At 34.6% G+C, this 273,592-nt stretch overlaps 4 protein-coding genes across 19 annotated transcripts; 3 read left to right on the top strand and 1 right to left on the bottom strand.

Moving 5' to 3' along the window:
• The first annotated feature begins 923 nt into the window (after positions 1 to 923).
• On the top strand, positions 924 to 127,605 carry ImpE1 (Ecdysone-inducible gene E1). The gene is made up of 10 exons (XM_074172348.1): positions 924 to 1,149; positions 74,541 to 74,694; positions 86,294 to 86,425; positions 112,230 to 112,615; positions 114,698 to 114,857; positions 116,145 to 116,356; positions 119,339 to 119,454; positions 122,461 to 122,642; positions 125,039 to 125,215; positions 127,320 to 127,605. The coding sequence occupies exons 1-10, from the start codon at positions 1,099 to 1,101 to the stop codon at positions 127,349 to 127,351; spliced, it is 1,602 nt and encodes a 533-aa protein (XP_074028449.1). The 5' UTR covers positions 924 to 1,098; the 3' UTR covers positions 127,352 to 127,605.
• Positions 127,606 to 133,430: 5,825 nt separating this feature from the next.
• Positions 133,431 to 170,324, top strand: LOC111507197 (uncharacterized). Its single transcript, XM_023162484.2, has 4 exons — positions 133,431 to 133,668; positions 143,137 to 143,401; positions 145,661 to 146,280; positions 158,999 to 170,324. Exons 1-4 carry the CDS (start codon positions 133,584 to 133,586, stop codon positions 159,778 to 159,780), a joined length of 1,752 nt encoding a protein of 583 aa, XP_023018252.2. The 5' UTR covers positions 133,431 to 133,583; the 3' UTR covers positions 159,781 to 170,324.
• On the bottom strand, positions 165,509 to 171,096 carry LOC141481186 (uncharacterized). The gene is made up of 2 exons (XM_074172349.1): positions 170,860 to 171,096; positions 165,509 to 165,894 (listed from the first exon to the last, which is right to left on the bottom strand). Exons 1-2 carry the CDS (start codon positions 170,948 to 170,950, stop codon positions 165,509 to 165,511), a joined length of 477 nt encoding a protein of 158 aa, XP_074028450.1. The 5' UTR covers positions 170,951 to 171,096.
• Positions 171,097 to 180,599: 9,503 nt separating this feature from the next.
• Positions 180,600 to 263,362, top strand: LOC111511999 (uncharacterized). Of its 16 annotated transcripts, none has more exons than XM_074172362.1 (6): positions 180,600 to 180,781; positions 232,615 to 232,757; positions 241,553 to 241,666; positions 249,693 to 249,722; positions 249,782 to 249,957; positions 261,061 to 263,362. In XM_074172362.1, the coding sequence occupies exons 3-6, from the start codon at positions 241,625 to 241,627 to the stop codon at positions 262,571 to 262,573; spliced, it is 1,761 nt and encodes a 586-aa protein (XP_074028463.1). In that variant the 5' UTR covers positions 180,600 to 180,781; positions 232,615 to 232,757; positions 241,553 to 241,624; the 3' UTR covers positions 262,574 to 263,362. The 16 variants fall into 16 exon arrangements, with proteins under 16 accessions (XP_074028463.1, XP_074028462.1, XP_074028458.1 ...); XM_074172357.1 differs by adding an exon at positions 180,927 to 181,065 and having other exon boundaries at positions 180,601 to 180,781; positions 249,693 to 249,957; XM_074172359.1 differs by adding an exon at positions 180,930 to 181,065 and having other exon boundaries at positions 180,601 to 180,781; positions 249,693 to 249,957.
• Positions 263,363 to 273,592: the final 10,230 nt, after the last annotated feature.

The raw sequence follows: 273,592 nt of genomic DNA on the forward strand, positions 1-273,592 counted from the left end.
ATCCACTTATATATGTGTGTATATGTGTATATACATGCAAATATCTGTTTCTAGGTAAAATAATTAGCCAACATTTTTCTGTTTCTTTACTAGTTTTCATTATCGTTTTGTAGGCGAATTATTAGTTAACATTTTTTTATTTTTTTATTGTTTTTTCATTGTCGTTCATTGAACGAAATAAGGATAGGTGATAGCATAAGTGGTTAATGATTAGAATTCATTTGTAATTATTGGTATGAAGACGGTTGAATGGAAGAGCAAGTTCTGATTGCGTTACTCAAACGACAAGATCAGAACCTGAATTCTGCCTTTTGACAAAAATGTAGGATATCATTTGAAAACTGCCTGTTTTTTTTATATCTGCTATATATGTTGTACTGCATTTTGTCAATAAAAGCAATTATTATTATTATTATATCGATCCCAGGGGAACACCAGCGTTGATGGTGAAAGTAATCGAGAGGTATACATCGACGCCCACTTGCAGGGAACGTTTTTTCAGAAAGCTGGAAAGCCATACACAAAAATGATCCAACAAGCCATAGCACCGATGTTTGACCAGAGTATTATGTATATCATTCTCCCATCCAGTGAGAAATCTTCCTAGACCAGTAGTGATTGTTAAATTATGATTGTTTCTTGCCCATTGGTTTGGATGATGAAACGTCGTTAACCTGAAGTCATCGATCGAACCAGAAAAAATATCCATTCCTGAAGATTCAATACAAAGAACTGAGTGGTATGTCACTCGAAGTTCTTATTGGGATGCTTGAATCTACTCGAGTGACGAAGCCGAATAAGCGGTAACCACATCCAAGGCGTCGCGCCGCCTCAAAGGCCGACGTCGCCGTTATTTGGTCCTCCCGGTATGTTACTACACAGACTACTACACACCATCCTGGCTGGCAGGAGTAACATCTTTGACGATCATTCATCGCGCGCGCCTTCCGCCATCAACACGCCGAAGAACTTGTCACACGCGACTTGCGATATTTTACGACTTCTAGGAACACTGATCGCCGCGAAATAATTTTGTGTCTGTGGCTTATTGCTTGAGAGAAAATAGTCGTGAATTTTTCTTGTTTGTCGGTCCTGTTCATGATCATGAATGAGTTTTGCGGAAGGTGGTTCTTCGTCTACGGGATTTTGGTAAGACTGAAAATATTTCATGTTAGTTCTATAGCTGAATGAGATAATTTTTTGAGTATTACCAAGTAAAACATCTGCAAAAAAGTATGATTTGTTTTGAATAATAACGGCATGATTTGAATATAATTATTAACAATGAATAAGTCGATTATGTGGTTAAATGATTGATGAAAGTCAGAAGCAATTGGTGGTTGATAAAAATAATTTTCGCAGTGCAGAACTGATAAGTAATAGTTTGCTTTTCTGGCCAATATAACAGTCCTTTTGGGTACACTCAATGAAAAAATATACAAAATGAGTCTAACATTCATAATTAAATCTAAAATATCAATATAAAATATACTGACTCGATTTATTTTGGAATTTCTGTGGCAATATGAACTCCGGTTTGATGCCAAGGGGAGGGGATTTAAAAAAAACTGATATATAAATAATTGATGTGGAGACCTATTATTTTGATTTAGGAAAGTGGGACTTTATTAATTCATTTGTATATATGATTATGGATATTGAATGAATTTGTATCAGAGCGATTGAATTTTAAAATTGCTCTATCATTTGTTTCCCTATTACATTATAGGATGTATCCATAATTTAAACTAATATTGGTAGCAATTTCAATTCAAAAATCCATGTTAACCTGCGACTTCATTTGCATGACTTCACTTTTGGATTTAACCAGATATTCTAACAGCAAAAATATCTATGTATTTGTCTATCTTTCATTCATGAGAAAATTGTTTCACGAACTAAAAATTCAGTTAACCAAAGTCTCAGTCAAATCAACTGAAAAGTATTTCCATTGTATTTTTTCCACCAAATGTTTGACGTAATTCTTCAATTTGGCATATTTTTTCAATTGCATGAATGACTGAATTCAATTGAACACTAAATGTTAAGTGAAACGTACCGCAATAACTATACCTATTAGTGAAAACCGCTCCTATATCAGTTCAGCCATCATTGAGATTGGTCCTTATGAACTCAGCGACAAACAGACATCAAAATAAATCTAAAAATTTGAAAGGGTTATATTTTTAGGAGTGGCTAATTTTTGGGAAAGAAACTTTTTGGCTTTCTACTACTCCATTTTGATACAGAAGAATGTGGGAATCTTCCAAAGAAAGGAAGGAAGTAATCAATTTTAAAAGATGTAACTTTATACATAGATGTGTAGATCATGCAAAGAAGTAACTTTCAGAGACAAACAGGAAGGAACAGTCTTCCTGAAACAGCTACTTTCATATAAACATTGAATTACAGTAATTACACGAAAGAAAAATTCTTTCGAAACAAACACTTTTATATTAACACTGAATTATACAGAAAACATCGATGTTTACCAGTGAGCATGGCAGTGTTCCATGCATGTGTTCCTTTCATCCAGTATATTGTGTAGAAATCCTGTGAATGATGTCTGATTTAATTCCATAACGGATGTTTGTAATTCAAACTGAGTAGAGAAAAGTGTTTTCTGTATAATTCAGTGTTCATATAAAAGTGTTTCGAAAGAATTTTTCTTTCGTGTAATTCAATGTTTATATGAAAGTAGCTGTTTTAGAAGGCTTTTTCTTCCAGTTTGTGTCTGAAAGTTACTTCTTTGCATGATCTACACATCTATGTATAAAGTTACTTCTTTTAAAATTGATTACTTCATTTCTTTCTTTGAAAGATTTCCACATTTTTCCGTATCCAGATGGAGTAGTAGAAAGCCAAAAACTTTCTTTCCCTAATCTTAAAAATTATTGGTTTGGATCCTATTGCAACAATAAAGACCTCCAACAATACTACTCAATTATCCTCCATATTCTTTCAGATCGGTTGAATTTTCATTAAGTATATGTATTAATTTTGAATGTATTTATCGTACTCTCAAAACAAAAAATATCATCAGAAATTTGAACGAAAATATTCTTTTCCTCTCATAGAGAAAACGTTTGGACGTAACAATAATTTACCACAGAAAATGGCAAGTTTGTAATTTGATTAGACCATTTGCATTCTCAGTTATTGATATGAATCTATAGGAAAGTCATTCTGGAGCGAAGATATATTCAGATATATTTTCAATTTATTTCGTTTTCATTGATGCTATTTCAGTTTTCTGTTTTACGCTTCGTGCTAGACTTGTTCTCTTGTCTCACATTTTCATGTAATTTTTCTTGTCATTCAATGAAACGTGTTTATTAATTGAATTGAATTTCCGGAATTTAATATTTTAAAATTTTTTTGATTTTGTTATTTTTTCCATAATCATTTTTGTTTCTAACGAATTGGAATAAACAATAGTATCATATGTTGCAATTTTTTTGAAGACGATTCGATATGTTTCATAAAAATGAAAAAAAAATTAAAATCTATAAGAAAAAAAGTGAACAGATAAATGAATGATGTATTAAAAATACCAGGATTGAAATTTTGCAGAGAAACCAAATTGTCGTAATCTCAAATGGAACTGAATTATTAAATAGGTTTAGCAACAAGATGTCAATAATGTTAAACCATGAAAATGTGAATGAAAAATTTCAAAAAGGGTGAGGAAGAGTCTCTAAATAGGTTTATTTCACGACGTCTTCGGGTGATGTTATATTTTTGAGGAGAAAGGTTTTGGCTTTCTACTTTTTCATCTTTGTAGAGAAAATTTGATGAACTTTCGAAAGAATAAAGTAATAGATTTCAAAATAATCTCTTCACATAGATGTGCAGATCATCCATAGAAGTTACTTTCAGATACAAAGCGAAAGAAAAAGCCCTCCCGAAATAACTAGTTTTATATGACCATTGAACTACATGAAAGAAAAAAAAATCGAAACTAATTTTTTCCTACATTTTCTGTATGGAAAAGATAACTAATAAGTAATAGATAACCCTCCCTTCAATATATACCCCTTTCAATTTATATTTTTGAATTCCATACTTATTACTAATTTCCTCTCAGTTTTGATATAACTGCTTTTTCAAATAGTCCATTCAATTATTTTGATCTTGGTATTTTGAGTATTTTCAACTAGCTTTTACCCGCGGTTTCGCTCGCATTTATGCCATTAAATTTGTGTCAGTATAATAGAAATGAATCAATATGAGAACTATATATTAATGCTTGGCTGGGATTATCAATTTTTAAAAATCATTATATTCGATAAAGTTTCGAAAATTTAAAATATGCTTTGTTGAATTGCAACAACAAATGTTAAAATATATTTTACTGTAACAAAAATAAATAATTTTAATTTTTTTGTTACATAAAAAATCATTATTTTCAATAAAAAGTATCCTATATTACTTCTAATACCTCCGAGAACATGTGTACAAAATTTCATGATGATTGGTTGAGTAGTTTTTGCGTGAAACCGTAACAAACAAACATGCACATGCACATTTAAATCAAATCAAAATATGCTTTATTGCCTGAAGATTCATATCTTATTGACAAAGCTTGGTTGAAATAATCAAATAAAAAAAAACAAACAAACAAAATTACACATATTAGATCTTGCTACTTAGTCATATAAAACTATAAACTATACAATAATATACAATTTCAAGTAGATACTGAATATATGTATATGTAACAAAATAGGACATACAAGGATAACAGCAACAGTTTGTATTTACTTAGCACAATACAATACTTTAGGAAAATAGCCAGTAATAATGTATTTTAAAAATTTCCAATATTGATTACATGAACTGTATTGAGAGTCAGACACAAGTCAATTAATCAATCAATCATGCTTTATTGTCCAAGAAATGTTTATTGACAAAGCTAGTGAAACTTTATGAAGTCAACAATTTTAAAGTTTTTTTAAAAAATATTAAAATTATGATATACAGTGAACAATCATTATAAGTTTAAAAAATGTACGTATATGAATACACATAAATAGTCATAGTAGGCTTTTTGCAAAAGTACTCTTTTAAACAATTTTCTGAATGTTTTTGAATTTGATATTGCCCTATAGCACATTGGAAGGTGGCTGTATATTTTCTTGCTCTCATATATAAAAGAAAATTTTGTAATTGCTGATTTTGGGATTGGCAAGGGTAAATTCCGACTTCCTCTCGTGTGGTAACTTCTATCATTATTTACTGCTGAGTTGGAATATTTTTTGTGAATTAAGCAAACGGTTTCTAACAGGAATGAACAAGGTACAGTTAAAATTTTCTGACTGATGAAAAGTGGTTTGCAGTGGTATTGTGATTTTGTCCTGAATTTAGAAGTTACTGACTGAAGTGCGAATCTATCAAGGAAAAATACACAGTTCTGGCTGAGGATTGATTGAGTTCGTTAGAAACAACTCGAACTGCTTAGCAGCCAGATGCAATTTTTTTTCATAGATTTGTTATATGCTCATCAAATTTTAATTTATCATCTATAAATACCCCTAAAGTTTTGGTGTGAGTTTTGTTAACTGTAGCGTGATTTTGTGTAAGTAAGTCGTCAAAATTGAATTTGACGCAAACTATGTTTGTTTTATTTGTGTTGAAACATAAGGAGTTTGAATCGCACCACTGTTTAACCCTATAGAGATCCAGGTTTATGATGTCTCTGAGATTATCTTCATTTGTCCCATGCCAAAGGATCGTGGTGTCATCCGAAAAAAGTGTGAACTTTCCTTTAATATCAATGGTTATTAGATCATTCAGATAAAGCAGAAAAAGGATAGAACCCAGAACCGAACCTTGTGGTTGATGAATAATTCTGATGAATTCTGATGAATTATTCTCAATATGTGATGTATTTCCTTGGAGTTTCACTAACAGCTTCCTGTCTGTTAGATAACTGTAAAGCCAGTTATATAATCCTCCAAAGCCATAGCAGTGAAGTTTAAATAATAGTGTTTCATGGTTCACGCAGTCGAACGCTTTTGAGAAATCACAGAATACTGCCCCAATAGATTTTTTATTATTTAAACCCATATATACATCTTCCAGAAAAGAGAAGACTGCATTACCTGTGTTTCTATGGTTTTGGAATCCATATTGAGATTCGCATAGAATGTTATGATTACTTAAGAAGTTAGGCATTCTCTTTTTAACCAGTTTTTCAATTATTTTTGAGACTGTCGAAAGTTTGATGGATCATTCATTTCACCACCTTTATTAAGCGGAATTAACTATCGCGAGTTTCAGACATGTAGGAAATCTGCCAGAATGAAATGATTTATTAATGACCTCAACAAGAGTATTTAAAGCGTATTCTGGGAGATTTTCTAAAATTTTACCTGATATTTCATCATAACCAGATGATGTTTTGTTCTTTATTTCATTTATAGTTTTCTTCAGTTCGTATGTCTGTATCCAATAGGTGAAAGTTATCTGGAATATTTATATTTTTCATAAACTCATTTGGATGGATTGTCAGTTGTGATTCTGATGTTATTTTTGTGCTATCGTACCGTATAAGTTGTTTAACATGTTAGGATCTATATCCGCATCAGTAAGCAATCAATATATTACTTTTTGGACATTTCAAAAATGCAGGTTGGTATATGAGGACCGAAATATTCTAGTGGGGTGGTTAATAATAATAATATTAATAATATTTATTTACTTCTCTCGTTGAAAAGTATAAAAATTCCTTTTGAAAAACCGTACTCAATAACAAGGAAGACGTCAATTGTGTCTAAAACATAATAAATATAATATAATACAAATTTGTAAACATTTACAGTCATTTACATATGAAAGGGCAGAACATTTTAATAATAGTTGCCCGACTAGGGCAACTGGGTTGAAGAATTATTTATTTGCAAAAATTCATTGATGTTATAGCAGTTTTTTCGATAAGATAGGCTTTCAAGCGTGCTTTGAAAATTAAAATATATAAACCAGCAAGAGTGAGAATTCTCAATTTATTAAAGGAAACTTTACATTACTGTTGCCATTCTAGATCATCAATGATTCTGATAGCATGAATAAAAACTCTTTGTGGAAAAGATCCCGTTCCCCAGTTAAGAATTCCGTATCTTATATGTATGAGAACTGATGGTCGCATAGTATAGACTTAGCAAAACTTCCTTGCTGCTGTAATTTCGCATAAATCTTTTTTCAAAATGACAAAAAGTTCCATTAAAAAGAGAATAAATAACGAATATGGTTTTCAGAAAATAAATGTCGATAACAATAAATAAAAATCTATAATATGCAAAAATATGAAGAAAGTAAACCGATAGTGGAAAACCGAGAAAATAATTTCAAATCGACAAATCACGACATTTATTATTCAAATTGAGAAAATCATATGACTTACATGTAACCGAATATCGCCTGACTAATATCGTGGTAGGTAGTAGTTTTTAATGAATGTCTTCTAATCACAATAAAAATCACACATTTTAAGAAAGATCCTAAAAGTATGTTCTCATTTTACGATCACCTGGTGAAAGCAATGCACTTCTGCAGATGTTATTTACAGGTGATGGAATAAGCAACACAATATATTATGTTTGAAATTTAGAACTGAATTGATAAAATGGGCACACCAACTTCAAAGCCTCTCCAGGTACCGTTTGTAAAGAGGTATTTGTAGTATATCTACACACAGATGCCAGAATTTGATCAATAGAATAAAAACTTGTACCTGCACTATTGTGGGTGATTTTTCTAATTACACTTCGACTACTACAGTACGAAATTCAAAATGTTTATTACAATTTTTAGGGACGATACTTTTATGTAGTCAATATAATTTTTCGTCGTCGAAAATGAAGAAATTTAGCGATTTCAAATCCGAGAATTACTGTGCAACTAGATTCTGAGTTATTTCAGATAGCTGTGGACATTTCATTAAAATACATTTATTGAGAATAAAGATACTACAATTCAAAAATGGAAAAGTCGCTAAAGTAACAGCAAAAAGAGAACCCCCTGTATCAACAGAAACCACCAGTGTGAGAAATAAAAAGTTAAAACAGCATAAACTTTCAACGAAAGTGACAGCAGTGCATTCAAATTCAGGTACATGTAATCATCCAATTAGATTCTAATATATCAATTCAAATCATAGTTATAATAAAAATGGTGTGGTACTAATGATGTTTTTGTGTCCAATCAGCATTTAAGAATTTCGACCGACAATTCACTCCATTCTAAAGATTCCGTCGATTGAGACGAAAGGAAAAGTAGCAACTGGAATGAGAGAAATAAACAAGCATTAAAAAGATAGTAATGACCATTTCAGTATCGAAATTGCAGAAAAAATACGCAGCGGCTGCTGATGAAAAGATTTGAGGTCATCCATACTATTCGTAAAAATTCACTTAAAGTTTTTTGAATTATTTTGTGCAATTAAGTGTAAGGGAGAAAATTATACGCCTTGGTGGAAGATGACAACATAAGTGCCAAGATTCGTGGAGTAGAAGACATGCAAATCGCCCTAATACAATTATCTGCCGTATGGTAAATAGAACAAAAAATATGGTGACGGAACAGATGTAGTACAATAACTGCTTTCGAAAGGTAATCTTGTGCAAAGAAGAATGATGAATTATCAATTTATTTCAGATCATTTACAATTAATCTACGATGTTTCAGGGTAGATAATATTAAACCGAAAAAAAAGCGTTCAAAATATTGTATAAGGGTTACAAGGGCATAAACAGGCAAACAAAAAGTTTAAGATATGTGTTATTTACCGACGAAACTAATTTCACTATAAACGGAGTATATTGACTAATTGGTTGGCTAATGAAATGTTAAAAGCCTCAAAAAATCATATCTCTGGTGTGGGATACTGTACTCATTATTGGTAATTTTAATTTTTTTAAACATACAGGGTGTTAATTAAGTATGTACCATAAATTCAACAGACGATTCTTTAGGTAATTTCAAGACGAAATGTTCAAATAAACATGGGTCCGCAAATCCTTCGTTCTCAAGATACAGGGTGTTAAAATAAATAAAAAAAAAAAGTTATTAGTAAATATCTTAAATATCCTTTACTTAATTTTGTTGTAATTTGGCAATGGTATTTATAACATTGAGGAGCTGATTCAGCTTGAACGTGATTCAATTCATTAAGTCCAGTGGCGTCTCGAGCGGGATTTGAGCGAATATTTTTGACTTGAAACTTGCACTGACTTATGTGCAATTTTCATTATTTTTTTGGATTAAGCAATTAGAAACACAACTTTTTTGTCTCTTGAATTTTTTTCGTATCTTGCTTAGTTTTTAAGGAAAAAAAGTCGACCTAATTGCATATCCCTGAACCTCACAAGGAATAATACGGGGAATTGAATGTTTCTTTTGGAAATTATTATTCTTACAATTTTTCATTACTAATTATGTAACAATAACAACATATATTGAATAACATTAACGTCTAGCTAGACTAACGAATTGCACTAAATTAAGTGTTGGAAATGGCCTTCTTCGGCTTCAATACAACCGTCTCGCCTCCGCATCATTGAATTTCGCACTCTTCTGAAAATATCTGGCGTATTTTTCATTATGTCACATGAATGAATGATTTAATTTCGTAAATCCTCTTCACTTTGAATAGCAGTTTTGTATACCAACGCTTCAAGGTGTCCTCAGAGAAAATAATCTAAGGGATTCATTTCAGGCGAGCGAGGTGGCCATGGGTGTGGGCCTGCTCTCCTAATCCAGCGATTATGATAATTTTCATCCAAAAATTACCGTGCCACTACACTGAAGTGTGGTGGAGCACCAACGTGCATGTACCACATACGGAATCTTCCCATGACTGGAATTTCTTCTAAAAGTCCAGGTAAAACAAATTCTGAAAACCTTCGGTATTCTTCTACAATAAGTCTAGGTGGAAGGAAGTGAGGCCCAATGAGATGATCACCAACACTTCCAACCCAAATATTGAAAGAAAACTGTTCTTGAAAATTATTTTCTATCAAGGCGTGTGGATTGCTTTCGACCCAAATATGATTGTTCTGGAAGTTAATAATTGAATCGCAAGAAAAACAAGATTCATCTGTAAACAATATTCGACTTAGGAAACCTGGATTTCTTCTTATTTTACCGCGTAACCAATAAGAAAAAGCTAGTCCCAGAGACAAATCTCTGGGTAATAGAGCTTGCACACTATGACATGGGTAATATTCAGTTCTTCAGCTATTTTCCGAGTACTGATATGAGGATTTACTTCGATCTCATTTAAAACAGCTTCTTCTTCTTCTTTAAACTGTTCGTATCGTGGCAGGCCTCCCAATGACAACCATCGATCTTTTAAAGCTGCCTGTTTCAGATAGTTGTACATGGAGACGTATAAAAGTTTTTCACTGCACGCTGAGGAAATATTTCATGGTAAATGCATCTTACAGCATTCGAGTTTCCGTGAGCCATTCTTTAACAGAAATGCATATCTGCCATTTCACTGTTAGTAAATTGAACCATGTTTCACAAAAATGGTTCGAAAAATAACCTCTAAACACACTTTCCATAACAATTATAAATTAAAAGCTTATAAAGTTGACAACTGTCAAGTTGTTTATTAAAAGCTGAAATCATTTTCCAAGGCAACCCTTAATTATTATTTATGGTATTTTCAGAAGAGTGCGAAATTCAATGATGCGGCGGCTAGACGGTTGTATTGAAGCCGAAGGAGGCCAATTCCAACACTTAATTTAGTGCAATTTGTTAGTCTAGATGTTAATGTTATTTAATATTTGTTTTTATTGTTACATAATTAGTAATGAAAAATTGTAAAAATAATAATTTCCAGAAGAAACATTCAATTCCCTATATTATTCCTTGTGAAGTCCAGGGATATGCAATTAGGTCGACTTTTTTTTGTTAAAAACTAAGCAAGGTACGAAAAAAATTCAGGAAACAAAAAAGTTGTATTTCTAATTGCTTAATTTAAAAAAATAATGAAACTTGCACAAAAGTCAGTGCAAGTTTCAAGTCAAAAATATTCGTTCAAATCCCGCTCGAGACGCCACTGGACTTAATAAATTGAATCACGTTCGGGCTCAATTGGCTCCTTAATGTTATAAACACCATTGCCAAATTGCAACAAAATTAGGTAAAGGATATTTAAGATATTTACGGATAACTTTTTTTTTATTTTCATTTTAACACTCTTGAGAACGAAGGATTTGCGGACACATTTCGTCTTTAAATTACCTAAAGAATCGTCTGTTGAATTTATGGTACATACTTAACACCCTGTATACTATATGAGCTGGAAAGTCTCGGTTCAAACACATAGATGGCGTTATTCTTATTGCATTTACCGCTTTTTCAGTTAGTACTAACCTCCAAAAGAAAACTGTTGAGTTTTCATGATATTCTACTCATAGGTTTGTGAGTTATTGTGCTAAGAGTGACACTATACTAAGATGGATCAAAAATAATTTCATGTTTTAATTTCACACTGCTTCTTGATGGTAAAAAATACCGTTCAAACGAAGCAATGGCTTGAAAAGTGTTATGAGGATTCCGCTCCGTTAGAAACAAAAATTAAACGTTGGTTTGCTGACTTCAAACGTGGTCGTAGAGACACCGATGATGCAGAACGCAGTGGACGTTCAAATGAGGAAGTAACACCAGAAAACATAAGAAAATCCACAGAATAGTTTTGAATTATCAAAAAGTGAAGTTGCATGAGTTTGCTGACAGTGTGAAGATATCGAAATAACGTGTTGGTCTTATATTGCATGAGAAAGCTGTGTTCAAAGTGAGTGCCACGCGAGTTCACTGTTAACCAAAAACAAGAACGTCTTGATGATTCTAAGCAGTGTTTGGCCATGTTCAAGCATAAAAAATTGTCTATATGTGACAATGGATGAAACATGGATCCATCACGTCACTCCTGAATCAAAACGATCGTCATCTGAGTGGAGGTCAACTAATGAACCTCGTTTAAAGCGACCAAAAGCACAACAATCGGCCATGGCCTCGGTATTTTGGGATGTGCGTAATGTAATATTCATCGACTATCTTGAGGAGGAAAATACCATCAATACGATAATTATATAGAGTTATTGGAGTGTTTGAAGGCCGAAATTGCGGGAAGAAATGGAAATCAATGGAAACGATGGCAAAATTGTTTGAAATGGGTTTCGAATTGCTCCTATATATACCATATTCGCCAGATTTGGCTCCCAGCGACTACATACTATTCGCACACCTCAAAAAAATGCTCAAATTACGAAGTTTATCGCTGAAACTAAGACATATTTTGAGGCAGAAAATAAATCGTTCTACAAAAGTAGTATTGAAGTATTTCGCACAAAAAATACATTTTCTTTCTTAGGCCCGGCACTTTTCAGCCCAGGTAGGTGTAACTTGATGGACATTCAACTGATCTGGAAAATATTCGAGAAGTATTTTTGGAGGTCTTTATTATTGCAATAGAATTCAAAGCAATGCATTTTTAGATTTGTTGTCTGTTTGTCTGTACATTTATACGCACTAATCTCAATGATGGCTTAACCGATTTTGAACCGGTTTTCACTGATATATTGTGGTACATTTCACTCAACATTCAGTGTTCGACTCAATTCGATATATGCCAAAATGAGAAATTTCGTCAAATACTTTTTGGAAAGAATACATTGAAAATACTTTTTATTTTTTTGTTGGGAAAGAAATTTTTTTACTACTCCATCTTGATACAAAAAAAATGTGAAAATTTTCCAAAGAAAGGAAAGAAGCAATCAATTTTTGAAGTAGTAACTCTATACATAGATGTGTAGATCATGCAAAGAAGTAACTTTCAGACACAAACTGAAAGAAAAAGCCTTCTTTACTACTTTCAAATAAACATTGAATTACACGAAAAAAAAATTATTTTGAAACGAATACTTTCATATGAACACTGAATTATACAAAAAACACTTTTTTCTACTCAGTTTGTATTCGAAACATTCGTTATGGAATTACATCAGATATCATTCACAGGATTTCTACACAATATACTAAATGAATAGTAACATTTCACTTACATGGAACACTGTCATCCTCAGTGGTAGGGTAGGCATCGATGTTGATTTGGATCGAATTTATAGTTGAAGGAACATAATTTCCTTTCAAATGGAAGATAGGCAGATACATAGAGATATTTGCTGTCAGAATATCATGCAAACGAAGTCGCTGGTTTACATGGATTTTGAATAAAAATTGCTACAGTATTAGTTCAAATGAAGAATAAATCTATATAATAATGTATTTAGACGTTACTACGTGGTAAGAGATCATCATGAGAAATAAAATTTTCTATTTTTTACCAGTTGTATTTGTAACTAAGGTTACTGCAGTTTCGTCCTATACAGATATTTTCAAAAGAGTGTATGTATTCGTTTGTTTGTTGAATTGCAACCGTCGGCGTGAAATGAATCTTATGAAAACTATTTCCACACACCAGAACATCGAGTCCCGATATGCGTTACGCTAACCAAGTTAGAATCATTTGGAGATGACTAAACTGTGGAAAAAGTGGAGTTGAGAAGCTATCAGAGAGTCAGTGTTTCCTCTCTAAAATACTGACTGGAACGAGCTTTCTTTTTTATTTGGACTTCACTTTTTTTTGAAACCACTCAGTCCAGCTAACTCTTAATTCTCTTAATTAAAACTCAAGAAAACGTGAAAACACCTAATATTTTTTAATAATTTTGAAGGTACTCAGAGTCTTTTTTGATGAAAAATGGCTGGATTTTTTAAAGAAAATGAAGAACTATTTTATCTCAATAGATATTAGACAAATGATGAAATTACAAATTATTGTAAACACACGGATATTATTCATTCATCAATTTCATTTTCCATGACTAGTCAACAATATGACAAAGTCAACGTCATTTGGAATCAATCAATGTTGGATTATGGAAAATCATTACCAAATCTCAATTGGTAGCAATTTGGGCATTGCGAGGTGTTAACAGGTTCGTTGATTAAGTTGATTTTTCGCAGTAATCTTCTATAAAATGATATATTGAATTTCACTTTTTTTCAAACACAATAACATGAAGTAAGCTATAAAATAACGAACGCATTTTGTAGTTTTCATGAATTTTTTTTTAATAGTGAACGTTTTCTATATTAGTAAAAGATCATTTTTTTCAGAATCTGCTATGCTACATATTTGTTCAAAATACCAAGTGGAACACTACTTAGGGGTGGGTGTTATTGGATTTAAATGATTTTTATCACCACTTGCGTCCATTGTTTCACAGTCACTGACGTAGTATCGTGTTTAGAAAAAATAAATATACACCTGGTAACCCAGAATTGCCTCCATCGAGGTTGGATTCATTTTTTCGATGTATTACTGCAATTTTCTTCAAAAATGAATCACAGATAATTCAACCAAATTTAATTGCGGTTATATTCCTGACAACCCAGGCAGCAATGTAGATATTTTTCTGTAACGTAAAAGCTCCCGGATATTAAATAGACTGATACTTCTGAAAGAAGCATATACGTGTAGCGAATACGTGTAGAAAATGCGTGGAGGGAATATTTTTATGCAATACGTCTAGTCAAGTAATTTCACGGGCTTCATTTTAAAAAAAATCAGGTGGTACGTATCAATATTTTCTCTTTTTAAACGTTTCGCAGATAACGATTAGATATGATTTGTCAACAGATTGGTTTGTTTACAGTTCAGCAAAAAACTTTTCATTTCAGGAATAACCTCTATAACGTTATTCAGAAGTCATTCAATTACCGACTTGACAACATTTTATCGATACTCATAATACGGTGTATCAGTTCTCAGAAAATTTATCCGAGTTGGAATTTGAACAAGACAAATTTGATAATTATGAACAAGAATTTGTCCGTTTGTACATTTCTTGTTGTTTCATTATTTTTATGAGATTTGAAAGTTAACTTTTCACATAATCACCTACAAATTTCAAGTGTTTTTCCCTATTATAAATGTTACGATGTGACCTTCAGTCACTTTTTTGTGTGTACTATGCTTAAAAAATGTTCAAAATATGTTTTTTTGCTAATCAGCTGTCACACCCCTACGAACGGCAACCCTCAGAAGTCGAAACTTGTGAGAGCTTAGGGCTAACAAGGTCTTACCTTTTAACGTGTGATTCCTAACACGCCGATTGATTTATTTTTAAGACACTTTTCAACATTGTTTTACATTTCTTTCCCTCAAAAATTTTTTGGATGGAAGTATATCGTATCAAACTAGACGGAAATTATTTACAAATAATTTTTATATGTAATATCAACAGATATTATTTCTAAATTATATATCTCAGAACTATAATGACTTTGGAATGCTTTGTTTGAAATTTGTCATCATTCTTTAAATAATGGAAATCTGAACCTCTAACAATGGTTATGACTAATGAAAATTTAATTTTTTCAGAGTTGGCAACGCTTCACTAAAGTCGATTCTCATCAATAAATTAGAGAATTTCTTCAAAATAATATGATTTCAATTCCGCCCATGAAAATTTTACAAAGCATACCTGGTCTTTTGGACGTATCTGACTTGATCTGTGCTGGAATAAAATTGCAACGGAAATACAGATATTTACATTGAATATAATTTAAAACTTTGATAATTGTGAAAATAAAAACTCATTGCAGGTGCAAGTATTTGGAGTTTTCAATAGATCTCTACTATACTATACTATACTATACTATATTTTCCATATACCACTAGTGTTTATTGTAAATAACACAATGGAATTGTTTTTTTTGAGTTTGTTTATTGAGTTAAAATACTGAAGTCGATATAACCAATCAGCAATTAGCATACTCTTATTTGAATGAGGCAGCGCTTTATTATTCATGTGAAAATATCCAATTGAAGTAAAAAAAGATCTTTTACCAACTTCTCATAATTAACTTCCATGTTATTTCTCCGAAACATTTAGAAGCGTTTAATAATACTATATTAAAGAACAATATTCAACAATACTTTGTTGTAAGAGTTTCACACAACAGCTTACAAATAAGCCTAACTTGTTTCATCAGATAACACACGCACTCAAAATATTAGACAAGAACCAACTTTTTTTCGTATAATCACGTATACATATGGGCGGAAAGTAATATTTACAGAACCTCTCTAAATAATTCGTAGCAAAGCAACACCAACATTTTGTCCGTATTAGCAATTTAGACATTTGATTATAATAGAACCTAATCGCCCAAGTTTAGATGATGGAGTAACACCCCAGACTCAGCTATTGAAGCTGTTACCGTGCTACAGATAATTAGAATGAATGCGCTTTACCACGGAAACACTAATCGACGAAAGCTCGCTTCATCAATTTTTTATCTTCAGCCTGTCAGCAAAATCTCAGAAGTTTCTTAGAAAATGGATTGTTGCGTTGAATGGAACCTAATGAAAATCTTGAGATAACAACTATCTGCTCATTTGATACGTTTCTATATCTCCTTAATTTGTAACTTCATGGTTCGCAACCTTTCCGCATTGAGCATGAAAGTCATAATGGAATCCCATTCCTTCGCTTGATATAATGTAGCCACCGAACTTGTTGAAGAACCAAAAGGTGAAGATGTTAACTACCCGGTCCAATAAAACAGGTAACACCATGCAAGAACAGTTACGTATGATATATATATATATATTATTATTGTTGCGTTTTTATGGCCTCAACACGAATGCCAACAAATTTCACAGAATTCAAACGTGAAAAATGAATTACTTACTTCTAAAATCATGACCATGCTCTTATAAGGTAATTTGACAAAAAGACTAAATGAACGGTAGAATGACCGTGTCGAAAAGCTATTTCTGGTTTTGTAGGCCGTGGTCTGCAGACTTTTATTCTTGATGAGAAACACAACGTGAAATCGAAATTCTGGCCAATGAAAATCATCAGAGAGTCAGGTCAGTGAAGGATCCCAGAGGACATGTAACAACACCGGGGGTAACCGAATCCCTTGTAGCCGTAGGTCGGTCTACATTGGAACTACAAAGTATAAGTACTCGGCTGTCTAAGCGTAAGAGAAATTGTCCGCGGAACATACACTCAGAAAGGGTGTACCTACGTTTGTACCGCATTTGAAAAGACCCAAGTGGTTGGCATAATTCAGAACTACTACCTAAGTGAGACAATAGAAATGCAAAAACACAAAAACAATTGCAATCGAAAAAAAGAAGAAATTGATATCAAAAGTCTAGTACTGAATGCCACTTGTGGAAAAGGAGCCTGAAAATTCTCTACCTCGCACTAGTAGAAAGGCATTTACGCTATGGGATAGCATACTGGGGCGAACACACCTTCGTCCTCTTGAAGTACTACAAAACAAATTTCTAAAACTGATACATTCGAAAAGTTCACGCTTTCCTAGAGACAATTTGCTTTATGAAGCTGGTGTTTTTGATTTCAATGTAATTTTAATTTCAATGTAATTTTAACGTATCACAAGAAGAAAAGTTATCTGTTACCGTCACACAATCACAACACCCGAAAAAGAATCATCATGTGATTCCATTAACACAAAAATCACTTTTGCAGCATACATATACTTACCTAGCTCCAAAATTATTCAATACAATACAATAAAAAACATCAATATATTTCTCCACTTCAAGAAGTCATTGAGGCAATTTGGTACGCCTGGATGGTTTACCTGTAACAGTTACCTTTATAGCATAAATAGGATTAGCTCGCACTAGTTCTTAGTTTTAATTTTCCTCTATGAAGATGATCACTTGGTGATCGAAACACGTGTCGAGGTGTTAAAAATAACGATTTGGTGTTAGAAAAAAACTCCAGTAATATTGTATATCTATGTTGAACTATGGAACAAAAAAGAACAATTATGATGCTAGTGTGATCAGTCATCTGCTGTTATGTCAGATTATCAATGAGATAACCCAATGTCAAATACATGAAAAAGTGTTAAAAATGAAGTAAAGCCCTGCCATAGGGAGGTTGAAGGTTTTTTGCAAATTACAATTTTTTTTATGAGTTAGGTTAATGAGTATTCACCATTCTTGCTGATTTGAAAATTGTGTAAATCTTCATCAATATCAAGTGGAAAGGCATAAATGTCACTGAGGTGATCAATGTCTGATTTTTTGGTAAGGCAATTATTTGATTGTGATATAAATTCATTTCCAAAACCAACCTTCCAGAAGTATTTTTTTCAATTGCTAAGATTTTGGTTGAATTATAGTCCATATTATGACTTTCTTTAAAAACGTAATTGCTGAGAGCATATCTGTCAGGATGGAATCTACTATCACTTTTATGTGAAGTGATTCTATCCTTGAGTAGTCTTGATGTTTGACCAATATATTCATTACTACAATTCAAACATGGCATGAAATAAACTAATTGAGATTGAAAATTTGTAGTAGTTTTATCCTTGAGTTTTGAAAATAATCATGATGAAAATAAAAAAATGAATAGATATTCCCATATTGATTTCAATTTAAGAGCCACCGGTTGACAGCTGTTTCAGCCTGTTGAGCATCGTCAGTACCGGGCAGGCGGTTCTCGATTTAAACAAAATGTGAATAACCAAGAAAAGTACTTGATGAAAATAACTGCATAAACGCAAGCGAGACATAAGTGGAACCACCTATTGGTGTGACACCCAAGTCAACTTGCCAAGTTTTTATATCAGTGTTGGTGGTGTGACCAATCAACCGACAACTGCAGTAGCAGACATTTGGGAAGCTATCTTGGAATGCCATTGGAAAACGAATCCACATGTTTCTAAAAATTATATGGAATTGAGAAAGGTTAATGCTGGAAAATAATTCCATGAAAATCAAAAGAGAAATAGATAAGTATTATTCTGATCATTCCCACATTGATTTCAATTTAAGAGCCACCGGTAGACAGCGTTTTCAGCCTATTGGGCTGTTGGCTCATTTCCGTGAGGTTATTTGAAACAGTAACGTGTGGCAATACATTTGCATGAGTTTACTTGAGAATGGTTCAACAAAGTGAAACCAGTCGTAACAAATGAAAAATTTTGTAGAAATCAGACAAAAGTTATTTTCTTTATCCTATATCTGAATATATGATTCCATTGGTTCAGTTTGTTTAGGAGCCACAGTATTTAAAATTGTGACGATGATTCAATAATATCCACAATTAGACGTTAACTTCATGACTCTGTGATGCGAATTTTGAGCTTAACAAGTTTATTCGAAAGTTAAATGCCTATTATCACTATTCTATGAAAATACCTTTTCTTTTTTTCAAGTTCAAGGAAGATCTTTAACCTGTTCCTAGACATAAGTCTAGACGGTTAGAAAAAAAAATTACTCACCTCTACTTTTTTATATGAATTTTGCAAAGCGCTGTAACAATGCAGTTGGCGGTTAAACCACTATTTGAATAACTTACATGTTCGGTATCATCACTTCTATTCCGTTATAACATTTCCATATTTACAGAGGTTCATAGGTGATTTTTTCTCTTTATATAACTCGTAAAACTACGGCAAAGAACTCTTCCTTCTACGAACTTAGATGTTTCTCTTAAGATATGAGATAGTCAAACCTGAGTGATTTTCCTGAATAATTACGCAACGGCTTTTGTATTGAATGCATCAGCTCCCATCCTATGTGGCTTATTATGGCAAATTTGAAACAGTGAACCGGGTTCAACTTCCAACAATGCACAAATAAGGTATGTTTATTGGTCGATAAATAAGTTGTGCTGCTGCAGACTTCGGTTAATTGAAAATGAGGACGGAATGGTCCGTGGCATAAATAAAACATGACGAGCGTTTTCCAGATACCGAGAGGAGAGTAAATCATTTCGTCTTCTCAACAAAATAAATCGGTATGATTCGGTGATGTAGGTATTATGCGATTTCTCATTTTTTTCGAAAAATTTTCATAACAGTGTGGTCATTAGGTACAATGTCATTTGAATTTCATATATATATATATATATATATATATATATATATATATATATATATATATATATACATCAAAAGGGGGAAATTCGTGGACAGAACACTCAAGAAATATGGAGGCAAACCGCGGACACGTGTTTCTGGCTATTGGCCTCATCAGCGCGGTGCAGCCAATTGCAAAGATGTACAACAACTGGTTACCAAAAATGAAAAAACATCACATATGCACGGTGTCACCAACAGGAGCTAACCGCACATTTGTGGTTTCAATTAGAAGACCCAGCATTCCCAGGCATCATCTAACATCACCAAGTAGGCAGCTATAGCTACCTGCGTGACTTCCGGGTCCAGGATATAAATACATAGATATAGATTATAGTCGAGTGTGTATGATATACATCAAAAGGGGGAAATTCGTGGACAGAACACTCAAGAAATATGGAGGCAAACCGCGGACACGTGTTTCTGGCTATTGGCCTCATCAGCGCGGTGCAGCCAATTGCAAAGATGTACAACAACTGGTTACCAAAAATGAAAAAACATCACATATGCACGGTGTCACCAACAGGAGCTAACCGCACATTTGTGGTTTCAATTAGAAGACCCAGCATTCCCAGGCATCATCTAACATCACCAAGTAGGCAGCTATAGCTACCTGCGTGACTTCCGGGTCCAGGATATAAATACATAGATATAGATTATAGTCGAGTGTGTATGATATACATATATCATATATAAATATATATATATATATATATATATATATATATATATATATATATATATATATATACATACACGAATTTCCCCCTTTTGATGTATATCATACACACTCGACTATAATCTATATCTATGTATTTATATCCTGGACCCGGAAGTCACGCAGGTAGCTATAGCTGCCTACTTGGTGATGTTAGATGATGCCTGGGAATGCTGGGTCTTCTAATTGAAACCACAAATGTGCGGTTAGCTCCTGAAATTCTGTCCACGAATTTCCCCCTTTTGATGTATATCATACACACTCGACTATAATCTATATCTATATATATATATATATATATATATATATATATATATATATATATATATATATATATATATATATATAATATACTAGTATTTAAATGATTCGTTATTTGTTACGAATGTGTGAAACAAAATTGTTCATTCCGGCAGGATTATCAAATGTTTCTTGCTACAGTCGACAGTCAATCTGTCGAAAAAAATATGATAATGACTGAAAAATTACTCGATGGATGAAACTTGGTGAGTCGTTAGAAAATGACGATAGAAAGCTTACGTAGGGATGGCCACCTGCTACCTGTGTGTGGTTTTTGAAAATACTCAAAAATATTTTGAAATGCATTTTTCTCGAAAACTATGCATTTTACAGAAAAATGTATTCAACAAAAAATGTAGAGGACATCGTTATCTACAATTAATGTTATTGGTGCGCAGTAGGTGGCGCTGAAGTGCAAAAAAAAGTGTTTATCCACTTTTTTGTCCTGAAATTTTCATTTTTCAGCTACTATCCAAATCGAAAAATTGTTCTTTCCAATTTTATAAATAGCTTTTATTTCAAAATTTTGTTCATACAACTTACCGTTTCAGAGCGGCAGCTGATTGAAGTGAAAATTTCACCATTACGCTTTCACAAATTATGAGGACAGCCACGGAGCAGCTTTTATTTTAAAATTTTTTCATACAACTTACCGTTTCACAGCTGCAGCTTATTGTAGTGAAAATTTCACCATTACGCTTTCACAAAGTATGAGGACGGCCACGGAGCAGATAACAGATGTATTTTCATCCTTTCAATCAAGAAGTAATAATCTTTATTGTTTATAACATATAACTTGTGAAAATTACTATCAATATTAGACCTTTTCATTAAATTTTTATATAAATTGTTTCTTCGTGCGGAATCATTACTTGTAAAATAAGTTGTAAAATAGTTGTAAAAGTAATTTTATTTTGATATAAAAAACAATTCAGTATTTAATTGGAAACGTTAAAAGTTATAACGATTTTATTGATTTTTTGCGAAATTTGGATTGGGTCGATAAATTAATTAAATTGATGTCATACATTTCATTGCTAAATACACTAATATTTCTTTTATAATGTACATGTTTTCATTTTATAAGAATAGAGTAACACTGAGGTTTCACTCGATTACAATAGAAAACAATTTTTCAAGGGTTGCAAAAACCTATCAGCAGCAGGAAATGGGTTACGCTGACATCTATGCTAATTAGTTTTGTTGCAGGAATGAGAGGTACTCAATTTTTACGTGCGCTGCGTAGTCTCTTCTTGGTGATTCTTGTGGTGATTCTAGGTGATTCTTGTGTAGATTCACTTCTGGTGCTTTCCGTAGATGAACTTCCGCTTGATTGTCTATAATTTTTTTGATTGTTGTTTTTATTCGATGATGATCTTGAAGGAAACTCTACTACTTTGGAGGGAAAGTCTAACTCATCATTATCATGCTTTCGTCTTCCAGTAATCCTTGAATTTTAGAATCACCTTTAACTATTGCTGCTCGTATTAACGACTGCCGACCTCGGACACCCACGTGGCGAACATCATCCACAACATACTTGTCACAAACGAAACAAACAGTAATGTTTTCACTCATTTTCACAGAGCAAAGTTTTGCTGTCTCTACTCTTCGAAACTCACATAGCAAGTGAAAAATGTGCATTTCTTGAAGAATAGGGCAGATGACTAAATAGGCCCTTTTGTTCAAACAATGCCAACGTTGCCGGAGAAAGCGACAAACTTACCGTTAGCATCTCTGCGCTATATTACACTATATCTTTGAAACGGTAAGTTGTATAAAAAAAAAGATGAAATAAAAGTTGTTTATAAAATTAAAAGGAACATTTTTTTCATTTGAATCGTAGCTGAAAAATGAAAAAAAAGTGGAAAAACGGTTTTTTTGGAATTTTAGCGCCACCCACTGCGCACATTTATTGTTGTACAACATAGCACGATTAATTAATTAATGATATTAATTGTAGATAACGATGCCCTTTATATTTTTTGTTAAATGAATTTTTCTGTGAAATGCATAGTTTTCGAGTAAAATGCATTTCAACATATTTTTCAGTTTTTTCAAAAACCGTCACAGGTTGCAGGTGGCCATCGCCAGGTGAGCTTTCCTTCAATATTCTAGAGAGTCGTTAGAACGACTCACCAAGTTTCATCCGGCGGGTAATTTGTCAGCCATTATTTGACAAATTGACTGTACTATCTGGTAAACTACATTTGAGAGAATGTATATTGATATCTTCAATCTTATTCGATAACAATTTCTAATTTTTTTGAAGATAGCTATTGGTTCTATAAGGAAAATGAATTATTTCAAACTATGAAATTATGAAACAAAAAAAATCAATTCTTCGTTATGTGTTTTTTTAATTTCGTTCCATGATTTTGATCTGGTTTCTTAGTGACTTACAATAGGTGCACCAAGTACCGTTCTTTGTTTTTTTTTAATTTTGTTAGAGCTTTACCTCTCAAGACCATTATTAGTATATAGTACTACTTCAGTATTGTGACTGTGACAGTATTGTGACGGGTACTTTTCTCACTTCAACTATTTTTCCAGCGCAACTATATCGAAAATGAATAAATAACATCAAATATAACAGTAAATCAACAAAAGCTGATATCAATAACTGCTGTAGCTGTTAATTCATTTGAAATTTCTAAATGTACTATTTTATAATTTTCATTTCGCACTTCACTCGTGAAGAATACAAAATTAAGGCGTGTCAATTGATTGTTTTGATTTCGGATCTATCCAAACAATCTAAGAAAATATGTATATCGTTTTCAATAACTTTTTTAATGATATGAAACATGAAACATTGCCGTGACAGCTCTAAAATATGGGCTTCAAACTGTACTGAAGGAACTGAAAAGAAAAGAAAACAATTTGAAATACATTATTTCTCCTAATAGAATCTGGCAAATGCCTGGCGTAAAATAACTATTTTCTTGGATTAATACGAACATACTGATATTGTGATTTCAGAGTGTTTTTCATATTTTTAGTTAGGAGTTCCTCCTCAAGATCATATATTAAAAAAGTACGACAGCGACGCTCACCTTCTTCTTTTCGTGCTTCCATAGGCCTAATACGCCTATAATCGTAAGTTTATCCAGCTTCGAGACGGACTATCACAAAATAGACAGATATGGAAAACTAAACCATCAATTGCAAATAATTAATCGATCAGATGTATTACTACTATGTTAACAACTAGTGCTCATTTAGATATATTATTTAGTAACTGACAATTTTGAAAAACGATCTTACAATTAGAACGAAAATATTTTCGTTCACATATACATGTTATATTATAAAGATCAATGCACCCTTCGTCTATGAATTGCACCACAATAATAATGTATTGCATCAGCCACTATGTAGTTACCCAGGAAATGCCTCAGCATATTCAGCACATTTCCAAGGTTTTCCTCGAATAATAGAAAAAAAGCACATTTTCGTCAGCAGTTTCTGACCCTATAAATATAAGACAAGAGGACGGCTCATTCTTGATAATATCGCGACTATCCACGTTCGTCGAATCATATTTTGTAACTGTCTTCATTGTATTCAAATTTGTTTTCAATAAAGTTCAATTTTAAAAAGATAGATTCGGTGGAAACCACATAACAAATTGGGGCACCAACCTCAGTGGACAGAACGGTCTCTTTAACAACAAAAAACCCGCATAAATCGTCGGCCAACCGTTGTGAAGAAATCACTACAGGAAACACGCGTAAGTCGTCGAACGCTGCTCATCTTGCTGTAGCCAGATCTCATGAAGTAGGATTTCATCCCGCCACAAGAAGTCACAAACCAACAAGAATAGTAAATTACAAATTCAAAATGGATCAAAATGATGATCAAATGAAACCCTACAAACTTTTTGAAATATTTTCAATTGTTTCCGAATATGAATTAACTGAATTCTCACTTTGGTGAAACCAAGATCTAACGTTACTAATTCAAGATCTTCATATGAATAAACAAGGAAATGGAGAAAATGCACTGACATTTTTCTCTAGATTACAAAGTCACAATGCAAAAATGTTTGGGAAATAAAGTTTTTGACTTTCTACTACTCCGTTTCGATTCAGAAAAATGTGGGAATCTTCCAAAGAAAGGAGGGAAGTAATCAATTTTAAAAGAAGTAATCGTATACATAGACGTGTAGATCATGCAAAGAAGTAACGTTCAGACACAAATCTGGAAGAAAATGCCTTCCTGAAACAGCTATGTTCTTTCATATAAACATTGAATTACACGAAATAAAAATTCTTTCGAAACAAATACTTTTATATGAACACTGAATTATAGAGAAAACACTTTTTTTCTACTCAGTTTGTAGTGCAAACATTCGTTATGAAATTAAATCAGATATCATCCACATGGTTTCTACGCTATACACTAGATGAAAATAAAAAATTCACTTACATTGAACACTGTCATCCTCACTAGTAGACATCTATGTTTCACCGTAAGACACTTGCCTTAGGTCTCTTCAGTACCAATCTGTACAATATTATAAGAAAAAACACACATTTCATTCATAAATTAAATCCCAGCCAAAAGGAACTCTTGTTCAATTTGAAAGGGTTATATTTTCAGGAGTGACTAATTTTTGGGAAAGAAACTTGGATGGAAGAAGATGGAGTAGTAGAAATCCAAAAACTTTCTTTTCCAAAAATTAGTCACTCCTAAAAATATAACCCTTTCAAATTATGCAAAAATGTTATAATTTATTTATTTATTTATTTGTAATACAATACTCTACAGGACATAGCCCAATTACAGAGCAGGAAATAACAGAGTATAATAAATACATCACAAACAAGTGACTGTAAAGTCTACAAACACTACAAACAATACAAACAAGTGACTATAAAGACTACACATTTTATATTTATTATAGGTGACAAAACAATTATTTTAGGAAGTGGGATTTTATATTTGACAATTTCCAACTAAATATATCTAAACACTAACAGAATTTGTCACTTTACACATGGTATGGATCGGAGAATTCTCCAGAACATTGGTGCGAGATACTTTTATAGGTTAGTGCAACACTATAATATTCACGCCTTTTTTCGAAACTGCAAAAGTTATGCTTTTGTAGCCATTCAGAGTGGGTTGTTCCTATTGAAGGATAAATGCCATCGGTTTTTAGGCTTAGCAGTTTTAAAAATCGTCGTTGAATTGCTTCTATTCTATCAATGTGATATTGATAAAAGGGGCTCCACACAAATAACACGTATTCTAACTTTGATCTTATAAAAGCATAGAATAAAGTTTTTAAGGTCGAAGTTTCTTTGAAATCACTACTGTTACGTGCAAATAATCCTATTAAATGATAGTGCAGTGTCAAATGTGATGCCAAGATCACTAAATGTTGTATATATACAATATATATTGCATACAAGCCTCAAATTTGACCAATGAACAAAAAATGGCACAATCAGTATTAATCGAATCATTGATATTAAATACTTTATTGACAGGCCAAGAACCCAAATTGGGTCATATAATACGAGCGAGTAACCCAATGACGATGTTAGAAGCATCAACTCGAATAAAACGTGAGATACAGCTCTCATATTTCGAAAATCAAAGATTAAATAATACACGTCAACCTCCAAATCAGAGTGAAAATGAACCAAGACAAATGTCAAACGCCCAAAATAATTTCCAAAGAAATTATACGCAAACTCAAAATCAAATAAGACTAATCGGAAATCAAAGTCAAAGTTTTCAAAAACCACTTAACATACATACAGTGCATTTGTTTAATGCCCCCCCCTTTCATTTTGTGAACGGGTCAACTCAAAAAATTGAAATTGGGGATAATGAAATTAATACATGAATACTTTACTTTGAAGGGAAACTGACAAATGAAACTTTCAAGATGGCGACTGGGCGCCATATGGGAAAAAATTTAATGGAAAGGGGGGTCTTGTGACACATCATTTTGAAGCTCCCGACGAATACTCCATAACCCTAGAATATGAATTCAATATCTTCACCTACTACAAAATGACGGAACATTTAATAATTTCCTGAAGACAAACACATTTCGATATTTCTAGAAATATTCCTTTTCATCTGCCATATGGCAATTCCAATAACCCGATTAGGTTTGTTATTTTTTGTTTATAAAAACGACAAAAAATGCCAGAACTACATTGAATATCCGTATTAGGAATCACACGTTGAAAGGTAAGACCCCATTAATCCTTAGCTCGCACAAGTTTGGACTTCTGAAGGTTGTCGTTCGTAGGGGTGTGACAGCTGGTTGACGGAAAAACAGATATTTAAATATTCTTATTTAGTTTTTGGTTTCACTAGTAGAAAGGTACCATGTCAACAATCTCTAAAATGGTCAATTCTCTTCCATTGGAAGAAAAAATTGAAGCGATTTTTATTTACGGTGCGACGCGTAACTTTCACGAGACCGAAAGGATTTTCAATGAACGTTTTCCGAATCGTCCTATCTGTAGAAAATATTTGAGGGAACTTGTATCCAAATCCACAACTACCGGTAGGTCACATAAGAGAAAGCCCCCAGGTCATCCGTTCATTCCGGAGGAACAGCAAGTGCAAATAATTGGTAAGATGGTAGTAAATCCTGAACAGTCTATTTATTCTGTCGCGAATGTTTGTGAGTTGTCCCCTTGTAATCCTACTGTGTGGAGACTTTTGAAGAGGAATAGGTATCATCCATAAAAAATTACAATGGTACACCAATTAACTGAAGATGACCTTGATCGAAGAACAGAATTCCGGGAAATCATAATGGAAACCATTGCAAAGCATCCTACCTATCTCCACAATATTTGTTTATGTGACAAATGAACATTTTTTCAAACGGATATGTTCACAGACAAAATTGCCTTTATTGGGGTGACACCAACCCTCACGTTTCCCAGGAAACACATACTCAATATCCAGGAAAAATTAACGTTTAGGCAGGAATATTGGGAAACCCTATTGTAGGACCTCCATTTATCGATCAAAATTCAACAGGGGCACTGTATTTGGATATGCTGGAAACTACTGGTTACCCTCTCATCACTGAAATCGGCGAAGCGAATCCTAAAGAATTCAATATGGATATTGTATTCCAACAAAATCAAGTACCACCACATCACTCCAGACAAGTAAGAAACTATTTGGATACTACTTTTCTCGGTCGGTGGATTGGCCGTCGAGGTCCTACAGAATGGCCAGCCCGCTTGCCAGATTTGACACCTTTGGACTTTTTTATGGGGATATGAAGCAAAAGGTGTACGAAACTGAACCTGCTTCAATATTGGATATACGGCGGAGAATAATAAATAGTTGTAGAGATATTGACGTTACTGTGTTCGAAAATGTTCGGCGTGAAATATCGGATAGGCTGTTCATATTTCAAGAAGTTCAAGGCAACTATTTCGAGCATCTTCTGAACTAACCTCAAGCTTATTATCTCATATTATGGAGTTAAATGTCAATGTATTCAGCAATTATTGAAAGTTCCGCCATTTGTCAGGAGATTTAAAATGAAGTGTCACAAGACCCCCCTTTCCATTTAATTTTTTTCCCAGATGACGCCCAGCCGTCATCTTGAAAATTTCATCTGTCAATTTCATGTCAAAATGAAGTATTCATGCATTAATTTCATTATCCCAAATTTCAATTTTTTGAGTTGATTCGAAAAAAATAAAATAAAAGGGGAGAGGCATTAGAGTAATGCACTGTATACAAGAATTTATTGTATACATAATGGGAACGTAACCGTTCATTGCTATCATGGATTAACAATCAATGGGATTACAACTCTCGGCTTTCTTTGAACATATTAAGCAAATAGTGAAATGTCTATTGTGTCATCATTTATCACCTTCTTATAGGTAGGTATTGCTCTTATTGGAGAAGTTATGTAATTGAGGGTCAAATGTCGGTGACCTTCGTCTTACTATGTCTCGAGTGTTTATCACTGGCATTGGCACAGTGAATGCGTTTCATGATCGTATGAATTATAAGGTATCCAATTTGTACCTAGACAGGTTGTATGGCTAGGCGTGTTACGTAGTTGTAAATTACAGACATTTCACGGTTTCTGTTTTGATGAATATTTTAAATGGAGAGATTTACAGTTTTATTGTAGTTTTTGCATTCTTCTATCACGTTGAAAAAGGCGATATAAATTAGACAGCGTGCTCATTTGAAAGAACATGGCGGCAAAAATTTTAACATGCACGTAAGACACATAAAATATAATTTTTTTTTTCACAAGGGACTCATTCAATATTTTTCAATGCTGTTTACAGGAATCCACTGATCTAGGGCGGAAAGTTCTTAAGATGTCTATAATGAAAATATTTTTCCTATGTTGAAGTATTGCACTTTCTTGGCCTATTTGAATGAAACCCATGAAAACAAAAAATGAAGTGAAAAATTAATGAAACTTCATGGAATGAACTATTTGGATGAGCTAATCAAAAATTGAATAACACCAAAAAATCAGAAAAAAAAAGAAAATATAGTATGGAATTCGAAAATATAAGAATGTTAATTTTTAGAATTTTAGATAGAATACATTATTATGGCCTGTAATAAAAAATGATAATTAAATGTGTTGAAAAATAAGTGATATGTTATATGCAAAAAATAAAAATAGAAAAAAGAATAATCATTATAATTGACGCAGAAAAGGAAGAAGACTTCAAAAAAAACTATTTTATGCAATTTCGATTGATAATATCCACAATCGTATTAACATACCTACTACTGATCTCTGAAGATTACTTATATATCACTTAGGCGCTTTCATCTATCCTTCCTTGATCTTGGTTTCTTAGTTCTGTGCAACGTAGATCGTCTTCCCTGGATATTTTCAAACTAGGCAGGCTAATTACATATTTGTTCAGCATATTAGCAGCTTCTTTAAATTTCCTCCTAAACCAGTCTTTCTTGATATTCAAAAACATTACATCAAATAATTCAGTATGAGATTATTTTCATTTATGGAATCCTCAAATTTTTTAAATAATGATATGCAATATATGCATACATTTTTATATAACAATTTGATCAAAATATAATCCTTTTTCAATTTTGAGAAGTCCTTTTGAAAATTCCTCATGAGTTAATGAAAATAGACTGTTTCAATAGTATTGAATTTCCTTTGAATATTATGACGTCTTGTCAATGGAATGAAAATGTTCACTTGCAGACGTTTTTCAGGTTAACCAGACAACCCAGAGTATTCCGTTGAAATAGCGGATGAAATCCTACGATAAACCACATATTTGTAACCGGTGTAATCACGTAATCTAACCTAGAATGCCTAGTGACCATTATTGCAAGAAATATTTATGTCTATGAGATCTTTAACTGTTCAGCGATATCGATGATGACACTATCAACTAAACCGCCGAAAAATCTCAAAAAGAGGATTTGAAAACATTTGTCGGTGAATTTTTGAGTTTTGTAGTCATGAGTTGTATGATCATCATGGTAAGTGATGAATGAGTCAAAAAAAATTTAATAAGAAAACATCAAGCACATAAATATTATAAGTGATAGAGGAAATCCAACGATAGATAAAAACTCGAAACTAAAAGTAAATAGTAGAGAGTGAGGTGAAATGTAAACTGAGAAACAAAATTGATTATCATACTAATAGTTTTCAAAAATCTTCATTTGGCATAAATGCCGATGTTCTTGCTCTTAGTCGAGTCTTAAAACAGAAATCAAAATATATAAAAATGGACAAAATTAAAAGAAGGTAGATAAAATTTTAATAGAAACGTTCAAAGAAATATACAGAATGTAACAAAAGTACGTTAAAATATTCAAGTGACGGATTCCTGAGACAATTGTGGTGTCCGAAAATGCTTCATTTCGGAGATAAAGGTTGTTGAAATTAAATTTTTTGTCCGTTTTCTAAAAATGCATTTTGAAAACAATAAGTTATTTGCACAAAATTTGGTACCTGAAAATTAATACGAAATCATAATTTCGTATTGATTTTCATGTAACATCTAGAGGGCGCTGCGTACGCTGTCATTATTTCAAATTGTCCTAACTTTTTTGAGTGTAAACTTTTGGTACTTTTCATAAAAAAACCTAATTCTCTCACTTCTTCCAAATGAAAAAAATATTTTTAATTTTCTATATCGATGTATATTACTTAGCCCCTAGGGCGCTAAGTGAAGTTACTGAAAACATTAGAAAAACTAAGTATATGGTGGATCTCGTCAAAAAAGACAACCTTTTCCTATGAAATGATCATCGAAAAATCATTCATTTTCAAAATACCAATTGTTGAAATTTTTCAAAACATGGTTGCTTTTGGTCATGAGTTTTTTGTTAATTTGGTTTACAACACACTGCATATCTGAAACGAAGCATTTCCGGACACAAGTTCACAAATTATTTTTTTCTCACAATTGTCTCAGAAATACGTCACCTGAATAATTTGACGTAGGTACTTATGTTACCCCCTATACAAATTGGTCACATGTTATGTTTCTTTCAATCTTAAACTAGAAGGAACAACTCACGCAAAAAAATTTGTAATACGACTGTTCGCTGTTTGAAGTAGGTAACTGTTTGAAATTGATTTTTATTTTTGCAGTTTACATTTGAAAAAAACGTCAGAGGAGGATCTGCACTTCAATATATATATATATATATATATATATATATATATATATATATATATATATATATATATATATATATATATATAAATCAAAAAGGGGAAATTCGTGGACATGACACTCAAGAAATATGGTTTGCCTCCATATTTCTTGAGTGTCATGTCCACGAATTTCCTCCTTTTGATTTATATCATACACACTCAATAATATCTATATCTCTATATATATATATATTTCAATATTAAATTCTACAAAAAGGATTTGAAGCTTTATATCTTCTATTAGGTATCTGCGAGCGCTTTCGACAGTTGGTAGTACTGTCGCTGTTTCAAAAATATATATATATATATATATATATATATATATATATATATATATATATATATATATATATATATATATATATATATATATATATATATATATTTTGATTGATGCAACTAATTTTTCTTTATTTTGAGTATTTCAATATTAAATTCTACAAAAAAAATTTGAAGCTTTATATCTTCTATTACTTATCTGCGAGCGCTTTCGACAGTTCGTTTGAGGAGTGCCAGAAGATGACAGTACTACCAACTGTCGAAAGCGCTCGCAGATAATTAATAGAAGATATAAAGCTTCAAATCCTTTTTGTAGAATTTAATATTGAAATATATATATATATATATATATATATATATATATATATATACACATATAATGTATATATATATATATATATATATATATATATATATATACACATATAATGTATATATATATATATATATATATATATATATATATATATATACACATATAATGTATATATATATATATATATATATATATATATATATATATATATATATATATACAATGAAAGATACTGATAATTTTTTTTTGTTTTATTTGGGGGAATTTTCTATATTATATACAAATGAAAAACGACATGGCAAAAACTAATAGTAGATAGTCATGAAAATGTCTCTGAATATGTTGTGAATGCACAAAGGCGTAGAAGGGTCATCAATGATTTTGAGAATAAAATAATTGAATTAAGGAGTTCGAAGTGAAAATTACAGAAAATTTCGAGTTTGAAATCGTAACTGAACAAAAATTCTTAGAATAAAACCGAAATTCAACAAAACTATAACCATTTCATTGCAACTTCAATCTCGGATTTTTGTCAAACTGCTACTTCAAACTCAAAATATTGTTGAATCTTTACTTCACTTTGAATTCGGAATTTCTTTTTTTTTTTATCAGATTTGTGGTCCTTCTATGCCTTCGTATAAATGAAGTGTTAATGCCGGAAAATAATTTCATAAAATCTGTTCCATTTCTATGAAGCGATATCAATGTTTGAAATAATTGTAAACAATAAGTTTTGTAGAATAATTTTATTCTTTGTATACATCTCTTAAATGTGACCACTTCAATGACTAGCTTATTTTCTAACACGTAATGAGGACAAGGCCTAACATAATCAGCGATTCCTAATCAATAATAATAGAATATTGGTGATTTTTCATAAGCCTGGAATAAAATCTACATTACTTGAAGAAACTCTACAAATATGGAAATTATCAGTTCACAAATACATTACTATACTTATACCTCATTATCTCAATTTCATAATTATCTAATCATGCATACTTTTTTCATCAGAATGACTTATAATAACTGTGTTCGTAATGGCCATATCCCGTGCAACTAGATTTACTTAAAAATTACCAAGTATTTCGTATGGTTGATCTCCTCTACTCGTATAGCAAGTAATTTGCAGATTCAGGTTCGTCGGATAGAGATGTAATCAATTTTACATGATCCAAAACGAATAAGATTGTGAAACGAATTCCATAATAATATAATACCTTTAATTTTGAATGAATCTATACCTATACATGTATTTTCATATATTTTTTGAAATATTACTGCAATTAATAGCTCCGGTTTCAAATAAATGAAATATAACTTTCTGTATTACTTCACAATAAGTGTTTCAAACTATATAATACATCGATCAGTTTATTTTCTCAAAAGTTAATAAATACAACTTTTATTTTTTCCACTATCAGTTTGTTAAACCACAATAGGCTTTGAATTTACTTGGGTGTCATTTTTAGTTCTCAGCTCATTCAATTTCTATTGTACTGAAAGGCATCATTATGTTTTAGTTGATCGTCTGATGCATCTCATAAGTATATATATATATATAACTTGAACATTGTTGAATATTATCTACTTAGTTCTTCAATTTCTCCTATAACAATGCTGAATTACTCTGGGAAGTCTACAGCAATCTTGACAAGATACTATCTTTTTAAGGTCAATAATTGGAGTTCTTTGATGCTTTAATAATATAGGAAATCTAGAGATCTATATACAAATGAATTTGTTAATGCCTAATGGACTATTTGGTATCATCCCGATATGTTACAATTTCATATGTAGATTATATGACCTGTTCTGGTTCGACAAAATTATATTTTCATATGATTTGCAAACGCCATTGTTTGTGATTGCGTACCACAAATATTCACACAGAATAACATTCTGAACAATGTTTCAGATTCACTTGAGAAAAGACATCATTGTGGAACATTTTTTGAGCGCGAAGCGTGAAACCCAGGTAACCAATAATAAACTAAACCACTCTTATCAATTTATTAGATTCAACCTAGAAACAGAAAAGTATGTTAGATTTTTCAGCGCTTGCTGAACCGTGTAAGTGCAATCGATTTTCTAAGCAAGACTCGACTCAATCATTCATAAAATCAAATTATTGCAGCGTGAATTTATTGATTAATAAATGAAGTTGGTATCATACCGTGCCTTCTCAATAATCTCAGTATCGCTGTGTATTAGTTAGATCATTTTAAAAATTAATTGCATTCAACAGATTTGTCACAGGAAATAGTTGTAATGAGTTTATGTATTTGCTCAATATCACCATGATGATTACTGCTCGCTTTCTTCTAATTGTTATATCAGTAAAATATGATGCTTTAGGTTGGGATACGTAGCATATATATGATATATCGTGGTTAAGCTATTTAGCTTTTCAAAAATAAATCACTTTTCATCATAACACTCCGCTTTATATGATTTGTTTTACACTTTGTTTCTTTCCCTCGTTTTATTCCAAAACCTAACTGGGTTCGCCGTGAACTAGTCGACATTACTTTATCAAGTGACCTCACTAGAATCGTGTTGCTTTGCCAGGACTCTAGAAAATAATAATTAGGGATGAACTGCTTGCCAATCCCAACGGATCTATAGATCCTTCTGGTCGGGAGCTGAAACTGTTGATCAGAACTTTACAAAATCCACAATTCCAGCACTTACACAAGCGGATGGTTCAATTGCAACAACAGCCATAGAAAAAGCAAATCTACTAGCTGAACAATTTGCGTGCCACTCCACAGTCGAATTTCTGGAAAAGGCACCACCCACTATTCCTACACTAGAATCCACAATGCCGGAAATTACTTTTCGTCAGTGTCCAGTCAGACGAATTTTGAAACAGCTCAATATCAACAAGGCGTCTGGCCCTGATGAAGTGCTCGTTATCGTACTTAAAAAGTGCGCAAATGAACTCGCACCGCACCAGTATTTTGCAGACTCTTCAACCTGTCTTACAAAAAAGGGGTTTTTCTTTCTTGTTGGAAGATTGCTCGCGTTCAGCCTATTCCCAAAAAGGGAAAGACAAATCTTCCAAATAACTATAGACCAGTCGCTTTGCTATCAGTGATATAAAAAACCATGGAGAAAGTCGTAAACCACCATATCTTCACATATTTGAAAAGCTTAAACATCTTGAGCGATCATCAATATGGCTTTCGGAAACAGAGATCAACAGGCGACCTTCCATTGTATGTCACCCACATTTGAAATAGCGCAATCGAGAAACATGGAGAATCAAGAGCTGTTGCGCTTAATATTTTTAAGGTCTTCAACCGTGTGTGGCATGAGGGTTTGCTGGCCAAACTTCGATACTATGACATGTCGGATCATTTTTGTATATGGGTCTTCAGCTTTCTGAAAGAACGTTTCATGTAAGTGGCCGTCGATGGATAACTCTCGAATACTTACACCATCAACGCTGGTGTTCCCCAGGGATCCATATTGTCTCTTTTTTTATTGTATATCAATGACATATTGAAAAAAACCAAGAATCCAATATATTGCTCTGTTGACGATAGCATAGTTGTTCCGTTATTACATTTGGATTCCGGGACATCGGCTACGGAGGCACATCTGCACCGGCAGCAGGAAGTTGCATATCTTAATGAGGATCTAGAAGTGATTTCGAATTGTGGTGAAAGTAAATAGGTTCAATTCAATGCCACAAAACCCAGGAATCGGTTTTCTCCAAGAAGATGAATGTCTCCGAACCGGATAATATAATGTCAGGTCAGATAATTTCGCTTTCTGCTTCGATAAGTTTGTTGGGGGTTAAAATGGACACTAATATGTCTTGGCACAAACACGACGCTGAAATTGCAAAGGCTGCTTCTCAAAAGTTTGGAACACTGTTCAGAATCAGAAAACCGTACACACCTCAGCAACTTTTGATTCTTTAGATCAGACCTTCTTTGGAGTATTCTTCTCATTTATAGAGCTCCATACCCAAACATACCCTGAAGTTGCTGGATTCCATCCAGAAAAGAACCATTCGCCAACATCACGTGCAACCTTGATAGCCTGGAACATCGAAGAAAGGTTGGAGATTTGTCTCTCTTTTCCAGATACTTTCACGGGAAATGATAAGTGACTTACACCAATTGCGGTACATATTAGAAATACGCGACGACTCAATGTTTTGAGGTTCCATTCAGTAAACCTCGAACTTAACTGATCAAGAACTCTTTCATTTGGAGAACTGCGTTTGTGTGGAATAAACTTCCTGAGAACGTTTTTTCAAATGGATTTAATCTCTAGTGATTCAAATCCAATGTGAATCGCTACTTTTGCACAAGCACCAGAGCGCCTTAACCTGGGGCCGCACTAGAGGATGCTAGATGATCGCATGGAGGGTGGATGGTAAAGGTGGATGGTGGAGAGGCAATGCATCCTGGACGCAGTGGAATGAAGCCAGTATCTCTTTAATAAATAAACAAAATTATTGAAACTAAACATTAGAACATAAACGTTAAAGAAGAGAGTCACATATTATGAAAAAAATGGTCTCTCTGTTGAGTTTTAGATGTTCCACCATATGAATCTAATGATTGTTGTTCCATCGAAAAGCATGAAATATCAGTAGAATTTGACAATGATGAGTACTGGGTACGACTATCATACTAGTGGCCAAATTGAGGGGCTCCCACACACAAATTTCTTTTTTCATATTCATTCAAGATAAGGTCTTGAATTTTCCCACGGACTCAGCCTATGGCTTGGGCTCAATTCCCGCATATATGGAACTGAAGTCTTGAAAAAACACAAATCCGGATCTTCTTCGGAGCTGATTTCTTTTTCCAGAAGTGCAAATTTTTTCTTAATGTGTCTGCTGGGTCCCAAATTGCTCTTCTTTTGTACACAGAACTTATTACACTTTCCTCCATAGCTAGGCTACCCGGCTGGAATATCAAACACGACTGATTAGGTTGGATAGACGCCTGGCGTACCTTCGAATGGTTTCTGGAGGTTAGATGGTAGTGGGGGGGCATTGCGGCTACCGTCGTTCTGTTACTCACGTTTATAAATAGCAAGATGTGCGCCAGGCAGCTATCTCCCATCCTACCAACCGTCCTGCAGTGCGGCCCCAGCTTTAAGGATTTTCCTGTAGTGCTTGTATTTCGTCCTTAAAAAAAGAGGATCAAATGTTGATATCATTTTGTACTCGGTGTTTGAAAAGCTTGAAAAATACTCAGTTGTCTAAAACTTGAGTAATTTTAGAGGCATATTGAGGTGAGAAAATCGAACCTTATGAAGGAGAAATTAAAGTAAGATGTGCTATGAATTAGAATATAATATTGGACGTAATTGAATCTCTATTGTATTGCACATGGATATACTGAACATTGACAAATCAGTATTGACCTATTGTCTTGATATGAATCTATTACAGAAGATCCATTCTGAAACCTATAATGAGACAGAACCAGACTAAGTAGATAAAAAAAATATCCACTTCCACGTTTATGGATAACAATAAAAAAACATCTTGATGAATGGCCAAAATTTTGTAATATTCAGCATTAACTTTCATTCATTCATTTTTATTATTTCTGATGTCACTGAATTACCAATGAACTTTGGAAGTTCTGACTTTTGAAAACTTGAATGTTTGTGTTCAGTGAAAAATGTCAAGGTGCATTTAAACCAATATATTTGTCTTATCTATAGCTCAAATTATTGTTGGGAGTTTTTTCTGAAACATTGAAGCATTTCATTATTTTCATGAAGACATATTCTTTGACATTTCTATCAATTATATCGAAACCTTGCTATAGTTGATAATATTCATATATTATTTATCATTATAAAAGTTGACAATCAACTTATTTGATTTTTTTCTTCATCTATTGAATGTGTATCTTAATTTTTCTGATTAGTTTTCACTTGAAACTTACGGTTGTGAATAGACTGAAAAAGTTAGTACAAATAGTGCTCTTAGGCATGTTTATGAAAACTGGAATCGAAACTTCAAGTTTAGATTTGTTGGGAACGTTCATGATCTCCCAGTAGGATTGCTGCTACGTGATGTCCTGCCAAATAAAGATCACTGGTTCGTGGCAAAGCGTGCGACCACTGTGGTGTACGAAAACAAATTATTCACATTCATCGAGTAACAGTTGTGGACCCTCTTGGTCTCTAGAGACACATCTACTACGTCAAGCAGGGTGATATATTTTCCAAGTTATTACTAACTTGCAGAATTAGTTCTGAAAATTTTATGTCAAAATTAATCACTTCATGATGGTGTCACGTTGAAATTTGTGGTATTGCGAAATAGTTGATGTACGACCCACGATAATAACATGGTGTATAAGGAAACAACTTTCCACATATAGTCAGTGGGCATACTTGAAGACTGGCTATAAATCAAATCATCTGAAGGAACGATTTGTTCAGGCCAGTCTTCAGGCCAGGAATTGGGCAAATTTTGGATATACGGTTGGTTACCTCGTTCACAGGCAGATGGGGCGATGATAAGCCTGTTATTTGTTGTCCGCTTCAGCCTAGTTCGAGGATTGATACTCTGAAGAAATTCGATTTTCAATTATCGGAAATAATCGACTTTATGTTGATGATAGACACTACCTTGCAGTGATGAGTGGCAAAACAGCCCGAAACCGGTCTGCAAGTGTGTTCCAATAATTGAAAATCTATTGCGGCAGTTATATCGTCAACAGCATATGCAGGAATAACTCCAGTGAAGAATCCTGCACTGACACCTGTCGGATATAATCCAACGCCAGAGGAGTATTTGTTTTCTGATAGATGTCAGTCATTAACCTACAGTGTAGGGACTTGAGGCTGGCGAATTGTTCGTTCAAGTATGCCCACTGACTATATGTGAAAAAAAATTGAGCTGTGCTGGGGTTCCTGAAGTGCTAATAAGTGTAAGCAAAGTGAGTGATTTTTCGAATCTGAGAAAGTATATGTATACGTCCATAAAATTTAAAGAGAACGCATGTCAGCTTAATTCCGCTTGGATGTGAAGTCTCTACCGACAGCTTAGCTATTGATGATTGAAACAAACAACGTCAGTTTTCAATATCCCTTCTATGACTTTCATTCTCAATGAAAATACAACTTCAGAACTTATTTTTTTTGGAATGGGTATCTTTATCTTGTTTGTGTTCATACGGTTTTTATGAAAATACTTTTCAACTTTCGTTCAAATTTTATTGGGAGGATTTGATAAAAAAAATATTATATTTCATTTTGTCACTTATTCATTCAATAACGGATGGAGAGGTCTTACCTATCAACGTGCGACTCCTAATACGGATCAGACGATGCGCAAAAAACATTCCATATGATACATACGGTTAGACGGTAACCTACAAAAGACTCGAACGATCCCAGAGTAGGAATCGAACCCTCTTTCACAATAATGGTTGTAGAACACATAAAACGCCCTGCTATTATCTAACCATTATAACTTACAGTAGAAAATAGTATTCAGAGTTCTCAGATATGAAAACTCCGCAGATGTTTATAATACTTTCCATTATATCAATTTTATAGTTTAGTATGCACTTAACAGTGTACATTTCTGAGACCAGGAAAATGCACTTTTTATTAGAATTAACTAGTGAAACAGACCCACACTTTTTTAATTCAGATGGAAGTCTTGATATTCAATTTGAATTCATCTTAAAGAACATATGATATACCGTTACTAACAACAATAATCGAAATTCATATCGTTTTCATTTTACAGTTCATTTCACGAATAAGGTATTCGTAGGTAGACCCCTACTAGAGTTGACTGACCACTTGAGTATTAACGTAGGTATTCCTGTTATGTATTTATATTACTTACTATTCATTATGGGAGGAACTCAGATCTTGATACAGAAGAATCGGAGAAAGGGATGATTTTGACACGTTCTAAAAGCGATGTGTCAGATTAATGAAACATAAATGTTTTTTCAGTATCGAATTTATTTGTACAAGAAATTGATGGAACCTTTTCCTTTTATTTTGTTGCAAAACATATATTCAGCTGACTAGTTAATAACACCGGTGAAAATCGGTACTTCAAATTCAATGGACAAACAATTCTATCATATTCAATGCCAAACTCGACTAGCAAATAATATTACTTTTGTTTGATAATATTAATTGAATCAATAAAACTCAATTTTTCTATTCGAATTGAAACGTTTTATTCAATTATTTATAGTCCATTCAGTAACACTGATTATTTTACAGCTTATATTCGAAATAATGGAAGAATTCGTATTTGATCTACAGTTAATATTTCTTTCTGAATTGGCATCTTTATTGTTGAACCAACCACACTATGATAGATCAATGACCTGTTAGGCAACAACTCATTAATATTCCCAATTTTATTCCAATACCAAACCGTTATTTTTACTACCTCGACACGTGTTTCAATCACCAAGTGATCATCTTCACTGAAAAGAAGATTAAATTAAAATGTAGTTTTAATCTTCCTTTTAAAACACGTGTCGAGGTGTTGAAAATAACGGTTTGGTGTTGTGATAAAACTCCTGTAATATTCATTACTACCCCAAAGGTTCCAAACAGTGCATCACAACAACTGTTTATTAAGATATTAAAATTCACATCAGAACATAAATCCAGCTACTTTCAGGATTCACAAAAAACACAGTTCAGAAGACTGAAAGAACAATAAATCTATCAGCACATTTTTAATATTAATGTACGAGTATTTACACCAAAATATACCTTGCGAGTATTACTTGGACTTATTGTATTTCTATTTTTCAACCACTCACTCGTTTTTGATTTGACGGAAACTGAAACAAAGTTGACTTCGGCTTGAAAGTGGGTTAGTGAAGAGATTTGTAAGTATAGAAAAAGAAACTTTCACTTACTTTTTCCATACATCATAATACTGAGATATTATAGAATATTTTACAGTGATAATGATAGGTATAAATATAATAATGAATAACGATCCAACTCCTTTTCAATATTCAGTCTAATGAAAAAATGACACATTCGGAGTAGTAGCTAATGTAAAATGGTATTCTGATGTGTTGTTAGTTTCAGTTCAAAAGTAATGAAGAAAGAAATCAACGACGGGGTTGAATTCAGGATTTGGAAATACAGTGCTATTTTTTAATGTCTCCTCCATTTTAATTTTTTAAACGGATCAACTCAAACAATTCAAATTTGGGATAATGAAATTAATGCATGAATACTTGATTTTGAAGTGAAATTGACAGATGAAACTTTCAAGATGGCGACTGGGCGCCATCTGGAAAAAAAATAAATGGAAAGGGGGGTTTTGTGACACATCTCTTTGACGCTCCTGACAAATGCTTCATAACCGTAAAATATAATGTCAATATCTTCAACTTTTAATAATTGCCTGAATACATTGACATTTAACTACATAATATGGTGTATTCAGCTTGAGGTCAGTTCAGAAGTTGCTCGAAATGGTTGTCTTGAACTTTTTGACATATGAACAGCCTATCCGATATTTCACGCCTAACATTTTCGAACACATATTTATTATTCTCTGCCGTATATCGAATATTGAAGTAGGTTCAGTTTCGTACACCTTTTGCTTCAAATAGCCCTATGAAAAAGTCCAAAGGTGTCAAATCTGGCGAGCTTGCTAGCCATTCTATAGGATCTCGCCGGCCAATCCAACGACCGGAAAGAGTAGTATCCAAGTAGTTTCTTACTTGTCTAGAGTAATGTGGTGGTGCTCCATCTTGTTGGAATACAATATCCATATTGAATTCATTAGGATTCGCTTCGACGATTTCAGTGATGAGAGGGTCAACAGTAGTTTCCAGCATATTCCACTATAGTTCCCCTGTTAAATTTTGATCAATAAATAGAGGTCCTACAATATGGTTTGCCAATATTCCTGCTGAACGTTAATTTTTTTGGATATTGGGTATGTTTTTCCCGGAAAACGTGAGGGTTGGTGTCACTCCAATAACGGCAATTTTGTCTGTGAACATTGCCTTAAAAAAATTTATATTCGTCACTAAAACAAATATGGTGGTGATAGGTAGGATGCCTTGCAATGATTTCCGTCATGATTTGACAGAATTCTGGTCTTCGATCAGGGTCATGTTCAGTTAATTGGTGTACCAATTCCTCAATGATACCTATTCCTCTTCAAAAATCTCCACATAGTAGAAGGAGACACCTCACAAACATTCGCGACGTAATAAGTATACTGTTCAGGATTTACTACCATCTCACACTACCGGTAGTTGTGAATTTGGATACAAGTTCTCTCAAATATTTTCTACAGATAGGACGATTCGGAAAACGTTCATTGAAAATCCATTCTGTCTAGTGAAAGATACGCGTCGCACCGTAAATAAAAATCGTTTAAATTTTTTCTTTCAATGGACGAGAATTGACCATTTTAGAGATTGTTGACGTGGTACCTTTCTACTAGTAAAAGCGAATCCTAAATGAGAATATTTTAACTGAACAATGATGTTCATTGTCGTACTGACATTTTCTGTCGTTTTTATGAACAAAAAATAACCTAACAAACCTTATCGGGTTGTTGGAATTGCCATATGGCAGATAAAAAGGAATATTTCTAGAAATATCGATATTAATGTGTTTGTCTTCAGGAAATTATTAAATGTTTTGCCATTTTGTAGAAGGTGAAGATATTGACTTCATATTTTAGGGTTGTGAAGTATTCGTCAGTAGCTTCAAAATGATGTGTCACAAGACCCCCTTTCCATTTAATTTTTCTTCCCAGATGGCACCCAGTCGGCATATATAAAGGTTCATCTGTCAATTTCACTTCAAAATAAAGTATTCATATTAATTTCATTATCCCAAATTTCAATATTTTGAGTTGACCCGTTCAATAATCAAAAGGGAGGGGCATTAAAGAAATGCACTGTATATTATAACATTGGGAAAATAAATCTTGTTTCATGTTTTCTTGTTCCATGCAAGTGAAAACCTGCATTAAAAACTGGCATCAATTGCTTTTGTAGGTAAGCAAGAATACATAACTTTAATTTGATCATATTTTTCAATGATCCAAATAATCTTTTATATAAAATGAAGTGTTAGTTACACTATTTATAACTCAAAAATAGCAGTATCGGTTTTCATGATTTTCGTTTGGTTGGATTTCTCTCCCTCAAAATAGAATAACTGACGACGTTAGGTTTGTTAGTATGAAAGATGTCATGACAATTGATATTACATTTGCGATTGTGTGCGTATGAATCATTTTTTCATTGTCATGATGCAGAGTCACAAATATCCATCACAGTGTTATTAACAATGCAATGAGCCAGAAGATTCAATCTTTCACAACGAAAACGTAATTTAATTAGACTGCGAAATATTGCGAATCAATCCACGGCAGATGAAGGAAAAAGTGAACTAGTGGAACTCCGTGTTTTGTTGCCAGGTCTATTTTCTGCAGAAGATCTCTTGTCCAGTGTGAGTGTGCTGTATGAAGGTAAAGAGGAAACATCTACACCTACTGTTACTTTTATGATAAACTAGTTTCCATGACTATTTATGGGCTGAGAGTGAAAAAATATTCAATTGACTATGAACAAATAAAGTCGTTTGCACTTGTCCACACATTATTTTCTTATTTATCTGAAATCCAATGACCTTTACTGTTATTGGTGAATGGATGGATTGGCATTCTTGTTTTTAATCCTATTTAGCATTTTTTTGTGATCGACTATGTTGATAAGATTTCCTGATGAATCAATCTGCCGAAAATGTCCCAGGGAATTGGTTGGAGAATTTCAAACAACTGGAAGTGAAGCTAGAGCTGAAGGAGCTGGAAGAAAATTGGACGAGAAACATATAGAAATCGTTGGGTCTCCAGTGAATCAACCCGTGCAGTCCACGACAACAGTTAGTTGTGAGAATTATGTCTCAACAACCAGCATCAAGAAAAGCCTTGGAAGACATAAATTCCACTTCTATAAACTGAAGACAGTATATGAACTCAATGAAGATAACCCTGACAGAATAATGCAGTTTTGTGAGTCAATGTCAAAAGGTTTGTTTGGTTGGAAATCGGAACTGCATACAAAGTTTTTGTTTCAGTTTCACCTTGGACGGTAATGTCAACTGTAAAAATGTGCGATATCAATCAGACACGAATTCAAATATTTTTCGAGAAGGTCACTCTTAAACTCGTGATAAAATGAATGTCCCGGCAGGAATATTGACAAACTATATTGTGTGTCTCACATATCTAGACAAAAATCTGACTGGTGATTTATATTTGAAAAGTCTTAAGAACCTCATTTATCCATGGATTCAAGAAATTGTGGCCAACAATCATGATGAATGTGAAAATTGAGTTGTTTTTCAACTAGATGGTCCACACCCACATTTTTTTAGGTTTATAACGAATTGGACAAATATACCCAGGCATGTTGATTGGTAAGCGTGATCCGTTGCAATGGCCTGCTCGTTCACCAGATTTGACTCTCCAGCATTTTTTGCTTTGGTGCTATATCAAATAAAAATTTTATGTTACGCCAACTGAGACGATACCAGAACTCAGAGACCTAACTTGTGATGAAATTAACCCAGAAACATTCCAAAATGTTGGATATAGAATATTTCACTGTGAGGGAGTTCAAAGAGAATATTTCATGCCCTTGGAATCAACACTTAACTATTGCAAAAACTCACTATTTTAATTCTATTAAAGTTAAGAAATGTCTAGTCTCAAATTCTAACATCAATAACTCCACAATCGAATATCGAAATTCAAAGGAGTGAAGGTCATTGATACCCTTTTTCACTTGTACAAAAATGTTAATGGCATCTTCTCGGCGCTATCACTAATGGCTTTTCATCAAATATCACTAAAAAGTAGTTTTTTACACAAAAACTTTGTCAGACTTTGATATCTTGCCCCGTTTTGAGTTAAGTGTTGGGGGGACTATTCACGTCCGCACTGTATATAGAATGCACTGCAAACAAATCAATATGCTAATATTTTCTATAAATATTTTCAATATAACATCTTGACAAATTTGTTTTAGTCAAATTTGTCAAGATCAATTTTTTTATAAACTTATGCATGCATATAGGTATTTCAAAATTGCCTTCACGCAAACACCTCGAAATACTGATAAGCATACAATATTGTGATGTACACTTATATTCTTCATGAGAAAATTTTGTAGCGAAATTGAAAAAATTTAATATTCCATACAAATGTTATAAATGCGATTATTCGGGATTCTAAATTTTATCAAAGGAATCATAAAATACCATATAACACCAGTTTGATTAATGCAAACTTTACTGTTGAAAAGCAAGAACGTACAACAATTCACAATTCTTACTTTCCAATTTTGTATAAAGTGAAGACAATATTTCACAGAAATGTCAAATTTGGATAAATTATGAGATCACTTTATTCATATAGTAGTACTAATACATACACTTATTTTCAAATCTTGCCATAACAATGTTATGTAATGTTTCATGCGAACTTTTTGTTTACAGAAGCAATTGAAAATAATCGTTCCTATATACTTGTGTAATATGCGATAATTGAGGCTCTATTGATTTGTTACTCGAACATAAATATACAAGGGATTCAACAGTACACATTTTCTCGATATATCGATATACAGTGTATCAATTTGAAATTTCCCATCCTTAATATCTTCCTTCCTGTAAATAATATGAGAATAATTACGAATAATTTATGAGAAAGACATTTCAATCATAAAATCTACCTACGCTTATCTTATAAAATGTTCGAAATGTCGTTCATTTTGTTCACTTCACTAGGAAAACTTCACTAGGAATTGACAGACATGCTGCTTTGATTCGTCTTTTTTGAGTTCTTCAATATCAGAAGGTTGTGTTCTATAAACGAAGGATTTAAGATGCCCTCAAAGGAAGAAATCTAAGGGTGTCAAATCCGGTGATCTCGAAAGCTATTCAACTGCTCCCCTTCTGACAATTTATCTATCCAGGAATCGCTCGTTTAACCACTGTCGTAGGAAAGAAAATAATGAGGTGGAGTACCGTCCCGCTGAAAATGTAACAGATCCTCCAGCAAAAGTTCATTACTTTCTGCGTCCATTAGAGTTTCTAGCTCGCAAGTTATAAGAGGATCGATACTCACTTCAAGGTACATTTCGCCAGTAAACTTTTCTTTCAGAAATAATGACCAATAATGGCATATCCAAAAATACCAGCCCAAACATTAACTTTTTATGAGTGTTGCGTATGCCCTCGTGGAGCTCTTGAAGAATCTGAATTTTATAAGGATGAAATTTATGTATTTCCAATGCTTTTTCAACATTCTTGCCTGATATTCCCGTCTGTTCTGATACTGATCGTAAGGAGCTCGTGGGCTTTGCAGCAAATGTTTCCGAAACCTCAATTTGAGCTGCCTCATTTAGTACTTTGGGTTTATTCCTATTTTTATTTGTCACTAAGCCATTTTCGTGAAACTTTTTCACCAAATAAACCACATACCGGTGACTTACATTACAATTTGGATGTCTTTCGTTAAAAAGACATGCCGCCCTTTGTGGGCACTTTCCAACTTCTTCATAAACTACAATCATTTTAATTCTGTCTTGGAATGTTAACCATTTTTTCACTTCTATACATTTATTAAAGTAATCACTCAACAGCCCATCAGGTACAACTGTATGCACAATACTACCACATCGTTCAAATTTGCGAACCAATTTTTTTGGCTGAAATCAGAAACCTTCTACAGCAAAAGTAGCCGAAAATATACACTTTCTGCGATGAGAATTCAATATTCAGCATTAACTAAACACAACTTTACTAACATCTACGTTTTACTGTTAGACTACTTTTCGATATAAATTAATTGGAGCTAATGGATTGAAAGGGTGAATTTGGGAAAGAAAGTTTTTGGCCTTCTACTACTCCATCTTGATATAACAAATGTGGGAATCTTCCAAAAAAGGCAAGAAGCAATACATTTCATTAGCATGATTATTAGATCATGCTAATGCTAATAGCTAATGTTACCCCTAATAAAGGGTTGGAACGGTACCACCTAATATTTTTACCAGTTCTGGTCAAACCATGCATCTCAGTATAGGCGTACTGATGATTACTATTAGTTTAGAACGCTCATCGAAAAATAATAAGTCAGGGTACCATTGGAAGCAGAATTGAACGCCAATCAAAATGATGTGCCACTTGACCACCATTCCCATTCAAAATTCTAAGGGTTAAAATCTACCCCTCCTAGGGGTTTGAACCACGAGGGCTACAAATAGTCCGTGAAAGTGTCACCCTTGACAATAAAATTGACCTGTTTTTTCGATTACTCATATTGTTTACTGAAAGGAAGATATCAAGGGCAGAAAGTTTTTAAATTGACATCCTGTATATAAAAGTTGTACAGCACCACAAAGCCCAAGTTTTGAAATTATTTCCTGATTTCGAATAGAATACCTATTTTATTTTTCCATCATTGGAATCATCTTTTTATTTCCTATTCAGCCCATCACTTTTTAAACCACAATTTTCCGGTGCCAAGTTAATTTTTTCACAAAAATATGTCACGTAGAGTGCTCCAAATGTTACTTTGATTTTCGTCCATTTCGAATTATGTTTGGGAAATTTTTGCAAATGAAATAACCTGTATATTAGTTAGTCTTTGCATCTTCGATATCAACGTGTAACATGTTATTCCTTATAGTTTTCAAACTTTGATGTTAAAGTTATTTTTACAAAATTAAACATTTTTTATTCTCATACAAAAATTTATTTTATTGAATTTTTCTGTACAGTAAAGAGCAAGAGCAAAGCTGAGTCATTAGCAGAAGTAAAATTCCCTGCATTGAGATTAAAACTCTTCAGATTCAGAACATCCTAGAGAGTATAATAGGACTTCAGGACAGACTTCTGAGCGACGACATAGTCAGTGAATAACCACTCACTATTTGCTTTAACCATTTTTAAATATTGGTTTTTTGAGCAAATAAGTTTAAAATAAATCAGACATAATAACCCTGAATCCCAGATCGTGTAACTTATTCAATAAAATATTAATGTCCACCACATCAAACGCCTTTCTTAAATCTATGAACACTGCTGTAATTACATGTTTTCCATCCAGAGCCCTTGAGATATGTTTTACAAAATAAACTGAAGCTCTAGTGTCTCTCATCAATCCATACTGGTAACGTTTCTTGATAATATTTTCAACAATTTTAGAAGAAACACATCATGGATTTTGGCCTATAGATATTCATAGAGTCTATGTCACCTGCTATATGTAGTAGGTTATTTTAACTTTTTGAGTCCATCTTTAAATTTTGTAGGTATAATTACAGTTTTTCTATAATATTAGTATCATCGACACATCGAGTAAATACACACTGCTGAGGGAGCCGGTATATGACCTTGAATTTCACAGTGAGGAACATTTCCATGTACAATTTATCAGCTTATTGGACATCGTTTGGAAACGACAGTATAATTTCATCAGAATGGAATTGAATCATAAAGGAATGAAAGTGCGGGAGATTACAAACAGGAGATATTAACCCCAGTTGAGGGGTGTGGTTGGTAAACTTTTTGAATTTTTGGGGTGACTGTTGGTAAATAGAGGGTATCCTCTTAGTAAATCACTTCTTTTAAATGCATTGAAGAGGAAATTGCAAGGTGCATATTAAGTGGGATTTAAGGGACTGGCAAACCCAATCTAATACCAGCCAATTTTCGGTCTTTGGGATAATTAATTCAGATTTATGCGGCGACACCAGAAGTTTGTAAATTACTCATTAATTTTTGTGATGGTGTCGTGTATTGGAACAGTCTAGAGAGGACAATTTACAATCCAGGATTATAAAATTTCCAGTTAAATTGAGGATCACATTTTGATATTGGATTTATTGCAGAGTCATCACGGTTTCGAGTTTGATTTTCAATAACAATAATGATTTTATAATATCGAAAAAAGTGACGATATCATTCTGTTCATTATCACCTCTTAGAAATGGCAATGGAATACTTTTGAATCACAATGTGAAATTGAAAGAATATGTCAACACTCATTTCAAGCATTAGAGAGTTCTCAAATGTATGTATAGAGAAAATAAAATAAGTTGAAAGGTTTTATTGAAAAAAAGGTAATAATGATGTAGATAATGTACTGAGAGCTAAAACAATTCGGAAGGTTCTAGGTAGCCGTCATCACACTATTATCCTCAGCAATCTACGGTATTGATCAGATACAAAAATAATAGAATAGTTGGACGTAGCGTAACCAGAGTAAATATGTAAATACTACGCCCAACGATTTCATTGTTTTTCCATCTGATCAATACCGTAGATTGCTGAAGAGAGTTATGTGATGGCTACTACCTAGGACCATCCGAATTATTTTTTAATTTTTTTTACATTATCTACATCATTATAATTTTTTTCAATAAAACCATAATTTTTTTTTACTTATTTTATTTTCAAGTTTTGAGTTTCTAATTTTGTTACTCAATTCTTCTCATTCTTTTTAGTTCATTTAGTGCCTCAGTATAACAAGGTAATATGCAATCCGCCATTTTGTAGCTGCGGCCATCTTGAATTTATATCTTTTTCAAAGTATACTACTATTCTACTAGTCAAGCCCTGCCATTTGATACTAATTTTTTTTCAAGACAAAACACAAGCACTACAGAAAAATCCTTAAAGCACAGAGCGGTGCCTGTGCGAAAGAAGCGATTCACATGAATCGCTGGAGATTAAATCCATTTGGAAAAACGTTCACAGGAAATTTATTTCACATAAACGCAGTTCTCTAGATAAAAGAGTTCTCAAACAGTTAATTTCGAGGTGTATTGAGTTGAACCTCAACACGATGAGCAGCCAAAGCCCATCGCGTATTTCTGATATTCTCTGTATATTCTCAAACAGTGAAGTTCGAGGTGTATTGAGTTGAACCTTAAGACGATGAGCAGTCACAGTCCATCGCGTATTTCTGATATGTACCGCTCTTTATCAAATGTGCCAAGTCACTTGAATACCTCCTGTGAAAGTATCTACAGAAGAGAGACAAATCTCCAACCTTTCTTCGATTGTCCAGGCTGTCAAGGTTGCACGTGATTTTCCCGTCTCCAATCAGGCAGATGGCAGATGAAATCCAGCAACTTCAGGGTATGTTTGGGGGCAGAGCTCCATACATGAGAACAGTTCTCCAAAGACGGTCGGATCCGAGCTTTATAAAGCGTCAAAAGTTGCTGAGGTGCGTATAGTTTTCTGATTCGGAACAGTGTTTCAAGCTTTTGAGAAGCAGTTTTTGCAATTCCAGCTACTTGATTGGGTCAATACATATTGGTCTAAACTTTAACCCCCAACAAACTTATCGAAGCAGAAAGCGGAATTGTCTGACCTGACATTATTATATCCGGTTCAGAGACATTTATTTTCTTGGAGAAAACCGATGCCTGGGCTTTTGTGGCATTGAATTGAAACTGATTACTTCCACCCCAATTCGAAATCACTTCTAGATCCTCAATAATGTGGAGACAAGTGTGCTGTCGTCAGCTAAGAAATATATTGAATTCTTGTTTTTTTTCCAAGTCGTTGGAAAAAAACAAGAATCAAGAGCAACAGCTCTTGATTCTCCACAATGGAAGGTCGCCTGTTGATCTTTGTTTCCGAAAGTCATATGATGATCGCTCAAGATGTCGAAGCCTTCCAAATATTTGAGGATATGGTGGTTTACGAGTTTCTCCATGGTTTTTTATATCACTGATAGCAAAGCGACTGGTCTATAGTTATTTGGAAGATTTTTCTTGCCTTTTTTGGAATTAGGCTAAACGCAAGGTAGTTGTGAAACAATATGTAATTCGCAATTTGGTAGATGCGGTCATCTTAGACCTTTTTTCAAATGTTGAAATATTTTATTATTTCTACACTATTTGAAAAAAGTTCATTGTTTTTGTGAAAATTTGTACACTAAACAAAAAATTATATTTATAATCATGATCAATTTGTTAATTGGATAAAAATTATTGTTATAAACAATTGCAAAATATTTTGATTTTTTTATATTCAAGAAAACATGTTTTGTCACTGAACGGATATATTTCAAAATTTATGAGGTGACAGTTTGTTTAGTTATGTTAATGGACTATTGTTTAAAAATGTTAACTATAAATTGGTTTTTTTAGTGGTTAACAGGAGTATCCTACGCAGGAGGGTGGAGATTCATTCGGAATCAAACTACAAAACATTCATCAAAAATATATTCAAAGTATAAAATTCAGAATTCGATATTTTTCATGTACTTAATAAACAGTTACTTAGTGTGTTAATATTAATTAATTCGAAATACTGATTGAAGTCATAATTGAACTGCTATTTCTATTCATAGGTGTGATAATTTGTGATGATAATTTTTATCGAGAAGCGACGTCGTATATAATATACAGGGCAGGGCAGTTGCTAAGCCAATGATTGGTGAAAATAATCCTACAAATGTTTTGTTCGAAAATTGATTCCCAATGTTAACTTAACCAGATAAATTCCAAATAAGTTGAAATGGAAATTATTTGAATAGTGGAACAATATTTTGCAACCAGAGCACCGTCAGAATAGGGTAGAGAAAAAACTTTTGTCAAAATAACTAGCAATATTTTTGACAAGTCGTAACAAGTCAATATATGGCAGTACTTTCTGTTAATACATTTTTATGTCATTGCACAAATACTGGAAGATAATTTTCTGAAAGCTCTGAAGTTATACCTTTGCAAAGTAGTGTAAATGAAGTATACAGGAGAGTGATGACAGTCATCACCCGAAGACGATTGTAGATACCAACAATCGAAACGTCGTGAACTAACTTGACTTGGAATCTCTACACTTTTTTATTTTTTATTATTTTCTTTTTGCATTCCTTTAATTTTTATTTATTCAATTATTATATTTTTACTCGCAGGTTATTTCACTATCATTTCATTTCAGGTTTATTGTTGCTTAATATAATTGTTATTTTCAACTATTCTTTTTAATTATTCTTTTTTACTTGTTTCAGGGATTACAAATCATTTTATATAATAGACAATGGAAGTCCGAACTAGTGAAATTAATCTAATGATAAGCAGGTCCTATGCAGCGCAGAAGGCATTTCTTTCACTTAATTTTCTACGATCATAATTGAACAATTTTCACATTTTTTTTTTCTATACGCGTTTTGCTAACACCGTAGCTTCATCGATAGTAATACCGAAATATTTGTGAAAATTGTTTAATTATTAGCATGGAAAGTGTTATTTTTTTTCATCAAGTAGCCGGTCAGTCTATTCTAATTTTATTTTAATGACAACGCAAATCGACCACCCGTTTACGCTAATTGCACACACACCGATATTGGACGGCCGATTTTGTACCGGTCGTTCAAATTCCAATAGTGAACCACATGTGGGAACGGGACCTGGCACACATGCCTACCGGTGATCGGCGTCGATCACCTGACTATACCTGACTCAAAGTCAGGTATATATAGAATAGAGTGTGGCGAATGCTCTGCACTATATACAGGCCAAACCGGTAGAAATTTTGAAATAAGACTGCGTGAACACGTCTATTTGGACAAAAAAATCTGCAATGTACGAACATCTTCAAGAATCAAACCACAAGATAAATGAAGATAACCTCAAAGTCCTACATATATGTAAGAAAGGGAGAAAAATGAATCTGTTGGAGGCCATGGAAATTAACAAATCGATTAAAAACCAGAAACATATACCCCTAAACGAGCAACTTGATTCATGTAGGTCTCCTCTCTTGAATGTATGAGTTTAACAACCCCTAGAATTTTCAGGATGGTATTTTAAGTTGGCATCCTGTCTCTCGAATACCTGGCCTTGCAGCATACCTGAAAATTCTACAAAATCGATGTTCCAAATTCAGATTTCAGTTTTATACTTAATAATGAGATGAAACCCGAAACCGGTCGTAAAATAAAAATTTCCAGTGGTATTCAGACAAAAGTGTTTTTATTCATTTCATTTAAGTATTAACGAGTGTGATAGGTAACAACGCAGACTTTTTTCTGTGTAGTGATTCCTGTGTAGCGATGGTGAACAATGCGAAAAAGAGATACCAGTAAATGAGATTTGGATGCATTTGAATATTTGAAACACAGAGAGTATGTTTCAACGTATATAAGAATCTACATCTCAAATTTGGGAAACAAAGTATTACAAGCAACATCAGATTTGACCGAAATTCCTTTCTCAACTGTACGTAAAATAGTCAAAAACAAACCTTATGAACGCAAGACTCGATGTGATACGAAATGACCATCTAATGAAATCATTGAAAAAAACAATATGCGACTGTTACAAAAACAATGAGATACAACTGAAATCATAAGGCAAAAATTGAATACTTCCGGCCATAACGTGAGCTGCTGTGGCAAAACTCTTCAGAATTGCATAAAGAAACTAGGATTCAGATTTAAAATAATAAACAAATGTCAAGCATTATGTTATGGAAAGCAGAAAAATAGTGGAATTGCGTAAAAAATATTTAGAACAAATAATCGAATATAGACAAGATCAACGGCAAATTTTCTATTTGGACGAAACTTGGTATAGTGCAAAAAATGTTCTTCAAAAACCAATGATTCTGTCATTGAAAATTGCTACCAAAACCTCAACCTACAATTTACTACGATTTATTGTAACATCTAAATGAAGTGAACAAGAAGCATTTTACAAGCTATTTCGGAACCAATCGAATCCTAACCTCCTATTCAAGAATTCACTTTATATATTACAGTATGGAAATTGAAAAAAAATATGTTTATAACCATATTGAAATTGCATAATTGAATTGAATCTCTCGATTATGATGGAAATGAACTAAATGTTAAATCTTGGCATGTGAATATCCTTGGTATACGAATAACTCGTTATTCAAAATTTTTACATTCATTTTGAAAAATAAGAAAGAACATCATACATCACCGCCTATTAAATTTTTACTCCTCAGGTTGAAAACCTTCCTTATGTTCATTCTATTCATGCTTGTTTTTTCACGTGTTATTCCAATTTCTTATTCATAATAACGAAACACTTATTTAAGAAGATAGCAGTTATTCAAAAGAATATAAAATGCAAGAAAATAATATTATAGATGAACCATCATCAGTTATGTGGTTGGGAAGGTACTGTGCATTTACATTTAGATTGACTGAAACAGTAACAGTGCATTGAATGAATACTCCTTCATCTCCGTGTTCAAATGATGATAAAATTAAGAATATGTCCCTCAAGATTCAGGATTTTCGTAGATATCGTATTTATACACGCCGAGTTATGTCTTAGGGGAATATTCATTATCGTTTCAACCCTCCTCGGAACAGAATGTGATGAGATTCTCGTTATGAGATGCGATTTTCCTGAAATATTTAAGTGGCAGAGGAAGCAAGTTAAAATCCCTTCAAGTGTTGTTGAAGTGATATGTCATAAAATTCGGTTTGAAGTAAATTGGTCTTGTAATTTGAACATTTTGGTACTATTAGAGAAAATTCTAAAGAAAATTGATATTATTTTAGTTCAATTCATTTAATGTTACCAAAACCTCTACCTCAAGTTTATTTTAGGAACATTGGGAACATTCATTTCATGTAACGAAAATATCTACTTTCCGGCTATTCGAAAAACAAGAACATTTGAAAACAGTGTAAAAATATTTTTACTGGTTTTGAAAATGTTATGTAGAAAATAGGCCACAGACAAATATTTTTATACTTTTTACATCAAACTTATCATTTACGTGAAGATATATTCCTGTTACGATAATTTGGAAAAGTGATATATAAATTCAAGCAGACACCGCATGCTCTAAAACCTGTATGACGTCAGAGGACACTATGAGTCTTTGGCTTCTTAGTATTGACAAACACGAAGATAAGTTGAAAAAGTCCGTGCCCATTATCGAAGAACACAAAATTTGGAGGTATCATTATTATTCAACATACTCTCGTATTAATTGGAAACATTTATTTTCCAATGCGTGTCTGCAACGCCTTTATGTCTCTAAAAAACAACCTTTTAGACTTTTTTCATTTGAGAAAAGACGTGAGAATGAAACGATGTATTCAAGTAATTCGAAATATAAATTGAGAATTGTTAGTATTGCCAGTCAAGTTTTCTTCCAGAAATAATGGACCAATAATGGCATTTCCGAAAATACCAGCCCAAACATTACTTTTTGTGGGTGTTGTGTATACCCTTCTCGAAAAATATGTGGGTTTTCGTCACTCCAATAGCGACAATTTTGTCTATCAACATTGCTATTCAAAAAAATTACCACTCATCTCCATCCTTCTATCATAATCATCCTCGTGGAGCTCTTGAAAAATCTGCATTTTATAAAGATGAAATTTATGCATTTTCAATGCTTTTCTAACAGTCTCGCGTGACATTACCCTCTGTTCTGGTACTGATCGGAAGGAGCTCGTGGGCTCTGCAGCTAATTTTGACAATACTTCAAATTTGAGCTCCTTTTTTAGTACTCTAGGATTTCTTTGTATATTTGTCACTGAACCAGTTCCATAAAACTCATTCACCAAATCAAGCACATACCGGTAACTTACATTACAATTTTCTTGTCTTTAGTTGAAAAGACATGTCGCCCTTGTGTGCACTTTCCAACTTTTCCATAAATTATAATAATTTCAAATCTGTCTTGGAGACTGTTAACCATTTTTACTCGTTTATACACTTATTAAATTAATCACTGAACGACCCAACAGGTATAACTATATGCACAATACTACCACATCGTTGAAATTTGCGAACCAATTTTTTGCCTGAAAACAGAAATTTTTCACAGCAGAAGTAGCAAAAAAGGACGGCTATCTGTACACTTTCTGCGATGAAAATTAAAAATTCAGCATTCACTAAACATAATTTTACTACCATCTTCGTTTTACTATTAGACTACTTTTATGGGTCATGAAGCATTTGTCAGGAGCTTCAAAAAGATGTGTCATAAGACCCCCCTTTCCATTCATTTTTTTTCAGATGGCACCCAGTCGCCATCTTGAAAGTTTCATCTGTCAATTTCACTTCAAAATAAAGTATTCATGCATTAATTTCATGATCCCAAATTTAAATTTTTTTAGTTGACCCGTTCAAAAAATGAAAGAAGAGGGACATTAAAGAAAATCACTATATATCATTTCTGAGACAGGTCTATAATTCCCGGGCAATTGTCAGTTACCAAATTTGTGTAAAAGGCCATCATCGGCTCGTTTCCAGAATTCAGTAAATATAAGACAAACAACAATATTGGGAGAGGATTTGGGCAAGGTCTTTTGTGTGGAAGGCTGAAAATTTTGTTTCTCATTACATTATAACTGTTGTTGGCAGATCCTGTTCTTCACACGTTTTTCTCTCCCACTCTCCGAAACACATCTACCTCAAATTGGGTGTTCCACAACACCCAAGGTTCCGATCGGACGTCATGAAAATTGCAAAAAGTTTAGCTCCATAAGAAAATACATTGGATTTTGAACCAGAAGCCGCTTTGTTCATCTACTGATTTGAATTTCCCGCTGTACGCGCTGTAGCTTCTAATTGGTCGACTGTATGTCGGCAAAAGTGGAAGAGTGAGTTCTGAATATCTAAGGCCCAATTCACACAGAATGGACGTCAGGCAGAGACGAGGCGCGGACCTTTATCACCTTCCATTCTGTGTAAATCGAACCTGAGGTCCAAAAATCGCCAGAATCAATCTGCTCAAATTTGCACGTGTTTTTCCATAAGGAATGTCATAGAACTCCTATACCTATATTACTATCGTCATTTGATTTCATCGATATTATTCTGTAAGATAAGATAAGATATATATTTCATCTTTTTAGGTACACATGGTATACATAAGACAGGTCAATATAAACAAAAACATAAAAGCTGAAAATCGAAGATAATTGTGGATAAATATAAAATACATACAGCCACATTTATTTTAAAAGTAATACAAAAAAAAACATAACTCACTTTTCTTTATGATTTAAAAATTCCCTAAGTGAATAAAAATTGTTTTCCAATAAAAATGTCTTCAATCGTTTTTTAAACTTTTTGTGATCTGGAATATCTTTAATTTTTCCTGGAAGGTGGTTGAAAGCCATTGCTCCGGCATATCTTGGCGATTTTTTGTATTCCGAAAGATAACATTTTCTAAGATGAATTTCATGGTTTTGTCTAGTGGGGTAATCGTGTATTTCGCGAGATCTAGTGAATGAAGACAAATTTGAGTGGATGTAAGACAGTAATTTATAAAGATAGATACCAGAATTTCATTTTTAAAGAAGTCTTCTCTACATGATTCGTTGTATTTTAGATCGAAAATTAATCTTACAAATCTTTTTTGGATAACAAAAACTCTTTTTACTTCCACTGATTGTCCCCAAACCATTATGTTCATACAGAGAGTTGAATAAACGAGAGAATAATACAAATCTAGCAAATGCTAGTCAAGTTTGCTGTCTAGTTGTGTTCCTAAAAATGTTGTGAGAGGTGAGGTTGTCAAGGAAACCGAACTAATATTTAGATTCAAGTCATGAGACTTCCCCATCTTGCTAGTGAATTCAATGCAAACTGCTTTAGACATATTGTTAATGAGATGGTTTTTTTGGCACCATGCTGTGAAGTTGTTAATTACCTGGGTTAATTTTTCTTTCAAGAGGGATACGTTCTCCGCTATTACTATGATGCTTGTATCGTCGGCATGCATGAATGGCTTACCATGTTCAATGAAACGGGGCAAGTCATTAACATAAAGAAGGACAAGAAGAGGTCCCAATATTCCTCCCTGCGGCGTACCAATTTCGGTCTGCCGTTCTTCTGAGCACGTCTCATTTATCTTCACTTTGATTATTCTTTCAGTCATGTATGAATGAATCCAACTGTTGATGGGTCCTCGTATGCCTATTTTACATAATTTTCCACACAAGAATTTAGGATTTATGGTTTCGAATGATCGTGTGAGGTCAAAAAAGATACCACAAACATGTAATCTATTATTTAAATTTTCATGAATATATTGTATCATTTCGGCCGAGACAGTCTCGATCGAGAAATTCTTACGAAATCCATGCTGTTGTGGGGAGATGATATTATTTTTATCGAGAAAAAGCATAATTTGTTCATATACGGCTTTTTACATCACTTTGGAGAATGAGTTCAAGACGCATATTCCTCTGTAATTTCCTACATTAGTCCTCTCTCCTTTTTTGTGGACTGGAACAACCTTTGATATTTTTTGTGCAGTTGGGAATTTCCCTTCACATATGGATGCATTTATAATGTTGGCTAAATGTTCAGATATTATAGAGCTACTTTCAATTAATAGTTTCATAGGTATTTCATCGATACCCTTGGAATTTTTATTTTTAAAATTGTATAGGATTTTTTCAACGTCAATATGAGATATCGGCGAAAAGTACATAGAGTGTGAGAGTGAGAAATCCGTGGTTGTACATGAGTTTTTTGGTAGGTTCATGCCATCGATTTGGTTTTTCAAGGAATTAGAAAAATGATCTGCAAAAATATCTGATATTTGTTTATCATCTGAGGTTATTTCATTGTTGAATATAAGGGAGATTTTCTCGTGCATTCGTTGTTCTCTACCGAGTGTGATGTTTACCATTTTCCACAGAGTTTTAGTTTTGTTATTAGAGTTTATAATCTTTTGTGCTGTGTATATTTGCTTTTCTTCTTGAATTTTTTTATCGACTATTTTCTTGTTCTGTTTATATGTTTCGCTCAAAATATTGCTCCCAGGAAAGCAATTTTTTAACCAATTGAGCGATTTTAAGTTTTCTAGCTCAAATGATAATTCCTCAGAGAGCGGTATTTTTGGGGCCTTGAAGCGGTTTCGTTTAGGCCTAACTTTTTGCTTCCCAAAACAAATCTCAAAACACCAAATGAAGTGGTCGGCAAATTCTTTCATCATGTTATCTGTGCTTGATAATTCTAACGCGTCAAGGTTTCCAAATCTAGTTTTGAATTCCTCAATTCCTTGTGTAGTGAATATTCTCAGCTCATGTTCTGGATATTCACATGGTTGCAAAACTGGCAGCCCTTTCCAGTTAAAGAACTGACCCAAATGGTCGGAGAAACCTGGATTGATTACTTGCACAGAATATCCTGTTATATTTGTGATAATATAGTCAAGTCCGCTTTCAATTATTTTTCCATTGGATTTTGCGATACGCGTAGCCCCTATTTGGACATTATTCAGTTGATATGAGCCTATCAGATCAGATAAATGTTTGAAATGAGTTGAGGTAGGGTCCAAAGAATCTACATTAAGATCGCCGCAAATTATTACCCGGGAATATTTAATGACAGCTCTCTGTAGTATTTCATCAAATTTTTTTAAGAAATTATAAAAATTACCACTGGGGGGTCTATAAATTGAAATAATGCAGGTATCTTTGTTGAACTCAACTGCGGAACATTCAAAACACATTTCGGATGAGATGTTAACATAACTTTTGATATTCTTGTAACTCACCTGTGACTCTCGTATAAATATTGCAGTACCTCCGTGTTGACGGTTTTCTCTACAAAATTTTGATGCCAATACATAACCGGGTAAAACAATGCTCTCAATGTGTATTTTTTCCATCCAATGTTCTGTAATGCAAAGTACTCTTGGTTTTTCCCGATCACAAAACAGTTCTAATAAGTTCATTTTATTTGACAAACTTTGAACGTTAATACTAAAAATACTATATATAAATGATTGGTGTTCGTTTAGTTCTGCTTTTCCAGGTTCTGGGATGTTGTCATTACTGTGTAGTTTTTTGTATGTTGGTCATCTTTCCTACCATCTTTTGATGAAAAAGGTCCTCCTGGCCTGAAGATAAACCTATTCACGGCTGCTCCATCGGGCCATATTTCAGGGTTGTAAACCTCTTTGACGTATTGCATCGGGAATGTTACCATCATGGAACATTTGAGTGAAACTCCTTTTTGTGATTAAACATATTGCCAGACATACTTCCGGTATTGAGATATGGTGTCTTGAGAAGATCTAAGATAGTTTTTGTAATCTCAGTTCATCAAATATTCACAATGTCCTCTTGATATTTTGGAAATGAGGTTATCCATGTAATTTTTCGTATTTTTTCCACCGCGAATGATATTCATTTTTTTCCTCAACAACTTTTTTGGTTCCCACAGTCAACCAACTGAGAATGTTTTTACATAATTATCGAGTGTTTTGAAGAATACAAAATACCGATTATTTCCATGAGAGATTTATTGATTGAGTGGAAATTAGGTTTTTTATAATTATATTCATGAAATTCATGTTCGAAATTTTATATTGAAGTTATACCAGGGATTCTCAAACAAAATTCAAGGGTTGTATGATAGTAATCTTCTCGAACTAGAGGGTACCGGCAGATATGTAACTTTTGTACATAATTACAATTATCTAGAACGAGATCAAGAGTATTCCCTGATGCATTAATATAATTATTATATTGTAAAAAAATTCCCAGCGAAATTGTATCAACGAATACATTACTGATTACATCTATATATTTACTGGGTATGAAAAAGTTGTTAAAACTGTTCAAGATCCAATGATAGCTGTACTTTCCATATTTTTGAATTAAGATGGATTATTATCTCTTTCACATCGTTGTTAGCTGTATTGAAAATATGGGGTCTAAGGTGACTGACTGATGCTTCGTTGTCTTACTGACTCATTTGCGAATTCTGTGATTAGGTTGTATTGACTATTTTGTCTTGTGAGTATTCATGATATAAAATACGAATATCTTATTTTTTTTCCGAGATGCATTGGTACAAGATGGATACAAGCTCTTTTGGATCAAAGCACTCTTGGTTTCAAAATGAAGCTCATTTGTGAGGTAGGTAGATTCTTTTTTGAAAAAAAAAAATATTTCTGAACAACTTCCAACTTCTTCAAGTGACTATCAGCTATCCACACCATCCTAATATTCCATATTATATACGTATTAAAGCCAGATATGTTCCAGTGATGTTCACTCAATATTTTACTCGAAACTTTGAATTTATTCAACATCCGTCGAAGTATTGTGGAGACTGTTTATGTATGTAATCGTACATTCCATCTCAAGTATTATGTCAAGATAATTGATTTTTTTTGTCAATTAGGTTATAAGCAACTTGTATATTGAGTGTATCATAACCTGGAAGATTGTATTTGTATGGAGCGAAGGGCATATATTTTGTTTTTTCTACATTGACAGTGAGAAATTCATTATTTAATTATCTCAGGATGTTTTCTAAATCGGCCTCGATCGTTTCTTTGGTTTCAAGACGGTACCTTGTGGCACACCATATGTATCTTTAGCTTTGGTACTAGTACTTTCTTTGATTATTATACATTGTTTTCTATCAATTGAGATAGCTGATGAATAATTCAAGGGATTATTCATCTAATTCCAATATCTTCCAAGGTTTCCAATAATGAGTCATGGCTGACTGTGTCGAATGCCTCGGATAGATCGAAGAATATGCAGATTGCTGGTTTTCCGTTCTCCATAGCGATATATACAGTGAGCACCATATGTAACGGATACATTTCTGCGTTATTAGTCATTTTCAAGAAAAACCCTGAAACACATCGAATTATGTATTCGAAAAGACACTCTGTTACATAAAAAAATCCAATTTTTTTAAATGGAAAAGGGGTTCAAGTGATACCTCAATTTGAAGGGTATTGAATTTTCTGTACAGCCGTATCTTCATTTTTTATTTTCGTGCATGCGTCAAAAAAAACAATTGAATAAATTGTGTTATCTAAATTATTTATTAAAGCGGTAGCAATGAATGTGCAACTAATGACAATAATAAAGTCGTTGCTGAAAGATATCAACAAATCTTGAATGATTTGGGGGGTGATGCGTTCATTTCTTCTCTAATTCTGATTTGCAAACTTTCAATATTGTTTGGTCTATACCAAAGCAACCCAGCTGTGGGTTGCTTTGGTGTTCTCTCTCCTGAATCGTATGTCCCGTTCGAATTCTCTTTCGTTGTACCCATTACATTCGTAACGAAGTTACTATTTTCCCCAGTGGTACGTCAGGTCGAAACAACCCGTAATCTAAACTCGGCATCAAAGTGACCAGTAACGCGTAAAGAGCGTTACACGTTTCAATGCATTATTCAGGTGATTCAGTTCTTCAGGCAGACCCTCAGGTTCACAAATTCGTCGTGCTCCCTCAACCAACGTTTTCATTACCCCTCTTTCTTGTTTTGGCTGGTTCGAGTTTTTGTTCGGGTATCTGTCTGTGGGTGTTGGTTTTCTGTACACTCGGTAGCCCAATGTTCCGTCTTCAGGTCTGTTCACAAGAACATCCAAGAAGGCTAGAGTCCCTTGGGTTTGTTTTTCCATAGTGAATTGGATGTTTGGGTTGAGCGAGGTAAGATATAGTAGACAATCTGTTGGTGTATCTTCCCCATCTCGTCAACATAACATAGACAGCAATATGGTTTCACGGCCGCTTGCTCTAAGGGACGTTGTTCGAAATTTTCCATAAAAAAGTTACCGCTGGACTTAATGGACTGCCAATTGAAAATTGTTCGTAAAACACTCCGCCCCACTGAAAATAGGTTGATGATTAGCATTGTGCGAAGAGGGCGGTAATATCTGCTGGGAATACTTTGTTAATGAGCCGTATCGTTTCCTTGGTCGGCACCATCGAAAGAGACCACGTTTGAAAATGTTACCGCAGCAGTAGACAGAAGGTCAGACATAAAATCGGCAGATCACGGCCACAAAACCCTGAAAATAGCATTCATATTAAAACAACAACATAGGGAATATTTCAATCACACTAGTTATTCTCACAAAGTTAGTCGTAATATTTCATGGCATAGCCTCCAACATATTCATTATAAAACTATGGCTAGCCGAGACCGGAAACAGTTTGGTCTCAGTGATTAAATAGTCTAATCGGTTAATAAATGAGCCTCTTATTTTGCCAGCCTTCAGAAAAATCGAACATGTTTGAATTTTTTATTGACGCAACTAATAATCGCCTGCGTGAGAGTTTTTTTTGTGTTTGACTGAAATTGTCAGAATGCTGCTAGTGTAAAACGACAATCAAAATTTATGATCCAGTAATGTATTTATTATCACTTTGAAACAAATTATCCAACGATTATTATGGTTTGGAGTTACGATTTCTATCTACGTTACTGAATGTAACATGATACGGCTATCATGATAGCCATTTCTCACGTATGATACACAGACAGCTCTGCTAAGAGGTATAGTCATTCGATTTCTCTACGCGATGAAGAGATTATTTTTACTGTAATCATTGAGTAAAATAACCATTTCCTATTCCCAATGGCAAGTTGAATGAAAATGAGTATTGGCTGAAATGTTGCTTCTTTGATGTGAGAATTATGCATGGCCTATGCAGACATTAGTTTCTATATACTAAATCAAACACACGTTGTAAAATTATCCATATCTGGATAACATTTTATATCTTCCATCATGTCTTCAACCCAAGTGTTCATCTAAAGGTCCTTTATTGTTCTCAAATTCCATAATTTTATATAAAACATTTATCAACTAGAACTTTGATTTCCATTTCAAGGATATTATTCAGCAGAAGAACTTTATCTAAAGATGAATCATCTTGTGATGATCTTTCGGAATCAAATGAACGCGCCCCCTTCTAACTACATACCAGGATTGGGGTGATAGTTTCATGTTTCATAAATCATCGTACTTTAAAAGTGCGCAAATGAGCTCGCACCGGTATTTTGCAGACTTTTCAACCTCTCATACAAGAAAGGGGTTTTTCCTTCTTGCTCGCGTTCAACCTTTTTCCAAAAATGACACGAAAACTTTTACAAATAACTATAGACCAGTCGCTTTGCTTTAGTGATATCAAAAATCATGGAGAAAGACGTCAACCAGCATTTGAATTCATGAAAGCTTCAACATCTTGAGTGATCATCAATATGGCTTTGGGAAATAAAGATCAACAGGCGATCTTCTATAGCATGTCACCCATATTTGGAATAACGCAATCGAGAAACATGGTGAGTCAAAAGCTGTTGCGCTTGATATTTCTAAGGCCTTTGACAGTATGTGGCATGAGGGTTTGCTGGCCCAACTTTTTGTGTATGGCTCTTCAGATTCCTTAAAGAAAGTTCCCTGCAAGTGGCTGTCGATGGATATCTCTCGAATAGTTCCACCACCAGCGCTGGTGTTCTCCAGGGATCCATATTGTCTCCAACCCTCTTTTTATTGTATATCAACGACTTATTGCAAAAACTAAGAACCCCATATATTGCTTTGCTGACGACAGCACACTTGTCTCGTAATTACTTTTGGCAGAAGGAGGTTGAATATTTTGATGAGGATCCAGAAGTAATTTCGAATTGGGGTGAAATTTCCCAAGTTCAATTCAATGCCACAAAAACCCAGACATCAGTTTTCTCCAAAAAGATAAATATTTCCGAACCGGATATAATAATGTCAGGTTAGACAATTCTGATTTCTGCTTCGATAAGTTGTTGGGGGTTGAAATGGACATCAATATGTCTTGGCACAATCATATCGCTGGAATTGCAAAGGCTGCTTCTCAAAAGCTTGGAACACTGTTTCGAACCAGAAAACTGTACACACCTCAGCAATCTCTGATACTTTATAAAGCTCAGATCAGACCCTCTTTGGAGTATTGTTCTCATGTATTGAGCTTCGCCCCCAAACATACCCTGAAGCTGCTAGATTCCAGTCAGAAAAGAGCCATCCGCCTGATTAGAGACGAGAACATCACTTGCAACCTTGATAGTCTGGAGTCTGGAACATCGAAGAACGGTTGGAGATTTATCTCTCTACTATAGATACTTTCACGGAAAGTGTTCAAGTGACTTGGCATATTCGATTCCACCAAGAGCGGTACATATCAGAAATACGCAACGGACAGTGGCTGCTCATCGTTATGAGGTTCACTGTTTAAGAACTCTTTCATTTGGAGAATGACGTTTGTGTGGAATACATTTCCTAAGAACGATTTTCCAAATTGATTTAGCCTCCAGCGATTCAAATCCAATGTGAATCACTATTTTCACCGTTTTAAGAGCGCCTTGAGTATTTTTCTGTAGTGCTTGTGTTTTGTCCTTGAAAAAAATTAACATTCTCCTCGATTCTGAAATTTGTTGAAATCTGTTTTTCCGTTATACAGCTGCCGGCCCCAACGAACAACCCTCAAAAGCCGAAATTTGTACAAACCAAGGATTAACGAAATTCAACCTTTTGGCGTGCGATCCCTAGCAAGATCTGATCGTATATATTTATTTTTCACATTCAAGTTACTATAAATGGAAAATAGTTATATTCTGAAATTGAAATATTGCCCAAATAATAGGTACTTCCTTAGAATTTTGAATGTGGATCTGTTAGATACCTAACGGCTTTTGTAGAAACGCAACCACTCACTGCAATAATGAGGAAACATTCGAATAGAATTGAATGTAACGCGAACATTCGTCAGGGCAAGCTAAGATTAATAATCCTAGCATTTGGATGATTTGCCTGTTTCTACTCCTCCAAGTCCGAAGCTGTCGGTTGCCAAACCGAAAAATAAATCGCTCATGAGACATTCAAGATGTTCTAAAAAAAATTACTCTCTGAGAACCAGACACGACATAGCTCCACTATCTCTGGTAAGAATAGATTAATTCTTTCAAAGACATCTCGGTAAAAATTCAGACGAGATATAAAAAACTAACCAGAATATTTTTCTCCTCTGAACTAGTTCCTCTAATTTCATTAATGGCATGAGTTCAAGTATGGCCGACGTGGAATTTGCTGCCCTCCTCATCAAGAAGAAAAAGAAGAAACAACTCAAAAAAGTGTATATTGTTGATGAGTACTCTAAACGGAACATCGAAAAGGCGACGAAAATCAATCCCGAAAGTACAGAGCAAGAGTCTACGACAAAGGTCTTGCTAACCTTCATTCTAATAGTAAACAACTGACTGCGTCCATGAAAAGCACAATATCTGGACAATATATAAATTCATTAGGAAAATTTACTATTGCCTAATTTCGGCAAAGGATAGAAGATATCCTCAATCGTAACCAGTGTTTCACCTCAATTCCATGCTTCTGTGGTAAAGTAAATATCGGCAGAACAAAGCGTTCGATCAGCACAAGGGACACTGAGCACGAAAAAGACTGCAGTTTTAGACACATGGGAAAAATCAACTTAGACAGGACACGCACTAAGCACTGTAGAGCACGGATCTCTGAAGATACCAAATACTCGAGCCGGCAAAACGTCAGGAAGGAATTCCAACCAGCGACGACTCAAAACCCAAAGCAACAACCACTCCGAAATATTGTCTTCCTTTTTGAATGGACCATGGACGCTATTTTGGCAGTTATTTCCAGCATAGTAGTCATTTGTTCCTCATCTTCAAAAACCTGTTTCAAACTCGAACGATTACACATTTAGAATATGTTCGGTAAGAAACCCGCAAAATTAATTTGTGGTCTTGAAATCGATACTAATGAAGTAGATCCCGATGGTGGTTGTCCCAAAACTGGTGAACTATCAAAATACTAATCAATTATTTCGTGATGGTAACTTTTGGACAACTCAATATTATTTTGGGTTGCTATTGGAACACATCCTCAGTCAAAGACAGAAACAGCACCGCACAACTATCTATAATGAAGGTTTGATTGCTTTCACTACCTTCCTACTGTCATCGTCATCGGTATACAGTGTGTCAATTTTAAAACTTACAATGGGCTGTATCTCACAAACGAAAGCTGATATCGAGAAATGCACGAAACCATTTCTAGGATAGTAAGGGGAAACTAAAGTGACATGAAAGAGAACTCACCCCCATCAACCCCCTAGGCCCCACCCACCAAAACACAACAAATTTCCATTACAAACCCCTACTTGTGATACATCATTGAAAATACTATAAAAATGCTATCCAATGATATAAATAATAATTGTAAATGATGAAGCAATAATTGTGAAACTTTGGCTTAAATGGATTATTTAATGAGGTTTTGTTTATTAAAAATGTCAATTAAGTAAATGTTCAACGTGGGTTTCGTTGTTTTGTGAACAATAATACAGCCTATTTTCAAATTCTGCACGAACTTTGACAAATTTGTTCTAGTAATGGCGCGACATTCTTGCGTAATTCTTTCTCGCAATTCCCCAAGTGACGCAGGTTGGGTTTTATAAACAACTGACTTGAGGTGACTCCACAGAAAAGAGTCAGGTGGTGCCAAGACTGGTGAACTCGGTGGCCACTCAATGGGACCTTTGTTTCAAATCCATTTGTTCGGATAATTAGTATCCAACCAGTGCCTAACTGGAGCTGCATAGTGAGGAGGTGCTCCAAGTTTTCGGAAGTGCAGCAAATCTTCGTCTACGGCTAGGTTGTCTTGGCCGTCCTTTTGGTTCTCTAATTCATGCACAATCAATTGAAGGTTCGATGGTGTTTTCCAGCATATCGAGATAAATGTCCGCCACTTAAATTGCCTGGTATGAACAAGGGACCAATTATAGCATCGCCTAATATTCCCGCCCAAACATTCAGTTTTTCAGGATATTGAGTGTGACCTTCTCCGAATCGATGCGGGTTCGCGTCACTCCAGTATCGACAGTTTTGTTTATTCACATTACCATTCAGCATAAAAGTACATTCATCACTGAAACAAATATTTTTCAACATTCTTAGTTCAACGCGAATTCTTTCAGTCATGAGTTCACAAAAATCAATTCGTCGGTCTGGATGAAACTTATGTAATTTCAACACCTTTCTAACCGACTCATGTGAAAGTTCTGTCACTGCAGATACTTGACGTGTTGATGCAGTAGGCTTCATTGAAAAATTTCCAAGGACCTTTATTCAGTAATCTTGGAGCATTCCTTTTTTTATTTTGCACTGATCCCGTTTCTCTGAACTTTTCAACTAAATCGCGGACGTACACGTGACTTACATTTTTGTCCGGATTCCTTTCATGAAATATTTGAGCTGTTTTAAATAACACTAGTTCTGGGAGGCAAATATGAAAATTATCTCCACGCGCTCAGGTATACTGTAAACCATCGTGACAACTACAGCTGAATGACAGTACAGATCGTACAAATGATGAAAACTAATGACATTTTAAAAGTTTCAAACAAACCAAAAATTATTGACTTTGACAGAACCCATAAAACAGATCTTTTCAAATTGAGTTTTTATTTAACAAAAAAAAATATCGACGGACACTTACCATTTGAAATAATAGTCCGAGAGGTAGCATTACAAATGAAAAAGTCATAGTAAGCCGGCTGATATTAAAGTTCGTGCAGACTTTGACAATAGGCTGTATTATTGTTTACAAAACAACGGATCCCCACTTTGAACCTAATTGACATTTTTAATAACTTTGTAGTTCAACAAAAACCTCATAAATATTCCATTTGAGCCAAAGTTTCACAATTATTGCTTCACCCTAAACAATTATCATTTATACCATTGGATGGCATTTTTTATAGTCTTTTCGATGATGTATAATAAGTAGGGGTTTGCGATTTAAACTTTCTGAGTTTTGGTAGGTGGGGGGTGAGTTCTCTTTCACGTCACTTCAGTTTCCTTTTACTATCCTAGAAACGGTTTCAAGCATTTTTCAATATCAGCTTTCGTTCGTGAGATATAGTCCATTGTAAGTTTTGAAATTGACACACTTTAGAAAAAATAGGGACTATGGAGTGAATTGAACATGAGAATGGTTTTACTATAGTTTTAAACTGGACCATCCAGGTTTTTGAATGAGTATGCTCGTTTTCAAATGTTCTCGATATATTCAAAATCCTGCTGATTTTGTGCAGGTAATTTTATCTTCTGCAGATTCCCAGTTTCCCAGAAATACGAAACAAGTAGAAAGATAAAACTAATTGATGATTCATGAGGTTAGATATATAACACAACACAACAAAGTTTTTGTTTCGGGGTTGAAATTAGATGATTTTAATGTATTTCCACGTGTTAAAACCGAAAGTGACCATAAAAATTATATATTAGCTCTTGTTTTCAAGATATAGTATCATTATATTATATATATGTATATTGAGTTTTCAACAAATGAAATATTTCATCACCAACAGTTGGTACACATGTTTGTTTACATAACACCCCTCTCATCAGCTGTTCTTAAGTAGTAAACATAACCTATCTGAGTTTGTCAATTGTACGCACGTGGTTGCTATTGAAATTATCGTGTGAAGTTGATTTTTAAATTAATTTAAGTGCTGATCTGAAATGCCTCGAAAGTGTGTGAATTCTGTCGATAGCTTTTGCTATATATGTGGTGAAATAACATTTAAGGCTCAGAAACGTAAAATGATACCTATCGTTAAGACAGCCTATGAACATTATTTTGGTGTGAAAGTTGGGGACCAAGATAAATCATGGGCTCCTCATATATGTTGTAACTCTTGTTCCGTCATATTGCGAGAGTGGCTGAAAAATAAAAACCGGGCAATGGCTTTTGCAGTACCTATGGTTTGGCGTGAGCCTACCAATCATACAGACGACTGTTATTTCTGCTTAACTCCTCCCATTAAGCAAGGTTTATCTATGAAGAAAAGAGGAACGGTTAAATACCCTAATCTCCCATCTGCTCTTCGGCCTGTACCACACTCAGACAATTTGCCAGTCCCTTCTCCACCCCAAAACTATGAAATTTTAGAGGAAGGTGATGAAGACTGTTTAGAAGGAGCAACCCATCCTTCTACATCCTATGACTCTGATTTTGAGGTAAGCGATAGGTCTAGTGATCCGCACAGAATTAGTCAAGCAGAGTTGAGTGACCTTATAAGAGATCTTCGCTTGTCTAAGGAAAAGGCTGAGCTGTTAGGGTCAAGACTACAACAGTGGAATCTTCTAAAACATGATGTGAAAATATCTCAGTACAGACAGCGTCAAAAAGATTTGCTTCCTTTTTTTGAAAACCTCGTAGTTTGTTCTGATGTTAATGGTTTGATGGACTGCTTGAATTTGGATCACACTCCATCTGAATGGAGACTGTTTATGGACTCTTCAAAACTAAGCTTAAAAGCTGTACTTCTGCATAATGGAAATCAGCTACCCTCTATTCCTATAGGTCATGCAGTTCACATGAAGGAAACGTATATAAATATGAAAACACTTCTCCAATCAATCAAATATGAACAACACAAGTGTCACATCTGTGGTGGTCTGAAAGTCATTGCTATACTCCTAGGAATGCAATTAGGGTTCACCAAGTACTGTTGTTTTTTTTTGTCTGTGGGACAGTCGGGATAGAAAATCTCACTATAAAAAAATGAACTGGCCTACACGAGACCTAAACCCTAATGAGAAAAATGTAGTTTACGAGCCTCTTGTAGATCCTAAGGATGTTCTCCTTCCCCCATTACGTATTAAGTTGGGACTAATGAAAAACTTTGTGAAGGCCATGGACCAGGAAGCTTTTAAGTACTTGAGAGCAAAGTTTCCCAGGTTGAGTGATGCTAAAGTCAAGGAAGGTATCTTTATTGGGCCTCAAATCCGTGAAATCGTAAATGATCCTGCTTTTGACATGATTTTAACAGGAAATGAAAAAAGAGCCTGGGAAGCCTTTAAGAGGGTTGTACATGGGTTTTCTGGTAACAAAAGATATGATAACTTCACAGCATTGGTTAAAGAGCTTCTTCAAGCTTACCACCAACTTGGATGCAACATGTCCTTAAAAATTCATTTTCTTCACTCTCATCTTAATTTCTTCCCACAAAACTGTGGAGCTGTGAGTGACGAACATGGAGAAAGATTCCATCAAGACATTGCCTTAATGGAACAGAGATATCAGGGCCGTTGGAATGAAGCAATGCTTGCAGAGTACTGCTGGTCTGTGTGTAGGGATGCTCCAGAAGTGTTTTATAAAAGACAAGCTAAACGACAGCGATCTTACAATGAATCGGATGGACTTAATTGAAATTTAGTGGTACAAACTTCTTTTATTTGTCAAAACACTAAGAATAATGTTTTTTTTATTAATTTTGTACTGAAAATATTCTAAAAGAAACATAAAAATATTGTTTTATGTACTTTCACTTTTCACGTATAGTATAACTACTCTTTAAGATTAAGTACTGTGTATCTCAAAAACCAGAGCTAATAAAAATTTTTCATTATTATTTTCATTTTTATCACCCCAAAATTAGTAGAAATTGACTGATTTAGTGTAGGAAACATTCAAAAAATATTTTTTTGTTGTGTTATGAATTGGAATCCACTTTTTCATATTGCATAAATGTGAAAGAATTTTCAAATTTCCATTTTATTCATTTAAAAAATCAAGAATAGTGTACGGATTCTATATTGAAGAAATCAACTTCAACCAGAAACGGCACATTAAGAGGTTGATTGATATCATTCGACCATGTAGAATTGAAGAAAATGTTCCTACTACCCTATCAAATATGAATTTCAGATGAATGCGATTCTTCAATGACTACCATTTTTAATTTCAACTGTATTTCGATTTCCATTCTGTCGAGAATATAGCTTTTCGCTGATGATTACACATTTAGCGCCATAAGCGTAAGTGGGTTCACCGCCCGACTCAGTTATTAACTTTGATGATTCCATGTTATTACCGGGTTCGTGTCCGAGAAACCGAAGAAATGATCTGATGAGGCTAACAAACAATTGCACCCCTCCCCAAAAATAACAGAAAAATAGTAATATATTTAACGCCCACCAGAGGTAGTGTGAACAGGATCGGCTTTGAGATGAGGTTATCGTGATACTGATTGATAATATGAAAAAATGTATGCACTATTGTTCATATAACATATAACAATATAACTTACTCAATATCCGTTTAATATCACAACCTATAAAATATTAAGATTTTGCAATGCTCATTGAATAAGTACTTTCATTATTTTTGATAGGATAATTTTTGGTGAAGAAAGTATTTGGCTGTCTACTTCTTCATCTTCATACAAAATAATGTGGGAATCTTCCTGAGAAAGAAAGAAGGCAATCAATTTCAAAATAACTTTCCAGGAAGATATGCAGATCATGCATTGAAGTTACTTCCAGACACAAACTGGAAGAAAACTCCGTCTCGAAACAACTACTTTCATATGAACTATATTAACTGTATAAAGATGGAGAAGTAGAAAGCCAAATACTTTTTTTGACGAATCGTTCATTAATGTATTATTACGAAAAAAGTTTCATTTTTAGAGAAAAACATTATTGCAACATTCAAATTCTAAAAATATGTGAAAATGATTTCATATATATTATATATATTATATTATAAACTTATATTATATATATATTATAAACTTCACTGGCAAAAGATCAACAAAAAATAACCCAGTCGGTATTGCGGATACTTTACTTTTTCAACTAATTCATTTCCAATAGAACATATAGAACAATAACAAAAATGTTATATTGATCAGTAAATTGTCGCATTCGATAATTTTGCTATCAGAAAAAGAGCTGAGAAATTATACAAATACTCATCTTAACGTATCGGAGGCTGAAATTTGCCTCCGTTTTCAGAATTGGAAAAATCTAAGGAGATTCGCAGTTTTTTTCATCGATTCGATGTCGACAGATGTCGAAGGAGTTTCGAAATGTGAAATATATCAATGTTTTTGAATGGAGCCAAGTGATATTCTGGTCAGTTTCGACGTTGTGTCCTTGTTCACCAACGCAACGTCCCGCTGAAATATTTTTTGAGAGAGGTAGCCAACATGTTTCCTAGTGATATTGTCGGACTCTTCAAGACTTGCCTCATGGGAAGTTACTTCAAATGGAAAGGAGATTTTAATGAGCAATTAAGACGGCATAGCGATGGGAAGTCCATTCAGCCCGTTGATAGCAACTTCTTCATGGAGCAATTTGAGAGGAAGTCGATCGACGCTTTCGATTTCAAACTGACCATTTGTGGATGACACTTGCGTTATCTGGAGACATAGGAGGACAGATTGAACCTATTTCTGGACCACATAAATGCTTACCAGCCTAGCATCAAGTTCACCATGGACACTGAACAGGAACAACGGATAGCTTTTCGAGATGTACTCTTAGAAAGGAGTGGCACACGACTGACACATAAAGTGTACCAAAAACCGACACATATGAACAGATATCTATCTGCTTACACTTTTGAACCATCATCCAAGTCACAAGTGGGAAATTATCAACACCCTGACGGAACGTGCCCGTGGAATATATGAACCGGCACACCTGCAAGAAGAATTGGATCATCTTCAAGTGGTTTCAAGATCGAGTTTCAGTGTTCAAGCTAACCAGGAAAAATATAGGGCATCAATAGAGCATTTGAGGAGGATATAAATTTATTCGGAAACGAAATAGTTTTTTGAATGGTGCACCTCCTCATTATGCAGCTCCAGTGCGATAATTTTTGATTGTTCATTTTCCTGGTCGCTGGATTAGAAGAAGAGGTCCTATAGAATGGCCACCAAGGTCTCCAGATCTTACTCCTGTAGATTTGTTTCTATGTGGTCATTTGGAGTCTAAAGTGTATTAGATAGAATCAACAACATTAGAAGATTCAAGAAAGAATATCATGAGGCATTGCCGAGAAATAACTTCCGAGATTATCAACTATGTGAGGGCGTCGTACCATTGTGTGAAAGTTGGTTGAAACATTTTTGAACATTTAATAGAGAAAATTATTTTTTTGTCATTGTCCAGTCATCAGATTTTGATTCAAGCATTAATGAAAAATCACTTTTTCTGATTTATTGATTCCATATTGGTTTTTAGAACGGATATTTCAAAATGTGACATCCTGTATAATTATTGAACTGTTTTTTATTATTCCTGCAAATCATTGTTTCGAAAGTTATTCAGGGTGTGTCGTTTTCAACTCAAATAATTTGTAGCTCGGGAACCATATGTTTTATACTGTGTTGAAAGCTGCTCATCATGGAGCATCTGATAATGTGAAACAATAGAGGGTGATCCATTTGAAAAAAATTGGTGACATGCTCTGGGGGTGCGATAGGGAAAGTACTATCAAATGTGAATATATCAAAATGTATAGTATTGTTGGCGCGTTTTTTTTTTATTTTTCCTGAAAATCATTGTACCAAAAGTTATTCAGGGTGGCTCGTTTTGAATGGAATGCACTTATGATAATTATCATTTCAGATACTTGCACAATCGACGGCTTCTTTTATGCTCGGTGACCAATGCAATGGTGACTGGGAATGTAGAGAGGAAATTATTGGATCTATATGTCACAGAGGACGATGTGCCTGTCAGCCTTTTTACGCCAGAGTCAACCAAACCACGTGTTTACAATGTAAGTAAAAGAACTATACTAAAACCAATAATGATTGAGAGTAGAAGTAAGCCCAGTTGACAGCAAATCGGGGGCGTGCTTATTAATTTTTGAGAGGGTTGAGAATGAAAGAAAAATTCTTAGTACAATTAGTTAAAATATTCATACACATTTATTATTTATTTCATTAAAACTTTGCAATATCGTAATTTACCTAATCGTTGTAGTCATTAGGTGGGCCTTATAAAAACGGAGTAATAATCGTGTTAATTATAGTAGGTACCAAATAAATTAACAATATTAATAAAAAAAACACAATATATATATATATATATATATATATATATATATATATATATATATATATATATATATATATATATAACTTTTTTCACTATTGGGTTGCAGCAATTGATAAGTGAACTCTTTATAACTATTCTCAAACTTTCGAGTAACTTAAACTCATCGTCAGGGGTACTAGAAATTGCAAATTACAAATTTTTGATAATAGAATATAATATAAATGTAAATGTACAAATTTTCGTCTAATCTTCAACCTCAGATTCGTCACTGTTGCTACCGCTATCATCAAAGTGAATTATGATTGGTTCAATATTGTGTTCAATACGTCCCACATTTTTTTTGCTCCTCTTTTAAAACATGCTGCATGAATTTCTTCCAGTCTTCTGCAGAAACAGTTCGGATAGCTTCTTGTAGGTGATGTTGCACGTCCACTAATTTAAATGTTCTGTTTTCTCGTGCCACATATCCTTTTACTTGCGCCCAGATCAATTCTATTGGGTTTAATTCGCAGTGGTATGGTGGTAACCTTAAAACTGTAATTTCACGACTTGACGCCATTTCATCCACTGCGAATTTTTTATATTTGTCTGTGTGTAATTTTGTTAGCTGAAGTAGTTCTGCCTTTAAACTATCTTTGTTATATTGGATGTTCTTATTAATCAACCATTCTTGAATTGCTGCTTTTTTCCATGATTGTTTCGGTAATGGTTCTAAATGTCGACTATGGTATGGGGCATTGTCCATGACGATGACAGACCCAGGTTCCACAAGTTGAATGATGCCTTCAAACCATTTTTCAAACACCTCCGCATTCATCTCTTCATGATAGTCGCCTGTTTTCTTGAATTTAAATATTAATTCACCATTTGGTAAAAATCCACTGTCGCTTCCTATATGCGTAACTATCAGACGACTACCTTTTCCAGATGGCTGTTTTAACCCAACTGACAAACCTTCAATAAAGGCTTGTCGTGCACTTGTTATATTACCATCCTGCCATACTTTTTTGACCGTATGTCCTTGGTTAACCCATGTCTCGTCCATGAAGTACAATTTTTTTTGAGCTTCCGAAATTCGTCAATTTTTCTTAGATAGTTTCTTCTCCATGCTATTATTTCTTGACGTTCAATGAGAATGCTTTTCCTGTCAACTTTTCCGTACGTAAATTTCATTTCGTGTACAATTTCCTAAAAGTTTCTTTACCCATTTTTGGGACCAATTCATAATCGCTAAGTGCCTCCAGAACTGTTTGTAGAACAAACAAACTGAAAAAGAAACTGTGAATAGTTCTGCGTATACTGGTTTTGGCTTCTTCATCAACTGTGTCCGCTACTAGTTTTTGGCGTTTGTACGTCCCCATGAATTTCTGCTTCTCTTAGTATTTTGTAAATCGATGATTTTGGTACACCGGTATAATCAGAGCACATATCAACTAATTTATCTTTTGTAATTGTGGAACTTAATGATGTAGAAATGCCCGGTTGGTTATTCGGAGGTACACATGTAGAATTACAGCACATATGCACAAAGTCATCTTTTGGTGGCTGATGATCTCTTTCAAGACAGTGAAATACTTGCAGTACAATTTGTTTTTCTCTTACTGACCGAGACTCCGACCGTGTTACCTTTTTCGACGTGGAAGGCCCGACCATGTCTTCTATTTTTTGAGTAGTTTGAGAACGGTGTAGAAATATAATTATGTAACGCTTAAACACTTATTAGCATTATTATTTTCACCAATTGTTATCACAACACATCGATTGCTGACTAACTTAACTGTAAAACGTACAATTCACGCTGTATAATTCACAAACCAATGATACGCTCATGGCTGTAAGTACATTAGTGAGGACTGCAACGATGAGATGGAAGTTACGGTAAAGTGACAAAGACAAAAATATCGTTGCGTACAGCGTTGCTACTAGTTGTAATAAATATCTAACACTATACAGAAAATAATGAATTGTAACTGATCAGTAATGAGGAAATTATAAGAATTACTCATTACAAGCTCATTACTGATTTTTGTCATAAATAATACCTTTTAATCGTACTAGTATTGTGTATTATCTATAATTTGCCACAACCTACAACTCTACTGCTTACTATATTTTGATTCTGCTATAAACTGGTAACGTAAAATTTAGATATGACAACGCGCTTTACTCTCAATCATTATTGGTTTTACTATATATTGTATTACTTTTTATATAGACTCTCATATAATGAATTGGTGATATATATAACTGATTCATCATATTGCCATCATATCGTTACGTCTAAAAATTTTTAAATAGATGTTATATATTTTAAATAACACTATTCAATCATACAACTCAAAAAACATAGATTAACTTGTGTAAAATGTGATAATGAATCTCGAACTCAGCCACTCTCACGGTTTTCTGAACTGAAAAATAATAGGTGATGGTTCTCTCTAACGAGAATTGGGACTCGTTTTTTCTGTTATAAATGTATTGGACTGTTTCATCCCGATTTGGGATCCCTTTGAATCACATTTTTTGAATCATTCTTCAACTTTCACATGTCGATGATGATTTACCAGTTAAAAAAATCATGAAATTTTTACTATCGATTCAAAAATGTTTACCTGTTTGGTTACTGGGAGCACAGTAAAAATAATCAACCAGTAAGTCAACTCCCACTGCTTTCATTCATAAATTAATAAAGTTCTTGGTGACTTCGAAACGAAGTGCGGAGCCGATTTCGTTCTTTTGTCATAGGCGTGCGCTCATATGAAAACGAAATTTAAGGATATTATAGAAGATTTTGTGGTGAGTTACTTATTCCTTACGGCGATTTCAATGGCTCTCTTCAAGAGTCCAACTCTTGAGACATGCGGTCCCCACATGTGATGATATAGACTTCCGGCCAGCCCGAGCAAAAAATCCGGCCATTGACCATTTAGAAAAATGTTCACCGCAGTTTTAAATGTGTATTTTCTTTTTGTTTCATTTTCTTCCTTTCTTATCTTGAATATTTTTTCTATAATGTTGATACATATAATGTAATATGTTGCAAGTACTCGTGTGAAATAACAAAAAACAAGATTTTCGGGATGACGTTGAAGTAGAAGCGATGGCCGAATCTAGTAATGGTGTGTCGTCTGTCCCATAGGTTCCTAAAATTGCTTTCGTACAGTGTTTCTGATTTGTAAAACAAATCAGGTCTGCAGCATGCTTCCAGCCATATTTTTGCTACTTACTTAACTTTCGGGATCTTTTGGGAATTTATAAAATTTCTCACTACAATTGTAGGCCTTCTTTTTGCAATCACTGAAGCAGCAAACTTTTCCTGACTTCTTTAATAATGTCTTGTTTAAATCTCCCATTTTCTAATCACTTAATAATAAAACAAACAACAATACCCAACTACAAAAACTAAAAACAATAATAACAACAATGAATAAACTAAAAACAATATCAATTTCCACCGTTTATTATAACTAATCCGATGCACGTGGTACCGTCGAATCCTTCGATACTACAGCACTGAATCTCATCCTAAGAGCGGTTGAAAGTCCCCGACAACGGGCGGATCACGTGGTAAGAGAGCCCATTGGTTATATTATTCTACTGTAGTGGTAGGCTATCTAAACCCATCTTTGATAAGTAAGTGCAGGGCAGTTTGTTACTTTGGCGTCTCAAAAATTAAAAAAAGAATTCTCAGTTTATGAAATTTGGATTCATGCCTGAGCCTGCAATTCAAATTTGCAGCTGAGGCACAGTTAGTTATAGAAATAGATGTTGAATTATCCGATAACAAAGTAGACAACTTTTTCTCAACTCAGGGTAACCACGACTCTATGCCTTGTTGGCTGTCAACCGCCACTAGCTCCCTCTTCCGATTTTAACATATTATCTTAAATGTAATCTTAAGTAAAAATAATGACAACTAGTATCGCAATTCGTTATTTGATCAGTTATTGAGTTACTGCGGTTGAAATTTTGAGCTTTTTTTTAAAGTTCATCAGTTCATATGTTATAATATGATTTGAAATCCCTGAAAGAACAAATAAAATTGAAAACTAAAATGAGTAGCTGAAATTAAATTACAACAAAATCAAAATTAGGCAAAAAATTGAAAAATGAACAAATAAAATGAAATAAAAATTAAAAGACTTCAAGCCGAATTACTTCACGACGTTTCAACTTACATAGTGCCAGCTTCAGAACATTACCATGCTATTCCATTATTTTGCTGAACAAAATCATAATTGACATTGATCTACGCATCTCTTGAAAGGGTAGCCCGATACTTTGTAATATAGCCGAGTGATTACTAGTTCCCTCCTAAAACCGTCTCTACACTTTCTCCAAATTTTCAATATGGACACTGTAGACAAGATAACAAAAAAAGCTAGTTAATAGTGAGGGGATGCTGATATAATAACTGGAAGTTTTGCCTTTCTGAAATTGTAGAGTTTATTTTGACAGTGAGAGGAAAAGCTCAAATGAGATATATTTCCTTTCACATTCAAGTCGATGATCAGCCGGATGATAAGAATATGTATCTATCAGTGGCAATCACTTTCTATGGACGTTGAGATCTAAATCACTGATTGCCAGATCAAGAAGCCTTTCATGTCAGTAATATACTGAATTTAAGGGTATTTATGATATCTAAGAAAGTTTTTATAAACTGACTCAGGGTCTGAGAACCAACACAAGTAGAAGTAAAAATATCGAAATCTCCTGCGATAATAACATTTTGTTGACTGGCCAAAATCTGTTCAAATTGTTCTAAAAATAGTTCGAGATTCTCTCTCGTGACTTAGTGGGGCTATATACAACATAAATGAACATTTTGTAATAGTTGAATGAACAACTGCAACCAACAAAGTCAATAAATGGAATTTTTCCAAATAGGTTAAGTTAGGTTAGGTTCAAAGAGAGTGAGTCTATTCGACCCGCCACCCGAAAGGGTTTATTGTAGCTCACGCTTATTCACACTCGGCAAAAAAAAAACAGCTTCTTGGCGAAGCCGAATAGTTTGTAAGCTGAGGGGTTTTTCAGGTCAAATGGTACGAGTACGGCTCTGCCGAACTCTAAAAACCTGATTCGGTCCCCAACGGGGCAGGCACAAAGTATGTGTTCTGCAATTTCATCATTTTCCAAACAGAGGCGTTACACACTGTCTTTCGACAGTCCCAGTCTCTGCATACGATGATTCAAATAAGAGTGACCTCTTAGTTTATCTTTACTGTAGTCCAACTATTTGGTATCAAGCTTCGAAGGGTGAATAAACGCCATGGAGTGAGCCAATCCTGGAAGATTCTTCCAGAACTCCATAAATCTTCTTGCTATCTAGGTGTTCAATCTTTGTTTGGCAAAGCCTAATGCGATGCCAATGACAGGTTCTGGTCCGATGAAGCTGCTTGCAGCACCTTCCTTCGCAAATGAGTCAGCAGCCTCATTGCCTTCTAGACCAATATGGTCAGGAATCCAGACCAGAGACAATCTGTTAAGTCTTTCTATCTAGGAGAGTCATTTTTGGCACCTACTGAGCTCTTGGCTCTGTATGAGGTTGAATTCTTCCAATCTCTCCCCACATAATTCAATAGCGTAAATTTTCGTTTGAAATATAGTCGCATAGGTTCCTAAGCAGGTTGATATCTCTGTCCTGAGTCTGCGACTGGAAGCACTTGCCCAAAACCGGAAGGTGTTTTTGATCCATCTGTGAACCAACAAATATCAGCTCTCAATATTTCCTTCTCCTGGAGAATTCAGTCCTTTCCAATCGGGAACAGTACTTCATAAGGCAGTTCGTAGTTGTCAGTTGGAGGCATAAAGTCAGAGGTCATTTTCGTAATGATGTGACTTCCAGTGTCAGTCTGTATCACTATGTATTAAATTGATTTGTGCAATTGGCAATGTGCACAAGTCTATATGCAGTCCATCTAGCCTCTTTCTCCAGAAAAATGTGGAGAGGAGGTAGATCTAGAAGGATCTCCATGACCGCTGACGGTATGGTACTGATGGCACTACTGATATCCAGACAAGCCTCTCTCTGTAAGTCAGAGGGCTTCGCCTGGGCCGTTTTCTGTAAAGCCTTCGGCCACCAGGCAATTGCACTATAATTGATCATCCAATGGATTTGTTTGGGGCCTGAACCCCAAGTTTTATCACAAATCCTTCGACATATCCATAGGTACAGTCTGGCTTTGTGTAAAACGTTTTCCAAGTGAGCGTTGTAGGTGAGTTTTTCATCAAGGACAATGCAAGATATTTCACCTCCGTTCCAAATGAAATAATTTAAATAAGTCAAATTCAAAGCACTTAAGTGTATATGTATATAGTATTTCACTTGAGAAAATCTCAGACCTCTTTATGTCATTTAACAGTCATATTTTCACTAAGACAATGGAATAACCAGAACTCGTAGCACTATAATATAAATAGTTTCGAGTTTTTTGTGTTCAACCCTCTAACGTTTCAAGAACAAATATTTACTGAGGATGAGATACTGTTGGGCCGACTTAGTTTGTTGACACGCTTTTTGGTACACGCTTCATGTAATTCATTCAAGGTTGCTATTTCCTTCGGCTATACTTCTAAAGAGCTCATTTTTGAGAACTTCATAGTGAACGTTTTGGCTGGGAGGGCGGTCGACGGATACATTTGTTCCGGAAAAAAGAATCGTTTTTCTCAGATTCTTGGCATGGTAAATCAGTTCATGAACTAAACAATCATCGCACGAGGGTCTCCCCAAATCAAGTCTTCTCAATGTTACAGGTTCGATATAGTTGAAATTTCCATTTGTCTGATAGTAGAGGTAGAGAGTTAGAGAATAGATAAAACTATATTTCTGTCTTGCTCTGGATGCTCAGATGATGAGCGGTTTGTCGGCTAGTGTGTATTTCAATTCCGCAACCTCTTAAGTTCAGTGTATTGCCTATACCTGAACAGTTTGGACAAGTCCATGAGAAACATCTCCAATTTCTCAGCTCTAATTTTGGAAAAAGATAAATACACGCATTAGTGGAAGAGCACCTTGGTGCATATGGTGCAACTGATTTATGTTCTTGAATAGATTTTTTGCGACAAGAACAGTTCGTACAAAATGATATTTTGACCTCCAAGAAACTAAGGTGAACTTAGCAATCCTGCTCGAAGCACAACAATTTTTTTATGAACTACTCGGGTTAGATAATTGGTTTGTGAAATTTTCAGCACACAAGAAAGGAAAGATACACTCCTTACCATAATATCGTAGGTGAATTCGGAAATAATTGGTTTTTATGTTATTCAGATTTAACACCCCATGAAATTTTCAGCTTTGCCACTTTTATCCACTTGTAAACTCAATTATACTGAGAAGTGAACGTAAAATGTATGTAGTTGGTCATCAAGTTCACCCTCGTTACTTCCACATGAATATGAGTGAGATTTTCAGTCTGAATGAGAAATATTCTATTCCTCATTTTCAAGTGCATTTATGAGTATAACAGCACTCTTTAGTAATTGAAAACATCGTTATTCGCCTTCGGGCATTGTTATTTCATTATTTGCCTATCTAATTAGTCTACAAAGCTAAATAAAGAATAACGAGGAGGAAATAATTATGGAATTTCTTGTCATTCATGAAAGTTAGAACGTGAGAATCTACAAAATAAATTAACATTGGGATGACACTGAAGACATTTTCCCACAACGCATCCCAATTGCTTATATAATTAGAAGTAATCATGAACAGAAAAATAATTGTTTGAGAGAGTAGTGATAACGAGAAACTCATAACTGTTTGATATCTGGGTTTTTGGTAGATCATAAAATTGTGGCTCATATTTTTCTGTCACGAATAACTCTACATACTATACTCGTACATGTTGATCCAAATTAAGTGCGCATCATCGATAAATTTGTTGTTAATGCAGATACTAAATTGTTTGAATTGGTAAACTAATAATATTTTTTGTAACGAAAATAACATTGACTTACTAAAGCATCCTTGAATTTTTTTTATTGATATCTTCTTGTGTAGAGTTAGAGTCATGAATCAAAACAATGTGAATATAATAAAATACATGAAATTTATATTTGCACTGAATACTTAGATGAATCAACTGTTAGACAAGCATTGGGTCTTTTTGGTTGTCAATGTCAAATATCAAGATAGCTCTGATAGCTGTGAATGTTTGATATTTTTGCTTATGTTGTTAATTGTCAATGTTTTTTTGGTGTTAATATGCTGGGAGTTTATCTCGTAAGCAGATAGTGTTTTTGAGGGCAATGTACTCTGAACGCATTCTATAGAATCAAAATTTTCCGAAAATTTTGAAGGAATGAGAGTGTTTATGCCAGAAATGAGTGAAAAAAAATTCGCATTTAGTGCCGTTCTAGGCTGCTTTTAAAACGCTCTTATTAGCGTCACTTGTATGCTTGTTCATTTGTAACTGACTCTTTGGACTCGATTTTGGCTAACTTTAAATTAATAGATTGATTTGAAACTTGGTGACAATAAAATAATTTCATGAGTTTATTTCATTACCCTGATCAGGGTGACCGGGATTGAATAATTTCCCCACACAGTCTCTGTGTAAGAGCAAGTTAGACACAGCCACACTGACTGCGCATGCATATATATTTTACATTAAAACAAATGGTCTTGAAATAGCAAGTCAAACTAAAGAGTGGAAAATAAATAATAAAATAAATAAAATATGAACTTATGATGTACTGTTTGGAACCATTGGTGTAGTAATGAATATTACTTTAGTTTTTTCCCAACACCAAATCGTTATTTGGTGTTGGGAAAAATTGAACGATATGGCGTGAGTTGAACCGCATTGAAATTAATGAAGTCTTATTTACATGACAAGACCCAAAAAGTAGTGATTCAAAAAACTGTAAGCCAGTCAGCAACCATTGAACAGGGTGTTCCACAAGGCTCAAGGCTGTTTCTGATATATGCGAATGACTTGTTGCAGTTCATGAATAGTCTCACTGAAATACATGTGGTTGCTTATGCAGACGATACCAACTTCCTCATCAAGGAGAGCAATGCAATAGCACTTGCAGAGAAAATAGAGAATGTCTATGAATAGGTAGTAACATGGGCAAAAAAATCAACTATCAATGAACATCACGAAAACATCATTAATGAAATTCTCGCTTAATTCTGCTCATGACAATTTTAGCATTTATGAGAACGAGGAGTTGTATTTCACTAGTTCGGACTTCCATTGTCTATTATATAAAATGATTTGAAATCCCTGAAACAAGTAAAAAAGAATAATTAAAAAAGAATAGTTGAAAATAACAATTATATTAAGCAACAATAAACCTGAAATGAAATGATAGTAAAATAACCTACAAGTAAAAATATAATAATTGAATAAATAAAAATTAAAGAAATGCAAAAAGAAAATAATAAAAAAATAAAAAAGGTAGAGATTCCAAGTCACGTTAGTTCACGACGTTTCGATTGTTGGTATCTACAATCGTCTTCGGGTGATGACTGGTTGTACGATTGTAGATACCAACAATCGAAACGTCGTGAACTAACGTGACTTGGAATCTCTACACTTTTTTATTTTTTTATTATTTTCTTTTTGCATTCCTTTAATTTTTATTTATTCAATTATTATATTTTTACTTGTAGGTTATTTTACTATCATTTCATTTCAGGTTTATTGTTGCTTAATATAATTGTTATTTTCAACTATTCTTTTTTAATTATTCTTTTTTACTTGTTTCAGGGATTTCAAATCATTTTATATAATAGACAATGGAAGTCCGAACTAGTGAAATTCATCACGAAACATTGTCAATCACCTTCAAACAAACGAGGAGTTGTATGTTGAATCTGGCTCAACATTAAAGATGCTTGGCCTTACACTTGACTACAAGCTCACCTGGATCCCTGACAGTGAAACTCTTTGCGACAAACTCCGCTGAAATTGCTATGCGCTAAGATTTATGTCAAACCATTGCAGTAAACCAAGTTTTGTTGAATCTGTACTATGAATCAAATACACTGTCATATATGTTATGGAATACTGAACTGAGGCACTGAATCGTCTGCAGTGAGGGTATTTACATTACAGAAATATGCCATCGGAACTATTGCTCGTATAGGATGGAGGCAATCGTGTAGAAACATTTTCAAAGAACTCAAAATACTCACTGTTGCGGGTATTTATATTTATGAATCAGGCATATACATTTACAAGAATGGTCATAATTTTATATCTGATCAGCATAAATACCTGACCCGCTCTAAAAACTTATTAAAACCCCATATGTACCGAACCACCATATACCAAAAAAAGCCACCTTTTTCTTGGACCAAAATTTTACAATAAGCTTGATGATTCGGTAAAGAATGCGCCAAATGTCAAAATTTTCAAATCAAGACTGAAAGCTGCTCTCATAGAAAAAAAAATGATACACCCTTGAAGAATTTTAGGTTATAGGTGTTTTTTTTTCTCTTCTTTAACGTTCTTGTCACTATTCGACATTACCATTATTTCTAACTTTTAAATTATAACCATGACCCTCAATTTTACTGTTGTAGTATTTCGCTTCTTTTATGTGTCTACATATATTTTTCATCTTTTTATCTCAATTCTTTTAAAATATTTAGATGAATACTTGTGTGTGAATATATGTATATGAAAAGCATAGAATCTTTTGACGTTTTCCTTGTTATTGTATTGATAGAATTATCCACTGTTATGTGCTTTTTAACAAGCGAAATAAATGAATTATTATTATTATCAAAGCCTTCTGAAAATTTCGGTCGTAGCGTATGAAGGAGGGCCCCACACTTGATCGGTATCTGAATTGCTGGAGGCCGTGTTAAAATCATTCCGGTTGCGCTGTCGAAATTCATTTAGAACGGCAATTCACTCCGGAAGACAATTACAAAAAGGGATATTATTGAAATGAGTCCCATTTTCTGATAGAATTGACCAAAAGGACAGTTGATTAACGGAATTTTCTATTTTATCTCCAAACCCGGAACCTAAGTCTTATGAAACAAAAAAGACAAGTTTTTCATTATTGTTCCAAACTATTTTGAAATGGAAAAAATTAACAATATTTTTCTCACATATTTCGCGTAGAAAACACCGGTTTCCTACAAGTAATTGTTCAACTATTTTGCACTGCGAGCCCTTCGAGTTTTTCTTACATACAGATATATTATTTTATGTCATTGATAATATGTTGATGAAGAAGCCAAGTCCCAAAAATTTTTGTATGATTTTGAAAATAATACATACATAATACTACCTCGGCCTTTCATATACTATTTATCAATTAAACCTATTAATCAAAGTTTCTTTTTTCAGCTACTCTCCTTGGATATGACTGTTTAGTACCGGAACAATGCTCTCTGAAGGTGGCCAATAGTAGCTGTTTGGATGGTGCATGTCGTTGTATTGATGGTTTCCTGCAGTTCCGGAAGCATACTTGTCTTGGACGTGAGTGATTTTTTAAATTCATCAAATGAACGTTAGTGTTAGAAACGTAATGAATCCTAATATAACACAGAAAGAGCTTGTAAGTAATCCTGAATGATTGCTTTATAATCATATGAATATTTTATACAGTGTTTTTCAATTAGAACGGGTCACCCTGAATACGTCATTGGATATTGGGACATGTGACAAGTAACACCTTATTAGATAGGTCTTTCAAGTCTGTATCCAATCTGTTAACATTCTTGATATCACAACAATGAGCAATATGAGAAACAAATGAAATGAGTTTTCATTCAATTTCAAAGTAGAAGGTCAACCTGAACACTCAATTTTACTACTTTTCACTCACGGTGAAAGGTGAGCCCTAATTAACGAACCATCAACAAGAATAACACATTCATCTAACCGTATAGAAGAACAAACAATATATATATATATATATATATATATATATATATATATATATATATATATATATATATATTTATTTATTTATATATATATATATATATATATATATATATATATATATATATATATATATATATATATATATATATATATATATATGTATTTAATATTAAATTTCACAGGAAGGATTTGAAGCTTTATATCTTCTAATAATCATCTGCGAGCGCTTTCGACAGCTGGTCGTACTGTCATCTTCTAGGCACTCCTCAAACTGAACTTGTCATCCTGTCGTCTGCCTCTTTATACGGTCAGAATGTCTCATCTCACGTATTTCAGGTACTTTAGGTGAATTTGCCTGTATTTTTACTGCATCAGGTACTATTCTTTGTGTTAGATCTTCTCTAGGAATATGTATGGTTTTGTTCAATATATTGAATGTGTTTTGATTTGTACTTGTTCCTCGATAAGTGATTTATGTCGTTAAATTTATGGATGTTCAAGTTTTCCCAAATGTCCATGCGGTTTCCCTTGTTGACTTGTTTTATGAGTTTTATGTTCTCTGGTGGGGGGGGGAATTATGTTTGTTTTGGCGTGTGTTGCGAGGTTTGATTTATATACTATTGGATTTATGTATGCCTTTTTGTGTTCATTGTACCTTTGGATCAGTTTTTTCTTGGTTTGGTCGATATAGAATTTGTTGCAGTCCGAGCATTGTATACTGTATATCCCGTTTTGGTCTTTGTCTTCTTCTTTTCCATAGTTGTTTATTTTTTGTGTGTCTTGTGAATCTTGTTTCTTCAATTGATTTAATTTTTTTCAAACCGTATAAATGGCAAACAAATTCTTGAACCTCATTAAATATATTATTTTGGTTGCTTCAATCTGCAAGTCCAAGGTTAGCGAATGTTTTTTAAAAATCTTCGCTTTGCATCATTAACTGCAGATTTTTTCAGTACCTTTCTTGTAAAAAGCCGGGTTAAAATCGCACCCAATCAATACGTGCAGTCCTAGAAGAGCATTGCAAACAGAATTTCCCAATATTGCTATCCAAATTGGCGTCGAACTTGACAAATTTTCCATGTTTCCTAGCATAATAACGATTAAAATGTTTAAATCTTCTACGATTTTACAAACATGGAAAATAATTGTAAATTATGACTATAGTCACCTGAGAAAAAAACAAGCTTAATAAATTCAGAGAGCTTTTTAGCTCTACCTCTCCGTCTATATGTGCGCACACCATTGTCGTATAGCTTACTGAGAAGTAAATCATGATCAACCGTGCCGAAGGCCCTAGTAAGCATATGTTCAAGGTTTTATTACCAATGTCAATAATATAATTATACAAGGAGAGAACTGCATCCTCAATAGCTAATCCTTGTTGAAAACCGAATTGATATTCATTGAGAACTCCATACCTGTGCATGAAGTCAGTAAGACGTCCGTAGTATGCTTCATCGTAAGCTTTAGAGAAAGGTGAAAGTAGGACTACGCCTCTATAATTATTGGCGGCTTTTTTTGTTACCTTTTTATTGATTGGGACCAGAGCAGCATCTTTTAGCAACGAAGGAAAAATACCCTCAACGAAACATGAGTTGATCAGATGTGTCAGAGGTGTTGAGATGTAGTCTGCAACTTCATATAAGAGGGAGCATGGAACTTCATAGTGACCTCAGGAGTGTTTTGTCAATTGATTTCAGTATATAACGCAGCTCTGTTTCATCAATAGGACTTAAAAAAAAGATAATTTTTTTTGCTATCATTGTGAGACTTTCGAATTGGACGGCCATGTTTCACAAGGTCTTTTACAGAGTTTACAAAAAATAATCAAAGGTTTGAGTTTTAAAGAAAAAGCAATATTTAACAGTTCCAAAAAAATATAGAAAATGTCTCATCGCAGTTTAGATCAGCTCTCATAAGATAAAAGATTAGGTACTTCAACCTAATCTTTATTGCTGGGACTGAAAACCCTGTGATAAGAGTATTCAGTATCTTGTCTATCAGAAGTTTCTATTTGTGTAGAAACACTTTGAAAAAAGTGATCTGAAAAATAAACATGAATTATCTCACTACTGATGTCTGTATGGATATTCGTGAAGATATTATCAATAACAGTATTGCTATTTTTACTAATTCTAGTGAATTCGATTTTGCTCTTGTATAGCCCGTAACATTAAAAAAGGTTACAAAGAGTTTTGACATTGTTGTCATTCATATTGTCATCGAAATTGAAGTTGAAATCGCCACACATAAATGCAATCAGATGCTTCATTGATGAGTCAAAAAAGTGTTCCATGTTTTCGAAAAATACCTTTGGATCACTGAATGGAGCTCTATAAAAGCAACCCAAATCAAATTTTATATTGTGGGCACTTATTTCAATGAGAGAGAACTCGAATATTTCCTATTTTTTTTTACAAGGCATTACTGAAAAATCATAAGTGTCCTTCACGAATATAGCTACTCCAACCCCCATAATGCTCTCTCTACAGAAATAGTCAGCAAGCGTATAAGAATCAAAATAAACTTGCAAAATTTCAAATGTTTCACACCACGTTTCAGTTAGGCAAATTAAATCAGAAAAATTAAGAAAGAGAAATTAAAGTTTTTTCTGTTTGTTTCAAAGACTGCTTATGTTTGAGTGGACAATTTTTAGGGTAGTTGTCTTACGTTGAGGGATCTCATGGATATAATCTTCACAAAAGTTATTGACATTAGTTACGAGAAAATCCAAATTCTTCAATAAGTAAGTACATTGTTCGGTCAAAGATCATTCTTGAGCATGAGCTCTTGGCACTCCTTTAATACTTTTTATAATGTTGAACTGCAACTCGTGTTTATCAGGATCTGAAGCATAAATTGAAGTAAGATTTTTACATCTTACACATTCCACGTTGTTTTTCACGAGCTGTAGTAATAATTGATTTGCAGAAGCACTCTCGGAAAGAGCTTTTAAGACTAATAGACCTAATAAGTCACTTTTTTGAGCTTATTGAGTTTCACAACAAGAGCGACATGTTAATTTGACAACATGTTCGACTGTACATATACAGGGTGTTTATTGAACATGCTGTAAAAATTGAAGGGACTATTTCTTGGACTATTCTAAGAATATTTGTTCCTCTGATGATTTTTGATGAGTCGCTTTGTTTCGAAGATACGGGTGAAAAAGAATTTCGACAAAAACAATGTTACCAATTTTAGAATTATTACCGTGAGTAATAAAAAATCTAACAATTTCGTTGATACCTATCAACAACAATCCGATTACTGCAAACGGCTACTGACATTCAATTTGCTGGGTGTAACGCAATTAAAAACGTTCCTGGTGTTTTTGAAAGAGTTCGGGAGTCAATGAGGAGAATATTGGATGCTTGCATCCGAGCTGGGGTAGTCATTTTCAATGATTCCATTCATTACATTTATGTAGAATTTTGAGGTTATCTTCATTTATCTTGTGGTTTGATTCTTGAAGATGTTCGTACATTGCAGATTTTTAGTCCAAACAGACGTGTTCACGCAGTCTTATTTCTAAATTTCTACCGGTTTGGCTTGTATATGCTGCAGATCATTCGCCACACTCTATTCTATACATATATACCTGATGTTTTCATTCTATCCTGTTTGGGTTTTGCATTGAACAGGGTTCTACCTAAATTATTATTACTTATGAAAGCTGTTGAAATTTTGTATTTAGAGAAATAATTTTCAATATTATCTGAAAGTTTACCTGAGTAATTGATGCTACTGTATTTGACTATATTGTGTTCTCAACAGTTTGGGTATGATTCACTCATAAGTGTTTTGTGAGTTTTACCTGATATTATCTTTTCTATTAGTGTATCACTGACCTAAACGCGGATAACTTATGTGAGAGCGGACTGAAAGAGTCAAAGGGAATTAATTGTACAGTCTGTGAACGTGTTTTTCCGGTAGATCTTGTAGATTAGGAAAAATTGCACGTACTTTTTGGTAATAAGTTGTTATTGTCAAAATTCTTTTTCGCTCCGTATCTTCGAAAAAAGCACCCCATCAAAAATCATCAAAGGATAAAATATCCTCAGAATAGTCCAATGTTCAATAAACACCCTGTAGATGAACGATGACAGTGAAACATGTAATTTAGAATAGGTTATTTTGAGAGAATATATATAATTTCAGTTTTGCGGTATTTGGTTTCCATCATGATATATCGGAAGAAAACAATAATTACAGCTTACAACATCTTTATCTGTATCACAAGCGGAATTGAGTTATAAATAATGTTTCTTTCATATACGAATAGTGAAAGGATGGGTGAGCACAGAAACTTGAGAGCAGAATAGCTAGAGAATAAACACTGAAATTAAGTGGTGAAATGGCTATCGATTCACCTGTGGAATAGAAATATACTACCATACTCATATAAAGAAATTATATATATTTGTGTTATCTTTATTGTGTTTCAGGAAAGTCACTTCCTGAAATATGTTTTATTCCACTCATATGCTGCTCAAGATGAAATTTGATGCCTCCTTGTAAAAAACGTTCATACTATCATAAGTCTCGAAAAGATGATTTTTTCTAGATTACTTTTATATTCTTTTAGTAAGTATATAGATTTATTCACCAAACTCCTGAAATACGAGTTAGCTAGAGCTTTATATTCAACTTCAATTCTTCAGTTCTACTGTTCAGTTCAACTGTTCAGTTCAGTTTTCACGGATAGGAATATGCTGAACTGGTTTTTCCGGGTATTTGATCCGTGTATGTGATATTATCTCTAATTTCACCGACGTTTCGACAAAATCTCATTTGTCATTATCAAGGTGTGCTGTTACGTGTTCAGAAGTTTGTTGACCTTGCTCAACTCACTTCTTACTATAATGGTAAAATGGTATTCGTTACGTGTTCAGAGATAGAGTAGTCCATAAACCCTCTACTACCTACTATTTAAATGTTGTTGAGTTTTACCTGAGTTCTTCTTCTTCTTAGTTGACCTCATCTCCCCGTTAAGGTATCGAATATGACATCTGAAGTTTTCACGGATAGGAATATGCTGAACTGGTTTTTCCGGGTATTTGATCCGTGTATGTGATATTATCTCTAATTTCACCGACGTTTCGACAAAATCTCATTTGTCATTATCAAGGTGTGCTGTTACGTGTTCAGAAGTTTGTTGACCTTGCTCAACTCACTTCTTACTATAATGGTAAAATGGTATTCGTTACGTGTTCAGAGATAGAGTAGTCCATAAACCCTCTACTACCTACTATTTAAATGTTATTGAGTTTTACCTGAGTTCTTCTTCTTCTTAGTTGACCTCATCTCCCCGTTAAGGTATCGAATATGAAATCTGAAGTTTTCACGGAAATTAGAGATAATATCACATACACGGATCAAATACCCGGAAAAACCAGTTCAGCATATTCCTATCCGTGAAAACTTCAGATTTCATATTCGATACCTTAACGGGGAGATGAGGTCAACTAAGAAGAAGAAGAACTCAGGTAAAACTCAACAACATTTAAATAGTAGGTAGTAGAGGGTTTATGGGTGAGTTGAGCAAGGTCAACAAACTTCTGAACTCGTAACAGCACACCATGATAATGACAAATGAGATTTTGTCGAAACGTCGGTGAAATTAGAGATAATATCACATACACGGATCAAATACCCGGAAAAACCAGTTCAGCATATTCCTATCCGTGAAAACTTCAGATTTCATATATATATATATATATATATATATATATATATATATATATATACGGTTCATCTTTATGCTTTAGACGTTCTGTCTCATAATCTGACAATTATCTAGAGGAATTTGCTTAATCTGACAAAAACAATATTTTTTAATTTTTTTTTAATTAATTGAACTTAATTAATTGAAAAGCTCAGGAAATAGCATGCAAATGAATAAGTGTATGTTTTTTAAGTAGAATACTTGTATTCATAAGAAAATAATTTTCAAAAAATGCTCAAAAAATTAATTTTTCATAATAAATTGATTAATTAATGAAGGAAAGATAAATGTTTTTTAGGTAGAATACTTGTATTCATAAGAAAATAATTTTTTTAAAATGCTCAAAAAAATTAACTTTTCATAATAAATTGAATAATTAATGAAGAAAAGAGAAATGAAACTTTCTATTTTTTTTACCACTTTTATTTGTAACTAACGTTACTGCAGTTTCGTCCTATAAAGACATTTTCAAACTTATATATTGTCTGAGTTTAAGTTTGAAAATGTCCTTATATATTGTATAAGTTTGAAAATGTCGTTATATATTGTACTTATATATTGTACTTATATATTGTATAAGTTTGAAAATGTCCTTAGAATGTCCCATAGAAAGTTTAATTTCTCTTTTCTTCATTTTGATTTCCTACCACGAAGTAACGGCTACATCCATCAATTGAGTGATTAATTAATCAACATCTTCATCTTCATCACGAACGAGTCTCTGTGATCAGCTGTGATGGCAACAGAATTCAGGAGTGAGAGAGTAAATGATAGAGAAAAAGTGAATAGAAAATAGAGGAATAGAAACTCGAAGAGGAAAATATAGGTATTACACAGCTGAACCCATTAAACTCATTAAACTCATCGATGAGTTTTTGTTTCTTCGGCTTGCGGAAATCGTCAGATTATATATTTTTCGTTATCCTTGAATTATTTCCTTCAAAATAAATAAAAATGAGCTACGCTCGAGAATGTCGAAATGACGTTATTTTTTTACAACTTTGCTGCCCTCCCCTTTCTTTACATCACTCTCAATTCATCAGATTACTGGAATATACACTTTTTAGCAGGTAATTAACTCACTCTACCTTAATCTGACGCGCTCGAGAATTTCTGATGATAATTTTTTTTTACTAATCTGATCCTTTATCCCTCACAGACGGCCTTATATATGGGGCTCATATTTGGCGGAGGTACTTATCGGAGTACAAGGTATCCCCTGAATATTAATCTGCCGCGCTTTAGTAAATCCCGAAATCCCCGCTTGGGCTCCCCTATTAATACATTACTTTGAATAAAATTGAATTTAATTGACGATAGCAGCTATTCATAATCTCCAACTATAGGCCCGGTTGCCACCGCTCACATTTTCAATTGCTCTTGCTCAGTTTTTAATTGAAATATAAGCCGGAAAATTTTGTGGGGTACTTGGGAGATGATTTACTTTTATAATATATAATTTTCAATAAAAAACTGAATCAGCCTGAATGGAAATTTCGAAAATGGTCTTGAAGATCCTCCTATTCAGCCGATCTGTAATGGCAAACTTTACGCGACTTAGATTGTTCCCCAACATTCATCGGTAACTTACTCAACACTGAAATGAGTTTGTGGTCAGTGGAGACCTTACGGTGACTGGTACATTTCTGAATCAGTTGTTAGGTATAGATCCAGAAGACTAGCATATTCTCCATATGTGTGATTGATGACTTGTTTACTTTATGGTAATTCATGATCACTTAAATGAAAAGAATAAAAACATTATCAAGTATAAAACTGCAGTTTTATACTTGATAGTGGGGTCAAATCCGAAACCGGTCGTATAAATAAAATCTACCAGTGGTATGAAGACAAAAGTGTTTTTATTCATTTCATTTACATATTCTCCATCACGGTTAGGAATTCTGGTTGGCTGATTTTTAATCTGAGTAAGTCCGCTGCTTATTGCAAAAACCTTAGCTTCGCGACCTTGTTTGTCGCTGATATTTGAAAATTTGAGCCATTCGATATTGTGGACATTGAAGTAACCGAATATTTCGGCACTGGGATGATTGATTAACAGAAAGTCAATGGTGTTTGCAAGTGAAGAGAATAGTATCGCTAGATGGTCGATAAACGCAGCATATGAATTTGGTGATCTTTTGTGATATTATTTTGAACCACATAACATCAAAGTTTCGGGGTTCCAGCATCTCCTCTCGTTGACAGGAGAGATAGATTCTGATCAAAAGATATATTCCAAAGTTACGTTTGAATTGGGAGTGGGATATAGAAAATTGACGGGGTTTGTTGAAGCAATGACTTTGGTGTGTGTGAGTGCAAGAATATGAGGACTAGTTGATTGCAGATGTAGGTGCACTGAGTTTATATTCGAGTTGAGTCCTTTGATGTTGCAGAAATCGATTTTGAAGTTGCTAGTGGGCCTCTTAGCAACTGCATTTACCATGATATTTCCTTGTGGACTGATTTTAGGACGAATAATTCATTTCTCACATTATATAATGTTTACAAAGTAATTTCTTCAGGGATCATCTAATCATGGGATCTGTTTTAGACTGTGGTTGTGTAACGTAGACTGAGGTAATCTAGCAGGTAATTCTAAGAGACCATGTTTGATCTAGATAATTGTCATCTAACCACTTTCGAACCAGCCTGTCATAATGAAGGGCTATCTTATATTGCTGATTCGTAATCTCAGTTGGAAACACAAATGAGTTTGTCAATTATACAAATCAATAGACATGCGACGTAGTCCTTTAGAAGAGCCCAGATGTTTTTGGGGGAATACGTGGCAATTGAGTATCAGATACATATCCGCAGTTTTTTCCAGTATTGTATCTCTTACCAAAAAGTACTTAAAATGATACTTTCTTACGTGAATTTTGTCTGACCTTGTATATTACTCCGTTCAAAAGTTAAGAGGGGAAAGTCTATTTACGTCCGCACTCAATAAAATCTGCATAGGTATGCCCCAAGCAAATTTTGAAATGACGGCATTACAATGAGAACTTGTCAGCTCCAAGTGGCACAGGTATTTAATGATACCGCAAACAGAAAATATTATAACTCAATAAACCATATTTATTGCAGATAATTGAATAGCAACCCAGATTTGATTTCAGTTTCCGCACTGAATTGGGAGTGGAATGTAAAACATGCATTCTTTATCTTCATTGATGTGATTGGGTAGTCACAAGTAATTCAGCATTTGACTTATTGAAGTCGGTTGATGTTTTATTCATGTTTAATGGAAATAAGTGGTAATTACAGCTTTTTAACTATAGGGAGAGACTTGAGAATTATATAAAGCTCCCATCTAATGAGCAGAATCATTCCGAAATTTATTCCCGCATTCAACAAACTGGAAATAATTTCATTTTTGGAAACAAAACACCTTATTTCTGATCTGGAGTGGGACAATTAGATCTCAGCGGTCCGACCTCGCCGCTTCGACCTCGAATATTTGACTTCCAGGAAGTTTCAGCCCCACCAGTTCGACTCGGGATATTTCGACCCCAATATTTGAAAAAATACTTTGTGAAAGAATACACATATTTGTAATTGGGTTATGCCATAAACAATCAGTTGTTGAGGGAGATTGTTCATGTTTCATTTTCAAATGAATTGAAACCTTTTTGAAATCATATTTAAATAATATATTAATTTTACTGGAGAACAGTCAAATACTTTGTCTGTCTGAGCATTCGCAGATGTATAGATTGATTTCTGAAAGTGCTGCGAAAAAAATCCAAGAATTTTTGGAAAATAACCCAATAAAATATACGAGTCTTTCACATTTGTCGACTCGAAGTTAATTTGATTCATGAGTCTGCAATCATTTGGTCATTGAAATATAAGATCGAATAAAAGATGAGCTGGAGGCGGTAGTATAGTTACTGCTGACCAAACTATGCCCTTTCCCTTCTCATGTAACGGTTTTCATGTAACGGTTTCAATAAGTGGAACATACGGTGAAAATATACAGAGAATATGAATGAAGGAAGGAAATAGTAGAATAACCAATGAAATAACAGGAGCACACAATATAGTATTTTTTCTGCCATTTAGGAGCCGTTTGACATTTCCATTTTTTCCAATTTTACGGAAAACACTGCAACCTCATGGGCTTTTTGCGATTTCCTCATATTTTTATGATGTCCCTTCCAGCAATTTTTTCCTCAAACTGAATTGTATATAACCCTTGCTCGAAATACAAGGTGTAACATAAGTATGTTGAAATATTCAAATGAGAGACAATTTTAAGAGACAAAGTCTTCATAAATGTGTGTCCGGAAATGCTTTGTTTTGGAGATACAGAATGTTGAACTTTTTTTGTTAGTTTTTTTAAAGATAACTTTTGCAAAAAATAGTTATTTGCACGAAATTTAGTATCCGGGGTTTTTTTGACATGAGAAATCATATTTTCGTATTGATGTTCATATAATAATAAGGGGGCGTTGTCTACGCTGTCATTATTTACTTAAAATTGCCTAAAATTTTTTGACAGTAAACTCTTCATGAGAAAACATAATTTATACACCTTTTTCAAGTAAAAATAGTTTACTTCCTCAACAACGCTGTAGGTGATAGTTTTTCCTATGGAATGTTTATCGAAAACTCATTCGTTTACAAGATACAAATAACTTAAATTGCAAAAAACTCACCTAGGACAAAACCAACCATATTTTGAAAAATTTCAACAATTTGTATCTCAAAAACGAATCATTTTTCGATAAACATTTGATGGGAGGAAGTTGTTTGAAGGTGATTGACAATGTTTCATGATGAATTCCACTAGTTCGGACTTCCATTGTCTACTATATAAAATGATTTGAAATCCCTGAAACAATTAAAAAAGAAGAATTGAGTATGAATAGCTGAAAATAACAATTATATTAACCAAAATAAACCTGAAATGAAATAATAGTGAAATAAAATACAAGTTAAAATAGAACAATTGAATAAATGAAAATAAAGAAATGAAAAAAGAAAATAAAAATAAAAAGTGGAGAGATTTCAAGTCACGTTAGTTCACGACGTTTCGATTGTTAGTATCTACAATCGTCTTCGGGTGATGACTGGACTGATTCCTCCGAGAGATGACTATTTATAGGTCGTTCGAGTACTTTCACTTATCCCAGCTTTCCATTTTCCGCTTCACTGGTTTCGTGGGAGATGATCGTTTTGGCGGGAGTTGGCCATTTTTCGCTTGATGATGAGTTTCCATATGTTGCGTATTTCTACGCTGCCTTGGCTGAATACGTTGTTGGACAACATGTATGCGGCTTCTTTGAATTTTCTCCCAAACCAATGTTCCTCTCTGTGCAAGATCACAGCTTGGGACCACTCGATGTTGTGTTGATGGGTCCAAACATGGTCTGCTATTCCTGATTCGCTGGTTTCCCCTCGCTGTGTGTGTTTCTTGTGCTCGGCAATGCGAACATTCAATGGCCTCTTAGTTTCACCAATATAGGATTTTCCGCACTCACAGGGTATCCGATAAATGCAATTCGTGGAATCGCAGTCCGCGTTTGGTGGCCTGGTTTTCGTGAGGCTGCTACGGATAGTGTTACCGGATCTGAAGCAGGTTCTGATGGTGTACTTGGAACCAATTCTTCTTATCCTCTCCGATAATCCTCTGATGTAGGGAAGTGCAAGCACTGGTTGTGACGGCTTCTCTTCCTTGCGAGGCTCCTGCTGTCTTCTAGCCAAAGTCTTTTCTACTATCGCTTTGGAGTAGCCATTCCGTTGAAGATCATTTTTGATGATGTCTAGTTCCTTCTCGAGACCTTCCTTCGTATAACAGAGCCCAAAAGCACGGTCTAATAGAGTCTTGATGATTCCTCTTTTAGTCGATTGATGGTGGTTGGATTCGTGATTCAGATACTGTCCCGTATGAGTGGGTTTTCAGTATACAGATGTTTCCCACTTAGTGTCGGTCCTCTTCACCAAAACGTCTAAGAATGGCAATTCGTTGTGAATTTCCTTCTCCATTGTGAAATTGATGGAAGGTCTCACGCTGTTGATGTGTTTCAGGAAGGCGTCTAGTTCAGTATTTCCATGGTTCCATATTATGAAGGTGTCGTCAACATATCTCAACCAGACTCGAGGTTTCTTGTGGGCTTCTTCAATGGCCAGAGTTTCAAACCACTCCATATATATATATATATATGTTGGCTATGACTGGTGAAAGTGGCGATCCCATTGGCAGTCCCTCATCTTGTGTAAAGACTTCGTCCTTCAGTTGGAAATAACAGTTTCGTACACAGCATCCTAGTAATTCCATGATTACTTCTATAGGTAGATTCGTTCTCTCTTTCAGGTTCCCGTCTTCGGATAGCTTTCTCTCCAAAATCCACAAGAAGTGCGTTCCGCTTAGACCGATCATCAGCTCCAGAGATTCGGCTACTCAAAACTTGTCTAGATTTTTACTTCCCTTAATACAACCATTACAAGGAAAAACATCGTCTTTTGTGAAGAATTCAAGGCATTTTGTCGAACTACTAGGGTCAATTGAGGTCACACAGGAGGATCAACTAATCAGTTACGACGTGGAAAGCCTTTACACCAATGTTCCGGTCGAAGAAGCACTCCAAATCATACAGAGGAAGCTATCCGAAAACGGGAACCTGTAAGAGAGAACGAATCTACCTATAGAAGTAATCATGGAATTACTAGGATGCTGTGTACGAAAATGTTATTTCCAACTGAAGGACGAATTCTTCACACAAGATGAGGGACTGCCAATGGGATCGCCACTTTCACCAGTCAAAGCCAACATATATATGGAGTGGTTTGAAACTCTGGCCATTGAAGAAGCCCACAAGAAACCTCAAGTCTGGTTGAGCTGAAACATTGAACTGAAAAGTCAAAAAAATGTTTTTGAAAGCTCAAAACAATAACGAAAGAAAAATACTAGTATTATTGTGAAAAAAGCCTGGGCGCATTGTGCCATATTTTTTATACATCCATGCCATATATTGTTCGATCTTATTGTTTTAAGCTTATTTAGAAAACATTATTTTCAACTTTTTAGTTCGATATTTTTTAAAAGCGTGTTTTTTAATTTTTTAAAGTATATTTATCGTTTATTTCTTGTGGTAACTGACTGTCCTGGTACCCAGTATGTTTGTCAATTCACGACATTCCCAGATCAGTATCGATGTCACTTTTGGGTTCATAATGGCTCCGGAATGTGCGAGAACGTTTTGAACAAAATCTTCATTATTGTATGGATGCAAATTTTCATCATTGAACATTCGATTAACGAAGTGTAGGTTAGCACCTGAACGAAATCAAATACGTTGATATAAAAAAACTTCAAGGGCTTTTTAGGAATATTGAGATAATTTTCACCCTTGCTTCAATTGAAATTCAACAGGTTCAGGTGTTTTCCTCATGAACACCTTGGTTCTCCTGAAATGCTGATTTATTTATCTTGTATTTTTTCTTTCAAGATAGTATTACTGACTACCATAGTCTTAAATTCAGCATTTTAATTGGGCTGATGAAATTTAATCAGCTGACGAAGACAACCGATAGAACTAATATAAAACGAAGAGTTCGCGAAGTGAAAAAATACACTTATGAAAAAAGTGACAATAATAAAGGAAATGGGAGGGAGGGAAGCTGTTACCCCATGCCCCCTCGATTTACGCCTATGAACAAGCGTTTACACAAAGAGCATGTTTTGGAACTGTTACATCCCTAGTTGTTTAGATTGTATCAAGAAAAACTTAATCGTGTTCATAATTTTCTTAATCACTGTTTGTTTTAACGATAAAATGAACCGTTAGAGTCACTCCTCTTTACATTTAGTACACATCCTCAACAAAACATTAGCTGGGAATGTATCTCCAAACAATGGCTATTCTATTGAAAAAAATCACAGGCAGTGGCATGCTTCGACAGCAATTGAATTTCACAACGATATTTATGGAAATGTTAGAACGATACAAGAATTCAAATTGCCGTAATTATTTTCGATAAAACGGTGCAAAGAAGACTTGTCAGAAAGTGTTGTTACCGTTCATCAAATAGTTGTTACTTTGATTTTCTGATTCAGCCGTTTGAAATTCAGTTTTATTTTTTCTTGATTGGTCGAATTGCTTGAATCAGTGTTTGAAAAAAATTCAATAAAATACTATTTTCAGAGGAAGTTTATTTTCAATTACTTCACCTATCCTATTTCAGGCGAAAAACTCATGTTACATATATTCATAATTTATTTCCACAATCACACTGAAATAATAGTTGAATATACATGAAACCAGATTTGTTTTTCATATCCTATCTTTTGTATTTTAATGTGTCTCCATCAGTAGTCATCGTTTTTGATACCATTGTAACTTCATGCTATTTATTGATTTGAATTCATCGTTCTGGTTTGCTAAGAGTTTGAAAGATAATAAGGCAATGTTGTTCTGATGCAAAGATGTCATAGGGATGATATAGCCCAAATGAAGGTATCAGGTGACAGCAGATATAAGTTGGTTGCTGAAGAAATCAGCAACTAATTCAATAATAACATCAATAGGTTCAGTTGTGGCCATGGTAACCTGATAATTGGGCAGATTTGTTGAAGAATATTATCAAATTGATAAAACATAATGGAATAAACCTTACAAAATAGTGAGTTCATGATAGCATACTGGTTTCTACTGAGAATTCATATGGTTTACCTAATTCTGTTCCTGCTGAGGGTTTGAATAAATAATCTTATTTCTGCTAAGAATTTTACTGAATCTTGTTTCTGTAGAGGATTCATATAATTTACCAAAACCTGTTTCTGTTGGTGATTTGACTGACTTATATAATGCTGTTTCAGTTGAGGATACATATGCTTTACAAATCCTGTTTCTGCTATATATTATTATGATTTACTTAACCCTGTTTCTGTTGAGGATTCATATGATTTGCCAAACTCCGGTTCCACTGAGGATTTGACTAACTCTTCCAATTTTGATTCTCATGAGAATACATGTGTGTTTATATATTTGTATATATATATATAGATTTGATATCTTGAACTTATAATTTTCCATGATAGCCTGTTTTCTCACTGCTTGCCTGGGGCTTGAACCAGCGACCAACACGGCGGTCGATGATTTACTAAATCCTCTTTCAGCTGAAGATTCAATTGATTGATATAATCTTGTGTCAGCTGAGGATTCATATGATTTACTAAACTCTGCTTTTGCTGAGGATTTGACTGATTCACATAATTTTGTTTCTGCTTAGGATTATGATGATTCATTGAATCCTGTATGCACTAAGGATTCATATTATTTACCAAATCTTTTTTCTGCTGAAGATAATTGTTAACTGAAAAATATACCAATACATGTATCAATACATTCATATTCATTAAACCAAAAGTAATGACAATACTTGCTAATGAGTTAGCATAATTGAAAATATTTTGTGTTTTTGTTGAATATTTAAACCTACTACATGTAACAAACTGAATTTTTTTTCACCATATCTCTTTTTGGATTTCGGAACGAAAACGTTTCAAAGATCAGAATAGGCTTGTAAGCCTATTTCCATAATGGGTCCAAACTAGCGGTCATAACACTTTTCTGGCCAAGGACCATACAAAACGACATGGGTGTCAGCACCGGGCCGCAGAACCGCGCGGCTCTTTTTAGTGTGGAAGCACTAGCTGTTTCCGCGATGTCGTTCGCGTGGAAGTTGATATCAAAAAAAGGATTCATACATATTGTTCATTCGAATATTTATTGGAAAAAGATTATTTTCAAACATAGGTAGGTAAAAAATAATTAAAAATGTTCAACACTGTAATTATAAATACCTATTTATAAATAATAACGAATTATGGTGTTAAACTTTTTCAATTATTTCTTGTACCTATATCGGCATCTTTTGGACTATATGCAATCCTCATTGTGTCTTCTAAATGAGTGGAAAGACGATTGCGGTATTTGTTTTTCAAAAAGTTCATTTTCGAAAATGAAGCTTCACAAACATATGTTGAAGAAAATATAGTTAAAACGAATTGTGCGCAGTCTTGTAAAGATTTATACTTGCTAGGTGCATTTTTCCAAAACTTAATATACTCCTGCTGTGTTCAATGAAATTAGCTTTCAGCTGTGTGTCGTCCTTCAGTTCAATGAAATCATTCATCAACTTTGTTTTAGAGAATCCAAGTTGGCAGAATAATTTCATATCTTCGTTTTCAACAGCGCCAAGGGTTTTCCGGAAGTATAAAACAGTTCTTGATTTTTATCACATCGTTAAATCTATTTTGAATTTCTAACAGATATTTTTTCGAATAGGATATCATATCTTGATAGATAGTACTGTCTGGAGTAAAAACTTTGGATTGCTACTTTTTTACAGCTATTCTGTGTTTTTCCACAAATTATAATAATAATAATAATGTTGAATACATTGAAAAAATTAAAAATATTTTCAACAAAAAATGAAAAAATTAAAAGATTTCAAACCAAGTTATGTCACAACGTTTCGTCTTCGTCTTCGGGTCAAAACTCAACTTGGAAATAGCAATAATTAAACAATAACAAAGAAGTCGAGTTAACAGTGATACTGTCACGACGAGATCAGAAAATGTATGCAACCGTTGTAAAAAATTCCTTTTATTAATGCCAAGGTCTGGAACGGACAAGAGACTAGACAGGTGAATAGGACTTTAGCGGGTGAAAATGGAAGATTTGTGTTTGGGGATAACTAAAACTGAAACTGTTCCTACTGGTAAAACTATTTATTGATGAGAATGTTTTAAGCCTCTTCAGTAAGTAATCAGGTTGACGAGATATCAAAACTTTATGTCTGTTGATAAGTAGGTGCAGTTTTCTAAGTTTCTCAACTTGTAACCATCTCTGATGCTTGCATGGCTGAAGATATACGGTCACATTTCCGGATACCAAACAAAAACGGCAAGCAGGTCCATAAACACTGTAGCAATAAAATTTTATGACATGATCAGTGACTCGCATAGTATCATTTTCAAGTTTGTGTTGAACAAATCACTATTTGGAAACGGCTGCCTGAGGACGTTATAAGAAGTTTGGTTCAGATAGCTGATATGTTTGGTGAAGCGAAGTTCTAGATCAAACCACAATCCTAAGTTTTTCATCTCGGTCACGGAGGAAAGTAATTCATTTTTGATGCGGACTTGAAAAGTGAAGTTGGTGATCTCTTTGTTCTTCTTGGGCCCAAACATTATTATTGCAGATTTATTTGGATTCAGCTTAGGCTTATGGGCTGTAGAAATGTCAAAGATGGCTGGAAGATGCTTATTAAGAATATATGACTGGACAGAGGTAGAATCACGAGGCTGAAAGCTGCGTGTCTTCGGCATAGTGCATAAATAACTGATGAAAGTCGCCGATATATAAGCTAGAAAGCAAGGGTCCAAGGATAGATCCTTGTGGCACTCCCTTTGATACCGGTAAAACATCCAATACAACTCCATCCACAACAACTTTTTGAGTACGATTTTTTAGATAGTTTCCTAAAAGTGACACTGTTTTCTGAGAAAACCCAAAGTAGACAAGTTTGTTGCACAAAATCTCGTGATCATTACTGTCGAATGCTTTGCTATAATCCAGAAGTACTAAACAGGTAACATTCTCATTATCTATAGCTTCAAAAAGATCGTCAGTAATTGACAGAAGAGCCGTGGTGGTACTATGCTGTGACTTGAATCCTGATTGAACAGATGCTAATTCTTTTAATACTTCCATAAAATCACAAATGCAATTGACGACCACGTATCCAAACGGCAATTAGGTTAGGTTAGGCAATTAGTGTTAACGCGTGTTTACAGCTCTTCCCGTTATGATATTATTTTGATTTATATTACTACTATTTAGTTTTCTGATATCAAGTGAATGGCTCCTGCAAAACCTATCGGTATCCAGATACAATTCACTAGATTTGTTTACCAAGGTTTTTCATCATAATTTCATTAGTTCGGACTTCTGTTGTGTGATATGATTCTGCTTTGATTCGAAATCTATGAAAGAACAAATAAAATTAAGATGAATGACTGAAATATTAATTATATTGAGCAATAAAACGTGAAACGAAAATACAATAAAACGAATAAAATAGTCAAGATACAAAATGAAAATGACTACAGAATAAAAAGAAATGAAAAAAATGAAAGTAAGCAAAAAATTGAAAATAAATTGAAAAAATCAAAAGAGATTTCAAATCAAGTTACTTCACGACGTTTCAATTGTTGGTATCCACAATCTTCTACGGGGGATGACTGGACTATTCCTCCGACAGATGACTATTTATAGTTCATTCGAGCGCTTTCACCTAATATGCTTGACATTTTAGCTATTCACTTTAATTTTACTTGTTCTTTCAAAGATTATGAATCATAGCAGAATCATATTAGACGATTAGCCGAACTAATAAAAGTCACCATGAAACATTGTCGGCCACTTTCAAACAAACGTTCTTGATTATCATTACTATTACCTATTTTCATCTTTCCTGGAAATTTTTAAGGAAATGGCCACATTCGTGCTTGAAACCGTCGTACATTTCACATCCTGGTCTATGTCGACTTTCGGGGATATGAAACTATCGTCACTGGACCCGTAACAGATAACTGATGGAATTCATTCTTGATGACTGAGTTTCTGTTATCATTTTGACATATAAATTTCCGTCGTACAGGGGACGAATTCCTTTCTCCCCTATACATGAATATTTTTCAAGAATGTAACCAGAATAACTTATTATTGAATAAGAAATTTGCCATTGTGGTGCTATATTTTCGTTTAGTAACCTATCCCTGACTTTCGTTACAGAAACATGAAAACTTGATCTTTTTCGTCTTTATTGATTTTCCTACCATAAAATAATTTCATCATTTTGAACCAGGAATTATAGAAAAACCACGAAATTTTCAATCAGGACTATCCGAGACCCAATATTATCGAAGCATTGATTCGTCATTAACAACGTTTGTTTAAGTGATCTGATTGAAATCTGCAGGGTTCTCAAATATGAAATCACGATGTTACATCAGTATTTTTTGCTTCTCTGGGGCAATATTTGTTCCATCTAGAAAACTCTAAACCAAATAGCGTCATATCTATTGATCTAGAATAACAACTTATGAAGCTCACCGCATTTATTTGCCTGATTTTCTTGAAGAACACCACGCTGGTAGGTTACGATCTTCTATTCTATCTTCGACTTCAGCTAACTAAGACTAAGAAGGCTAAAATGTTTTGATCAGAAAAGGTACTGGTCTTTGACGTTGTTTGAAAAAACTGCATGCATTAGTTTGAACATCATATAATAATGTGTTTCGGTTATTTCATTCAGTAATTAGGTCAACTTATTGAGCCGTTTGGACAATCACCTCAAAAAATAATCCACTTACCATTTTATAGACATATAGAAAAGTTTATTAAAACATCTGATAACTTCACACTAACATCTCACATAATTATCTTATATACTTCACTCCAAATTGAAGTTCTCAACCTCCTTGTTGTCCAGGAAAAATATTTGGATATAAGAGGTAACATTCTAAATAAATTTGAATTGTACCGAAAGGCCTATTTTCATTTATTCGAGAAATTCAAATAGCAACAATTTTTTCATCGCTGATAGTTGAATTTTTTCTAATCATCAAATATTTTTCATTCGCCTTCGAATGTGTCTACAAAAAAGTTCCGTTATGGTTTAGTTTACAGTTCCGCCATGTTGGGTGAGTATAGAATTCTGAACAGAATATAAAATAACCAACTATTCAATCGAAATACGGTTTATAATCTTTATTGTTATTCAATATGGTTGTTCATTATTACATAACAGTTCGTCGAATACGATGATGAATGTCTTCAGTATCTGCTCAGTTCCATTGAATTGATTTTCACGTAATTTGCCCTCGGATAGTCAATTCTGATATTAACAAAGCATATGATAAAGCCCAAAGCTCTTCAGTAAAATCATCTGTTGTGACATAGATACTTACTTCTAGTCACCAGCTCAATGCGGTCGTTATTCAAATATCATTGCATCGCTATCCCACAAGATATATTTGTCATAGTTTGTTACAGTTTTGGTGAAAGACACTAGTGTACCAATGAGTTGTATGTTCTGCTGAAAATTGCTTAATAAAATTCCTAGTGCAAATAGAACAGAATATGACCAATAACGCTGATAATCAGGTAGTGAGAATATTAAGTATTATTCATTTCCTAAGTGAGATATGAATGGAATTTGGTCGAATTACCTACACACACATTCAATTGAATTGAGAGACAAAACTTTTTCAAAATCGATTTGTTCTTTAATTATCAATAATTCATGATGCTTTCATCGACAAAATCTAGTCTGAAATTTTTCATACTTTTTAATTGAAAAATGAAAGCTAATTATATTAATCAACCCATTAGTACTTCTTCACATACAATAATTGTAAGGGAATGAACTGAATGAAATCAAAATTCATTAACACTGCTATAAAATGGCGGATTACATATTGTTTCACAATTACTCCAATATGGGTATCAAATGACAGGTCTTGACTAGTAGAATGTAGTACCTACACTTTGAAAAATCAAATTAAAAATGGCCGTAGTTATAACGTGGCGTATTATATATTTTTGTCACAACTAACATATTTTGGGTATCACATGACAAGGGTTTGAGTAGTAGAATAATAGTATCACTTTGAAAAAGATGCAATTTCAAGATGACCGCAGATACAAAATGGCGGATTACATATTATCTTGTAATACAGAGGCGCTAAATGAGCTAAGAACGGAAAGAATTGAGTAACAAAATTAAAAACTAAAATAAGTGAAAAAAAAATATGTAAAACGGTTTTATTGAAAAAAAAGAAGATAATAATGATGTAGATAATGTACAGAATACTAGAAAATAATTCGGAAGGTCCTAGGTAGCAGTCATTACACCACTCTGCCCAGTTATCTACGATAATAATCAGATAAGAAAGTAATATAAAATGGTTGGGCGTAGTATTTACATATTTTCTCAGGTTACGCTACGCCTAACAAATTTATTATTTTTTATCTGATCAATACCGTACGTTGCTGAGGAGAGTGGTGTGATGACTGCTACCTAGGACCATGTGTCACGTTCCTACGAACGACAACCATCAAATGAAAACTTGTACGATGAAAGATTCTACAAAAAAGTATTACCTTTTGAAGTGTGATTCGTAGCACTGGCTGAAAAAAATCATTCGGCAGTCGATGTCGAAGCTTGACTTCCTAAAGAATTGCCTTGGGGAACCTCGTTAACCTCTAATATGTGTGGGTTGAATCTTCGTAAGAGGAGCAACTCTACTTTTTCAGGCTGGGATAGTCAAGTCCGGCAATGCATTTGTGGTTCAGTCACGCAGCACCACGATGTGGTAATGTGGTGCTGCGCTTTCTGTTACCATAATTTCAATATTTCCACTCTATTCTCTTTCGATTATGGAACAAAATATCAGAAACCACCCACTACGACTTCGACAATGTAGATTTCAATTCCATTCGTGATAATTAAAAAAAATCTGTTTTATTTGATCTTTGTGAACTCAGATCCATGCTCAAATACCTCTCTAATGAGTGTTATTCAAACTTCATTGATGATACCGAATAGAATATATAATCAATCCCCTCTTACTTTTGGAAGTCTATTGAAATAGGTATTCAAAAACTACATAGTATAATGCATTTGAACAACAATCAAGTTGACTCTGGTCGAAAAATTAATAACTTTTTGGCAGAAAATGTTTCTTCTGTTTATGCTAATACTACTTGCAATATCAACAATATTTGAAAAACTTATACAGTAATAGTTTGGTTTGTGATCAAATACAACACTATTTAAGAAACTCTCCCACCATTATCCATCTAATATAAAATCTACCGACCTATATCCAAGTTAGATGCATTTTTCAATATTTGGAAACTAGGTATGTTATACCTATCTTCAAAAGAGAGAATTCATCTAATATAAAATCTACCGACCTAAATCCAAGTTGGATGCCATACCGAAGCTATTTCGACAATGTTAACCATGAGCTTTTAATCTCTATTCTCATTGGCATCGGACTATCTGGATCGTTCATGAGCTGGATTGAAGATTACCTGATGGGAAAATCTCAAATCATCCAGGTCAAGAACTTCTTGTGCAGGGAAATAGCAGTGAAGTCGGACGTTCCCCAAGGTTTCCATCTAGGACCTGTACATCCTAATTTATTTATGAACGACATTTGCAAACGATCCAAAACTATTTGCTAATATAACCTCTCATGATGAAGCCTTTTACGTCCAGAGTGATTTGAATGACTTTATAAACTGGTCCTACTCAAATTGAATGTACGTAACTTTCGGTGATATCCTTGAAACAAGCTTCTCAAGTTGCATATTTCATTTATCATAAACAAATCTCTGAAAGTTTTGGGAATCATCGGAAAAGTTACTGCTGGTTTTGCGAATATACATGGAATTTTTGAAAGCATTGCATTATGCTTTTTGGACTGCGTTGAAAACCGGTCACTCATATGAAATTCATTCTATCACGTTCATTCTCTAAATTTTGAACGGGTTCAGCACAAATTTTACAATTACCTGAATTTCAAGCTCCATATCTAATTCAACTACCCGTATTTTGTGAACAATTTCCTAACATATCCTCACTCTATCTCAGGAGAAGACATAAAGATTTATTCTTTCTTCACTAATTGATTAACAGTGAAGTGAACAGTGCTAGTTTCCTATCAAAAAATGTATCCAAGTGCCATCTCATACCACCAGAGTTCGTCAAACCTTTCATATATACTTTCATCGAACCAACTATGGGTACAGCAGTTCTTTTCCACCTATACAAAGACTAGCGAATGAATTCCATTATATCAATCTCATCTTATTCCTTGTCATACGTTCAGTGATAACTAAACTCAAATTGCAAGAATATAAATGATTCTATAATGTTGTTTTTATATATTCAAGATTATTTTATACTTGATTGTACTGATTGTACTTATAAACGTGTGCTTGAAGTGATCTTGAAGTAAATTTCTTCTTCTCATTTTAAAAAAATTCTATTGACCTTAGTATTCATTACTTTTTTATCATTGTTAGTTGTTAATATTGAAAATGTTTATTTTTTATGATATTTTACAAAACTGGGCGTGACCTATTATTGGATAAGTGAATGAATATATATAGAGAAGCTGCTTGAATTTTCAGCAACGTGATAAAGCTGTACATTTCACATCAGTAGATCAAACAGTTATTGAATTTGAAGAAACGGAACTGACGCATAACATTCAAAAAGAAAAATCAACCATGGGTGGTCAATAAAGAAATGTAGTCTTTACAGAGCACACAATTCTGACAAATAGTCAGAATTGTGTTCTCAATATCAAGAAAAGTTCATAGACATTGCTTTCATGACAGGAATTATTTTATTTTCTGATGAATTTACATTCAATTCTTCTGGAACAGTTGCCTTTGGTGGAGCGACTTTAATATACAAACTAGAGATAAATAATCATTCAAAAGCAAACATTGAGTGCCCATTCGTTTTTTCAATAACCAGTTGTCTGATTTTCTTCACGATCTACCCACATGTGAAAGACTATATATATATATAGTATCAACAGGATGAAACATCTTGTTACAGTACCACAAAAGTTCCTCAGCACCTGTGCAGTGATCAATACGTTTCAAAACTTCAATCATTTTTCATTCGTATAAAACTAAAATAACCCACGATACCTTATTTTGCCTAAAAAACAATTCACTCCAGCTAGTCTTTTTGATCTATTCAAAGATATTTTGAAGAATTTGCAACAATGTTTGTTTGGCAAAACCTAAAACAATGCCAATAACAGTGTGGCCAGGAATCCACGGAGACAATTTGTTAAGTCTTCCTATTTTGGCAATTTGCTACAAACCTAGACGTTGCTTGGTAGGAGCCAAGAGCTTCCACAGCTGCTTGAATTGGTTTATTAGACCATTTTCAAGTGAAAGGGATTTTAAAATTTACTCTATCCATAAAGGTTCCACGAGTAGCTTGGGATGGTAGGTCAATCACGGCAGAGCCCCGCACTACCGTAACAAGGTTCGAAGGTCAGCTGATAGACTCAGTGTCATTTATCCTCTCGACACGGATACACACACAATGGGATTAAGCCATCGTTGGAATGCCAGTCGTTTAGGAAATAATAGAACCACAAGCAATTCTGTCATTCCCATATCCAGCGGGGCTTTGAGGAAGCAGACATCCGATGGCTGGTTTGCTCGACCCCCACATTTCAATCCAATACACTCGCAGAAATAGCAGGCACAGTGGCAATGGAAAATGAACAAGGACGGCCAACTCGCTGACCTAACAAAGATACAAGACATTTTTCCAGATTTTTTTTTCATTTTTCAACTTTCTCCCCGTCCAAATAGTAGTCGGCATTTTTCTCTGCAAAATAATTGTTCACGAAGATGATTGCCTCCCATTTGACGAAAATCTCTGTCCTTTGAGGGCATTTTGGGATGAGGGAACAGAAAGAAGTCGCTTGGGGCTAGATCTGGTGAGAAAGGTGGATGGTCAAGCAGTTCAAACCGTAATTCGTGAATTTTTGCCATGGCAACCGCTTAAGTGTGGGAAGATGCGTTGTCTTAGTGAAACAGGAATTTCTTTTTCTGCAAATGTGAGCCTTTTTCGCAAGTTCTGCCTTCAGCTTGTCAAGTTATGATGTGTTGTATGCTCTTGTGACGATGTTTCCTTTTTGATAATCGATTAAAGTAACTCCATGAATATCCCAAAAAACAATTGCTAACATTTTCCCAGATGTTTTTTTGGAGTCAGTTCCCGTTTGCAGTCCTCTGTTCGGACTTTATTTTTGTTTCAGACGTATAATGGTGTATCCAAGTTTCATGTACAGTAATTAACCAGCGTCAAAACTCAGATTCATTGCCCCTGAACTGCGCCAATGGAGCGTTAGAAATGTTCATTCGAACACGTTGTTGGTCTAACGTGAGCAAAGGCGGCACCCAACGAGCGGGCAGCTTTCTCGTGCCTAGATGTTGATTCAATATATGACAAACTCGTTCTTTTGACATGTTCATAACCTTTACTATCTACATTACGGTTGTCTAACACCATTTGGTGAACTTTAGCGATGTTTTCGTTGTTAGTTGCAGTTTTTTGAAGGCTCAAATGGCCATCGTCCTAAACTCTTACGGCCACCTAAGAATTTCACTGTGGTAAATGATGATGCAGAGTCACCAAACACAGAATCCAACTCATCTTTGATTTGCGTAAGCATATTGCCTTCCGAAAACAGGTATTCAGTGACAGCTCGATACTCGATTTTGTTGATTTTCATAAAAACACTCACATCAACTCACTTAGACGACTGTTACATAACGACTGCGGATCCAAAATGGCTGAAACTTTCGTGAGTAACCGTCAACATATGAACAACGAAATTCACTAGCTTTTATTTACGAGTGCTGCTATCTTCATGTTGAGGTCGGAAGCTTTTCAGACCACTCTCGTATATAGTAACATCTACAACTGACAATAAATCTAACAATAAATTATAAAATATATTAACGTTCTACCATTTGTTGTATGTATCTATTTTCTCAAGAAAAAAAATCAATTTTGTTTACGTTTATTTTTCAGCTGCACGACCGGGAAATGTCTGTTACAGTAATGAACACTGCCGCTTGTGGACCGCCGATAGTCACTGTGATTTTTTGATTCCAAACCTATTTGGCAGATGCCAGTGCAACTCTCCATTCAAACAAGTTGGTGATTCTTGCGTCAGATCCGCATTCCAAAGTGAACTTACCACTATAGTTGCTGCTACTACCATAACAAGTTCACCAAGGACAGGTTCAACTACCATAAGTTCAATGACAAGTTCAACCACAAGTTCTGCCACTACGCCACAACTGACATCACGTCATCAAAATAATGAGATCGAAACAAATGTTATCGACGATGATTCAACTCCACATTCACCTGTGTTTCTTAGAACTAATTCAAAGAAATCTGTGACGAAAAAGGTAAAAAAATGTTAAATTGTTATTTCTAGAATTTTGGTTATCACACACCTGTTCTCTTTTATGAATAGGAAACTCAGAGATCGTTTGAAGTGTGTTATTTGAGAACACAATTGAAATGAATATGTAACACATTCATTCTGAAAAAGAACTGGTTTGAAAAATATAAAGATATCGTCACATTCCGAGTGTACGTGTCCAGGATTAAATATTTGACTGACAAGTTCGCTATGCTCCATTCAAATTATAGGGAAGTTTTTCTTTCTTCGATTTATGATAACCATAAGCATGTTAATAATAATACAACTTCAGCAATAAATTTTATTTGAAACGCGTTTCTCTACACGGTACTCTGATGATAATTGGTCTCTTTGCCCAAAATTGCGACGCGGCGGTTGATAGTATCGATGGACGGCGTAAGATTGGTTCATCGAATGAGTTCTCGGAAGGAAGCCTGCATCTATAACTTCTTCCACAAACCGTATCGGCAGACCAGTCTTACGTCGTTTGATGGGATAACTATACTTCCGCTGGAGATATGCGCCACAGTTATGGACGAAAATTCCAATTCTTTTGGCTCCTGGATGATGACCAGATGACAGTCTCGTACTCCAAAACTGACTTCAAGTATTCACATGATGGAGAAACACCCTTCTTCAGTAGAAATGTAGAATGCGTTTTAGTAAAGCTTCGAAAAAAACCCGAAATACAGTTGAATCATTGCAGATTATTCGTCTACTTCTATATTTTGAATATTGGTATATAAAAGATGAGTAAGAACATCAGTTATCCATTATAATTCATCAAATTTTAAGATTTTGTTTTGAATTTTGAAACTGCACAAATTTCTCATTACAGATAAAAGATGGACATGGGAGAAAAACACAAAATTGGCCTTTCATGTCTTATTTTTACATAAATCTAAACAGGACATTTTTTCTCGATGCGGTTTCATTAAGTTGTCGTCTTCAATCTAAAAACATTTAAATCATGAAGTCCGCAGTGTATTATTTTTTTGGATTTTCAAATCAACGAAAATCGAAATAAACTACATAGAGAAAAAAATTATCGACATTTGAAAAATCGTCAAAAAAATATGATTATTGTGAAACTCAAATCCTCTTGATTTTCTCGAAAGTAGAAGTATTTCATCAAATAGGTTACATGTAGTGGAAAAAAAGGTGAACAAAAATAGTCAGTTTGAAATTTGTTCAGGGGATCACGATTTCTACTAAAAGATGAAAAGTTAAAGCCTGAAAATTCACTAGTTGTCTCAGAAACAGAAACTGTAGATGAACAAATATACTCAAAATTAGTTCAGTGGACCGGAATTTTCAGTAAAAGAAGAAAAAATCTAATCTCAAAAATCACGAGTTCTCCTAATTACAGGAACTGTAATTAGTCCTGAATTGCATGAAGAATATATTCTCAGTTTGATGGAAATAGCTGATGGCAGCACAAATGAAGTAACATTGCAGAAAATGATACCATTCTACTTACAGATGAAAATTATCTCTTGAATTATTGGTCAAATGGTACTTTTTCAGGTCAAGATGAGTTGAAGGTGAAATGATAATAACAATACAGTTTTTGATGACAACTGCAGTATTATTATATATTTCCGAAAAAGGTTACGTATTATGTTCATCATATGTAATGCATATACTACATTTTTCCCCACCCTTTCGATACGTTGGTACCTGAAGGGGACAGAAAATATATCTAACTCCACTCATGTATCAATTTCAATTTGTTTTATTTAATACACTTATCAAGGGTATTCTATTTATGCCGTAAAATAGAAGTTCCTATTCAGCAAAAACAAAAATCCTGATTCCTTAATTTTTCTGCGTAGATATCGTATCAATTGGAAAATACATTTCTCAAGGTGAATTCTCAATTGAATTTTATTTTGTCACTGTCAATTTCTACACTGAATTACGATTTTTGAAACTTCACTGAGAATGGCCAAAACTTCCACCCATTCAGAATTGCTGACCAAAGGAAATGCTACTTCGACTTGTGATCATTGTAGATTTCATTTTATCTTTATTCATTAATTCACCATCTGATCCTTCCTTTCAGACACCATCTTCCATTACCACTACGGAACTACCTTTGACTCAAGAACCTACCTCTGCTCCAATGGACTTTACAACTAAGACTACTATATCAAGCAGATCAACCACGATGGAACCTACATCAGCTTCACCTATAGAAACTGTCAAACCTTCAATTACTTCGAGTAAGTTCGCACTTGTAACTCATCTTAACAGAGGCCCATGGATATTGTTGACTATTCAATACTCAAAAATACTCATCACTGGAAATCAACAAAAAATCGTGCTGGATGAAACGAGGAATGCTGTAATATGATGCAATATAGGTTAACATCAATTCAAGAACTGAAACTGAATTCTGATAAAATATCTATTTTAAAACTGTTTAAGACTCATTGTGTTTTAAATGATAGAATTCGTGAACGAATCATTGAAAACTGCAAACTTCCAGTACATGTTTCTGGTTTATTGGCCGCCGTCAATATGGTACAGCAAGGTTAGGCAATGGTTGATTTCTAAAAACGGCACAACTGCGAAGAGTAATTTATCAACAGAATTCAGCTAGGGTGATCTACTTGAAATCACACGTGTGCGGCTGGTTTCTGTTAATGAATTTGGTTCTGAGCATCTAACAGCTATTTTCTGAACACAGTCATTTCTTTTTAACTGTCTTTCTTTCAAAAGGCTAATGAACAAAGTACCCAAATAAGCCATAGAAATGTATTTCGGGATATTGGCTCTCTCATATGTCTAGTGTAAGGATGAAGAGAAGTATGTCGGAAAAAATGTTTAGACCAAACCAAAGGATGTATCTATAATGACGAAAAAATAATGATTATGATGGGTTTCGGTTGATCTGTCTGATGAGTAAAATATTTGTTGGGCTACTATCTATTGAGCTACTATCAACAATAGCAATTGATCAGAAATGGCGGATACAGTACTGTAATAATTTGCAGGCATCAGCTACGATTTTTGTTGATACTGTTGAATATAATGCAGAATAATATTAAATTTGCATTCTTTCAGTTGAATGTATGGCACAATTACCACTTTGATTATAAGAACATCGGTTTTCATAGTCGAGGTCACGATTAAAGAGAACACAATCCAGGCTGGTAGACCGTGGTGAATGAAACCTGAAGTACCAAACGTTTCGTCTGGCACTGCGACTGACATCATCAGTGATAGGTGCGTTGACTGCGAGGATGGAGGTTATATATGGAAGTCTCAGCAACAACCGAGCAACGACGTTGCTGATGCTGGTTGTTATATATCAAAGTGTCAGCAACGGCAAAGACGTTGCTGAGACTTCGAGATGCACACCACATTAATGATATATGCCACAGTATCACACGAAACGTTTGGTATTTCACGTTCCAAGCATACATGTGAGAGTATTCATTGACTTATGACTAATCATATTTGCACAGTTTTATCAATATAGTGAAATTTACTTTTGAATTTATCAGCTCAGCCTCCTACAACAACAGGTATACGGACTAGAGTGGAAAATGGCGACGAAGCTGTCAGTTTGGGTTTACCTTGTGTAACAGATATTCAGTGCAGAATGGCCGATCCTTCTTCCAGATGCTTAGAGGGCGTTTGTGATTGCCTTGTCAGATCAAATGAGACCAGATCTTGTTCAGCAAGAAACAGAGGATGCATTCCAGGAACTTTTCAGGTGAGTTATGACATACGTAAAATATATGTAACTACAGTTGGCTCAATTCGATGGATGTGTCTTCACATCTGAAGTCATTAACGGTAATTTATCATCTATTCATAACGATGTGAAATATTCAAATTACCACAGTCACTTAATTGGAATGTCAATAACACAGCCTCATAACGTACCTTGGTACATTTACGAAAATCTTGTTTGAGGATTAGACTTCATGAGCTGAATATTTACATATGTGAAACCGAAGAGAAATGAAAAGATACTTAGTGAACCATAGATTCGGAGTATTCGGACATGTTGGTGAAAAGAAGGAGGAAAAATTAATTTAGAAAAAATTATTTTACCAAAAGATGAAATACATAACTATATTCAGGAAAAAAAATTATTGTGAATCTGTTTTTTGAATGGAATATGTGTTATTATCTCATTTGAATCTTCGAGGTACTATCAACACCGGCAATTGGTCAAACAGTTTGATTTTACATAATTTCAGAGAGTTTGGAGATTCTATACATCAGAGGTTCTCAAACTTATTTTTTCTACCATCCACTTCGAGAATTAATTATTTTCTAGCGCCCCCCATTTTTTTTTACTTCACTACATCTTAAGAATGGTAATCGCAGTCATTATGTTAATAATTAAATTATGTGTGTCACGTGAAAATAACACTTTCTGATGAGGGTAATGTAAAACACCATTTTATAATATTAGGAAAACTTTTATTTGTGTTATCAAAACAAACATTTCAATTTGAATTTTGGAACTAAACTAATGTGAAGGATGAATTTGATGACTTTTAACAAGTTTGTTAATATCAGGCTCAAATTTACTCAAAAACAGCCGTAAGTCACCGCGTTCGATGATTTTTATTTCCTCGTTCTTTATCAGTTCTATGAGTTCTTCTTTCAGCTGGGGTGATCCTGCTGTGTTGACTTTTGAAAATGGATCCAACACACAGTCCGATATTTTCAATTTTAAAATGTCCTGGAATCGTTCTGCGAAATCACTGTGGAGGTTCTCTAAATGTTGACAGTAAACAAGCACGTCGTCGTTATTGAAGAATACTGCTGACAAATTAGGGAAATTGCGAAACTCACGTCTGCCAATATTATTCTTGTATAAGAGCAGTTTGGCTACAAAAGCAGCAATGACATTTTTTGTTTATATCAAATTCAAGTCGTCACCTTGAAGTTGGAGATTAGCGTCATTAAATAATTTATACAGGTCTGTCAAGTACGCAATATCATTCTTTGAAGTGATGAATTTGTCGTGCAATTCTCTGTCTTTGTTTTCTAAGAACTCTATTACAGAGTCAAATAGATTATAAAATCGAGTTTTTACACAGTTGGCTGAGCTGAGTGTTTCTTTTCCAGTTCTTGAAAATAAGTCACACTTTTGTCTTTTTTATTTGAATGCATTTTATTCAAATGCTCTTGTAGCCTTGAGGGTTTCATCGCTTTTTCAAAAATGTTTTTGACAAAGAAGGCACACAGGCGAAGATGAATGTGTGAGATTTTCAATAAATCCATATTTCATATATTCCCCGCTACTCTGCCGTTTCTTCTTTTTTGCTTTCGACATCATTTTGTCTTCATAAATGCGGAAGTAAAGAATCGAGTACTAAAAACTTGCTAATGACATCACTCACAGTATTCACCACCGCACGTACAGCACTTTACCTAGCTAGTCGCTAATTAAATTCACTTGTTTTCGTAATATCGTCGAATAACATTACTGGTTGGATGGCGCGCGTGCTTTTATATGAGGCAGCGGGCGGGCCTGGTACTTTCAAAAATGGAGACTAGAAACTTCTCGCTTCGCTTACCGCCATCTATTGTACAGTTTGACAACTATCGGATAGGAAATAGTTACTGTCTAGTCCCCTGGATGGCGTTACACGAGGAAACGCGCGTTAAGTGTAAAGGAGCGGTAAAGTTTGTGTTGAAAGCAAAAAAACATTTTCAAATTAGCTATAGCCCCCCCTAAACCGCTTCAACGCCCCTCAATCTCCTCTGTGCCCTAATGTGTTGCCTAGCTGCACTTTTTGTTTTGGAAAGCAACGAGGTTTCAGTTTCGATTTTTGGCCAATGCTCACCAAAATCTGTTCAGAATGTACAAGCTGAGTATACTATTTTTGCCATATTGACCAAAAGTATGACTATAATAATAACCGTATACAATTATTATAAAAGTAAGTCGTAACCAACTAGAAAAATATTTACGGTGGGCCCTCGTTTCCAATATTTTTCAGGGAAAAACATCCACAGCTATACATATACTTAATTACTCGTCAAACACCTCTTGTAAATGAAGAATGTCATGTGATTTTGAAATAGACTCCAAATTAAGTTTTTTATATTAGCTTTACTAAACTCAGTAATTTTTATTTCATATGGACCTATATCTATTGATACAGTTTACCAACCTTGGTAATTATCATTTTTTATATATTTTGCTTAACAAAAATTGAAAATTTTCATTTTATTGTACCTTATATCTATTGATGCCTATTGACACTTCAGGTCTTTTTACTTGTAAAATATATATTTCTTCAGTGAATGAAAAATATTAAAAAAACTATAGAATAAACTTAAAATTATATTTTTTTTATATAGTTTGCTCAACTAAAATTGGTACTATTATTTTGAATTGACGAATGAAATTTGTAATTTGATTTATTCATTTAATATTATAGAGACTTAAATGCAATAGTGTTATTACACTACTCGCTTATATTCCGGAATTCGTAGTGTAATCAGTCACCTACTGGGCTTATAACGTAAAATACGGTTTCAGTGTTGAACAATGAATCATAAATTTCGAAAACTCCATTTTTCGTAGATAGTAGTTGTCTATAATATTCAGACATAATCAAAGAGGTGTAGAAAAATTCAATATTGTTTTACATTGTATAGATGTATACGAGCTTACTCATAATTTCAGTGTTTCAGAATCTAAACCATTCGCAATTTTAAATTTCAGTGTCGAAGCACCGGTACTTGCATAAGCTGGTTTTTCGTATGTGATGGAAGGAAAGATTGTAGTGATGGTTCAGATGAAGATTGTAAGCCTCACAAGTGTCCGGCAGAAGCATTCAGGTGGGTGAATTCCAGTTTGATCATAGTTACAAATGAATAATTACTGTATGAAAAGCTGCGCAAATGAATACAATTCAGGGCAAGCAATTACTTTTCCAGGGTAAACTCCGAATGCCTTTTGCTTCGAAGAGCAATTTCAGGACCACTATTATTCCGGCAGCTACCATCATCCTTCCACAATCATTCATAAATATTCAGCAGAACGGAAGTGTACTCTTATAACACCAGTTATTTCAATATTTAGATAAAACTTATTATCATCTTCAAGGAAGACCTACAATTTTTTTAAGATGATAGTACAATATTATAAAATTATTACAAAAGGCTGGCTCAACTTATTGTTAGTGAAGATGGCCGTGTCGAAAAAAACGTTACATTCAAAGAATTAAAACATGTCAATACAATAAAACAAGCCACTACATTAAAAGAAGTTGCCTCCTCACTGATATAAGGAAGATTATTTAAAAGTATTTAATAAAATTGGTTATTTGTTTTTAAATTAAAAAATAGCGGTAAAAGCCATGTGCCATGTGGAAAAAAATTAATAAAGAAGTGTTATTAATTGAAAGTGAAACCCTGCCATAGGTAGTTTGGAAAATTTGTTTCAAAATATTAAAAAAATTGTTATGAATTATAGTATTGAATATTCAGAATTATTGCTGGTTTGAAATTCATATCTAGTAGAAAGGCATACATTTTACTGAGGTGATCAATATCAGATCTTCTATTAGGGCAATTTATTTGATTGTATTTGGAAATCTCATTTATATTACAATCAAATGATTGCCTCAATAAAAGATCAGACAATGATCACCTCAATGAAATCTATGCCTTTCTACTAGATACAGATAAAAATCTACATGCACAAAAAATATACAGATAGTACCTAAAGTTGGTGAATCTTCGATAATCATTTTAGGTGCACTTAGAATGGTGCAAGTCAAACCCCATACAGGGTAGGTCAAACATATAAAAATTGCTCGAGAGTAAAGTACCCTTATATCAGAAACTTCAACAAAATGTTATTGAGAGAAGTTGAAAGTTATGCCTGGATAAAACACATTTTTTGGTTTTTCGACTTTTTCATGAATTTTTTCCCAGTTTGTATTTTTTTTCATAATCACCCTGAACACTTTCATAAGTTAATCATAACAAAATAAATTGACCATAACTTTGTCCAAATTAATGCATATTTGTGCAACTAACTTGGATTTTGATTATTTTCACAAACGTGTTTTTTACAACGATATTTAACACAACTTCAAAATTTCGTTAACCATATTTTTAACAAATTAAAACATTGGTAATGCTAATAGGTACATTCAAAAAATGTAATATTTATTAAAAAACTATACAAATTAATCGACAAATATGAAATCCTTTTAAAATACTCGTGGATACCCATGGAACAAACAAATGGGGGTTGAAAGTAAACATTATTATTATTATTGATAAATATCAACAAAATAATCAAAAAGAAATATGACACACTTTTCAATTGTATTTGAAAGCGGTGCCGATGGTTTCGACTATTTTTATCGGCTTTATTATCACTTAACCATTATCAAATGTGTCTCTGCGTCTCCACCTTCTCGTTCAATGCATCTAATTGTCCGCTCATAAAATTCACAAAGAGTAGATCGCAATACACTTGCTGGAATATTTCTGCAATGAAATCGTATGAAATTTTCAACCTCCTCGGTATTATTGCTTCGAATATCCTCATGAAATGTCTGATGGGGTGAGATCTGGAGAACGAGGAAGCCACCATGGATCAGTATTTCGTTTTAACAATTTATCACCAAATTTCCCAATTAACCATTTCGAAACAATTCTAGTATGGTAGGAGAAGTTTATGGAAATCATGTTGATCTTCTATTTGTGCTTGAGTGCACATGCAGAAGTCATACCGTAAGTCATAGTCTCGTTCTTGAAACGTACAGATAAACGTATGCTGATTGACATTATATTTTTTTCTGAGAATCTTTTCAACAGAGCTTTGTTTTACACCTGTATGACTAGAAATTTCTTGTGTGGACCTTCTAGGGTTTTCAACAATGGTCTGAAGTAGTTCTAATTGATTTTCCTCAGTACATATAGTTTTGGTACGTTCATTTTTATATTTAGAGTCTGAACTCCCAGTCTGTTTAAAATAATTCAAAATTTTGCTTACAGTGGAATAGTGCACTTGTTTATCTGAATGAAGTTCATTGAATATATCTGCTGCTTCACGCCCTGGTTTATAGTTATCTCCACATATTAAAACTAATTCTGCCTTTTCGACTAACGTTAACTATCTTGGAGAAGGCATTTAAAATCAAATAAAGTCAATGATCAAACAATAATTATCCAAGTATGAGAAGGTAATGTCACCAAACTTTCATAAATTTTTTTTTCAAACCCAAAACTCATTTGTTTTGTACCATGGACAATAGTTTCAATAGGATTTCATATTCGTCGATTAATTTGTACAGCTTTCATGAAATGTACAATTCATGAAATTCCGTCACACTTGATGAATGTGTAATTTGAGATTTTCTGGTTCATTTAATTGCAAAAAAACATGATGTATTGATTTGATTAAAAAAAATGGCAATTGTGTCATTTCAGATTACTCCATGGAATATGAAAACAAATTATTTCTCCAACCCTCGAAAATAAATGAATGAAATTTTATTGTTGAGTTGTAAAAAACTTTATATATTATATTTCAATAAAGCATAACTAGATGCAGAATAACTATGAAGATGCAGAGATATGCTGAACTGACAGCCAAAAATGTTTTCCCAAAAACTAATCTCTCCTAAAAAAATCTTTCATGAAAATATCTTCCCTTTCATTTTAGGATTCAATATTTTCCAAACAAGAGCAATTGGTGTGTACTGAAAATTTGCGAAAAATGTTCATTTACGACTCTCTGAGGTGAATGGAGTTCATATTTACAAAGCATTTTTCTGTTGGAGGATTATTTTCATGGTTATTGACAATTTTATTGAATGTTTCCAGGTGTAAATCTTCAGGAAAATGTATCTCAAAGGCTAATAGATGTGATGGCACCAAAGACTGCTCCCTTGGTGAAGATGAAGAAAAATGCCATGCAACGGGACGAAAAGGTTGCCCACCTGATACTTTTCAATGTAGAGATGGGAAATGTTTACCTGAATATGAATTCTGCAATGCTATCATAGGTGAGTTCCACAATGGGTTATTATTGAAAATATCCTAACGGAAATTGATTTGTTGAAACTGAATTGTAGACCAACTGTTATCATTAGCGAGAGGGCAAGAGCAAAGAAATCATAATGATACTTATTTTTCAAAATTTGAAAAGAATGTATGAAGAATTATTTTGAGTATTCCATACACACTTTCATTTGATGCCATTAAATTTTTGCAAAGATGTTTTATTCGAAAATGTCCATCTTCAACTTTATTTTCTTTGTTCACTTTGTTAAGCTTTAGCTTGACAAAGCTTCTTCAGCTATAATTTATTGAGTTTTGTTTTTGAATAACATTACAAAATTATACTTTCAGTAAAAATGAGTATAAAACGATGAATTAATCAAACATCTGAATTTATAAAAAGAAGTGAAACATGTATAGGATTTTTCTTTTGACAAATGGCATACCTTTACATAAATGTCATTTCTCAATGAGCATGATGATTTGATGATCAAGAAGAGTTATTGATTGATACCATTTCAATTTTTTTTACCATAGTTTGCGCTGGTCAGGCCCTATCCCCCGAAGCCCCTATAAATTCGAGAGGTCGCGCCAGCATTATCCACCAAAGACCACTCCCCACACCGTGGGGTAAGTGGTCATTGGATCCGAGAATCATGTACTCTGAGCAAGCGCAGTGAGCCAAGAATGACAGCCTTCTGCATCTGTCCTGCTAAGTTCTACCTTAGTGCGGCAAGCTAATATGATTTCAAGATTCGAGAGTAAAGAGGAGACATCATTCCTCCAAGGACTCCGATAATCAGAACAATCATCTTGACAGAGTGGTCTGGATAGAGTCTGCGGAGTTCAAAGAGAAAATCTCAATATTGTATCTGTTTTTCCTCCTCTTTTCGGACGATATTCGTCTTGCCAGGAGCTGAAAGCTCCACGATAAATATTGTCTCACTCTGTTGGTAGAGAAGGACTACATTTTCATTATTATTATTATTATGTTTTTGGTGTAGCTCCAGTAAGTTAATTTATTTGTTGTTGAAATTGTCGATGTCAGTTTTTTCGTTCATGCAATTAGAAGACATATTGATTTCGACCATTTCAAGAAAAATGCTTTTGGAAATATCTTCTCTGTACTAAGAACTTTGATAATAGAGTTGTTTGGTTTCTAATCTGTTTCTATAGAGTGTTTCTATTGAGTTCCATATCACTTTTATGTGATTCTGGATGTAGTTTCAATATAATCCAATTTACAATGGTTATAAGGAATGTTATAAATTACATTTGGTGTTTTTGTAGTATCCGTTATATCTTTCAATTTAGTATTCAAATTCTCTATAGTTTTGATATATTTTGGCATATTTTGATATTTTGTTCATTATGAAGAGGTTTTATGATATTGGAAATGTACCTTCAAAGAGAGGTGCATAATATAATATACTCAAGTATATCATATGGATATCTCTCGAATACGCTGGTGTTCCCCAGGGATCTTTATTGTCTCAACCATCTTTTAATTGTATAACAACGACTTATTGGAAAATACGGAGAATGCAATATTTTGCTTCGCTGACTACAGCACACTTGTCTCGTAATTACTTTTGGCAGAAGGAGGTTGAATATTTTGATGAGGATCCAGAAGTAATTTCGCAACTTTTGATGCTTTATAAAGCTCAGATCAGTCCTTCTTTGGATTATTGTTCTCATGTATGGAGCTCCGCCCCTAAGCATATAGTGAAGCTGCTGGATTTCATTCATAAAAGAGTCATCCGCCTGATTGGAGGAGCGAACATCACCTGCAACCTTGATAGTCTAGAACATCGAAGAAAGGTTGAAGATGTATCTATCTCCCTCTATAGATGCTTTCAGGGGAAGTGTTAAAGTAACTTGGCACATTTGATTCCACCAGGAGCGATACATAATATCAGAAATACGCGACTGACTGTAGCTGCTCATCGTTTTGAGGTTCAACTCAGTACACCTCCAACTTCACTACTCAAGAACCTTTTTATTTGGAGAACTGCTTTTATGTGGAATGAACTTCCTGAGAATATTTTTCCAAATGGATTCAATTTCCAGCGATTCAAATCCAATGTGTATCGCTACTTTCGCACAGGCACCGCACCTTAGAGATTTTCTTATAGTGTTTGTGTTTGTTTTGTTCCTAAAAAAAGGTTTATCAAATAGATAATTTAGTTTCCATGATCATTCACTTGAAATTGTGTTACTATTTGAACTCTAGTTCTAGTCATAACTGAAATTGAATACGACAATTATAACACAATTCAAGCACTATTAAATTAAATATACTGAAATATTTCTCTCTGGAAATGAGTTTCAACGATTCATATTAGGAAATAATCAATATTTTCATGAATACCCCGATTGTAAGTGAATTGTTATCTTCAAGGTTGCAGTGATGGTAGCGACGAACCTCCACATATTTGCAAAGGACGTGCGAGGAGGAGAAGGACAGAGTATTGTCCTCTTAGGTGCGGTAACGGAAGATGCAGATCAAGTGCTATAGCATGTTCGGGTAGAGATGGATGTGGGGATGGTACTGATGAAAGCCATTGCTCAGTCTGTAGTGAGTATTCGAATCATTTATCATTTCCTATCAGAGTATAATATATTGAAATGAGAATGATTGATTTGACCATAAACATGACCATATAGTACCTACACGACCATACATGACCATATAGTACAATTCCATAACAGTAGGCACCAAATTCTCAGAAATATTATTGCATTGAAACGAAAACATTGTTGTCAAAGTGGTGATTCTATATATTTTATCATCATTTGTACTCCTCTGTTTGGTATAATTTCCGTACACCACTGCAAGAGATAGATTAACGCAAAAACGTCAGTCATTTCTGAGAATTCAGTGCCTACTATTTTGGAATTATAGTAGTAGTAAGGACCTACCCAATATTTTTTCATTCTTATTTCTTCTGGTGATGATTTTTTCATTTACATATCTTTATTATTATTGGGCAGTAGTGCAATAGATGATTATTAAATATTTCAAAGGAGTCATGTCTTTCATTCTGAACAACACTTATTCACCCTAAAATTTTTATATCCCTAATTTTGTGTCATTTTACATTGCCAATCGAGCACACCCCTACAGTTAAATAATCAAGTAACTCAAATGATAGTTTGGATGATAGATATTCATTAGAGCAATAATTCATATATGATAAGTAGTAAAAGGAAATAACTCTTTATTGATTATTATAAATCCTTAATTTATGAAGTCTGTGTGTCACTTTATATTTTTTCCAAAAAAATCAATACAACTTATTCATTCTCACTTCCACCGATTCACTCAAAAGCCTGTGAAATAACTATCAGGTTGTTGTAAAAGTTTTATCAGTTTCAATTTCATTTTTTTTATATCTCCATATCTCAATAAATATTTATCCAACTGCGTTGTAGTATATACTGATCGATAGAAAATGTCGTGCTGCTGCTGTTAATTTTTTTCCAAATTTCGATTGTTTGCCTCTTACTACTACCTATATGATGTCGTTAAGCGATTTTTGACCAATTACTCTCTTCGAATTCAAATTGAACCAAAGCCCTGCCAAAACAGCCCGAAAAATTAACCAGGCATTTGGCAATGTTGGCATTGTTGATGAACGCATTGTTCGACGTTTAAAATATGTTTTTAAAATCTGTTTTTTCGGTAACCAGCTGTCGCAACCCTCAGAAATCTAAACTTGTGCGGGTTGTGCTAAGGATTAACGAGGTCTTACCTTTTAACGTGTGATTTCTAACATGGGTTGGACGATAGCAAGTGAAAATCGATCGTTCAGATTAGGGCTTGAACCACCGGCAACACGTCAAATCGCTTGGTTACCGACCGACCGTTGGTTTGCGAAATTTTGTTCCGGATATTTTAGCTTCGAAGCTGAGCCCCGAAGATGAGCCTTGAAGAGCTCGACCTATATTAATCCAGGACGAGAATTTCATAATCCTGGTGGAGACTGACCCATCACAAACGGCGCGTGGGATGGAGGAAGAACTGGGCATCAACTCCCATGCAGTTTTTGATGGTTTGAAACGTATTGACGTCAATAATCGATTTGAACGACCGACAAACATTGTCAGGTTATGAGGTCTGTTTTTCTTTTGCGCAACCAAAACGATCTTATTTAGATCGGATCGTCAAGTGTGATGAAAAGTGAGTCCTCTACGACAACAGGAGATGTTCAGGGCAGTGGTTGGACACCAATGAGTCACCCAGGTACTTTCAAAGGCGAAAACTTAGAGAAAAAAGGTTTTTACTGTATGATGGTCAGCGGCTAGTGTTATTCACTAAAACTTTCTGCAAACCGGGCCAAACCATCAAAGTAGAGTCCTATTGTGGATTTTAATTGACCAACGAAATTGTATACAATCTTAGAGTTTTTCATATTCAAACATCTCAGCCAGGACTCTTGTGCTTTTCCGCTGTCGCTCAATTTTTCGTCAATCTCCGTTAAGATGGGTTCAGGTTTCTCAGGTTCTGAAAGATATCGAAGGAATTCCTTGGCATTTCGATGGGCAGAACCCATGAATCGAGGGGCAAATCTTTGAATCTGACTTTTGAAGTAGACTGAAGTAGACTCATAAAAGCTGACAAAACTTTTGAAACAGCCTAATATTTGTTCATTTATTCATTATTCATTTCTGTGTTTCAGGGTGCCCCGTTGTTCAAGGCCGAAACTTATAGTTCATTTAATTCCTTTTTGAACTTTGTACAATGCCAAAAATTTTGTAAATTGTTTCTATTACAATAAATTCATACATATTGTAATATGTAGTTCTAAGTACCTTTTATATATACTTTGTTAGTTAGACTTTTGTAATGCTCAAAAATATTTAATTGTATTTTATAGATAGATTTATTTATTTATATTTAGGATTTTGAAATTTATAAATTGATACAGGTATAAGTTTTTGTCAAAATATAAATGTCCTACATTATTTTTGATGCATTCATTCTTCAGTTATAATTTTTCTTCATATATTTCAGAAAAAATAACATGAAATGATTTTTATTCCATTTTCTTCACCGTTCGAATTGAGAGTTCAGTTTAGCATCCTTTTGTGAGGTCAAAACTTAGAATCAAAGGATCTTTTCTATCATATGGCATTATAACAATTTCGTTTAAAAACTTATAAATAGTAATTTTTGGGTGTTTAATAATTTGACCCCTAATTGAATTTACGATTCAAGTGGGTGGAAGTGATAAAGTTGAAAATATGCTCAATTTTTTTTTATCTCAAAATATAAATCAAATGATTTGGACTATTTTTCTCTACATGTCAACTGGTAGTTTCCGTTGTTGCACCATATATATCATCATTGCCAAAAGTTTCCAATTCCACTGATATGGAAACTAGAATCTTTCGTACATTTGCTGAATCATTTGAAAAATTTATTCATTCCTAGATGCAGGAACACGTTGAACCGAATGAATAATATTCAGCTCTCCTGTCATATTGGCTGTAGACCTCTTCATAGCTGTGAAATCGTTACCCTCAATAGTACTGAAAGTATTCCTACTGTAGTAGTGGCAAATAATCATGTCTAGTCTTCATGTCTTTGTCAAGGCGTCTGATCAGCATCTGTTTTACCACCACCTGTCCCTTTACTCTTTCTAGATTTTGTTTTCAAGTCAACATCATATTCAATCTCATATATTTGATCTCCCTCCACAGTAGTACTTTCACACCTTGAAGTTCCAGAGGTTTCAATCCCTCTACAATTCCTCCACGCTACTACAGCAGAATTTTGTTGGGTTTATGTTCAGCACTTTTATCTTATCGGTACATCTTGCTATAATATTCATTCCTTACTATATTATTCTATTTGCCCTGGACTACGATGACTAGGTCATCTGAATAGCCTAATACTTTATTTCCATTATGATTCAGAAGACCTATATAGTAACTCGTTCATCGCAAGATTCCATAACATCGAGAAAAATTCCCCTGAAGACAGCCCTTCCTACTGGTGCTACTACCACCTCCACAATCTTCCTCCAAGCACTGCGTGTTTGGAGTCGTTGATCATTTTCTCTTCGACGTCCGGATAATTGTTATCATATACGCCCCCAACATTCGAAATATCAGCTCGAAGTACTTTCCTGTTTTTGTAAGCTAATTATACTTTTTTCGTGACCCGACATGCGAAGCCGTTTTTGTTGGCATGACTTATCTATACGCATATTGTTCTTGGTGCAGTGATCTGTTAGCCAGTGCTAGGTTTCAAATAGGCCAAGTACTGTTCATAATGTTTTAATACATATTTGGTACATGAATTAAACTAATTGGTATCAAGGTCATCTTCAAATCCTGTCCGATTTTCTCAATTTTAAGATGCTCTAAGGCTTCGATATGAAGTTGATTCTAATCAGTATCCAAATCAATTACACACACACACATTTTGGACTAGAAGTTTTGTGCAGCATTACTCAATGAATGCTGACTAGCCCTGACGACTTCTTTGAAATTGACCGCTTTTTTGCCACCAGCCAATGTTCTCTGGGCGTCACTTCCAGAGCTTCCAGTTGAATTTTTCCATGATTCATGTAAATTATTTTTAACTCCTGACCCCGAGAAGTGTACCCGGAAAAGCTCTTACATAGTCTCCTGTCCGTGTAATTTCCGATATTATTCAAAAGAAATATATCAAGACCTGAGATCTCTTTGGGAGTATCATATATAATCTGGTCAATACTTGGGTATGTTTGACTTCCTCGAATTGTCTTCTTCATGAGTTCTTCGATTTTCTCAGGGCATTATGTTGTATTCAATTATAAATTCCCAGTTCCACATATATTTTCTGGCACTTTTATATTATTATTCCATCCGTGCTAGACATCAATTCCACCAGGCAACTCTCCTGTTTGATATCTTGCTCACTGTGGAATAATGTTATGAATAATGTTAATAGCTCATTGTAATTGTCTGCTGCCAATTCACTCGTTTCAAAATCTATTCGGTCAATCCAAGTTTCCAGGTTTGCCTTACATGTTTACCGATTTCTTTGTTTTGCTAAAATATGATCTTGGCTTGAAACTCAAACTTGTCAAATATAATTGAAATCTCTAGCGTAAAATGTATCTCTTGAAAATAGTTTTCCTACATCATAACGAAAGTTCTTACTCTCAACGCGCGTTTTATCAACCAAGATTACTAAACAACTTCAATTAATTTCCAGATGAAGTATGTGTAGCGAAGTTTAATACTAGGACTTCATTCAATAATTTGTTTCGCTCTTTATAATGCACAAAGCCAAACCTTTACTAATTTCAAGCCACAATTTACAATAAATAATTCTTATCAATTAGTGACTAATATAAAAAATGTAATTCTTCCTGATAACTCAAAATTATTATCGTTTGACATCCAAAATGTATTTCCCAGTATTCCGCCAAATGAAACGATTGAACTGGTTGAGCGTTTCTCAGACAAAACCATACAAATCCACTAATTAAATAGAAAATTTCAGGTTTACTCACTATTTGTCTATCTCAAAATTATTTCCCCTTTTACCAAAAATTTTATTCATGCAGTGAAGGACTAATAATGGGTAACCCGTTGAATCCTTTGCTTGCTGAAATTCTCATGGATAACATAGATAACATAATAATCGATTAACTAACAGTTTCTTGTAATGGTACAGGTACGTACTGTTTTACTGGTACAGATGAGCAATTATATAAGTTCGTCGAATATGTCAATTCCATTCACCCGTCAATAAAATTCAACGCTGAGAGGGAAATAAATAATATTTCAATAAATTACCTTGACTCAAACATTACGAAAAATAACAATAAACATGATTTTGCAATTTTCCACAAACCTTCTTATACGGACATTATCATACATAATTCCTCACCCTTACCACCATGAAGTATCTTCATTCAATATTATGCTTCACAGCTATTCTACTGTCTGAGAGTAATTTCCAGAGAGAGTTGAGTTTGAACAAACAAATCGCGGTCAACAACAGTTATATAAGATAGATATTATCGACTCCATTCTTTTCAAAAAATTACAAAAACAAGCCGTGGACTAGGTCAACCCAAATTCAAGATGCGATAACGTCAGCCATAGGACATTGTCATATTTGGGTGAACCCACCAATACATATCGGCGATAGACTTACTGACAAAACGAATAAGTCAATTTATTAAAAACAATGAAGACAAAACTTCGTTGTCGGATAGATCAGGAGTATATAAGCTGACTTGTGGCTCTTTCCCAAAACTGTATTTTGGCCAAACAGGGAAAACATTTTACCAAAGAATTAATTAGAATTGAGGTAGTTTTGTGAATAGAAAGACCAAATCCACATTCGCAAAACAGCTTTTAGCATTAGCATTACATTTAGAAGAAAGAAGTTTGAAACCCAATCTTCTAGAATATTAGGAAATCAGTAAATTTAAGAATTCGGTAATTTGCTGAATTGTTAAATAGGAGTGAGTAGCTTCCCGTTACTAAATATTTTTTCAAACTGGTACATGAACTCAGGTAATTTGATTCGTTACAAATTCAGGTACACATAAAACATTAAAGGCTAAGTAAAACTCAGGTACTTGAAATTTAGGTACGAGTACTTCAAATCGTAAAATTGGGTATAAAAAGCATTGAATATGTAGTAAATTGAATTTATGAAATTTTGCATATAAAAATAAATATGTACCGTTTGGTGACATTTCAAAGACTTTTATCTAACCTATTTGAATAAAAAAATTATAATTTGTACTTTTGATTTGTCTTTTGATGATAATCAATTTTACATTATAGACACTGATAATATCAAATTGATCGTAGGTTTGATAATGAAGATGGATAAAGTCTTCGAAACGGTGACATACCTGACTAATTTTGACTTATGACATTTAGCCTAGTTGAGGAGCTCCGCTTTCAACGTGGTTGATTCGAACGGAATAGCTTTCATTTGTAACCACTCGGTAATATCTGCCTTCCTTCCACACGATGTCGGCTGCTTCTAAAATCGTCTGCTGTGGTAACTTACATCATCCATTACTCCTACGGATCCCTGCAGAAATTTTACAAGTATGTTTTTGAACCATTCTTCGAATACTGTGGTATCCGTTTCTTGATGATAAACCCCAATTTTTTTCGATTCAGACATTTTTCAGGAATCCCTCATTGCTGCATATGTGAGTATGCAGAGTATGCATTTCCAAATGGAATTTTCAAACCAGTGGACCAATCTCCATGAAGGCTTGTCTTTCACTTTTGATGTTGTGATCTTGCCAAACCTTCGAGACGGTATGTCCTCCATTGCCCCATGTTTCATCCAAATAAAAATTGATTTACTCAGTGCTCTGGCTTTCTTTATTTCTCTTAAATAATTTCTTCTCCATTCAAAAATCTTTGATTTTTCTATTAACATGCTTCTTCTATCGTGTTTTCCAAAAGAGACGTTCAGCTCTTGTAATATCTTCCATAATTTAGTTCTTTTTATTTCAGAAAAAAAACTGTCTTCACGAGTAACTGCCAAAAATAATATAGGTATTTCGTTTTTCATGTAAAAAAGTGTATTGTGCTCCTAATAAAATTATTGACTTCTTCGTCGATAACCAAACACTTTATGCTAGTGAATACTTTCGGCTCCAAAAAGTTGTTGTTTTTCTTGAAATCCTTAATAATTCTAAAAATTGTGGATCTATTGACACCGGTCATACTCGTGCATTTTTGCACTACATCCTCCTTACGTTTTACTTCGGGTGGATATTATATTCTAAAAGAATTATAAACATTCATAACAATTGTTTTTTTCATTTATATTTAGCCTAACAACTAGATTCCATGTTGTATAGTTTTTTATTCAACTCGCTCTCGAAGTACACTGAAGAATATCACGACTAACCCCTCTACGCCTTTAAACTCCCAACAGAAAATAATGTAATAATTGTTGTGTCTGTTGACGATATAGTTCAAAGAAATATCTATTAATACCGCCTTCAAAAAACAATGTTTTTTCAATCCCCTTCAACTAAATATTTATTTGTTGGAAAATGTCTTGGTTACTGCTGGACATATTTTCACATTCATTGTAATTGATTTGTTAAATGGTTTATTATGAATGATATTTTTCAAAAATAAATTCTGTGTATTCATTTATTAAATTCGTTGAGAATAAATGATTTGAATGCAGTACGGCTATGGCACTAATTCCAGCGTATAAGGAAGTTCTGTTTAGCGACTCGCCCTTCCGAAGGCTCTAACTACATACCGTATTGAGACTTTAGTTTGTCCAGAAATGAGGAAAACGGTGTCTATTTGGAGCCTTCGGAAGGGAGAGTCGCTTAACAGAACTTCTTTATACGCTGGAATCCGTATTCATTACAAAACATTTCTCAATTCATTTGACACTCTTAAGGATTATATAAAACACTTCTAAAGATCATTTGACTTCTATGAACTTGTTTGAAAACTGGTTCATTTTTTATGAAATTTAAATTTCTCATATCATTGGAAATATACCTATTCAACATCACTCAAGAATGAAAAATAATGGAAAATATTCACTTTTCATATGAAGAAATTGACTAAATATTGAAACAAGTTTTTTTATGGAAGTCTTGTAGTTTTATTTATAGTTTTTCCATTTTTTCGTTAATTCGCAATCTCTCTTTATATAAAGAAGAATAAAGAAAGTATAATTCGAATCACTAGTATTTCATTTATAAAAATATTGTTGCTGTTTCCTTTGATAATGAAGAGGTTGAGAGATCATCGATTATTTTATATAAATGGATCGTAGGCAATAATTCGTTGTGTTTGAGTTTGTTGGGTTGATTAGAATACTTGAGGATTTGTTGATATCGTTGATATTTGCGTGTGGCTGTTCTGAGTGCAACAGTGAGTAATAGATATAGTAGAAAAAAGCAGAGTCTGTTTTATGCGATTTTTATTTGATGATGATCTGGGATAGTAGTGAATACATCAAGGCAATACTATTATTGTGGTCGATCTTTGTATGTAATATTGCTGGAAACGACGGTGAGTAATAGACATATTTTGGAATATAACTGCATTTTCAAGAACGTTTCTTTGATTTTTTCAGCTTCACTAGAGTTTATGCCAAACTCTAACCAATAAGAAAAAGACAATCTAGAAGTTATGTTCATTTCAAGAAGTCTCAGTTGTCGTTGTTAATATGATAATTTAAAAAAAGAATTATGTTTAACGGATTTATTGAAAAAAAATAACAATGATGTGGGTAATGTACTAAAAACTGCAAAATAATCCAGAAGGTCCTAGGTAGCAGTCATCACACCAGTATCCTCAGCAAGCTACGGTATTATTTAGATAAAAAATAATAGAATCGTTGGGCGTAGCGTAACCTGAGTAAATATGTAAATACAACGCAACGATTCTATTACTTTTTCATCTGATCAATACCGTAGATTGCTGAGTAGAGTGGTGTGATGACTGCTACCTAGGACCGTCCGAACTATTTTGTAGTTTCTACTACATTATCTACATCATTATTTTCCCTTTTTTCAATAAAACCGTTTGACATAAAAATATTTCGTTGCTTATTTTGTTTTCGAATTTCTAGTTTCTAATTTTGTTACTCAATTCTCCTCATTCTGTTCATTTAGTGCCTCGGTATTACAATGTAATATGTAATCCGCCATTTTGTAGCTGCGGTCATCTTGAATTTGCATATTTTTTAAAGTGTACTACTATTCTACTAGTCAAGACCTGTCATTTGATACCCATTTCGAAGTAGTTCTGAAAAAATGTGTAGTCTGCCATTCTGTAGCTACAACCATCTTGGATTTACAATGATACATAATTTATTTGATTGTATTGTAATCGAAACTAAATGTGTGTACTAAATTTCACATCAATCTGTCAACAGAAAGGAAGTCAAACTTCAATTACTAAACTTGATCTAAACAAATAAATAAACAAACAAGCAGGGTAAGCTCAATAAAACCGTTCAAAAACGTCATATATCTCATTGAAATTTTTGTAATGTGCGAACCATTTGAAAAACGATATTTACTATTGGACATTTTGGAAAATGTATTTCTGAAACAATTCAAAATAAACCACGTTAGCATCATCAAGAGATAACTAGAATCATTTTCATCGGAATGAACTTTCAATTTGGTAATACAGGTTATACCTGAATGACTTCTCAGTTCTAATTATTACGTTGATTCATTATCTGTATCTCAACTTCTAATTATTGGTGGACAGTCTAATTCTAATTTTGCTTCCATTTCAAATTTGCTTATAAACAAATCAATCGTGTTAGAAAGCTCATTGATCTTCAGAGGAGATGCTTTCAAACAACAAGGCAAAAGATTTCATTAAATCTCTCCTTTTCGCAACTTCAATCTCAATCTGTTGCGTTCATATTATGATATATTAAAGTATTGACATAACAGACATAACAGAGGTGGGCGCAAAGTCGTTAAGTTGCAAACCAGGTAAACTGGGCACGAACAATTAAGGAATCTTTTATTCACACAGGTTTTCTGAGGCTGATACCTAACATATGATTTCAATGGCAATTATTCATTTGAATAATAATTATCGCCCCATTTCAATGGGATATAACACTCATTACCAAAGAGAATGCCTAATGGACTATCAGAATACCCTCTCAGAATTTTTATTAATGATGTCGTCATGATGTTGATTAATTTTGAAAAATGTTACAGTTTTATTTGAATAAGTGAAGCATAAGTCAAGTAAGTTTCAGATACATATCGAAATGTAAACATAGGAGGGCGTATTGCATCTTGAGAGTGTATGAGCACTTTCTAAATCTACCGTTTTTTCCAGTGTCATGGAGTAATGGGTATCAATCATGTTTCGTCTAGATGTTTCTGTTGCCGATAACAGAAAGTATGTGATATGCTTCTTGATTCCTCAATAGTTTATCGTTTGTTAATCGATCCATATTCAAAACAAACATGTTCCAAGTACACGTAGGTATATTAAGAGAAATATTGCATTTATCTAGCACTGAACATACATACATATAAGGATTTCATAATACGTTCTATATATCTCCCTTCGTAATATATCTCCCTACCATGGATTGGAATTGTTCACTACTTTCCATACAATTGCCTTCGGTACCTTTGTTTATCGAAATGTCAATAACAGCGCCTGCCTTACGAAAACCACCATTCGTCAAACATTTAATTTCAATTCCACCCTCTGAAAATTAATCAAAATTCAATGGTCTGTACTCTCCACATACTCACTTTCGAAAACACGTAGCATTACTGCTACAAAATCAGATTGACGAATTTGTTTTCAACCTTGCGACAGTATTTGCATTACCTATCGTTTTTCTTTAAAGATAATTGAGTTTTCTATGGAATGTTCAGTTTATAATATTTTCACAATTGAAGATTATTCAAAATCCAAAATGATAAATACAAATTACATTATTCACCGATACCTTACCTGTGGCTTTGTTTGCAAATGACTAATTTTCTGTAGGTATACCTACCTGCTGGTTTCATCATTAGGTTTACATCAATTCGTTATATCTCTGAAAACACTATAGCTAAAATATGTTCATAACACAACTTTCTAATATTTCCAATATGGTTTTCCCCACGTAGCGAAACAAAAGTGGAACCACCTATTGGTGTGACACCCAAGTCAACTTGCCAAGTTTTTATGTCAGTGTTGGTGGTTTGACCAATCAACCCCGACAACTGCGGTAGCAGAAATTTGGGAAGCTAACCTGAAATTCCATCAGAAAACGAATTCCACATGTTTCTAGAAGTGATATGAAATCTAGAAAGGGTAATGCAGTCAAGCTGCTGGAAAATAATTCCATGAAAATCAAAAAATAAATAGATAAGTACTTTTTGATCATTCCCATATTGATTTCAATTTAAGAGCCACCGGTAGACAGCTGTTTCAGCCTATTGGGCATCGTCAGTACCGGGCAGGCGGTCCTCGATTGAAGACAAAATGAGAAAAATCAAGAAAGTACTTGATAAAAATAGCTGCGGTAGCAGTTTGAATGATTATTTATTTCATTATCTTCATTTATTTATTATCTATTTATTTTTTGATTTTCATGGAATTATTTTCCAGCAGCTTGACTGCATTAACCTTTCTTAGATTTCATATCATTTCTAGAAACATGTGGATTCGTTTTCCGATGGCATTTTAGGTTATCTTCCCAAATTTCTGCTACCGCAGTTGTCGGTTGATTGGTCAAACCACCAACACTGACATAAAAACTTGGCATGTTGACTTGGGTGTCACACCCATAGGTGGTTCCACTTTTGTTTCGCTTGCGTTTACGCAGCTATTTTTATCAAGTACTTTCTTGGCTTTTCTCATTTTGTTTTCAATCGAAGACCGCCTGCCCGGTACTGACGATGCCCAATAGGCTGAAACAGCTGTCTACCAGTGGCTCTTAAATTGAAATCAATATGGGAATGATCAAAAAGTACTTATCTATTTTTTTTTGATTTTCATGGAATTATTTTCCAGCAGCTTGACTGCGTTAACCTTTCTAGATTTCATATCATTTCTGGAAATATGTGGATTCATTTTCCGATGGCATTTCAGGTTAGCTTCCCAAATTTCTGCTACCGCAGTTGTCGGTTGATTGGTCAAACCACCAACACTGACATAAAAACTTGGCAAGTTGACTTGGGTGTCACACCAATAGGTGGTTCCACTTTTGTTTCGTTTGCGTTTACGCAGCTATTTTTATCAAGTACTCTCTTGGTTTTTCTCATTTTGTCTTCAATCGAGGACCGCCTGCCCGGTACTGACGATGCCCAATCGGCTGAAATAGCTATATATATATATATATATATATATATATATATATATATATATATATATATATGGAAACACCCCCGTATCTTCCGTAATATTCGAGGTAGAACGATGAAACTCTCAGGACTGATGGAAATGCTCAAAATGTACCTACCACCTGAATGGGGTTGGTCAAAGTGATATATACTGTCCGCCACTCGCGATGGAACACCCCATTTTTACGGTAAAACATATTAGGGGGCAAAATAGGCTCAAAATTCCTTCAGATTAGCGATCAGGACTACCAACTTACTTCGAATACACTTTTTTCCTGAAAAAATTTCAGTCCTAAAAAATCTGAATTTGTCTCACTTCTTATGAAAACACCCCCGTATCTTCTGTAATATTCGAGGTGGAACGATGAAACTCTCAGGACTGATGGAAATACTCAAAATGCACCTACCACCTGAATGGGGTTGACCAAAATGATATACACTGTCCGCCACTCGCGATGGAACACCCCATTTTTACGGTAAAACATATTAGGGGGCAAAATAGGCTCAAAATTCCTTCAGATTCGTGATCAGGACTACCAACTTACTACGAATACAATTTTTTTGTGTGATTCTTATATAATCAGAAATAATTATTGAATAACAACATTAGTTAGCTCCCTAACTATATTATTGAAGGGGAACTGGAAGGTAGGTTGCACTATATCATTCACTTGAACTATACCATTGGACAAAAATAATCGTGAGGCATTTGTAGTAAATCTTTGAGTGAAGCATTCCAGTGTAGAGCTAAATTGACTGGAAGATTGAAAAATCGCCCTCCATCATACAAAACCAAGTCATCAAATGTTTGTTTAACTTCTACTGGTGGTGGAAGAAATCTGTTATCCATTATATAAAGGAGAGTTTTTGTCGATTTCTGATATTTCTAGTGTAGTGTAATATTTCTAGTACTTATACCTGAAATGGTTCCATCACTCACATTGGAAAATAACGTGTCATCAAAAATAAGCGAAACAAAGACCCCTTCGCTCTCCTATAGTGCTTACGTAATACTTGAACGGCCTCTTTACTCAGATTCGAAGATACTCAAAAACTAAATCAAGAAATCTAAAGAAATGAACTTCAAACGTTCAAGCCAGTCTCGGATATACCTACACAGTGGGTTGAATGTACTGACGCCTCTCAGAAAACAACTATTCCCCTGGCTAATATCACGAACGGCATTGGATTATATCCGACAGGTGTCAGTGCAGGAATCTTCACAGAAAATTTCCTGCATATGCAATTGGAGATACAACTGAAAGAGACAACCTTCAATTTTGGCCTTGAAGTGAAAGCTGCAATAAAAACTGAAGACGAATCTGGTTCGACGGTGGATATCGAAGTTTGGCTCAGCAACTGACTGCCTCAGAGAGCCCCGTTCATTTTTGATGTCCGAACATTAAGTTTTTTTTTTCAATCCTATAGATGGTGTCTTCGGAGAGGAAGATGTCATCATCTATACATATAGAGGGTTATGATATCATAAAATTTCATTTGATGGTGCTTTGATACAGCTATGGTACAAAAGGGAATGTAGGTTTGCAAGCATTTGATGAAATATGACTGCTGTAACGAATAACAATAATTCGCTAATTTCGTCGAGGAATTTGGGAAAAAACTGAATTCTTTATTCAAAATTTCAAAGTTCAGTATGGCCCAAGTCATACGATCCCGTGTATATGATTCAAAATTGCATATTCTACCACATTGGAAATTTCCGTGGCAAAGTTAGACGATAGTTCCTAAAACTCTGCGAGAACAATTTGAATTGAAAGGGTTATATTTTTAGAAGTGATTAATTTTTGGGGAAGAAAGTTTTTGGCTTTCTACTACTCCATCTTGATACAAAAAAATGTGGGAATCACTCCTAAAAATATAACCCCTTCAATTCAAATACGATTCCTCTTGGCTGGGATTTAATCAAATAGGTGAATGAATGTCATTACGATTTCACCGATGACATAAGTAGATCAAACTGATTTCGTGACATTGAAAATCGTAATTCAGGAATGAATTGTGTGTATTTTGTGTGTACTGAAGAGCCTTAAGGCAAGTGTCTTATGGCGAAACATCGATGTATACCACCAGTGAGGATGACAGTGTTCCGTGTAACTGCAATTTATTTAAAGTAGAACTCCTGTGAATGATATCTGAATTTCATTCTATAACGAATGTTTGGAATACAAACTGAGTAGAGAAGAGTATTTTCTGTATAATTCAGTGTTCATGTAAAAGTATTTGTTTCGAAAGATTTTTTTTCTTTCGTGTAATTCAATGTTTATATGAAAGTAGCTGTTTCAGGAGGACTGTCTTCTAGTTTGTGTCTGAAAGTTGCTTCTTTGCATGATCTACACATCCTTGTATAGAGTTACTTATCCTTCCTTTCTTTGGAAGATTCCTACATTTTTTTGTATCAAGATGAAGTAGTAGAATGCCAAAAACTTTCTTTTCCAAAAAATAAAGAACAACTTTCTGATTTTCCCTTATATTTCCGGGAGGTAGGTTTGATTTTTCAATATCGACTTCCTATTCCACAAGCTTACAGTAAAAAACATCATTCAAAATTATGAAAAATCGATGAAACCCTTAGATTTGAGAAATTATTTACAAGTAATGCAAAAGTCATAGTTGAAAAAATATATTCATATTCCACGTTTTCAATATTTCCTAAAATACCTAAAATTTGTAACCATGATTATTAAATTTCCATTTTCAATTCATTGTTACATTTGTCGATTTGAAAAGTGGAACTGAAAATTTTTGATTGACTTTGTTCACTTCAACTCAGAACTAACGCAAATAACCATATAACTTTTAATATGACTAGTCTATATATACAAGAATTTCAATATTCAACTTTCAGGAAATGTGTCATAAACTATTCAAGGAATGTACCTATTCTGTTCGTTCAGATAGTGTCTTGAAGACTCAAGAATTCATACAGTATCTTAACTCTTTTCTTGATTTAGAGCAAGAACGTACCATTTGTGCCCAGTTGGAATGACCAACTCTTGATTTTCTGGAGCGAGGGGACAAGTTAGTTTTAAATTTTTTCATGAAAATGCAATTATTAGTGCTAATAACCAAATTAAAAGTTCTCATTCGGACACCCTCTACAGAAATTTCCAAAAACACTGTACCCCTTTTCAACACTTGTCACTGTAGACCAAGTAATGATGCACTGTTTGGAACCTTTGGTGTAATAATTGAATATTACTGAAGTTTTTTCTCAACACCAAACCATCATTTTCATCAACTCGACACGTTTTTCAATCACCAAGTGACCATCTTTAAGAGGAAGATCTTTTGATCTTCACTGTAGACCAACTTAATTACACTGGGATCAGAGACGCTTCAAGCGAACCAATGAAACAAGGAATACAGTTCATTTGAGAGTTTCATAAGGGTTTTGCAACCCTAATGTTAAAACGAATGAATGATTAAAAATAATAAATAATCATTGTTGAATATAAACTGTCACCGTATAAAGGAATCAGAGTTTCAAAGTTCTGAAATTTCTACTCTTTCCGATAGTTGCTTCAATAGAAAAAGCAACAAAATACAGGGTGTCTATTTCCAGAAACCATCAAGGAAACTCATAGCTTTTGTTTTACTCTCTGCAACTAGACTCCTCTGATTCTCTTGACATCCGGGACTCCGGCAGTCTCCAGCAGTAGCCACCTCGGACCTGTGTGTTATGAATATTACTGGATTTTTTCCCAACACCAAACAGTTATTTTAATACTTCAACACGTGTTCCGATCACGAAGTGATCATCTTCAATCTTCCTCTTGAAGGGTTTGTTGTTGGAAAAAAACTCCAGTAATATTCATGAACTACACCGAAGGTGTCGAACAGTGCATTACAAGTACAGTGGGTTATAGTGGAGCTAGACACGTCAAACCTCTGAATATTCAACGTACTCCACGTTCGTCGACTTCGTCGATTTTCTCGTGTTTTATATATTTTCAATGTCCTGTTTGTGTCCGATTTATTCCTGTTTTTATGTTTTCAGTTATTTTCAAGCTTTGAACTGTTTTCATGCTTTTATCTGACAGAACTATAATACAAAAAAACCGTTGTGAAAAAATCCTGACTCTACGATTAGTTACAATTAATAAATTCAAAGTATGATTTCATATAATTCGCTTTCAAATTGATATCCATATGTATCTTTAACGTTGAAATTTATCCAGATAGATAATTATCACAATTATAAAGATTCTACTTGAAAAGGAAAAAAATATTTTCCACAAATTAAATATATCGTGAAGCTAACTTACTGAATCTTGGACAAATTTATATACACCAATGTATTCAATGGATGATGAAAACCAAGACTCACACATATACTAGTCATTCCTACAACAAGAGGTCTATTTCTAATAATCTAGTGTCTGTTCCATTTTACAAAAAGTCTCTACCACAAAGATTCATAACTTACTTCGGCCCAAAACTTCTCAACATGGTTCCAGAATATATATATATATATATATATATATATATATATATATATATATATATATATATATATATATATATATATATATATATATATATTACAATGTAGGTTTTCACGGATGGTAGAATATGATGTGTTGTTTTTCCGGGTGTTCATCCGTTGTGTACTATTCGATAGTCGACGTTTCGATAATGCCATCTCAGATGGCATTATCAAGACGAGTTACTGCTTCGCTTCGAGAGGTGTAATATATATGTATATATATATATATATATATATATATATATATATATATATATATATATATATATATATATATATATATTTATATATATATATATATATACTATCTACTATCGTAGTTTTTTTTTCCCTTTTGATTATGTTTTTCCGTTAATCAGCAGCCGCCCCCAATACAAACGACAACTCTCAGAAGTTGAGAAACGTGTGCGAGCTAAGGACTAACGAGGTCTTACCTTTTAACGTGTGATTCCTAACACGGTAGGTTGGGAATGGTAGACCTAACACGGTCTACCAACCAATATTATTTTTGAAATAGGTATTCATTCAAATTCAATTTAAAAATTTTAAGATTTTTTCTCTGTAAAATGACACTTCATATCATGTTGATGAGTCCAAACATGCTCTGCTATTCCTGATTTGCTGGTTTCTCCTCGCTGTTGTGTTTCTTGTGCTCGGCAATTCGAACTTTCAATGGCCTCTTAGTTTCACCGCACTCTTTCGCTAATGCCGCAATCTCTTTCTGGTTTATAGTTCACTATTTTTCAAGAGAGTATAGATACATTTTTGTTTTTTTTTTTTCTATACAACCGCTGTTCAGGAATGGAGTTGTTTTTTATTGATGCCTTTCTCAAAGTTTATTCAGTTTTTTCTAGTCCCCTTGTTGCAAATTGATTATTGGTAGATTTAAACAATATGAGATTGATTTTTAAATCTATCTATATTCAAAAACTACCAGATCTCTTACTAATCTAGTTTTTTGAGTTCCTATAATATTTATATAACTGGATAAAACTTACAAAAAGTTCATAATTGTAGTTCATACGTTATTTTTGGAAATTTTCAAATTGTTCTATTGGAATCCGGATTCGTAACAATATAGCAAAATATTTTTAAAGAAAAATAGAAAATTGAAAAGTGAAAAAGCTACAACTGATATATTTTCAGATTTCATAATTGACACAGATGAATGTCAAATTCCGAATTTTCCTGCCTTTAGCCAAGAATCCCTTTCCAGCTACGTTCTTTTAGACTACGTTCGTTGTTCTACTTTGGATCCATTGACTCGGACTATCGTGGAAAACAATACTGCGTTTTTACATTTAAGAACCGAGGTTCTTGACCAATATTATAAATCAAAAGATGAAATTGATTGTTGCTATAGTTATGTTACTAGAAATGGGACGAACGAGGAGCCAGATATTGGTATTAGGTAAGTGACACCACAAAAATTGCTGATATAGAATGTAGGGCCTCCACGATAAAAATTACCTGAACTAAAAATATTTTTCTTGGAGATGCATGGACACTACATGAAAATAAAATTCTCAAAACGATCTAATTTTCATTCAGTACCTGCAGTGAAATTCAATTTGATAGTCGTTGTCACAATTAGGATTTCCAAGAAATTATGTGTTTCATCAGTTCAAACTTCCATTGTCTAATATAATATAAACTGATTTGAAATCCGTGAAAGAATCTGTAAAAAATTGAAAAAGATCAACCGAAAAATAACAATTTTATTAAACAAAAACTGAAATTACAAAGAAATAACATACAAGCAACAACCAAAAAAATTAAAATTGAAATAAAAATAGAAACTGAAAATAAAAAAAAATTAAAAAATATTATTAACAAGAAATGAAAGTTAAAAATTAAAAGATTCCTAACTAAGTTACGTCACAACCGATGTTTCGATTGTTAGTATCCACAATCATCTTCGGGTGATAACTGGACTTATTCCTCCGAGATCTGACTATTTATAGGTCATTCGAGTACTTTCACCTATCCCCTCTTTCCTCCCGCTAATCTCCCGATTAGCTGGAGATGACCTTTCGACGGGAGTTGGTCGTTTTCCGCTTGATTAGAGGTTTCTATAGGTTACGTATCTCTACGCTAGCTTGACTAAATGCATTGTTGGACAATATTTACGCGGCTTCTTTGAATTTTCTCTAAAACCACTGTTCCTCCTTGTGGATGATTTCACATCAGCCCACTTGATGTTATGTTGATGAGTCCAAACATGCTGTACTATTCCGGATTTCTCCTCGCTGTGTGTGTTTATTGTGCTCAGCAATGCGACCTTTCAATGGCCTCTTAGTTTCACCGATGTATGATTCTCCGCACTCGCAGGGTATTCGGTAAATGCGAAATTGCAGTCCGCGTTTGGTGGCCTGGTTTTCGTGAGGCTGCTACAGGTAGTGTTCCCAGATCTGAAGCAGGTCCTGTTATACTTGGACCCAATCTTTCTTATGATTTCCGATAATCCTCTGATGAAGGGAAGTACCAGTACTGGTTGTGGCGGCTTCTCTTCCTTGTGGAGCTCTTGCTGTCTTCTAGCTAAAGCCTATTCTACCATCACTCTGGAGCAAATTCGGAATAGCAGAACATGTTTGTCTCATCAACATAACATCAAGTGACCTCAAGCTGAAATCATCCACAAGGAGGAATATTGGTTTAGAAGAAAATTCAAAGAAGTCGTGTCGAGAAGTCGAGACAGGGAAGAGGGGATAGGTAAAACCACTCGAATGACCTATAAATAGTCAGATCTCGGAGGAAGTCCAGTTAGCACCCGAAGATACTAACAATCGAAACGTCGTGACGTAACTTGGTTTGGAATCTTTTAATTTTTAACTTTCATTCTTTGTTAATGATATTTATTATTTTTTTTAAATTTTTAGCTTGTATTTGTATTTCAATTTTTATTTTTTTGGTTGTTTCTTTTAGTTTATTTCTTTGTAATTTCGGATTCTGTTCAATAAAGTTGTTATTTTTCGGTTAATCTTTTTTAATTTTTTACAGAATCTTTCGGGGATTTCAAATCAATTTAATTATATTAAACAATGGAAGTCCAAACTGATGAAATACACCACGAAACATTGTCAACCACCTTCAAACAAACGGAAATTATGTCATTCTACTTGAATTGAAAGGAAGTGAAATTCATCTTCATGTCTATTGAAATTGTGTGGTATCTTGAGAATTTTTTGATGCACCCTTCAATACAACACTTACGTATTAACTGACTAATATTATCCAAGTTTTTGTTCACACACCTTATCATTCCAACAATCTGTTGAATCAGGACGTAACATGTTCTGTGTATCGATATCCGAAGTCATATAAATCAACTTCCGGAGTATGAATGTATGGCTATCTGCTCATGTTATATTAGTCAGTTGATGAAATTGTTGATGCTTTTTTGTCTATGAAAGCATATCTGAGCACGAAACATATCTAACTTTAACTCCAGAAACTTCCATGTATTCTGTTATTTGGAATTCCACCCCCATTTGTGCGGCCAAGACTCATATCTTGATCGGCAAGTCGGCATTATCTCAATATTTGAGAGTTCAGAGAGCATCATTCCACAAAGGACTTCGATAATCATAACGTTAGCGTTCAATGAAGTAATCAACCAAACTCAAAATACTTTAAATGTTTTTAATGAAAAGTTGTTATTCTTTTTCAGCTTCTCGAGTTGTAATTACTTCAATTCCACTGTTACTCTTGAAGAGCACACTGTGATAGTTAAATGCTACATTGGTGCGGATAAGATATACGAAAATGTACACAGACCAATGGTTGTAACGAAGGCAGTTAAGGAAAAACTTTTTAATCGATCTGAGGCAAAGAAACTATCCAAGAAGAAACACCTCAGTGTTCTTCTGATTGTGGTTGATAGTATATCTAGGTTGAACCTGGCAAGAACAATGCGTTCAACAAAAAAATTTTTACAGGACAATGATTTTGTAGAATTCGTTGGCTACAATAAAATAGATGACAATACTTTTCCAAACTTCAATGCCCTGCTAACCGGCCTGAATCAAAATCAATCTTACTCAATTTGTAAACCAACCATTGTGGGTGGGTTGGACCAGTGTCCTATGATATGGTACAACTTTCGAGACAAAGGATATGTTACCGCTTATGCTGAAGATTTCGCTACGATATCCACATACAATTATAGAAAGAAAGGATTCAAAAATCCTCCGACTGATTATTACTTCAAACCGTACATGGCAGCTTCCGACACCCTATCTACACTGGCAGTAGATAGTATGCCTTATTGCAGTGGACCTGAATCTCAAGGTGAGATTTATGAATAATAATAATAATAGAAATAATCGATAATACCACATTTCTATTTCGAAACTGAATTGAAGGGAGCTTTGTTGGAAATGTATCATATTTATTTGGATTATTTTCAATAGAAATTATGCATCATTTATAATTACTACAACAGGTGATTTTTGGAGCATTTTAAATTATCTAAAAGAACACCAAAGACACCTATCAGAAAACAACTATTTCCCTGGCTAGTACGACGAAGAGCGTTGGATTAAATTCGACAGGTGTTAGTGCAGGATTCTTCACTGAAGTTATTTCTGCATATGCTGTTGGCGATACAACTGTTGGAATCGATTTTCAATAACTGGAACACACTTGCAGACCGGTTTCCTTATACGAAGAATTGAGCAAATTTTGCATATGCGGTTGACAAACATGTTGTTAGTTGTTTGCTTCTGCCTAGTTCGAAGAATGATACTTTGAAGGAATTCTATTCTCAATTATCGGAAATCATCGACTTTATGTTGATGATAGAAACTACCTTGTACTGAAGAGTGGACAAACAGCCCGAAACCAGTCTGCAAATGTATTCCGATAATTGAAAATTGATTCCGGCAGTTGTATCGCCAAGAGCATAAGAATTCTGCACTGACACCTGTCAGATATAATCCAACGCCATTCGTGATATTAGCTACAGTGTAGGTAATTTGAGACTGGCCTGAACTCATTGAAATTGGAGCATTTTGAAATGAAGGTAATTTAAGCAAATCAGCAGTGAATGATTCTGTTTATTAGCAGGGAATTTATGTAAATATAGCCATATATAATTGGAGCATTAATTGAAAAAAGAAATACTCTACTGGAATCGATCTAGTCGCCCCGTATCGCCAATTAATTTTTGATGTTTCATATTTTCATAATTTGTGTTGCTTTTTTTATATATTTCTATAATAAAAAATTCTTTTCATTGAGCAGTGTCATCGAAAAACTATAAACCCCAGTTAACTTCTGCATTATGTCTTACGATGTTTGAAATATCAGCTTTCTCTGTTATCATTTCTGTTCTGAATGTTCTAGTTGAAAATACCTTCACCTGAATTGCCAAACGATCTTTCAATTTCAATATACTATAAGAGTTACATGAACATTCAGTATGAAATATCTTGTGCACAAACTTCCATGTTTGCTAGATTTGTTGTGATGTAGATTTTTTTAATGAATTGCGAAAATTAATTGGGGAACAGTAGCGATGTGACAGTTGCGTGAAGTCAGTTGCGAAAGTGAATTGCGATAGAGAAGTTGCGAAAGTCAGTTGAAAAGTCAGTTGCGAAAAGATTCCTTTGCGATCGAGAGTTAAAATGGGAGATTTTGCGATAGTGGAATTACCGGTCAGTGAGTTAATTGTTGTTTCCTTTGGTGACACTTAGAACGGATCAGTATTTCACACGGATACCGTACCGGAGAGGGAAGGGAGAACAGAACCCAGTATAGTATCATGAGTTAATTTGGATTTTTTACTAACCCCCATGTCGGTATAGAGAAAGAGGATGTCATTTTAATTTTGTAATAATTGTCTTATTGTTGTTTCGTCTTGGGGACGATATAAGAAGGGCAATAAATTACACTACACCCCTTTCATATGTGTAAATATCTGCAATTAGTACAGACGGGCTTGAAACTGAAAAATAGTACGGCGGCCAGGCAATTTCAAATAATCAGTAATTAAGGTTTTCGCGTAAGTTGGAATTCTACCTTATGAGGGAATATATAATATTTCACAAGTTGATAAAGAGATAATTTTTGTTTGACAATCAGCTATTTGAGCCGGGCTTTCTTGTAAAATTTTGATCTCACTTTTCGAACATTTTTGCTTATTGTTTTGTTGGACTTTCATATTATATTTTATACAGTTATTTGTTATGATTTGTAAACATACCCGTTTATTCTTTTTATTGGTTTTGTAATATAAGCCTAATCGGAAGCTTGCTTTTTTTTATTTAAAAGAACAAAACACCGCATCAACCACTGGAATTATTAGCGGTTACAGTAGGTACATTGAATTTTGTTAGAGATGCCAACATTTTCCAAAAAACTATAAAGGGAAGTAAAGTTCGTAACATCCAATGCATTGGTGAGGTCGCCTGGTAATCCGAAAAATTGTCTTTCTTCATTGAAAGCTGGGCAATCAGAGATGAAATGTTCAACACTCATCGTCACACTGCAGGTATCACAAATGCGAGGCTCTTCATGCTTTAGGAGATGTAGATGGGTAAATTTCGTATGTCCAATTCTCAGGCGTGTAAGTAAAACTTGCTGTCTGCGGGTGAGAGCTCGGTAATTTTGAGTGACTAGATTAGGATTAATGGCTCTGAGTTTATTATATAGGGATTGCCACATTTGCCTCCATCTGTCGCATATGAGCTCTTTGATTTGGAGATAAACGTCTTGATAGGGCACTCGTTGGATCTCTCGACAGTTGGTGTTTGAAATGGCCTCTCGAGCTTCTGAATCGGCCCTTTCATTACCCGTTATTCCCATATGAGAAGGAATCCAAACTATCTCAATATGTTTACCATCCTGTAATAACTTTCCCAGTTCAGTCTTAATGAGAAGAAGAAGAGCATTTTTCGGGTAGAGTTGTTGGATGCCCAAGACAGCGCTAAGAGAATCAGTGAAAATGACATGATCATCAACGGATCTACGACAGTATTGTAGTGCGCTGAGTATAGCAAATACTTCTCCTCAGTAGATACTGGAGAAAGATGGCAGTCGATAAGTGTAAGTGGTGGTATCTGTTATCACAGCGGCTCCTACTCCTTCAACTGTTTTGGAAGAATCGGTATATATATGCTTGAAGTGCTGATATTTGGAGACCAGTTCGGCGAATGATTTCTTTATGAAATTTGAAGGGGTATCGCATTTGGGAAAGTTGAGGAGATAGGTATTACAGGGAGTAATTGGTAATGTCCAGGGAGGGGGAATTTTCACATAAAAAGATAAGGGGTAATTTTGTTTCTGTTCAAAGATATGTTGGAAACGATCTGAGAATGTATATCGATAGGAAGGATGGTTTTTGGAAGCGGCTACTCTTGCGGCATAACTTGAGGAAAGATAGTCTCTGCGAACATCAAGGGGTTGTTCTCCGGCCTCAGCCAGTAGGCTCTCCACTGGGCTGGTACAAAAAGCTCCCAGGGCAATCCTCATGGACGAATATTGGATCACATTCAGAGACTTCAGGAGAGTTGCTTTCGCTGAACCATAAACGATAGAACCATAATCTAGCTTGGATCGAATGAGAGCCCGATATATACGCAAGAGAGTAATACTGTCAGCTCCCCATGTATGATTCGAGAGTATTTTCATCAGATTCAAACCCCTCTGACAGCTTTTCTTCAGATTGCTTACGTGGGATTTCCATTTCAGTTGTCTATCAAATGTCAGCCCCAGAAATCTCATTTCGTCCACAAACTCCAATTGCTGATCATTCAATTTCAGAAAAGTTTTGATCTGTAGGGATTTTTTAGAAAATAGAACGCATTTAGTTTTAGTGGGGGAGAATTGGAAATCCGTATCACGAGACCACGATTGAAGCCCTGATTGCCTGCTGAAGATGAGAACAAATAGAATTCACACTTTTTCCACTGGCGTAGGTATAGAACTTAATCATCCGCATATATATTTCCTCTTACAGGCTTCATGACATCTTTCATGTTATCATTTATGACGATGAGAAATAGATTCCCACTCAGGCATGATCCTTGCGGAGTGCCATTTTCTTGAGACTTACTTTCAGAGAGCACACCATTGACTCTAACGGAGAAGGATCTGTTACTTAGAAAGTTAGAATTGAATGCTAATAGATTTCCTTGAACTTGCCAGCGCTTGAGTTTTTCAAGAACATTTCGTCGCCAAACAGAGTCGAATGCTCTGGTAATGTCGAAGAATATTGCAATAACTTGATGTTGGTTAGCAAATGCTTCATGTATGTCGGATTGTAGGCTAATGAGGTTATCTGTAGTGGAGCGTTGTTTACGAAAACCACTTTGATACGGTGTAATCAAATTATTTTGATTAAGAAAAAAGGATAGTCTGGCGTTGAGGATTTTTTCAAGAAGTTTACACATAGTACAAGTCAGAGAAATGGGTCTATGAGACTGAGGATCAGATCGTTGTTTGTTTTCTTTGAGCAGAGGAAGTACAATCGCTTCTGACCAGTTAGTAGGAAATTGACGAGTGAGAAAAATTATATTGAATATTTCAAGCATACGTTGTTTTCCTGTCAGGAGAAGTTTCTTCAGAAAAACATATGGGATATCGTCAGGTCCAAGACTTGAGTTTTTGACTTTGGAGAGTGCGTCTTCCATTTCATTCATTGTTATTCGAATGTTCAGATAATTCTCGCTGTCATCATCGATATGCAAGGGTACAGCTTCGACCAATTTCATTCATAGGTAAAAAGTGCTCATCAAAGTTTTTATCGCTGGAGAGTTGCTGAAATCTATCGGCCAATAAATTGGCGATTTCAATGTTTTCAGAGATAGAAGAGCAGTTTGTTTCCAAGGACGAAATTCGAAAGTTTGTAGTTATTCCTTTTATGCGATTCACTTTTTGCCATACCTCTGACATGGGTATAGAGTATTGAAGTGATGACACATAATTTTTCCACGACTTGCGTTTGCTCTGTTTTATCAAATACCGTTTTCGTGCTCTGAGTCTATTGAACTCCAGTTTATTTTCAGTGGAAAAATGTCGTTTCAACTTGTTGAATGCCCTTTTACTTTACGTTGTCGCTTTTTGACATTCTGAATTCCACCAAGGCACTGGATGATGTCCATTGATTTTAGAGGTTTTACCTATGGCTAAAGTAGCAGCATTTGAAATGGCACTGGAAAATTCATGGACAAGGGAAACAATATCGTTTTCATGGTGGGGTGATCTGTTAGGAAAACTCTTCACCAGTATACTTTGGAAAATCTTCCAACTCGTATCATCCGCTTTCTTGAGTTTCCAGGAATAAGGGTGGAATATGTTGGATGAGTTTTGAGAAAAAATATGTTTGATGATGATAGGAAGATGATCACTATCATGTGAATCTTGAAGAACATTCCAAGAGAGCTTAGGAAATATTGAGGGGTGACATAAGGCCAAGTCAAGAGCTGAGTGGTTGCCAGTGGTAATGTTCATCCTGGTAATGTCACCGGAGTTGAGCAGCACCAGATTCGATCTGCCGATGAATGTTTCCATCATCCTACCACGCCGGTTAGTTGTGAGACAACCCCACATAGTGTTGAGAGCATTGAAATCACCGAGAATTATATGTAGATTTGGTAACTGATTTATTATTCTCTCTAAATCTTGAATATTCATATCGCTATCTGGTTGGGCAAAGATATTACATATGCAAATCCTCTGGGGGGGTCCAACAATAACTGCGGTTGCTTCTAGATCTGTTGAAAGTGGAACTTGTGATGCTTTCAAGCATTCGTGTGCATACATTGTTACACCACCAGAAGCAATCCTCGAATTTGTTCTAATTTTATGGAAAGAACTGTAGTTTTTTAGGTTGTAAACTCGATCGGTTCTGAAATTCGTTTCTTGGAGACATATGATTGAAAGATTTTCATTCCTTATCAACAACTGAAGCATCTCTAGATGTGGGAATAACCCATTAATGTTCCACTGTAAAATGAAGAGTAATTGCTAATTGAGGGAGAAGAACTTCAGTAGGTGTCTTGAGACAGGTCACTGTCACCTTCAGAGACTGATACGTTGGAGTTAGTTTCCAGTTCTTGGTTCAGGCGTTTCAGGATTTTTTTCTTGAGTTTAGTGATTCTTGCCTTAATATTGCGAGCTGTCAAAAGTGGTGAGGATGCCTAGTAGTCCATGAATATCCTCCGTATATGTTCTTGCTATGTTAATAGGTTCAGATGAACCGAATGAGTTTTCTAGGAAGCTGGTAATTTGACTGAAATTTAGGATGGGAGGAGGGCCATCCCCTTCAAAAAACTCTTGGCTGGTGCTATGAGGCTTTCCACCGATTCTGGAGGAGGCTGCGGATTTTTTTTGGGTTTCTTGGGGATTTGAATGTAGGGGGTGATGAAAGAAGGACTTGCAGAAACGTCGGAATCGGTCAGGGGGCTGAAGATTAATGAGATTGTACGCTTCTGAGAGGATATATTAGGTGTTTCAGAAATTTCATTGCTTTCAACTATAGAATTATCAGTGATTAGGTTGGAAACTTTGGTTTGACTGTGTTGTTCTTGAACCATTTCTTGGCATGATGCGGCTACATGTCCGGTTTTTCTGCACTTGAAGCACGTGAGACTATCAATGGACAGGAAGATGCGGTAGGAAGTATTCTCGTGAGAGACAACAATTGAGTCGGGGGTAGATAGGTTGTCGTTGGGTTGGAGATAAACTTGTCTACGAAAACTCAGGATATGGCTATATTCAGGCTGTGTGATTCCAATTTTGACGAAGGTAATAGGAGATATTGGGGTCAAACCAAGTTCTTTCAGGCTATTCTCTATTTCGGTGTGTGATATCGTCGGGCATACGTTGGATAATATGAGCCTAGTTGCAGGAGTAACCAGTTTACGAGCTTTTAGAACTTGCTCAGCGATAATTATTTCTCCGCCTTGGCTCATAAAAGATTCAATAACAGTTTGACTGGACAAGTAAATACAGACCCTATTGTTTGAGATTCTCGAAGTGAAAATGATCTGTTTAGGTTCAATTTTCGAACCCAGAGCTATAACGTAGTCCTGGATTTTGACTCCATCAATCGAGGGAAATAGAATAGTTTGATCTCTAGTCGGAAATTTAAAAGTTTGTACGGCAGTAGAGTAAGACTGAGGTTGACTGTTCGAAACTGAATTAGAGTTTTGTTCACTTTGAGTATCCCTGTAGTAAGAGATGCTCTCCGTGTTAGTATCACCCATGATGGGAATTATTTCTTCTACGGTGGTTGACAGGACTCGACTAACATTCCTTATGCCTGAATACGGGTCTGAGATTTATATTCGGTGATAAGAAACTAGCTTACCAGCGAGAAAAAAAACAGAACACTTCTTTCACTATTGATATCAATATACGTTAAGGACGACCGATCTTCACTCGGCGACGACCAGAACGAGACTCTTGTTATTTTTTTTGATGGCTTACTATTCGAGCAAGTCCCTCACAGTGTAGTAGCAAGTCAGTGTAGTTGAAAGGCCTTTAGCCTTAAGTATTAGCCTCCTGCCTCGTTCCGGAGTGGATCTTAGAAGGAGAACAATCTCAAAAAAGGTACACGGTGTAGTTAGGTCCTCTTGCGATCGACACGAACCTTACAGCTTTTTCAGACCTGCCAAATTAATTTCAGAAAATAAATGAATCAGAAATGAGCATGTATTACACTGAAAACGGTCGGTATATTTAATAATAATAGATGAAACCATAAACACAAATACATCGGTTATATTACACAAGTGTATGAGAAAATGAGTTTTTCGAAATAGAATTTCGAAACATTCATCTCTCCCAACTACCAAACCAGCAGGTTCTGGTAAATGTCTACCGAAAAACAACCATTTTTCCGACTAATACTACCTCCCTGTAAATTTATTTCAGGAGCGAGTCTACAGAGGAGATGGGTGTCGAGTTTACGACTCCAACTGACCTCCCTGTTAATTTAGTTCGGGATCTAAAGATTCTCAACTGCCCAACTCCTGATCCAATAGCTGAGTCGTCTCCTCAAAAGCGGGGTACCTTATAAAACCGCCTTGTTCCAAATTTTCGAGCGGCGTACGCAGAATCTGTCTGAGGTGGAAAAACAAACCCCCCCATGAGCATGTTAGCAAAAGTTTGCGCTCAAGTGACATAAAAGCTTGGCAAGTTGACTTGGGTGTCACACCAATAGGTGGTCCACTCATGTCTCGCTTGCGTTTACGCAGTTATTTTTTTTTTGCCTTCCATTGTGCAAACAGGAGGCAAAAATGTACCTACAGCAATACAATAGTCCATAACTGTTATTGCCTCTCCTTTTTCAGAGGATGTCATTGTGGATACAGATTCATAGCAATCGAGCGCGCCAAGACATCATTGATCGTTGAAGAAAAATATTTCATTTGGATAGTTTTGATTTGGCCTGCAAGCTTCTTTTCAGTATTTCCATAAAAAAGGATCATGGTCTATAGGTCCTGTTTCATCATTATTGTTTTCAAAACGTCTCTATCAGGTTTTTTTGGAGTAACATAGCCTTTAGTTGCTGCATAAACTGTCATTTCACCATTTTTTAAAACGTTTATTGCAGCATTCAAGTACTCTTCACGCCAATCCCCTCTGATAGACAATGCTTTCCTATGGTACTTGTTTGACATCTGCAATTGAAACAAGTAATATTAAAAAAGCTCAAATAAGAATAAAATTGTTACCGAAGAGGTTGGTGAATTACAATGGTTTCAATCTTTTATAATCTAGAATCTAATGAAGGGACTCAATAGGATAAAATAATTTTTTGTTGAATATATATGTGCATTTAAAAAAAAAAGCTGTCATTGCAAGTCACCACCGCATTGGTTTTCATAGATATGTAGGCGTCTTGAAATGCACACCATGCACACCATAAAATATATAACTGACTGAAAAATTGCAGGGAAATATTTTGAAATGAAAAAAATGTGAATTGAATCAGGGAAATGGTTAATATTCAGAAAAAAAGACTAAATACTTTTTTTAGTGATTTTTATAAAATTAATTTAACTTTTTAAATCAATGAAACATCATCTGGCACTTGGGGGGGAAATATAAACATTTTAAATTTCAGTACTAAGTCAGAGGAAAACACAATGGAAGGTGTTACCTGCAAGAAATTCCCTAGAAAATTCTTTTGTTGTTTTCAATTCTACTATAACGAAGTCATCTTCTGAGAGCTCTTTGGAGTTGGATTCTTCAATCTTATCCATTTCTTTAGATGCTTCTTGTGCCTCTTGAAGCTCCTCTTGAATCAATTCAACGTCTGAGTATTATTCGATTTATTGTTTTCCTTATCACTTTCCACTTGGTCCGATGTTTTTTTTTTCGTACTGCAGCCTTAGAAATAGACAATAATGTATCATCATCGGATGTTTCCTTGTCCTGAATAATTGCCTTAAGAGTTTTCTTTTGTTTTTGCGTTTGCTAATTGTATATTTTCCTTTAGATGCAGACACCATAATATCCAAGGCAGTTAACAATTTGGCCTGGTTCGAGATTTATCTTCTTCCCTCTCACAGTTATATCGCCTTTCTTATGTTTTGTTTCAATAAGAATGTCTTCAAGAACATTCATCGCATTCAACTGGGCATGTTCAGGTTCAACATATTTTAGCAATTTGCATAGATTTTTTATTCTATTCAGTGGCACTAACTCAGTTGACCTAAATCCTGACTTTATATTTTCCACAGAAGAAGCTCCAACTTTTTGAATTATTTGTCTCAATAAAAACGGAAAAATAACTTGTCTGATGACACCTTTGTGAGTTCTCTTCCATTCTTTCAAGACATACCTCCAGGCTACTTTTATTGGTTTGAAGCAGCTCACGCTCAAAGATTGGCATAGATGAGTAGAATTTGGTGGTAAGAGAATGAAATTTATGTCATTTGCTTGGCATGCAATAATAACTTTTAGGGACAAATGATTGGCTAGATTTTCACTGATGAAAACTTTTGGTCCGCGCGGCAACTTTTTGAAATAATCCAGACAAATTGTTATGAACTAGTATTCAAATAAATTTTGACCGAACCATCCTGACTTACTCCTGTTATATCTGGCTCCATTTGGTCCACGCTCTGTTCAAGTTTGGCACATATGATCTGCCTGATATACAATTTAAAAGGGACACATTACCCCGAGGCAGCAACTTCGAACATCACGGATGTTGCTGATTTACAAGTGTCCATAATTTTTTCGGCTCTCTTGAATCTTCATCGCACAATAACTTTACTCGTGCCGGGATCATCGCAAAAATTTGTCTTATCGTAATTCACTATACCATCTGATTGAATGCCATTCACATCAACGCCCAGTTTATTTAATTATTTATTGATGATACTGAGTCTTATTACTGCACGAGTGGCTTTGGTACACTGTGAGAAAGTAAAGGACAATCCTGGTAGCCGCTTCGAAGAAAAAAATTCCACCACTGCTCGCCAGGTTTGTTTTCAGTAAAAATTGGAATGCGTCTACCCATTCTACTGAGATAAGATTGAACAAAAACCTTAACATCTTCTGGTTCAAATAGATAACCCCACTCTGCAGCAATTACTAAAGCTTCCTCTATAGCCCTCTCACCCTCTTTGAACAAACGAGTTTGTCCACCAGGTTTTTTGGGATGTTTAACTTTTATATTGCGGAAAATTGTAGAAGCAGATGTTCTCCTTCATAATTCGTACATGGTCTGGATCCAATCTTCCTGTCATATGTATATTTTGGTTCAAGTGACCTCTGTTTTTTATGTTCATGATATCGAAAGCTGTTTCAAGGATTATAATCTCTAGGCCAGTGTTTCCCATGGAATATGTACATTATTTATTATTTTGCTAACCTTACTAATCTATTTTCCAACGATGAGTATGAAAAATAAAATTCTGTGTAGTGTTATAATACTTTATTAATTATATGAACAAGGCATTCATAAATATAAAACGCATTACACTGTAAGAAAAATACAACAAAAATATAATACAATACTTCAATGAGAAGGCTGATTTTGATGATTAGAATCCGATTTGGCAATGTCTGGCTTAATATTGCTCAATCTTAAACGTCTTAAACGTCTTAAACTAATAAGTCTATTCCGATACTTGTTTTTCAGGTATACCTTCGCACAAGTAGAAAGTTGTGGATGGAATTAAAAACTTCACTGCTTTGACAGCTATTTGTGCGTAGTCCGCACGCCTTTCAACCCAGAAGTCAACAAGCAACATTTTTGAAAACTTTTGCTGTAGTTCCGAGTCAGAATTCAGTTCATACAACTATTCCTTTTCTGTCGCAGTAAAGTTTTCTGGCGCCATTTCTATATCAGCAAACGGGTTTTGGGTCCAGGAATATTCAGGAAAATATATGTTGTAGCTTTGAATCAAACCGAGACAGTGTTTTTTGATGTCCGTCAGAAGTGCAGGACTCAGTTTTGAGGTCATTTTCTTCGACGAAATTCCCAAGCGTTGGAAACAACGATATCTTTTTCAGTTCTGCTTCTTTTGCTAATTGATTCAGTTTCTTTTTCATATCACTTACTTTATCATGAACCCGAAAAGGAGTGTTATAATTTCCTTGCAGGGTTTGGTTGAGCTCATTGAGCTTTGAAAATATCTCTGCCAAATACGCCAAGGATCATAGTCACAGTTCATCTGTAAAGCAGTTTTCAAAAGTTTTTGGCAGGCAAAAACACGAAAACTTCATGGCCCATCTCAAACAAACGTGTCGATACTTTCTCTCTTGACAACCACCTGATCTCTGTGTGCAGCAACAGCTGTCTGTGCAAACCACCCATATCATCACATAATATCGCAAACAAACAGGACTGTGAAGCACGTGCCTTGATAAAATTTACTGTTTTTACAGCTTGGCTCAAAACCTCCTTCAAGCTGTCAGGGTAATTTTTGCTTACTATAGCTTCTCGATGCAAACAACAGTGCGTGAATGTTGCTTGGGCAGCCACTTGTTTCACTTTAGCCACAACTCCAGCGTGACGCCCGACCATCGCAGCGGCTCCATCGGTACAAAGTCCCACACACTTGTTCTAATACAGAATCCAGATCACACCAGGCTCAAGCTCAAGCTCAGGCCTGAAGGAAATCAAGATGACGAGCAGGCAATCCAGATCATGCTTATTCATAAAACACTGCTTTAGCCGACAGTATAGTCAAAAAATGAATTTAACTCACAATAACATTCCTTAGGTTGGTCTGTACAAATAGAAGTATTCACCTTTTTAGGTATGCATATTCAAGGAATAGCCAGAAAATGGTTCTTCGACTACTCTCCGACAGATGTCAGTAGAAGTATCAATGAAATTGTGTAGAAGGTTTCAAGAGACCCGAGTGACTTCAAGTCACCACTTGTTACGGTACATCTAATTTCGTTCAGGGTGTGATGCCATACGGTCATCTAACTCCAAAAATACGTGACCATCTCTCCTAATCTTTCGGGAGTGATAGCCACACGAATCAAGTGATATGATTCACAAAAATTGTAGATATTTTCAGGTTATGTTGAAACATGGCTAATAACCGAATCCGAAAACAGACAATTTTTCAAAAACTACAAAACCGCAACATACCAACAAATACCTTATCTAATTTTTACACTATAAAATAGAAATTCAACGGTTTTACTTACTTTTTGCATTTAATTCGCAAATATTTGTGCACGCAAGGTCATCGTACGCACGATTCGAAGCGAACTTGGTGATTATTAGCACCATCTAACGAATATTTCATATATTTTTCGATTGGCTATCTCTCTCTTACAGCCACCTTTCCCTGACTATAACCCTATATACTTTTTCTTTCGTGAAAACTTTCATTAATTCCATTTTAATTTTATGTCTGCTTACAGACATAAGATTATACCTTAGTATATGTTCATTATCTTATACTTTTTTATAACTATCCTCTTATAATCTGTAGAAAGTCTTGGAATTGTTTCAATACAGTCATTTAGGCACTACTTTGTAATTAGCATAACAATAAGTAATTTCAATATATTTTCATTTCAGGTGAAAGAATCCTCAATTTAGCTGGAGATTTTTCCAAAACATTCAAAAATCAACCCTACTTTGGAATATTCTGGATGAATACTTTCAGCCACAATTATATCAATTCTCCAGGAAGAATGGATAACAAAATGACAAACTTTTTCAAAGATCTCAAACAACATGGCGTTCTTAACGACAGTATGGTAATTTTCCTAAGTGATCATGGCATCCGCTTTGGTGTTATCCGTCAAACGATTCAAGGATGGTATGAAGAACGGCTTCCATTCAATCTAATATCTGTACCTTTGTGGTTCCAAAGAGAGTACCCTGAGAAGTATAAGAACTTTATACAAAATGCCCAGAAACTCACTAGTACCTATGACTTATTTCTGACCCTTCAAGAAGTGTTGTCATTGTCTGTTGACGATTATGTTATCAGCAACAGCAAGGCTTGTCGATCATGTCAGTCTCTTTTTTCCCACATTTCTGAGAAGCGAAATTGTAGGCAGGCTGGTATTGGTGAGAAGTGGTGTACTTGTTTGGGTAAATTTCACAAAAATGATAATGAAATAACATCTGACATGAAAGAAACAGCATTAAAACTTTTCATGCAGTCGGGTAACTTCCAAGGATTCACTATTGAAAATATTTTAAAATCAAGTATAAGCCGAGGGCCTAGGCGGAAAAAATATTTGTTACTGATGTTCAAACGAGATTTCGACATCCCATACCAGGCATTATACAGAATAGGTGGAAACTCAACAAACGCTATGAAGTTGATACACTTAGTGAGACTATGGTGAAATTGTTATATAAAAGGTGACAACGAAATAATTGCACAAGCCGTCATTCAGTTGTTTGTGGGTTGGGAAATTCGAAATTCACAACAAAGGTAGAGTTCACTCCACTCGGTATTTCTACCAAATAAATCACGAGAATAGTAATACTATTGGCTGGTAGTGCCTGCGCACCCTTCGAATGTGCCGCCTGGAACTAACTACCGCAACCATCAAGGTGAAAAAATATTGATTACAATAATAATAAAAACGCGGTCCTAAGATTGCTTTATTATCACCTTCTTCACTCCTACGGTATTGACAAGACATCGATGTAGCGTTATGCTCCGGGGATTTTGAATCCATTGCGGAAAATGAGGGATGCTAAATTTATTGAAACTAGTCATTTTCCAGCTCGAACTATCGAGATTTACCCTTTGAACTCCGCAGTCGCTACCCCGACCTCTTTGTTGAAATGATTGTTTTATCTCTTCATAAGATTATACCAGCTTGCCTCAAAACAGCAGAAATCTTAACCGGACAAATGCAGAAGGCAGTCATTCTTGGTTCGTTGCGTTTTCCCAGGACACACGCTCCGCTTTATTCGATTTTTGGACCCAATGACGGCATTCTTTACGGTTGTGAATATAGTACCTATTCATGTGATGCTGGTACGCCCTCCAAATGTTTCGAAGCTTTAGGTACAGAAATCTTTCATTGAGTGAAAATAATAATGATAGTTATTCACTACTATACAGAATGATGACATTTAAATAAATAAAATACACACAGGTATTGAACTACCCACGCAGGCAACAAATATTGTTTGTATGTCATAACATAGAATGTAGTGTATATGGCAGTATGAAAATGATTATAAGCTCAACTAGGTATTGATAAGAAAACAATCATTATTGTTATTGTAGGTATAAAGTATTTTGAAATAAATTTCCATTATACTGATAATGGCCCCAAGTTGAGTATTTCGAAAGAAAACCTGTATATTTTGGGAGTCCATTTGATAATACATGAAATTATATTTTGAAAATGACAGCGCAGGAGCAATTTTATGTGAATAATATGAAGATCACCCACGGATCTAATGAATTTTTGTCATGTTATATTTTGAAACGTCCTCTTTCGAACAAGCCTATCAATGGGAGATACTTATGTAAGCTTCAGGTCGCTTATCATCACACAGATTCCATTTTTGGTTACTAATGGTGACATGTACAATTATATTTGTTTGGAGGTGGTTGACAATGTTTCGTGGTGCATTTCATTAGTTCGGACTTTCATTGTCTGATATAATCTAAGATTAAACGACTTACCTGTAAGGAAGTTCAATCTTGATTATATGAAGAACCACTACATCATAGACCACCTTGTAGTTACGCCTCTGAGGCGGAAACCGACAGTTTTTACCCGAATGAACGAAATATTCCATATCAATATACTCAGCTCATTGATTCATTATGATTTTTGGTGCACCTATTTCAGATCGCGTAATGGTAAGCTAAAAATGAGGGAGGGTTGGGTTGGTCTATGATGTAGTGGTTCTTCATATAAACAAGATTGAACTTCCTTACAGGTAAGTCGTTTAATCTTAGATTATATTTCAGAACCACTCCATCATAAACCACCTTGTAGATGTTTAAAGCATATCAGCGATCTGAATAATACTCTGTAATTAATCATTATGATTTAATAATTCGTACCTAATTTAAGTTCATGAACTTATCATAAAAAAAAATATATCATATCGGTAGTAATGAATATATAGTTATAAAATACATTAACAATAAACATTACAACAATAACAATTTATATAGATTAAATTCCCACTAATTTTCAAAATTAGAAATGATAGTTTCAGCAAAATTTTTACTATTAAACAACGGTTTATTATAGAATCTGGCAAACACGCAAGATTTTTCAGACCACCCTGCCGCATTTCTGATTACATCAATAGTTGATGCACTACGTTTTGCTGCTGAAGTGGAAGCATGCCGCGTGGAATGCGATGAACATTTTTGAGTATCAATACCGCTTTTAGTCAAGGTTGTTTTGATCCATCGTGAAATACTTTGACTTGAAGCAGCATGGTATGGTCTTCTAAGTGTTATGAATAATTTGTTGACAATACCTCGTAATTTTTGTGTTCTTGATAGGTATTCATTCAGACATTTTGCAACGCAAATCTCTGGCTTTTCATAGAAATATGGTAAAATTATCACTGGCTGTTGCCTGCCAGGCGCAGAAGTTTTAATAATTTCTGAAATATTAATTTGTATATTTGAAGACATGTCCCTTATGTCAGATATTTTTATGCTAGCAATAGTCTGTACCCTCTGAGCAGACGTCAATGCCAAGAGAGTTGCTAACTTGTACGTTATTTCATTCAATGATAAGATATGATATGGATAAAGTGTTTCCAAATATTCAAGAACCTGGGAAGGGTCCCAAGTCGTGGAATATTTTGAAAAAACCGGTCTCAATTTGAAAACTCCTTTGAGAAAACGTTTTATTATATCTTCATTATCAAGCGATACGATTATTAATTTTAATGCTGTTCTGTGGGAATTTAATGAATTATAATTTGCTCCACACTCAAATTTCTCTTGCAGGAATTGAATTATATCTGATATTCTAGGCTCGAAAACATTCACTTCATGCAGGTTACAAAATACCCACCACTGCTTCAACGAGCTATTATATTGTTTTTTAGTATTAGGACTTAATGATTCAAGTAGGGCTGGAATACCACATTCAGGAATTCCGCTTCTAATATATGTTTCCCTGAAAATTTTTTGCCAAAAAAATTATCCTATCAAATTTGTCTATTTCTAGTCATGTGTGTCGAAATAACCAATGAAACCATCATTACACTGATAACTACCCATGGATAGTTTTCACGGGTAGTTATCACTTATGTCATGACATTGCTAAGCAACCAACACAATAAAGTTGTTTGACATTTCAGTAATTCAATTTATTTCGAAAATGTCACTTCCTCGCTTTGGTGTTCAAAATGATGCGGCAATTGACAAAATCATTGAAGAAAATACACCAAAAAATACTGTCAATAGTAAAAAATACACTTGGAAAATATTTATGGAGTTATATCATTATACGAATTGTTCTTTTAATAACTGTGTGTTCAATAAATAATTTTGTTCGAATTGCAAAAAATTTTCTCACCGAATATCCCTCGAACATTGATAAATAACTCATAATTTTATCACAACTTCCTCAAGCACGTTATTTTAGGTAACATCCCTCCGCCTTCGGCGTCGGGATGTTACCAAATAACGTGCTTTCGAAAACTGTGATAAAATTATTTCGTTAGTTATCAATGTCCTTGGGATATTATAGCTGATAAGCGCGCAGCAACCAGGGTAACTTCGTCCATATTGGATGCGGTTGTCTGAAAGGGCTTAGCATTAGGTTTGATTTTGGTTCAAAATGAATTGGTTGAGAACACATGAGCTTTATAAAAATAGGATACCATGGATGCGTGCGCCAATCTGGCACTATTAAAATTCCTTCAGCTTTATCAGTTATTATTTTGTTAAGTACCTTCAAAATAATTGAAAATGGCGGAAATGCATAGAAAAATAAATTTGATCATGATATTGTGAATGCATCTATGTGAATGGAATCTGGGTCTCTTTTCCAAGATACATAATTCTTGCATTTGGCATTAAGCTGTGATGCAAAAAGATCGATACATGGTTTTCCTAAAACTTGTTTTATTTCACTAAAGACTTTGTTATTCAATGAATATTCTGTTTCGATAGAGAGACTCCGTGATTCCACATCAGCATAAATATTTTCTTTAGAAGGAATATAGGAAGCAAAAACCCAAAGATTTTTAGATTTACACCATTGCCAAATTTCTCGTGTAATTTCATGTAAGGTAATATATTTCACGCCGCCCATTCTGTTGATATAGCTAATTGCCGTTGTATTATCTATCCTCAACAATATGTTACAATTATTTTTCAATTGTGTAAATGATTTTGAAGCATTCAATGCAGCTAAAAGCTCTAACTGATTAATATGTTAATTTTGTTGGTTTTGACTCCAAAACCCATGAATTTTTTCATTTCCCGATACTGCGCTCCCCACTCAGTAGAAGAAGCGTCAGAGTATATTTCTATATCGAAACTTTTAATTTTCAAGTCCTCCTGAGTCTCTGGAATATTACGAATCTACCATCTGATGTCATCTTTAACTGATTCTATAATTTTTACCTTCCCTTCATAATCTCCCAACGATCTTTTGAGAACAAAATATTTTGCTCTCTCTAATTGTTTGGTATATGACCAACCATACTTCACAGCTGGACATAGAGAAACGAGGTATCCCAATACTTTTGCTAATTCACGTATACAATTCTGCTTAATTAGTAATTTATTTAATTTTGATAAAGCAAATTTTCGTTTTTCATCAGGAAGCGTTATCAACATATTTACACTATCAAAAATGAATCCCAAAAATTTACATTTTTGTTTAGGCTCCAAAATACTTTTAGTAGAATTTATAATGAATCCTAATTTTTCTAAAAAATGAATAACAATATTTGTATGTTTGACACATTCCACAGCGGATTTTCCGATAATTAATAAATCATCCAGGTAACTTAATATAATTATACCCTTAGATCTTAAATGTCGTAGTACAGGCTTCATGGTTTTTGTAAATATAAAAGGACCTGAACTTAAGCCGTTTGGCAATGAAGTGAACTGATGAAGCACACTTTCAAAATAAAATCTCAAATATTTACGATGGCATTCTTTGATCGCAATAAAAAAATACGCGTCTTTGAGATCAACTGTACACATCAAACTGTTTAGAATAATCAAATTTCGAACAGCTTTGATATTTTCTAGTTTGAAGTGAGGTGATATCATAAATTTGTTCAATTCTTTAAAATTCAAAACGAATCGGTAACCACCACTGGATTTAGGCACTAAGAAATATGATGAAACAAACTGACGTTTGCTTGAATTGCATTTTTGAACTGCGTCTATCGACTCTAAATTAGAAATACTCTTTTTCAGATCTTTATGTGCCCTGTTAGAATTATTCTGAATTTTGTAGAACAACTGATGAGGTTTTTTTACAAAAGGTAAACTATAACCCTGAATACAGTGCAGTATGTTAACATCAGAACAAATATTTTGCCAATCAACCAAAAACAACTTGAGTCGACCAGCATAGTTGGTAGATACCTGATTTATTTCCTTCGTTTTTCTTGCATCCTCTTTGTGATCATTTTTCTTTGATACCTCGAGCCCTCGTTTTGGATCCTGTAGTCCACTTTTTGGTAATTCTTTATTCTGTGCTTCTGGAAAGGTCGCTTGAAATTTAAAGAAGTTGATGGTTAAACAGGTTTTTTATATTCTTCACAAGCATTTTGAGCAGCTTGTGCCGTTTTGCACTTTTCTGCAAACCCAGACCCAAAAAGGAACTGATCCGATAGAGATTCTTCAGCAATCTTTTTTACTTGTTCATTCATCATCGGAAAAATCTCATGTTTTCGGTGTCTCGAAATTAAAAAATGACTCTCGCACAATAATTTGGCAGAATCTACCAATGTTGCTATGATTTTTTCCTTAATATCTTTATGATTGTCACCAGTCAATAAACAATCTAAAACTTGGCCAATTGCACCAAGACCTTTACCCATTTTATCTTGCACTGCCGATAAAAATGCATCTTTCTTCAATTGTATCCCCGAACATAATCCTTACAGCTCATTATTCAGTTTTGGTGCACTGAGTAGGGGACAATTTTCAGGAATTTTCCATTTGTTAGATAGGGAATCTCGGATTTCTTTATCGAGACCTTTGCTCAAATAAACAGACCATCTTGTTACAATATCCCCGTTTATAGGTTCTCCCATAACCGTGTCTGAAGAGGGATCAACACCTAACAGATTGACTACAGACAGAGAATCACTTTGTGTAGTTGGGACATCCTGTACCTGCGCCTCTGTTATAATTCTCACAGGTGCGTCTTCATTTGCATCTGAGTCATCATCCGTCGAATTGAGATTTCTATGACCCCTCTGTATATTATCATCTCGAGAATTATCACTGCTTCGCGATGTACCACTTTCAGATTCTGACTCACCTAAAAATTTTCCTGAATGAATCAACTGTGAATAGACAGAATAAACAAAAATCAGACAGTGTGATTTCTTTTGCAAGATTCTAAATAGAATACTTGACACATGAACATCCTTAAAGCACAATATTAACTGCCAAGAATATTGAGCAGTTAAGTACACAAAGCCAATTCAGCTAAATGTTGTAATAACGGCCATTGCGAGAGTAACATAAAATATTATTTTATTCATTGAGATCGAGGTCGATCACCTGTTTCTTCGGTGTCGATATTTTTCCAGTTGAAAAAGCGCTGAATTACTTTATGACTGTCGAACCTGCGAGCGTCGTTGTGGTCATGTTAAAATTTACTTAGACTAAACAACTAAATGTATTGCATCCTGCCGATGATCATACACTTGGGAAGGTTTGAAAAACGCTGATATGAGGTTTTTGTGGATAGCGTAGCTGACGCGAGGGCCAGAGAGTTGCTTGGGAGAGACAGAAGAGGTCGGTCACCGGATTTCGTCGAGACGAGAGAGAGTTCACATAATACTTTATCTGAGTCTACTTTCTATTTACAAAGAGGTTACATATTGTGGGGTTCCTAGTGCTGATAGTTAAGCTAGAGTACAATTACAAAAAATGGTAAAAATTTGAAGTTATACACCACTCTCCCTGAAGTAAAAGTAAAACTAAAAGTATTTTGTACCGAGTTGGTATGTTTATAGTTGTTTAAGAGTTTGAATGAAATAGTGAATAGCACAGTTACATTTGCGGCGAATTATTTGTTCTATTTTCTCTTGTTTTATTGCAATTCAATATTTTTTTTATATAAGATTTTACAAGTTGTTTTTTTATTATTTTGTCCATAGGGTCGTATTCTACTTATTATACTTTATATTTGAAACTTTGGACTTTCATTTTCTCTTGGACTGAGAAAAATACCATCCTAGTAGAGTAATATGAAGTTAAGAGAACACAAACAAATAAGAGACCTTTTGTTAATCTATCGAGAAGAGAATAGTGAGTGAAAAGCATTTCAATTAAGATTAAAATTCAGTTCTGGAACCACACAATGAGAGAGAATATAAGTAAGTATACCAAATGATCAGATTTAAAAAAAGACCGGCCTTCGTGCGATCGGCACGAACTCTACAGCTTTTTCGGACCTGCCTTGATATTCAAAATTTGATGTGGAGAAATCTGCATCTGGTGACAGCGCTGCTAAAATTCATTTCAGAAAATAAATGAAGGAGAAACGAGCTAGAAAGCTCCTATACTCGAAACTTTGAAACCTCCAGTTTCTTCTTTCCCCTTTCATTGTCTTCAGAAACAGACCATATTATTACACTGGTGACCTAACGGTGGGATAAATAGATGATTTATTTTGTCTATAAACCTGATCACATTGGTTAACTGAGAGGTGAAATAATTTTTTTTTTTGAAATAACTATTATTCTGTGTTGAATAGATAGTGGACAATGTAGTTAGTGAAGAAGCAGTGGTTAATTAAGTAACACACTGTATTTCCGTTTTGTATTTTGGAAGTATCTGCATTCTTATTAGTTTGGGAGTGTAGGCAGTCTGAAGAAATTGAAACTTAAAGTAGCCACAGGGAGTTTATTTTCTAAAGTTGGTGTTAGGGAGAAATAAGGTAAATTCAATTGTAGCGTTTGCCGACGGAAAATAGTAATGGCAAAGTAGGAGCTTAAGCAAGCGAAGTTCGCTTCGCTTAACCTGAGTTTTTCGTTGAGATGGGTGCAAGTGTAAAGTTAATACTTGCAAGAGGTAATAATTTATAAAGATATAAATAACTTTGTGTGAGCGACACATACTGGGTGTGTCCGATAGGTCTCAAAGGGAGAAATGATTTTATTGAGTTGCGTAGCGCATACAGGGTGCGTTAAATAAGTTGACTATACATTTGTAAATGACATTGAGTGTCTTAGTGTCATGTTAAACCACTTTGGGTTTGAAAGTCTACTTTTAAACTATTTTAAAATACTGAAAAGTTAGAAAGCAAAAGAGTTCTCTGTGGCTTTGAACAGTTAATTTTTTGATAACATTTGTGTGTCCCAGCAGCATTGGCAAATAACTTCAAAATTCATGACATTCTGTTAGGAAAAGTTCAGGGTGAATTTTATTTTGCCTATTCGTTTTAGTATGCTAATTGATTTAGTATAGGGACAAAGAGAAAAAGGGACCAAAGTATTAGATAATTTCTTTATCTTATTTTAGAACCCAGACAGTCGGTTCTATAGTGTTATTAAAGAAGAGGGTGGTACGAATAAAAGCAGTTTTTGCTTCGTATTTTTATGTGATTTCATTGTTTTAGCGGGATGTATATAGAGAGGAAATTCTTGTGTTTTTCAAATTAGTGTAGAGGAATACATATACAGGGTGATTAGAGTAAATTTTTCTCAACTGAGAGAATTATTCTTTCATATGTCTTGAGCTACTATTCATGGGATAAAGCAATAAACGAGATAATAAGTGAGCCTTGGGTAGAAGCTAGAGTGAATAATAGGTAGTTCTTTGAATAGTTGTACAATTTTCAAGGGGTAGGAAAAAGCCATTGCTGCCTGGAAAATAATTAAAAGAAAAAGTAGGTTTTTGTTTGGTTTGAAAAGAAAAAAATTGCTTCAGGCTGCATTTCAGGTCATTAAAGAAGCCAATAAAGGTAGGTTTTGTTGTTTTTTTTGGTATTTTTATGTAATGTTTTGCAAAATGCTGAACTCTCTCCAATGTTTTTACTAACGCTCCAAGTAATGAAAAAGACCAGTGACTGAGAGGTGGCACGGGCGTGACGTTAGAAATTCCACCATAATGTGTGGGGACCAGTGACGTATCCACTAGAGAATATACTAGAAAATAATTTGAAGGGTGGATAGACACGTAACTAGATAGGTGGTCAGTTGATCAGAGGTTGAAGTAATTTAAATTTGAAATAAAGGAAAAAGCTTTATTTTTGCTAGGCGATTCGGTTTTGGATACTTTATGTTTGTTTGGTTGAAAGCCTAATAGCTAGGGATATTTGGGTTACTTATATTTGTGGAGGAAAGTACTTTTTTTGGTATATAGCTAGGAACTTTGGGGCAGATTTATTTATAGCAGGCCCCTATACGCTCGGCAGATAGGGGCGCTCGAATACTACTGCCGGTAAGTAGTAGCAGCGTTCCAGAGTAGCAGAGTTGCGGAAAGTCCTAGGACTTCCCGGACTCGTGAAAAAGGTTACTTCCCGCATCACACCACACCACATAAGGTTACAGCAGGCAAGGGAGCCTCGCTGACTGCAGAAGTGAATCACGCACAAACGCGAGTGTTCGCGAGTGCAGTGCGCGGATCAGACGCGAAATCTTTGTTCGCCGAAAAGTGACAGAATTTTTTGTCAGCCTTAGTATACATTACGAATTTTCATTTTGGTATCATATTGTTGTTTTATTTGATTGAAAAGTTATGGCACTGTGTGCCCAAAACTTTTACGAAGGGGGGAGTAGTGTAATAACGGCCATTGCGAGAGTAACATAAAATATTATTTTATTCATTGAGATCGAGGTCGATCACCCGTTTCTTCGGTGTCGATATTTTTCCAGTTGAAAAAGCGCTGAATTACTTTATGACTGTCGAACCTGCGAGCGTCGTTGTGGTCATGTTAAAATTTACTTAGACTAAACAACTAAATGTATTGCATCCTGCCGATGATCATACACTTGGGAAGGTTTAAAAAACGCTGATATGAGGTTTTTGTGGATGTCGTAGCTGACGCGAGGGCCAGAGAGTTGCTTGGGAGAGACAGAAGAGGTCGGTCACCGGATCTCGTCGAGACGAGATCGGGAGTCTCATCCCTCAGCCTTTGAGGCTGAGGGAGGTGGCCTAAATAGGGGAGATATTTTGTTTGTAAGCGCGTGGGGCGAAATTTAAGTGAAAACGATAGTGAAATCTTAAGCCGGTATGGAGTACAGGGGAGTTTAAATTAAAAGTGTTGGTGTAGAAGACACACCGGGTCAACGAAACCTATGGTTGACCACAAACTTTTCAAAGAGGCGTTATGTAAGTGTTTGTTATTTTTTTCTACTAACCAGTTGATATTTAGAGAGAGTTCACATAATATTTTATCTGAGTCTACTTCCTATTTACAAAGAGGTTACATATTGTGGGGTTCCTAGTGATGATAGTTAAGCTAGAGTACAATTACAAAACATGGTGAAAATTTGAAGTTATACACCACTCTCCCTGAAGTAAAAGTAAAACTAAAAGTATTTTGTACCGAGTTGGTATGTTTATAGTTGTTTAAGAGTTTGAATGAAATAGTTACATTTGCGGCGAATTATTTGTTCTATTTTCTCTTGTTTTATTGCAATTCAATATTTTTTTTTATATAAGATTTTACAAGTTGTTTTTTTTATTATTTTGTCCATAGGGTCGTATTCTACTTATTATACTTTATATTTGAAACTTTGGACTTTCATTTTCTCTTGGACTGAGAAAAATACCATCGTAGTAGAGTAATATGAAGTTAAGAGAATACAAACAAATAAGAGACCTTTTGTTAATCCATCGAGAAGAGAATAGTGAGTGAAAAGCATTTCAATTAAGATTAAAATTCAGTTCTGGAACCACACAATGAGAGAGAATATAAGTAAGTATACCAAATGATCAGATTTAAAAAAAGACCGGCCTTCGTGCGATCGGCACGAACTCTACAGCTTTTTCGGACCTGCCTTGATATTCAAAATTTGATGTGGAGAAATCTGCATCTGGTGACAGCGCTGCTAAAATTCATTTCAGAAAATAAATGAAGGAGAAACGAGCTAGAAAGCTCCTATACTCGAAACTTTGAAACCTCCAGTTTCTTCTTTCCCCTTTCATTGTCTTCAGAAACAGACCATATTATTACAATGTACAAGTGAGCATGTCTCATGAATAAGACCCTTGTCGCCACTCCTACTGAAAATAATAAAAGCATGATCATAACCCTTTCGTTACTTACTATAAATGTTCTTCATTTGCTTTTTCAATTTCCTAATTTTCTTTTTCATTTTGCACAACTCATCAGTAATTTTCCGTCTTTTACCAGTCATTATTAATAGATGTGATCGGTACAGCACTAAAAATCATAATGAATCAATGAGCTGAGTATATTGATATGGAATATTTCGTTCATTCGGGTAAAAACTAGTGGTCGGTTTCCGCCTCAGAGGCGTAACTACAAGGTGGTCTATGATGGAGTGGTTCTGAAATATAATATAAATTGTTTTAAAATCCCTGAAAGAATGTATAAGAGAAGGAAGTTCACAACGAATTGCCGTTTTTAGACGTATTGGTGAAGAGGACCGACACTAGATGGAAAATATCATGGACGTATTCAATCGATTGTTCAGTCGTTCTCTTGAAGATGATCACTTGGTGATAGAAATACGTGTCGAGGTGTTAAAAATAAAAAAGTTTGGTGTTGGTATAGAATTCTAGTGATATTCATTTGATACCTACAGGAGTGATATTTTAAAACAGACCGTCAATTTTAACATTAGTTGTACTATAGAAGACGTTTTATAATTATTTTTGCCTTCAGTGGGTTTCGTAGAGGTCTCTGGGTATAGTCGGTTTACTGTGTATCTATAATTTTCGTATTTGAATTTTCGATACTACTTCGAAATTCTTTTCAAGTCATAACCTTTATTTTTGATTTTACAGTTTTCAGTTTTTTTAATCGTGGCCATACATTCTGAAATCATCTGGCTATGGTATAATATTATGCATCAAATGATCTGCTTGATATAATTAATGTAATAAATGAGACACTAAAATCTGTATATAACTGGTGCTGCTTCAACTCGTTAAAAATTAATAAAAATAAAACAAAATTCATAATTATAGGAAATGAGAAGCAGTACCATGACTTCAAAAAATATAATTACAATATTAAAATATCAAATAATAAAATTGAGTTAGTAAGAAAAATTAAATATTTGGGTGTAATTGTAGATAATAGAATATTTTTTAAGGAACATGCTTTATATATTATTGAAACAATAGCATTCAAAATTAATTACATAAGTAGGCAATCTAAGCACTTAAACCAATGGTCGCTTTTACTTTTGTATAATAGCTTGATTTTACCTCATTTTACTTATTGTGGAACCATCTTGTACTTACTAAACCAAAATGAAATTGGAAGACTTCAGAAACTTCAAAATAGAGGAATGAGAATAATATTATCTTGTGATAGAAGAACACATATAACATTAATGTTGAATACATTAAAATGGTTATCAGTAAAAAATTACTTTCGTTATTTAGCATTAATATTTATTTTTAAAATTAAAACTGGTGATGTTCCTGTATATCTACGTGACAAATTAAAGTATAACTTTGAATATCATGAATACAATACAAGAAATCGCAATAACTTTCATATACGTCAGACTAGTAATGTCAATTCAAATAATACAGTTTTCATTCAAGCATTCAACGAACTACCGGAGGATATTAAGAATGCTACCTCTCTAAATATATTTAAAAGAAAATTAAAAGTGCACCTTTTAGACCTACAAAGTGTTTAGTATAGGAACCTGCTAATACAGTTTTTTTTCTTCTTTTTATTTTATTTATTGTGCTGTTTTTATTTATATGTTTCAATGTACATGATTTTAAATTTTAAATTTTAATTGTGACATTTAAATTTTTAAATTAGATTAAGACTAATATTGTAACTGCATTAGCTTGTGATAAATAAACGATACATATATATATATATATATATATATATATATATATATATATATATATAATAAGTTGCGTTTTTGCTACAATTTTCATACCGGAATGTCTATTCTCGGCATTTATATGCTCTTACTTCAATTGCTTTTTTCTTTCTGTTTCAATCAATGATATCTCTAGAATGAGTTGGGAAAGTGACGTGAAATCAGAGTTTATTTTTTGTTATGCTCATCAAAATTGTTGAAACTATTAATATTATTCTTGACACTTCTATAGAAATATCGACAAACCACTTGCCCTAGTGAGAAAAATGAGTTTACTTAGTTTTTAATGAAAAAAATCGAGAATTGAAATTTTTCACCAATTCTTTTTTTACTTCGCCTATTTCGATAATCTTGATGAGGATATGAACTTGGATTTTGACGATAATCTTGTATTACAAATAAAATGTCAAAGTTTGAGACTCAATTAAGGTCATAGGTCTGATTTTGGTTTCGGTACTTCTGTAATAATAATCATAATGTGATTTGGTACAAAAAAAACTAATTTCCTATTCCAAAATGTATTACTTCACCTCAAACATTCAAGTATGGTAATTTTTGTCCAATTTCAAAATTTCGAAATGGGAAATTACCATTGTGCATTTTCTGCACATGCTTCGGTGAAAATATGAAAGGAATATTCAATAATTTTGCTAGCCAGTTACGCATTTACCACGTTTTGACGGAACAAGTGCATTTGTCAAAAATTACAATGTTAATCATTTTCTAAGTTTTGGTAGATTTTGAATCTGGAAATCATTCAGTGCAGGAAAAAATGTTAACTTAAAATTAAACTGTTGATTTTTGATGTGTAGTTGAAGTTGAACCCTGAAAAATATACCACGCACTTGCCCCACCTAACCCTATTTTCAAAATATCTCCTATGAACAACTTTGCTGAATCTTGTTTCGTAACTGTGATACAAACATCTTCCCCTGAGATAACTCGATATAGAGAAGTCCAGAGGTGTCAGGCGACATGTACCAGTCTCAACAATTTCAAGCTTCACTCGCTTATTCTGTGGCCATTTTCTGTGACATATTGAGCAATCATGAACTTCTCTAGTGTGTGGAACCGAATTTATAAAGAAGAAACAAGGAACATATTTCACATATTCGAACAACAACATTTCAATACAATTTTTGTAAAACGATTTATCTCTTGTCTCAAAATAGGCACCAGTTTCTGCAATAACGTCTTCATTCGAGCGACATTTTTTTACCTGCGAACATTTTTTCAAGGTCTGCGAACAGCCAGTAGTCGCTAGAAGCCAAATCTGGCGAATGTAGTATATTCGAGAGTAATTCGAAGCTAATTTCATGCAATTTTGCCATCGTTTTCATTGATTTATGGCACTATCCGTTGTATTGATGGAGCAGCCCATTCTTTTTCTTCTAATAGGGTCGTTTTTCCGTAATTTCTGTTTTCAAACGCTGCAATAACGCTATATAATGTTCACTGCTGATGGTATTTCCCTTCTCAAGATAGTCGATGAATATTACATCTTTCACATCCCAAAATATCGAGGCCATAACCTTTCCAGCCGATTGTTAAGCTTACGGGCGAAGTGATGGATCCATTTTTCATCTATTGTCACAAATCGATGCAAAAATTCCGGTTTGTTATCTTTAAACATGACCAAACACTGCTCAGAATCATCAAGACGTTCTTGTTTTTGGTCAACAGCTCGCACGGCACCCACTTTTAACAGAGCTTTGTCATAGTCAAAAGCTCATGCAATATAAAACCAACACTTACTTTTGATATCTTTACAATTTCAGCTAACTCACGCAACTTCACTTTTCGATCATTCAAAACTATTTTGTGAATTGAATTTCATTAGTTCGGACTTCCATTGTCTTATATTATATAAAATGATTTGAAATTCCTGAAAAAACTTAAAAGAAGAATTAAAAAAATTAAAAAAAGAAGAAGAATAAAAATTAATATCTGAAAAAACAATTATATTGAGCAAAAAACCTGAAATGAAATAATAGTGAAATAAAATACAAGTGAAAATGGAACAAATTGAATAAAAAATAAATGAAATAAAATTAAAAAGTTAGGAGATTTCAAGCCAAGTTAATTCACGACGTTTCGATTGCTGGTATCCACAATCGTCTTCGGGTGATGACTGGACCGATTCCTCCGTAAGCTGACTACTTTCACTTATCTCTGCTTTCCTTTTTCCGCTTCACTGGTTCACTGGGAGATGACCGTTTGGCGAGAGTTGGCCATTTTTCGCTTGATTATGGGTTTACATATATATTGTGTATCTTTACGCTAGCTTGGCTGAATACATTGTTGGATAACATTTATGCGGCTTCTTTGAATTTCCTCCTAAACCAATGTTCCTCTTTGTGTATGATCTCAGCTTGGGAGAATTTGATGTTATGTTGATGGGTCCAAACATGCACTGCTATTCCTGATTTGCTGGTTCCCCCTCGCTGTGTGTGTTTCTTGTGCTCGGCAATGCGAACATTCTATGGGCTCTTAGTTTCACCGATATAGGATTTTCCGCACTCACAGAGTATCCAGTAAATGCAATTTTTGGAATCGCAGTTCTTGTTTGGTGGCCTGGTTTTCGTGAGGCTGCTACAGATAGTGTGTCCGCATCTGAAGCAGGTTCTGATGTTGTACTTGGTCCTCTGATGTAGGAAAGTGCAAGCACTGGTTGTGACAGCTTCTCTTCATTTCGGGGCTCCTGCTATCTTTTAGCCAAAGTCTGTTCCACCATCGCTTTGGAGTAGCCATTTCGTGGAAGCTCCAGACCTGTACTAAGTAGAAATAACGTTTTCTTTAGGTAGTTTTGAAATTATTCAAATAAAAGTTGGAATTTTGGCACTTATAAATTCGGAAGTTTATAATGAAAGTGAACACAACCTACTGTCGTGAGTCCTTTCTTCATTTGTTTGAATACATGTATACGCGTCATAGTACAAAATAACCTTTGTTTTGAAACCGCTTGCCACTTTCCTTATCGTGTGCATCTGGGTTTGCCAGAGGCGGAGTCAGAGGGCGTACGAGCAAGGATATCAATTATGAGTAATAGTATTGCATCTACCGACATGGAAATTACCACCGTTAAAAACGCAGATATCACTCAACAACCAAAATCCTATTCATCTGCATTATCACAAAAACAAACCAGCTTCTCACTAAGGAGCAGGCAATCGTCTTCACATCTCAGCATGGACTCCGAATATAGGATTACCTTCTCGAACTAGGGACGTTAGTGAGCCCCAAACATATAACTTTCTCAGTTTTCGAAGACAAGGTTATATTTCTCCTCCAGAAAAATCGCAGGTTCCTGAATACATTGAATTAGAACATGACGAAGTACAATATAGAATATTCCTCACATCAGGAAATCATTTGTGTTTCAAATGTAAACAAGCTGGGCACCAAGCATCCTAATGCACCTCGCAGGCCACATCATCCCAGTCTAAAGATACTCCAAACACCCTACTTCAAGAGCCAAAGCCCATTCCTGAAATATTACGTCCAATACCCGACAACAACCTTATAATTACAACCGCCACTGTCCATAAAATCCCTACTACCTCTACAACAAGTGAAGATAATCAGCAGCCACGAGTTATTAACAAGCAACCACATCTCACTATTAACGATTCTATAGATCACACCCAGATAGATCCCCAAACATCAAACAAACGAAGCGTTACAGATATATTGACACCACCATCCGATCACCCCAAAATTGTTTTAACCCCGAATGACAAAAAACATAAGACTGAAAAGAATCAAACAGAGTACAACTTACCCGACGATGTTAAAGAGTTTATTGACAACAACCCTTCAAAATTTCCACTCAACAGCCAACAACAACAGAATTTTATTGAAAACTCTCATGGATCTAAAGATCTTCTCTGCATTGTCAAGGATTATGTTATCGAATCCTTAGTACTTGTTTCTACGTTGGAAGCCCTTCATCCTAAATTAATCGATAAAAAACAAAAAACCAAGTTTACTAAGTTGAAAACAAAAAAAGTAAAACAAATTGCAGCCGGTACTGTTGACAATGAGAGCGACTCCTACACTCATTGAAACGATACATAAACTTAATTTTTTCATTTTTCATCACCAGTGAGTAAAATGTATGACAAAATTATTCAGTAGAATTCGAACGGTTTCCGTAATCGACTGCCTTTCCTACAGATACTGATTAGCCAATACTCTCCAGATATTTTATCCCTTCAAGAAACAAACTTTAAGAGCCTGAAACATGAAAATCTGATAAAACTCATACATCAGGAGGAGTTGCCATCTACGTGAAGAGCTATCTGAGATCAAAATAAATTCCACTGATAACTGACTTCGAAGCAGTAGCAATAGAACTAGGTTGTTCCAAAAAGGGTTATCTCTGTAACATTTACATTCCTCCTAACTATGACATTGACGAGAATAAACTGTCTCGTTACCTAAAATAATTCTGGGCGATTTCAACGATCACAATATAATATGGGGTTCTCAAAAAACAACCACTATAGAAAGAAAAATTTTCAATACAACCAATAAAGCAAATCTCTCACTAATGAATGATGGCTCTGATACTCATTTAGATATGTCCTCGGGAACCGCAACAGCCATAGATCTCTCCATTTGTAGCCCTTCTATTCTCATTGATCACACTTGGAATGTTCACGACGACCTACACGGAAGTGATCACTACCCAATAATTATAACAAAAAATCGCCACAGTGGCAATCCTTATATACACGAACTAAAGTGGAAGTTAGAAACCGGCAACTTGAACCTGTATCAAGAGTATATTAAAATAAACATGCAGAATATTACTTCTGAAGGCTCTATTGATAACACTCTCCGCCAATTCAATGGTATCTTGATTGAATCTGCTACTAAGGCTATAGGTAAGACGAAATACATCCAGAGGGACAAAATAGTACCTTGGTGGAATCTTGACTGCGATACTGCTATAAAGCAAAGCAAAAAACCCTCTATGCTTATGAACACCATAACACAACAGAAAATCTGATAAACTCAAAATTAAAAAGAGCAATTGCAAAACGAGTAACTACCGAAGCAAAAAAAGATTGTTGGCAGAAATATATTGAAACGTTTAACATCAACACATCAATGAATCAAGTTTGGAAAAAAGTTAGGAAAATATCTGGCATTACTACCTATTCTCAGATTAATGCACTGGAAGTGCAGGGAAAACCTTCGAAGGCAAAATTGATATCGCTGAAAACCTAGCCGATCATTTTAGAGATATGTCTTCCAATACTAAACACGATTTTTTCAGCGTACAAAGAAGTAGAAGGGAACGAATGTTTCCCGATAGTTCTTAACGAAGACCCTATAAACGCTCCCATATCTATGGCAGAATTCTAAGAGTCTCTCGGATCACTGAAGGAAACATCTTCAGGGCCTGACGATATCCCGTCTAGTTTCCTCAAACACCTACCGGAAGAAGCTCTGAATTTCATTCTCATCTTCTTCAATAAAATCTGGACACAACACAAATTCCCTGAACTCTGGAAATTGGAAAACATAGTTTCCATATTGAAAGTAAAATAATTTCCTGATAAAGTGGATTCTTATCGATCCATAGCTCTTACATGTCACCTATGTAAATTGCTTGAGTAAATCATCAATAAACGACTTATCTGAACTCTTGAAGAAAACAAACAGCTCATAAGTGAACAAACTGGCATCCGTCCACTGAAATCCACAACAGACAACCTGGTTAATCTGGAAATTAATATCAATGAATCATTCAAAAATGATCAGAAATGTATCGCTGTATACTTTGACCTATGTAAGCCGTTCAACAAAGCATGGCATCATAAAATTATCAAAACTTTAGTATCCTGAGGCTATCACAATATTTTAGCTTTTATTAAGAATTTTCTTTCTCAGATATATTTTCGAGTGTATGGTGGATGGAGTATTATCATCACTGAGATACTTTGAAAATGGCATACCGCAGGGCTCTGTAATCAGCCCCACTTTATTCCTTGTGGCATTAATAATGTTCTACAAAATCTGCAGAAACCAGACTTTTTGCTGAAGATTTAATAATAGTTGTTAAGGAAAAAAATATTCAAAATATGATCAATATTCTGCAAGGGGAACTAAATGAGTTAGAAGACTGCTCAAGGAAAAGCGGTTTTCAATTTTCTTCCAATAAAGCCAATTGTATCATTTTCACAAAAATATCGAATAAAATTCAGAATCCACCAACCTTAACTTTCAAGAATGAAAGACTAGGATACACAAATGAAATAAAATATTTGGGATTGATATTTGACCAGTCATGGAAAACCTAATATTAAATAATTAAGTATGTCAAAAAAGGCTAATGGTAGATAGTATGGCATTATTGACTTCATATAGAACATTAATAAGGTCAAAATTAGACTACGGTTGCATATGCTACTCGTCTGCTTCCGCGAGCACCCTCAAAGTTCTGGATACAATACATAACAACGCACTCAGAATTATCTCTGGAGCATTTGTTACAAGTCCGGTTCACAGCCTACTCTGTGAACTTGGAAAGTTACCTTCAAAGCTTAGAAGACATGAACTGACACTATCATATGCAGCCAGGCGACAAGCCCATCAAACTCGACAACCTTTCATTGTCCCAGTCACTCCTACTACAAAAACAAATATTCCATTTCATGAACGAAAAATGCTTTCCCTCAACCTCATACAGATGCAAGAATTTTCGCAAATCCAATCCAAACTTTCAAAAAGAACTCCACCATAGCGTATTCCCTTACCGAATATAAATACTCAGCTACTATCCATGAGCAAAGCAACCACATATCCCCAGCTGATCTAAGCTGATTACCAATACCCACTTCACCAGAAAATGTTCACTGATGCCTCAAAAACTACTCGTCGTGTAGGATGTGCATTTGTAAGGAACGAGACTGCCTATACATTTTCTTTATATGAATCTGCCACTGGAGAACTTTATGCCGTCTATAAAGCTCTTTCCTTCATTAAAACGGCACCTGGTAAAGAGTTTTTGATAATTACAGACTCTCTCAACTCCCTTATTTCCTTGTCGAAAATATATACCCATCACTTACTGGTAAATATGATTAAAGAGGAGATGAAACAGCTAGATACCAGGACAGTAACCCTCCTATGGGTTCCTTCACATGGGATTTCTGGAAACGATATAGCCGATAAACTTGTCAGAGAAGCTGTAGAAAATCCAGCATGTACTCTCAGTATGAAAGCATTGTCGATAGATCTCAAATCATATTTCCATATCAAAATTGTAGAAATGTGGAATCACCACTGGTCTCAAACCTACATTATATCCTTGAAATAACAAAGCAACAAACCGGTTCCATCCAGTCATAATTACCAAATTACGACTGGGCCACACTCGCTTACACATGAACATCTACTGAGGAAAGAACCGCCACCAAAATGTTTCGCGTGTGAAGTGCTTGTGACTGTTAAGCATGTTCTGGTAGAGTGCCCTCTCTTCACAGCTGAGAGACTAAACAATAAAATTTCCTCCGACCTAAGTGAAATTTTCCAAAATACCAATACCAACAATATTATTGAATTTCTTGAAGAATATAACATTTTATTTAAACTGTAATGTAAACAACTGCATATTTTAGATATATTTTATATGTTTGCCACTAATAGCTACGGCTGATGCGGTTTTTTCTAAATAAAAAACAATAACAAAAAAAATATAATCTCACTCTTAGCCCAATAACTCACAAACTTATGAGTATAATATCATAAAATCTCAACTATTTTCTTCTGAAGATTTCTGAAGACTTTTCAGCCCGTGTAGTATGTACAGAAGTGCCATTGTGTTGAAAGAATATTCATTCAAGTCATTTTCCCATTCGCTTTCGAAAAGTACCTTCTCTCTCCACTGACTGTTTTCCTAGCGATTGAAACGAATATTTTGTTAGTTAAATATACCAATAATCGGAAAAGTCAAGACAATGAACTGTCAAAAGTGTCATGTTGAATAAACTGAATGAAAGTGATTCAATCAGAATACAACTCAACTTCAAAACCACAGTGCTTGTGGTGAATTATGTGGAGAGCGATGAAGCATCTGAGTTCTTCAATGCAAACAACGAAATATTCAAAAATTTCACAGACGATGTTACCAAACCGGTAAGTTTTAACCTCAAAATATGATATCCAAATATGCAAATATGAAAATGAAAGCATTAAAGCAACTAATTAGATAACTAAAAACTACTAATGACAATCAGGAATCAATCAATAATTTATTTCAAAATCAAACAATTTCATCCAGCAGGTTCGCACAACTACACCAGCGTTGTGAACGAGCCTTTGTAATCAATTTCCTACAAGCAACGGGACATTATCCAATGAAGTGTAGGAAATACAACCCAATGGATAAATCACACACATCATCTTTCATCCGCGTTTATGTGAGTACAAAAAATTTTTACAATAAATGAATTCCAAAATATGATCAGTGATCAAACTTAAAAAAACGTGTGCGTCTCGGGACTCCCGACAGAAGTGGTGACTTAAACTTAAACTAATCCAAGTTGAATTATTGAATATTGAAATTATATAGCTTTAAAAGTACTTCGACTCTGCCGCAATACCGTCACTCCTATAACTAAGTGTTTCTTAACAATTTCATAGGGATAAGAGTAGCTGAAATACGTTAAAATGCTTGCTTGATATCAAATTATTTTTCAGAACGACACTACTTTAAAATATAGCAATTCGGAATACTGACATATAGTGATTTTTACGACTGAAAAGTACATAGTTTATTATAAGATTATATTATTGAGAACAAAGTGAGTAAAGTTTGCGACTAGAAAATCAATACATCGACAGAGTGAATTTTTTTATAACTAATTTTTTTTTCAAAATTTTGCTAATATTAGGCTATATATTTTTCAATAAAATTTCATTCGCAGTGAATATTGTTAGTTTTTAGTTGGTGACGTATCAATTATATTTTCCTGATACAAAATTACTTTTTGCGCTTTTAAGAAAATATTCTGAACACTTTTTTATTTCATAATTATCGTTTTAGGCTACACAAGTATCTTTACAAAAGTACTTTTATAGAGTGTAAAAAAAATTTATAGTCACTGCCGAAATGTTTATAAATAGTCTAACCAACAAGTTCAAAAACATGAAAAATAGAGGTAAAGGTCCTAAAACTATGAGCGATAGCTCATTCAATTTGGAATCACCTCTAGAAAAATATTTTTGAGGAATTTTCGTGCAGGTAAAAAATTGCAATTGTTATTAACAAAATAAGATTTGAGAAAATGGTATTTAGTTTTTCGTTAATAACTCAAAAATATTAATATGTAAGCAATTTTGAAAAAAGCTCGTTGAAGTGGAGGAAATTTACGATGAAAAAGTCCCGACTCCCGAAACTCTATCTCCATTATTTATAATTTTAATTTGACGTTGAAAATAGGGTTCCGCGCGACTGTTACGGCACGCGCGCGCTGCCGCTAAAGAGAGTTTATCGAAAGGAATAATTTTTTTATAACATAGAATGTCATTTTGAAAATTTGAAAAAAATCTTGGTATCTTCTTAACACTTAAATGAATTGAGTCCCGTAGAAAAAAAAATTTCATCACCATTTTTCAAAAAGTTATTCAATTGTTAACTAACAATTTTTTCCCAATCTCCATTGGCATAAATAATGGGATAAAAGGTATAAATGATTGGCCTATATATTTTAAACTTCGTGGAGCCCTTTTGATATATATACTTCATACGATCCTGCGATGAAAGTTCATAAAAATTTATTAATTTGTTAATTATGATTTTTTATAACTATTGCAAAATGAAATAGCTAAAAATTGTTGATGAATTTTTTTCAATTGATATTAAGCTATGTCTGTTTTCACATTGAACAATGGCAGTTAATAACATAGGATATGAAGTTTTTACGTGATTTGTTTAATTGAATTGTTTTGAACAATTTGAAAATGTGTTCTTGCTATTTTGTTGTCTGGAGATAATTATGATTTTTTTAAAAATCTCAATTTTAATGTTTATTCGTTTAAAATCAATTTTTTTTATGATTTGAAAGGGTTATATTTTTAGGAGTGATTAATTTTTGGGAAAGAAAGTTTTTGGCTTTCTACTACTCCATCTGATACAAAAAAATGGATGAGAGAATCTTCCAAAGAAAGGAAGGATTAATCAATTTGAAAATAATTAATTAATTAATCCATTTTTTTGTATCAGATGGAGTAGTAGAAAGCCAAAAACTTTCTTTCCCAATTTTTTTTATATTTCGATTGTTCAAATGATTAGTTAAGAAATAATTTTGCTTTTAAAATTCATAATTTACACTTTTAAATAGTTTGGCAAAAAAACATTTTTTATTCATCATTTAATTGTTTATCAGTTTAACAGTTATAAAAAAAAATTGACCAACGTTATTTTATTTCTGAAGCAGAAAAAAATTATAAAAATAGATATATATATATATATATATATATATATATATATATATATATATATATATATATATATATAAAAATGCCATAATTTTTTTTAATTTATTATAATATATATTAGAAAGTGTTATAATGAATGAAAAAAAATTCATAGCACTTTTTCATATATAGCTGTTCTTATAATTTTTTTTGCTTCAGAAAAAAAATATGACGTTGGTCAATATTTGTTTATAGCAAATTGTTAAACTAATAAACAATTAAATGATGGATAAAAACAATTTTTCTGCCAAACTATTCAAAAGTGTAAATTATGATTTTTGAAAGCAAAATTATTTCTTTACTAATTATTTAAACAATCGAAATATAAAAAAATGGATTTTAAACAATTAAAAATAAAATTCAAGGAAAAATGTTTTCTGAAGATGATAATTATCTCTAGACAACAAAATAGCAAAAAAAATTCTGAAAAATATTGAATTTCTCTATTTGTTTGAAACCATTTAATAAAAAAATTACGTAAACAATTCATATCCTATGTTAATAACTGCCATTGTTCAATATGAAAACAGGCATAGCTGAATATTAATTGGAAAACAATTTTCATCATCTATTCTTAAATATTTCATTTTGCAATAGTTATAAAAAATCATAATTGACAAACTAATGAATTTTCATGAACTTTCATCGCAGGATCGTATGGAGTATATATATCAGAAAGGCTCCACCAAGTTTGAAATTCATAGGCCAATTATTTATACCTTTTATCCCATTATTTATGCCAACGGATATCGGCAAAGGATTTGTTAATTAACAATTGAATAACTTTTTGAAAGATGGTGATTCAATTTTTTTTCTACCGGCCTCGATTTATTCATGTGTTAAGAAGATACTAGAATTTTTACAAGTTTTTAAAATGACACTTTATGTTATAAAAAAATTATTTGTTTTGATAAACTCTCTTCAGCGACAGCGCGCGCATGCCGTAACAGCCGCGCGGAACCCTATTTTCAACGTCAAATTGAAATTATAAATAATGGAGATTTAGTTTCGGGAGTCAAGACTTTTTTATTGGAAATTTCCTACTCTTCAATGAGCTATTTTCAAAATTGCTTAAATATTAATATATTTTGAGTTACTAACGAAAAACTAAACACCATTTTTTTTATTCTTATTTTGTTAATAACAATTGCAAGTTTTTACCTGCACCAAAATCCTTCAAAAACATTTTTCTAGAGGTGATTCCGAATCGAATGAGCTATCGCTCATATTTTCAGGACCTGTATCTCTATTTTTCATGTTTTTGAACTTGTTGATCAGACTAAAAACTGTTTTTTAGTATTTGTAAAAGGCCTGACAAAATATTATTTATGGTTGCATTGTTTTTCATAACGGTGCCAATTTCTAACTTATAGCTGTTTTATAAACATATTAAAAACGTTTCTGGGAGAAATAAAGTTTTTTAATTTGTTTCTCCGAAACATTTTCGCAAATATTATAGAATATGAAATTGCTAGTTAGGTCTCTTTTATCCTTTTTTTCTCTTCGATTTTGCTGTGCAACTTTCTCGCTTTTTCTAATATTCGTGACTACCGCTCTCCTCATCTTTGGTAACCCCATCAAACAAAACTGGATCATCCTGTGGCTATTCATTGTTTCCTCCATACACATTTTCCAATTATTCACCTGCGCATTCTCACTGATGGTCAAGTCGACCCAACTTCCACCCCTGTTGCTGGAGAAAGGGACTCTCGCAATCATTCCTCTCCCTCCCTCCCTCTCTTAATCATCCACTCTAGCACATCTCCCGTTTCATTCGTGGTGTTGCTACCCCATGCTACATTCTTCGTATTCACATCCCCAACCAGAATCTTCCTTCCTTCCCAGTCTCACGTTTCTCTTTCCACCAAGCTCTTATACACATTCATAATCCTTACATTATTTCTTTCGTTTCCTACAATTATACCGATCCCATCCGCTCGATTTCGAGTCACGGCCTCAACATAAGATAAGCACTCCTCTCTGTGGAGCCTTTCTCTACTTATCCTTGCAGTTGATATGTTATCTTCCTGATTTTTCTTCATTATAACAATTTCCTCTTCTAGGAGAGGTGGAGTTACACCCTGTCCTTACCTGCCTTGGTCGCTCCAGTTCGGTTGGATAAGTTTTCTTTCCTCTATTTTTCCTTTAAAGAAAGGACCTTCAGTTGCCTATCGATATTCATCATCATATTTTTCATAATCTGTCACTCTTCTCTCATACCGTTCATCCACCCTACCAAGCCTTCTTATCTCACAATAAAAGCTGGCATTCCGTCCCTTTCATTTTCTACCTTCACTTTTTTTTCTCACACCCTGATTCTCCCTTTTAGCATACTCTCTTCTATCTCAAGTGATCTGAGCTCTCTAACTTCCCACTCATTGTCATAATTTGCTCTAAGCTGCCGCTTACAGCGTTCTGCTCCTCCCTATCAAATTGTATTTTTCCTCCTGAAAATCTGATCGTAGCCTTTTGTATGGTTTTGACCATATCTCCAATCATGTATATCCACAAGTCGGCCTCCGAATGTACTTCCCTGCACCTTCTGATAAATTTCAAAAATTACTCTTCCTGGTGTTCTTTTTTTTGTCTTTGATGTCATCTTCGATTTCTTTTAGGGTCCTGCTCAAATCCTCACGAAGTTGCTCAATTGCTTCGTTTGATTCGTTTAGGATGTCCTTGACTGTTTGTTCCATTGTTTTTATACAGAGTCAGTTGAAAAATCAGGAATTTGGGAATTTGTCATCATATGACTAACGTACTGTATGAGATATTGAGCTGAAACTCGGTAGAGTGGGGTTTGAAATATACCCGAATCGAATGGGTTATCTACGTTCCTGATGAAAAAAAGCCTAATGGCCCTTCTCGAAATCTCGACCCATTGAGCAGGTAGGCCTTGAAAATGTTGAAGTAGAGGAAATATCTCAGTAAACTCTTGAATGAATGTATTAATTTTTGGACAACTCAACTCACACTTTTTATTATGGCAAAATTAATCTCTTAACTACCTATAAACATATACAATGTGAACGAAAACAAATTAACAAATTATGAAAATGGTGGTTTTTCAACAAGTACAACTGACTCCAAGTGATCAGGAGATGAAGACGAAGAGAGCTAGAAAGTGTGTGATTATAAATTTATATTATATACATTATTATAAATTATTTATTATATATTATTATAAATTGTTTCAAACATTTTTTGTGATTCTGTGATTTGAAATAAAATTCATACCTTTTATTTTTTCCTGCATTTCAATTAATGAGTTATTAGTCTTCTGATGAATGAAATGAAAAAATTGTTATTTTTCAATCTGTTATCAATAATAATGAAAAGATTCATTAATCATTGAAAATATATTTTTTAATATGACTATCGATCCTTTTTTTGTAATTAGAAGCTACATGGAAATGATTTTTAGAAACTCTCATCTGTTATTGTTCAAGAAGTTGTTATAAACAAATGCGTTGTCTGAAGGAAGTCTAAATGTTCCTCTAGAAACACAATCTTTGATGCAAATCATGATTTGAAAAAATCATGATCATTCAAATCAAATGGGAAAAAACTTATTGCTTGAAAACGGATTTGTTAATTAACAATTTTTTTCTGCCACTTGTGGTAAATATTTTGCTCTTTGATTGTTGATGAATGTATTGTGTAAAAAAAATGTATAGTCACTGCCGAAATGTTTATAAATAGTCTAACCAACAAGTTCAAAAACATGAAAAATAGAGATAAAGGTCCTAAAAATATGAGCGATAGCTCATTTGCTTCGGAATCACCTCTAGAAAAATGTTTTTGAAGGATTTTGGTGCAGGTAAAAAATTGCAATTGTTATTAACAAAATAAAATTTAAAAAAATGGTATTTAGTTTTTCGTTACTAACTCAAAAAATATTAATATTTGAGCAATTTTAAAAGAGTTAAGAAATATTTTTTTATAACATAATTGTCCTTATTAGATCGATATGTTAATTCGGAAGAATCTGAAAACTCCACTCAATCACTTCACCTCAGTCACCTGTGAGATTGTGCGAAGTTCCCTAAGACACAACAAGAGCAACGCTATGGGTTCTGACGGAATATCCCTCAAAATGATCAATCTCATTGACTCTTTTTTGATAAATTATTTCACTTATCTCATAAACTATATCATTACCAGTCGCCAATTTCCAAAATGTTGGAAGAATGGATTGGTTATCCCTCTGGCTTAGTGTAACTCATCTACTTTCCTTTCTGACCTAAGACCAATTACAATTCTACCGTATCTCTCTAAAGTGGTGGAATCGATTCTGAAAAATCAAATTGATGAGTACGTCAATAAAAATCATATTATAACATCTGTACAATCATGATTCAGACCTCATCATAGTACCACCACGGCTCTTCTGTCAATTACAGACGATATTTTTCAAGCTGCAGATGATCAAAATTTGACCTGTTTAATACTTCTAGATTACAGCAAGGCATTTGACACTCTAGATTCTAGATCATGAGATATTGTGTGACAAACTTGTCTACTTCGGTTTTTCTCGGAAAGCAGTGTCTCTCTTAGAAAACTATCTGAAGAATCGTACTCAAAGAGTTGTTGTGGATGAAGTTATTTCAGATGCTCTACCGGTATTGAAGGTAGTGCCACAAGGATCTATACTCAGGCTCTTGCTTTTTAGCTTGTATATTTGTGACTTTCATCTGTCCGTAAAAAAAATATGCATCACTATGCAGACGACATGCAGTTATATTTCTCTTTTTTGCCTGACGAGTCTACATCTGCTCTGTTGTATATTAATAACGATCTCCAAGCCATCTTTGACATTTCTACTGCCTATAAGCTCAAGCTCAATCCTGACAAATCCGCAATAATGATGTTCGGAGCTAAGAAGAACAGAGAGCTCACCAACTCTTATATCGTTCTCAGACAGCTTTTTCCTAATCGTGATTTGCTCAACACAAACTTGAAACTTAGACTATTCGAGTCTCTGATTATGTCAAAAATTTCCTATGGCGACAGTTTTTATGGACCTACTTCAAAACAATCGGATGCTCTCCGACTACAGCGTATTCAGAATAGCTGTCTACGTTTCTCGTTTGGTATTTGGAAATATGACTATCCAGCATTGCAAGAATCAGGATGGTTAAATGTTGAAAAACTGAGAACTCTACACCTTCTTACCAACACACATAAAGTTTTGATAATTCGCCAACCTGATTACTTACTGAAGAAGCTTAAAACATTCTCTACGATTAACAGCTTTACTACAAGGAACAGTTCAGTTCTAGTCATCCCCAAACACAAATCTTCCATCTTCACCCGCTGCTTCTCGTGTAATGCACCCAACTATTCAACTCATTAGCCTCTTTTCCGTTCCCGAACTTGGCATTTCTAAAATGAATATTCTAAAGTAAAGCAATAGCAATTTTTTTTTATATTGTTAACTCGACTTGTGTTCATATTATTTAATTATAGTTTCTCCCAGGTTGAGTTGAAAAACAGCCTTGGCTGATACTCCGCCTATTCACCATATACTGTTTTTGTTATTGTTCCTGTATACCATTTTATTTTATTTTTGTCTATTCCATTTGTATTATTATGGTGAATAAAAACGTATTATTATCATTACTATAAAATGTCATTTTGAAAATTTGAAAAAAATCTAGTATCTACTTAACACTTGAATAAATCGAGTTCCATAGAAAAAAAAAGTTTATCACCATTTTTCAAAAAGTTATTCAATTGTTAACTAACAATTTTTTTCCCAATCTCCGTTGACATAAATAATGGAATAAAAGGTATAAATAATTGGCTAATAAATTTTAAACTTTTTCAATTGATATTTAGCTATGTCTGTTTTCACATTGAACGATGGCAGTTATTAACATAGGATATGATTTTTTTACCTAATTTGTTTATTGAATTGTTTTAATAGAGAAATTCAATATTTTTGAAATTTTTTTTTGCTATTTTGTTGTCTAGAGATAATTATGATTTAATTTTTTGTGTTCATAATTTCAATTTTTAATTATTTAAAATCGATTTTTTTATATTTCGATTGTTTAAATAATTAGTTAAGAAATAATTTTCCTTTCAAAAATCATAATTCACACTTCTAAATAGTTTGGTGAAAAAAAAAATTTTTATTTATCATTCAATTGTTTATTAGTTTAACAATTTGTTATAAACAAATATTGACCAACGTTATATTTTTTTTTCTGAAGTAGAAAAAATTATAAAAACAGCTATATATAAAAAAGTGCCATAAAAAGAAAGTATTATAATGAATTTTAAAAAATATGGCACTTTTTTATACAGTGTGGTCCACTAAGTGTGCAACAAATGGGAAACTTTGTTATTATCGATTTCTCATAAAATTTTATTCCTGACAAAAGTTGATGCATATTCCAAAACTATACCAAGTGTACCTGAAATGGCTTTATGACGAACACCATACAGGATAGGCCAAAAAATATAATAAAGTTCGTTCAAGAGTAAAGTACCCTTATTTCAAAAAATATAGAAATATGTTGAAGAGAAAATTTTCTTGGAATTGAAAGTTATGTTCAGATACGAAGTCATGACCTGCTATTCGAATTTTTTTTCTTTTGGAAAATTTTGAATTATCCCCGTATAATACATATTTTTACTATTTTGATTCAATATGTGTTATTTATGGGTTGATGAGGGAAGTTAATATGAACAACCGCTACCATAAACTATTTATTGCTCTAATGTGAATAAAATTTATACATTCCCTGCGAGAATATTCTTCTCTTATCTTTGTACAGGATAGAATATAAAAAAGGAAGTACCATAAAAAACTACATAAAACAAAACTGGGGAAAAAATCCAATTTGCAAACACTTTTACAGTATGATACATAGCACTCTCCCCTCTCTAATCAAGTTATATAATTTTAAAAATTCGATTATAATTATGCAAGTAACAAAATATAAATATTATACATAATAAACATGCATCAGGTATAAGTTAATCTATCAGGTGGTTTAATAACACGTTTTGGCCTTTCAAAGTTTTCACTAGTACTACTTGTCAAACCCTGGTTTTCAGAGTTGGAAATATTTACAGTGGTACTCGATTCATGAACAAAAGTCGAACAGCCGCTTTCAGAAATTTCAGTTTTTTTATGATCTTGTTCTGCATCTTCACAATCGTTATGAATTGGTAAACGAGAGACAACATTTGATTTTAATATCTGGTTTGTATGACGTTTCCATAAACGATTGATTTCGGGAACAAAAACTATATATGTACATTTACCTAATATTTTTTTAACCACAGCGGGTATCCAAGTTACCTTGTTTATCGTACGATAGTCTTTTACGATAACATTTTCATTTATATTAAATGTTGGTCTATCCTTCCCACCAAAATGTTTAATTTGTTTTACCTGTTGTTTTTCTATTCTTTTTTTGATGTCTTCTATAGGAGGTTTCAATAAATCGAATTTTGTACGTATATCGCGGCCAAACATTAATATTGAAGGTGATACGTTAGTTGTTGAATGAACAGAGGTTCTATAGTCGAACAAAAAATCATTTAGTGCTGTAGAAATATCGATGTTTTTATTTGTACCTAGAGCATTCTGTAAAGATTTTTTAACAGTTTTTACCGTTACTTCTGCGGCACCATTTGATTGAGGATTGAATGGAGAAGATGTAATATGCATAATATTATATCTTTTCAGAAATATTTGAAATTCACCACTTGTGAAATTTTTTGCGTTATCCGACATTACATATTTAGGTATTCCAAAACGTGAAAATACTGAATGGAGTGCTTTCACAGTGAAACTTGAAGACATTGTTCTTGTGGGAAACACTTCAATCCACTTTGTATGTGCGTCGAATATAATCAAGTAATAATTATCCAGAAATGGACCAAAATAATCTATATGAATTCGATAAAAAATTTCATCGGGCCATTTCCAGGGAAGTAATTTATTTTTGACTGGACTTGACTTATTAACTGAACAATTTTTACATGAGTTAGACAATCTTTCAATATCAGCGTTTATACCGGGCCAATAGAAATGATTCCTAGCAATACTTTTCATTTTCATTACACCAATATGCGAGGAATGAAGCTGTGATAATATTTGTTTCTTAAGACCTTCCGGTATAACAATTCTATGATTCCATAATAAAATATTGTTTTCGATCGATAATTCATGCCTGATTGGATAAAATTGTTTGAATCTTGCAGTATTCTTTGAGCTTTTCGGCCAACCGTATTTTACATATTTGATTATCTTTTGTAAAGTTTCATCAAAACGTATATGTTGCTTAACATGCTCAAAATTCGCTGCAGTTAATTCAGTTTCAAAATAATTGAAATAATCAAATCAACAGATTTCCATTCATCTTCCACATTTATATTCAAGGGTAAACGTGAAAGAAAATCTGCGGAATTATTTTCGGACTTAACGTATTCTATTTTGTAACGATAATTTGATAATATGACTGCCCAGCGGCGTAGTCGATTCGCTGAAAATTGAGGAATACCTTTTTTTGGATTAAAAATTGCCATAAGCGGTTTATTATCCGTAACCAATGTAAAATCTCTATTGTAAAGATACTGATTGAATTTACACAAACCGAAAATTATACTCAGTCCCTCTCTTTCTATTTGGCTGTACCCTTTTTCAGCTACAGATAAGGTACGGCTTGCATATGCTATAGGTTTTTCGACATTATTTGGTAAAATGTGACTTATTAAACACCCTATTCCATAAGGGCTTGCATCAGTTGTCAGTCTCAATTCGTATTCTGGATTATAGTGTGTTAATACTGGAGCAGAACTTAACAAATTTTTAATTTTTTTGAATTCAGTATCACATTTTTTACTCCAAATGAACTTGACATCCTTTTTTAATAAATTATATAATGGACTGAGAACTGTTGCAAGATTGGGAATGAATTTTCCGTAGTAATTTATCATTCCTAACAAAGATTTCAACTGGGTAATGTTTTCTGGAATCGGTGCCTTCTCAATGGCAATAATTTTATCTTGAGAAGTAGACAATCCATCTTTATTAATAATGTAACCTAAATATTGAACTTCTGCTTTATTAAAATCACATTTATCGACACGAACCTTCAAACCTACTTCTTGCAAACGAGACAGAACTTTGTCAAGCCTACTATTATGTTCAAAATCATTTTTACCACACACAAGAATATCGTCCAAAAAAACAACTGATCCTTCTATGTTTTGTAACAAAGATTCCATGATTTTTTTGAAACTTAGCACAAGCACATGCAACACCGTATGGTAATCGTTGGTATTGAAATAAACCTTTATGGGTTGAAATTGTGACTAATTCCTTGGAGTTTTCATCTAAAAGTATTTGAGCATAGGCCTGCGATAAGTCAATTTTAGAAAATATTGCACCCCCCTGTAATCGTGAAAATAAATCATCTATCCGAGGAAGTGGAAACTGATCAATTTCAAGAACAGGATTGATAGTAATTTTGAAATCTCCACATATGCGAACAGAACCGTCTTTTTTAATGACTGGTACAATGGGAGTTGCCCATTTTGAAAAATCAACAGGTTTCAAAATTCCTATCTCAACCAATCTATCAATTTCATCGTTTACTTTATCTCGCAAACCGTAAGGTAAGGGTCTTGCACGAAAAAATTTAGGAGATACCTCTTCGTCTTTTAATTTTAAAGTTACAGTACCTTTGTTAAAAGTACCAAGCCCAGGAGAAAATAATGCATCGTACCTTTTGATAATTTCATCAACGCTGGTGGGAGTAGTTGAATAATAATTGACTGATGCAATTTTTAATTTAAATAAACTCATGAAATCGCGCCCTAAAATTGGTGTAGCCCCATTTTTTATAACAAATATATCAATATCATTGCACATATCATTATAAATTATTTTGCCTAGCTGCCATTTTGGACGAAGCTATGCGAATAACATCTGAAAATTTACAGTCCTTCTTCTCTTCAAAAAGTCTGTCCTGAACAGTACCCTTCTCAAATCCAACAACAAATCGATCCCTCAAAAGCATATCCAACATTGTTGACTCAAATTCGCAACTCGAAGCAAGATTTCGTACCCTTGCGGCCCATTCGGCGGAACTTTCTTGAGTTGACTTTACTGCATTGTAAAATTTGTATCGGTGAGCAAAAATGGATTCACTATCCTTAAAATGATCGTTGAACAAGATTATCAAATTTTTATAATCCTTGTCTTCAGGTTTGTTGGGCAAGGATAGGTTATATATCAGTTTATAGGCTTCTTCACTGAGTGCATTTAATAAAATCGCACGTTTTTTGTCAGCATCTGTTATTCCATTTACTATGAAATAGTTTTCCATCCTTCTGATGAAAATGGTCCAATCGCTAGTTTGAGGATCAAACTCTCTAATATGTCCTAGATTCGACATTATTACTCTTTTTCCTCGTCGCCACTGTTATTTATGGGTTGATGAGGGAAGTTAATATGAACAACCGCTACCATAAACTATTTATTGCTCTAATGTGAATAAAATTTATACATTCCCTGCGAGAATATTCTTCTCTTATCTTTGTACAGGATAGAATATAAAAAAGGAAGTACCATAAAAAACTACATAAAACAAAACTGGGGAAAGAATCCAATTTGCAAACACTTTTACAGTATGATACATAGCAATATGTATTTGAAGTAGCCACAATCAAATTAGTTTGAAGTATTATTCATCAAATTATAGTGTATTTGTAAAATTTACTTGGATTTGTATTTTTTTAAGTGACCGTCAACTTCATGTTTGTTGCAACGATATTTAACAGAACTCTAGATTAAACAAATACTCTTTTTGACGGGGCAAATACTTTAGTAAGTATAATGTTCATATGAATAAACTGTCAAAATCTATCGCGGATAGCCATGAACAAAAAAGAACCAATAAACGATAGTACAGAAAAATACAGTAGGTAACTTAACAACTTAACAGGTGCTAACAATAAAAATTATCGAAGCGTCTCTGTATGTCCACCTTCTCTTTCGATGCATCTAATTGTTCGTTCATAAAATTCGTTTAATGTAGATCGCAACACATTAGCGGGAATATTTCTGCGATGAACTCGTAATGAAGTTTCAAGCTCATTAACATTATTAAAGGGTCGATCTCTGTAGACTTTTTGTTTTAAGTATCCCCATAAGAAGTAGTCTAGAGGTGTAAGGCCATCGAGGATTGGTATTTCGTCCTAACCATTTATTACGAAATGTCCTATTCAGCCACTGAGAAACATTTCTAGTAGAATGGGCAGGACATTCGTCATGTTGGAACCATAACTTTTGCCATTCTTCCAATACCATATCATCCAAAAACTCTCCTATTTCAGTTTCCAAAAAGTAAAAGTACCTGTCACCATTCAAATTCTCGCGAAAAAGAAACGGGCCTAGTAATTTATCATTTAATATACCACACCAAATGTTTATTTTCTGATAGTATTCATTTTTGTTGTCAATAATGAAATTTGGGTTGACATCTGACCACCATCTGACCACCATGTGATGACAGAACTCCATTTGTTGTAAAAGTAGATTTACCTCCAAACAGAATACATCGATGAAAATCTCGTTGTTCTTCTATTTCACTCTGAATCCACATGGAAAAATCATATCTCAAATCATAGTCTCTTTCTTGAAATGTACAAATGAATGTAGGTTTGTAAGCATGGTACTTATGTTTCTTGAGAATACGCTTCACAGAGGTTTTTTTATGCCGGTATAATCACCAATTTCTTGGGTGGACCTTTTAGGATTTTCTACTACTGCTTGAAGTACGTCAAGCTGGTTTTCTTCTGTGCTTACAGGTTTCGTACTATATTTATATTCTAGTGAGCCGGTCTGTTTGAAATTCTTTCAAATTCTACTCACACTTGATTAGCAAATTTGTTTGTCTGGATGCCGCTAGTTGAAAATATTTGCAGCTTCGCGCATTGTTTTATTACCATCGCCACAGATTAAAACCAATTCTGCCTTTTAGATTAACGTTAATAATACTGAAAACGTTTTACAGGCAAGTTTCAAGAAGCCACACTATCAAACTACAGTATTGTTTCAGGGCGTATGTGTTTTTGTTCATGACTATCCGCGATAGATTTTGGATTGTTTTTTAATATCTGTTCTAGTTGAGGCGTTGTAGTCAGAATGAAAGAAATTTTATACTTTTATCGACAGTTTATTCATATGAACATTTAGTCAGAAAAGTATTTGCCTCGTTAAAAAGAGTATTTGTTTTATTCTAGACTTCTGTTAAATATCGTTGCAACAAACATTAAGTTGACGGTCACCTAAAATAATACAAATACAAGTTAATTTTACAAATACACTTCAATTTGATAAAAAATACTCCAAATTAATTTGATATCAAATCAAAATACTAAAAATATGTATCATACGGGAGTAATTCAAAATTTTCCAAAAGAAAGAAAAAATTCGAATAGCAGGCCATGACTTCGTATCTGAACATAACTTTTAATTTTAAGCAACTTTTTTTTTTAACATATTTCTATATTTTTTGAAATAAGGGTACTTTACTCTTGAACGAACTTTATATTTTTTGGCCTATCCTGTATGGTGTTTGTCATAAAGCCATTTCAGTATAGTTTTTTTGAGTATAGTTTTGGAACATGCACCAACTTTTGTCAAGAATAAAATTTTCTGAAAAAACGATAATAAAAAAGTTTCCCATTTGTTGCAGACTTAGTGGACCACATTGTATATAGCTGTTTTCTGGAGCAGAAAAAAATATAACGTTGGTCAATTTCTGTTTATAACAAATTGTTAAACTAATAAACAATTAAATAATGAATAAAAAAAAATGTTGCCAAACTATTTACAAGTGTAAATTATGATTTTTAAAAGCAGAATTATTTCTTAACGATAGTCGTGTCACGAAGTGTTCTGGCGATGCATTGAATTTATTGGAGCCTCTGGAGACACCCTACATTTTGTTTTATAAGAGAGAGGACATTGTTAGATCAAGATCTTCAGATGATGTGGTGCTGCAGATTTTTCCGGGTTTTCTTGCAGCTGAAAAAGCAAATGCGCCACTGGAATCAATGACGTCGCCCCGGAGCGACAATTAATTTTTATTGTTGTTTTTATTTTATTTTTATCGTTGTTTTAGAATAAAATGAAAAATTTCATAACTAATTATTTAAACAATCAAAGTATGGAGAAATCGATTTTAAACAAATAAAAATTAAAATTATGAAAAAAAAATTTCAAATCATAATTATCAATGCCAGAAAAAATGTTTACAGAAATATTGAATTTCTCTATTTGTTTACAACAATTTAATAAACAAATTACGTGAAAAATTCATATCCTATGTTAATAACTGCCATTGTTTAATGTGAAAACAGACATAGGCTGAATATCAATTGAAAAACAATTTGTTTCAACAATTTTTAGATATTTCATTTTGCAATAGTTATAAAAAGTCATAACTAACAAATTGATAAATTTTTATTAACTTTTATCGTAGGATCGTATGAAGTATATATTTCAAAAGGGCTCCACGAAGTTTAAAATTCATAGGCTAATTATTTATACCTTTTATCCCATTATTTTTGTCAATGGAGATTGAATAACTTTTTAAAAAATGGTGATAAACTTTTTTTTCTATGATTTTCTATGATTATAAAAAAATGATTTCTTTTGATAAATCTCTTTAGCGGCAGCGCGTGCATACCGTAACAGCCGCGCGAAACCCTATTTTCAAATTCGAATAAAAATTATAAATAATGGAGATACAGTTTCGGGAGTTGCAACTTTTTTATTGGAAATTTCCTCCCCTTTAACGAGTTCTTTTCAAAATTGCTCAAGTATCAATATTTTTTGAGTTGTTAACGAAAAACTAAATACGATTTTTTTAATCTCATTTTGTTAATAACAATTGCAATTTTTTACCTGCTCCAAAATCCTTCAAAAACATTTTTCTAGAGGTGATTCCGAATTGAATGAGCTATCGCTCATATTTTTAGGACCTTTATCTCTATTTTTCATGTTTTTGAACTTGTTGATTAGACTAATAGCCCAAGAAAAATCTACTCTAGTAATCGGATATCGGAATCAGAACGCATTCAAATTCAATGTGTGGTGCGGAATATAAAATATCAATCAAATAATTCGATTATATTTCATGCAAAATGAGCAATGCAACTTTCTATGTTTTTACTACTTTTATTTGTAACTAACGTTAATTCAGTTTTAGTCCTTCAAGGACATTTTCAAACTAACACTAAAATACCCTTATAGTACGAAAATACAGTGAAGTTTGTTTGTTACAAACAAAAGTGATGAAAAATTGTAGAAAGTTTCATTTCTCATTTTTCATGATAATTTACCACGTAGTAACGGCTACATCCATAAATGTATCGATTACATTTCTTCAGAAAAAATTTGATAGGTGCTACCGAAATGTTCTACCAAACGAGATAAATATCAGACAAAATTCATTTTATTAGTTTGATAGTGGTCCAACATATCAAACTTCTGAAATAATCAATCAAATTAGTAACAAGGACTATTACACTAGGAGTATTAGTGGAAGTACTGCACCGCTACAAAAAGAAGTTTCCAAAGGCCATTCGAGCTGGTCGTTGTAATGAAAGTTACAAAAGTAGGATTGGGATGTATGGCATGTCGAATGGAAGGATAGAAGATGCTGTTAGAGAAAAAAAAGACCAAAGATTGTTGCGTGGCAAGAAAGCATTATTTTTTTCTGTTATGACGTGTAGCACATCTAATAAAAGCGAAGGGAAGATGGACACATGCAAAAAAAAATTGTCAGATCGAGTACTGCAAAAATTCGAAGGGAAGGCTGAATTATTAAAAAAAATTCTTGAATTTCATGGCAGTGTGAATTTGGGGTGTTGAATAGAAAAAAAAATGGCATCATACCAAAAAGGCATTATGTGTATGAATAGAGGGAATCATGACTGGTACAGAGGGCATGGGGGTATCAAATCGAGAAAAGATGGTGGAGTACAATAGAAGAGGAGATCGTAACATGTGAAATACACCCCTTCTGACAGTGACCCACCCTGTTTGGACTCTTGCTTAACCAGATGTTATGGTATCAAAATGGTATCAGTTGTTCAATGCATCTCACTATTTTGTCGGGTACCGCAAGGCATCTGAGCAAATACAAGATGAGCTTATGCGAAATTGTATCAAATGCCTTACAGTAATAGAGGCCATAGAGAGGTTACGCTTTTTTTATCGAGTCCTGCGTTACAAATCTATCGATGAGCAGGTTCTCTTCACATCCAGCGACTCCTCTCTTCGACCCTCTCCGCTCATATATCCGTTCGAACACTCGGTCAACTGCGGTGAGTGTTCGTGTATATAAGATGCTTGTAAACAACTTATAACACGAATTCAAGCATAATATCGGTCTGTAATTCTTAGGAATCGACAAATCTCCGCTTTTGGGGATGAGAACGGTCCGCCCCTCGACAAACCAATCCGGAACCGGCTGCTCCCATGGGTTAAAAACTCTGGCCAGATGGCGGTGGGTGCTTGGTAGTTTTTTCCACCAATAAGTGTTCAGCCCATCTGGGCCTGGAGCAGCAGTTCTTGGAACCCACAAGGACTCTTCGAACGTCATCCGGGGTTATCGGGTTGCGCAGTTCATTGAGCTCAGGCTGTCGAAGCTCTCTGTTGAAAGCTTCGAACTGCGCTAGGGCTGGAGTGTCTAAGTTGAGTGGCTGCGGGTGTTCATAGATATCCTTCCAGAAGGATTCCACCTGATCAGCGGTCGACGGATTATCCACAACACGTGGAGGCTCTTGGAATAAGCGAGGAGATTTCTCGCAGAACCTAAGGTTTTCCGCGATACCTCTCGCTTGCCTTACTAGTGACTTTTTAGCAGCCACTAGCATTCGTATCCTATCAAGGCAGTGCTGTTTGGTGGTCAGCGTTCGATCTTCCGAACCGCAAGGCCGGGATTTCGTCCTTCCGATTCGAAAACCGATTGGACGACGCTATACATGGCAGTGTTGATTTGCCAGATGTCAGCCTCTTCTGTTAGAACACTATGAACCTCTGCATCCAAACAAGCCAGTTCTTGTGGCTTTAGGGGCCTAATTCTGTGGAGCGCCCTGCGTGTTCTGTTTGTCGTCTCCATTGGTGGTATGGTGCGAGTCTCCTCTCCAGCCGTGCCAACGGGTGATAGAACTGTCACTTCTACTACTTCGCTATCAGGCTGGGTAGGAGCTAAATAGCACTGGTGCCGAAGATAAGATACGTAATCCCTAAGGTTTTGGGCCGGAAAGGCGGCATGCTCCGGATGTGTTTCACACCACAGAGCATGCAATCTCGCCATGTACCCTCCTCGCGAAGGCTCACTACTCTCGTAGCAATGCATAAGGCTATCTCTTAGCTCATGTGTCCACTCGAAACGTCCGTTTTCATTGCCAGGGTTGTCATCGGTAGGCAAATCATCGTTATGGGCCCCACCACATTGCCTCTGACCCCTCCGAGCGGGTCGATTGTGGGGGCCCCTTCCTTGATTATTGAGAACCAAGTGTTGGGTCCACCGGGTGGTTAGCCCTGTGGACCCACGGCCGGCACCGGAGGGAGAATAGGCTGCCGGTCCGGTTTTGCACCAGTTGCTCGGCTAAGTGGTGTCGCAACTCACCAAAGGCCAAGGGTGTTAGTGGCCGTCCCTGCTATTATTATTATTTTTATAATTTAAAGATCCGCCATTTCGTAGTAGTTGAAGATATTAACATTATATTCTAGAGTTGTGAAGCATTTGTCAGGGGCTTCAAAAAGATGTGCCACAAGACCCCCCTTTCCATTTCATTTTTTCCCAGATGGCGCCCAGTCAATTTCACTTCGAAATAAAGTATTCATGCATTAATCTCATTATTCCAAATTTCAATTTTTTCAGTTGATCCGTTCAAAAAATAAAAGAGGGGGGAAGACATTAAAGAAATGCACTGTAGTTGTTTTGGATGAGTATTTTCTTTCATATACCAATGCCAAAGTCCAATTTCATGAGGGCTCATTAATATAAGAGTAATGTTGCCCAATGTAGTGGTATCACAGTATAAATAAAAATTGATGGTTTATGAATGCGAAGTAATGCACACTCAAGTGTGCACCCTCTGCAATCGATATGCAATCGATAGCACTAGCATTCACTTATCATGCAAATGCGTCTCGCAGGATTACAAAATTCCATATACACATGTTTACGAAACGTCAAATTGAGCCCATTATTTCATTAAAATAGTACATTCAATTACGGAACAGTCGAAGCTGAATAACAGTTTATTCTTGTGATACGTAACGAAGTCTAGTGTAATATTAAAAGTATTGTGATCCACGTCACTGAACTGAGATTAGTGAAAAGTTGCAAATTCTACTGATTTGGTGCATAGCATTATTTATAATATCACGAAACATAGTTGGGATTATTATTTGCTACAATTAGTTTAATTAATTAATTCATTATTACCACAATCAAATGCATTTCATTTTCGATATGAAGCAGAACAAAATAATACTGATATTGAAGCAGGAAATACATTCAACGATAACGAATTTGAACATAGCCAGCAACAGTATCATGAAAAGATTCAATTAACGTCAATATTCAAAACTGACAATAATGTGATTGCGTGGTGAAGTTTCAGGGAGAATTTGAGAAATATTTTCGTTTTCTGTAAGTACACTATTGAATGCTATTTTCAGAATGACTTGAAATTTAAGTTGTTATTCAAGAGCACGAACATCAATAAGAATGAATTATTACATCAGAAGTATATTAGGTGTTATATCGGCGAGCGCGAAGGGCACATATGGCTATCAATGTACTGATTGATATTAATATAATTTTGAGGGCAAAATACATGGAAAAATCATATGAAATCTGATCGTCATTTTAGATTTTTTTCAACGACTCATTGTATATTCACAAAAACATCAAAATTGTAGAGAAAATACAATACTGAGAATTCATACATAATGTTCGCAGAACTCTAGTTATGTGGTTTTAATTTTTTGCAACGAGTAGTGAAATAACTACTGAATAATCTTGAATTAAGTAATTTTGGATCATTTCCATCAGGCGTTATGATATGTAGATATGTTCTGCCTTTCACCAGATCCAAAGTACCTTCGTTCAACTAATCTAGAATTAGGTGGAATATTGATATGACATTATTACCATGAAAATGAATAATTTTCACGAAGGAGACTACTTATAAATACAATAGTTACACTAAAAGAATTGCGACAAAAAAGTTCTGAAGAGATTGATGGATATCCGCGCATTGTAACCACGAAAAATCAGTTGCATCGCCAAAACTTTTGCCTTCGTTTCTTATTGAAAGTGGTACTTTGACTCATCGGTATTGTCATAAATATCCATTTTCCATGAAAATGGACGGAAGTTCATCCGACATATTTTGTGTGAAGCTGCGTTTCGTACTGTTAATGTCTTGTTGAAATATCTTCACTTTGGATTCCCAGCCAATGTTGAAGAAGCCGCCCCTGTAGTTTCCAAAGTATCCTGTATTGTTTTATTTACTTTCTCCGTTTGACCAATTATCCTCAAAAGGTCAAGTGTTATTGTGTTTGAGCTGATATATTTTTCGTTAAGGCAATCTTCAAATTCATTTTGGAGACAAATATTTTCGTTTATTTTCAATTATTGTCTCAGTATTTCCGAAAAATGTAAAAATATCGGTCATTGCTTCTGAAATACATATTTGCTAGTATTGGGAACAGTTTTTGAAAATGTGAATTTTGAAAATCTGTCCACGACACAAGTATTTCCTTTTGTATATATTTCACACACATACATCTAAATAATTTAGGTATAAGGTGTGATATCTAACATACTTAGATATAGAATGTAAAAACTCTGATTTCTTACCATTATTCTCTTTATGGCGTGAAGACAATGTAAATAAGCATCTAAGTAATATTTTACAAAATTATTAGTTATAAAATTATAATTGTTTTTTCATCTACATTGTCATGATTACCTTTTACTATTTGCCAATTATGGTACTTCGACACTATCCATATCAAACCATATGGGGTGTATCGTACTTCCTGAAAATGTTTTCAATATTCACTTTTTCACCGATCAAAAAAATATTTCTTTTATCTCGTTGACAATTGATTGTTTAATTAAGGCACTCTTCACAGCGTTGCTTTCCTCAAAAATTGTGAACTCTTTTCCAAGCAGATAAAATCTTTACTCTTCCAGGGTTTTTACGATTGCCAGTAACTGCAGTTCGAATGAATGATGATTTTTCTCCGCTTTAGTTCATTTAAGAAACACTTCATTGTGAGATTTTCACTGAACAATTTTTCGAAAACGCAACACTAGTTTTATACAATAGCTTCTTCAGGCATGTCTATACTCATAATATGTCAGTATAGATGCGCAAAGCTCTATTGGAAACACTTTCCCAGCACCAGAGCAAAATTACGGTCTCTCGTTGCACGTTTCGCTAATCAAGTTAGCGTTCTCAGAAAGTCATTATGACTGAATTTTACTACTATGTTAGTGTTTCTACCTGCTAGTGGCCTAACAATTACCTGTTAGTAGAACCTAACTACTACCGGTTAGTATAACCTGTTATTGTTCCTATACTAAACTACCTGTTTTTTTTTTCAAACCGTCAATTTGTTATGTTAGTAACTATACCTTAAATTTTTTCTGTAATACTTTTTTCTGTCTTTTATGAAGACCAAACAAAGGACTGTTCCAAATAGAACCTTTGTCGCTATTCATAGAACTCATTTCACACCTTTCGATTTCGATTAAAATTCATTTTTCATCACTGTGACATTAGCAGTTGAAATCAATAAACAATTCGAAAGTAAATCTGAAGTAAATATCATCATTTGCTGGTTTGGTCTATTTCTATAATAAGTATTCAAAATACATCTGAATAGAAATCGAGAAGGGAGCTGTGCAGTGCAGAAGATGACAACAAGGGGGGCATGCAACGTCAAATTGCAACAGGAACCCCAGGTGTCTGAAATTCGCTAATCCCACCTAACCAGGGAATGTACCAAACTAGGGATATTTCTGCAGCTTGTGTCAATTGCGGAGGCGATCACCCGGCCAATTACAGACGCTGCCTGATGTACTTTGACAGGGTGGACGGAATTGAAAATGAGAAGTGGAAGCAGTAGGACCAAAATAAAAAGTATAAGCCAGCTCCTCTTCTCGAAATGAACTTATGGACGGAGAGAATCGTCTCACTTGACAGGTCGGACTTTGAAAAATCTAGGCACGGCACGGAGTGAAAAGACCTCCCTCCCGTAGAGCTCATGACATCTACGATGAAGCAACGGGGATAAGTTTCCAAGTGTGAAAGACAAAAACACTGGAAGTGAAAATTGTGCCAGTGGTACTCGGCTAGAAGATTCCCACATTTATTTTATAAAGATGGAAAAGTAGAAAGCCAAAATATTTCTTCCTCAAAAATTGATCTCTCCTAAAAATACACCCATTTCAATTTTAACAAGATTCTTATGGCTGCGGTTCAATCAAATGTCATTTCATATTGTCATCGATGACATGTCATCGACATAAGGTCGTAATTTTATAAATTATTTGTGTGCTTTGTCTTATCATGTTATTCAAATTGGTGCTAAAGAGGTAATAGGACAAGTGGCTGATTCCGAAATATCGATGTCCGCTATTAAGGATGACAGTGTTCCATGTGAGTGAAATTTGTCCCCGTCTATATACTTCATTGTGTAGCAATCCTGTGACTGATATCTGATTCAATTCTATAACGAATGTTTAGAGTACAAACATTTTTTCGTATAAAGATGGAGGAGTATAAAGCTGAAATCGTTCTTTACCAAAAACGAATTAAAATTGCAATACCAAAATAATAATTGAAATATTTCAATAACAATGCGTGTTTGAAGGAAATCCATCAATATAATTTTCAAATTCAAGGTAAGTTCTTACAGAAAGAAAATGGTGCGATCTTGTTATTATCAGCAAAAATGCAATATTCATACGAAGAATTGCATTCAGTAAACAGTTCTGGAAAATATATTACCGACTTTCATTGCAACTTTTTATTACCTGTAATTGTAGAAGAAAATCAAACTCCCGAAAAATAATCTAGTTCATCAGATTTATCGAACAAAACCAATATTTCATCTTTGAAACTACTTTCTAATGGATTGGTTACAGACATTGACGACTACAGATCACGTTCTGTATTGATCAAATTTACTGTGTAATGAAACTGAAAATGTGTGACCGAAAGTTTTAATGGAACAATGTTATTGACAGATTTCATCGTTGATTGTTCATTAAACAAATGTCAAAAATAAATATAGGAACATACCATGGTAGTTTGGTTTCTACTTCCATAGAACATACGAATCGCAATGCAATCTGAACGGGGTCCGCGATAGTAGTCGACCAGTTTGAAATTATTTGTTCGCGACGAAATATGAACTATTTGATTGAGACACCGTTCCCCTTCCTGCACTGTTCAACTGATACGTTAGATAGCAGTCAATACATAACGATTGAAAATAAAATGATTTTTTGTAGGTAAACTCTAAAATTTTCATGTTCACAAAGGAAGAATAGATTTCAAAGTTGTATTTTTGAGGTCATTCGATTCGTGATACAATTTATTGTTGCATTTGAAAATAGGACAATTCCGTCACAGATCACCATTTGTCAAATTATGAAGTTTGAAAAATGTGTATGTGATCAGAACTACCGCAAGTGTCAAAATTCCGACGAACCACGTGTAAAGCCAATAATGCAAGGCCGTCAAAATAGAGAAATAATACTTAGTATGTGCCACTATTCAAGCATAGAGACCTATTAGGTTGCAAAGCTTAGATGATAAGAAGAAAAAAATGTTTTATAATATAAGTATACCTTTTCATCGGTGGGGGAAGCTGCTATAGATTATTAAATATGTAAAAAAAACTGTTGCATGGATATACTCGAGCGCGTCAGATATTGATACCATCAATGTCCTACGTATTTTCAATAATGTTGGTATGTTAATCTGATTGTTTGCATGATGTGGGTGGTTGTACGTAAGGGTTGAAAATGAAAAATTCAACCAAGCGCGTCAGATTTTCTAAGGGGGTGTTAAGTACACCAAAAAAAAGCTCTCATTCAATAATCTGACGATTTCTATCTGACGCAAACTCGCGGCCATTAATACAATGTGTAAAAAAATCGTCACTTTGAAATACTCAAGTGCGTCAGATTAAGATGTATATGGTTCATCTTTATGTTTTAGACGTGCTGTCTCATAATCTGACGATTATCTAGAGGTATTCGCCTAATCTGACAAAAAAATATTTTTTTTATATTTTTTCAATCATTGAACTTAATTAATTGAAAAGCTCAGGAAATAGCATTCAAATTAATAATTGTATGTTTTTTAAGTAGAATACTTGTATTTATAAAAAAATAATTTAAAAAAATGCTCAAAATATCTAATTTTGTTATAATCAATTGATCAATTATTGGGGAAAAGATAAATGAAACTTTCTATGTTTTTTACCACTTTTTTTTGTAACTAACGTTACTGCAGTTACTTATACTTATATGAAAATGTCCTTATAGGACGAAACTGCAGTAATGTTAGTAACAAATAAAAGTGTTAAAAAACATAGAAAGTGTTAGTTACAAATAAAAGTGGTAAAAAACATAGTTTCATTTCTATTTTCTTCATTATGATTTCCTCCCACGTAGTAACGGCTTCATCCATCAATTAATTTGATATTTAATCATCATCTTCATCTTCATCACGAACGAGTCTCTGTGATCAGCTGTGATGGCGTCATGGCAACAGAATTCAGAGTGGGGACGGAGTGATAGAGTAATAGATAGAGAAGAAGTGAAAAAAGAATAGAAACGCGGAGAGGGAAATATAGGCATCACGCAGTGCACGCATTAAACTTTCTCGACGAATTTCTGCTATTTCGGCTTGCGGAAATCGTCAGATGATATATTTTTCGATATCCTTGAATTATTTTCTTCATAATGAAAAAAAAATCAGCTACGCTCGAGAATGTCGAGATGACGTTTTTTTTACAACTTTGCTACCCTCCCCTTTCTTTACGTCACTCTCAAATTGTCAGATTACTGGAATATACACTTTTTAACATGTAATTAACTCACCCTACCTTAATCTGACGCGCTCGAAAATTTCTGATGATCAATTTTTTTTTACTTATCTGATCCTTTATCCTCCACGGCGGCCTTATATATGGGGCTCATATTTGGTGGAGGTACTTAACCGGGTACAAGGTATTCCCCTGTATATTGATCTGCCGACTTCAGTAAATCTCGAAATCCCCTCTTGGGCTCCCCTATTAATATGAGTCGGAATATTTCGGAAAGGAATGGCTTTCACTAAAGTACAAAAAATTCGTACAAAAATGTTAGGAGACTATAAAAAATGTGTTTCATTTCACCAAACTCACCAGTAAAGAGTCAAATGTAATGATAATCTGCGTATGGGCTGACAGATATTGAAACCTTCCTATGAAAAAAAATTCAAAAACTAGTGAACCAATCATTACAGTAGCTTCCTTTCACCGACTGCAATCCAATAATAACTTGCTGAAGTGTAAACGGGGAATAGAGAAATTGCTTTTTTTTCAGAGTTGGAGATGGTTTTTTTCGAAACGTAAACTCAAACCCAATTGAATAAATCAAAGTTCGTAGATGGGACTTCCACGAGTTACCTCAGCTAACAACTGGGGTAAGACAACGTGATTTGAACTGTTGAAACCATCACTGCTTCAGAGAGTCAGATTTGTTAAATTTGCATTTGAAAGTGATATCAGAGACAACGTTGAAAAACATGTCAGCACCTTCGATAATATTAATGTTTGGAATATATGCATACTTCTCAACGTTGAATATTTCTCAGCTAATTGAATGCGACTTGATATCAGAAAGGGTACCTTTGTTGAAACAATTGAATCATTTTCAATTTTATGAAAGTTTTAGTGTTAGTAGACAACCACCATTGCTAGAATATGTAAGTTTTAAAAAACATATTCTTTTCGTCATTGACTGTTGGAAAAATATCCTAGTTTTACAACAGTTACTGTTGACATTGAGCGTTGACCTTAAAACTACTGTTTCGAATCCGACAGATGAAAAAGTTTAATGCATCATTATTTTGGCCAAATATGATATAGTTTATATATCAAACTTCCTCTTTTTCTTGAAGATGATCACGTTGTGATCCAAACACGTGTCGAGGTGTTTGAAATGTTGGGAAAAAACTCCAGTAATATACAATATAGACCAAATTAAAGTTGCATAATCTATCTTACTCCTCATAGAAGTAATATACAACAATTTGGGCGTATTAACATTTGAAAAGTTCCCCAGTTTCAGGAAATATCCCAATAGCTTCATCGTTGACGATACAATATGAGTTATATGTCAAATGTAAGCTCTCGATCAAACACGACCCCTAAATCTTTAAACGTGTCACCGTTTTCAAGAGCCTTATTATTTAGGGAGTATTCAAAAATTATTGGATGAAGATTTCTGTAGAAAGACATTTATGTTTGCATTTGTCTGCATTGAGTATTGAGGGTATGTGATCCTTACCGAAATGTCATTTATGAAAATAAGGAATGAGAACGGCCCCAGATTAGACCCCTGGGACACCCCTGAAGTAAAAATGTAATGGTTCAATTGTACACCCCCATATTCGACAAACTGAACGCTATCTGACAGATACAATTTGAGCAATATCATTGAAGAAGTTGAGAATCCGATTTTATTGAGGTTTTTCCAAAAGTAGAAAGTGGACAATCTGATCGTAGCATTTTTTTATCAAAATAAATGACATTGACTAACTTGTTCTGTTGAATAATTAGTATACACTGCCTGTTGTCCGCTCTGAGGTTTTCTTATATTTTTATTAGCAAAATGTTCTCATGTATTTGCCCATATTCGATCCACCAAAAAACATTTTACAAACTATAATTATAGATAACAAAGTTTCAGTCAAATCAAGTGCATAACATTTTTACAGTATTTTTGATGATTCATTGATCAACATAACATTTTTGAGCCGGTTGAAATAAATCAAATAAATGAATCTCACCACAATATATTAGTGAAAACCGCTTCCAAATCTGTATAACCGTTTTGGTGAATAGGACAAACAGGAAACACACAGTAATTTTAAAAAGTATTATTTCGTGTTCTATTACTTCATTGAAGACCACCAAAAATAGTTTTCTTGAACTATCTTCCATGAACAGGCAGCGATCAGCGATTATATGTATTAATCGATTTTGAACATTCATATCTGATGGAATCAATGATATGAAATCATGAATCAAAATAGTTTCAACTTGAATTTGATTTTTGAAGTCAACCAATCATTTACTTCAATCTCAGACCAAATAGGTGATCTGTATTGTAACGAATTAAAGAATTAACTGTCTTAAACAAATTTATTTTAACAATACTTCACTATCACAACTAATTTATTTACACCACTCAGTAACTAACGATTAATTTATCTTCACCGTTTGTTAACCGCTCGATTCGCTTTCTTGGTACAGACTACTCTTCGGGACGAAGAGCGACGTTTTTATATCGTCAACGAACGTTCCGGATCCCTCTGCGGATTTCGGGACCCATCCGGAGTTTTCGCGGTATTTCGCGATGCGTCATATGTTTGCTGACTGGGACATCGGTCAGGGCCGGCTTCAGATTCATTACATTGCCCCCTCCTTAACGTTTCGCCCCGAAATGTCATCCTTGGCGTGTGTCGATACCTGCAGAACTCTCCATATTTGCACTGTGAAGTTCGATGGAAGTAACATTCCACAGTCTTTATGCTCGGTCGTGGAAGATGGTTACCACACACCAAAATCAGGAAGGCCGCTAGATCTGAAGATCGTTTCCAACATGCTTCTCACAATTCTCCAGTCCAGCCTGTCGAGCCCAGAGGCTAATTTTGGGATCGCCAACTCCACGAGATTCTGGTCGAGCATCGTCTCCTTCAGTCTAGTAAGACTCCTCCGTACATCTTCATAGGACGGTTTGTCTCGAGAATGCTTTTTGGTCACCAAGTAGAAGATATTTCTCTGACCCTTCTTCAACTGTAGCACCCCTCCGACTTCTGGATTCTGTTCTCGTAATGTTTGAAGCTGACCGAATTTCTTGTTGAATACCACAGCGATGCCCTTGGACATTTGGAGATCCTCTGCCACGCAGTGCGCTAGGGCGTAATCGACTGGAACCTTGAAAAGGTCTCGTGGCTCTTCTCGAGTTACCCCATGTACGACCTTCTGTCCGTTCGAGTATAAGGACATGAATTGCTGGAACGTCATTTCATCCTCTGTTGGTCTGAAGGCGCGAACTTGGTCGTGATTTCCAGCATAAGGAGCCAGTCTATTAAAATGGACGACCCTAGGCTTTCTTCGAGGTGGCTTATGGATTCGGTAGACGAGGTCATTAATCTTTTTCATGATTTTGTACGGACCTTCCCACGAGTTCCGCACTTTCGGTGATAAACCACGGCGGCGCTTAGGATTGTACAGCCAAACTAGGTCGCCGATTTCGAATCATCCAGCATTCGCCTTGATGTCATAGGCCTCCTTCATCCTATCGCTGGCACTCCGGATGTTCAGACGGACTCGTTCATGAATGTTGTCCATTCTCTACCGAAGCTTGCTGACATAGTCTTCCCCCGCAGTGTCTTGTTTTGGAGGCATCCCAAATTTTAGGTCGCAAGGAAGCCGCAGCTCTCGTCCCATTATAATACGGTCAGGGGTTTGGCCGGTTGACTCGTGCACTGCCGAACGATAAGCCAGCAGGAACAGGTGGAGGTATTGGTCCCAGTCTCTTTGATGGTCAGAGACTACCTTGGACAAGTGGCGGTTTATAGTCTATTCATTCGTTCCATCATTCCATCGGACTGTGGATGTAAGGCTGTGGTTTGGTCTTTTGAATGTCCAACAGTTTACATATTTCTTGGAACAGGTTGGACTCAAAATTTCTGCCCTGGTCCGAATGCAGCTCCAATGGGACACCGAATCGACATATCCATTCCTTTACCAGGACGTCAGCGACGGTAAAGGCTTTCTGGTTGGGCAGGGCATAGGCTTCTGCCCAGTAGCTGAAGTAGCCCATGGTGGGACTCTGGAAACGGGCCGGCGATATCGATGGCGATTCTCCCGAAAGGACTACCCACGTTATACTGGCGCATTGGAGCTTTCGGTCGTATCCTAGGTCCGTTACTGGCAGCGCATACAGCACACTTTCTGCACCAGTCCTTGACGTCGGCTTGACAATTAACCCAGTAAAACCGTTGTCTTACTTTCTGGAGGGTCTTCGTTACTCCCAGATGTCCTCCAGTGACTCCATCATGGATTTCTTTGAGCACCTTCCGTCGTCTGCTCCTGGGTACCACTGTCTGGTGCCTTTCTTCTGCACCGTCTCAAGACTCCAACACCCGCTTCAGAACCCCGTTTTCCAAAGTAAGGGAGTTCCATTGTGCCCAGTAGGACTTGACCACTGGCGAGTAACCTGCTACCTCCTGCCACGATGGTCTTCGATTACTTTTCTTCCATCCGATGACTAAACCAAGATCTGGGTCTTTCTCTTGGTCTTCCTTGATCTTATCATCCTCCCAGTTGTCGTCTACAGCTGTAGTTCTACAAATAGCTGCTTCCTTCTCTTCTGCTCGTCGACAATGTGAGCAGTCATCGGGGCAAGGTCTCCGTGATAGGGCATCTGCGTTTTTATGGCTAGTCCCAGCTCGATGTTCTATTTCGAAGTCAAATTCTTGTTATCTCTCAATCCAGCGCGCTACTTGGCCCTCAGGATTTTTGAACTGCAGAAGCCATTTGAGAGCTGCATGGTTCGTTCTCAACAGAAATCGTCTTCCATACACGTATTTGTAGAAATGCTCTACACCTTTGACTACGGCCAACAGCTCTCGCCTGGTGACACAGTAATTACGCTCTGGTTTACTGAGCGTTTTGCTGAAGTAGCCAATAACTTTCTCCTGTCCATCCTGGATTTGAGAAAGGACTGCTCCAAGTCCCACGTTGCTGGCGTCCGTATCCAAAATGAACTTTCCGTCAGGTAAGGGATAGCTCAAAACGGGAGCGTTGATCAAAGCTCTTTTCAGCTTCTTGAATAAGTCTTGGCATTCCTCAGACCACTGGAACTGGATCTGCCCTTCTGTGAGGCGAGTCAATGGTTTGGCGATGTTGGCAAACCCCAGCACATATCGGTGGTAGTAGGTGCATAAACCAAGGAAGCTCCGAAGCTGATGTATGTCTTTTGGAATGGGCCAGTCCTTAACTGCTTTGATCTTTTGTTCGTCTACCGCCACTTCTTCCCCAGAGACAACGTGGCCAAGGTAACGGACTTCTTTCTGGAACAGGTGGCATTTCTTGGGACTCAGTTTTAATCCAGAACTCCTCAGACGCATGAACACCTCCTCCAGGTTTTTCAAATGATCGTCGAACGATTTTCCGACCACTATTATATCGTCGAGATACACTAGACACGTCTTCCATGAGAGCCCTTTAGAGAACCGTCTCCATCAATCTCTCGAAGGTCGCTGGAGCATTACAAAGCCCGAATGGCATAACCGTGAACTGCCACAATCCTGAGCCGATGGTGAAAGCTGTCTTTTCTCGATCTTCTGGGGCCAATTCAACTTGCCAATATCCACTCTTCAAATCCAAGGTCGAGAAAATTGTGGAGCCGGCTAGCGTGTCTAGAGTGTCGTCGATTCTAGGAAGAGGGTAACTGTCTTTCTTTGTCACGTGATTTGGTTGGCGATAATCCACGCAGAACCTTGTCGAGCCGTCCTTCTTCTTCACTAACACGACTGGGGAAGACCAGGGGCTGTCAGAAGGTTCGATGACTTCTTCTTTTTCCATATCGCTGACTATCTTGTCTGCCTCTTCTTTCTTCGCAAGGGAGAGTCTTCTAGCTGATTGCCGGATTGGTCGGGCATTCCCAGTGTCGATTCTATGCTGAACCACATTCGTTCTTCCGCCATTTCCTTCTCCAATGTCGAAGATTTCCTGGTACTTCTTGAATAACTCCCTCAGTTTTGATCGGTGAGTTGGTGGTATGTCCTTGGAGGAAATGTCATTCAGCTTCTCCAACTCTTTAGGCAAGTTGTTGCCTTGGCTAACAGAACTGCGTACACTCCGTATCACAGAGGAAATGGACGAACAGTGCCCCAGCATGGTTCCTTTCTTCAAGGTCACGGGAAAGTAGTTGACATTCATGACCCTGACTGGCACAACTTTATCAACACGCAACAGGGTCTTCCCCAGTGCGATTCCTCGTCCAATTTTCTCATCGTGTAGCTTGGGCTCGAACATTACCACCTTGCCGCTGCTCGCACTTCTGTCCAAGCGAGCCTCCAGGATGGTTTCAGCCCTTTCCGGTACGCACACGTCTCCAGCCAACAGGACCCTGATCGTCTCTTCGTTTCTTCCATGAAGCACCAACTCTTCTCCGCCGACACGTAGGACGCCGTCATGGAAATTCAGCTCGAACCCTCTGGAATTCATTATGTCCATTCCAATGATTGCGTCGTCCTCGATGTCCGCCACCAATCCACGATGTTTCAATTTAGTGCTGCCAACACCAATTCAATTGGTAGTTCTCCAATTACAGTGGCTGGCTCCCCTGTTGCGGTGCGTAGCTTCCAGCTGACGGTTCAATTTTTGCCGGTGTTTTGGCAAAGTTTGCCCGAGAATGGTTCTCGTCGCACCTGTATCTAGCAGCATGGTGCAAGGCTCGTTGTTGATGAGGCCGTCTACGAAAACACCTTTGTCTTGTCGTTGGAAAACGGCAACATATGCGTTTTTTACGGGGGCTTGCTGGGTACAGGTCGACGATTGCCCCTTCTAATCGACCCCCTCTAGTTTTCCTGATTTGGTGTCGATTCTTTGAAAGCTGGACATTTGCTACGTACATGTCCAATTTTCCCACAGTTCCAGCATCTTATATTTTTCCTCTCAGGCAAAACTTCTTTCATTACTTTTCTGATGGTGGCCTCAATATCTGCAGGCACTTGCCAGTGCATCCACGAGATGTTTGGGATGAGCTAGCGTCAAGGCCTGTCTCGTTTCTTGGTCGCGAAGTCCATCCAAGAATGCTTGAACTGCTAACCGCTCCATTACATTTTCGGGTGTAGCAGGATATGCCAGACGGACCAATCGAGCTATGTCGGCTTCAAACTCCTGTAGGGATTCTCCTGATTTCTGGCATCGGTTCTTGAGCTGTGAATGGTAAACGTGCTCTAGGTGGGCCTGTCCATACCGCAGTTCAAGATGCTTCACAAGTTGGTCATAGTCTTCCTGTTCCTGGGCCGTGAGGGTTTGCAGGATATTCGTTGCTTCTCCACGCAACGCCAATGTTAATGCTACCGCCTTTTCTCCTGCATTCCATCCATTCGCTCTGGCCGCAGCTTCGAATTGTCAGCGGTAATTTGCCCAAGGAGTTTTTCCGTCGAACTGGGGCGGCTTCATGGAGAGCTTTCCTGGTTCAGAACTGAGTTTGACATCTTTCAGTTCCGGAATTGAGTTTTCAGTAACCGTTTCTGTGGAGTGGGCAGAATTAACAATGTTGTTTTGCAACCTGCTAATTGCTTTCTTTATCTCGCTGATTTCTGCCTGAACTCCGCCTTTGATTTCTTCTACTTCTGTGTTCATTTCCTTCCTGATTTTATCTATCTCTGTCTCAATGGTTCCTATTCTTTCTTCGAGTAGGCTCGCCACACTACAAAGCTCTTTCTTCAAGCCTTCTGCATTCTCAAGAAGTTCTTCCTTCAAGCTATTCGAATTCTCTAGAAATTTATCTTCCAAACTTTTAGAATTTTCCAGAAGCTTCTCCTCCAGGCACTTCGAATTTTGTTGAAATTCATCTTTTAAACACATCGAATTTTCCAGAAGCTTCTCCTCCAGGCACTTCGAATTTTCCAGAAGCTTCTCCTCCAGACTTACCGAATTTTGTTGAAGTCCATCGAGTTTGCTCATTATTGAACTCCAATCACCCCCAGAAACTTCGAATAAATATGTTTCGGGATCTTCTCCTGATTCAATCAAGTTGTCCCATAGTCTCTTCTGGAGTACTGATTTTTTTCCGGAAGAATCTAGTTCCCTCTCCTCCAATTCTTGCTTCAATTCGGCGACTTTCAAGTCCACTAGGCGCACTTTTCTTGAACACATTTTCTCTCTTACTGTCTATTTTACTCAAAACTGAATATGTCCACTTATTTAATGGAATCCGAAACACTTATTTATTTTCACTAGTCTATTTTTCGCGAGAAAGATCTATCAGTTTATATTTCCGTCGTCCGGTACTGTCCGCTTCGCGAAACACAATGAATCACCAGTCTCTCTGCGCGAAAGTGCGAAAGTTTTATAGTCAATATCACTGTGATACAAAAATTGTCCACCAAGCGCTCCCAAATTTATTTTGAAAATCCACTTCTGATCACCAATTGTAACGAATTAAAGAATTAACTGTCTTGAACAAATGTATTTTAACAATACTTCACTATCACAACTAATTTATTTACACCACTCAGTAACTAACGCTTAATTTATCTTCACCGTTTGTTAACCTCTCGATTCGCTTTCTTGGTACAGACTACTCTTCGGGACGAAGAGCGACGTTTTTATATCGTCAACGAACGTTCCGGATCCCTCTGCGGATTTCGGGACCCATCCGGAGTTTTCGCGGTTTTTCGCGATGCGTCATGCGTTTGCTGACTGGGACATCGGTCAGGACCGGCTTCAGATTCATTACAGTATGTTAATAATCATCGGTATTTTCTCTTGACATCACAGCGGCGAGTGAAACATGTGTCGAATGGAAACATTTCAGAGTTTTGGAGTTGAGGAAATTGAAAACATCGAGTTCTAACTCGAGTTATGTTCAAGTGTGAATGTCTTTGGAAATTTTCAAAAATATGACCGAAGTATTTTGATAAATAAGTGTGGATACATTGACTCCAATTCTATGTCATCTACAAAAATTAAAATGAATCATAAATTTCTGCGGTTGGAATGGAAAAATGAACTCTACATATAACTGTTGCCTGTGACTTCGATGGCGTAAACTTCAGTTTGTGGGTGTTCCCAGATTTGCTAACAGCATAAAGGACGTGTGTGTTTGTCTATATTTGATTTATAAGAAAATCGTTTCACAAACTATAAATATAGTCAGCCGCATTTTCAGCCAGTTCAACTGCAGCGTATTTTTTAATTGAAAGCCTTCATTTAACTTGTCTTGTATGTATGTGAACAAATCTTGCAAGTTCAATTTGACCCACTTTCCGGTATCCGATTGACCTGAAATTTTGCATGCTAGTACGGAACCGATGACAATGCATGTTAATCATATGGAGCCGATCCTGCTGCTGCCAGGATCGGCTCCGTACGAGAGATCTCCTCAGCGGTAAATAGCAAGGACACGAAATTTTGTATACGCATTTGTTTATGATACACAGTTGGTAGGCCCACCATGAAATAGATGCCACATCCACGGTAGGCTTCAATAAAAAAAATATATTTCTAGAAAAAAATTTAAATCAAGCTTTTACCTTAAAATACCTACTTACCGACTCTAAAAAGAAGACAATAAATGGTGTAGTAGATTGTAAGAACCCATATTTATTTGCATTGTAAAAAAATATTATTATCTACCACCCTCTAAGTTCCCAGAGTAAGAGGGTCCATCACGCAATGTGAGCAACAGGCACAAGAGGCATACCATGACTTGTGTAATTTGGTGAGATGGGCGTCATTAGCATTGGTCTGCAACCCGTCTAGGAGTAAGCTCTAAGCTGAAAAAAGTGGCGCATCTTTCACCAAATTACCACCCAAGTCAAGGTGAGGCCGTGCCGAGGACTGAGTGGCATCAGGGTGTAAAATGATGTCGTGAACGTACCACCTCAGGGCACCGGAGCGCACCCTGTTGTATATTAGCTCTTACCCTGCTAAACAAAGCTCTGGGTGGATTCTGTAAGGTATGCCTACTACTTCTACAGAATATAGAATATAGTTCTACTACTTCTATAGAATATAGTTTATCCTAATAATAGTTTTCTTCGTTCCTTAAGTTTTTCTGTTGAAGGACTCTCCGTTTTATAGATGGACTTTCGTATTGATCCATAACTATCGATTGAAACTAAAAAATATAAAATAAAATAATGATAAAAAAACTTTTTAAGCAAGCTTTTATTTAAGTGCCCTAAAAAGATCAGAATAAAATTTTAAATCACAATCACCACATTCATTTATGACTTTACAGAATTGAAATTATAATAAATGCTTGTCGCGATGCCTAGAAGAAATCTCTACATATAAAAGTGCCGTGAATGCTTAGAATGTGGAACTTTAACCTTCAATAACTTTTTTGCATACATAGAATTTATCGGGTTTGAAATTTATTGCAGTACCTGTAAAGTCATAAATGAATGTGGTTAATGTGATTTAAAATTTTATTTTGATCTTTTTAGGGCACTTAAATAAAAGCTTGTTTCAAAAGTTTTTCATCATCATTTTATATAAAGTTTTTTTCCAACAAATTTTTAACATAACCCTTTTATTCGTGAACTTTTTTGAATGAATTTTTCACAGGTTAGTGAAAACTGCACCCAAATCGGTTGACCCGTCTTCGCTTAGCCGCACAAACCCACAGACAAATAGATGAACAGACAGTCATCAATTACATCTTTATTATAGGTATTGATATGTGTCCACTTTTGCAACCAGTGCATCGTTCCATAATTATTGACAACGCCATGGTCATTTATCGTCTAAATCTGAAAACAATCCTCTCTGTATAACCATTACGTTTCATAATATATATAAATTATACTTCCGATAATGAATCAGAAAGGTGTTGTGACGTTTCAAATTGTTTTTAAAGTTTTCATAAATAGGTACCTATTGTTTGCATAGTAAGCGGATGCAATGTAATGTCCTTATCGCAATGCGATCTACGCGCAGACTCAAGAAAATTGATATTTTGGAGCATCATCCCTCCTTTCATACTCTACAATAACCCATCGCTACCAATTTATTCCATTTCTCCCAGTTTCATCCGTGATTTCTCACAACCGAAGGCTTCCTTACAGAGCCTTTATATTTTTTCGAGATGATCTCAGAATCCTTGATTGATGTTGTGAAGCGATGCAACAAACGAATAACCAATCATGAACCATGCACGAATTCTTTGTTTTAAATTTGGATGATTGTTTCATCTGACGATAAGCATCATTGTAGTCATGGTAAGTTGATATTATCTTGAATAATTCATATTTTCATAATAATAAGTGGTTGGTGGGAAAAACTTCTTTGATATTCATCCAAAACAATGAATATCTCTCAATTCCGGAAATAACAGCAGATACTGATGCGCTTGTATAGTTGAATATATATTGATATATAACTTGTGCTAAGGACCTAAATGTTCTTAAAATACCAAAATTGTGCATAGAAAACGTGGTTAAACGGTACGTATTTAAGATGTGCATGGATGCATTCAGTAGGTATTTTTTTCATCTGAATAGATAGAATTATCTCCTGCGTTCATAGAAATGTTACTTCCTATACAAATTGATTTTATACAAGTTGCTTTTGCGTTTGGAGTAGAAAATAATATTGGGTGTTTTCAAATGAATTGAGAAAAAAAATATTTCTGTTGAAATCAATTCACATAAAGGAACTAGTTATTTCAAATAAGTACTTTCAATTGACTTCAGTGGATTCTTTTATATAGAAGATATACTGACTGACTGTTTATCTATTGAACTGATTATCTATTCTCAGTTAGAATACATAAATCGCATCTAAGTAAATTAAAACAAAAATAACAGCATAACATTGATAACTCCTTCTTTTTTTTTAACATTTCCGCACAAATTGTGTCTTCACTCAGCGATAACACCTTTAGAATATTTTGAACTCTTAATATATGAATAAACTTGAAATGTTTAGGGCCAGCGAATCCTTTTGTCAACCCATCGGCTGGCATTTCTTCTGTCGGTATGTGTGTCCGCAAAGTATGGAATAAATTCGAAACACGTCGATTTTCAATTTTAATATTCTAAATTTAGCAATAAAATTTCATTACACAGGATGGTCCATATTAATGTGATGACGTCATCGATAATTTTTTTAAATGCAATATCCTGTATTGGTGTCAGTTTTAGATAATCCGTAACGAGCTGGTTCCGAAAAGGTATGATACTTGGGGTCTAACGGACAGAATTTGAAAGATGTGAGCTTAGAAAATAAATTTTATTGATATCTAGTAAAAGTAAAAATTCATTAATTATTTTATATATTTTTCCAATGATTAATTTAACAATGGGAAAGTAATCCAGTAATAAACACATGACTTCATTTTAAATGTTCGAACTGTAGTCTTTGCTGTATTTGACAGTAGCCTAGACGTTGAATAAATTCTTGTTGAACCTTGTTTATGGTATCTTGAGAAATATTATTTATTTCTGGTCGAATTATCTCTTTTGATTCTTGAATATTTGCTGGTTATGTTTTATAAACAACATTCGTCAGATGACCCCACATAAAATAATCCAACGGATGCAAGTCTGGCGACCTCGCTGGATATTCAATATGTCCACGTCTACCAATCCATCGGTTCGTAAACATTTGGTCGAGATACCTTCGAACATCTGCAGTATAATGTGGAGGCGCAGCATCCTGTTGAAACATTCATCAAAACTTCCAGGAATAATTCTACTGGGGAATAAATTAAGATATCCTATTAAAAACTGAAGGTATGTTGGCCCGTCTAAAGTACCGTCAAAAAAGTTAGGTCCGATGATCCTGTTTTTTACAATGCCAGCCCATACATTTACCTTTTGCGGGTATTGTGTACGATACTCACGCATTCAGTGGGGGTTTTCTTTGGCCCAGTACATACAATTCTGACGGTTGACCCCACCATTTAATGTAAAAGTGGCTTCATCAGAAAAAAATATATTTTTTACGAGGAGACGGTCTCGGTGACAGTTATCCATCATGGCTTCACAAAATTCAATTCTTTTATCTGGATCATACTCGTTTAATTCCTGTAGAAGTTCGATTTTAAAGGGATGATATTTTTCCAATTTCAAGTAGAACATCTAGTTTTGTATCATCATTTACAGAAGGACGATCTGATTTGCGCGCATTTTCACTGTACCAGTTTCTCAAAATTTCTTTTCAATCTTGCTTACTGCTGATTGCGTTATGCGTCTTTCTGGATATTTTTTATTAAATAAGTTACACACTTCCATCTGAGTTCGCGATCTGTCTCCATAGCCAATCATCTTAAGTATTTCAATTCTTTGCTTTACACTTAAATTCATTACTACTTCAAATTAATTCGAAGCAGTACTACAGAAAGTTAACGAATTAATACTGCAACTGCTGTCCCATCTAACAGTCACTGAATGTCAATCGAAATAATGACATTTCCCAATTACAAAAAAAACTAGCCGCCTAGTTTTTTTAAATTAATAAGAAATACTTGTTAACACGGTTACTGTTAACTACAGCAAAGACTACAGTTCGAACAGAAATAACGTCATGTATTGATTACTGGATTACTTTCCCATTGTTAAATTAATTATCAGAAAAAAATATAAAATAATTAATTAATTTCTACTTTTATTAGATATAAATAAAATTTATTTCCCAAGCGCACATCTTTCAAATTCTGTCTGTTAGACCCCAAGTATCATACCTTTTCGGAATCAGCTCGTTATGTATTATCTAAAACTGACAACAAATACAGGGTGTTGCATTCAAAAAATTACCGATGACGTCATCACAATAATATGGATCACCCTGTATAATGAAATTCTATCGTAAAATGTAGAACAATAAAATTAAAAATTGACGTGTTTCAGGTTTTTGTAAAACGGCCTTTTGTTTTGAGAATATTGAATTTATTCCATACTTTGCGGACACACTGTATATGTCAAAGTTACCGAACTGAGGCTTTTCTGTTATACTTGATTTTTGAAATGGTGATGATTTTACATTTTCGTTTCAATTCAATACCATGTCAATAGTGGATTTGTCCAAATTCCTTCATTTCGAACTTCTATTTGGAGATCATCTTTGATTTCCTCCATACAAAATCTATCATCACTTTTCGAAATGGAATCATCTACGAAGACGGCAATCAGTATGTCTTTTTTGTATGCTTCACGAGAACAAATACAAAGATCGGTTTTTCCAGGATTCATATTCCCAGCATTCGCAAGATTTGATCCAATTTTCTGTACAATTCTCAACCCCATCATAGACCGTATAACGATTTTTTTCGAACCTTGTTTCCATCTTGTATCTGGGACAAATATTTTCATGCTCGTAACTGAATGATTTCATTTTTGACAAAATGTTTTGAAAATATTCGTTCTAGCTACAACTTATTCAACTATTCAGCTAATTTCATGAATAATATTTCGACGAGTATCGATGGAGTATCAATGAATTCCCAAAGTTATCAATTTTTATCGGACGGCACTTTTCCGCTCTTTTTATAGCGTCCTGATAATGCTATTTTTTTATTTATTTGCGTTTTTAGACAATATGTAGTAGTTGGTATTCTTTTCTAGTTGTTTTCTTTTCTCTAGTTTTCACGATTCTCGTTCCTTCTCTTCCTGGATGATATTATCTCCAGATTCCCAGTATTCGAAAAATATAATCTGTATTCAAGTATTATGGACATGTGAAGAACTAATTACCAATTTCTACAGTGAAAAAATTGATAGAGGGTACTTCTATTTGGTAATTCAATTTTCAGAATTCTCAAATTTATTAATTTCCAAGCATTCCAAAAGATTAAGTTCCAAACGTCACTTTGAAAGTAAAACTCACTAAGTACAATAACTGACTTTTGAAATAATCGTCAATTCATAAAATAAATTTCACTTATCTATTTTAACGTGCGTCTGATATTCCTGATGTTTTTTAGATAATACTTCATTGTGCTACCCTTTCCAATTAGTTGAACCACCCACTAAATGACATTGTCTTTTGAGCAGAATTTTGAAAAAAATATAGGTACTCATTCATTTTCACTTCTGAAATGACTACTGAAACAATAGTAGTTAGTGAATAAAATATCATTTAAAAAAGCTTTTATTGCTTTTTTGGGATAAAATTCGAAACTATAATTGTAACTATTCATTATTCGTTATTTTCATCTTCTTCTTCATCAGGTTCCGGCAAATGGTCCACCCTACAGTTACCGGTAGATCCATACCAGTGGTGCACCTCTTCCGGTATTGAACCTTTGCGGCACGGCTTCAAAATGTCCCCTTTCTTCTATTTGCTTATTGGAAGCAGTGGTATAAACTGGCTTGAATTCAAAGACAGCAGAGATATCTTTTCGTAATCGGGTGTTACCGCGGATACCAATTTTTCGATATTCTGAGGAGTGGTCATACCGGTAGTATAAGATGTCGGGTGATTTTTTTTCAAATTTCATATTTTAATTCATGTATCTGGTACGGCACATTTGGTTCAGCATTTGTTCGTTTTTTTTGTGTGTAGGTATTTCTGCTTGAACGACTTCGCTTGAAAATGTCAATCCAGTCATTTATAATGAACACCGATTCACTTTTTAGCATTCTCTATGGCGGAGTGCATGGAGTCGCACTGCATGTGTGAGTGGCCGGATTCCAAGAACTTAAGTTCGTTCTGTTGATGTGACTATGGGATACTGCATACAGAAGAGCGGCAGCTACCTGCTGGTTACGGTTTTGTCCTCCACAAGTGTCAGAAAATAACGATTTATCTGTCACTCTGGACGGCAACTTCTGTATTAACATCAGTAGAATAGATCCTATTTCATTACTACCCCTTTTTCAATTAAGCTCATTTCAACAAAAGCAATAGGCATTCTTTCCAAGACCTTCAAAAATTGTTAGGTTGTATACGCAAATTTTTCGTGCATAGTAGAACTCCGATACTTCTGAATGGTGAGGGTGCAGCACACTCATTTTTCTTAGTGATATGCATAGAACATTCAGCTTCCAAATCATGTTTTCCTTTATTGTCAGCTAGTTTATATCTACTGCATGTCGCACACTGGTCCTTCTTGGGTTTGAAAAAAGATAGATTGTAATTTGTACAAAAAAAATACCGGTATATGAATTCACTTACAGGCCACTCTTTTCTGTTTCTACACATCGTGTTATACACATGTTTTACATGTGTACATACATATTTTTTACATCAACATATTGATGTATTTGGAGGCAGAGGATTCGGAGAACCCATAACTTGGTTTTTCGTCTGAAAACTCTTAAGTTTTGTATATTTTTCAAAATTTTTGGTAACCCATTAAGAAATGGTGGACATAAGTTGAAAAAAAATACAGATTTTAACAGATTGAAACAGATTTAATAACTGACAATGAATAAAAAGAAGCTTTTTTGTATTGTCGAAAAGACAAAACGTAAAATTAGTTCTACCTCTCATTTATTTACCATATTACTCACTATATACAAAAGTCAACTTACAGGTTGTAGTCCAACAAAGTCTTCATCACCATCACTATATTTTCTACCCGGTTCTGTATTATGTAAAGCTTCGTTTGTGATGAGGACATCCGTATCATGTATATACTTGTGGTTTTGGACGTGCTGTATAGAGCTTGCCTCAATAACTGCATTCTGTGAGTTACAACTAAGTTTTGAGAGTGAGTTGCCTTTTTAACTTAATTGACAATTATTATCATTTTCTCATTCACGCAAATATTGCATAAATATTATGAACATATTATTTCTCACTTATATGATTTTACTTTTAATAAAGAAGTTTAACTGAATAAGTAAGGTTATGAAATGTACTTACGTGTATTTTTTGTTCCACTTGTGCTCGTTCGCACATTTCTAGGGCATTTTAGATTATTAATTTGGTTCTTTTACTCATTTTACACAGTACTATGAATAAAATGTATTAATAAAAAACAGGTCTCCTTGTGAAATAACCCACTCAAATAAAATATCGTAACACGTGTTTTAAGAGTTGGAACTGAATGAGTACCTAACGCTTTTGTTCTGTGTGCTACGTTGCTCGGCCGCTAAGGTAGCTGGTATAGGTAAATCTAAATCTATTTTCAGTTTTGCTTCTCAGATATTTGTTCACAAATTTGCACTTGGTTAATTTTACTAACACAATTCTATGAAACTAAGTGGAATTAACACTTGATTATTTTGTCTTCTGGTGGATCATGCAATAAAAAGTGTACCTACTTGTTGAGAAAAGTAATTTTGCCTTAAAACGTCACTAAGTGAGTTTTACCTTCAAAGTGACGCAAAACTTTTCTTCTAAATGTTATACAACATATTCGTGCTTGTGAACTCATGGCTCTCTGCCAAAAGATTTTTTGCAAATGTGAAAATGGCCTTCACATTCAAGAAACTACTCTTTAGGAATCGGTTCCCTCCATTTATCCAATATGAAGTTTTAGGCAAGAACCACTAGTCAATTTATAAACTTCTAATATATCCGACTCTGAAGTTTTGTCTTTATTGTTTTTAATAAATTAGTTTGAATTATTATTTGTTCTGTGGGTGATATTATTGGTGAATTTACCAAAGTTTGTCAAGTATGTATGTTTCTTGAAGTAGGATAGACCTTGGAAAGAATGGAGTCGATAATATCTAACTCATAACCGTTGCTGACAAAAATTCGTTTGATAAAACTCAATTCTCTCTGAAAATTACTTTCTGACAGTGGAATATTGAATAGTCTGTGAAGCATACCTATGAAAGCTGTTACTTTATGTTGATAGGATTGTGTCAAGGAATCAAGTATGACAACTGTCCGAATAAGATGGTTTGTGGAAAATTGCAGCAATCATTTTCATTATAAGTTTTGGTGATACTGAGGTCTAGGAAATTCTTTGAATAATTTCAGCGGTGAATTCAACTGGCAAACGTGGTTTCTGTCTGGAAAATGCTCAACCAGCACAATTGTTTCGATACTGTGAAATGAATGTTGGATCTCAAACGATATTAATTTAGCATCATGAGGAACAGTTGAGTTTTCAATGTTACATACTAATTGATATGTATAATTTATACTAAATGGCGAAATGAAATTTCTATATGGATATCATTTAGTTTATAACATAACTGTTTCTTCACGCAAAATTGTTATCGTCCCAAATTCAGTTCCCAGTATTTTGCCAAAGGAAACCATTGAGCTGCTTGAGCGTCTCTTAGACAGAAAGCATGTTGATCCTGTAGTAAAACAGTACGGACTGGCATATGCCAAGACAGGGACAGGACACGCCCACCAAGAAACATTTTTGCCAAAGTTTGTAAATTTCTGAAAATCACTTCAAAATATTATAATTTCATACAATGGAAAGTGTTTGGTGTAGCGGATGACGTTCTCTGAAAGGGAATGAAAGTAATGATTCAAATGAAACCCTGATCCAAAAAAGTAGTCATCGATTGAGCTCTGAAGAGACTCTGTAATACTATCCGCATTGATGAATGAAATTATCAGTTCTGCGATGAATCAAGAGGGAATAATGTACGTTTCCAAAATTTTTGAGCAGAATCAACCAATATTTTACTATGCTTGTTAGTGAGCGTGACGTCACGCCGATTTGTTCTTGAAGAGCCATACATTTTTTTCACGGTTTTAAATATGTGTAGGATCAATTGTTTTCATTCCTCATTCAATTTTGATGCGTTCAAAAAGGAACGATTTTCGGTTAGCAAGTACCTTTGTTGAAGGGCCTTTTGTATTTCGTTAGAAATCCTCTCTTAAATGAGCCTTCCATCTCGTAACTGTTTCGTCATGTATAGATGCTTCCAATTCATTTTGACAGTTTGGTAATTGTCCTAACATAATTTCGCCCCATAAGTATATATTGAAATTATCCATTCTTTTTTTCTGAAGAATACTAATCTTCACTACTTGAACTTTCACTACTGAGTTTCCTTTTCAAATGTGCCATTTTTCATTTCAGTTTCATTACTTCATCCAGAAATCTTCCGTTTTCACTGATTACATTTTGTACGGATCCTGTAACACTGATCCCTATTCAAGGGCACACAATTGAAGACTGACTGAAGCTCTATGAACACTGCGAGAGGACGGTATAGAACGGAAACATGCCGGGACGTTTCTCTTTCTATCCCTTTCTTTCAAACAGCAGGTTTGGACAGAGAGTTGGCAAAAGCTAACTGCGAATAAATTTTTCAAAATAAATCCCAAATTGATCGAACAGTACTATACAAACTCAAGCAGGAGAGATCAAGTCACCATAACTCCTTTGAGGATCAGTTACACTAGAATTACACATGAGCATTTGTTCGAGAAGCAAACTCCCAAATCATTTGACCTTTGCAATACACTGCTGACAGTGGAACACATTGTATGTCTTTGCCTCTACTACTATGACGAAGGAGAGCTACTGATCATCAGTGAGAACATAAAACCCACTTTAAATAACAATGTTGAGAAAACTATACAATTCATTAAAAAAATCAATGTATTCAATCAAATATGTATTTATATATATTTATATCTATGACATTGTAATGTACCCCGCTAATAACTCTGTGGTTGATGAGGTTTTACTTTCAGATGATTTCCGTCAGTTGTTTCCATTGCGAGGTTGTACGTAATGTAAATTAATGAAAAAGAAATGGTGATGTAAGTTCATTGATATTGATAAAACAATTCTCAAAACATTTTAATTTCTTGATGCGTTTCGCTAACACCGTAGATTCTTTAATTATTATCGTGGATAGAATTATGCATTTCTATCAGGTAACGGGTCAGTACATTCATTTATTCATTACTGACGAGGTTCGGCTATCAAATAACGAGACTGCTCGCCTAAAGGACGCCCTAGAGGGCGGGGTGGAGAAAAAACGAGTAGTGCGTTGAGTATCTGGAAATATTCTCTATTCACGGACCAAAACACGTTCTCGACAATATTTTAGCATTTGTGCAGCAGCGGTTTGAAACGAACGTGTTTTTTTCTCGTGCCGAAAACCATGTGTGACGAAAAACAGAAGTAATGTATCAATCTCAAATTTCTCATTAAATTGAAAAAAATGCCGACAGAGTGCTATAAATTGTAGTAAGAGGCCTATGGGGACAATTATCTACCTCGTGCGCGTGTTTTTGTGTGGTGTAAGCGCTTAAGTTACTGCCGAGAGAGCTAGGATGACCAATTCAGAATTCAAGGAAATTTTGATTGTTTTTTTTTCGACATTAACGGTATCGTGATGACTGAATGGGTTCCAGAGGTCAGAATGTCAACCGTACTTACTATTTGTCAGTTTTGGCAACACCGTGAGAACGGGTTCGTTAGAAATGGCCCGAGTTGTGGAAGGACAACTCGTGGATTTTGCACCAGAACAACGCACCTGCCCATAACACGCCAACTGTAAAGCGGTTTTTGGTCGATAAACGCACTCCAGTGCTCGAACTCGCGCCGTACTCACCAGATTTGGCACCGTGCGACTTTTTTTTTCTTTCTGAAGATAAAATCTGCTTTGAAAGTCACCCGATTTGAGTCGATGGAAGCGGTAAAGCAAAAAATGGCAGAGCTTCTAAAAGCCCTCACCAAAGAAGACTTCCAGCACTGCGTCGATCAATGGAAAAAACGTATGGAAAGATGTGTGGCGAAAGGAGGGGAGTATATTGAAGGGGGGCAATCGAATGTAGAATAATTTTTAAAATAGAATCCTTTTTCGTAACACATTTTTTCATTTCTTGGGTATGTATATTTCAGTATTGTGTATGTACCGAACTTTTATTTCAAAAGCATTCTATTTTTCCGCAAGTGGAGTGCAACTCAATTGATTTTTTAGATAACAATCATCAGCACTAAAAACAAATAATCAGTTTTTGTCACATATTACGATGCGAGTGTGAGCATTCGCTCCATTGACTTTAATTTATAGAATAGGATATAAAGTCTTTCAGAACCATGTACCTATATGAAACTTTTTTATTATTCACTTTTCACGTACGCTTATGTACAGACCTTGATAGTGGCAATTATTCCCCTCTTGTGATGTTTTCTTGGTTTGCAATCGAAAAAAAAAAGAAAATAGATAAGGTGTCAGGCAGTAAAACTGAATTCCCTATCAATATAAATATCCTTGTTTGGAATAATTTCGAACAGTGGAATTCTCTGAATGAGTGTTGACATACTGCTTCGAATTGGGATTTTGAGTGTGGAAATCGTTTTGGGAAATCAACAGGTTAGTTTTCATAATGTTACCATCAGACTCCATTCAGACGTGTCGCTTGAAACAATCGACTACTACAAACATGATTTCAATTTAAGAGCCACCGGTAGACAGCTGTTTCAACCTGTTGGGCATCGTCAGTAATGGGTAGGCGATCCTCGATTGAAGACAAACTGTGACACCAATTTCATTTTAATTTCGAACAGGTTGGAGCCTGGCTCCCTTACCCTTAAGGCTGGCGTTTGTCAGAAGGACAAATGGGTCATAACTGATCATGGTATGGCGGCATGAATGTCCTTAGACATCAGTACCGCCATTCACGGTGAAACCCGTGCCTGACTGGGGTGTCAAGGATAAAGAGATTGTTCATCTTTTAACGGGGGACATGAGGGCTTCATTCGACAGAGTGTCTGGGCCTTCTATATCGGGAGGGGTCGTCTACAGCATAACCTATAGCTTTACTTACTAACACAAAGTGTGAATAACCAAGAAAAGTACTTGATAAAGATAACTGCGTGAACGCAAGCAATTTATAAGTGGAACCACCTATTGGTGTAACACCCATGTAAACTTGCCAAAATTTTAAGTCAGTGTTGGTGGTTTGACCAATCAACAGACAACTGTGGTAGCAGAAATTTGGGAAGCTATCCTGTAATGCCATCGGAAAATGAATCAACATGTTTCTAGAAATTATATGAAATGGAGAATCCGAGCAACTTGATTTGGGTGTTACACCAATAGATTATTCCACTTATGTCTCGCTTGCGTTTACGCAAGTATCTTCATCAAGTACTTTTCTTGGTTATTCATATTTTGTCTTCAATCGAGGACCACCTGCCCGGTACTGACGATGCCCAACAGGGTATAACAGTGTCTACCGGTGGCTCTTAAATTGAAATCAATATGCGAATGATCAGAATAGTACTTATATATTCAACTTTTGATTTTCAATTATTTTCTAGCAGCTTGAACTGCAGTTTGAATTCGATTTTGTATACTACACTGGGCGACCTCTCAAATGGTGGCATACTAAATCTCATAAAAAAATATTCAATAATTATAATTCTGTAGTCGAATCAAAGAATTTTTTATTATGATTCAATTCAAGTACCTGATGGACTGAAAAGTAAAATCAACATCGATTAATCGTTGATAACTATGTGGAAAATTGTATTTTTTTTTTCTGGTTGATTCGGCCGTTACTTGATGAAGATCTTTAGTAATTTCATAAACTACTCCTCATGATTTGATCTCCACAAACTTTGTTTGAGAAAAAGTGATTTCAAATCACTGTTGAAGAAGCTACTGTGTTAGCGAAACATGTCGTGATACACCAATTTTTCAAATAAAGTTTATGGATATCAAATCGTGAGATGTAGTTTATGAAAAAAGAAAATTGAATAAACGAATGAACATATTCATTCTGGTCAATTAATCATTGGACGAATCAAACATTTGGAAAAGTTAAGAAATAATTGTAGTCAGAAAGAGGAATGAACATTCATCAATTTTTTGTTGTTTCAATCAATCCGCCATTCATCGCAATGCACTTGTCATACCTTCTTCTGATATTCAATTTTACTTCTCCCAATTGATCTGTTGTAATTTCTGAACAAGCTGCAGATATTCTGATGTGCATATCTTCTACGGACTGCGGTCTGCACTTGTAAACTTTTTGCTTCATAGTAACAAGAAGAAAAATCTAGCGGTGTCAGGTTCGGTGATCTTGGCGGCCACTCGATGTAAGGACTATTTCGACCTATCCATCGATTTCCATAATTATTATTAGCCATTATCGTACAATAACTACATCATGTACAGCAGACCCATCTAATTGAAACTTCAAATTCTGGCGATCCTGCAGTGGTAAGTTATGTATTGTGTCCTAAAACTCATTTCCTAAAAAGTCTAAGAATATAATTCCATTCAGATTACTTTTTAAAAAGAATTCCACGTCACACATTTATTTTATGGGAATATTGCCTTTCTGCGTTTATAACCCCATTAGGACGCAGACCATCACCTTCAATTTTGGGGGGAGGCTACCCCATTTGAAGTGAACGTAACTTCATCACTAAACAAAATTATTTTGAAGAAGTTTAAACAATAATTCAAATATTCTTCTTGAGCCCATAAACAGAATTCTAACCTCATTTCATCATCTCCCGGTTCCAGAGTGTGTAAAATTTCTGGCTTGAATGGTTTGATTCAATTTTTTACAAGACATCCCCTGATATCTGCTCTAGGGATATTTGAGTTCAAACTAGCCGTTCGCCAAATTGAATGAGAATTATTACAAAAATATTGCCATTTTCGCATACCATTTCTATTCTCACAATGTGGATTGTTTCTGTTTTTGAGCATATGCTTCGATACACCACATGTTTCGTTAAAAATAAAATTAATATATGGTTCACCGCACTACTGCTCACTGGAAGTTCATCAGGATGTCTGATATGAAATTCTCTGACAGCTTCTCTTGCCGAAAGAGCATTATCTCCGATAAGGCGTACAAGTTCAATTTTATCTCGCACACTTCCATAATATATCTACTTTCATCAAGTATCGGCCGATTCCATCACATAACCCGACTATTACTCTTCTTTCTTCCTCTGATGCCCCTGCTAATTGGCTAAGCTTTCAAAAAACACCCGTTAAATTCAGTGTCACTAATTTTCGTGTTCAAAGGCCATGGATTTTTTGTATTTCTTCCTGAAGTTTCACTGGCGCGAGTGGCTAGCTCCTTCAGAGGTTTATGCATCCTGGATTAATATCCGATGACTTGATGTTACGGTTTCGTAACGCGTATTCATGCTGTGTCAGGTAATTTATAGTGCTAATGCCTGTATCTGGATTAGGTAATACGTTGGTAACATTCATAGACTGTTTTCTTCCTGCCGTCATGTTATTTTCTATCTTCGAACTTTTAACAATGGGATTCCATATTCGGTGCTAAACTAAACCACAAAGTTTATCAAAAACCCACGCACACGGATAGATACCTGCACGCACAATCAAACCATTATCCTAGCCAAAAGAGAGGTGTCATCTCTACTCCAATGAAACGGGCTCGAAGAATATGTGAACCAAAGCATCTAGACGAAGAACTGTACACCTTCGAGTGGCCTTGAGATCCAATGGATACAGCATACTCGTGATCAACAAAGCCATGAAACTAAAGATTCATACGGTTCAAAACGGAGAGAAGGATCCGATGGATGCACGCGCGTATCTAAAATATATCCCTAGGGTCACAGACAGAATTGGAAACCTGTTAGGGAAACACGACATCAAAACAGTTTTCAGCTCAACCAGGAAGATACAACAAAGCCTCAGCTCGGCAAAAGACAAAAGGGACTCACCATCAGCAGCAGGGGTCTATCGCATACCGCACACTTGTGGGAATGTATATATCGCAACCACCAAAAGATCCATGGAAACAAAGCTGAAGGAGCATGAAAGAAACTGCAGTCTGAATTCTGTTCGAAAACACAGAACTCATTACCCCTAATCAGGGATAGGGATCAGGGATAGTCGGCTGGTACGGGAAGCAATAGAGATCCACAAACACAAGGATAATTTCAACAGAAAAGAAGAAGCGGTGAACCTCAATCGGATATGGATCCTATAAGAAGTTCAAGGATAGCAAACAGTATGACAGCAGATGGAAAAGAGTCAGTGAATGTTACCGACCCATCACCTAATCCAGGTATCAGCAGTCCTAACTATCTAACACAGCATAAATACGCGTTTCGAAACCGTAATATTCATCGGATATTAATTCAGGATGTATAAACCTCTGAAGAAGCTAGTCACTCACGCCATCTAAACATCAGGAAGAAATTTCAATAAGCTATGGCCTTCGAATCCCAAAAACCATTTTAACCTCAACCATTTTATCACCCATATCATTGTTATTGATTCAGTAAGAGCATAGTTCCCACTGGAAAATAGTAACTTCAATTCAAGTGAATGTAATACATCTGAAATATCCATTCGTAGACATTTCTTTACCTCCGGCCTCACTACTATGTGAATGGGAGATTTATAGTAGGTATATTTCCATGTTCTATATCTGATACTGAGAAAATTCGGAAGATTGTCTAATTAAAGAATATTATTTGTTAACATGAGTATTCAACACAGCATACTCTTCTATTACGAAAGACATATTTTCATATTTCGTATTGTCATGCATTGTATATTCTAATTCCAAATTTAGTTCTATTTCCACAAGTTATTTGCAGATATTTGACCTAAGGAGTTGCCGCCAACAAAAACAAAGCAAAATCGTCATAATGAACTGTGTCGATTTTCAATGAATGAGACATTTTTTCAGTTCATGTCTCTCCCTTCGAGTAAGAATGAGACTCTTACCAGAATATGTTCATTAAAGGTCGAGTGAGACATCTTCTGAAAGCTCTTTTCTGAAATTTTTATTCCGCCTGATAGTTTTGTAACAAAATGAAACGCAAATCTTCTGAAGATTTTGCTGTTTGGATATTCTCAGAAACGGAAAATATGTTAAAAGTGAAATGTATAGAACACAACCAGCGTCTTTAGGAGATTTACTTCGGAGGAGTATCGACGAGTACCATCAAAATGCTTTACAAAGGAAATTTCAAAAAAAATACTCATCTTTGTAAGGACACGAGTGGTCATCAGTTTGAACATTCCACTGATTGAATAGAAAAGAAACAGCTAAACAAATTTATATTCAAAAATATATTTTTCACAGATCTACAAAAAAAAATTAAAAGAGCTTCAACACGATATCTTATTGGCCCCCCCCAACACTTTTGAGAAAATTCATTGTGGTGTCTTCCCTCAAAGGAAAGCAAACGGCGGAGTCGCAAATGGCGGTGTTACGAATACAGAGTAAAGATGCTTTAATTTAATCACAAATCGTGTGTTTCTTTCAAATAGTGAAGATAATTTTCCGTGCAAATGTAATTTGAAAAAACTCCGTTAGCGATGAATTTTATTCTATATTAAGACTGGGTGGTATGAAATTCAAAAAACTAGCATTAGTTTCTTGAACTATGAGTTCAAGACATCCATGTTGTGATGTTTTTATTTGACGAATAATATTTCTGAAATATTACATTTTTAAATGTGTTTATTAAATAATTTTTGTAAAAATATATTTTATGGATGCATTAATTGGTTACTACTACATGATATGTTTTGATTTTTTGCAGATTTGAAACAATGCAGGAGCACTTACCTATTTTCCATAGAAAAAAATTCTTAGCAATATTTGGAGTCATTTGTCTGTTACTGACACTTTTCTACTATGACAACTCACTTTTGGGGTCTACGGAGCAAATAACTTTCTTTAAAGGTTAGTATTATTATAGCCTGCTGGTCATCAGAGGCACCGGATTGAATAGTACTTATTTATCTCTAAATTTTACTCAACAGTAGTTTTTCATACAGAGTTCATTGAACTCCTATACTCACCTATACCTATAATCAATAATATCCTAGATAAAGAATATATTTTATTGCCATTTTTTGATCTAATTTATGAATGTACTCACCTTAGAATAAAGTAAACCGTCAAAACTAATATACGAATCTCTTGAATGTTGTGTTTTTCAAAGGAAATCAATATATACCACCCTTTTCACAAGAATTATTCTGGAGTTTTTTCCCAACATCAAACCGTTATTTTAACACCTCGACACGTGTTTCGATCACCAAGTGATCATCTTCAAGAGAAATATCAAACTTGTTTGATCTTCTTGAAGATGAACATTTGGTGATCGAACAAGTTTGATCAAACAAGTTTGAATTTCCTCTTGAAGATGATCACTTGGTGATCGAAACACGTGTCAAGGTGTTAAAATAACGGTTTGGTGTTGGGAAAAATATTCAGTAATATTCATTACTATATCGCACCAAAGGTTCCAAACAGTGCATCACAAGTAAGAATTATTCTGTTCAGTAAAAAAAAATATATTTCCCATTGATTATAATCACACGGACACAATATTTTGAGAAACGCAAAGTTTTCAGGAAAAAACTTTTTGGCTATCACAATACAAAAAAAGTGTAAAATTTTCGAAGAATGGAAGAAAATAGTCAATTTTTTTTCGTAATAGTTTATGCGACTTCAATGAGCAACGAACCAATTTATTTCATAACATTTAACTCAATATGTTGGTAAATATAAAATGTTCAGTGATAACTGGAAAAATTAAATTCATCTAGAAAGTGGTTGGTGAAAGTTCTTATCAGTTGTAGACAAAAGTTAACAATTTCAAAACGTAATTGCCAAGTCCCCTGTTCGCAACATCATATTGCCTCCATTAAGTTGTGTTTGTTGGTATTAGATGACTGAAACATATGTGAAGAAATGGATAATTGAGTTTTTCGATAAATTGAGTTATAAAGAAATGACAGCCACAAGAGAAGCCTTTAAATGGGGGTTGAAAGTTTTGTTGGGTTTGAAGATGAAAAGTATTCGAAGATTCACTTCCTTTTTCAAATTGTCACTTGCTCAAGACAAGTTCAGTAAACATGCATGGACTGGCGACCGAAGTATAATACTGAAAACAAATGGCTCAAATAGACGTTGTTTCGTTGAGTATGTCCACGTTCAGAAAACGATATCTTCGGAACTCATCTCGTGCACGGAATATCATCTCAGTCTTAGAATTCATCTACGGACGGAATCATTCTGAATGATTATTCATCTTCATTCATTTCTGACCACTCGTCTTCAGATAATGCTTAATCAGAGAAATCATTCATAAACTATGAACAAATAAAAACTGTCCAGAAAAAATTATCCTACATGCTTACAGAGAAAAGAGAGTTTTACAACGAACTGGTCATGTGGCGACAAAAAAAAGCAGATACTATTGACGAATGAGGTTTTCCAAGTATCTGAAAGTGAAAAATATTTTCTTAGTCAAACTCTTATTTTTTCAGAATCTTGTAATTTCAAATGTTCATATATTCAATAAATACACTTGGGAGATTTTTATAGACCTTGTTGGTTATTGCGGACAGCACTACTACAGCTGGTAACTAACTACATCTTTCTAATTGATCAGGATGCTATTTAGATATAAACTGAATAAATCGTTTGTATATTAGGAAAACACAGTTTCAACACAGTTTTCTTTGATTTTCACAAAATCACTCCTTGGGAGTTATTTCTTTCTTCAAACTACTTGTGTGATTATTCATTGGACCATCAAAAATCCATCACTCGTCAACAACTTCCGAACTCAAAACCTTACTGCAAAAAACTAAATGGAGTTTGTTCATGGGTTGTATCGCCCAGAAGAAAAAGTGCAGGCATCGAAGTTGAATGAAGTCCTTACGAATTGAACATGAAAGAAATCATAGAGCAGGTAGCTGAGAGAAATGTTAGCGGAAACAATTCAACACTTTTCGATTCAGCAACTTCACTTCAGAAAAATATGCAAAACGCCTTACCTTCGAAACTGTGATATACTATTGAAATGTATTCAATCAATGATATACATATCATTCATTTTAGTCGATTGGAAACAATTTATGTAAATAAATGGTTTTAATTTGCAGTTTTCATAATTTCACCCAGTCATTTCTAATACATACTAGAAATGGCGACTAGGAGTGGTGTACACTTCATAAAAAGTTCATAAAAATTTTGGCTCGCAAAATTGCCAGATCCACAAACTAATCGAAATCCATCATATTATGGATAAGTACGGGAATTCAGTGCTCAAGATAGCGAGTAGGTAATTTATAAGTGCGACTTGACGATTATTTTCAAGTAAATGATATTGCTGAGGATGAAAAAAATGCCATTTTGTTGAATGCCTTGGATGAAGATGCATACAAGTTGATATATAATTTGTGTCTTCCAAGGTTACCAGAGAAAGAAAGTGATCAACAACTTACAGAACTGTTAAATCAGTGCTTCAAAGTGTCCGAGTTCCTGTTTGTGGCCAGATCGAAGTTTTTTGCAGCCTACAAGAATCAAGAAGAAAGTGCCAAAGTGGGCGGCAAGAGTTAGAAATTTAGCTCTCAACTGCGGTTTTGAAGAAACAGTAATTGATGTGATGTTACGTGATCGATTCATCGTTGGATTTGATAAAGGGTCAGTTCAATCTAGACTTTTCAGGTCTTCCAAGTTTGAAGATGTTTTAGAAACTAAATTGGCGGAAATGGCGTCGGAGGATAATTAATTATTCCAGCAGCAGAAAACCATTCATCAAATCGGAACCAGGAGTGCATCATATATCTTCAATCATATTTCATACTCCAGCTTCATCATTGCAAACATCACACTGTTCTAGACCTGAGGAAAAGTGCAAGTGCTGTGGTAAAAGTAATCATAATACGCAAAATGGCCGATTTTATAATAATTTGTATAATTTGTGCAAGTGCAAAGGGCATATGAAGTTTAGTTGATTGTAAGAATTACTCACTTCAACTTTATACAGGTACGAGCACATCGGCTTCCTATATCTGATGTTTTTTGGAAAGAGAATTTTTGAATTATGAACCCCCAGATAAATGTTTGAATGTTTATACAGGTGAAAAAATGTTAGCTTTGGGGATGTGTACAGTCACTGTCAGCTGTACTGATGTTCAAAATATTTTGAATATTTTTGTTATATAAAATGGTGGACCTCCTATTCTCAGTAGAGATTTTATATCTTTTTATATCTTGGCATAAATCAGATACATTTTTCTATAGAATCACTGTATATACCTACAAGTTTCAATGAGAAAATATAATTCAGTTTTTTCTCCAGGAATAGAAACTTTCGATAAAGGTACAGCTTCTCTGAAATTGAAAGTACAAAATTCATTAGAGCAAGGTCATTGCCATATGGTATTCGTGATACAGTTGGAGCAGAATTGAAGAATTTGCAAGATTTAGGTATAATTAAATCGGTGAACTATTATTGTCCTTGGGCAACTCCTATTGCGTCAGTTTAAAAAACGGAATTTGCAGAGATTTTAAAACCACGTTGAACACAGTTTTAGAAATTGGATCACAGGGTGGATTATTTTTCTCTAGAATTAACTTTTCACAGGCTTACACGCAAATATGTCTAGATAATTATTCTAAGGTTTTCGTTACAATTTGTAACCATAAAGGTATATTTCATTATCAAAGAATACCTTATGGAGTTGCATTTGCATCGTCAAAAATTTCAGAAAATCATCGATTCTTTGACTCAAAACATTGAAGGATGTGTATGTTTTCAGATGATATATTCGTATGAGGAAGGAATTGTAGCGAACAACTAGATAGATTGAATCGCCTCTTTTCTAGATTACAGGAAGTGGGGTTGAAAGTTAGACAGAATAAATGTAGTTTTTCTCAAGGTAGGATACGTTATCTTGGTTACATAATAGATAAAGACGGTTTACACATGTTACCAGAAAACATCTTGGCAATAAAAAATGCACCAGCGTCCACAAATTTTGAACAGTTACAGTCAGTATTGGGCAGGATAAATCATTATGGAAGTTCATACCCAATTTAGCTACTTTGTTACACCACCTATGTGAACAAAAAAATGTCAAATGTACATGGATTATAAATTGTGAAAATGCATTTCTAAAGGTGAAAGAAATATTGTTGTCGACAAGAGTGTTGGTTCATTACAAACTATCGACCCTGGTCCAACAACCCATAGGGACTCGCATATTCGCGTATATATTCACTGAAAGCTTTCTTTTCGGTCCTAGAAATTCCTTTAGAGGGTTCGTACGGCGCAGTTGGTTAACGAGAAAAAATTGGAATAAATTTCCAATTTGGAGAAGTGAGAACCATCCTCATCAGCAATACTTTATGGTATTGGCCAACGAGAGAAGATTAAACATCTTTCAAAAGCACTTCCTCCACACCATTATTGAAGAAAGAAAGGTTTAGACTTTCTACGTGGGAAACTATTTTCACTACATACAATACAAGTTGAAGAATTATATCACCAGTTTCAATAACCACCTGTTAGTATGTTAATACGATCTGATGAAACCGCTTTGATAAGCGGGACACGATAAGCAATAGTTTGCGTATCATTGACGTTACTACGTCATTTCAAATTCTATGTGACCTAAACTTACAGGAAAATTACCTCACAATAATGATGCATTAACAGAAATGGAGTTGTTAAGAATCACAAATCATAAAGTTCGAAATAAAAGTAAAAAATATTTTTTTGAACTACCAAGTTAATGTACTAAAAAGAATAAAATGAGTTCCATTGGAATTGATCGTAGTGTTAATAGCAGATCCGGCAAACGTTTTCCAACATGAATTATGTCTATCAGAAAAATAACACCCACGAATAATAATAATCTCTTAATGCTATATGCTGTACAATATTTTTCATTAGTCCATGTTCAGCTAACACAAACAAACTGTATGGTTTGCCCACTCGAGGGCAAACATGGTGTGTGAAATATGGTGTGCTCAAATCCAAGTCACAAACGGACATTTTTTCGGCCTTGGGATTTATTAATCAATGTAATTAGAAATTGCACACGTTTAAAATTAATTGGCGCATATGCAGGTATAATAGGGATTCGTGGTATCAATATATTTTCATCTTGGAATTTGCCATTCAAAATGCTGGCTTCGACAACGCCTTTCATTAATTTTTCAATGACTTATCCCGTGCCGTGCACAGCCGTAGTGGATTCAAATTACGGAGCGATCCAACCTTTACTTGATGAAGATTCATAGTAATTTCATAAACTACACCTTAAAATTTCTTAAAATTTCAAAAATATATAACGTTTCACAATCACAGTAGCTTCTTCTCAGTAAATAACATACTACGAAATAGCTACTGCGATAGCGAAACATGTGATATATTTTTGAAAATAAAGGTTGTGAAGGTCAAATCGTAAGATTCACGAAACAAATACAAACAAATAAAAAAAACCAGATTATACTTCACAATACGTGCATTGATTAAAAATATACATGGTGTTCCAAATTAAGTCAGCACCATTGCCAACTCCGTTATTACTGATGCTACAAATTCGGTGAAATGGGCAAATTAGTAGCATTTTTGGCGTTTTCAAAATAATTCATAAAAGGATTTTTTTTAATGGAATACCCTATATTTCATCATACCAGTTCAGCAGTTATTCGATGAATTCTGAAGAAACATAAGATTTCTCCTTATAACACTAGAACATGATGACCCTGAAGGACGATTGGGGTTTTGTCGGTGGTTTATGAGTAAATGCAGACAAGATCCAAACTTCTATAGAAATATTATATGAAGCGATGAGGCTAATTTTTCAAATTGTGGGATGTATAATAGAAATAATTTTCATCATTGGAGTAGACAATCAATTTCTAGTCCATCCCCACAATCCGCAAAGACGATTTAGTATTAATATTTGGTGTGGTCTATTTAGAGGCAGAATTATCGGTCCATTCTTCTACCATGGTTTTTTGAAAGGACCCCGTTACATTCATTTATTAACAAGAGTGTTGAAAGAGTTATTTGATGATCTTGATCTGGAGGCTTGTCAGATGATGTATTTTCAACAGAATGGAGCACCAGCATATAATTTTAGTGGCGTGAAAAGAATGTTGCGAGATTGTTTTGAAAACAGATGGATTGCTACAAATGATCCTGTTAACTGGCCTCCTCGTTCACCAGACATGACACCTCTAGATTTTTATTTGAAAAATGAGGTGCACAAAATGAAACATAATAATGTAGATGAACTGAAAAATTATATTGAAACTATAATTAATTGATGGCCGAATTGTGTTGAAAACAACACATAGCGTCAAAAGAAGGGCCCAAATATATGTTCAACAAGAAAGCGGTGTCTTTGAATGTTTACTTGATATTTTATAGCTCTTCATTCGCCAAAACAAACAAATTTTTTGCACTAGTGAAAGAAATAAATATTTCCACATAAATCGCTCATTTTCAACTTTAGGAAGAAAGTTGATATGATCTTTGTTGTTGAAATGAAAATGTTATTACGAATCGAAATGCATGTTAAAATGTTCCATTACAAAAATCATTTTATAAAATATTTTGAAAACGCGACAGTCATTTTATTTTCTTCATTGAGGAGGTCATTAAAAATGCTACTAGTTTGACCATTTCACCGAATTCATAGCATCAATAATATCGGAGTTGGCAATGGTGTCGACTTAGTTTGAAACAACCAGTATATAGTCATGTTAACATATTTTTCACAGGCTTGATATGTTTTCCCAAAAAAAATAATATTATCCAGATAAAATAACCTGGAATCCCAAATTTTCTACGATTGGAAGAGTTGTAAAAAACTATGATGTCAAATTGCCAGTAGGCGTAAGTACTCTTTCACTTAGAATAATTCATTAAACGCGTATTTTTCTGTGACCGACACTCCGCTGACAATTATGTGTCGTCTTTCGCCCAGCCTACCGTAACATGATGATTTTTGATAGGGCGCTTTGTTTCGAAGATACGGAGCGAAAAAAAATTTCGACAATAACAATTTATTACACAAAATTACATGTAATGGTTCTTAATCTACAAGAACTGTCGAAAATGACTACCCCCCGCTCGTATGCAAGAATCTAGTCTTCTTCTCATCAACTCTCGAACTCTTTCAAAAACAGCAGGATGACTTAATAGACATAGTATTCAAATTGAATGTATGCAGCCGTTTCTAGCAATCGGAATGTTGTTGATAGGCGCCAACGGAATTGTTAGATTTTTTATTACTTGGTAGTTCCAGTGTAGTACGCTATACTTTTATTTCGGCTACGTTAATAATTCAAATATTACCAAAATTGTTATTATCGAAATTATACTTCGCCACGTATCTTCGAAACGAAGCGCCCTATCAAAAGTCAACAAAGGACAAAATATCCTCAGAATAGCCCAAGGAATAGTCCCTTAATTTTTGCCGCATGTTCAATAAACACCCTGTATAGAATAAAAAATGAGAAATGAAACTTTCTATGTTTCTTGACACTTTCATTTGTAACTGAGGTTACTGCAGTTTCGTCCTATAAGGACATTTTTAAACTTATAAATTGAACCAAAACTGATTGATTACATTAGCCCTTATTTAACACCACTGTGGGTAATAAGAGAGGTACTTAACTTAATTGAGTACCTGAATCTTGTTTACCTATGACAATGTGAGTACACTTATCTGAAAACCGGTGAGTAAAATAGATCGATTTGATAATTTTACAGGTTGTACTCGCAATGCTTATGCTTATGAATTTCCAAGGATTCCAAATAATTGACCTTGCAACCCTTTCTTGCATAGTGCAAAATTTCTATATCGTTTAGATATGGAACTTGCGGTTGCATCCCAAGAAATGGTTTGAAAACGTCGAATCATGTTTACCTAGTCTGAAGGACATTTCATGTTCAATATACCGTTTAGAGAAATTTCGACAACATTCTTCCACATAAACACTATTACACTCCGGACACTCAAATTTATGAACTCCAGATTTCTCCAACCTGTCCATTTTGTCTTTGGCATTGAAAAGGAAATCAGATAACCTGGCCTGTGGTCTGAATGCCACTTCTACATTGTTTCTTCTGGAGAAACTCGCAATTATATCTGTTCTTTCACCAAAATATGTTAGAGTTGCCCATTTATTGATTTCTGATTGTTTGATCTGGGGGTATATCAATCTGTAAGTGAATTTACGGCTTTGTTTTCTGACTAAATTCTGGATTGTGTCTGCGTTGAAACCATTATTATGGCCTATCTGTACCTATACTTATTTTAATTTCCCTAACTAGATTGTTTGCAGACAAAAGTAGTGAGAATGCTCTGTGCAACATTCAATTGTAGGCTGCTAATTTTAACTGTCTGGATGAAAAGAATTACTTGGAATGGTAATGTCTGTATAGCTAGGTTTTCTGAATACATTGAACTCCAATTTATTCTGATTGTGTGTAATGGTCAGGTCTAACAAATGTATCTGTTTCTCTAACTGCTAACCTGCTATGAACGGATATCCAGATGAATTGCATTGCTTCACATACGTCCTAACGACTTGGAGGGGTATTTGACAGTTCTGTTGTTGGGATTGTTTTAAAATAATCCTTCTGGGTATCCATAAATTCATTCTATTACTTCTAGACTCACGTTGCACATTTTTACTATATCACTCCGTTACAGGTGTCAACAATGCATCAAATTTCAATAACATTACCACCACAACGAGCACCACTTTACATTTCAAATTTATAGATGTCACTACCGCACCAACATTGGAGAACAAATCACAACAAGGTAATTTTAATTTAATATTCTTCTTTTCATCTGAAGATGATAAGATGTGTTTCTTTTTCATTTGCATTCACTACATAAACAAAGTATAATTGTATTACAATATATCTAACATTCTCCTCAAATTGTATATTCATTTATAATTAAATGATATTACCTATGAAATATTTTAGCATTTAGAGAAATCAAAACATACTTCTTAGTTTGGAGTGATATACTCTTCCAAACGATTTCAGCATACGAAAGGTTGTGAAAAATAAAACAAGAAATGAAAGAAAATCATTGTCATGATTTCTGATTGATGTTCGTTCCCCTACGAGAAGGATATATATTTTTAAATAGGGATTCATTCGAAAAAAATAATATAATAATTTTCATACAAATAAAAAGTGTAAATCATTACCACCAGTAACAGCCAATTTTTAATACTTCGGTAATTTTCTCGAATGCAAACCTTGAAAACTACTTGTCAAAAAAACTATAAATTTGGGTGTCATTGAAAATAGAATCAAATGTCATTGGAAGTTATGTAAATAAATTCCAGCAGCTGCCGCCTTTATTAATACTAGAAACTCACCTGAATGAGTTGCTATATAGAGACAGTGCGATGACCATCTGTTAGCCGTATTTTGAGAAAAAATAGGATTCATACACTGAAAATTGGGAAATATGTTTTTTTAATATGCTTTAACGAATTTAAATAATGGAGCTTTCCCAAAACTTCCTGTTATACCGGAAATTAGTACCAAACTTTCTTGATTCAAGTGTAATAACCTATATATTTTCACATTTTTTAGTAGATGACATAATTCTAATGTGAGTTTATATAATACACCCCATACCAAAAATGAACCGTTCTTGAAATATTCATTTGTTCACTCAAGAAAAATAGGTATTCGGCTCTCGAGTTTAATCGAATACATAAATAAGCTGTCATCGGCATAAGTAAGCTATTATTGATTCACCAAAATACTTCCGAGATGAATTTGACCCATTTTCATGAAACATTGCCTATATAAAAAATCAATCATTCATGGGATATTTCAGTTTTTCTTGAAAAAATTAAATATAAAATCACCATAAAAGTAAAGGCTACGAAACCCTCGTTTCGAACAGTTACAGAAAGTTTATTGGAGCTAGTAATTTGCCATCATGGTTTTTATGGAAGACAGAATATCAGATGAATAAATAATGAATTGAAAAATGTTTATTCTAAATTATTTACAGCACGACTGATTTCATCGGCATCAAGGGAGTTGAATGTTGTGAAGTTGTGAAACTTTTCTAACCGTATTATCCTTACTTATTGCAGGATCTGCATATACAATATTTAAAATATGCCCCATACATGAAAGTCATAGGAGACAGATCAGCGAAGCGTACTGGCTAAAGGTACGACCCGTTATTGGCAATTCACTTATCGTAAAATAATTGATCAAGTAAAACCCCTACGGTCCGGCAATTATGGGGCGGTGCTCCATCCTGTTGGTACCAAATATTTTACGCATCTTCAGTTGATAAATCATTCACTGCAATCGTCACAATAGTTTGTATTATGGTACAGTATCCTCATTATAGATGTACAAACAAAAAATCGTATTGTGCTTCATATCACATTAAACTTCAAAACTCCAACTTTCTTGAAAATATCGGTCACGGGTGAGATGTGGATTTCCATCACCTCAAAAATGAATAATGAATAATCCAGTTTTGGTAAACTTAGCTTCATCACTCCATATAATTGTTCTAAAAAATGTGGGTTTTTCTGACTTTTCATCAGCATCCATTCACAAAACTCAATACAACTATCATGATATTTGAACGGTTGTTTCCATTTATGCTTTTTTTTTCAATGTGGTATGTGGTTCTGCATTAAACTGGTAGATTTTTCTAACAATCTTTCAAAAATGCATTCGGATAAGCAGCAAAATATCCAAGAACGTCTATTTCTAGATCTTCATTATCCATCTGAGGCTTTCGTTTGGTTATTTAAGATATGATCCATGATATTTCAACAACCTTTTTACCGTATTGTGATTCGGTTTGAGTTTTTCCAGATACCTTCCGGCAAATAACCTGCATGTTCGATCGATAATTCGAATACATTCATTATAGATCATAATCAAATTTTAAAAAATCTTCGTTCGCTTAACGTAAACGGGACATTTTGGTCAGGAATTCATAAAATACACTTATACAAATGGCAACATCAATAAATCACAACTACCTTAATTTTTTTCCATAGACAAGAAAATTCGACATTGAAATTAAAAATAAATCAAATATCCAAATGTGACACTCAACTCAGACCTGGTCCTAGCTCGTCAAAAACCGAGGACAAAATACTGCCAAACAATTTTGTGGAAGAAAATAAGCCTTATGAAACTTTGAAAAAAGATGATAATAGAACTAAGCAAATTGTGTATGGGTCGAGTCTCTCCAAAAAGTCAAATCCTTATTTTATGCGATGATTTTGGATATGGTTTGGGAGAAATTATATCTAGATTTAATAGGGATAGGTTTACTGTTCAAACCATCATCAAACCAGGATCGTTGTTGAAAACATAATTGAAGATATTGTCAACTTGTCGAAAGATCTAGACAGCAATGATTACATTTTAGCTTTGGCAGGGTCAAACGATTTTAGGGCGAATAAATATCCTTCATTCAGAAAAATCAATAGTCTTCAGAAACTCTGTACAAATACAAATATAATACTATCTTCTATACCCTATGGAAAGATGTCTAGTGTTAATCAACTTATCTATAAATTCAATATCAAATTATACGAATACACAAAAAAGGTAAATTATTATGCTGAAGGAGATATTTCTTTCTTGGAGATTAACAGCCGCGGTGGTAAAAAGCTTAAAATTCATACCATAGCGAAAAATGTATTAAACTATAACATTCTAACGAAAAAACAAGGGAATAACTTGAAATATGTTTCTATATGCGACGATTTTTTAGATCAAGCTCAGAACATCCTTTCTATAGACCTGTGATATCCTAAGAAATTGATTCCAAGAGTGAACAATGTTCTGGAAATGATAATAGTGGTTACTATTTCAAATCTAATAAAAAAACCTGCACATTATTTTTACTGAATATTCAGTCCCTCAGACGTAAGTGTGACGAACTTTATGTACTTCTGAATACTCTGAATTTTCCCAGTATAGTATTGTTAACAGAACATTGGTGTAATAGTAATGAGCCTATATACATACATTGCTACTCTGTGGTATGCAGAAACTCAAGAACAGACTCAAACCTCGGGGGAACAGTTATTCTGGTGGCTGACACTGTAATTAGCGATTACTCTTTCTCTCAAATCGAAAAGTTCAATGACCTTTTGGATGATAAAACATTTGAATTCACAATCTGCTTCAGCAAAAAATATAATTTATATGTTTTTTGTCTTTGCCGAATATTTTTGAGAAAACTAGAGCTACTCTTGTGTGACCTGCCGATAAATAGTTTTATAATCGTAAACACCTGATTTCAATATCAATTATAATGACTATGATTCTCTGGTTAATGAGTCACTGAAGAACTTACTTTTATCATTTGACTTAAATATGCACGTTGATACGGATACTTTCATATCTCATTTTCTGCATCCTGCATCGACCAAAATTCAGATAGCTCTGTATTTGGTTTTGATATTTCATGCATTGAGTACTTGCGTTCTCCCATACGACTTTCCAGGGCCATGGAAAAGTTTTTTGAATAGTCATCTCCCAAAATCACTATTCTTTTTAATGAATCTGTCTGTGACCTGTCATCACTAACGTTCGATCCTATTTCATCGGTTGTTAGATTCACCACCACTTCATCATCTAATAGGGTATTTTGTGAGGTCTGGTTTCCAATAGACTTTGGGCTTGTTTTATTTGATTCAGTTTCTGGTGATTGAGGGGCCAACTTTCCAGTATTTTCTTCATTGAGTTGAATATTGTCATCATTTAATATTTCAACTTCAAAGGAATTAATTTTCATGGACTGCCTTTTCTTGCTCCTTTTTTTACATCTTATGTCTTCCACTTTGTAAAGTCTGTCATTTCTAGTTTGTGTACCTTGGTCAATACTCTGTATAATTGTTGGGATTGGAATCTCTGTCACTTCTATTGTATTCTCTTCTTGTTCTAGAATTTTGTCAATGCGTAAATTTATCGGTTTCCGTTGTCTATCCCCCTGTATATGTTTGCTTGGTGACTCATTGGAATTTGAAGTCAAATTTTCCTTTTTTGCTGGGGTATTCTCTTTTCTTTTCTGTTCCATGTCTGGTAGGAATTCCTTAGTAAAATGTTTTTCATCAGTTTGAGTTTCTATCGTTTTTGTTTCAAGATATTCATCAGCCAGTTTTTGTATGTGCGAGGTGATTTGTTGTTCCAGTTTTTCAATCTGTTGTCGTTGGACTTCTACCTGTTCATTGAGTTTTGATTCCATTTCAAGAGCTTCACTTTCCAACACACTATTTTCTTCTTTCAGTTTGGAAATATAATTGCATTTCCCGTGATTCTCTTCCAGTAGATCTCTTATAGTTTGTTCGAGAACGCTGTCAGGTTGGTTTGTGTTTTCTTCATTTTCATTTTCGGCTCCACAGCAGATCACTTTGTTCTCACTAATAAAAGTAATCGTTTTGTTCTTTCGCATGATACAACTTTGGTGAAAAACACTGAAGCATTTAGTGCACACATAATATTTTTGAGGCTTTTTGCAACATTTATAACTAGAGAGTCGCCCGTCATATATTCACTTTCAGCCATGTTGGACGTTAGCTTGGCTGAATGCGTTGTTGGACACCATTAATGCGGCTTCTTTGAATTTCCTCCTGAACCAGTGTTCCTCCCTGTGGAAGATCTCAGCTTAGGACCAGTTGATGTTATATTGATGAGTCCAAACATGCTCTCCTATTCCCGATTTGCTGGTTTCTCCTTGCTGGGTGTGTTTCTTGTGATCGGCAATGCGGTCTTTCAATAGCCTCTTAGTTTACCCGATTTAGGATTTTCCGCAATCGCAGGGTATCCGGTTAATGCAATTCTTGGAATCGCAGTCCGCGAGGCTGCTACGGATAATGTTTCCAGATCTGAAGCAGGTTCTGATGTTGTACTTGGACCCAATTCTTCTCATTCTTTTCGACAATTCTCTGATGTAGGGAAGTGTAAGTACTCTTTCTTGCGAGGCTCTTGCCGTCTTTAAGCCAAAGTCTGTTCCACCATCACTTTGGAGTAACCATTCCGTTAAAGATCATTTTTGATAATGCCCAGTTCTTTCTCGGGACCTTCCTTCGTATTACAAAGCCCGAAAGTACGATCTACTAGAGTCTTGATGATTCCTCTTTTAGTCGATTGATGGTGGTTGGATTCGAGGTTGAGATACTGTCCCGTGTGAGTGGGTTTTCGGTATATAGATGTTTCCCATTTAGTGTCGGTTCTCTTCACCAATACATAAAAGAATGGCAATTCGTTGTGGACTTTTTACTCAATTGTGAAAATAATGGAAGGTCTCACGCTGTTGATGTGCTTCAGGAAGGTGTCTGGAACCATGGCACAGAACTAGTCACCTTACTAAAGCACATCGACAACGATGGTTGTCGTATACATCGTATACATCCTGTATACGATGATTCATTTTAAAAGTCTGTAATATTACAAATTACACAACTATGGTGTTACCCACGGTCAATTGTTTTGAAAAGTTTATTAATTATCAAAGTTTTTAGTGCAAAGTTATTTTTATTTTTTGTTTACACCAAAAATTACTCAAAATTATACAGTATTGTAACAAGAACTGAATATTCAATAATATCAAATCACAAATCATCAAAATAAAATAAGTATTTCGGAACAAACTCATTGATTTTCTGGAGATTCAACTTGAAACACTTATTTTGGACAAGAAAATCTCCAGGAAATCAATGAGTTCGTTCAGAAATAACTATTTTATTTTGTTGTTTTGTGATTTGATATTATTGAATATTAAGTTTTTGTTACAATACTGTATAATTTTGAGTAAAGTTCGGTGATAACAAAAAATAAAAATAGCTGCACCAAAAACTTTGAAAATTAATTCACTTTTCAAAAAAATTGACCGTGGTTAACACGACAGTTGTATAATTTGTAATATAACAGGCTTTCAAAATGAACCGTCCTATACAGGATGCTGTATATTTATCGTTTCAGCATTTTTTTTTTCGTAGTCTCCATTTTAAAAAAATAGGTTGAAAAATAAGACTTGACTTATGGCCATGACTTCAAATCTAGATGTATTTTTCGATGCTAAACAGCTTTTTTTGGATAACATTTCCCGAGATTTTTCAAAATAAGAGTACTTTACTCTTGTCACAAAATTAAATATTTGAAGGCTCCTCGTATATTACGTATGCTGTACTGTATTTTATTGGTGCATGTTTAGTTTTAGGGGATGCACAAACTTTTATCAGAAATACCTTTTTGTCGAAAAACCCTTAATAAATAAGTTTTCTATATGGTGCATATTTTGGGGATGACACTGTATATTGTTCAATAATGCATTCATCCAAGTTAGCGTAGAAACACGCAACATATGGAAACCCATAATCAAGCGGAAAATGACCAGCTCCCCCTAAACCGGGGAAGCGAAAAGGGGAAAGAGGGGATAGGTGAAAGCACTCGAATGACCTATTAATAGTTATCTCTCGGAGGATTAAGTCCAGTTATCACCCGAAGACGATTGTGGATACTAACAATCGAAACGTCGAGAAGTAACTTGGCTTGAAATCTTTCAAATTTCAAATTATTTTATATCATATTGGATAATGGAAGTCCGAACTAATGAAATACATCTCTTGAACGGTTGATTTTTGATATAGGGAGTGTTTCGTGAAATCAAAATCATCTCATAATTTCAAAACTATCCTAAAATACTATCCTATCTGAAAAAACTAAAGTTTGGCCTCTTATCTTCAGGATTAGTAATCGATTTCGAACACCTTGTATATATAACATGCTGGAATTTAATGAATATCTGAGAACGATTTATTTTTGGTATAGGTATATTAGAATTATGTCAGGTATTCAAAATGTGAAAATATAGAGGGTGTTGAATTGAGGAAGTTGGTATCAAGTTCCGGTAAAACCGGAAGTGTTGGGAAAACTTTATAATTTGTATTTAATGAAACGTATTAAAAATCCTACATTTGCCAATTTTCAGAATATAACTCCTTTCATTTCTGAAAATACGGCATAGGGACGGTCATCGCGCTGTACTCTGTCTGGTTACTCTTATGTTATATTTATTAATTTATTATTGTGAATTCGATTTTTTTATAGCTATCGACATTTCATATTCAAGAACCAAATATATTTTTTATATGGGCCTACAAAAAGAATCAGCCAGTATAAGTTAGCCTTTTTGGCGAAAACTCGAATAATGTATCATCATAATTGTTCAATTAGTAATTTTTGAAATGTAATTGAAATAAGCTCTGAAATGGACGACTTTTTTCTGATTTATTGAACAACCTTGTTTCTCTTGCGGTATATGATTTTCCAATGATGGCTCTTTTCATTTTGGACACATTGTATAAAAGTTGATACTATGATTATACAACTGATGTGCTATTAGAGAAGTTGCTGAGGATGTCGGCATATCGGTTGGCTCATGTTATGCAATTTTTTCGGAAATTTTGGGCATGAAGCGTGTGACAGCGAAGTTCGTTCCAAAATTGTTAATTTTGCCAAAAAAAAAACCGTCGCAAGATAATAATCGCTCAGAAGTTGTCCAATCGTCCAAAGGAAGAGGAGAGCCAAGGCCAAAAAAAGCACGCCAGTTACTTCTCTACGTGATCTACACATTTTTGTAGATACCTAATTTTGGAATCAATTACTCCTTTCCTTTCTTCGAAAGATTTCCACATTTTTTGTATAAATATGAGAAGTAGAAAGCCAAAACTTTTTCCCAAAAATCAATCACTCCTGAAAATATACCCCTCTCAATTTAAATGAATTCTTATATCACTCCCTTTAATCTCATTTGTTATTTACAGAATCTAACTTCATTGTTTCAAGTTCGATGTGTAAGATATTAGACATGGAGCCTTTCAATAAAGATGCCAAAAAATTTTTCCAATTACAGAAATACAAGCCTTGTCGTTCCAAGAAGCTCATGACATATGTGACAAAAACTGACAATATTGCTACTCTCCATATTGATAAAGAAGTGGTTCCGTCCTATACCAAGAAGGAGGTATCCTGCTGCTACTCTAATATAACGCGAAAGTACAACGTTACAGATCCAGATGGTGGAATATCGTGAGTTGAAAAATGTTCCAGTTATTGTGTCGAAACAATTTTCCGGGTTTGTAGGTCGTGGTCTGCAGGTTTTTGAGAAGAACGTTCCGTCCACAACGTCCAGGATATACAGTGCATTTCATTAAAAATGAGTTACCCTGAATAACTTTTGGTACAATGATTTTCAGGAAAAATAAAGAAACACGTCGACAATGGTATACAGGGGGGCACATTTTGACATATACACATTTTTTTTTAAAAACTGCACCTCCCGATTTGCTCTCCACAAACTTTATCTGAAAAATATATCACAATATGTTTCGTTAGCTAGGAATCACACGTTAAAAGGTGAAACCTCGTTAATCCTTAACTCGCACAAGTTTCAACTTCTGAGGGTTGTCGTTCGTAGGGGTGCGACAGCTGGTTAACGGAAAAACAGATTTTAAAACAGATGTTTCGTTAGCACAGTAGCTTTGTGATTTGAATACTTCAAGTTGTTTCTTACATTGCCGAGAAAGAATTTTTATTGATGTAGATGTGAGGTAAACTTCACGTGATCATAATTGAACAGGTACCTTAGGTAGAGGTTTAGGTAATTTTTGGAGGTAGTCTCAATTATGGTTACCTGTAGTATATAAATATCAATGTAAGAAAGAACTTGAAGTATTTAAATCACTTGACAAAGCTACTGTGCTAGCGAAACAGGTTGTGATATATTTTTCAAATAAAGTTTGTGGAGATCAAATCGTGAGGTGTAGTAATGGCCGAATCAATTAGAAAAAAAAAAATGCATGTTACCTCCCCTAACGCACCTCCAGAGCATGTCACTATTTTTTTTCAATAGATCACCCTATATTGTTTCGCATTATCAGATGCTCCATGATGAGCATATTTCAACAAAGTATAAAACATATGGTCTGAACCTTATGGGAGCTACAAATTATTTGAGTTGAAAACGAGCCACCCTGAATAACTTATGTTACAATGATTTTCAGGAAAAATAAAAAACACGTCAACAATAATATACAGGGGGACACATTTTGATATATTCATTCTGAAGACGAATATGGAAACAATAAATCAGAAATTCTTGAATAAAAATTTGATGACTGGACAATGAGAAAAAAAAAATAAAGTAGATGTTCAAAAACGTTTCCACCATCTTCCGTACAATGGTACAAACAAGCTTCCATTGCCGCCCTCAGATGGTTGAGAATCTCGAGAGTTATTTCTCTGCAGTGCATCATGATATGCTCTCTTAAATCTTCCCATGGGATTCTGTAGGACCACTTCTGCCAATCCAGCGACCAGGAAAATGATCATCCAAAAATTGTCGCACTGGAGCTGCATAATGAGGAGGTGTACCATCCTGCTGAAAAACAATTTCGTTTTCGAATAAATTTATATCCTCATCAATTGCCCTATTGATGCACGGTATTATTCGATTCTCCAACATATCCAAATATTTCTCACTAGTCACATTATTATCGATAAAAAAGGTCCTATGATGTGGTCACCTAAAATTCCTGCCCAAACATTCAGTTTTTGAGGTCGTTCGGTATGAACTTGACGGTATGAATGAGGATTTGTATCACTTCAATATACACAATTTCGCCGATTCACCTCTCCACTCAAACTAAACGTACATTCATCCGAAAAACAAATTTTATACAAGAAATTCTAATGCAATTTGATCAGTTCAGTGAGACTCTCACAAAACTCTATATGTCTTTCGAAATATCATCTTCGTTCGATTCATGAACTAGCCTAATCTTATATGGATGAAATTTGTACTCATGAAGGATCCCGAAAACATGTGTACGACTGATTTCTGATTTTCGAGATATCATAGTAAGAGATTGCGAATTTTCCATTAGTCCAGTGTGCCCTAAGACTGTAGTACAAATAGCTTCATCGTTGACAACTCGTGAACAGTTATGGTTTTTTATTGTTAACAGATCCAGTTTCCATAAATTTGTACAGGAGAGCATGATGTGCGGTAAGTGAACAAGTTAATTTGAGAGCTCCCGATTTGAGTGCAAAACCACCAAAAGTAAGTTCTTTTATTGTTCGAAAATTGGCCAGATCAAAGTTAAATAGGTCAAGACTTGGAAAACAGTCCAATTATATGAAAAATGGTTATTACCGAGAAATAAAAGGAGAAATCAAAAATGCTGTAAGTAGCAGCCTGAGTTCGATTTTATCAGAAGATTTCATAAAAACCATCGCTGATAAGGTGGCAAATACTATTGCGAAGCAGATAGACGAAAAACTCGTGACCCTAGAACAAAAACTTAACGATGATAATGACCGTTTGAATGTGAGCAAACAAGAAAATAGTACGGTGATCGATATTCTAAAACTGGAAATTTATTAACTTAAAATGGAAAACTCCATCAATCTCAAAAATATCGATAATATAGAGCAACAGGCAAAGTTGAGAAACCTCAGATTATTCAACCTCAAGGAAAGTGACAGAGAAGACACAAGAGGAGAGGTAATAAACTTCTTGAATCAAAAACTGTTGATACAACTGAATAAAAACGATATCCTGATATGCAGTCGAGTGGGAAAGAAAGTTGAAGACAACCTCAAACCGCGGAGTATATTCCTAAAAATGAAAGATTCAACTATGAGAAATCTGATTTTCAACAAAAAAAAATATTGAAAGGGACGTTGAATTAAAAGAAGACCTCAACCACACGAAGACTGAAACTTATGGGCAAGGCAATCGAAAAATTATTGGTAAGAAACGTCTGGACCAGCTCAGGAAAGATTTATGTATTAAAAAATAATCGAAAAATGATTTTTAATGATGAGACTGATATTGATAAATTATAGAATATGTTATAAATAAAACCTGTTGATACATTATTTTTAAAATACATAATAACACTTTAAACTAAAATCGCACTAAACTGGGTGCTCTCAAGCAACACTGAATTAACTCACCAATAGAATACGTTTCAATTTGTTTATTGATTAACTTTTCATCTATTTTTTTTGTCATACTTTACAAATGCTTGAATTTTTGAAAGAATTGGATGGAGAAGCACAAATATGTTATAATATCAGTCACTACTTTCAGAATAAACATGAAAACAGTCTGGGAATCATCCATTTCAATATACGAAGTATCAAGAAGAATTTTGAGGAAATGTTAATCTTTATAGAGTCCGATCTGCAAAATATCGATTTAATCATTCTTTCCGAGACATGGAACATACAATCGATAAATGATTACCATAATCCCCATTTCAGTATACACTATAATGAGTCAACATTCAACAAAAATGATGGTCTTGTAGTTTACACCAAAAACAATTTAGAAATGAAAGAGGTAGTTAAGCATAGTTTCACTCAAATAAATTTACTCAGGATACAATAAAGATCAACTGTATACACCTAGGAATCACATCGACATATAGACCTCCTTTAACTACAGGTAGAAATTTTTGTAGGTGACATAAACATAAATTTGAGAGATAACGACTCCAATAACGTAAATTCATATATTAACACTTCAATAGAACATAATTATTTGTCCTATATTAATGTCAGTACAAGGATAACCGAAATTTCGGAATCCATTTTAGACCATCTCTTCACTAGGACTGACAAAACATCAAAAAATAAAAATTAAACCTACAGTGATAAATAATACACTAGCAGATCACTACTCTGTAGCTGCAATAGTCGAGTTCAACCAAAACCAAGACAATATACCAATATTATCTGAAAATACACATAAAGTTATCGATTACGCCAAAGTAAATAACCTTCTTAAAACAGAACGATGGGACAACATCACGGAGAATGTAGACATACAAAACGCATATGATACCTTCCTAAATAAATATCAACATTACATCCAGAAAAGTACAATAAGTAGGACAAATAAAGTTACCACAAAAATACCCAAACCCTGGATAACATTGAGATTTTTAAATTTCATTAAATATCAATAAATTGAAAAAAAATCTAAACCGAACACCTACCCCAGAACTGAAAGAAAATATTAAGAAATACAGAAATAGGCTGAACAAACTGATAAAAGAAACGAAAAACAATTACTATAAACAGAAACTGTGGGAAAATAACAGTAATAAAAAAAAACATGGGAGATAATCAACGAAGCAAGAAATACAACACCCAAACATAAAATACTAAATAAGGTCACTATAAAAAACAAAGGAACAGATATTACAAATAATGAAGACAAAGCAAACATCTTTAACAACAATGTCACAACAATAGGCGAAAAAATGGCAAAATAAATAGAAAATAATTGTTTACTACCAGACGAAATAGAGAAAGTAACTCAACAGCGATCTATGTACTCAGCTCCAGCCACCCAAAACGAGGTTACCCTTGCCATTTCCAACCTAAAAAATAATTGTTCACCAGAACCCGTCTAAAGTCATCAAAAACACTCACATCCATCTACTAGTGCCTCTTACGCATCTCATAAACCTCGCACTCAATAAAAGTACCCTATCTAAACGACGGAAAGAATCGATCATCACCCCAATTTACAAATCAGGCAAACTTTCCGTTCTGACTAATTATAGACCCATCTCATCCATAACCAGCTTAGCTAAAATTTTCGAATACTGTCTAAAAGAGAAACTGTTGAATTATCTGGATGGAAACTGTGTGATTATGGAAAAACAATTTGGCTTCAGGAAAAACCGAGGCACAGAAAATGCAGTACTAGAGCCAAAGCTTTCGATACCTACTGTATCGCACCATATACTACTTAACAAGTTATCAGACAACGGAATAAGAGGTTCAGTGCTAGATTTATTTATCAGTTACCTGAAAGGAAGGACTCAAAGAGTAAAAATAGATAATGTATCGAGCAAACCCTCAATAGTTACCACAGGTGTTCCTCAGGGAACAGTACTGTGTCCATTACTTTTTCTCATTTATATTAACGACATTTGCAAAATGAAAAATCTCCAAGGGAAAATAATATCATACGCAGACGACACCGCCATTATCTTTACACACGATGAGTGATCAGAGTTGTATCGCACTGCTGCATATTAATTCATTAAAATACAAAAATGGCTAAACACGAACTTACTGACATTAAAAATTGATGAAACTAAATTCGTTACTTTTTCACTTACAGAACTGTATCAACCCAGACTTGATTATTCATTATTGCATAATGAATGCTGCTTAGAAAGGAATGATAACTGTAAGTGTCCAAATATAGCGAAAGTCTCAAAAATCAAATAATAATAATAATAATAATAATATATATATATATATATAATATAATAATGACGTTTATTCGTGATAAAATAAAATCCATACAATAATATAAGAGTTGTGTATAAAAATGAATAAACATAATAATATCCACAGAAGTATCAAACATACTTGTTTGTGGAATTACAAAAGAGACAGTCACGAAAGATAAAATATAAAAGTAAGTGTAAAATAAATATACATCAATTAAAATTATACCTGATTAATTCATATTATAATAGTATAGATAAACTTGAGTATACATACATGCATTTCAATCTCTGCAGAAATCTTATATCTAATGAACAATGGATATACACATATATACATACATATACACGCATATACACATACATACATACATATATAAATAAGCTATTGATAATCATAATAACAATATATTGGGACAGTGGTTCAACCTTCGATTAGTTTATGAATATCCGTTCTTGCATTTTCCTTTACAAATGATACTAATTGTTTTTTGAAGCGTTTCATAGAAGTTTCATATGTAATTTCTTTTGGTAAATAATTTAATAGTTTGGGAGCTAGATAACGATAGCTTCTCTGTCCTATAGATTTGGAAACCAGTGGTATACAATGGTGATGCCTTTTTCTCGTTGCGTATGGGTGGTTTGGAGTGTCATGTTCAGCTTTGTTCTTGTATAGCTGGCATCCTATCTGAACGATGAATAATTGTCTCAAATCTAAAATTTGTGTCTCTTTATACAGCAAATTACTTTCATACCTTGCAGGTTTATTGAGTAGTATTCGAAGAAATCGTCTTTGAGAGACTTCAAGAGGATGTAGGTGAGTTTTTGATACTCCTCCCCAACCAATGATGCCATAATTCAAGTGTGATTCTACTAAACTGTGGTATAGAATTTTTCTGTATTTGTAATTCACGAACTTTCCGACTTGTTTCAGTCTATATGAAATACAACGTAGTTTTTTTGTTAAGTACTGTATATGGTGGTCCCATCTAAGATGATTATCTATATATATACCCAGATATTTGATTTTTTTCGCAGGTTTAATTACAAGATTTTGTTGAATATTCAGAGTGTATTCTGGCAAGGATGTTGAGAGACTGCTGAATGGTAAGTATACTGTTTTGTCAAAATTAATTGAAAGTAATCTACTGTCAAACCAGTCTTTGAGATTTCTTAGGTCTTTTTCAATGTTCAGTTTCAGATTGTACCAGTCTTCATCTTTATAGTATATTACCGTGTCGTCCGCAAAACTTATGATTTTCCCGATTGTTTTTTGTATGAATAAGTCATTCAAATAGATAACGAATAGCACCGACCCCAGTACTGTCCCTTGAGGTACACCGCATGTTATTTCCATTTCTGCACTGATTTGGCTTCCAATTTTCACTCTTTGCTTTCTATTTGTTAAGTAGCTTTTAAGTAATTTGTGTGCAGTACCTCTTACGCCCATATTTTCTAAGGTATCTAGAAGTATGGAGTGGTCGACCGTATCGAATGCCTTTTTCAGATCTATGAAAACACCTATTGAAGGGGTACTTGAGTCTAGAGATTCATAGATGGTTTTTGTTAGGGAATGAATTGCATCAGTAGAAGATTTATTATCTCTAAAGCCAAACTGAGATGTTGACAGTAGATTATATTTGGTTAGAAATGTACATAATCTGGCTTTTAGAATTTTTTCGAAAATTTTGCTGATCGATGATAAAAGGGATATGGGCGTATAATTTGTGACATTATCTGTTTCGCCGCATTTGAAAATTGGAGTTACTATTGAGTTCTTCAGAACTGAGGGAAAAGTCCCAGATTCAAATGATCTATTTATGATGTCCATTAAAGGTTTGCTAATGAAGTCAATGATGATTTTGAGAATTTCGGCTTTGATTCCATCGTGTCCAGGAGATTTATTATTCTTCAATTTATTTATAGTATTCCTTATCTCATTCCTACTTGTAGGTGAGAGAAAAATTGAATTATTCGTTAGATTTTTCCTATTTTTGTGAATAGGATTTTTTTTAATGTTTTTCGCTAGGTTTCTTCCTACATTCACGAAAAAACTGTTGAACATGTCAGCGATTATTTTTTGATCGGTGACGATTTCTCCTTTCTCGTTTTTGATGTTATTTATTTGTTTTTTTGTTTCGATTTTCAGAATTTCATTAACCGTTTTCCATAGTTTTTTGCTTGTATTCTGTTCATTTTCCATTAGCTTTCCATAATACTTTTCTTTTGCATCTCGTATTTTTTTCTCAGTTATTTTTTTTGGTTGTGAGATAATCATTTTTCATGTTCACATTGGTTGGGTCTTGTTTCCAAAGGCGATACAATAGGTTTTTTTTGTTGATATGTGTTATCAAGGACTTCGTAATCCAGTTTTTTCGTCTGCGCTCACTATTTTTCATTTTTATGTGTCTTGTTGATTTACGAATACAGGTATTTATTATATTTATGAATTTTTCTGTTACAGTTTCAAGATTATGCATCGGGTATAATTCATCCTCCCAATTTATGTGGCTTATGGATTCAAGCAGTTCTTTTTTGTCTAATCTTTGAAAGTATTTTTTTGAATTGTTATTTATTTCATTTTTTGTTTTATTATTTAGTACGATTTGTAGTAGCGTTATGTAATGATCTGTGATTGTGGTGGAGATAGTTATAGGCAATAGATTGTTGAAGTTTTGCTGTTTCGTTTTAATAAATACATGATCTAGACATGATTCCGATCCATTCCTTGCTCTGGTAGTGGTGTTTATGGTTGAGTGAAACCCATATTCACTCATAATGTCGAGATATGTTTTCGAGTCTTCAGTTTCCTTCAATAGATCAATGTTTATTTCACCAACGAATAAACTGTAATGTGGGTTCTAATTCTCTTTGTTTAGCAATTCGTTAAGTTGATATAGGAAGTCATCAATTTTACTCGCTGGAGATCTATAGAACGCGTAGATGCAGATGGTCTGTTCGTCTACCGTCATATTGATTTTCAGTAATATACTTCCGTTTAGTTCGATATGATTATAGGAATGATATAGGTTTGCTTTTACAAACACAACGACACCGTCATTTTGGTTGTAGTTGCTGTCATTGTATAGAGTAACATAATCGGTCATATTAAGGGTGGAAGTATCAGGCACGTGCCAAGTTTCTGTTAAGACTATGCAGTCGAAAGACGCTTTAAGCTCTTCAAGATTGATTTTAAGTTCATCTATATTTTTTGAAATACTGCAAATATTAGTATTGAGGACTTTTATATCACTAAATTTATTATTTATCGCTAAGACTTCTTTCGCTTCATTGCAATTATTCAGGGGGTATGTTCTTATTTTTTCTACTATAAAATCTCTTATATAAGGATCCATACTGATAAGATTTACAAATATTACTATATTAATACAAAGGAATAGAATGTTTTATACTATAAATTCTGAAAGAGTTCACAATAACGAAGAATGGTGAGATTATATAAATATATCTAAGGTATGTAAAGATTGCTATTTCTGGAATACCTATAGAATCGTAAGAATATGTATGTAGTTAATTTACAGCTTGCCGTTGCTTATTTATTTATTTGCCGATCGTAGTCTGTTCTTTCCGTTGGAAGGTTGTTCTCCTGTTTTCTTCTTAATTATACTAGAGTTCGTAGCGATAACTGATTTTTCGGTGGTCTTATTTTTTTGATTCCTTGCGTAGCTGTGCCTTGGCTGAGTGTATCGTTGAAAAATTCTGGTAGACTGGATTCTATTTCTAAAGTATATTCTTTATTCCTTATGTTTGGTGTGGGAGGTGCGCTATTATGTTTTTCGTAGAGGGGATATTCTTCAGCGTTTTCAAGTTGTTCCACAGTGTATGCTTTATTATTGATGTACAGTTTGTTTCCTTTTATATACGTTATATTATCCTTGTTTAGTCTTGCTCTGTTCAGGTTTTCACGTAATATTCTATTTTCTGCCCTTTGTTCAAATGTCAAGTCCTGTAGGATTGATATATTTGTTCCCTTCAGCTTCTTGCAATTGCAAGAAGAAATTTCTTAGTATCTCTTGTTTTTTCATATAAGATATCAGCTCCACTTTCAATGGGTTTCTTTTCATATTTCTCAATGGATAAATGTTATTTATATCATCATCAGTGATATTGATACCAAGAGAATTTTTTAATGTTGTGCCAACATTGACCGTAGTATTCTCTGTTGTTTGGTCCAAACCAAGTATCAAGATATTATTTTTTTTTTGATGTCCTTTCGAGTAGCTCAACCTTCTTCTTCAAGTCTTGATTTTCCCTTTCCAATTTATTCACTTTGTTATTCAATTCCTCTAATGTCAGTAATACTCTGGCTTCACTTGCTTCTATTGCACTTTTTATTTCTTTTCTATTTCTAATGACTTCTTGACGAAGTTCTTCCATTTCAATAGCTTGGCAATTAGATTTTAACGTGTATGGACACTCTTAGCCAAATGCTTATCTTCAACTGATAAGGGCATTTGTTGATAGTTTTTATTCTGGGAGTCTCTTATTACTTCGGTAGTCTTTTTTAATTCGTTTTCACTATTTATTTACAGTTTGCTAATATACTTCTTTTTTAGTTTTTCAGAACGTCATATACTTTATGCTTCACCGCTTTTTATAATTTTCAATGCAGTTGTTTACATACCATGACTGACTTTCTGATGGAGCTCTTTAGTTCGACCACTTCACTATATTAGGCTACGCTAGGAGTAATACTGGACCAGCACATGAGGTGAAATGATCACATTAACTACCTTGTCAGCAGAGTAAGAAAACTTATTCACAAATGCATATATTTGTACTGTATTTGTATCGTTGTTGTTATTATTACATTATATTATATTTATATTATTATATTATATGATTCCGAAACGTATTTGGGTCGTACATTTCTTCCTGGATAATTATCATTGAACATACGGGCAGCAGCTCTAGTAGTTCCATTCTGGTAGTACAAACTCACTATTTCAATCCGTTTTCGAAGCGTATAAACCATTGCTTCTCAAGAATTCACAAAAACAGAAACCCCAATTGTAACTTCACCTGGTAGATAATCGTTATTGTAGAATGAGACAAATACAAAATGAAAAAAATATCGAATTCAAACTTTACTAGGCAAACTGAGACTTTTAGAAGTATACTTCACAAAAACACCTATGAAACCTAATAGTTAACAGATTGTACAGAAGTTCATTCAGGGTGGCTCAATTTCAACTCAATTAATTTTTAGCTTCCAAACTATGAGCTTTAGACCATAATGTATTCTACTTTGTTGAAATCTGTTCATCATGGAACACCTGATAATGCAATACAATTGATCCATTTAAAAAAAAGGTGCCATGCTCTGGGGATGCGATAGGGAAAGTTACATCAAATGTGAATACGTCAAAATATGTCCCCCTGTATACTATCGTTTACATATTTTTTTTATTTTTTCTGCGAATCATTATTCGAGAAGTTATTCAGGGTGGCTCGCTTTAAATGGAATTCACTGTATTACGTATATGCTGAGTGGACAACGAGAACACTACATCCATCATCTCTTTGCCTTTGATATTATCATCCGCCGTCGTGGACGAAACCACGGCCAACAAACGCAGAAAATAGCATTTATACCTTGAAAGTTCACATTCTTTGATCATCCCAATAATCTTCAGAATTTTGACAATTCAGAACTTATGGAAAAATCAATCAACTGTTTCCTTACTCATTGTTCATGAATAATAACTCACATAAGTGCATGATAGTTAATTGACTTGCTGAAACCTAAACAATTTGAAAGTATTGAATATATTTTTTAAGAAAAGTACTTATTATAGATATTGAGTATTATCGAATTCTACATCTGTGCTTTCACCTTCATTTGTTGTTCCAGAATTTCTCCATGTCAAGTGTTCGAAAACAACGTCACCATCTACAATGATCCGGTTTTAGTGAAATGTTCAGAGATGGACACACCTGCACATGCAGTATACGAAAATGTTCATGTCGCAGTAATAATTAAAGAAGAAGTTAAGGAAAAAATTGAAAACTTTGACAACACCACGAAGCCATTTAGTGTACTTTTCATAGGAATTGATAGTATATCTCGACTTAATTTCATAAGGACGCTTCCAAATACCTACAAATTTATTGAGGAAAATAATTGGTTATCTCTTAAAGGTTACAATAAAATAGACGATAACACGTTTCCAAACCTTATGGCTATATTGACAGGTTATAACCAATCCCATGCCTATTCGGTTTGTGATCCAAATGTAATAGGAAAATTAGACAACTGTTCAATCATTTGGTACGACTTCAAAAGGCTGGGATTCATTACCGCTTATGCAGAAGATGAAGGCTCAATCAATACTTTCAATTATAAAAAGAAAGGTTTCAAACTCGTTCCTTCTGACTACTACTTCAGACCATACGTTCTAGCAACGGAGAAACTGAAAATACAAAATAAAGACGGAATAATATATTGTACCGGACCAGAATCGGCTGGAGAAAGAATAATGAATATTGCCAAAGAATTTTCAATAACTTTCAAAAATTATCCATATTTCGGATTCTTTTGGATGAATTCCTTCAGTCACAACGAAATCAACTCCCCTACAGGAATGGACGACAAGGTCAAACAGCTCTTAGAAGATGTAACCAGGGCAGGTGTTACAGAAAATAGTATTATATTTTTTTTAAGTGATCATGGAATGAGATTTGGTGATATAACGCTGACTACTACGGGGTGGTTGGAACAAAGATTACCCTTCATCTACGTCTCTTTTCCAAAATGGTTTCAACAGAATTTTCCAAAAGAATTTGAGGTATTCAGGAGTAATTCTCGGAAATTAACCTCTCCATATGATCTTCATATGACCCTCAAACATATCCTAGTACTCTCCGGGCATAATTTTACATCCACTCCCAGCCAGGCATGCCCGAAATGTAGATCACTATTCGAAAAAGTAGAACCTGAGAGATCGTGCGAAGACGCCGGAATCGCTCAACACTGGTGCACTTGTGCAGGATATATCAGTACAACTCTAGATGAAAAACTGGAAAAATCAATCACGAATTATGTCTTGGAAGAAATTCATGCCATTATTCAGTACAAAAATGGTGCCCATAAATGTGCCGAATATTCTGTAGATAAAATTTTAAGTATCCAAATATCCCAACCAATTTATCACAAAAAAGAATCTTTCTTACTTATCACAATTAAAACGAATCCTAAAGCGATATTTGAAACAACCATTGGTTATTACGGTGATCTGAAGGATTTAAATTTATCTATTTCTGGCGATATTAGTAGACTGGATAGTTATAACGAACATAGTAAGTGTGTTGAAAACGCATATCTTAAAAAATATTGTTACTGTCGACCAGGTAGAATTAGGGCATAAGAGGCGCATGTGTAAAAGTGTATTACAAGAAAGACAAGATGAACAAATAGTACATGTCAATAACAAAGTTGAACCAACTAAATGCAAACAATTTATCTCTTTTACAAAAAGAGGTATATTCTAAATATTAAAATCAATTTCTTCTTTTTTATACTGATTTTACAGTGATTTCTTCAACACGTATTAGAAAATAATTCGATATCTTGTTTCATAATATCAAAAAATGATATAATGTTGATTTATTTGAATTTTCTTTAAATATTATTATTGAAAATGTTGAAGTCACAAGTTATCTATTCGAATATCACCACTATCAAGACTTCATATCTTATATCTTCATATGTAAATATCTAAGGTGTTATGACACAATGTTATGACACAAAGTTAGTTATTGAAAAGAATAAAAACAGAAACAATAATGCCGCATAATCATATCAAACTTTTTTAAATAAAACTGATCTCTGCCCTAATATCAGTCTGTTTTGATTAAATCTGCTGATGGACATCACTAGGTCATCATTGGCATTGTTGAAATAATAAACCTTTTTTTCTCGAAATATTATGAACACATGCATGATTTATAAAAGCAGAGATAATAATGCCGCATGAACTGAAACTAGAAATAAAATTGATCAAAGAGTGCCAAGTAAATCATATAAATTTATTTGATGAGGTTAAACATAAAGTGCTAGATATGTTTTTAGTTTTGATAATCTATTGTGTATATAAATATTACCTGTTCTCATATTCTAGTCACACTCGGAGAAGTATTAAAGTATATAATATATCCTTGCTAGTGTTTCATTTCGGAAATTCAATAAACTCTTCAACATTTTTGAAGAATGAGGAAAACATATTATCATGATGAAAAATTCAAAAAATTATCAGCAATGGGTATTTTTCTCAAGAATATTTTTCATAAATGAAATATGAAAACTTCTAGGCAGGACATATCGTTTGTTGGAGATTTCAATAATTACTTTCATAGAGAAATACAGAATGAATAGGTTATAGTTCGATAATAACATTGACCAAGAACATTTTGAAATTATTTTTTCGAACATTTTAATTATATTGATATACTTGAGGAGTTCAAAAGTGAGTGGTACTTTTATTGGCGTCGAACATAAATGATTTCTAATTTCGTAATATGAAAATTAGTCTTCGAAATATTCGAATTGAAAAATCCATATTATGTATCTACTGTTTCATTTTGAGCACTCATCTGAAAGAATGTGAAATATCCGCAGTATTCCCAACAAATGTGAAACCAGTCTCAATAATCGCTCAATTACTTTTCCAAAATGCTTGAAAGACTCCCGAAGTTCTATGAAATTTGGAAAATCTCTATTGAAAGTTCAATATGGAGTTTATTAATACCATGTCATGAAAATTGCATTTGGTATACTAGAATGTTTTTATTATAGTCGCTACAAAGGCTTGCCCAATTATGCTTGCCAAATTTTAAGTAAAATGTTCACAAAACCGTCACTCATATTTTACTATACAAGTTGAGGCACCCCATACGACCCGGTCCCTGTAAACCAAACTATCGATTTTTTCGGGATATTCTCCATTTCATCATATGTATTTTGATTGAGGCTGCAGATGAAAATTATCATGAAGTCTACTGGGTGGCTCAAAAAATGTGATATTTCAAACTTGTGGTTTTATTTAATGGGACACCCTGTATTCCGTTACACTTATGAATAGGTCAGGAAAAAATAATATGATTTCATAAGAGGTACTATGTACCTAATTACAACCGTTCTCGAGTTATTGATTTTGTTATAAAAATGTTAGGTACAATTGGAATCTGAATAACATAGTATAGAAATCATCCCTTCGATTTCTGACCGAGCATGAAAGAGATTTGGGGCTATTGATTTCGATTAAACCCGTTTCTCAATATTATACAGGATGTTCAAAAATCATTGTCACTTTTTTATACAATGACAGTTGTTATACTTCACTCCATCGAAAATATTTACTGTTTACTAAAATGAAGTCATCATTTACAATCGTATTCTGATAGTAGTTTATTGAACAGACTATACATTTTTTTATTATTCAACTGAAACAACATACAAATATGAAACACAAATATATTCATTTCAAAGTGCTTGAAATGATGACCATCCTGTTGTACACAAAAATCTCTATGACATTTGAGACGGCACTTTTCGAAAAGCTTCCCTTATCTCCTTCATATTTTCCAGTGTGGTTGAGGAAATGTCGTTAATCTCATTCTCCAAGTCACCCTATAATTTTTGGAAAAGAAAGTTTGTGGCCTTCTACTTCTCAATCTTGGTACAGAAAATGTGGGAATCTTCCAAAGGAGAGAAGGTATATTTGCCTGTATTTGAGTTACAACAGGTAATATCCTTTGTGTTGGATTTTCTCTAGGTTCACTATTTCTAGGAATGTGTAATGTATTGTGTAGTATATTGGATGTTAGGTCTTGTGTTTTGATTTGTATTTGTTCCTCGATAAGTGAATTATGATTTTCAAATTTATGGATTGTTTAAGTTTTCCCAGATGTCCATACGGTTTCCTTTATTGACTTGTTTTATGAGTTTGATGTTTTCTGGTGTGAGAAAGTTATATTTGTTCTGTTTGGCGTGTGTTGCGAGGTTTTTCAATATGTAATTGAGTTTATGTATGCTTTTTTGTGCTCGTCGTACCTGTGGATCAGTTTTTTCTTGGTTTGGCCGATATAGAATTTGTTGCAGTGCGAGCATTGTATGCTGTACACTTCGTTAGATCAAATATTTGAACGGCTTCAAAATCTTGAGCGTTCGTCAGTATAGCTTTCAGAAACAAAGATCAACAACAGACCTTCTATCGTATGTCACCCATATTTGGAATACCGCAATCGAGAAACATGGAGAGACAAGAGCTGTTGCGCTTGATATTTCAAAGGCCTTTGGCCGTGTGTGGCCAAAGGCCTTAGCCTTGATGCTATGACTTGTCGGAGCATTTTTGTATATGGCTCTTCATCTTCTTGAAAGAACGTTTCCTGCGAGTGGCCGTCGATGGATATCTCTCGAAAATTTGACCATCAACACTTGTGTTTCCCTGGGATCCATATACCTAACGCATTCATATATAGAATGTTAAGGATACCACTCAGCAATGAAGCCCGAAACAAAGAACGGAAAATCATATACCAAATAGCGAACGAAAACGGATACACCCAAAAGACAATAGATAAACTAGAAAACAGAATCAAACAAAAAATACAGAACAAGGATCAAGCCACCCCAACAGACAAAACAACACAACGATGGACAGCATTTACGTACGTAGGACACCAAACCAAAAAATTAACAAACATCTTCAAACCACTGAACATCAACATCACATACAAGCCGAACACGAAGATAACACAAAAAATAAACAACTATGAAAAAGAAGAAGACAAAGATCAAAACGGGATATACAGTATACAATGCTCGGACTGCAACAAATTCTATATCGGCCAAACTAAGAAAAAACTGATCCAAAGGTACAATGAGCTAGCCAATTTTGTGGTCCTCCTCTACCAATCCATTCATTCGGAAAGCACATTTTCAAAAACCGTATCCCCACACGTTAACATACCATCTATTCTGGTGATTCATAGTGTGAAAAAAATGAGGATTCACATCACTATAATAATGGAAGTTGTGTATGTTCACTAGAGAATGGCCATCGGAAAATGAAATGGAAACCATAAAAAAATGTTCATCCTCACTAAACTTGTCCAGTACCAATAGACAAAAATTGATTCTTCGATGAAATTTATATTTTTTCATTACCCTAAAAATGTTCCGTCTGCTTATCCGTGTATTTTTCTCGATCTTACGTTGACTCGTATAAGGGTTTTCTGTGATTGATCCCATAATAAGAAATTAATTTTCATCATTTCCAATGATAGGTATTGGCAGTGGCGTAGCTAGGTAACCTAGGGCTCTAGGGCAAATAAAAAAATGGGGCCCCAGTGCTATCAAAACTGGTAAGGTTTTATGAAGTAAAATCATTAAATATACAGATACTTTAAAAATGCTAAGCTACTTTATCATCAGCTCTTTTTCACGCATTGCAGGGCAGGTAATAAAAATGTTAAACACTAACAACATAAATTACAATTATTTTAATAATTGGAGTAGGTTTTGCGAATAACACGAAATAGAAAAGATTTAAGGGTTTATTATTATTATTGTATAAAGATCGGACCTATCAACTGACTAAATAGCTATTATAATCAAAATCTTTTCCTAGCTTTAGTTTTCGCAAAAATATCAATAACTTCGGTTGAATCCAGACTTAATGAGGTTTTGTTCTCAATTACTATTAGCAATAAATGTCGGATTCGAGTTTGGCCCATACTATTTCTTAAATAATTTATATTATATTCAATTTGCTGAATGACCTTTCAGCTGCTGCAGAAGTGACAGGAATTGTAAAGAATAATAATATTGCTGTAAATACTTCCGTTACATCGCATTCTAGTACTCCATATTTACTCATTATTTTCCTTACATAATTGGTGAACAGTCCATGCTTGAGTTAATTAAGGTACAAGTAGGTGGTAAATATTGACAAATTGAAGTGAAAAGCTAGGGCTTATTATATCTGAATATTTTCTTTGGAATTCGTCACACTTTTGTAATAAAGTTGCTTCATCAACATGTAATAAAAATGTTGGTGTTAGAAAATCTAATGTTTGACAAACTGCACTCATACCAGTAAATCGTGTATTTAATCGAGCTATTAATGTATCAAGTAACTGAGTTGCCATCTGTCATATTTATTTTGAAAATGGGGAAAATTTTGAAAATGGGAGAAATTCTCAAAAGTTAAGTTCGATTGCCCCGCCTATCCCCTTAGTAGCTACACTACTGGGTATTGGCCTATTTGCCCTTTCATAAGCTATACTCACCAATCGCTAAAATCATATCTGTCAGCTCTTGATAGGGATAAGTTTTCATGTTCAACGGTAATAATTCAGCTAGTGATCTTGATTCAGAGAATGCATTGATATAAAAACTTTAAAAAGCCAATATCTGAAAAAATGTTTAGGTTGGGTTCAGGGAACCCCAAAATTAAATGAAGTCAACTTTCAGTTGACACGTCAAGAAGAGTATTTCGACTACGCCACTGAAGATGACTGCCGCAATTGCAGTCGAAACGTTTGAAGACCACAACAAAACCCGGAAACCAACCAAAACATTGACGCCAGCCGTGAAAGCCTACATTTCTATATTATCATAAGCAGTCACTTCGTTAAGGGCTCTATAGTCAACGCAAAGTAAAATTATTAGATTTTTTTACCGAAACCGGAAAAGCTCAAGCTGATGACGGTGGTTCCACTACTCCTAATTCCATATTATACATAATATTTTGCATAAAGAGTGAGATTGCATAGAATCTTTGCCTAATAGGAGCATGATCCTTGGTATAAATATTGTGTTCGACTCCACTAGCACATCCTAAGTCATTTCACATCATTTTGAAATTCCTAAAAACCAAACTATCCAAAGATTCCTTCTGTTCGGAACTCAGAAGCTAAACTAAAAACAATTACCATGTCTACTCCAGATATAACCACACAATTGAGTCTGGTCGCACTGGTCGTATGATCTTTGTAAAAAAAAAATGGTCCCCACTGATTGAAATCGGAATCAGAAAAAATGAACGCTTTTATCAGTATCACTATATTAAAGAGGGACAAAAATAGACAGAGACTTCGTTCTCAACCATCGTAGAGAGCGGACGTATGTTGGGAACAGCAAGGATTGTATAGTTTTCTGTGCGAAGTGCGAAACAATTTATCTTATCGTGAAAACAAACTTGATAAAATTTTGTAGCTGAAGTTTTTTCCATTTTCATCGGACAAAGGCTGATAAGATTACCTTCGCCAAAAAATAAACTCTAAGGCCCGGTTTATACCAACTTGCATTCTATGAATTTGGTTCGAGTTACAAATTTCGCATGAAAAGTGACGAAAAATGGATCAAAAAAAGCGTAAAATACTACATGGAAGGAAAGAAAACTTGGATGACACTGAGGTCTTCAAACCAAGGGAGTCGCTGAGCAGGACGCCCCCTGGCAAGAAGCAAAAGTTGATTGATGCCGTAATCCAGGAAGCCAAGACTACGATGGAGGAGACTGTAAAGGACAGCAGCTGAGAGACGACCTGAACAAAACGATATTCCTTGAGGTGACCAGTGAGGAGGATATAGAAGTAGCAACAGTTAGAGGAAGCAGCAAAGTTGAAGACACGATCTATGATGGCTAGGATTGGGGGAATATTTGATGAACGATAGAGTGAAAGATCTAGAAAGAAAGGTTGGGTTAGGAATGAAAGCGAAAGGGAAACACTTAGAGCAGTGGAAGTGAGATTGGAGTGTATGGTAGACTGGATGAACGGATTTGGGAAAGAGTGGAAAAATATGAAGGCAACAGTAGAGTTGCCTTCATATTTTTCCACTCTTTTCTCCACAGTTTGCCATGAAAGGCAAACTTGAGCCGGTTTAAACAAAAATAAGGGAAACTTCGGTGGAGAGGATGACATAGACGGAAAACACACCGGTTGAACCGAGAGAAATAGAAGGAACTGATCGGTTAACTACAACCGGGATGGATACGGATATGGAAACGGACGCCGACAGAAAGTCCTTACCAGAACAAGAACACAAAGACCTGGATGGACCACGCCGACATCACTTGGTGAAGATATTATTGTTCTCAGGGCTAATAAGGAGGACAAAACACCCACGGCAAGGATCGTGAGCGAGCGGCTACGGAGTTGGGGGCGATGAGCTACGTGGAAGCCATCACCCGGAGCAGCAGTAGTGTTGTCGTTCTAAAATGAAAAGACGAGCAAGCCAGACAAAGAATCAAGGAAGCGCAACAGGAAGAAAGCAGAGTGAATGTTAAAGAAGGTAAAAAATCTAATCCCCATATCATGCTCACAGGTGTGGAGAAAAGATATGAGGACAAGAAGCTGGTAGACCTTCTGCTTGAGCAGAATCCATCTCTGGTGGAGGGGCTCACGGGGGAGGCTGCCAGAGGCATGATAGTACGAAAGAGGAAAGAATAGGTGAAAGGAGAATATAATTGTGGAAGTGAATCCGACGCTCTTCCGGAGGATGATGAGGTTGGAGGTGGTTGCACTAGACCTAGCAAGTATAAATGTGGAAGAATACAACAGTGAAGCGGTGTACTTCAAATGCTGTCACTTTGAGCACACCTATAAGATAAGTAAGCAGGAACCAGTATGTAACAAGTGTGGAGATAGAGATAGAGGGCTAAGCTGTATTGATTGCAAAAGTGCCGGAGTGAGCGCAGGTGATAGAAAGCACTCAGCACTTGACCCCAAATGATCGACATATGTGAGAAGAGTGGAACTTCAACGGAGGAGAACCAACTACGTTCAAGGTTCTTCAAATTAATGTCGGAATGGGGAAGGAAGCTACAACACTGCTGCGTAGAACCGCTGAAGAGCGAGTAACCGCAGTAGTTTGTATTCAAGAACCATGGGTTGAAGAACCACCTTGGGAAGGATGGCCCAAATACGACGGAGGGGAAGGATCTAAGGTTCGAACCTGGGTTCAAACCTCCGTTGAACGTTAAGCTCTAAGGGATGCAAGGAGCGTGAATGGAATCGGAATAATGATAGGGTAAGAAAGAAAGAGGATACGCATTATAACTGTGTATGACGAGCCAGGAGGAAGAAGGAATGTAGGGATGGATAGGATTGGTAGGATTTTTGATGAATGGGAAAGAATAAAGATATGATATAGAATGCAAGAATAGCCTGGTTGAGGAAGAGGGTGGAGCGGATCCAGGACCAAAATCCATGGGACCGCGTCTGGCGGCTCCTCAATGATGATAGAGCGGGAGAAGTGCCCTCTAATGTAGCGAAAGGGGACGGAACCTACACCGAAGGAAAGGAAGAAACCAGTAGGTATCTACTGTATAAGTACTTTCCCAAGGACGACCTCTCAAACGACACGCCGCCTAGACGCTGCATTAGAGGAGAAGCGATAGGTGAATGGGTTTGGAAGCTACGCACAGTCGTTGAGCAGCTGCCTGATGGGAAAGCGCCAGGTATAGATGGGGTCTCCAACGAAGTCATTCGTAAGGTGGCCGACTGAAAGGAAGACTGCCTGTTGAAAATATTCAACACCTGTCTGGATAGAGGTCACTTCCCTGGAGTATGGAAAAATGCAAAAGTTGTATGGATACCTAAGAAGGACGGAAATCCCAGACCTATCAGCTTGCTGACTGGAATGGGACGGACGTTAGACAGGCTTCTAAATGGTAGAGTGCAAATCGGATGCGAAAGAGAGTTTAAATTCTCCCCGAATCACTATGGGTTCAGGGCTGGAATGGATACTGGTATGGCCCTAGAAAAAATGGTGAATAGGGTGAAAGAAAATAAGAAAGGAAGGAGACGTAGTTTAGTTTTGGCGTTGGACCTGTCAAACGCCTTTAATACCGCGTGGACACCAGCGATCGAGAGGTATGTGAGGCGAATGGGTATGCCGAGAAATGTAAGAATGACGTGAATGAATTTCGTAGGTAGGAAAACTACCAATCCGCTACCTGCGGATTGGTCTCTAAAAGGGTGGACAGAGGATGTCCTCAGGGATCCTCAGATCAGGGATCTGAGACCTCTATGGCTGATAGAGATGGAAGCATGGTTCGTACGAATCAGGGACATGAAAGTGAGAGAAGGCATGGGAGCACAGGCCTACGCACAGGCCTACGCGACCTGAGTATACTTCTCTTTTTGCTCTCCCTTCGATAGCCGAACGCCTCCTTCCTGCACTGGAACATGCCTTGTGGCATTCACATCGTTGAACGATTGGATGTTCTTTGTCCAGGATTTGAGGACCCATCACAAACGGTGTATGAGATGGAGGGAGAACTGGGCCCCAGCCCCGATGCGGTTTTTGAAAGTTCAAAACTTATAGGGTCACAGAGCTCCATAGGGACGATCGATAGCAATTATAACGTTTCGAGACCCGTTCTTCTTTGCTTCTGTGCAACCAAAACGATCATTTTTTGGATCGGATCGTCACGTGCGATGAAAAGTGGATCCTTTACATTGTAGAGTCTATAACAAGAGGAGACGTTCAGGACAGTAATTGGATAGCGATGAGCCACCTGAGCTCTTACCATATGCGAAAACCCACAAAAAAGACCATGGTTACTGTATGTTGGTCAGCGGCTGGTGTGATTCACTATAAATTTCAGCCAAACTATCACAGAAGAGTTATATTGTGAGAAAATCGACGACTCTGGGTATATTATTGATTGACTATAAAAACATAGCTAGTGATGAAGAAGCACCCCCTCCCCTATAATTGAGTTCTATAAATGTTCGGAGGATCACCATTTCACATTCAGTTTGAATTACTCAACGTATTCGAATAGATGAGTAATGTTACAAACTGACAGATAGTACTACGTCAGGAGTATAGCCAGCAACCCAGGTGAATATATTTAATATTTCCATACCATAATTCCACTATATTCGTAAGGGATCATTTGAGATTTAATATCGAATTCTACAAGAATTCAACAAACTGACGCTATGTAGCAGATACTTACAATATCTTCGACTATCATTAAAGGTTATGAAATTGAAAAGATGTCGATGCTATTCACAATAAGGTGAATCCATTCGAGTAGTTTTGTTGGATGAGGAAAATAATACTTTTTTCAAATCATAGCTTCCAAAACGTATCATAAAACATTACACAGAAGAAATGCTTCACGAAGTAAATTCTTTCAAAGCCAAATTCATTTTTACTTATCTGATCAAATTCGATATTTTAGATCGAATATAATTTCTTTATTAATTGTAGTGAGATACATCGAATCCAAAAAGTTCAAAATTGTTGTTTTCGAATGATGTATCACATTAGGAGGAGAGAAAGAATTTCCCATAAGCTGAAGGACGCGAGATTGTTGCATGTTCTATAATTGCAATATGATCATAGTATCCACCAAATACCTACATCACACTGCCGTTGTTGTTATCACTGGCTATTGAAGCACAATACTGAACACCAAATGTTCAGCAATGGTGTTATCATGTTTGAGATTGATGTAATATTTTGATCGCATTTCAAAGTGTTGTTGTTTGAATGGAGGAAAAATACTCCATCGGTATTCTTCTCAAATACATTTTCGGGTTGCATTTCTGGGTTGCATGTATGGGTATCGCAAAAGCTATAGTTGAAAGTATATCCCAACTCAAAATCTAAGAATCTGAGGTGGGGCACAGGAAAATAATGCCGAAGAGGCTTCTCTTATGAAAACGCCGTCCACCTCTAAAACAACTTCAAACTCAGAAGCATCCAAGAAAGGAGGTGGAGAAAATGAGGTGATACTATCAGGAAATTTTATCGTATGATACAATCTTTGGAATTCGTATTAACCCTAAAACAGAAAAACTACAAATGGGTATGGTTAATGTAGAGTGTATCGATGAGAAAATCGTAATCGATACTCAGAATTATTCGACCTTGAAATAATGTTGATAAGGAGAAAAAAAAAGGAAAGGAAAAAAGTGTTACTTTCTCTTGGAATGAGAGTTGAGTTTTTGGTTATCTTCTCTGGAGCAAGTATTTTGAACTCATCGCATTGTCGATTTGAAGAAACCAAAATATTTAATACGGGAATAATTATATTTGAGTTATCTAAAAGAATAACTCACCCACAGCATTGGGGATTTTTATATTTTCATTAAGTACCCGTTCTCTTGTCACTATCCAATCTTCAGGCCACACAATAACTACGGTTAGAACCCACTGAACACTGAAGGATATATCCTTATAAACCTTAATCTTATTTTAGGCCTTCTTATTACCACCTCAAGTCAATATTGTGAACTATGTGTATCTCTCGCAGGGCTAGACCACTACACCCCTTATATCTCTGATTACGGTCTTCCGAGGAGCAAGTTACCTGCATGGGAAAGATCATTGCCTGAGTGGACTGCGTACAGGGGTCGGATCG

Source organism: Leptinotarsa decemlineata, unplaced genomic scaffold, assembly GCF_025532065.1.
Source record: "Leptinotarsa decemlineata unplaced genomic scaffold, Ldec_3_MD MMD2_tig00000090_RagTag_RagTag, whole genome shotgun sequence".
NCBI classification, from domain to species: domain Eukaryota; kingdom Metazoa; phylum Arthropoda; class Insecta; order Coleoptera; family Chrysomelidae; genus Leptinotarsa; species Leptinotarsa decemlineata.

Bases quoted from the DNA above. Each gene is read 5' to 3' on its own strand.
- ImpE1 (XM_074172348.1), top strand. From the start codon at position 1,099: ATGATCATGAATGAGTTTTGCGGAAGGTGGTTCTTCGTCTACGGGATT. The intron at 1,150-74,540 runs GTAAGACTGAAA...TTATCATTTCAG, and splicing joins TCTTCGTCTACGGGATTTTG to ATACTTGCACAATCGACGGC. The intron at 119,455-122,460 runs GTGGGTGAATTC...GAATGTTTCCAG, and splicing joins TGTCCGGCAGAAGCATTCAG to GTGTAAATCTTCAGGAAAAT.
- LOC111507197 (XM_023162484.2), top strand. From the start codon at position 133,584: ATGATGATCTGGGATAGTAGTGAATACATCAAGGCAATACTATTATTG. The intron at 133,669-143,136 runs GTGAGTAATAGA...ATATATTTTCAG, and splicing joins TAATATTGCTGGAAACGACG to ATTTCATAATTGACACAGAT. The intron at 143,402-145,660 runs GTAAGTGACACC...ATTCTTTTTCAG, and splicing joins GAGCCAGATATTGGTATTAG to CTTCTCGAGTTGTAATTACT.
- LOC141481186 (XM_074172349.1), bottom strand. From the start codon at position 170,950: ATGACTGGTAAAAGACGGAAAATTACTGATGAGTTGTGCAAAATGAAA. The intron at 165,895-170,859 runs GTAAGTAACGAA...GAAAATTTTTAG, and splicing joins GCAAATGAAGAACATTTATA to GTGAGTCAGAATCTGAAAGT.
- LOC111511999 (XM_074172350.1), top strand. From the start codon at position 180,699: ATGTGGAGAGCGATGAAGCATCTGAGTTCTTCAATGCAAACAACGAAA. The intron at 232,758-241,552 runs GTTAGTATTATT...ACTCCGTTACAG, and splicing joins GCAAATAACTTTCTTTAAAG to GTGTCAACAATGCATCAAAT. The intron at 241,667-249,692 runs GTAATTTTAATT...TGTTATTTACAG, and splicing joins GGAGAACAAATCACAACAAG to AATCTAACTTCATTGTTTCA.